Raw genomic sequence first — 246,397 nt, 5'->3', positions numbered from 1 at the left:
GGATACCTGGGAAAAAAATTGCTTTTGAGAGACAGATGTCTTCAGGTACCTGAATGTGAGTAGAAGAATGTGATGACACCCGTACAACGTGTTGTCTCTGAGAAAAATAGATCATCTTACAAGGCTTCATCATGGAACTGTGTGTCCAGAGTAGCCTGTTTGAATAACTCATTGAGATGAGTGGCATTGAGGCAGATGTTATGTGTCAACCACACAGTGTATGCATTAGTTTTTCAAAGTAGGAAAATAAGATCTGGTTGTGCCAAGGCACTAATATTTTATTTTAAAATCCAGTAGAAGGTGATGTCATACCATTTCTTCACTAATCATTAGCTGAGGTGTATGTGAATATTTACAACTCAGAGTTGATTCATGTTTTTCAGTATGTGCATTTGACTTCTGTTCTAACTTCTGTAAATTTAAATATGATCTGTGGTCTTGAAATCAGTTTTCCGGAAACATACTTGGTATTTCAAAGTAGTGGTGAAAGTACCTGTTTGTTGTTAACATGTCAGAGTTTTGAAATTCATGAGCTTTAGAGGCCCCTATTTCATGCAGGAGATCCCTTGCAGTAAATGTTCCTGTCCTGGTCCTCTGTCTCACTGGAGACTCCAGAATTCAGACCTCTCCTCTGTCCTTCACATTTTCTCTGTCTGCTGATGAAAACCACTGAGATTCTATTGAGTCTGAAGAAGATGCAAGACCCAGACCTCTTAATCAACCTCTTTTATCTTTGCCAGTGAATTGAGTGTCTCCTGAGGTAGAGAGTGGAGAAACTAGTACAGAAGTGTTGATGTGGTTGTCTGCCGTCCTTCGCCATGGTAACATCAGAGCCCTGTAGGCATCCAGCTTGATCAAAGAGATTCTGTGGTCATGTTTTTCAGGAGGTGTCATGGGTGAGTCATGCCCAAATGCCACCAGCACAAAGACTGAGACCAAGTTCCCTAGCTGTTCTTGAATTCCAAACCCCATATGAACTACTATAATATGGAGAAGTTTATAACTTGCTTTGGAATTTAAAAAAGTTTTTATTCTGCGAAAAGCAAAAAGGAAATGCTCTTTTTGTAAGGAAGCAGTTTGCTTCATTGATAAGTGAATGGTGTAGGAGATGGTTTTTAAGCCGCCTCCTTTACTTTCCCATAGTAGCAGAAAAGCATCAGATGCCCTTTTACAGTGTGAAATGTGTTGTCGCTTCTGGCCTGACCTAACAGCATTTCTGAGTAGCCAGTTGTAATTCTTGAAAAGCCATTGTTTCAAGTGGTCAAAAAATGGCATTTGCTCTTAATTGGCTTTTAGATATAAATTTTCAGTTGGAGAAGGAAGAGGACTCAACCTTGCAAATGGGGAACAGATTTCTAGTGCTCCATTTCCTTCTTCACATGTTACTTCCCTGTAAAACTGAAGTGATGATTTGATTTATTATAAAGCTTTACTGTCATGAAAATGCAGAAGACTGAGAGAAAACAATCCCTTCCCATGCTCAGAATTGATCTTTGTTGCCTTTCAGTTTGAAGAAAATGTACAGATATGTAGTTTCCTATAGATGTTGCCAGATGAATCTTGCAGTTAAAAATTATGGTGTTGACTAAAACATGCCAGTGTGGTTCTTCTACTCAGCTTGGGTAGAATGTGAGATGTGAGATGGGGTAAGAGTTATTCTATTGTGGAGTCATGTCCTTACCATAAGTGAAAACTGCAGCAAAGGAACACAACTGCGAATGTGACACACAAACTACTTATGAATTTATACTCCTAGTGCTTGGAAAAGATTCTGCTGATGAGTGTGTTTGTCCCACATGTGAATGTTGAGGGTGTGTCTGCAAGGCACCATTCTTCAGCTTTGCATTTAGTCATCTGATGGCCAGCCAGCCGGATTGTGCCAAGGTCTCACAGGAACATGGAGTAGAATTATCACAGAAACACAGAGTAGAATTATCACAGAATCACAGTATGTTTGGGATTGGAAGGGACCTCGAAAGATCATCTAGTCCAATCCCCCTGCTGGAGCAGGAACGCCTAGATGAGGTTACACAGGAAGGCGTCTAGTTGTTGACTCAGTTGTTTCCTGACTGGTCATCCTTCATCTCCAGCAGGGCTGGGGGCAGTGCACTGGCATCGTGACCCAAAAAAGATTTTGGCAGAAGCATTTTGAGAAGTCTATTTGGAGGATGTGGAGGAGATCATGCACACAATATAATACCAAATCATCCAGTATGGTCCAAAGGTCTCTTGTAAATGTGTCAGCACTGAGTCAAAAGAAAATAAATTCTCACTGAGCACTTGTGCATACTTGCTACTAATGATATGGCTTAAAAGGAATGGGGTACAGCACCTCTGTAAGATAAAAGTCCAAGATGAGACTGCACCGTATTCACTGTGATGAGTGCCAGTGTGATTCTGTGTTGGTGGTTGGTGAAGCTTGTCATCCTGGTTAGAAGCAGCTCATATGAAAAGAAAATGCAAAGAAGTATAAAATCAAAATCCACAAAAATAGGTACTTGCAGCCATGGGAGGCTGCTCTCCTGTCTCACTCCTTATGAAGAGTTGGACCTGTGGCCAAGATGTGACAGTCAATGCTGCTTCTAAAAGCAGCATGCCATTGCAAAGGTCCAAAAGGGGGGAAATTGAAGAATGGCCAAGTAGATGAAGCTGTGATTTGTTTTCCTAGAAGACAGACTCCTGAATAAATTCTTCTGTGTAAAGCGTTTCACCACTATTTTGAAGAAAAGATGTTCTCCAGCTTCAGAAATTATCTGTTTTGAGCAAGGTCTCTCCATCATTTCAAAGTGATAATTTTTCTGAAGATTGTTCTGATATGCTCGACATTTGTGGCGTGAACATGAGATTTGTCAACCTCATATTATGAAGCCATCCTAATAGTTCGATTTAGTAGTTGACAGATGAGGCATGTTTGCTTTATTATGGCTTTTGATACTCTCCATCCCTTTGTAATGTTCTTCAAAAGTAAACTAAGAAGACCTCTTAAAGGAGATGGAGGTAAAGCTGCATGCAAAGCAAAATTGGAAAACAATTAGAAGCAGACTTAGAAGCATCCCTAAAAATAAACTAGAGAGCAGGGTCCATGTCCAAACTGAAGCTGATAGAAGAGCTGACCTGAGAAATACAAAAGTCCTTTGTGATTGATTATGGTTATGAAGTTCTGTGCTTCAAATGCATGAAGTACCTGCATTGGGAGGCCAAGTGGGATTGGGGCTGGCCTGGGTTGCTTTTCCTCAGTGCTCCTGCAGAGGATGGGGAATTCCTGAGGAAGAAGTGGCTGTGCAAAACTAGGGAAGGTAATGGACTTTTTGTAGTGCAAATTGGGCACATTCCTGTGATCCTGGGGGCTGCTGTTTCCTGGCAGGTCACTGACCAGGCTTCAGATTTGGATGCTCATGATGAGGTAGAGCCCAGCTGCCTTTGCAATTTCTTATTTTGGAACAATGGAAGCCTTTTGAGTTGCAGATGTGAATCTGCTGTACAATGAGTCACCAACGCCAATAGGAGACATTGGGGATTGAGCCTGGTGGTACCCAGGGAACTGTCATGTTGGCTCTGTCACTGCAATAAAATGACTTAAATTAGTAGCGCGGACTTGTGTGATGGCCCATACGGCATGTACTAGAGAAGGAAAATAGAGCGTACAGCGGCTGGTGCAGTCTAGGAGCCAGCTATCTGGGAGCATGTGGGTTCTGTTGGAACCTTGGCAGAGTGACAGGAATTTGGTGAGATGTTTTATGGCTGTTGCAGTATTTGGGGCTATTAGAGTGTGGCTGCCTCCTCCAGCCTGGTACCCCTCCTGCACAGCTCCTGGAGCCCACCCTGGGGTCTCTGCCCAGGCTGGGCGATGTCGCTGCTGCTTTCCCCTTGGCAGGTTTGGCCAGTGTCCCACACTCAGATACAGAAGACATGGACATGGCTGGTCACAGACACAGCGTTCCCACCTCAGTGGCCAGGGCTTAAAGACCCCCACCCACTCCAGCAGCTGATGCCGAGACCCCACTTGCACCAGTAGCTGGCACAGTTTTCACTCACAATCACACGGGTCCCACCAGTAGCCATCACTTGGTCTTTCCAGCACACATACACATGAGAGAGAGTGCAATTGTGCAGCGATAGTTAATAAAAGATTTAATAAGTTGTAAGAAGACTGAACAGGCAGTGGTGACCAGGTGGTGGGCTCAGCCAGACAAAGCCAGACTGGCCCTGTTTAGTATGCGAATGGCCCCTTTTATAACCTTTTCTGTCTGTCCCTCCCTGCTCCCCTTCCCTTCACCAGCAGGCGCAGTCCCAGCCACTCCCTCCAGCATCCTGGACCCTCTGGGTTGCATCCCTATGCGTTGCAAAGTCCCAGTTTGCCTGTGGGTTCTTGCTAGCCCACTAGTTGCTGTGACTGGCCAGCTTTGCTTTTGGTTATTGTGTTCGTTAATGCTAATTGTTCAGGTTTCAGGGCTCTGCGTGTTTGTCTCCCTCCCTTTCCTCATCCTCCTGACGGATAAAACAAACATTCCCACGCTCCACACATCCTTACCATTTACTGTGACTGACGTGGTTTGTTCTCATCCTCATCTCCCTCATCATGTGTCAGTCAGGTTTGTCTCTCTCTTCTCTCTGTTCTTGTTTGTGGCTCCTTCGACCAGATATGCTCAAAGGAGCAGACACTCTCCCCTCACATTCCCTTGCAATTATGATCAGACATGATTTGTTAGCTGACTGTGTGGCTGAGGAATTAGCTGCACGGTACCCTACCTGGAGGTGATCACTGAGGCAGGGAGATGTGGACATCTGAATTGATGGCAAGCATATGAAGAAGCAGCTTTCTGCCCAGCAGGATGAAATGTTCACTTCAAGAACAGCTTTACAGTGTTGGTGTGTGTCTGACAAGGACTGTGTAAACACCTGTATGACATATAGGGAGGCACAGATGTGGCCAGCGGGTTGGACATGTGTTTGGAGAGGTATTGGCCTGCAGGAAGGAGGCTAATGAGTTGGCTCTCATGTAACAAGACAAAGACCCTTCCTGCAGAGGTGAAAGCTGTGAGGACAGGCTGCAGGATCTCCAGCCAGAGCTGAGGGTGAGCCCATACCGACAGCATTTGTGCGAGGTCTGACAGACTTGGAGCTTTTTCTCTGCCTGTAGGTGTAGTGCACAAAATTTTCTGTATTGGGACTGGGCTCTACTGGCAATTCATATGTGGTTACTGGATCCTGGCTTTTCTAGGTACGTGATGCATGTAAATGAAGCTGTGGCCTGCAGCTTCATGAAGAAGCCAAGAGTGTATGTAATTATCTGCAGCAGGGCCAAACAACACTGTAAGAATTTCTTGATGAGGCAATGCTAGTGGGCAAAAGGATGTGAGGGCCACAGACCAAACAATTCGGCAATGACAAGTCGTTACAAAAGGAGCAAGTGGCAGAAAGTCCATTTTAACCTGACAATGACTAAAGCCTTGACTGGAGCACTCCCTAAAACACAAGCATCCTCCCTGGAGAAAGTACAAAGGGAAGCACATCTCTGGCAGTATTAGATAACAGACATGAAGGAGAGGTTGTGAATGTCTGATGCAGAAAAGCTAGATAAAAACACTATTGTAAATCTGTCACTGTGTAAAACATTGGGATTAAAAAAAAAACCAAACCAGAAATGACCAGTTGTCCACAGTTCTCCAAAGCAGGCTGAGAAGAAATAGTTTCCTTACAGCAGAGATACATGACACCCCATCCCACGCCTCACACTTTCTAACCTGAGAGACACTTAAGCACTCAAATTCCCAGCCTAGGCAGATCATGAATTTTGATAAATAAGAGTTTTTAAAAGCTTGTTAGACATCTCTTGGTGATGACCTGACAACACTTGATCTACCCGCAGTCATGCAACTCCCCAAGCTGATTTCTTGATTCGTCTCAGCTTATTTATTATTCCTGCAATGGTCTATTCATAGAATCAAAGAATCATTTTGGTTGGAAGAGACTCTCAAGATCTTTGAGTCCAGCAATTACCCTAACACTGTCAAGTCCACCTCTAAACTGTGTTCCTAAAAACCTCATCTATGCATCTTTTAAACACCTCCAGGGATGGTGACTCACCCATGTCCCTGGGCAGCCTGTTCCAATGCCTGACAAACCTTTCTGTGAATAGTTTTTTCCTTATTTCCTATCTAAACCTCTCCTGGTACAAGCTGAGGCTGTTTCTTTTTGCCCTATCTCTTGCTTCTTGGGAGAAGAGACCAACACCCTCCATGCTACAACCTCCTTTCGGGTAGTTGTAGAGAGCGAAAGCATCGTTACTAGTTTCTCTAAAAATGAATTTCTAGGAAGTACAACACACTCTGCGATGGTGCCCTGTCCATTATGTTCTAACCAAGATGCCTTGAGATATCCAGACTTACTGTAGACAAGATCCTTGAAAACTGTATCGGTTACTGAGTGAAGATGCTGAAGCTGCCTGCTTTTCCAGCACAGACCTGCACTGGTTTGACAGGATCCTTTCTTTTTCAGCAACAGCTTCCTTAATGAGACAGCACCTCTACATATACAGCTCTTCCTGACCCCATCAGGGCTTGCTTATCATTTAGGATAGAGGCAGTGTGTTGTTCTGAGCTGCCAGAGTTCCCCTGTGCTTTCCTGCAGCTCCAGCCAGAGCCGCACATCTGCAGGGAGCGAATGCCACCACTCTGGCTGAGCCTCGTGTGGTGGGATGAGCAATCTCCTCCACCCCACATGAGCCAAGCTCTCATAGCACTCCAGTGTAGTGGTGTTTCTGTTTTATGGCCAGGAGCGACTTCCTCCTCAGCTCCCGTTCAAAAGCTGTTGGTGGCTGTTTATCAGTGTGATCATTTCCTTTCTCTGGTTTATTATGTGGTTCCACAACCAATTGCACTGGGCCAGTAAGATGGGGATGAGGCACAACAAGCACTGCTAAGCCAGCCCTGCCCTTGAGTCCTTTTTATTGTTCCTCTTTAGCAGCTGCACTACACTGCGAATATCTGGAGGCCTTTCAACTTGATCCCATTTGCAGGCTCAATGTTTGCATCCTAACTGGCTTTTTTGCTGGGATGACCCGGCATGGTCGGGTCAGGGGCCTGGAAGTAACACTACAAGGCTTCTGTTGTCAGATGAAAAGTTCCATGGCCCCATGGCATGGGTAACTAAATGTGTAGACTCATTAAACTAGTTCAAATTTGGTCAAATGATTACAGGTAAACTAGATGTTACTAAGCTCAGTGTAGTGTCAGTTGTTGTCGGTCCTGGAGCCAGCATGAAGGTGACACAAATTTTCTATTGTGGGCCTTGTCCGCTTCAGTGGGAATGCCATCCTGTGGCCAGGAAATTTGTCTTTCTAGTTGTGATGCACAAATCCAGATTGTTTCTTGTGAAAATGACAACTGTTTGGAAAAGCAGTAGTCTACTTAACCGTTTTTGTGCACTGTCAGAAGACCAATATTAGACATTGTATGTATCAGGGGAGGAAAGCCCCTGGGGATAAGAAATGTGTTAGCTATAAACTTCTTCATAAGAACATGCAACTATGACTCCAGGTGACATCAATAGTCTTGGCTCCAGGTGAAATAACTTTTGGCTTCAGTCCCTGGGTTTGACCCGCCCACATGCTGCAGGATGTCAATACCATTTTGATGTTTGCTTCCAAGATGGTCTTGCTTGTGTCCCAGACAGTCTGCAGTGGTGTTAAAATACTCGTGTATAGACATGACCAGGAGGAGAAGCCTGTGGGAGACTTTCAAGCTTCTTCTGTGGTTAAGGCACAGGACCAGAAGTCAGGCGATCAAAGTTCCTGCCCTGTACAGAAAAGCTATTTCAACACATAGGCTGCATTGATAAAAGCGATCTTGTAGGAGCGCTTCATACATTTCTTTGATGGGACCAAGGCTTCGTTCTTGCCAGGTAGTGCACTGCAGAGAATTGGCTCATCCGACCTAGAAAATGATGCCATCCCGAAAAGGGAGCAAGGACAAACAGCACCGATGCTCACCTGTCTGCTAAAATGCACATCGCTGTATCCATGAGAGTAGCCTCAAAGTGGTGAGCACTGAGTGGGAAAAGGAAAGAGAAGACAAAAGGTAACTGTGCTTACTGGTGTCACACCGTGTCACAAGAGCTGGGAAGGATGTGGTCAGCATAGCCACAGCCAAGAAATGCAAGTAAGATTGCCCTTACATGTTTATACACTAATGTTGATCTGGGTATTGCTTTCCAAAGATGTAAAAGCTAGAGAATGTAGAGACGACTAATGGAAAACAGCTAGAGCAAGTATTTCTTTACAGTAGCTGGCCACAAAAATGGCTCACATTCTCAAAGTATGCTTTTGGAATATGCATTTATGCAAGCCTTGGAAGGAGGGACAAAATTCCTAGCTAGAATTTGCTTACAGTCTGTTTAATTTGAAAGACAACTGTACAAGCTGTTTTGTTCTGCTTGGAAGTGGTACAAACTGCCTTGTCCCCTTCTCGTCTCTTACAGAGTGGTGACAGTTGCTGCTAAGGCCTTATGGGAGATGGTAAAACAAGTGCTCTGTGGCACCTCTGGGAAATCCAGGTCACTTTGTAGTCTCAAAACTACTTTGAGGCAGTTGTGTTTGCAGGAATAGTCATTGCCCCCTCTACCCATCAAGAGCCTAGATCCAGCTTTCCTACTTGCTTTTAGGAAAGAGATGGATCACAGCTACTGAGTACTTATTTACTGATGTGACTGGTCTTGGGGTCACTTCATGAGTTTTCAGTAACTCGTCTCTTTCCTGAAGAACACAGCAGCACCTAATAACATCATAACTATGCTGCTGCTGTGTTGGGAGGGGTTGCAAGGTATCTGCTCTGCGTTAAACATCAACTAGTCTGCAAAGCCATGTTAGGGATGAGAGACTGCTCTGAGAAGGGGTTATACTGTAATATAGGGTGGGATTTTTGCCTGACGGAGATCTTCCATCTGGTAAGTTATGAATTGTCATGAAGTGAAATGATGCTTTCCTACCACTGAGATGCACTTGGGGTTGCCAGAGTTGAACAGCCCTCAGAACCCTGTGTGGCAAGATTCACCCTTCAGGGATGAGCACTTGCATGTAACTCAGAAACCTGAGGTCAACAATGGTCCCTGGAGGACGCCCCTGGTGATAGGTGCAGAGTTGGTTTCCTCTTAGTATGGCTTTTGGTCTGATGGAATTACATCAGTAAACAGAGTTTTTACTAAATTGTCATTATAATCCTCCAGTTTTCTCTTACAGGATACTAGACCCTTAAAGACATGAAACACCCACATCACCCATGGCGAGTTAACTCCTGACGAGACCTCACAAAGTCTGTGGCTGGCACAAAAAGGCAATATAACAGATAGAAAAGGAGAAGCCAAAAAAAGCCAGTGGGCATTACTGGGTCTGGACCTTTTAACACCCCTGTTGATGTTAATATGAGACGTCTGTGTCATTCCTGAGGACACAAATGCTTCTTTCCTATGGAGAGTAAAAAGTCAGAAACAAAAACTGCAAAATGAGGTGAAAGAGTGTCTTGTGAAATACACCTCTCCTCTGTTAAAGTGCAGTGTGGAGATGAAGATTTATGGTGAGATGTTCTATAGGTGAGCTTATGGGAGCCGGCTATGTTTTAAAGAGCCTGGAAAGAAAATTATTGGTGAAGAAATTTGGTGAATGCTGAGTGAAACGCTGCAGAAGTGGAGATGTTTCTGCTCAATGAGACTAACATGACAGATTCTGTGAAATGGGGCTGGGACACGTTAGGTAATATATCATTACAGCTTTCTTAGCAGAATCATATATAAAGTATGTATCATTAATTATTATTATGTAATATTATTAATATACTCAAATGTGGACCAAAAATGGGAGAGGACTATGTAACTTTGATGGGAAGAAAAAAACTTGGGAACCACTGTTAAACTTACTGAAAAATCATAAAGTTCCATTCCTTCTTTTATGAAAAATTCAGAAAACTTCCCAGTTTAAGCAAATTAGTTTCCTGCCTGCTAGAGACATATTCTCTGCTCTGCCTCACACACAAAAGTAATGGCCCATAACCCTATTTAGAACTGAGGTTTGCCTCTGCACAGACATGAGTGTAACTATTCTGGATCAACTATTTTTCTTGCTTCGCTCCAGACCAGTGCAGGGTGGACAAGTGGAAATGGGCATATGCGGTGCAGAGGGATTAGAATTTGGATCCACTCAGTATTTTTTTCTCTTCGTAGAGGAGAGATCTGCACAAATAAAGGTTTATCTTTGTAATGGCCTCAGCTGAGTTATGATTAACCCTAAGGATATGGGATGACTTATGAATATGAAGCTCCTTTTGTGCAATGAGTGCTGTCTCATGCTTGTTTTGACGTATGTACTCACGCATAAAGCGGCGTTTGCTCTTGGAATCAAGTCTTCTTATACAGAGAGTCATGTAATGGCCTTAGTAGCCCTTTCTGCATCACCTGGATGCTGTTCTTCTGTCCCTGGACCCCTGAAGGAAGGTGTAGGTGTTCAGCAGCTCCCTGGCCTGTGCCGACTTTAACCTGCCGGATATCTGCTGGGAGCTCAACACTGCACAGAAGAGGCAGTCTAGGAAGTTCCTAGAGTGTATAGAGGACAATTTCCTTCATCAGCTGGTAAATGAGCCTACGAGGGGCAAGACCCCGCTAGACCTACTGTTTACAAACAGAGAAGGGCTGGTGGGACATGTAGTGGTTGGAGGCCGCCTGGGGCATAGCGACCATGAAATAATAGAATTTTCAATACTCAGAGATGCAGGGAGAACCATTAACAAAACCTCTACGCTGGACTTCCGGAGGGCAGACTTTTGCCTATTCAGAAGTCTAGTTCAGAGCATACCCTGGGAAACAATGCTTAAAAACAAGGGGGCCCAGGAGGGTTGGACATGCTTCAAGCAGGAGGTTTTGAGAGCACAGGTACAGGCTGTACCAGTGTGCCAAAAGGCTGGCCGGTGGGGAAGACAACCGGCTTGGCTAAACAGGGAGATTCTGAATGAAATCAGAAATAAAAAGAGACTTTACCGACTGTGGTAAGAAAGGGCTGGCTACTTATGAAGAATTTATGGAAATGGCTAGATCATGCAGGAAAATAAATCAGGGGAACAAAAGCGCAATTTGAAGTTAATTTGGCCAATTCTGTCAGGGATAATAAAAAGTCCTTCTTCAAATATGTTAACAACAAAAGGAGGGGCAAGGAAAACCTCCATTCTCTGTTGGACTTTGAGGGAAATATAGTTAACAAAGATGAGGAGAAAGCTGAGGTACTTAATACCTACTTTGCCTCAGTTTTTACCAGTAAGACAGGTGGCCCTGAGGACAACTCATCTCTGGAGGTGGTTGACAGAGAAAGGAAGCCAAACAGGCCCCTTGTATTCCAGGAGGAAATATTTGGTGATTTACTGAGCCATCTGGATTGTCACAAGTCTATGGGACCAGATGGGATCCATCCTAGGGTGATGAGGGAGCTGGCAGAAGAACTTGCCAAGCCGCTCTCCATCATCTTCCAACAGTCCTGGCTCACTGGGGAGGTCCCATATGATTGGAAATTGGCCAATGTTACCCCAGTCCACAAAAAGGGCTGCAAAGCTGACCCTGGTAACTACAGGCCTGTCAGCCTGACCTCGGTGCCTGGCAGGGTTATGGAGCAGATCATCCTGAATGGAATCACACAGCACCTTCAGGATGGACAAGGGATCAGACCCAGCCAGCATGGGTTTAGGAGGGGCAGGTCCTGTCTGACCAACCTGATCTCCTTTTATGATCAGGTGACTCACCTGGTGGATGAGGGGAAAGCCGTGGATGTGGTCTATCTGGACTTCAGCAAGGTCTTTGACACTGTCTCCCATAATATACTCCTGCAAAAGCTGGTAGCCCGTGGCTTGGACAAGTGCACTCTACACTGGGTTAAGAACTGGCTGGAGGGCCGGGCCCAGAGAGTGCTGGTGAATGAGGCTGCATCCAGCTGGCGGCCAGTCACTAGTGGTGTCCCCAGGGGTCAGTGTTGGGTCCAGTCCTGTTTAACATCTTTACTGACGATTTAGATGAGGGGATTGAGACCGTCATCAGCAAATTTGCTGATGACACCAAGTTGGGAGGGAGTGTCGACCTGCTGGAAGGCAGGAGGGCTCTGCAGAGGGATCTGGATAGACTGGAAAAATGGGCTGATTCCAATGGGATGAAGTTCAATAAGGCCAAGTGCCAGGTGCTGCACTTTGGTCACAACAACCCCCTGCAGCGCTACAGGCTGGGCGCAGAGTGGCTGGAGAGCAGTCAGGCAGAAAGGGACCTGGGGGTACTAATTGACAGGAAGCTCAACATGAGCCATCAGTGTGCCCAGGTGGCCAAGAAGGCCAATGGTATCCTGTCCTGTATCAAAAATAGCGTGGTCAGCAGGACAAGGGAAGTGATCCTTCCCCTGCACTCTGCATTGGTGAGGCCACACCTGGAGTATTGTGTTCAGTTCTGGGCCCCTCAGTTCAGGAAAGACATTGAAGTGCTGGAGCGGGTCCAGGGAAGAGCAACAAGACTGGTGAAGGGACTTGAGCACAAGACCTATGGGGAGAGGCTGAGGGAGCTGGGGTTGTTTAGTCTGGAGAAGAGGAGGCTTAGAGGTGACCTCATCACTCTCTACAACTACCTGAAGGGAAGTTATAGCCAGGTGGGGATTGGTCTCTTCTCCCAGGCAGTCAGCAATAGGACAAGGGGGCATGGGCTTAAACTATGCCAGGGGAAATTTAGGCTGGATATTAGAAAGAAATTATTTACAGAGAGAGTGGTCAGGCATTTGAACGGCCTGCCCAGGAAGGTGGTGGACTCGCCGTCCCTTGAGGTTTTTAAACTCAGATTGGACATGGCACTTAGTGCCATGATCTAGTAAATGGACTAGAGCTGGACCAAGGGTTGGACTCGATGATCTCTGAGGTCTTTTCCAGCCCAGTTGATTCTGTGATTCTGTGATTCTGTGATTTGGCATGTGGCACGGCTGCAATGGCCGGGGGCTGTGGCCAGGAGCGAGAGCCCTGCTGATCAACCAGTGAATGCCACCTTTCAGGGATGGCCCTGAGCTGAAAGGGTAGCTTTGTTATCTGCATCCCTCCCCAAACGCATCCCATGATCTGCTGCGTCGAGCCTTTCACAGCGGATGCCGGCACAGACAGCAGGGCTGGGATGTGCGCCTGTGTCCTTGCTGGCAGGGTGCTGTGAGCAAGGATTGAAAGTTTGTGGGTGCTCTGCCCTTCCATGCAGACCCCCCTGCTGCTGGTGAGGTATGCTCGGTGCTGGGCTGTCCAGTGTGACAAAAACTGTAGCTTGATACGAAACACTCAGAGACCTCCAGTAGTGGAGTCCCTGTAGAATGCGGGGTAGGTTTGTTTAATATCATTGGGGACTGAATGACAGGACCACAGGTACTGTCTTAGCCTCATCCTGAAAGAAAAATATCATGAGGTTGGCTGCTAGAGATGGATTTCCTCTGGTTTTCCTTGCTGGAGCCCTACCTGCAGCAAATGCTTGTTCCCATGTACTCCAGAAAGTGAATCTTTCATTTAAGTTCACTGGTTAACTGAGTTGATTTTCATCAGCGCTGGCATATCAGCACAGGCTTCTTGGCTGGTCTGTTCAAGACGGCAAATCAACATCCAACTATTAACTATAGTGTTCCCATTCAGTAACTGCAGAGGAAGCCAACCAGCAACCAGTTGTCACACTCACTATGGCTGGATGGTTTGCAGATAGACTGGATTTCCCCCCCCTCTCCCATGTCTTTTACCTTTCTGCTTTCCATTCTGAAAAAAAGTTATACTATTTCAGGTTGGTGTTGAGCAAATGGACTTTTCTGTCCCTGTATTTTCACCAGTTCTACTCACTTCCACTTCTCTCACCATCCTTCTCCTCTGCAGGTCTCATCTTTGTTGCAGACAGGCCCTCAGAGGGGTAGGAAACAAGAGGAAGAGCCAAGAGCATAGAAGTAGAAAAATGACAGCTAGAGGAGAAAGGAACAGATGGGGCAGATGAGGAGAGAGCTTGGGCACAACTGGACTGTGAATGCAGCTACAGGGTGGTGAATGTGGCCTTAGGGGAATCAAATCATTCCCAGTTAGAAATACCTCTTGCAAAGGCATCTCCCTCTTCATATCCATTGTGCAGGAGATGTAGACGTCTCCCTCTGGGGAACCCTAAAAGCTTCATCCCTCCTAAAACTAGATGTCTAACATGAAGCTGTCCACATGTGAACTTGCAGAATCGTAAAATCATTTAGGGTAGATGTGCCTATTCTCCCTATTTTGGGATGCGGAGGCTTAATCAACACACTTGATACATTCCAAAGAGTTTTTAATCTCATCCTGAAGCGGACACTTGGCTGTGGTTGGGGTGTCCCTTTCTCACCCTGGTGACTGCATTGACTCTGCCTCTTCATGGACTACAAGTGGGAATTTAGACCTGTGGCTTTTATGTAGACACTTCATGTTTCCCAGCATGAATCCTTTCCTACTACAGGCTAGGATTAGTGGTGCCTGTAGCTTCATTTGAAGCATAGGAGAGCGGTCAGGCTAGACCCCCACCTTTCACACAGCGACGGCAGTGCAGTGGGAGGGGATGAGATGGTGAGTGGAGGAGTCAATCCTTCCATGGGTGGAGGGCACCCCGGCGGTCTTCCCCACTGCCCCACTCCACCCTCAGCCCTCAGGGCTGGGCAGGCTGCGATCTCCTGCCTGGAAAATCCATCAGGAATGCAAAAGCCCCTCTCTGTTGGTCTGAGCTATGTGAGCTTTACACAACAGCCAGCCTGTTTGCAGGCACATTATTTATTCCCCACTGACAAACGAGTCTTTCCTCCACCTCTACAGTGGGGACTTGTTCAGAATACATGGGCTATGTTCTTATTTATTTATTTATCTATTTACTTATTTATCTTAACTCCAAAATAATTTTCTCCATAAAAACCTTTATAGGGACTGTTGAAAACTTTGGTTTTGCTCTGAAAAAAACAGATAATGAATCCAGCACCAAGCCTGGTTTGCTGCCCAGCTCTGGTCAGTTTTAATCCATGGAAACTGAGAAGTTTCAAAACTCAGTATTGGAAAAATGAGCAGTTTGAGTCCAGACCCCAGTTAGCTCCTGTTTCACTGTACAGATTTATGGATGTGAGAACATAAATCAAACTGAGCCACATCATAGCTTTTTCTCTGCAGTGATGTGCAAGATTTCTACATGTGATTTCATAATTTACTAGTATTTTTTGCATATCTTTTTATTCCTATTGTCTTCTGTGAGAACAAGGTATAATGTTCCACATAGCACATCAGCAGCATGCTGAATGCATTATTTTCAGAGATTTGAAGAATATGCTGAGCACCACTTTCTCTAGTGCAATTATATGATGTTACTTTGCTATTTTTTTCTTAGATTTAATGAAAGAATTAGGGAAGCCAAATCATTTGTACTAGCAATATAAGCAAATCCAGTAACATTGCACCCTCAGCTTTCGTGTTTCCTATGCCCAGTGTATTCCTGGAATGAAAAAGAACAGCACAAATGCATAGATGAGTGTGACAAAGACCAAAGCATTTCAAGCACCAATAATCTGCCATTAATTTGGAGTGTTTCTGCCAATTCCATGGTCCACATGTGTGCTGGACTGCGGCTTTCAATGTCCTATTCACTCCTGAGAGCCTGAGCCTCCTCAAGCCTTACAGTATTCATCTGGATCTTCTTAATGACACCTTGCTTTCCAACATTAATTTGTAAGCCTGTCTGCCCCAGCTGTCTACTGGTCATATTCTCCCCTCTGCCTCTTCCTCTCAACCGTCCTTTGATTTTTTTGCTAGGAATAGACTTTTTAAACAGCTGACTGGACTCACTGTATTGATTCAGCCTCTATACTCCAGCTTCTGCATTGATACATGCACGTTTATAACCCATAAAAAGCCATTCCTGCAGTTTGTGTTTCACTGTGCCACAGCTGTGATCAGGACCTGGTTTTCTGGCCCCACAGCTCTGGGAGGTGAGCCCCACCTGCTTTTGTACACTTTTGCTGAAGTTCCTATTGTTCTTCCTTCCTGGATCTAGGAAGACCCCAGATGCGTTTTCCTCCCATTTCTCGTTCTCGCTCAGATATCAGCCCCATTTTCTCAGGACACAATTAAGACTACTGAAGTGCATCTGGTGTCTTCTTCTGAACAATGGAGTCTTTCAGATCTGCTCAGCTGCTGTTTGCACAGCATCTGCAGCTAACCTACTTCTGAAAACCCCTTTCTACCATAAGGTGATCATCTCCTTCCATTTTTGTTTTGTCCTATGCATCCTGAATGTCTTCAGTTCGCCTTTATCTGTTTTCCCTAAGGGTACCTTAACGCCTATTTTTGATGCTGGACAACTTTCTTCTGCCTTCACTACAAGAAAAATATTGATGTGCTGGAGCATGTCCAAAAAAGAGCAACGAAGCTGGTGAGGGGCCTGGAGCACAAGTCTGATGAGGAGCAGTTGAGGGAACTGGGGCTGTTAAGCCTGGAGAAAAGGAGACCTTATTGCTGTCTACAACTACCTGAAAGGATGTTGTAGCATGGAGGGGGTTGGTCTCTTCTCCAAGTAGCAAGATACAGGACAAGAGGAAATGACATCAAGTTGCACCAGGGGAGGTTTCGGTTGGATATTAGGAAAAATTTCTTCACTGAAAGGGTTGTCAGGCATTGGAACAGGCTGCCCAGTGAAGTGGTGGAGTCACCATCCCTGGGTGTCTTTAAAAGATGCATAGATGAGGTTCTTAAGGACATAGTTTAGTGGTGGACTTGATATTGTTAGGTTAACAGGTGGACTTGATGAACAGGCTAGATGTGAGCAAGAAATTTTTTAAAATGGGGGTGGTGAAACACTGTCCCAGGTTTCCCAGAGAGGTGGTAGATGCCCCATCCCTGGAGACATTCCAGGCCAGGCTAGATGGGGCTCTGAGCAACCTGATCTAGTTGAAGATGTCCCTGCTCAGTGCAGGGGGTTGGACTAGATGGCCTTTGAAAATGCCTTCCAATCTGAACTATTCTATGATCTCAAAGGTCTTTTCCAACCAAAATGATTCCATGATTCTATGCTTCTGCAGATTGGTGAGAATGACTTCAGTTAATCTCCTCAGTGCACTCATTTGGGTAGACTTGACTCTTCCAGGCTTTTAATCACCTGGGAGGGAAATGCTGCAGCTCCTACCAACTCAGTGGCCCACACAGCTTCAGAAAGCCTGGAAGAGCACAGTGAGTCCATGGCACCAGCAGGAACTTGTAGTTTCTCAGTGCATGGCGGCCTCCAAATTATCACGCATTTATATGCAGATTTTAGGTTATTTCTATATTTACCAGGAAATACCCTCACTTCTACTGCTAGGTGTCCAACTAAAGATTTAAAGGAAACAGATGCAAAAGGATGACTTTTATTTCCCATTTCACTAGAGTGCATGAAATTGCCTATTTAACGCATAAACTTCACAGGAAGCATTTCTTTCAGCTTGGGATTTCTGCCTGGCCTTCAGCTGTTAGTGTGGCAATCCCAGTGATGTAGCACCGGTTAAATTAGGTCATGAATATTTGATGAACTATTGTGACAAACAGGATAGCCTGCATCCCTTTCATGTGTGCTCTCTTGAAATACTACCATTACTATGCAGATCAGCAATGTCTTACTCTGTCCTTATCCTATTTGGTGTCTTCTGTGCTGTACATCATCTGTATAGAGGGAAATGTAATCTCTGTGCTTTTACAGCATCTCCTGCTTTGGGGTTCTCAGCCATGGCTGAATTCTCCAAGCAAGAGAAACACAAATAGACTACTATAAAGTTGGAGGCAAATAATTTATCTTAGTAAAGGGATTATTTTCTTTCATATCAGAATAATCTTTGAAAGGAGAACTGGATTCACTTGTCTTCATAAAATTGTATGGGAGTGAACATGTATGTTTATACTCTATCTGTAACTTAATATTTTCATGGAAATTATGTTTTCTGTGTCAGTGTTACTTCTGTGCCTAGCAAAATTAAGGAGAAGATTATTCTGTGAGTTATTGAAAAATACCTGAACTACACCGCAGTCATTGCTCCCATCCAGCATGGGTTAATGAGAGGAAAGTCCTGCTTGACCAACTTAATTTCATTCTCTGACAATGTTACCCACCTATTTTACCAAGGGAAGCCTGTTGATGTGATCTTTTTGGATTTCAGTAAAGCCTTTGATATTGTCTCTCACAGTATCCTCCTGGATGAGATGTCCAGTATACAGCTGCATAAACACACAATGCAGGGGGTGAGCAATTGGCTCAAAGGGTTCTAGTAAATGGGGTTATGTGGGGCTGGTGACCAGTCACTAGCGGGCTTCTGGAGGGATCCATCTAAGGGTCAGTGCTCTTCAATGTCTTCATAAATGACTTGGACACAGGACTTGAGGGAATCCTAAGTTCACCAATAACACAAAACTGGGAGGAGATGTTGACACTCTCGAGGCCAGAGGGGCCCTGCAGAGGGATCTGGACAAACTGGAGAACTGGAAAATCACCGATCACATGAAGTTCAACAAGAGCAAGTGCTGGATTTTGCACCTGGGACACGGCAACCCTGGCCATACATACAGACTGGGGATGAGATGCTGGAGAGCAGCTCTGCAGAGTGGGATCTGGGGGTTCTGGTTGAAGGCAAGTTGCACATGAGCCAACAGTGTGCCCTGGCAGCCAAGAGGGCCACCCGTGTCCTGGGTGCATCCAGCACAGCATTGCCAGCCGGGCAGGGAGGTGATTGTCCCGCTCTGCTCTGCGCTGGTGCGGCCTCACCTGGAGCACGGTGTGCAGCTCTGGGCAACACAGGATAAAAAAGATATTAAGTTACTTGACAGTGTCCAGAAGAGGGACATGAAGTTGATGAACTGTTTAGAGGGGAAACCGTATGAGAAGCGGCTAAAGTTACTTGGTTTGTTTGGCCTGGAGAAGGGGAGACTTGGGGAGAGCTCATGGGGTTACAGCTTCCTCACAAGGGGAGGAGGAGGGGCAGGCGCTGAGCTCTTCTCTCTGGTGACCAGTGACAGAACCCAAGGGAATGGCAGGAAGATGTGCCAGGGGAGTTTTAGATTGGACATGAGGAAAAGTTTCTTCCCCCAGAGGGTGGTGGAGCACTGGAACAGGCTCCCCAGGGAGGTGTCATGGCCCCAAGTCTGACAGTGCTCAAGAAGAGACTGGATAACACCCTCAGACACATGGTGTGAACTGTGGGGTTGTCAAATGCAGGAACAGGAGTTGGACTCGGTGATTCTTGTGGGTTCCTTCCAACTCAGGACATTCTATGATTCTATGACTCTAAAAAGGCCCATCTAATGCTGGCAGGTCTCTTGCCACACTAGAGCAGTCAGAGAATAGCTGTCCTGTGATCCTGGGGATAGGTATAAATAGATTTGCATTCTCAAAACATGACCGGGTACTTCTTGAGTTACAGGCGTGTAAATAACTTCCTAGAGCCTAAGGTATTGTCACCTTGGTGTTTGCAGACAATTAGATTAAACTGGAACGTATTTTACAATAAAAGAGAATCCATTATATGTGCTCTACAATCTTAAATAAAACTACAAACTAACATTGAAAAACACACTTTTGGGTGACCAAGTACCTCCAGCAACAGCACAAATGGAACATTTTAATAGAAATTGCATAGTGGTTCACTTTATCACATTTCCTCACCAGACTTGTCTAGTAAGCACTTGTCTCCAGCAGAAAGAGAGAAGAGACAAGCCGTGGATGTACATCCATGATGCACATCAAATTAGAACACTGCAGAATACTATTGATGAACTCATGGATAATCCTGAAGGAGCTGGAAGTGTTCAGCTCTGCCTTGAGTCTTAGGTCAAAAATGGTTACTTGTCTTTCAAGAGCAATTGGTTCTTCAGGAAGGCTCAGCAAGCAGAAACCATCATTACTACTTAATGCAGTTCTTCAAAGCAAAATGTCAATAGCATCATTCTCTTTGTGAAGAATGAATTTTGTATTGTTTTCTTTTGTGATAGTCTGCTTGTAACTGTCATATTAATGCAGCATCCGTTTCTCCAGTTGGCAGTTCACACTCTATAGAGAATGTAGATTATATTATCTTTTATCAGCTGTTTTCTGATACAGGCAAAAAGAGTTTGGCTGTTGTAGTGCTTAATTAACATTGCATTGAGTACTGCAGTGTAATTCGTAAATCTTTGGAATTCCAGTATAAAGAATGAGAATGTTTGTCAGGATAATCTTTTCAGTACTTTCTGATGGCAGAAAAAGAGAATTTACTTTTTCTCCCAGCCTTCATATACGACCAGTTTTCCACAGCAAGAACTGTTAAAGCTGCTCTTGTATAACTTCTGTGGCAGCTTAACAATGGTGCTTTTGCCCTGTTCTTCTCCTGCCTCCTGCCCAAGCTCAGGGCAGCACGTGAAGTGCCTGCTCAGTGAAGCTAAGTGTGGTCTGTATACTCCTTCTCTCTTTGCCACTTGTTACAGCCACCTCGGGCTTGGGAAGAGCTGCATTTGGGCAGAGAGTAACGGATGCTGGGAGTAAGTCGAGTGCTCGTTCCACACTGAAATCACATGATGGCAAATCTGGGAATTCCTGCTTCATTTATGAGTGTGCACAGGATGCAATGTCACTCTCTCCCCATCCAGAGATGCTTACTACAAAGGACTGAGCTGAATTCCACAGCAACAAAGTCTTTTACCCAAATAAACTCTCCATTTGGAAAACACGAGACATCTTGCAGCTTCCTCAGATGAAACATTTCATCTATTTTTAACATCTGTAGACCTTCATTTTTTTTTTTCATTTTAGAGGTTTTTATTTTCAAACAAAAGAACCGCTTCAAGAATTCTTCAGAAAAGCAGGTAAAATGCATTTTTTCTACAATAAATGTTTTCTGGAATAGTTTAATGCAGTTCTGTTATTTTGAGAAGAAGAGTTTTAATATGTGCAATAAAATATTACATATTAAAAGTTATTGAAACTTTGCGATGCAGGGTCTCTGAACAGCATTTATATGTACCTGAGCATTCAGCATTTTAAAACATCAGTGAGCCATGTAAGGTATATGCTATAGTATTCAATAGTTCTTTTACTTACATTTTCTTTTACCTTTACGTTGTGTCAAACATTAACTTTCCCCTGAATATTAAATATATAAAAGACTGAACTTTCCTTAGATTGTAGATTCTTTAGATACTCAAAATTACAGTGATTTTTAATGCATTTTTTTTTGTGCCTCTTATTTATGTGTAAGGGAAATAGTCCAGGCTTACTTTTTGGGCTAGACGGTCTGCAAAACATGAACCTTCATATTTAAAATCTATGTTTAGTTTTGTGTGTTGAGATAACACATTGATGTTGTGGAGTGAATACATGTCTCAAGTGAACTGATTTCATGAATAATGAATGAAGCAGGTATATGCTGCCATTACTTCTCTGAAGCATTGATTTTCATGGATTTTACTCATCTTGGCTGTATTTGTAACAAGCTGTTGTGATTTTTCCAGTCATCTTGCTAGAGTAGTCTGCCAGGCAGAGAACAGTCTGCTGCGATCAATGGGCTGGTCTGTTCTGCACAGCCCTGCATTTGCTGCAGGGGGAAGAGGGTGAAACTATCCCACTTCCCGAGAGCTTGAGATGTTCTAAATTAGCTGTGAATGTTTGGTTTTCAATGAAACTTAAGGCAAGAGGTCAAGGAGACCTGTTACTTCAATGTAGCTGGATTTGCAGGGGGCATGGGGGGGCAATACTCATATATATATTCTTGAGGATAAAATCTATTACTCATTTAAGACAGATGTTGAAGAGCTGCTGCTTTCAAGAGATGTGGTTCAACTGATGTGTAGGATTTTTTTTATTATTATTTCTTACTATAGTAATAGATGGAAAACAGATGCTTATTTGCTGCCTGAACTCGCACCAAAAAAGCTGGTGTTCTCACATGCTGCCATCAGCATTCCTGGCACCTCCATGAGGGCAGCTCCTGAATTGTTGCTGAAAGCTTAGTTTTCAATGTAGACTTTGATCCACTGGTGGGAGGCTAAGCTAGACTTCATCAGTTGTCTGTTGAAGCATCCATGTGCTTTCTTCTGAGTTAAACAGGTCACTCTGAGTTAGTCTTAAACACCACTGGAACAAAGAAGGGAAACCGCAGATGTCAGAATTGCTGACATTTAGAGCTGAACAGATCCTGATGAGTTAATGAGAAGATTTATCTGGGTTATTGGCTTTTCCTACAGCTAAATCTAGGAGGAGAAATGATTCCTCGCCACAAGGCTTTGGGGATGCTGTTTGAGTAGAAACAGGAGAAATAATTAGTCTTGTGGTCATGTGAACCTGATGTCGAGGGACAAAAAGGCAAGAGCAGACTGTTAGTCTATGGGATTTGCATATGATTTTCCCTTCAGAAGGTGTGTTAAATAAAGCTAGAACCTACCAGGAAAACTAAAATATTTAAACTTTTGCCCTCTTTTTCACTGGTAGAGAAAAAAAGTACAAAAAGGGTAAAACGTATCACATAAGAAGAGCCTTGTTAGTCTGAGACAATGCAACAATTATTTCTATAATGCTTCCCAATAACAATAGCTGCAGAAATACTGAGAAAACCCCCACAGTCTGATGATTTTTTTTTTCTTTCTGTGACTGGGTGCTTTTGCCAGATCACATTTTCCCCTGAGGATTAACTTTGAACTGCCAATTAAAAGTTATTGCTAAATCCTGTTACAGCAGAAAGCCTTCAGGTTCTTACTGTTAAGATTTGGCTGTTGTTACTCTCGCAGAATAGATTAAACTGCTGGAGTGTTGGTAAATTACTTTTGCAGACTAGTCACATAGCCAATATATTTTTTAGGGAAGGGTAGCAACTGTATTCAGTTCACGATGTTTCATTCAATTAAAAACAAAGGGAAAAAAAAAATCTGAAATCGAGAAAAGAGCAAATATCACCACATTGTGTTAACAGTGCAATAAATTTTGCCTATCGATACAGTGATAACTCCATTTCTTCTTCAAGAGCTTTACAAAACCCCATCAGCCTGCTCTGCTTAGAAAAGAAAATGGCTGAAATCTGTGTACCAAAGGTTAGGTGACCTTTCCTACAATTTTTAGACAATGGAGCTAGAACACTGCAATAATCCTACTATTTTCTGAAAGGCACACGCTGTGTGTGTCACTGCTCTGAGTGGGAACAAATGGAGCATTATCTCAGAAACCACAGCGTGGTAATGGTTGGCAGATGTTTGCTTTTTTAATGTGGTCACCGTAGGATCATTACCCACTCTAAAACATGTGTGCCCATCCAGGAACAGATAAAACAAGAAAGAGGAATGAACCCACTGATATTTTAATTTGCCTGAGAGAAGAAAGAAAACATTCTGTGTTCATTAGAAGAGCTACGCAGTGCTGCCAAAACCATCCATTCACTCCAAGATGCGTGGAAGACACTGTATTCAGCCATAAAATGACATTTGGGCTTTCATGTTCTTTGCATTTCCACATTTTAGCTCTGATCCTAGACCTGTGATCTTGTTGAAAATATTGAAATTCTTAATCTTTGCAGGAATATAACTGCATCCAGCATTTTCCTGTCAAAAAGAGCAGAAAAAGTCTTTTTAAAGGAAAAATGATAGCCTGGAATGAAAGTTGCATTCCTGTTCAGGAAATGAGTGGATAAACCTGCTTCTTGTAGGGTACAGGATCTTCTTGTTGATTCAGGAAATTTTCTAGCACACATTACCTTGTTTTGAAGCCATCTTCTTGACACCTATGGAGAGACCTAGGCTGGCAGAAATCCTTTTGCAGCATTTAGTAGGTTTAGGTACCATGTCTGTGGTATTTCAGGAACCTATAAAAAAGAATAAAAGAAGTACGGAAGAAAGGACTTTGATAATTGATAGCATCGGGCACAGTGGGGATTTCTGGGGCTCTGGTGCAAAAGGTACCTGATCCAGGGGTTATTGAATTCTCATAAAAGAGACTCACTAGCTATGGGACATGGGACAATGGTATGGAGGCATCTGTCCACAGGTTTTTTTGTCTGCTTGCCATTTTCCAACCTCCCCCTCATGGACAGCAGGTATCCTTATCTTCTTCCATGGTCACATGTCATTTCAGAGGAAGCATCGGCAGACTCAACACTGTAGAGTTCTCATTTGGTGCTCATTGACTTTTACTAGTTTGCATAAACACATGACTTCTTTTACTCTCTTGGGAGGGCTAATTATTGTTGCGTTTATCTGATCTATGAAACTAGCAGCATGCTATGCTTGAGGTCTTCTCTAACCATTTCTCTTCTCTGACACGAACTGCTTGCAGCAGAGAACTTCACCTCTTTCACACGTATCATTACAGTTATTAGTTTAATTTGACATAAAAAATTGATCTGCTACATTTCTGTTTTAGTTACATAAGGCATCTTGGCATGATGAGCCTTATAACTTGTAATTTCAAAATTGACAACAGCATTGATTATTCTTTTTCAATAGATTGGGCTATGATCTCTCTGGTTGCTTCACACAAAGGGACAGCAGGGTATTTTTGTTGGTTGGTTGTTGTGTTGTTTTGTTTGTTTGTTTTGTTGTCGTTGTTTGTTTTTTTTTCCCCCGCTAGCTCCCAGCTATTGAATTCTGCTTAGCCTCAACAAAACTTTCTGCTAATATTGCTGTGGTGTTGCAGCTTGCAGCTCTGCCACAGGAGGTCTGGATTTGGGGAATGAGGTCGTGCCTTATTCAACTACCAGCACAGCTGGGCTGCGGTTCTCAGCAGCCTCACAGAGGTTGCTCACACAGAGTTCTTCTCATCAGCATTAGAGCTGGTGCCGTCAGTGTTCCCTGACTGAAATAATGACCCCTGAGAAATGTTTAGTCATATATCATGGAGAGTGACTTGCTCATGCCAGGGTGCTCTGGGGCTGTCCCAAAGTCAGAGGCTTGCTCTGGTCTCAGGCCTTGCATTGGACTGTGAGGTGTTTTCTATTATTCACGAGGTCGCTTGTTAAAAATCTCATTTTTATTTATCTGTTGTCAGACCGCAAGGAATTGAAGCATACACTTCCTTCCCAGTCCGGCGTCAGAAAGACAATACAGTTACATGACTTCTTTTGGATTTGTGATTAGCATGGATTTATTAATCACTGCACAGGGAAGCGGTTGCCCCAGGGGGCACAAGGCACAGCTGGGGTGTATTTAGGTCTGTGTGAGGAGCAGCAGCAGGGCAAGCACAGCAAAGGGCCTCTTCCAGCTGCATGATGAGGGAGTGGCTTCAATGGGGATGCAGGAAGTTCGCTGGGAGTACGTTTGAAACTAAATCAAAGCAGAAATCTAAGTGTGACACCTGGCGCCATTCCCTATTGCTTGAACAGCCTCAAAGGGTGTTTATGGGTGATTTTCCCTCTGAAAGAGCTTCAGCAGAGTAATGAAATGCAGAATTCTGTAATTTCTTGTCCTAGAATTTCATTTTTTACTGTGTGTTTGTAGGTTTATAAGTTTGTAATTTAATTTTTGAGCAGAACACCTGGATTGGTTAAAATGCTTAATGGAAACTGTATTTAAGTCATAAGTGCTGCAAATATTTAAGTTGTTTTTTTACATGTTCTTGGGAACAGGGCAGTGTTGAAGGTAAAAAATGCCAGAAGATACAAATTGGAGAGATGTTGCAGCTGTTCAGGATCTAGCACTACTACTACTCTTAAACCGCAGCCTCTCCTATGCTCAACATTAATTATAACCTATAGTGATGTGCATAGTTGAGGCAATATCTCTTCATCTCTAGAGACACCATCCAATAATTGCATGACTATGAAGGAGCTATTTCAGTGTTTGCACATCTGTCTCTAGTGAGTGATCTTTGCAAACAGTGCCTGTTAATTTTGGTCATGGTTGCTTTTTGCAAGGAGACAGAATTTCAGTTCCTAGTAGAATTCATGTTATAGAAGCTGCTGCAAATTTCACAATACTGTGGAGATCTCATGATAGATGAATAATTTAGAAAAAAAATTTACATCAAGCTAACCAGAGCTCTTTAGACAGACATATGTGTCATTTATCATCAGTAATGTTGATACCATAAAGCACTTTTGAATATTTGCCATTTGTATTTAGGAATGTATGCAGGAAGATGTCTGGTTATGGGGGCTGTTTAAAGCAAGAACAGTTTCAACCTGTTTAGTAGCTCTGGCAATATGTTTTCTTTTACCTTTTCAAAGACACAATGTACCTTCATAAACACCTATTAATTATCTTCTAATTTCCTGCTTAGGTAATTAGAATTTCTTGTTCTGTCTCATCAGTAGCAGGGAGAATTTTACCTGGCAGTCATGAAGGGCACTGGGCTAATTACAGGGCCTTAAATACAAATATCACTGGAGAAATTGTAAAAAAAAAGCCAAAGTGATCCTAGGGGTAAATGTGAATGAGACAGCTGTGTGCCTTAGAGCTAAAGCTCCTGAAAATCGATGAGGGAGTGAGAGGCAGAGACACTTCAGCAGTGCTTCTGTAGGAAATGAAGCAGCTGGACACACTCACTAATAAGCACAAGGAAACTTACTAGGAGAGCCTTAAATACCCTCAAACATGGCTCAAGCTTCAGACAAGGACCTGACTTTTTCAATGATAAACTCAATCTGGTACAGTCCGTTGAAAGCAAGAGGCCCTTGATTTTTTGTGCTGGCATTTTATATTTGCTTTTATAAATGCTAACACTTTTTTTTTTTTTTTTTTCCCTTCCAAAATTGATGCTTTTGTGCCTGTAAGCCCTTGCTTGGTTTACTTTAAAATTTTATAGCACACCAAATGGGACTCATTTAATTTACAAACTCTTGTTTCACCCTGAAGATACAATTTCCCATTGAAATTATTTTTTGTGGTCCACTGCACTAAGAAGCTCAGAAGCACAGGAGAAGTGCTTGACTATTGTCAGTAGTGGAAAATTATCTTTCATCTGAGCTGGAGATTGGCGAACTTGCTGTCCATGGATGACCCTTCATGCAACAGCTGTAGGGAGGCTCAGGTAGAGCAGGCAGTCGGGGAAGATTAGTGTAGGAAATGGGGTTTTATTCATAAATCCTCACCTCCTCCAACAGTGCATTTTGCATCCAGCTGCTCCTCAGACCGTCTGTGTCTAACCGGGAATTCCCCGTTGCTTTCTGAGGAATTTTACATAATGGTCAGGCCAGTCAGCTGAGATGCAAGCGTCAGCCAAACGCTCTCGCTGCTGTCATGTGCGCTGGAGCCTGACCCTTGCTTGGTACTGTTTGCTACAGGCATCTCCAGCTTGTTTTAAGCACAGATAGAATCATACAATAGTTTGGGATGGGAAGGACCTTCAAAGGTCATCTAGTCCAACCCCCCTGCAACAAACAGGAATATCTTCAACTAGATCAGATTGCTCAAAGCCCTGTCCAGCCTGGCCTGGAATGTCTCCAGGGATGGGGCATCGACCACCTCTCTGGGCAACCTGGGTCAGTGTTTCACCACCCTCACTGTAAAAATATAAGGCTGTTGTCAAAGGGTGTAGGGAGGCAACTAGGAAAGCTAAGGCCTCCTGAGAATGAAACCTGGCGAGAGGGGTCAAGAACAACAGAAAGAGCTTCTTCAAATACATGGCAGATAAAACTAACACCAGAGGCAATGTAGGCCCACTGATGAACGAGGTGGGTGCCCTGGTGACAGAAGATACAGAGAAGGCAGAGTTACTGAATGCCTTCTTTCTCTCTGTCTGCTCTGCCGGAAGCTGTCCTGAGGATCCCTGTACCGCTGAGACCCCAGAGGAAGGCAGGACAATGGAGGAGTTTGCCTCGGGTGATGAGGACTGGGTTAGGGAGCAATTAGGCAATCTGGATATCCACAAATCCATGGGTCCAGATGGGATGCACCCGTGGGTGCTGAAGGAGCTGGCTGAGGTCCTTGCTGGACCACTCTCCATCATCTTTGCCAAGTCTTGGGAGATGGGAGAGGTGCCTGAGGACTGGAGGAAAGCAAATGTCACTCCAGTGTTCAAAAAGGGCAAGAAGGAGGACCCGGGTAACTATAGACCAGTCAGCCTCACCTCCATCCCTGGGAAAGTGATGGAATAACTTATTCTTGGTGCCATCTCAAAGCATATCAAGGATGTGCCAAGGTCATTAGGGGCAGTCAACATGGCTTCACCAAGGGGAAGTCATACTTCACCAACCTCGTCGCCTTTTATGAGGACATAACAAGGTGGATGGATGATAGCAGAGTGCTGGATGTGGTCTACCTTGACTTCAGTAAAGCATTTGACACAGTCTCCCACAGCATCCTTGCAGGTAAACTGAGGAAGTGCGGATTGGATGATCGGGTAGTGAGGTGGACTGCGAACTGGCTGAAGGAAAGAAGCCAGAGAGTCGTGGTCAATGGGGCGGAGTCCAGTTGGAGGCCTGTATCTAGTGGAGTGCCTCAAGGGTCGGTACTGGGGCCAGTACGATTCAATATATTCATCAATGACTTGGATGAGGGAATAGAGTGCACTGTCAGCAAATTTGCTGATGACACCAAGCTGGGAGGAGTGGCTGACACTCCAGAAGGCTGTGCTGCCATCCAGCAAGACCTGGACAGGCTGCAGAGTTGGGCGGGAAAAATTTAATGAGATATAACAAGGACAAGTGTAGAGTCCTGCATCTGGGCAGGAACAACCCCAGGTTCCATTATAAGTTGGGGAATGACCTATTAGAGAGCAGTGTAGGGGAAAAGGACCTGGCGGTCCTCGTGGACAGCAGGATGACCATGAGCCAGCACTGTGCCCTTGTGGCCAGGAAGGCCAATGGCATCCTGGGGTGTATTAGAAGGAGGATGGTTAGTAGGTCAAGAGAGGTTCTCCTCCCCCTCTACTCTGCCCTGGTGAGACCACACCTGGAATATTGTGTCCAGTTCTGGGCCTCTCAGTTCAAGAAGGACAGGGAACTGCTGGAGAGAGTCCAGCACAGAGCCACAAAGATGATGAAGGGAGTGGAGCATTTCCCTTATGAGGAAAGGCTGAGGGAGCTGGGTCTCTTTAGTTTGGAGGAGACTGAGGGGTGATCTTATTAATGTTCATAAATATATAAAGGGTGAGTGCCACGAGGATGGAGCCAGGCTCTTCTCAGTGGCAAACAACGATAGGACAAGGAGTAATGGGATCAAGCTGGAACACAAGAGCTTCCACTTAAATTTGAGAAGAAACTTCTTCTCAGTGAGGGTGACAGAGCACTGGAACAGGCTGCCCAGGGGTGTTGTGGAGTCTCCTACTCTGGAGACATTCAAAACCCGTCTGGACACCTTCCTGTGTAACCTAGGTATTCCTGCTCCAGCAGGGGGATTGGACTAGATGATCTTTTGAGGTCCCTTCCAATCTCTAACATTCTGTGATTCTGTGAAAACCATTACCCCTCCTTCTGCTGCAGCAAGCCCTGCTAAAAAGTCTATCTCCTTTCTCGTAAGCCCCTTTTAACATCCTTGTGGGCAGGCTGGGGCCCAGCCTCTGGTGTAGTTTCAGGTGTTGGCTTGTGAGGATGGGGTGGAGGATAAACTTTTCTGAAGTGCGTTGATGAAAGAAAGACCTAAATTAGTTTTGACACCTCCCCTTACAGATTAATAGGGATATACCCAATTCTACCTATGCCCTTCCAGATAGAGAATTAAGTGTCTGGTCCACAGAAACTTTGACACTTCAAAACATTTACCATTGCTGTTGAGATGAAATAAAGAATCCAGGAATAAGAGGCAGATGAAGACTCCCTTAAGGACAGCCTGGTGGTTGCACTGATGAGCTTGGCCACAGGAGACACAAACTCCACATCTGTGTCTCCCATGGGGCATAACACATGGTCTACTGGGAGTCCACTCCCCTCTCACAATATATTCATGTACTCAGGGAGTGCCTGGCCCAAATACTGGGTTACTTTGGGTACACCAGCTGGTAGCACCCTCATCTATTATCTACCTCACCCAGCTTTGAAGCCAGGCCTCATTTGAGCAGGGACTGGACTAGGCAATCTCTAGAAGTCACTTGCAAGTGGGATTGTTCTTGATTCTGTGTCCTCCTTCACAGTGGAACTTTAGGTGGTTTCAGATCTTCTGGCAAGGAAAGAAGCTTCAAGCTGCATCTTACTCACAGGAAGTGAATGCCCTGACCACAGGCTGCCCAGTCTCCTTTTCTCCGACCCAAGAGATAAACAGGAACTGGTGTAATCAACCAGTTTGTAGAAACTACTGCAGCTCCAACAGCTTGTCCTGGTAGATATGAGCAGCAAAATACCCAAAGTCAGGTCAAATGCTGGGTTGATGGGTCGTTCAGATGCAAAATTTGCTTTAGACCAGAGTTTTTAATACAGCTTCTCTTTATTCCCAATGATCCCTTAGTCTTTTTGATGCTTTAGGGTCCCTCTTTCAGTCTGGATTTAACCAGAATGTCTGCAGTTGTCCAGTAAAAACCTTCTTCTAATAAAATATCATTTGCAATGAAGTGTCATGGGCCAGGAGCTCTTTGCAACATGAATTTTTGAATACTTCACATTTTCATGGGTTCAAAAAGTGGCTGGACCTGTTCATGCTATGGAAGTCCAACAAGTGCCATGGAGAGCAAAGCCACCATCACCTGCTCAGGAGGTGCAATTCCTTGGAGACCGGGGAAGGCAGGACATGGGACTTGGGGTGAGGGAGAGTAGCTCTGAGCTACCCTGGGATGACCCATCTGGAAGCATGGCCTTGGCTGTCGGTGAACAGATTTGCTGAGCTGTGCCTTAACCTTAATCTTGCTGTGTTTCAACATCAGCACTGTGGCTCTTCCTCCACAGATCACATCCTAACATGATCATGTATCTTATTGACAGTCTTACAACCTAATCTACGTGTTTTATGGAATAAATGTCTCTGCAAACACTAACTTCAACTGAAGAAGAGAATGAAAGGAGAGTTTCTTGTGCTATGTTGTATTTACTGTTTTGTTAAGCTGCAAACTTTTCATTGCACATATAAGTTTGGGCAGCAGCTAGCACATCATTCTTGTGCTTGCCTCCGAGCAATTTTCCTAGCTGACTGAAAATGAAAAACAAGAAATGAAAGGAGATTAGAACAAGTAAATGTGAATTTAGAATGAAAACAGCATCTTCTTTGAGAAAGTACATATAATAAGCACACATAATCACTTACAATTAGAACTTTGATTTTCTTTAAGAATTTAATGGCTGTTACTCTGTGTCTGTATCCTTAATGACCCCTGATGGGTTAGCATTTCATAGAGAGGGGCTATTGGGCTGTTAGGAGACACTCCTTCCCTCCCAAACACTGTACAATGCTGGAGCATTTTTCTCCTGAAGAGGGAAGCTGAGTAATTTCAGTGAATAATATGGTCTTTGATATCAATGAATAATCTAACGGCTTTTTTAAAGCACTGTGTAGTAATGAATTTTGTTCTTTTACTTCTTGACGTTTTCTGTGCAGCATCCTTGTTAGCTCCCAAGACCCATTAAGCAGTGAACTTTTTCATACCATCCATGACAATTTTATCTGGATTTACCCTGGTGAAGAGAATGCTTTGCATCAGTCCCTCCTTGGAGGGACTTGTTCAGGATGTTCTTAACAAATGGTTACAGCTATAAGTTTGTAGTTTTTCTCTTTGGGACATGGGTGCTCATTATTTTTGCACACATTTTCATATTCCACCACACTACTTACTAACACAGATGTAGCCACAGTACTTTTGTCTTCTTTTATTACTTTTCAGGATACCAGTCAGGGCAGGATGATACATGAGATATCGTAACATGCTTCTGTTCCTGCCTTCTCTTGGCTTTTTTCCAGCCCAGGACAAATGCTGTGTTTATGTCTTTATTAGGTCAGTTCTCTAATATGTCTCTTTGGCTATGCTGACAGGTGGTTTTGCTTCCCTTTTAAACTGGCTGTGTGTAATGCACTCAAATGCAGTTGATGTTTCAGCTTCTAATAGAAAAGCAAAATCTCTGAAATACTTTCACCAAGCAAACTATGCTTTGCAGAAGCACTGGATGTTTTAGCTAGAGGCCAGAAAATCTCTTTATCAATAATTTAAATGATATCTGGCCATCAAAGAAGTAGAGTAACTTCACATACAATCACACCTAACTTGGTTTGGCGTTGAACTCGATGTATAAGGAGACAATCTGTGCACACTCTGTTTTCTGCTTTCAAGGAATTTTTTAGCAGGTATGTACTAATTTTTGCAGTATGTCACTCAATTACCTCTATTTGGCTGGCATGGGATGTCTTTGTTGTTGTGTACACACACTCTAACACCCATAAGTGCCCAACATATGAAGGTTATAACTTCAGAGTGTATATCTTTATCACAGTATCACAGTGTCACAATATGTTTGGGATTGGAAGGGAACTCAAAAGATCATCTAGTCTAATCCCCCTGCTGGAGCAGGAACGCCTAGGTGAGGTCGCACAGGAACATGTCCAGGAGGGTTTTGAATGTCTCCAGAGAAGGAGACTCCACAACCCCCCTGGGCAGCCTGTTCCAGTGCTCTGGCACCCTCACTGAGAAGAAGTTTTTTCTCAAATTTAAGTGGAACCTCTTGTGTTCCAGCTTGATCCCATTACCCCTTGTCCTATCATTGTTTGCCACAGAGAAGAGCCTGGCTCCATCCTCGTGGCACTCACCCTTTATATACTTATAAACATTAATAAGGTCACCCCTCAGTCTCCTCCAAACTAAAGAGACCCAGCTCCCTCAGCCTTTCCTCATAAAGGAAATGCTCCACTCCCTTAATCATCTTTGTTGCCCTACGCTGGACCCTCTCCAGCAGTTCCCTGTCCTTCTTGAACTGAGAGGCCCAGAACTGGACACAATATTCTAGATGGGGTCTCACCTTGCAGAGTAGAGGGGAAGGAGGACCTCTCTCGATCTACTAACCACCCCCCTTGTAATACACCCCAGGTACCATTGGCCTTCCTGGCCACAAGGGCACAGTGCTGGCTCATGGTCATCCTGTTGTCCACCAGGACCCCCAGGTCCCTTTCCCTTACACTGCTCTCTAATATGGAATTTCCCAACCTATACTGGAACATGGGGTTGTTTATAGAGGCTGCGTGGTCATAATTCCCTGTGAATACCACTTTCTGCTGACATTTTCTGTGCATCAGTTTTCATTACATGACCCTTTTCTTGTCTTGGACATACAGGCTGTTTGAGTTTTAGAACTCAGTGTATGTGGGTAAGTCTCTGTAAGGAAGTCATCCTAGGTGACATATTCAAGGTCCTGATGAAACTCCTGCATGTACTGAAGATTTTATTACTGAGGATGTCAGCAGTGACTCTCTTTTTTCCATTCCCTCTCACTGTTCCTCATAGCATTTTTTTGTGCATCTCTTTCTTATATCTTAGTGTTTATAGCTTAAGTGGGCTTAAGTCTCAAATCTGTCACAACATAACGTGCTTCAGCTTCACTAACTTAAATGCTCCAAATTAAATTATAGTAAACCAGGTCATTTGCATGCATGTAGGAACCACAATGAAGCTAAGTCATTGCAGTCTGGCTGAAACTATGAAGCCACAGACAGCTTCATTTTGATTTCAAAAGTGTAGATTTTTCTGTTTTGCCAGAGATACAAAGAAGGAAATATTTGCCACTGGCTTCAACAGGGGCAAATTTATTCTCATTTCAAGGAAAGGAAGGTTTCAGCTGAAGTATTTTCCTAAAGCAGCTCTGGGATATGAACACCCAAAGAAGTTATTGGAGGAAGAGTTACCGTGTGAGACAGAATGTGTCTGATGTTTTGCAGCAGGTGCCTCTGTGGTTACCCATCTCCAGGTCTGACACAGAGGTCGCGGTGAGGATGGTCAGAGGGGCAGCACTGGGGGCAGAGCCAGCACACTGTGACCACATTCCCAGGTTCGTGGTGATAATGTGCTTGTATGTTCCCATCCACAGACTGTCATCACACAGCTCACGATTTCTGCTTTGCTAGCTTCAGGTGCTAGCTGGTCAGGGGACAGCTACTACCTGCTAGTTGTTGTGATGGACATCATTTTTTGCTCCGACTCTTATGCAAATATTTCTGGATATGCATTTCTTATGGATAACAGCACAGCAAGTCTGACATTGTCCTCTGTAAAATATTTTCCTGTAGCTTCTTTCTCTGATCAGCTGGAAAAAAAAAAAAGGTTTGAGACCTACAAAACCCTCTGACAGCATGAAGCCATTTACCTTGTACAAAATCCCTTGGGCTTAGAGCAGGAAGGAACGGAGCTACTGCTGGACTGGTGGTCCTGACTCTCTCTTTGCCTTATGTGCTTGGTGCAAATGGGAATAAGTGTACTAGGGATACATTTTCAATTTACAACAGAATATTTTACTCTTTGCCTGGCTGATCACAGACAACATTGCTGCTGGTGGACTTGCAATACTGCTGTGGCTTAAGACTGTTTTAATCTCAAATGACAACAAATTTCAAATGTCTGATGAGATGAAGTTTATTGATGCAGTGTTTAGATGCAGGAGATCTGAGACAGAGGTTTTAAAAGGTTTTCTTGGGGCTACCCAAGTTTTTAGCAGCAGTGACCAGAGGTGACATGTTTGGGCAGGTAGGGCTCCAATTTAAGCCCCTGGCCTCGCTTCCTCAGACTACACATGCTGGTTGATGTTCATTTCTCATGCAGGTATCGGTGATGTGAAAAGCGTGATGTGAAGGCTTTTGAGTTTATGATCTCAGTCTCTCTTGGGAGGGCCTGGCAAAGAGAAGGTTTTGGGGGGATCTTAGTGTTGTCTTCAACAGTCAAAGGTGGTTATAGAAGAGATGGATCTGGGCTCTTATCAGAGGTGCATGGTAAAAGGCAAGAGATGACAGACACAAGCTACATTAAGAAAAATTCTACTTGTATGTGAGGAATTTTTTTTCTCAAGCTGAGAGTGGGTTAGCACTGCAACAGGCAGAGTGAGGCTGAGAAATCTCCATCCTGGGAAATATTCAAAACCTGGTTGGACAAGGCCCTGAGGAACCTGGATTTGTTTTGGTATTAGCCTTGGTTTGGGCAGGGTTTGGACTAGAAGACCTCTACAGGTCCTTTCCAATCTGAATTATTGTATGGTGCGTATCACATAATTATGTGAGACAGCAGCCTGCTCTGAGCTTTTTACCCCTATTCTGAGTGTTAAAAGGAAGCAAAGCCACTCAGCGTTCATTTCTTGGGCACTGAGGAGCAGGAGCTCGCCTGGAGAAGCGAGGCTTCTTCCTGGCATTGCAGCTGCCCGAGGCAAGTGACTGTGGGTCCCACTGGCCTCGCTGAGCTCCCCTTGGGAGCAAGGGTCCTGGGTTCTTCCCAAGGAGAAGAAGCTGGGGCTGAGGTATTTCAGGTTTGGAACAAGAGCTGTACTGACGAGAGGAGTCCATAACAAAACCCCCTCTCTGGCATGGCCTGTTGGAAGGCATTTTGGCAGTTTCAGCAGCTGGGGGCTGGGAATGCACCATCACTCATTGTCAGCAACTTCCTTCTCCTCAGGGTGGGTGAGGGATCTGCTCCACTGGGGCTGCAGTCACGAGGAGCAAAGATCTGGAGATGACTCTTTGGCTACAGGGGCTCAAAGATCAGAGCCACTTCTTCTCCTCCCTTGAGGGGTTTGTTTTGAGAGTTTTCTGCTCTTACTACTGGAAAATCCAATTAAAATACAACGTCTGGCTAAACTTGGAATTTTCTTTGCAAAAGCACAACGAGCTCTTTGCATTTTGTATGTCTCTCAGCTAATGAGTTCTCCCCTTTTATATGGAAGCTCTGAAGGCAGATTTTTATCTTCTTTTTTTATTGTTATTAAGAAAGGAAAAAGTCTGAGTACAGAACATCTCAGACATTCTGCCCATGTCAAGGGCTGCCAAAGCATGTGGAGTGTGATTACAGCTTCCTATTTCACTGCTGAAGTGGCTCTATAAATAACAGTGTTCAATGAAAATTGCTGTCAGAAGCATTGCTTTTTAAGCATGAAAATGTACAAAAAAATCTCAGTAACCAGATTCCCACCCCGCCCCCTGCAAGCCTCCTAAAGGTTTTATAGGTCTAAAAGGAACAGATTGCTGTAAGCATTCTTGAAACATCTTTTTCTACTGTGGTAATAATTTCCATTTTACCTGGTTGTTATCAAAGATCTGTAAAGACAAGATCTAAAACATTTCTGTTGATATTGACACTGATTCATTTCCTGAGCTGAAAAATTAAGCCCAAATGATTTTGAGAACACGGACTGAAATGAAGTTTGTACAGCCAGGCTTTCATATCACTTGGGGCTCAATGGGAACCCTTGACTCCAACTCCCATGCTTTTATTGCACATTTGCACATCTCAGCCAGTTTTCCAAGCACTGGACTGAACAGCATGCCTCATCTGAGCAGATATCTCAGTGATAACTCTAGTCGAGAACACACTGCCAGGTTGTGATCCAGGTTGCTGTCCTCGCTGTCCTCAGTAATTTGTTTCAGTAGTTAATCATAAAAAAAAAAAAAAGTCACAAAAATTGTGCTGTGTTTCCTGTGTGAATTTATCTGGCTTCACCTTCCAGCCATCAGTTCATGTCATGCCATGTCCACTCACTTCAAGAGCGTTCTAATACTAGATGTTTTCCCTCTGTGAAGGTGGGCCAGTAACTGAGTCATTGCTCCATTATTTTTCTTTTTTTTTTTGACAAATGGGACAGATCAAATACCTTTGGCCTCTCTTGCAGTAGAGCATTTCTCCAGCCCTTGAATTATTTTCATTATGTTTTTTTTCTGCACTGCCTCTCTTCTTCCAAATTCCTTTCCAAAAGGAATTCCTTTCCTGCACTGTACCCAGCATTTGGTGGGTAACAAATTCTTACATGGAGGGAAAACAACAATCTCCGTTCCTACCCACTATTTGGACTTATATCTTCAAGGATTACATTTTTCCTTTTCACTACATGGTGCAGGAGATTGCAGTCTGTCTTTGCCTGTTTAATGCCAGAACATTTTGCAGGGCCATGGCTCCTTCCTATGCTTCATTTTCTGTAAATAGACTGCATTTCTTGTTCCTAGACCTATTATTTGCATAGATCTATTTGCAGAGATGCTTGTTCTGAATGGACCCAGATGACTGCCTTAACACCAGTTTATAATTATAAAAAATGCAAATGGCAATGTTGTCCATGAAACAAAAGGTATCTCAATAATTCTAGGGCATATAACCTGAAGCTAAAAGTGTCTGTATTTTCAAAGGGAAACTTCTCACAACAGGTCAAGGCAATGCAATACTTGGGCTAAGCAACTGTTACTGTTTTTCCTTACGTTTTGAAAGGGAAAAAGTTATCCATTCTTTTACAAGTGCTTTACATATATTTATCAGTCATTCACAGATTATAGACACCTTTTCTTCTTTCCATGTGAACTGGTTTTGTTTTAGCCACTTATTCTTTGCTCTAGAAATCAACCCAGAGGTCCAGCTTCTTGGCTTTATTGAAACAGAGGAGAAACTAATTATTCTTTTTTTGGTAAACAGATTATTCTGTCTCCACTGACAGACTATTTTAAAGTCCCATATGTCAGAAAAAAGTGTTTAAAATACAGAGTGCAACACATTTCATGAATAATTTGAAAAATCTTGAATGGAATAAATGTAACTCTTTTTGGACTTTTTGCTAAGCTACAACTCTGAGTATCAGAGAGACTCAATTTTCTTTCCAATAACTGATATTTAGCTTTAAAATACAGACTACTTGAATGTCAGGAAAAGTTAATAATTTAGAATTTTTTGTTAGTCTGTTAACTCAGAACTATTTCTGCTGTAACATTTGTGAACTTTGATAAATGAAAAGAAGACTATTTTATTTAACAATTATCCAAAATCTAATGGTTACCTTACATGAAACAAAAGAAACAAATCTCTGCACTTTGATGTGAAGTTCATACACACGTGACTAATACGTTTCCTAAAGTATAATCCATGATTGAAGACTTTGGGATGTGTGAAATTATCTAGGCATTGTCTTTCACTTTCTTATGACTGCTAAGGTGAGATTTCCAAACTGTACTGGGGTAGAGAGAATTTTGTATTTCAGTGAAATATCTGCGAAGTTTAGACTGGTCAAGTTATCTCTTTGAAGATAATAGTTCTTATTCCTACCAACCCCAGCATTCATTTACACTGCTTTGACTGTGAAAAGAGGTTTTAGAGTAAGTGCCAATGTATCTTGCTCTAGCTTTATGGTAGGGAGAAGAGTCATTAGTGTGAGTGTCAGGCCCAGCAGTTCTGTCTCCTTTCCCCTTCTTATTTGTACCTGTGTCCCACAGTGGGAATAGGGTGTCATCTCCAGAACATAAGGATAGGGATCAAGAGCAGAGTGGAGCCAATTGTCACACAACAAGATGATAGTTTCTTCCAGCCTTCTGCTGAGCTCTGAGACCTGCAGATTATATTTTTCAGTGGTTTCACATTCTTCAGTAGGGATTTCTGAAGGGATAGTGTGATGATGGAGGGCTAGAGCTAGAGATGAAACAGACACATCCAAACTTTTTGAAAGCTTGGAGCTGACTGTGCCCATGGGTCTGCCATGGCACAAAGTGAGCACGATGCTCACGCACACTTGGGGCAGCTCTCTCGCAGCTGCCGTGCTGCCCAGCATGACAGCCAAAGTCACCGTGTGAAGTCTTCTCTTTCATCTGAGTTGTTAAAGGATAAAAAACATTGAATGAGAATAAAGAAGGAAAGGGAAACGTGGGTGCACATCTTTCTCCCCCGCTTTGTTTGACCATCATGATGTCGCGTTGCTCTATTGGTCAATGGTGAGTTTTTGATTGTATAAGGCTGTCATGTCACGTTGGACTTAGTGCTTGAGAGCCAAAAATACTCAAGGGGCTGGAGGATCATGTGGTTATTCTTCCAGCCAAGTTTCCCTCAGATCTTTAAGCAGCTGTTTCAGAAATGCATTCTTGCTGCAGACCTTCTGGAGACTTGGAGGGATTCACAGAAAGGCTCGCTAATGACTCTTCTGTGCAGTGAACTTTCTGCCCAGGAAGGCGCTGTCTTCTGCCAGTGCCAATGAACGTAATCATTCATCAGGGACAGTTTAAGACAATTGGAGCAGAGAGGCCATCCTTGCTCCCCCTTTCAGGGAAACATACTCAGGTGTACTCTTAGGCAGAGTCAAAGCATTTTGATGAGCAAAGGCGGTTGCAGTTACTACTATAAAGTGCTTCCTCAAAACCTCAAAATAATTTGCAGCTTTACTGAATGAAACCCACTCGACAAATGTTATTGAGCATAACACACACCTTAGCCCTGAGAAAAGCTTAAACAGACAATAAATGAGGGAGCAGAAATCCTGTCTCTGGTTTCTTTGTGACAGCTGCTAGGCTGTGGCTTCACTCCCTCCTCTTAACTGCTTAAAGCAATCCCCGGTCTCTGGAACATTTATGTTGCTTAATCACTTTGGAGACTTTCTTGCTCTTCCTTTTTATTGTGGTAGGGAAGCTCTGTTTCTGTGCTGTATTTGAAATATCTTCTTCCTGGGGACATCTAAATAAAACTATTCATAATCGCATTCCCACCAACATGAAAAGAGTGCCCGCCATAGCTGCAGGAGAAGGAAACCCTGTGGACTCCAGGGAGCAGTGCAAGAAAGTAGAAATGCATCAGCTGCAGCATTGCTATGCGTAGATCTCCTCTTCTACTGGGGACGGGGACTGGTCTGGTGCCCTTCCCTTCCTGCCTTTCCTCTGCCTGTGTCCATGGCGCCGACTTGCCACCATGGTGGCTGCAGTCTCTCTTATGTGATTTTGACCTTTTGGCCCCGAGGCTGCAAAGTTCAGTGTTCCCCTCAGAGTCATGGATTTGGGCAATTTCTATTTGTAACCAAATCTCTCTCACAAGCTAAGCATTTCAAGCCTGTTTTACATCTTTGAAGGGCTTGGTCCAAAGCCAAGTGAAGTCAGTGGAAGGACTCTGAGTAGCCTTGGTGAATTTTGGATAAAGGCCCGAGGTGAGGCTTACATTCCATACATTTTAGCTTGGATTTGGATTTTCGTATGCTTTAACACTGCAGAAAGCTGCCAGCTTCACAGATCTACATCCCATAGCATGTGCTTTTGGCCTCTTGGTTTTGTAAGCATGCTTTAAAGCCGAGAGAGAAGTTAATGAATTTGTCAGGCCTATAACACAAACCAGTGGCATCGACAGCATGGAAATACCAGGTTTCATTGAAGATGCTGTGTTTCCTTCTAGTGCATGATCATTTCCATCTAAGAAGAATGACTGTACTTAAAAGCAGGCTTATTCGCAATGTGAGGCAGGTAAAAAGTTTTGCACAGCAGTAGGGTGCTAATGGAGTACCCAAATCCAGAAAAGAAAGTTTTAAATATGTCTGGTTTTATTTTCACCCTTGCTCAGTCCGTTTTTAATTCATACCAGAGCAGGTTATTAGAATAGCACTGAAATTTCTAATCCAAACTGAGGCTTATTAGCTCAATCAGGTCTGACCCTGCCCCTGCTAAAATCAAAGCAAAACTTTGACTTTGGTTGTCTGGAAAGTAGAATAAGTTCTAACAATGCCTGAAATCAGTGCAACTATGCCCATTTACAGGCCCACTCTCTGGCTCTTGGAATACTTCGCCGTTTGCCATAGCTGTCTCAGAAGAGTATTATTTTTGCATTCATTGCTCTATAAAACAGGAAATAGTTTTGCCTGTGGTGATGATTAATTTCTGAATGTATCCATGAAACCATTTAGTAGAGGAAGGAAACAGAAACACTTTTAAAAAATAAATAAAAATAATTTTAAAAAAATCAAACAGAAACTCCAACTTTTTTGGGCATGAATATGGAAATGGATCTATACAAAATACTTGACTAGCTCCCTTAATGTCCCCTCTTCAGTTTAATTATCTTGGATGTATTATGGCCAGTGTCAACAAATCAAGTAGTGGTTATTTTTACCTGCAGTGAAGTAAAAACTCCATAGCAGGCTATAAAAAATTTAAAATAATTTCAAAAAGTAAAAGCATGTATAGTATGCTGTTTCACTTGCCAGTTGAAATAATTGCTGCACTGAAGGTGGTTTCTCAAACAAAACTCCAGTCTAATGATACTAGGACAAACAGACCAGCTGAAAGCTGTTAAGTCTATCTCACTGCTACGCTTGGGTTCTGTAGGAAAAAGATCTATTTTATCCTGCTTTGCTCCATGTTTGGAAGAAAGGTGAAACCAGCAATATAATGAACTCTGCTCTTCTGCATCTGTTGGTATTATCTTTTTCCATGGTACAGCTGCCAAGGCGTATAGAGGCTCTAATTCCTCTGTGCAAAGAGACTCCTTATCATCATCTTTCCTATAAAGTAAATTTAGGCTAACAGCGGACAAGAGAAAAGCGGCATGAACACTTATTGCGTATCAGCGTTCTAGCCACTGTGGCAGTTTCAAGCACCTGCAGTTTATCAAGTTAGACATAAGAGTGATTGACATTGTAGGAATAACAATCATCATCTAGGCATGTCATTCAGGTGGCAATAACACATTTTTTCTGTGTTTTGTTTTGGGGGAGTTTGGTGTTCAGCTTGAAAGTGTGTAGAATAATCTGTTCAGAACTTGTAATATTTATTAGTAGGATATGGGCATAAACCAAAACAAGCCCAACCTCTGATATTGGTGTTCCTTTTCAACTTGGCAACCTGATTTTTTTCTTTTTTTTTCCCAAAAACCCTGAAACTAGCCAGGCTTATTTTAATGATTTCAAAATATATTATAAATTAATCAACTCCTTCCTACTGTCTTGCTCATTAATAAAAAAGGAAGAGATAAAGGCCTTTTTAAGCACCAAATAACTGAATAGAGAACTGTTATGTACTTAGCCTGACATGTCTGAAGGGTAAAGAACCTAAACTAAAAATAAAAATACCAGCAATCCGTAATAATCGATAAAAACCCATTGGAAGACATGTAAGATTTCAGAATACTCTTTCCTAACAGCCTTTTCTGCCTGGGTTGCTGTCATCCTGTGCTGCCTTCACTTGCAGAAGCTTGGGAAACCCAAGACTAGTCACAGAGGGTGCAGGTTTGGGCTTTTCTGTCTCTACCTTGAGACCCCAGCAGTTATGCACAGAAGCTCTTCACCATGATCTGAGAGCATGAAATTTCACTGCTGTACCATGACTATGTAATGATGGGTTCTGAAAGTACAATAGAGAAGTACCAAGCTCTCAAAAGTCCTCTAGCAAGGCTATACTGCTGGAGTTTTATTCATCTGTGTGAATGTTTCATGTTCTTGCACAGAGGTGCCATCAAAGGCCTTGGGCATCTCAGCAGGCCATTTAGCTTTCTTGACACATGGCATTTGCTGTTGATCTCATTTTTAAGAGAATGCAGAAACATTATGGCATAAAAAGCAACTGACATAGCTTAAGGAGAGAAGAAAAACCTATCTGTGTTAACACTTTGGTCATGACAGGAAGGAGGCTGTTTTTCCTTTCAAACCTGTTTGGTTTCTCAGCATCTCTTAATCAGAGCAAGCTGCATATGCTGAATGGTCTCCAGCTGTATTTTGCAGTCTCTTTTAGGTTCTCTTTCTTTCCCCCCCAAGTTAAGACCTAAATCCAAAAATGTCTATTTCAAAGTTACACCATTTTCCTTCTGATACAGTCTGATTCTAACACAGCCCCCTGAATCTCTGGGCTTATAAGCTTAGTATTTAGCTACTTAGTACCTAACTGCTTTTATATTCTGTTTTTCTAAGTTGTGGGCCCCATTTTGGTTCCATTGAGGATGGCTCACTGGCCCTGTGCACAGATGGTGCAACTGCCATGCTCGTGTAGCATTGGCTGAGTAAGTTGTTCAGTGGCTTGTTATATTAATCACAGTATCACAGTATGTTTGAGATTGGAAGGGACCTCAAAAGATCATCTAATCCAATCCCCCTGCTGGAGCAGGAATGTCTAGGTGAGGTCGCACAGGAACATGTCCAGGAGGGTTTTGAATGTCTCCAGAGAAGGAGACTCCACAACCCCCCTGGGCAGCCTGTTCCAGTGCTCTGGCACCCTTACTGAGAAGAAGTTTTTTCTCAAATTTAAGTGGAACCTCTTGTGTTCCAGCTTGATCCCATTACCCCTTGTCCTATCATTGTTTGCCATCGACAAGAGCCTGGCTCCATCCTCGTGGCACTCACCCTTTATATATTTATAAACATTAATAAGTTCACCCCTCAGTCTCCTCTTCTCCAAACCAAAGAGACCCAACTCCCTCAGCCTTTCCTCATAAGGGAGGTGCTCCACTCTCTTCATCATCTTTGGTGCCCTGCACTGGACCCTCTCCAGCAGTTCCCTGTCCTTTTGGAACTGAGAGTCCCAGAACTGGACACAATATTCCAGATGTGGTCTCATCAGAGCAGAGTAGAGGGGAAGGAGAACCTCTCTCGATCTACTAACCACCCCCCTTCTAATACACCCCAGGATGCCATTGGCCTTCCTGGCCACAAGGGCACAGTGCTGGCTCACGGTCATCCTGTTGTCCACCAGGACCCCCAGGTCCCTTTCCCCTACACTGCTCTCTAATACGTAATTTTCCAACCTATACTGGAACCTGGGGTTGTTCCTGCCCAGATGCAGGACTCTACACTTTCCCGTGTTAAATTTCATCAGGTTATTCCCCACCCATCTCTCCAGCGTGTCCAGGTCTTGCTGGATGGCAGCACAGCCTGCTGTCGTGTCAGCCACTCCTCCCAGCTTGGTGTCATCAGCAAACTTAATATGGACATTCACTCTCCCATCCCCTTTGCTTGTGCAGCTGGTAAAGCAAGAAACCTGCCTCAGAGTATAGACTGGTTCAGTGATGCAACAGTGTTAAATAAGTCTTCAATTGGCCAAGCCCTGGTGTTGGTCCCAGTAACTGTGCAGCATTATTTGCTGCTACAGGTTTCGTGTTCCTGTTGACTGCAGTCCCGAATGCAAAGCTACTGACATTTGCTGGAATTATCTCACCGAAGCTAAGACGTTTTTGCAGTAGACCTCTCCCTCAGCCCAGGTCCCTTGGTAGTCAGGGGGAAGTGCAGGCACGTCCAGAGCATGGTACATTGACACTGTCTCAGGGGTCCACTGTAACGTGAGCTGGATGGGGGCCTGCCTCTCTCTATGGGCTCTACAGGGACCTAGGACATAAAGGTGGTGGTAGAGGGGTCTAAACTTCGGGTGTATTGCAACTTAATTATCTGTGTCTGCTTAAACGCTTTAAAAGTCTGTCCATTCATGTGAATGGGCTTTGGAGTGACCTCTTTGAAGATGCAATAAGAAAGTAAAAAGAAAATTACTGTTCTATTTGGATTTTTTTTTTTCCTGGTAGCTGGCCTGTTTGATTATCACTGTGCCTCCAAGCTGATAGCTCTTCACTCACATCCTTCTTTCAGCAAAGACTCCTTTTAAAAGGCTCCCCAAACCAACTCTTTGGACTAAACACTGAGCAAGAGTGGGACGTTGGCACACAGACATTCAGGGTCAATGCATTTTCTATAAAAAACCTCTAATTTATGGGGACCTTTTGCATAGGGTAATGCTTTCAGGGGAATTTAATCTCTCAGACAGGATGATCACTTACTGGCCTGGATGATGACAGGAATCTCTTGTCAATGCCATTCTGTGATTTAGTTGAACCAGATGAGACTCCCTAAACTGTGTTTGTTCTGACAAACTGATAAAATACATCTGGCGTGACCACTGTAGCATGTGCGAGATCCATTGCTGTTGATTAAGATACATATAAACCACTTCCTATCGCAAAGGTGCATGAGGAACTGCCCTAGCAGATCAATTCCCTGCATGCAGAAACAGTGTCTGGAGTCCAGCGCAGCGCAATGAAGATGATTAAGGGAGTGGAGCTTCTCTCTTATGAGGAAAGGCTGAGGGAGCTGGCTCTCTTTAGCTTGGAGAAGAGGTGACTGAGGGGTGATCTTATTAATGTTTATAAATATATAAAGGGTGAGTGTCAGGAGGATGGAGCCAGGCTCTTCTCGGTGACAAACAATGGTAAGACAAGGAGTAATGGGTTCAAACTGCAACACAAGAGGTTCCACTTAAATTTGAGAAGAAACTTCTTCTCAGTGAGGGTGACAGAGCACTGGAACAGGCTGTCCAGGGGGGTTGTGGAGTCTCCTTCTCTGGAGACATTCAAAACCCGCCTGGACACGTTCCTGCGTAACCTCATCTAGGTGTTCCTGCTCCAGCAGGGGGATTGGACTATATGGTCTTTTGAGGTCCCGTCCAATCCCTTACATCCTGTGATTCTGTGGCCGATGACATGTTTTATCCATGTACAAGTGGGCGAACCCCGCAGCAGTAGCTGCCTGCGGACACCTGGCAGTGGCCAGGCCCCACTCCCTGCAGCTTATCCGCAAAGCCTGCGTATCCAGCTTTAAAAATGGACTCTCCTATAAGTGGGTTTTTTTTGGTGGTGTTTTTCTCCTGTAAGTAGGGTGTCTTTTTTTTTCCCTGTCGGGGAAAGCCCGTTTCTGAGCGGCGGCCAGGCTGCCAGCAGGGGTCAGCCTGTTCCCGCCTAAGCGCCAGGCTGCGGCCGTTCCCAGGGAATACCCGAGTCTCTCGGCGGCACTGAAACTCTTCTGCCGATGTTTACGGGGACAGGCTGAGAGAGTTGGGGTTGTTCAGCCTGGAGAAGAGAAGGCTCATAGCAAGGGGATAGCTTACAGCAGCCTTCCAGTACCTGAAGAGGACCTACAAGAAAGCTAGAGAGGGAATTTTTACAAGGGCACGTAGTGATAGCACAAGGGGTAATGGCTTTGTTCGGAAAGAAAGTAGATTTAGATTAGGTGTAAGGAAGAAATTCTTCACCATGAGGGTGGTGAGGCTGTCCAGAGAAGCTGTGGATGTCCCATCCCTGGGAGTGTTACAAGGCCAGGCTGGATGAGGCTCTGAGCAACCCGGTTTAGAGGAAGGTGTCCCTGCCTGTGGTGGGGCATGGTGGAAATAGATAATCTTTAATGTCCCTTGCAACACAAACCATTCTATGATTCCTAGGTTTTATGGTTCTATGTTTAGTGTTGCCCGGCAGAACTGCACCAAAAGCATTCTAGGAAAGGCAGAGTCCTGCTGTCACAGCTCTGTGTGCCTGAGAATCATGCATGAAGCCTCTCCTACTGATACAAGTGCTGAGATGTGAACCAGGAAAGACACACTCTTCCTTTGATATTTTGGTGGCAGAATGGTTTTTAAAGGAGTTGCCACATCTGTCAGCACTATTTTATCTCTCTGTTACATCTGCTCTGGCATACTTACTTGTCATACTCACTTCTCAGCTTTTCTTACTCAGTGCAGCCTGATGGTTTTGTGCCTTCTTGGGATACAATCAAACAGCACTTTTTCTTTCTGCAAGGAGGTCCCACCTTGGCTGCTTGCTTTCGCACCTGTGCTGTGATTTGCTGCCTAGAGAGTTGCACTGATGCAACTGTCTGTGGATGTGCACTTCAGAAAGGAAAATAACACAAAGTTTGGATTTATTTTTTAATTTATTTTTTTTGGTCCACTCCCTGCAAGTGTTTTCTCCACAACTTGTATCTTGTGGCCCACAAATGATCTCCACTCTCAAGCTGTTTGAATCACGTCTGTACAATAAGCTTATTCCCCTCATATTCCCCTCTAACACGACCATCCTAATCATGACCAGCTGCTGTCACCAGCCATGCCCAGAGCTTCCCTCACCACTCCCCTGGTGCAGAGCTCCCACGTACTCATTCTGACTCTCCAGCCCGGTTTGCCCATTCCCTTCCCCACCAAGGACTTTCTAGCCCAGCCAGCACCTCACTGCAGAGATGGACCTCCATCCTGCAAGGCCTCCAATCCCACATCTCCCCGGAGCTCTGTGATTGTCTAATGAACTTAAGTCCCCAGGACACAAGGTCATGTCTCCAGGCACAGCAACCTCTCGATTGTAGCAACATCAGCTGAGCGCAGAGGAGACTGTGGACTTCACCGTTTGCAGAGACCATGTTTGGATTCTGAGCACAGCAAGGTTTTTCTTATGTCCTGTTAAGCTTAGAGTCCTCAGGTTAAGCTGTGATGCTGGATCCTCATCAGCCCTGTTGAGCTCTGTGAGCAGCTGGGGAGATAAGCAGCCCAGGCACTAACAAAGTCAAGGTCTTGTGTGTGCACTAGGGCTCCTGCCTCACCACAGCTGTAAGGTCTGAGCAGCAGGGTCCAAGTAGCAGGGTCTGGACAGCAAGATGTCAGAGCTCTTGCCATGCTGGGACATCTGTTAAGAACTGTGCACCAGCACAGGCTGCCTCCCAGCTGCAGGAAGCCACCAAAGGGGCAGCAGAGACCATCTTGCCCCAAAGTTTAGGGGCTTCTGCTGAATTCCTGCAAGGTACTGGAGCCCTTTCTTACTTTCCTTACACATGGGTGCCAATTCCAGATTGACAACATAAAACATGAGGCCATGGTAACTGGGTCCATGCTGCCCCACCTCCAGCAGATCTGGCCATATAGTACAAAGATTAGTAAAGCATATTGTTCTCAGGCAGAAACCCTCCTCTTGACTAAGGGAACGCAGGAACTTGCTGGAAGTTATGAAGTTCTCCAGTTTGTAATTGTGCTATTTTAAGTGCTTTACAACCCGATGAGAGAGGATATAATGTATCTGGGCTTTAATCGTTTGCTTTGTCTGGGAGTCATCACCTGGGAACAAATCTCATGGGAACAATTTGAAGCAATTTCTTCTTGGGCAGGCCAATGCAGACAAAGTAGCTTATAGCCCATCACCCTGCTTCCACCTGCCAAATAGTCCTTCCTGCAGCCCTGGGCCAAGAATTCATGGGGAACATAAGTAAGGAATGTTACTCATATTAGACAGGATTCTCAGGCAGTTTTATTTATCTAGGTGGTGCATAATCATAAAGGTTTATCCACATCTTTCCTCTTGTCACTTATACGTGGGGGGAAAGATGATGCCAAAACATGGAAGAGTCAGTAGTGACAATCTACTGTGCCCTGCAACCCACGCTCTTTTGCCTTCACACTTGGTCATGCATGGGAAGGCTGCTCTGTGCAGCAGCGTTCTGTGCAGTGCAATCCCTAACATGTCCCTATGGGATAATGGGGATCCTGTATGTTTTGTTTTGCTTTTGTTTGTTTGTTTGTTTGTTTGTTTTGGTTGGCTGGTTGTGGAAAATAGCTGCACTGGAACATACTGTGAAATCCTGGATGTAGAAGTGATTTGTTACTCCCTGTATCTCCAAACCACTCTTACCTCCTTCCTACAGCTAGAAGCACTTTCTATTTATAAGAGAAAACATACCAATTAAGAAACACTGAGAATTCTTGCTTGCACATCACAGTATGAGACATTGCAGTACCCTTCCTTCACTCAAAATAAGTAAATATAAACAAGTGGCTTTTAGTGGTAGTGTGGGAGCATGCGTGTGTGTGGTGTTTTGTTTTTAGAGTGCAGCTTTAGGGATAGGTTTTTCAGCTGAGTTTTCATCTGCCAGTCCTGGGAACGGTTCTCCACTGTCCCCAGGATGGCAGAATCAGGGATACGTGTAGCAATGGCCATGCAAGGACAAGCCTGCAATGGGAGAATTTCTGAGATATAGTGCTGAAGCCCTGCTCTGTTTCTCCAGGCTACAGGCTAAGAATAATGACTCTCTTCCCTGCTGCTGAGACCATTTTAAGGTGTCTTTGCCACAGGAGGCCAATATGACATCACCTGCCTGACTTATGGGGCAGCTGTTGGGAAATGTAGATCTGGAGAGAGACGCATATATGAAAAGGTGCCTCGGTGACACATCTGCCTTGGCCTGCTCTGTCAATGAGAGGCTCCTGGCACAGGGACACTTTGAGAGAGGAGTCAGAGAAGGAGACAAGTTTATTTAGTTTCAGGTGCTATAGAGAGACTTCTCAGGCAGGTGAGATTTGCCTTGAAATTTCCTCAGGAGACATGCAGGATCTGGGGGCTGATCATGAGTGTTGCTTCAAGATCCATATTCTCCTTCCCTTGAGCAAAGCAGGTGTGTGGGCACCTCCCCTCAGCAGCGCCGCACCCTCCCTCTTCAGCTGGTAATATTTTAGAATTTGGGTTTCTGCCTGGTGATCGGAAGGTGACAGTGCAGAGGTAATGTTTTTTCCTGTCTTGCTAGGAGACAGGCTTTGATGGACAATAAGATGCTCAAGACAAAAAACATGCTATTTATGAGTGTTACCAGGAGCAGATGTGATATTGTTTAGCCTAATGGCCTCTAAGATCAAATTCTGCTTCATTTTTTTTTATTGCAAAAAGGCAATGCTGTGCTTACCAATACTTAGGAAAATAATGTTTAAAATGACAGTGTGTCATCAGCTACATCATTTGCCTTCAGCATTTTGTTTTGCAAACAAAAAGCAGGCTACACAAAGCCTCTTAAATAAAATCAGTTTGTTGATTTTATTAGCACCTGAAAAGTTGAAGGAATTGAAAAACTTGAAAAAGTTGAAGACTTCTGCATTAGTAATTTAAAAGTGAATGTTCAGCTTCTTGGACCGGGATGAAAGGGATGAAAAGGGATAACAAACTTGGCTTAAATACTGCATTAGCCCTTTTATAGTCAAACTCTGGATGGGTGGTTGCTGTGGCTAAAAATCCCTTCCTGGTGCATGGCTTCGGAGAGATGAACCCCAAAGGAACTTTACTTGGCTAGATTCTCTCCTCAGCTTCACATGATAACATCTCATCTATGTCTCATTGCTGATGGAGGGATTGCAAGGTAAGAAAACGGAAGATGAAATAAAAGTGAAGAAAAGTAACTACATAGAGATGTGATCATTTGAGAATTTCTTGAATGGTAAATGCACTGATGTCTTAGAAGCTTAGATACCATGGTGACAGTTGCCTTAGCAATGTTTTAGCTACGTAGGTAATCACCATCAAACCTGTCTCTTGTGGCAAAATGATGCTATATTATTTTAGTTTTTGCAAAGCTTTTGTGAATGTACAATAATGTGGTTTATGGTTTTGTATCCAGGCATCAGATTTTCTCTCAAGCTTCTTGTCCTTGGTATTCTCTTATTTTTTCACTGATGTTAATTCTGAAAATTGATGTCTTTCATGCTAAAGCTTTATACATATGAGAGCCTGACTAATTTAGTCCTTACTCACCTCAAGATGGGGTGAGACAGGATCAATTTTAGAGGTTGTGTCCAGGTTCTCATCTTTTAAAAACCAGTACAGCCTGAGCTGCTCTAAGTTCATGTTTCCAGAGCCTGAAATAAAAATCTGTGTATTTTCACAGCAGGTGCTCAAACAAAGCAAATTTTATGAAAAGTAGAATTAGTGGGCAGATATCTCAATTATGATTTACAGAGTATCTTAATAAAGCCAGCATGTAAACATATAAGGTGAAATTGAAGACAACAGCAATTATCTTTTCTGTTTGGAATTGGAATTATTTGCTCTTCAGAGTTATCGATTAGGAGGGAAAGCTCAGATCCCATGGTGCAGGAGTGGCAAGCCTGGCTTTCCAGGACTCTCACTCAGGATTTTGTTTTGGATCACCTAAATTCAGTGCCTTCCAGGCTGTGGAGAAGCCCTGGACCAGGTCAGTGACAGTGTGTTTGGTATTACAACAGCCATGCTTGTGCTTCTTACACCACATGATGACAGGGCTTGTCCCTTTAGGAAAATATCTAGGGGAGAGGTATTATCCATTGAAAACTGAGACGTCTTCAGTGTTTCTTGATGTATGCCAGTGATGTTAAAAAAATGAGAGCCCTGTGAAGCTGATAGCTGCCACCTCTCAGTAACTCACCACACTCTTCCTACCTTTCTTTTCCTTTTTCTTCCTTTCAGGAAAACCAAGAGAGAACAAGTAAGGAAAGGCTTATGGATGTTGATGTTCTCCAGGCTGCTAATCATAGAGTCATGGAGCAGCTCAGGTTGGAAGGGACCTTGGAAGACCATCTGGTCCAACTTTTCATAGGAAAGAGAGGCTAGATGGGATTATCTAGCATCCTGTTCGGTCACATCTTGAAAACCTCCAGTGAGAGGAACTGTGCCATGTCCCTGGGGAGGTTGTTCCAGAGAATGATTCTTCTCACTGTAAAAAATGTCTTTCTCATGTTGAGATGAAGCCTTTCCTGTTACAGCTTGTATCCATTGCCCCTTGTCTTCCCTGTGTGGCTCCTTGTGAACAGAGGACCTCTGTCTTCTTTGTAGGCCCCGTTTAAATACTGGGATACTGTGATGAGATCATCCCTGAATGTTCTGTTCTCCACGGAGAAAAGACCTAACTCCTTCAGTCTTTCCTCACAAGGCAGGTTCTCCAGCCCTTTGATCATCTTTGTGGCCCTCCTTTGGACTCTCTCCAGTCTGTCAGTGTCTTTTTTACAATCGTGGGGACCAGGACCAGACATAGAACTCCAGCTACTGTGTAATGAATGGAAGAGTCATGTCAGCCAATCTGCTCATAAGAACAGGTGAAGAAGATTAGGATATGAGAACTAAGGGCATTTGGAATAGAAAGAAAAATAAATGCCGGATTGGAGAAGGAAATGCCACCTAGGAAAATTCTGGTTTAGATTTGGCTAGCAAGCCTGCTTTTGCTTGGAGCCAAGATCTGCATTCATAGTGACTTTTATGTTCAGACTTTTCTTTCATGAGCCTCCATTCCCTTCTAACCTCTAAGGCTGGGAGAGCTGAACACATTGTTAGCTTTTTGTTATTTCTGTTTCTAGTGATTTTTCCTGCTGGGACCAAAGCAGAGCCTGTTTCCTATTACTGTGCTATTTTTGTCCCAAAGCCCTGTAGGTTTACCAGCGTGTCCTGTGTGGAGGTCTCTGCAGGGAAGAACACGTATGTGCTCCAACAAAGCTGCTCTCCCCAACTGTGGGGATGTTAGAGGCCGAAGGGCCCATTTCCTGAGCTCGTGCTGTCCTTTGCAGTGGCTTCAGCACTTTAGTCTGAAATATTCCTGCGATTAGACTCCACAGCATGCGTTTAAGACAGGCTGATCTTTAACTCGGTCTTCCTGTCTGATTTGTGCACTTGGTAGGATTATGAAATGTTTTTTATAACTTTTCACGCTGAATTTTAATGTTGAGAGCATAAAAGCCTTTTGACTGTTATGCACTAAGTTTTATTATAATCACCATTAATAATCATATAATAGAACCTAATTTTCATCAAGGTTTGATTCACATTTTATAAATGCCACTGGCAACTGCTGAAATCGCACGCTGTCTTCATAAAATTTGAATATCTGCTCTGCCTAATGAGGGGCCATCAGCTACGGTGGAGCTTCATGGTGACAGTGGCTTTCTGAAGGAGCCCATGTGGGAGGATAGTGATGGCTTTGATGGGGCTGCTGCCACTGCAGCCACTGGAGAAAAGCTGAGTGAGGGGGTGAAGCAGTGGTGTTAGTTTTGTGCCTTTCACTATGAGAAAGACATCGAGGTGCTGGAGCATGTCCAAAGAAGGGTAGTAAAGCTGGTGAAGGGTCTGGAGCACAAGTCTGATGAGGCGCAGCTGAGGGAACTGGGGCTGTTTAGCCTGGAGAAAACAAGGCTGAGGGGAGACCTTATCACTGTCTACAACTACATGAAAAGGAGGTTATAGTGAGGTGGGTGTTGGTCTCTTTTCCCAAGTAACAAGAGATAGGACAAGAGGGAATGGCCTCAAGTTGGGCCAGGAGAGTTTCAGATTGGATATTAGGAAAAAATTCTTCTCAGAAAGGGTTGTGAAGCATTAGAACAGGCTGCCCAGGGAAGTGGTAGATTCACCATCCCTGGAAGTGTTTCAAAGACATGTAATTGTGGTGCTTAGGGACATGGTTTACTGGTGAACTTGACAGTGCCAGGTTAACAGTTGGACTAGGTGATCTTAAAGGTCTTTTCCAACCAGAATGATTCTATGATTCTATAAGCTGGGAAGGTGTTCTGCACCTTGCTCTTGCATGTCTGATGCAGAGATGATTTTGGCTGATTCTGTGAGACAGGTAGATGCAAGTTCCTGGGAAATTTGTGGAAGGAAAAAATGATAAACATGGAAAAAGTCAAAGATCCACCTTTTTATGTATTTCCTTTTTTTTAGTGGCTAATTTTGAAGTTGCAAAGAGGTTTAAAATGTTGGAATTATCCTGGTGGAAATAAATCAACAAGAAAAATATCCAAAGATGCACAAAAAAAATCTTCTACTTGGCATTTTTAACATGCTTGTACTGAAATAAACATTGAGTCAGTTCAATTCAGTCCTAATATATTTGTTTTCACTTTCTTTAGGAGAACACCCCCCAGGGACAGATGTACTTGGATAGCAGAGATGACATTACAATTTCTAGACAACAAGAGATGGAGCTAGATCAGCCATCTTTACATCAAACCAGTTTATCTGCAACAATGTCAGCCAAACCGATGACCAGAAGTTGCAATGAGCTGCAGCTGTTAAAAGAGTATCATGGCATGGTGACGAGCCTTGGAGAGTCACAGACCTTGTGTGAAAAACCAGCAATAGGGGACGATGGCTGCATTGCTCTGGGGAAGGACTTCACTCCTGTCTCCATGCAGGGAAGGTAAGAATAAGGACAAACAGAATATTTTTTCTCCTAATCCAAATTAAGTTTTATTTCCTTGCAGAGGAGATACATGTGTTCATTAAGCAATTGTTGTTTCTCCCGCATAGAGAACAGGAACCTTAATGGGACATCGGAGCAGCCTAAATTGCCATGGGAGATCATGGATCACTGAATTTCTGAACTAATCTCAGCTTTAATAGCAGCCATGGGCCAGTTTTGTTGTGTTTTCAAGATCAGACACGTAGCTTTTCTTCCTTGGTGTCACAAAACACAGAGATAAAACAGTTTTCATGTCCCACCCCTCACCTCTTTCAGAAAAATGCATTATAAGGCTGTAAACTGAATCACTGTGGCTGAGTGAGAACACTAAAATGGCACTAATAATGCAACTGTGACAGCTGACACACCACATATCAAGTGTGCAAGGAATGTGTGCTCCTTGTGCATCCTCTCCTGCATCAGGAAAGGTACAGGTTTGGGGGTGGTGGTGCGAGTCTTTCCTTTTGCAGCAGATACAACATAAACAATTCTATTTATAAGTGCTCAGGAATATTTTATGTACTCCAGAGTATTGCAGCTGACTTTTTCAGGCTTAACTATTCACACATTCACTATGTTAAGTTCTTTTGGTAACAGGATGGAGCAAACTTTACATGAGCAGCACCGTGTGGAGGGCAGCCAGAGTGAACTGTCAACAGTTCTGGGTAGTTTTGAGAGTTTGTAGAAGTCACTTGACAAAGCCTAAAGTGAGAACAATGCTGTACCTTATGCAAGGTCCCGTGGAGCACAGTCCTTAAAACGCTGCCTTGGGTGAAGTAGAGTGTCAGCACAGTCTCCAGAACCTGATGCTGGTAATTCGTTTCACTGCTGCAAATTAGGAAAAACAGGGTAGATTTCAAAGTAGTTTAATGTTTAAATAAGATTTTTTAAAAACTAATTGAAATTAAATAAACATAAATACACTCTTTATTTAATTATGTAATTAAAGTGGAACAGAAATTTAACACAGATCAGAATCCTGGGTAAGTCTTAGCTGTAGTCAGCTAGGCTTTTCATCCAAAGAACAGAATTTTCTTTGTATTTGCGTCTCTCCTTCCCTGCCTCATTTTCTTATGGTTCTCCACAGCTGTTCATGTCAGGTGGGAGGTGCAGTCCTGGGGGCTCCCCACAGTTCTGAGCATAGTTGTCACATCCCTGCATTGCTGAGCAGGGCTGAGATCTGTCCTGGGCCCCTGCGTATCAGTTAGAAGGAAATCTGCTTTCGCTGGGAGGAAAGGTGGTTTGGGACATTTTGATAAGTTCCCTGATTGTGGCAAGGGGAAGCCAGGCCAGTTGAATGAGATTTGCTGCCCCCCTTACCTGCAGTGTATATGTGCTCACTAAGTCTACAGCAAACAAAGTCCAGGTTTTATGTGCATCTGAAAGTATTTCCATCAGAGTGAGAACTGGAAATCATTATAGCTATGCTTTCCAAATATTAAAAGCATAATCAAATTGAGAGCTTGACCACAAAAGCCATATAAATCCTTTAGAAATGATTTTTTGTGGATTTGAGGATTTGTTGTATTGACTAAGAGTTATACCAATGGAATAAAATCTTGTAAAAGTTTTTCAGTTCAGCATGTGGCAGGGATGAGTTAATGTTGTGCTGTTTTTAAAGAGCACAGTGAGAACAACATATATGTGAGGATGGGAGGAAGGCAGGGGAAGGGAAGGACTGGGTGCATTTGGAGACTAGGTTTTTCTTGGTTTTTCTTTTGTGTATTCACATATATGTCTTACTACAGGTGTATTTACCAGTGCTATTTACTGCCCAGTTAACTATCCTGGTACAGTACAAAAACCACAATTGTTTTCTTATGAGCCAGCTCTTGCCCTTGTGGGTAAAGTTCTTTCTGTTATTTTCCAGTGAATGACTGGAATGTGTATACTGGTGATATGCACCTTGCTGTGAATCTATGAACCACAGTTTGGAAATCATGGTCACAGGTGTCAGAGATGAAAAATACTAAATCATGAGAGAGGCCACCTTCCTGCAAATGTGGGAGGTAGCTCCAGGTCTTTTGATAACACTGTTTTCCTGTTGAATAAAATGTAGTCACTGTGTATGATTTAGGAATAGATGTACAATTAAAAAGCAACCCCCATGCTCCCTTACAGACAAATGGGTATCTAATCTTCGCAATATATTAGGGTTCAGGAAAAGATCTGCTGAAATTTCTCCTTGTTGATCTTTACCTTTCTTGCTCCTCCAATACTGATTTTTTTCGAATGGAGATGAATCTTATCTGGCTCTTCTTAGCATGTTTTTTAGCCAATGTACATTAGATGCAGCTGAAATATTGATGTGGCCTGTGCGATCCCTCTAGTATGAGTAATTACCCTTAAATCATTGGGGCTGCTTGACAGAATGCAGACAAAACCATGGATAAACCTTTGCAGAATCAGGAGTTTTTTGATTAGTTTCATTAGAATGAGAATTAGGTTTTAATGTAAACTGCTCTTTTGCTTCCAGAGAAAACTACTAATGATAAAAAAGAGGAGACTAAATTTTTTTTTTTTTTTTTCTATAAAGAGGTTCACATGTCTGTACCGTTTGTTTTAATGCATCTACTTAACTTAAATTGCTGAATTATCTTTCAGGGACAAGATTCTCCAGTTCTCTAAATTGTTCAAACGTATGCTGAAACAAGACTTTCCAAAGAATCTATTTAACAGAACAAGGGATTTATCTGAGTTGCTAAAATTACCTTTAAGAAACTGTTCCTGTGTTAAATGGGGCCCTTTTCCCAGGGACATAGATGTTCACCCTCTTCTGGACTGAACTTTTCCAATTCACTGCAGCACAATTCTGCAGACAATTTGTGGCTGGTGTGCGTGTCTGACAGGTTGTCTGCCTCTCAAAATGCCTTATCATGGAATAGTTTGGGTGTGAAGGGACCTTCAAAGATCATCCAGTCCAACCCCCTGCACTGAGCAGGGACATCTTCAACTAGATCAGATTGCTCAGAGCCCCGTCCAGCCTGGCCTGGAATGTCTCCAGGGATGGGGCATCTACCACCTCTCTGGGCAGCCTGGGCCAGTGTTTCACCATTCTCAGTGTAAAAAATTTCTTTCTCATGTCTGACCTGAATTTCCCCTCTTTTAGTTTAAAAGCATTGCCCCTTGTCCTATTGTAACAGGTCCTGCTAAAAAGTCTGTCTCCATCTTTCTTGTAGGTCCCTTTTTAGTACTGAATGGCCACAATAAGGTCTCCTCGGATCCTCCTCTTCTCCAGGCTGAACAACCTCGGCTCTCTCAGTCTTTCCTCACGGGAGAGGTGTTCCAGCTCTCTGGTCATTTTTGTGGCCTCCTCTGGACCCTCTCCAACAAGTCTCATTTACTTTGCATGTTGAAGAACAGCCCGTTTTGACTCCAGCTTTTACTGCCTTGCCTTACGCTCCCTGGGCTCTCTGTGAGGAGGTCTGGACCATCCACAGTGGTCATGCCAATGACTATATCTTTCCAGAGCATCCTTCTCCCTGAAATGAACTTGTCATCCTTCTTGCGAGAAACATACTGTCTTCAGTATGTTTCATGCAGGTTTGCCTCTTTGAAGTGGGCTATGAATGATCTCCAGTGACATTCGGTGGGAGTACACCTGGCCTAGGCATGTGTTTACACTGCACTGTGGTGTAATTTGGTCTATTGGAAATGCAAGTTTATAATTGCTGTAACATGGCAGTAAAGTCTGGATTTTGATTTTGCAGTTCTTTCATTCTCCTCAGCCTTTAAACAGTGGATTGATCAGGTTCTTCTTCACTGCAGTTACATGTAGGTGACTTTTGTAGTCAAAACACATTGGTCCAATGCACATTGGAAGATTTTGTGCGGCCCCGTGGCAGCATGAGCAATGCTCTTCAGGTCAGCCCTGACATCTCCAAAAGTGCAGGCTGCCTCCTTCCATCATGTCTCTGCCTATACAGGATGTGGCTACAGAAAAGGCATCTTGGTTGCCTTGATCTCATCATAATCAGTGCTACTTCTGTGGAAAAAGCCTAATGACCTGTACTTATATTATCCAAATCTGAAATCCTCCTTTGTGATCCACAGGAAAGGGGAGAAATAATATGTTTTCAGCTTAGGAGTGAGTGAGGCTCAAAGGCCATCCATAGAAATGAGATGAATAGCAGTTCTTAATCCCATGTAACCAATTACTTTGTGTTGCTATTTAAAACGCTGTTATTGAGCAAAGAAGGGCATTCATTGAAATAGAAAAGTGGTGGAAGATGGTAGAAGAGTGGGGTAATAGAATGACTAGGCCCTGTGGCATTCATTTCTCCTTGCCCTTTTGATCCCTTTCTTTCTTTGATGTAATTGTTGGCTGTGCCTCCTTTAGGTGGTCAGATAATAACATTATCTACTTAGGGAAAAAAAAGGTTGGCAGTTGTGCATTCATTATGTTGTGAACTTTTCATAAGAACTGTGAAAGGAAGGTAGCAAAACTGAGCCCTAGCATTACTCTGCTGAAGTTATATTTAGATGTATTTGGCCCTGGAATTTGCTGGTCATTTAATATGATAGTCCTTGGAAGTACTTCTCTTTCAACTCTATGCCTCATCTGGGATAATGAAAAATAACATCTTTTTTTGAATCTGCTTGAATTTGTGTTTCATCAAGCAAAACTATTTCTCTCAGCATTTTTCCTGTCCCTCAGTTTCACTTACGTAATGCTCACCTATGTAAGAAAAAGTAAAAACAATCAACCAAATCCACCTCTTCCTTTGCCCTGAATCTATGGTCCCAGGGTCAGCAAGGAAATTGGTTTGCAATGAGAAGGTCAGTGAGGTAAAAATGTCTATTGAATTTTAAGTTTGCAGCAATACAACAGAAAGATTGCAATTGTATTTCCTGTTAGTTGAAGAAACTGGGAGAGGATAAGCTATTGTATAGTGAAAAGTCAATGTGAAAGTGAATTTATGTCTTTAGCAGTGAGGGATTACAAATCTCAATTTTGATTTTTAATTATGTTGATGTATTGCTACTTTTAAAGGACATTTATGAGACTTAGAATTAGATGTCAAGAAGTCATGGTTACTGTCTAAATAAGTAAAATTTATGTGACAATTTAAAAGCATCTTCCAACAAGGGAAAAAGACTGAGGAAAAAAACAGCTTAGAAATGTTCAAACCATATTTTTCTGCATTTTCTAAGACTAATTTTGATCTTCGGCTATTAGAATAAAATAGAATGATCTTCTGTTTAATGGTCAAACAAGGAAATTGGTCATTTTCACATCATAATCACATGTTTGCGTAGGAATCATTCTGATTTTTCGTATCAATCAATCAAGAAGAGTCCAGGACAGATAGATGACTTCACAGCAAACTGCCACATTCATCAGTCTTGTGTGGCTTCTGGTGATCTTGCTTGCTGCCTGAATAATGACATTTCTCGCTTTCTTTCAACTTCTTATCTATAGTGAATGTTTCTGAATTTTGATTACCTGTGAGGATCTTTAAGTGCTGTGACACTGTGATGAACAAATAATATTAAAGAAGTTTTAAATTCATGGCCTTGCTAATTGATTTTATTTGGTTAATTTGGTTTTAAACATACACTCTCAAGCTCTTGTTGCTAACATAGGGGCACGTGGCCGCAACACATCTTATCATAAGCAAACTGCGTAGGGGCATGAGTGCTGACACTCTCTTAGCTCAAATTAGAGCTCCCTGCTGTTGTCCCTAATGCATCACAAAATGCCATTCAAAACCTGAAAAACTCAAAACAAGCAATAAGCAGCTCTGGCAAACCTTTAGCTTGAAAAGTAGGAATTATAACAGAAAGACGATGTTATGCACAATAGGCAAATAGATACATTTTTGGAATGTTCTGCTGCTCACTTCTAACTTGCTGTTCCCCATTGCCTAGAAAAATGCATCTTGGCATGGTAAACAAAGGAAGACAGAAATGTGGTTGTATGGCGTAACTTTAGGAGAGTGTTTGGCTACATTCGAGCAGAAGATGTGTATTCACTAAAAGATTGATTTTAACAGTTTTTGCTGTTAATGAAACACGACATAGACCTCATTCATGACAAATTTCCCTGGTTTTGGAGTTATTTAATTTCTCTGTTGCTGTGTATTATTCATCAACTCAGTGTTTATTTCTCATAATTATTCACAATTTCTCAGATTGGTCATGTGCTACAATTTCTGTTCTGTCATCAGCAGACCAAAACCGTAGCACTCCCTAGTAGCTACTCAAATGCTTTTTGATTCTGACCAGACATTTTGGTAAACAAAAATCCACCACTATTAATTTTTGCTTTTAAGTGCTCTGTTGAAAGAATTATGGGGCACTAATTAACTGCTTCCCACTTTTATCACTGTCAGGCTAAAAACTGAACTCAGCACTCAGTGAAAAAGTTGCAGTGTACCAACCTACAAAGATCAATTATTCAATTGAGTCGCTGTGACATTGCACAAAACTGTTGAATTTTGCAAGCAGCTGTTTTCTTCCTAATGGTTAATAATATGGTTATGTGGGGTTCGTCTTCATTAGACCTCTTAGGCCAATTGTGGAAAGATGCCAGTAACATACAAGCTTCAATCCTCTTTGGGGTTGGACAGCTGTTTCCTTGTGTAAACCTCTATTTAAATGGAGGAAGGTTTTTAATGTCGGCAATGATTTTTTTACATTAGAAGGTTGAAGAGTTAAGCCCACTAGACAGCCAGACTTTGAAAATAAATGTGTCACACAGAGGCAGTCACAGTTGAGCAGGAGGGCATGCATGGGGCTTAAAAAACTGACTCGAGGAGTAGCTATCTATGTAAGATGAAGTAAGTATCTCAATGTCCCTCAATGAAGCTTTTTCTTTGAAAAACTGTTCCCTGTGCTTCATTCCTGGCCGATGTGCCTGTGTGCAGGTGGCAGCTCTGACACACTGAATAATTTGTGGGAATCAGAACTTTGCACTAGCAAGTGGTCAAATTATACTAATTAATAAAAATTCAGTTTTGTCCCCAGCTTTTGGCCATGTAGGTGTGCAAAATCTTAATGTGGGCAAGAATAGTTGAGTCTTCACTGACAGTGACTGGGGAGAATTAAAGTAGTGGAAATGCAGAGCCCCAACATGTATCGCTGCATCAGCTGGACATGTGAAGAGACAACCACTGTGGCACTGCTGCTGGGCAATAAACAGCCTGCATGATAAAATTTTCCATGGGCCCAGGCCCTGCGCTTGAAGGACTGAGCAAGGCAAAACCTGAAAATGCAGCCAAAAATAGTTGAGGAATGGAGACATGGAGAGGAAACTGATGTTTGACAGTAAGTTTGGGCTATTCTGCATTAAGACTTGGACCTCTCTGAACCTGAGGGTGGGTTGGGGGCCCATGAACTTTGCAGAACCTAGGAGGAAAAGAGAAGAGAGCCCAGGACAAGGGCAGCTTGGTTTCACAATCCAGTCAAAAAAGAAGCAAAGCTGGTGCAGCTCTCTTACTGTGAATGCCCTGTTTAATTAGTTTACATCCAAGGTAGGAGGTGGATGTACAATTCCCACCCTGATCACATACCTCCTAACTCTTGAGTAAGTGTAGGGGCCATCAGGCTCCAAGGCTCTCTTGTTTTTATTTCTGATAATTCAGTGTATCACTTTTCTGTCTCTAAATAATGAAACATCCATTGAAAGAGGTACTGTGACTTGGGTATTTTATTTTCTAAGTAAATTTCCTGATAATTAGCATGGTTTTGTTTATCTCTTCCTATTGCTCTTCCTTCTATTTTGCTGAAAATGTAAGGGCCTTAAGAAAGGGGAGAGGCAGGGTTTTCAGGATACTGTCTTTCCTAGTAGTAAGGATAGTCAGGTGAGAGATTAGTTAACCCTAAAATGTAAAATATTGCCTCATCCTCTGCTCAGGCTACTGAAGAGGTGCTGCTGAGCATGGACGGGGGAGAGAGGACTCTGAGACACTGGTGGGAGGAGAAGCACCTGGAAGGAGAAACATCAATAAAATGCAGAGACAGTAAGAACAGTAAGAAGGATGAATGGAAACCCTTCCATGTGGCTACAGAGGGATGCTGGGTGAAGCTGAAATACAGCATAAAACACAACGTGAGGCTGGGGTGTAGTGAGCTATGGAGTGAATTGGATAAAAGAAAGTTAATATTGTGGTTTTAAGTCAGACTCTGATACAATCAGTCCTCAGTCAGGATAAAAAATTCCTAGCTCCACCCAAAGCTGCAGTTAACAAAGGAGTGTGAAACTGTCAGTCCCAAACCTGGAAGCAAGGCATAGTTAATGGCTCTCCTTGCTTATGCTTGAATGCCTTGCACTGGTGAGTGCTTACAGCTTGGTCTTCCAAGCAAAAATAAGACTTATTGGCAAGATAAAAACATGGAAGGCCATGATCCCTCCAAAAGTAAAACAATCCCACCCTGCAAGTGGTACATAAAGAAACCTTCCCTTTATTTTTTCATAGTTTACTGCAAGGACCAGATGTTTTAGAGCATGGTTCTGCTTGGTGATAGAGATGTGTTCCAGTCTGCCTGACACTTTAAATGCCTCTTCCATTAGAATTAATTAGCATCAGAGTGCTTTGTCTTCTTGTGTTAGGAGTTCTGGAAATCATCCCTTAGCCACAACAAACATTTCCAGGATAGTGATGGTCATACATTTAAGAACTGAAGTTCATGTTAAATTGAATGTAGTTGATGGAAAAATAGATTAATGCAGATGGAAGAAATTAGCCAGTGAATTAGAAAAAAATAGGGTCACAGTCTGTAGTCTGGCAAATCATATGGCTTTTTTTAAAAACCTGCTATTCATAAGGAGCTCAAGTGATTTTCTCTGAAATACAGCAAAAGCTGATAAATGAGTCACTGAAATGCTACAGACAGTGACCAAGCAAGCAATTCTCTGCTTGATAGGTACTAATGGGACTGCGGGGGCAACCTGTGATAATTGTGCTAATGGACCGGCACAAGTCAGAGACCACGCAGAGCTCTGTCCACAGCAGGTCAGAGCTCAGGCAAGGACAGTGCAGTGAGCTGGAGCCAGGTCTGTCAGAACTGGGTAGGTTCAGAATTAATGCACTTGGGTTTCTTTTTTTTTTCTTTCCTTTTTTTTTTTTCTTTGCACATGTTTTATTTGATTTCTTCTGGATGGGGTAGATAGAAAACAGATTGGCAGTTCGAGCAACTCAGTTTTCAGAAGTGCAGCAGAAGTACTGACTGAGTACTGTCTGTGAATTAGCATCGTTCAGAAGCAGCTGTGAAAGGCTGAAGGTTTTGCTCCCACTTTCTGAAGTACCCCATTTCCCATGTGAGTCAGTAAGGACAGCAGACACAGTCCATCTGGCATTCACTCTCTGGCATCCTTGAGCAGAGTTTTTGTAAGGACTCGCTTGCCTGAAGTGAAGCTCTGGCAATGGTGGAGTATGAAAGTATTTCTCCTGGATGGCTATGCTGGCACTTGCATTGAACTGGTATGTCTGACAGGGCATTGTACTTGCTGTTTGATGAGGAACCGCTATACCATTCAAGAATTTTTTGTAAGAAGTCTAATCCTGGATTAATACAATACTTCCTTGAATAGGGTAGGTAAATATTTCTCTGTGATTTCTCCACCCACTCCTCTGGTTTTATGTAATTTATTTTCTCTGCTGCTTAGGAAATACAGAAATAAAAGCAGCTTCAAATATTCTTTTGTCTCTAATCTTTCTAGGAGCAACTCTACCTCCTCATCCATGTCAATGACACGTGAGCTGCAATCCTCTTTATATTGACAGCTGGTTCATGATGTAAACCTCTTACAGTGAAAAAGCATGAACCTGAATTTAGTGAATCTGTCTGAAAAAAGGACTGGTAAACCCAGAATGGAGGGTAGCAAGGAATGCACTTCTGTTTTCTCTGATGTGTCTTCAATCGTGTAAGCTTAAACAGCAGGGCTATGTCGTAATGGTATATAAATACACAGTTTTGTTGCATCCATTGGGAGCACGTGGCTTCTTTGCCAGGCTGCTCTGTGTGCTGTATGTAGTGACTCCCAGTGCTCTCCAGCACAGGCCAACAAGAGCAAATGCTCTACACAGAAGTGGTGGAATTTGTGAATTTTCAACAATGCTTTTAGCTACTTGGCGTATTGTAGTTTGTGCCCAAAAATAAGCTAAGCCAGAACTGTAATGAATGTTTCAGAGTAAAAATTTTGAACATCAGCATGTGGAAAACTATTATTTTTAACCACGAATAAAATGGCAACATAAACCCATTACGAATCTCTTCATACTTGTATAAGAGTATTGAAGAGGATTACAGGGCCAGAACTATTCCAACTAGCCCGTTTTGACAGAAGACAGGCTACCCTTGGTAGAAAAGAATGATAGATTGTCATAAGGATTTGTATGTATGAGTATCATGCTAATGAAAATTTTGAACCTATAGGTCTGTCAACAAAAGTTGAAAAAGCTCCACTGATGTCATTAGACCTGTCATGCTTTCCTTCAGCAGGAAATCTGATGTTTGTGAGGCAGAACACATAAGAAATCCCCCTCAAAAGCAGTCAATAAATGTTACAATTTATCTGCAATTTAGATTAGAACTGGTCATTTAATTTTCTTGATACATAAATTCAACAAATGTTTTAGGCTCAAGCAGACAGAAAAGAGAATTCTGTCTCTTCATACTTGTAAAACACTGTATGAATTTGAAGAGATTTAGGTCATAAATACACAGCCTTGAGATAATAAAATTAAGTATTGACACCAGCTTCATTATATATAGTGGAATTTATTTACTTGTATGCAGAAGTAATTATCAGGATCCTACCTGTGCTGCATATGTATCTCTTTGGGGATGCGGTCTTTATAGTACCATGGTCTACATTGTGTTTAGCATTCGTTAACAAGACAGTTGCAAGTAGGAGCATAGCTTGTCCTATTGAGGTTACATTGTTTGGTTATTGGCGAAAATAAATTACTGTATAAATTGGAGTAACACTACAAAGCTGGGACTGCAACCATACCTCTTGCAATGAAGAACAAATGTTGATGGAGATCATCTTTCATTTCTAAATCATTGGCCTTTTAAAAATTTAGTATGTCTATATGCTTTTGTCTTAAGTTAAAACCTGTTCTTTTAGCTCTGCCATGTGTCATGATATTTTTTCTCTCCAGCCCACGCATTTTCCTAATGCTTCTGGAGGAGATAATTCCTGTAGCTTTAGTTCTTTCACTGTTCTGATTAACTTTCACGTTGCATAACCTTTAAATAGTACAAATTTTTTTATTCTTTGTGACAATGTGCTGTGAACTTCTGCTACTCCTAGACATTTTGTTGGTTTGTGTTTGTTTTTAAAACATTTCTTTGCAATTATAACCTACTTTAAGAGCCATGACTCAAATGCGATTCCATTATTTGGGCTTTAGAGATGTTATTTTCGTGTAGAGGAGCAAACATTATTCTGTGTTGATTCTTGAGGTGCAGAAGAGCTACCTTATACATTAACTTTTAAGAATAAAGTCTGGTTATGGTCATTTTGGTGGCTCTCCTTTTTTTTTATTTTTTTAAAATTTATTTTTATTTTTTATTTTTATTTTTTTTTAATTTTATTTCTTGTTCTGCCCCCTAGAACATCCCCTTATCTTTTTCCTTTACCTTTCCATATTGTCAGAGTATCCCTCCGTTTTCCTGCATTGCAAAGACATTTTTTAGTGCAGTGGCTGTTTATCTTGGCAACAATTTCTGAAGTTGTTTTATTCAGAAGATATATGCAAGGCTGTGTTTTGTTAGTACTATACTTTTTCCAACTTTCAGGTATCTGAAGTGTGTCTCAGGCTTCTGTTTTTTGGAGGTGCTGTTGATTCAAGAGCAGTAAACTTTTTTGATCTGTTTCAGTTTAAAATCAAATAGCTGCACAACTGCGTGGTCCAACACATAGCAAAGGACAAGCTTTGGGTCATTTTAAATGAAAAGCCTGGTTTTTCATGCTTTTTAAAATGCTAATGTGTTTTGGATTGAAAATTAATAGATTATTCGAACCTATAACTGCCTGAAGAAACAAAACATTTCTAAACTTTCTTCTGTCTTTAACTGTCTAAATTAGCTGTGCTCCACAGCATCGCTGCCAGGGCGGGACCAGTAACAGACGTCCTTCGTCTCACTTCTCCCTCTTTTGGAGACAGTCATATCTATCTTGCTTCTTTAATGGGGTTCATTTGTAAGGACCTGCTGCTTTTTTCATCTGTCTCTGTGTATAGCAGCTTGGAGCCTTCAGCTTTAATGAAGGGAAGAAGACAGAAGAAGACAGAAAGAAGCTGATGACAATGGGCAGCTATGTCAGCATGGGGTTTCTCCTTTGCTGTAGATAATCTCTTGTTGAAGAATTTTTTTTTTTTTAAGTTAGTAATACTGGCACTTTTCCTTTTCTCTTTTCCTTTGGGAGCACAGAATGAGATTTTGTTTATGCAACCTCATGGCTAGATGGCCAGAAATTTTCATGCGTATGCAAAGACTTATTATCCATATGACTACTGAGCAGAATCCTACTGGGTTTTTTTTTGGTGATCAATATCAAGGATTTATTTAGCTTTAGGAAATGTTTTTTTTCTTTTCCCTTTTTTTAAAGAATATTCATAGTAGATATTATGGAATTTCTCATCTAGAGTATGTAATGTCAGGAGCAAGATGGAAGGAAAGCACCTCCGTGAGACTATGGAGTAACTGAAGTGTCACTCTACATAGGGCCAAAGGGAATGCAGAAAGCCTGGCATCTATGTGGCTGGGAGTAAAGTTGTGCATCATTACTACAAAGAAACATGATGGATAGTTAAAATGTGTTGCCAGAACAAAGCCATCTGCCATGTAGGAAAAGGAATTTCCTTCTGAGTCCCAAAGTGTATGATTTTGTTTTTTGACTTCTCCATGCACAAGAATAAGTTCTTACCTGGAGAAGGATTACAGCTTAAATCAGGAGGAAAGGAAGCTGTAATGGCATAATTATTCTGTGTTTTTGTGATCAGTTTCCCCACCTGTGGGGGGAAGCTTGCTGAATATAATTTGCATGCTACTCTGCATGAGAAAAGGAAATTCTCAGTGTTTCTTTGGAATGCATTATTTAAAATTGATGCTGTATTTTTTTTTCTTCCCACCTCCCTTTTAAAATTTTCTTTGAGAATCTCAGTTGAATGTGTTTACGAGCTCAGATCTTGTGATTCAAATTCACCTCCCATTAGCATTGACTCAAAAATCAATGTTTTAAAGCTGCTTGTTAACATAAATTAGATAGCTCCTTCTCTGACATTGTAGCCTTGAGGTACCTGTAGGTATCTGAGACCTTTCAAGGCAGAAGATGTCTGGTAGCAAATCAGAACACAATAGTATAGAATGAGTTTCCTGAGATGTGTAAACTGCATATGTTAACATATTACAGTGATCTTAATGAAGGGCTACTGCAGGAAAGACCACCATCTTTGTGAGATAAAACTGCACTTACTCTTGAATGGTTTCACAGAATATTCTCCAAATATAAGAGCAAATATTGCATTGTTATCAACTATCTTTTTGTTCTGTTCGGTTTCTTTAATTTGATCCTCTGGGATTTTCAGTGCTTTAAAAAAATTCTGTCTCTGATACAGCTTGATGTGGATTTACTCCGTATTGGAACGTACCTGTTTGGAAGTTATGAGGAAATCATGTTTGGAAGGATTTATTCATAGTTCTTTATATTCCTAATGAATTCTGTATAACTTTTTTTTTTTCCCCCTCTGTTGTTGTTTTTTTTTTTTTTTTTTTTCCCCCAGTCTTCTGTACCAAAATGATATATCATTTAAGAGCAAATAAAAAGTACACTGTAATATAGACATTGTGTGTGTGAGGCTTATACATTATTTAGTGAAAAAGACTTTTTGTTAGCTCAAAGTGAATCCTCCAGGTTTCTTATATAGTCAACATGGGAGATGGGGAGGATGAAAATGACTTGAAAAGGTCTCTCCCCTGCCAGTGACTGTAACTATCCTAGACCAGACTTTCAGATGGCAGAGTTATGTGAATAACCTCACCGTCTTACGTTCAGCCAGAAGCCAAAAAGGAAATCTTAGTACCTCCATTATAATTACAATAATTAATAAATTAAATATAACAAAAGGACATCCATTATTGTGAAAAAATCCCATTATTTCATCAACTTAATAGTGTTATTTTGGTATATTATATGTCGCATTACAAATTAATTTTAATCTTAAAATTTTACTGTTGTTTCTTGTCTTTCTGTGCTAAGTGCTACATCTCATGCCCAATATTGAAGATAATTTTGGCATTTTTGCTGAGTCCAGTTCACTGACATCAGGATCTACATAAAAGTCATATAAGTTTTCCTAGTTATATTGCAACACCTTATGGGAACCCAACTGTTTACCAGATATGAGAGTTCTTGAACTCGTCTTGTTTTATTTCATTGTGATCAAAGAACAAAATATAAGCCTCAGCAAGCTCACAATAGTTGGGAGCCATCATGTGTTTTTTTACAACAGAGCTGTATTTGATGACAACTTGAATCAACTTGAATTTTTTAAGCTGTGCACTGGCCTGCTGCTTTCCTTCTCATCCTCTCTTTAACATCTCTCCAGGCACAGAATTCAGGCATATTGTTTCATGTTGTTAATCAGGTTTTTTGTATGTCTGTCTGGATTTTTTTTTTTATTTTTTTTTTATTTATTTTATTTTTTTTTTTTTATTCTAAGGACTGGAAACACTTTGGTTTTAGTCACAGAGTTACTTTTTTTTCTCTAGAAGTTGCAAGTATAAAAAATGTTTTCACCAAATTATTGGAATGAAATATAAGGAAATACAATATTTAAATAAATGTTCAAAAAAGAAGAAAATAGCTTCTTCATGATTTCATCCTTAAACATAGCTTGCTAATTACCCATTTCAATCTCCAAAGCTGTGGTGAGTGAGTGGCATAAGAGCATATTAGAAGACTATGAAGGCCAGAAGCATAATCACATGTGACAGCTTTTCAGTATATTGCTTGCATTAAGGAAAATCAAATCAAAATAATCACATCTCATCATCATGTAGGAAAGTGTTCCCTCATCTGGGAAATGGTCAATGTTCTTTTTTTTAATAATGCTTCCTTTTCTTGTATCATCCTTAAATTTAGCTAGTCTGAGAGTGAATCTTCCTACTTCCACACATATTTCCCCCAAACCTTTGAGACTACAACATTATGTCACTGCAATGTCTGAAGAATGACCTTCTCTAGCGATGGCCACATCATCCAGTTGTTTCTCAGATCTGTCTTTCTGTTTGTGTTTCCACCATCCCTGTGCCCCATATTGCATCTTTAAGAGAGTCTCGTCGATATAAAGTTAAAACATTAAGTTGTCACCACTTGCTTAATTTTTAAGATTCTTAGAATTGCCTCACAGACTACAAAAAAAGTGTGAAACACCCTTTATTTGTCATAAATTCAGTTGGCATCAGAGTTTCTTAAGCTAAAAGCCCATTGTGAATGCCAAGGAGAAACACTGGCATTTAAAAGCCTGGCTTGCAGAATATGCTGAATTATTACAAGTGCAGCCATGCTCGAAGTGTTGCTGATAAATTGCCTCCCTATAGCAGATTCATTTTTCAGTATGCTCTTCAGCATTTGAGAATAACACCTTTTAGCATGTTACCTGTGTAATCCAGGGAAAAACTGGGGTTTTGGAATTTGGACCACTACCACTACTGGCTACTCCTGCTTGTTTCAAATATGCAGCTTACTGGCACTCACCAACAGCTAAACCGTTTTGGCAGCACCTGCTGCTGAGAAAATGTATTTTCTCCTTCAGACTGTCTGCAGTTTTCGTGTGCTCTCTCCTGCAGCTTTCCAATTTTCTTTGCTGAAGCAGAAAATGGAGAGGAGGAAACAGCAGCTATGCTTCCTAATTGTGATTTATCAGGCCCTCAAAGGGTAGTAGGCTTTTTGGGCCCGCTCCATCACTATGGCCCTGCTGGGTGGTCACAAAGCTTTGGGCTGCCTGGGTCCCCATCTTATCCCTGTTTCCTTGCTGGGTGCTGTGGGACGGGCCCTGGCTGGGGAGGGACAGGCCTCGCAGACCCCCAGCCATCCTTTGCTCCTGGCTCGCTCCCGTAGGGCAGCTGGCCCTTGCAGCACCCTGACATGGGAGCAGAAAACATGTAAACAGCTTTGTGCTCTTAGGGAGAGTCAGAGGAGCATCAGGACAGCTTAAGGACTAAGTCTTTTTTTTTTTTTTACCTTCACACACAGCAGTGGGGTCCTAGTGTGTCTAGGTTATTATGCATATCCTGATGTCTTCTTGATAGAGACTTCTCCTGACAGAGGCAGGAAAACACTCTCGAGGAAAAGAAACCGACAAGTCCAGGAAGTATCTGAAAATTTAATTTTTCGTGGATGTATTATGACCCTTAAAAGACTGATTTGTTTTTTAAAAAATAAATACATGAAGGACTCTATTTTCCAAGTTATTTCTGAACCTAAAAATGCCCTATTTCTTAAAATAACACCATTGCACAAGTGAAGGAGGACAGACTGGACGATCACATGCCCTTTCAGGACATGTTCACTCTCCGAACTCAGCAAAAGTGAATGAAGAAGGCATGTTGTGTACGTCCTTCTAAGGAACCATTTGCAACTTGGAAAAGCTCAGAACACATTTCTCTACATCTTTCTTGAGCATGTTCTCTAATTGCCCGGGGTCCTGGCATGGCAGACACCTCTCAATACAGGATCTGCCAGTTGGCTGTGGCTCTTGCAGTGTCCTGCTGTCAGGTTGTGCCAGTGCCATGGTCCCCTGGGGAATTCGTTACAGTCCTGTCTAATAGGAAATTAGGAAAGTCAAACAGAAAATGAGTCTGTATTAAGTAATGCTTTCATTGCTAAATTTTTCTGACATTTTAATGGTGCATGCTTTTAAAGGGTTTAGAGGTTATTTGTTGATTTAGTTGAAGTTACATAAAGCACTCATCAGAAAATGCCTGGAGCCTGTTTAGAGATGTGAGTTCTGGAGTCTTTGATCCTTCCCTTGACTCTTGGTGTATCAGTTGACCATACTTCATTTGTGATGGGTAGTCATAACTGTTCCCCCATGGCGTGCTACCACTGAGGAAAAAACATGACGGCGGGCTGTGTCTCTGTGGGCACACATATCATGATGTTGAAGTATGTATGTATAAAGGTGCTTAGTACAGAGTGAATGTTTAAAAGCTGAATGCTATGATGTTACTCAGCGCAGTTTGTACCACGTAACTGTTGTTCAAAAGTGGACTTTAAAACTGACAAATACCAAATCTGGTATAAGAATGTGTTTCAAGTGCAGTCAAAAACGATATTTATTTATTTATTTTCAAACCTCTGTTTTTCAATTTATTTCTGCATTGTGCTTGTTTACAGTTATGATAAGAGTAATTAGTTTGTTACATACGAATTGTATAAATGTTCTCTCTTCAGGGAAGATGGTGCTTCTGAAATAAGGTTTTAGTCTATGAGAATGTAGAAAAGAGAAATTAAAGTCTTGCAGTTGTTATCAGTTTCCTGCATGATTAATTAGGTCTCATATTCTTACTCAGGCCTTCTTCTCCACTAGGAAAATTGGCTTAATTTTTTATTGTATTTGTTGTAATCTCTTGGCTCAGTAGTATTCCTGGACTTTTGTTTAAGGGGCAACCTTACACTTATAATGGTTTTAGCGATTACACATTCAGGGAAGAATGCTAACTTATTTTTCTTGAAGAGATTCTGCTTTTAATGTTTTATATAGTGAAATTTCCAATAAGTTTTGAACATAACTGTTGATGTCCTTGAACAATACATTTGCTTTCATATTCACCTCTTCTTCAATTCTGACCAAATCCTTTCCATAGAAGTGAGAATTATTGCTTTCTGTTGTCATAGAAATAGCTCTTTTACTGATAGTTGTGTGCACGACTTAGCATATGGCAGATGAAGCATTATATTAGCTCATGTTTAAAATGTATGCTTTTTATTATAGGAAATGAAAACTTAATGCATTTTGTGGCATGATTAATCTTTTCAATATAAGGCTAAATAATATGTTCCAGCCAAACCTAGTGATTATTTTAAGTGTTTGCCAGCTAACTAGGATGAGTATGGTCTTTTTCCTCCCTAGGTTTCTGTAGGACTTTGTTTCTTTTGGTGTCCTCTGCTGTAGTGTATTTGGTGAAAGGCTGCTTACTGCTGAACTGCAGTTCCTACCACAAAGTCTTCCTTTTCCTATTGTTGAAAGTGGCACGTGTAAACACATTAGGAAATGCCGGAAAATGCAGTCAGGAGGCAGGTCTAGTGCTCGATGGCAACAATTGAGTTATCTCTTTGGGCTTCAAACAAAGTCCTCTGAAGACTTTGGAAGGTATCACCTGCAGGTAATGGAAGGTAGCCACCAACTCTGAGTAATGTCTAAGGAGTCATCAGCCCATCAGTGTCTGCTGGGCATGTCCCATATCTCTTCCTTTCTTGTTCTGCTCATCCTGCACCTCTCCACACAGCCAGGAAGGCAGGAGAAGCCTGCTTCTCCTCAAACTGCTCAAAAGAGTGTAGGAGACAGAAGGACATATCTCTGCTGTACAGCTGTAGAGGAGTGCAAATTGACACCAAAAGACTGTGAACCTTGCTCGTGCATGGGAGCAATGGCACAGCAAGACATTGTGGAAACTTCTGCAATAGATGCCCAGGGCTTGCATTTGGACCCTTTTATTTGTGAATGCTGTGGGTGAGATCCTTCTCCAGCTGCTGTCAGGCAGCTGGAGCTTCTTCTATGGACATCTCCATGACATGGCAGAACCTGCTCTATCTTCTGGGGTGTGGACAGCACTCCTACAATGCTGATTTCTCTTCTGGGTTGCTACGGAGACAGTTAGAAATTGTAATTGCTTGAAAGATTAGCAATGGGAAAGTATGACTTTGACTGCAAGTAACCAGTTCAGAAAATACACACTTCTTCAGAACATACCTATACTTCTGCAGGGAGAGCCAAAATCTTCATATATGACTGTCACAGCAGTAGCCAAGTGGTTAAGAACACAATCTTCTGTTCAAAAGATTTTCCAAATTAAAAAAAACAACCAACATGCCCAGCTGTAGCAAACATGGGAATGAAAGTGGCCACAACTGTTATTGTACAGAAGACAGGACATGCTCCTTTTTTTTCCGATGTCAGTTCTACATGGATCTTTCTGTATGAGTGGTGCTTTGTAAATCTTTGAAGAAGTCCCTATCAAACACTTCTTTCCATAGCTTTTGGTTTTAATTTTCTCCCATTGCTTTTGAATGAAAGGGAAATGAGAATGTTAAATTGTTTTGTGAAGATCTATGCATGTACCTACATACAAATGTGTATATATGTAAAGGTAATTATTTAATGTCTCTTCTGATATTTCGTGTATAAAATGCTGATGATTTTTGAGCCTAATAATGAGAAAAGAACACAACTGGTGTCTGATTTATCGGCTCCTCACATAGTGTCAATTCAGACCAATTTTTCTGATCCTGTGAATGGGTCTGTCTACATGGGCTAATGAGCTGACCTGGTGATCAGCTCCTTGGTAATGTTGCTGATTTGCTCAGCTGAGATAGACTGTACTCCATTTTAGCACGTATGTTTAACCAGTTGATTGTGAAGAAACATTCAAACTGTAAACTGATCCTAGGTTTTGAAACGTGTCACACTGATATCTTTCCCTTATTTACACAGTGTCATAATTGCCATCCATTTGCATGGCTGAGGAGCAACAAGAGCGATGCTGAGAAAATTTTTGAGCATTGTAGACTTGCTCCTCTAGTAACAGAGTGTCTTTGGGCCTTCTGATGTTTTGCTTGCAGTTGTTCTCTGTTGTCTTTTGATGAAGAGGATGACCAAATCACACCAAACGTGTCTCTGCAAAAGTATGACAGATACAGAGGGGCTTGCATTAGGTTCTCCATTAAGGGATGAATTTAATTTTTATAATCCATGCTATTTTTTCCTGATGTTTTTTCAACTTTTCTTTCTAGAGCTTTCGGCCTTCAAGATTCTTTTACGCCTTAATTAGCTTTATTGTTTATATTACTCTCATTCTCTAATTAGAGTAATCACATCACGGGGGAGTAGAGGCTCTTCTGCTTTTTCTCTAATTATTTTTGTTTTGTCAAGCCTGGCTGTTTCCTGCTGCTTATCCTTGTCCATGTGTTTTTATTCTCTACAAATGGATGTTGTCATGTACTAAATGTTTTCACTTTATCTGAAAACCTTTTCCATTTTCACTGTATGGACCGTTCTTGGCAATTTGTGAAGCTCTACCATTTGAAAGTGGCACACCCTATACCACCAAGTGTGTGAAAAGAAAGCGAGGGTGATGACTTCAACTCGCCTTCTGGATCCTGTCAGGTTCTGTCATTTAAACCACCTTCCACCAAACCTGTGGTTGCTCTGCACTTCACTGCCCTTTACAGACTGGTCACTCATGGCAGTGGTGAAGACTTACTGAGTTGGGAAAGTGTCAGCAGATGTGTATGCCTATGTAACATAAAGCAGTACTGGTATCAACCTCTAACAATTAGAAGAAAATGGAAGTTCTTTGTAGAAAGTTTTCTGGTTATTAAGCTTGGATTTTGCACATGTCCTATGAGGAAAAAAAAAAAAAAAGTAAGTGTGGAAAGGTTAATGGTGTGTGCATTGTGAATTTAGACCAGAACAGCATGTAGTAGATATTATTTGGAGCCTGTTTTGTGGAACAAGTGGCATCATTTTATTTAAGAGCAGAAACAGCTAATTGGCCTTTGTGCGAGATGAATTTCTGTATATGCAAGTTCAAGGTCCACTGTCAGAATTTTTATTGAAATGGTCACCTTTGGATGCAAACTTTGAATATACTGGGATGCAGGAATTAGCCAGGAGCATATCAGTAGTACTCAGTGAGCACACATTTCAAGTCCTAATAGTGTTTTTGCTATCCTTATGAATTCCATTTTGTAAAAGCTCTGGGCAATCTTTCACATCTGAGGCTATGATAAGATTAGAATAGTACTTGCTTCAAAATACCAGAATTTCTCCACTTAAACTTGTTGTGTGAATGATATTCTCCTTTTTAAAAAAGGAAGCACTTCAGTAGCTTCGAAGTATGCAATCATCACTTCACAGATGAACTGTCAGTGCAAAGTAGCACCTAAATTGTAATCTGTCCAACATTTGACCCGAGGTACCGGATAATTCCGTCTCTCTAATTTATTCATTCTTTTCTGTTGAGACTGCAAATATGGTACTCACAGCAGAGTTTGAGTGAGTGTTGTGGCCACTCAAGGCTGAAATAACCATACCCAGTTGCTCTATATCTGGCTTCTGAATGATAACACTACTAAGCAAGCAAGCTGAAGCATTAACTGGGGGGTTTATATTTACACAGTCTGAGTTCATGCATACCTTTACAAATTGCAAGGAATTCTATTGTCTTCTATTGTGTTATAAAGTTAAATACACAGATTCTTCTTTTGGACTAGCCTTACATTTAGAACATTGAATTGCCAGCCACCTTTGTGTATTTATTTAGTTTTCTATGGTTTTATAATTTCTTTCCCCTCCCAGTCCAGCAATAGCAGAAGATATTTTAGGTTTCCTCTAAGTGTCTCTGGGAGTAATGAGATCTGCATGTTAGTTGTATGTCTGGCAGATTTCTTTGGCACTTTCTGGTGGTGAGTGGTGCAGTTTTGAATGGAATAAATCTAAGCATGTCTGAATAATGGTGGTTTTGATGGGAAATATCTCTGGAAGAGCCAGGTCTTGGGGAGAGCTCTGAAATGGCTCAATTATTTAATCTCTCCCAGTATCTTGCCCCAAAGCTAAACCCCTGTGATTCTGTTTGTCATCAGCTGTTTCTTAAGCTTTTAGATTTATATTTTAGCAAAAAGCTTCTGAACAATGCGAAGCTGCAATATGGCAAGAGGTAGCTTACTCTGTTAATTATCTGCAGCACCAGGACCAAGACTTGACAGAAACAGTATGGAAGAGATTGTGCTGCAAGAATGAAATATTTATACTTCAGAGAAATCTTTCTTCTCTCATAGAAAGGGTCCTAAGGTTTTTGTAGAGATTACTGGATTTCTGGTGATCCATGTCTCAAGTGACATTTACGGGACAGAAGTGATCCTATTATTTTATGTTTTATGAAGTATGTTAATGTGAACTTATATGAATATATGTAATTATTTACCTTAAGAATTTCACCTCACTAATATTACAGTGCAGTTGTTCCACTGTAAATTTAGGTGTCTAAAATATAAGCATGTGTGTGCGAGTTAGGTGTCTATTGTTCCTCTGGCATCCAGAGAGAATTTAATTGATTATTTTTTGATGTTGCTTTTAGGATAAGTTTATCTTATTTTATGCAGTAGAGCCCTCCATGACTGTAAGGAAATAACTACCATGAGCAGTTCAAACTTAATGAACACCTTAATTTAGGTGAACACCATTCTTAAAGGATACTTAACTACTTAGGTAGACTTGTAGCAAAATATGTAGAACTGTAAATATATAGAACTGAAGTGAATCATTGTGCTGCAGATTTACTGTTCTTTTTTTTTTTTCCCTCTCTCCCCTCCAAAGATATCACTTCAATTTTTCGAAATTATTCAGCTCAAGGTCAAAAAACACTGGCTTTACAGAGAAGACACCACTATTGAAGGTTTCCTCAGAGGAAAATGGGTGAGTTACTTTCATTTTACTCTATATTTTTTTTTCGAAGCCCTCTTCTGTTTAATTGTGCACGGTTCTTTTTATATCCTGACATCAAACCTGCTGGGAAATAAAGTGAATGGCAGGGGTTGTGAGCAGAGAATTACTCTGGAAGAGCTTGAGTGGAAAGAAGGGGCTGTAAATGGGGAAGGAAGGGAGTAAAGGTCTGAGGTCAAGGTGATGAGAGAGCCCTAAGGGTAGGCAACTGCAGGCTGTATACAGCAGAGCTATAGGCATGGTCCTTATAGGGGCTTTACACAGCAAATCCTGAAGTGCCTCTGCCTTGTGCCTCAGAAAGCTGGTTCTCCCGGGTGCACCTAAATGTCATGGGGTCTTTGTTTTTGTTCCCCAGTCTACCCGCCCATGTCACCAAGGTGAGCTCAGTCTGTACTGAATGAATCTCTTTCTATGAATTTTTCAGTTAAAATCTATAACAATGAACCTAAAGATATGCAAGGTCTGTTGAATCTACGATCTGTTGAAATAAACCACCGTTTTGTTTAATTGTGTTCACTGAAAATGTGTGACAGGTTGCAGTGCATGGCTCTTCATAATCCAGATTTTACCACAGATGATGATTCATGGGACAACAGCTCTGCAGAGTTTGAGCAAAGGATTCAACTAGGAAGTGAAATGACAAGTTTGTCCAGATCTGCTTCTTCTGAGAAATGTGAAATCTTGGACAACCTTCACATCAAGTTCAATTTATCAAAGATGAGGTCTAAATTCAAACATTTATTTATTTCCTTTTGCATGGTTTTTTTTTTTTTGTTTTGTTTTGTTTAATTTCTACAGTGATTTTTTTTTTTTATTATAGATGTCTAGAAAGTTATTTATTTTCTGCAAATGAATAAAATAACACTCCATATTTAGGCTGCATCTTGCCATCAATAGTTTACAAACCCTGGTGAAATTGATTGTATCCTCTACCTAATGATCAATAACCCCTTGTTCTTACAAACATCAATCATAACACCTATTATAAATTTGTAATTAAATACCTCCTATATAGCTTCTAACATTAATTTGAAACAATTTTTTAAAAGCCACTTGGTTGATTCACCAGATTTATTCTTCAGTGTTTTGTTGCTTTTATGAAATAGTTCAATTAAAATATGTATCTAACACAGTCTTTCTGTAGCTTTTCAAATGCACACAAGGCAAAATCTAACCAAGCATTTTTGTATGTTTAAGAACATTAATGTATTTCACTCTTTACCTCAAAGTAGCCTTTTAGCTCATTTAGGCATAGAGAAAATTGAGTCTGTTCATATATTAAAGGATTTCAACCTGTTAAGAGCTTAAATTCAAATTTTCTCAGGATATTTTTGCCTGGGATTTAACTAGCAAACCCTTTAAACTTTTATACTAATTCTCTCTGCCCCTTCCAGAGTTTCAACACTTTTTTTACTAGTTTGATTTGGCCTCCCCTCTGCAGATTTTCTTGGAGCCCAGCACTTGCATGTCCATGTCTCTGTGTTGATCTGTGGAGTATTTCCAGTGAGATGTCCTTGCATCTTCTCCCAATCTGTGCCTTGCCTTAGCTCATCACTTCACGATTATTTTCCTCCTTTCATTGTGCATTCAGTATTGTGTGGAGTGCCGCTACCCTGCACTGCTGCTGAACAGATGGAGCAGGAGAATTTCAGTGGCTGAAACTAGTGCAACATGAGCAGATGTGAAGAAGTTTGGCAGGCGTCTTTCTTCACACTCACGGTAGCTTACCCTGGAATTTGATGGAACAAAGGCATCGAGCTAGCATGTAGAATCCATTGTTTTCAATACAGAGTAGGATTATAATCTGGGGGGTAGTGCATTTCTCTGGCAGACCTTCCCCTGAAATATTTTCATTGCTATAGTGCAGGCTGTACATTTGGTGCCAGCTTCTTGGCCGCCATAAATCAACGTAACTCCGCTTAGATAATAAATGGAGCTAAACTGCCTAACACCACATGCAGATTGGACTAAAAATCATTTGGTTTAGATCAGGGGATGAAATTCTTCATAGATTTATACTTCATACATTTCCAACTGAAGTCAAATGGGATTGTGCTGGAGGCATGTATCAGTGCGGGATTTGACACAGATATTGTACTTATATTGCTGTGCCAGATTAGTGCTGTAGAAAGAGACAGATTGCAAACCATGGGTGAGTGAGTCAAAGGCTGATCACTTCTCAACTGTAAGCTGTTAAAAGCGCTGCTTCCCTAATACGAAATGCTGTGAAAACAAACAGATGAGAGGGAAAGTGCTTTCTAAATTCTACATTTAATAAAATAACCATTCCCAAAAGCTTTTTTATTGTATTTAACCAGCTTCTTTTGATGAGTTTCTGTTATTTATAGACAAGTGGTTATGAATTTATAAACACTTAATTTATGGGTTTTGACTTCTCTTATGTCTTAAAATCAAGTTATTGATGTTCCTTGTTTCAATAATAATTTGAATTATTATTATTGATTTGGAAGTGCAAACAAAGTATTAAGTGCATTATAACAAAACCAATCTGGACTGGGCTTTAATAATTCATAACATAACAAATTCTCAAAAATACCAAAATAGAACTGTAACATAGAGTTGGAGAGAACAGACAAATAGAAGAGAGGATACGTGACTAAGCTGGCACTAGGTATTATCCATAAATCACACAGTACTAAAAGAAGTTATAAGCTGTGAGGTGCTGATAATGGCTTTTGTTGTCATTCCTCTCTCTACAAGACTTTATTAACCTCTTCTCCTTCTCTGCCTCCTTGTTTTTCATTAGAGCAGGGCTACTTGACATTTCTGGAAGAAGCCACCTAGTTGGCTTCCTCTCTTCCTCTCCCTTCTCTAGAATTTTATGCTGTGCAAACTTTGCATAAAGTTGCTACCACTTGTATTTTATTGGCTATCGTAGCTCCCTTGTATCACTTTGTTTGCGGAAACATATTTTTGTTAGCTGATTTAGCTGCCATTTCCGCCCCTCCCCCCATTTTCCCTCTGCCTGTTTGGAGAATTCTAAAGAAAAGAGATATTTAGAAAACAATGTTTCTAAAAAATGTGTATCCAGTCCCACAAGCTGTTTTCAGTCAGTGAACTTGATTCGGGGACTTATTTCCACTGTGATTATAAATTATTTCTGACTCTTTTCAGACTACTCTGCTTTAATATTTTGGTCTATAGCACCTGTCAATGAAACTATTTATTGCCCTTGTTTTCAACTAGTTATCCTAGTAACTTGAAATGTTTTCCTTCTTGCTCATCATCAGGCTTAAATCAAACCTTACATTTGTCATTCTGTCAGAAAAGCAATGTTTGAATATTTACTTTTGAAAAAAATGGGATAAAAATCAATGCTATCAATTAATGAAAAGTTGTAATAAGAGTAAATCACCAAAAAGAGTTCTGTAAATTAAGACATCTGTGTGATATACTGATGGGCAGCAAAAAAATAATTAGTTAAGAGCTGCCTTTTATGGTAAGATTAAAAAAATGGTAATTTAAAAGTGCTAAATCTTAAAGATTTCTTACTCGAGAGCATGCGTTTTCAACATCTGCATTTTAATTTAGAGTTATTCTAGCTTAAACCACTCAGCAGTAAGCTCTGACACTTCAGAAAGCTTGATGGCATCAAATCTCCAGAACTGGGCATTCCTTCAACGAGTGCAGCTGTGCTATGCAAAATAAATTCTAATTTTGCTAGTTGGTTTATCTAGAGATGCTCAAGACATATAGTTGTTTTAAAGAGACACTGTTAAAAATGAGAGATTCTTAAAGCTTGTTCTTGACTTCAAACTGTGCTCTCCCAATGCCTTTCAGAACGTATATCATAAGTCCAGATTTGAGGAAGTCATTCATGACACGACTCCTCCATGCAACAAGCTTTGCTGTCTGCCACCTCCCTGCCTTGGAAATACTCCTTTGTCTCCCTGGGGGAGACCAGGGAGAGCCAGTGGGGCTCTGGGTCCTTCAGAGGCTGGCAGCAGCAGTTCAGAAGTGGCTCCAGGTCCCAGCACCAGCTCATGCTGCAGCTCGAGGGGTAAAATCTTTCCGTACAGCAGAATTCCCTTATGTTCATTGAGGCTTCCCAAGCCCCTGCTAACCCCGCGTAGTGGTGTCCGTATTCTGATGTAGTATATTATCAACCAGAAGTGCTCACCATGATGCTTCTGAAAAGTCAGAGCTATTAAGAGAACAGAAAAGATTTATTTAAATCTAGACATATAGTAAACAAATGTTTCTCACATTTCAGATGCTGTCTAAAATTCCTGAAAGTTTCAGGCCTTTTAATCTTTGTAGTCATCTGCTCTGTAAGTATTGAATTGTCAACCCAATCTCTCCCTTTCTCCTCCAGTTTCTTAGGATTAGTTCAAAGTGAGGTGTGATATTTGGTCTTAGCTAAAAAAACCATGTCTTAAGGGTGGGGACAAGATGGCAAAAAGTGAAAATAACATGCAGTATACTGAATCAGACCACTGTTTGGTGTACTTGCCATCACAATGGATGACATGGTAGTATAGGCAGTTGAGTTTGAGGCGGCAGCTTAAACTCAAATTTGCATGTCCTTAATGGTTTGCTATTGAATTTAGGATGAGCTTTTACATACTGGCTAACATCTGGGGAATGTTCATAAGAAAAGCTGTGCTGGGGAGGATGCACCAGCAATTGCAGCTCTCCAAGGTGTGAAAGGCAGAAGGCCAAGGGGAAGTGGGCAGCTCCCTACCAGGGCTGCCAGAGACCTGACCTTTTCTACCAAAATCTTCAAAATCTGCAAAATAGTAAGCTGCAAGACTTGAGAAATATTTCACGAAGTTGGAGTTTATCCTGTTAGCTGCTGTGAGGAGCCCTTTTTTGGCAAGCAGAGCTTCTGAATTGGAGATGAAATAGACGACACTGGATTTCCTCAGATGCGGGTGTTGCTTTCCAGATAGATCCTTAAGATTTCAACTTTGTCCTAAGAGATATGTGGCTTTGGCAGTAAGCTTAAGGAAATAATATTACCTGTCCTTGTTATGTATCTCAGGGTTGCTTTTCAGTTGTCGAGGAAACATCCCTGAAAATACTGAGAGGAACCTTACAGTTTAATGTATAGTTTGAATGAGTCTTATTTAAATATTTGAGATAGGTGTAGCAGGTATTTTTCAGTTTGTGATATTAATGCATGTTTTGTTTTTATCCTTGCCCTAGATTTTATTTGGCATTTATCCAGATCAAAGTGTGTCCTGGCAGATGTTGGCTGTATCACCTCTGGAAAGCTTCTGTATCCTTTTATTGAAAAAAAAACCAACCAGAACAGAGCTGATGCTCCATTGATAAACTGTTTGAGTGGGTGGGTGTTTTCTGTCTTATACCATGAGTGGACTGGGCATCCTCAGAGCCTGGGCTGCATGTAGATGCATCCTTTGACGCAAGCCACAGTTGTGCTCCCTGTCCAAGTCATGCTGAATGGTACCTGTCTGCGGCACCTTGTGGCATTTATTCAGTCCTCGTGTTCTATGTCTGCATGAAGCCAAGAATGTGGAAGTGGGTTGCGGACCCAGTGAGATCAAGGCCCAGCAAATAGCTAGGACCATGGCTGTGACGTGCACCTGGCTGCAGCAACTGCACCCCAGGCCAGTTGTATACTGTCTGTAGTGTATAGTAGCGCCATAATGCCCAGTGATCTCCTTCAAAAGCAGGAAACTAGATGATTCGTGAATATGTTTCCAGAACAGCTTAGCACAGCCATATGGCTGTATTTGTGGCTCTGTAGAAATTTTTCAGTGGAGGTGCAGATTACTTCATTAATTTTCCATGCAACATTGTTCAATAGTGAATTTAAGCCCACAGAAAGATCAAGTAACAGGATTCATCACAGGTAAATGCAGATCTGAATGTGAAAATTCTTTGAGGGACAAGAATTCTGTTAGTAAACAAACAAAAAGTTTTGCACATAACTTACATTTCCTGTTTCCACTATATTTCTAGTTTAATCAGTCTGGTCTGTAATTTGCTTGGCTCTTATTTCACTGGTGCTAGAATGTGATTTACCTATAGATATATTTCACAAGCTCCTGGGATGTCTTGCTTTGAAAAGGTGCGGTAGGATTTAATTTTTCAAATGATGATTTTTTTCTGCTTAACTGGGCAGTTTCATGGCTTTAATCAGGGATAGTCCATTTTAAATAGATTTGATTATCAGCATTCTCATTGTTGCCAATAATGACACCATATAACACTACAATTAGTAGGGTAAATGAAGAAGAAAAGTCTAGTGCCTGAGGACCATTTATAATTAAATGTTGAGACTGCTTTTTTGGAGAAAAGCAAGCGAAAATTTAGTAGGACCAGTGACAACTTAAACTGTAAACTCCCATCAGTATTCTGGTCACGTCAGTATTTGTGTCCTTGAACTGTTGTTGAAATCTTCTATATATGTGTGGTGCTGCATAGCATGAGAGCTGTCATGGCCCAGTCTGCCAAATGAGGGTGTACTGACAGGAAGTCTTTGAGTTTAAGTTTTAGTCCACTCTCATAGCATAGGTTGAGGTTTTGCTTTCTTTCCACAGATTTTGGATTGGAATTATAGCTGCTGCACCTTACACATTGACTCTGCAACCAGTTATTCCTTTTGCTTGTTTCAGCGAAGTGCTGGTGGGACTGGGATTTGAGTGCAAATAAGGACAACCTGTTTCCTGTATTTCATATTTTACCTATCATGTCAGGATGCTTTGAGCCAAAAAGCTGTCAGACAGTCAGAATATAGCAGTTCTCTTTCTTACTTGACAAACCTGGAGCTGAAGCTTCTTAGTTTGTGTCATGTGTGTTGGAAACTGAATGTTCTGTCCCTGTGTTCCCATCTGAGGTCACTGAATTAATGAAAAATATGTGAGAGGCAAGCAACCCAACAAAGCCACGATTCATTTTCAAGGTGATGTGCTAATTCAAGCAGAAGGGTCAAGGAGAAATACTGCATTTCTAAAAGAGATTTGGAAAAGGCACAGGCAATTCTGCATGTCATCTCACTGCCAGTCTTCATTTGCACAGAAGTAAGCTCACACAGTTGTCCTCTACTTTGTTACATAGTGAATAAATTATTAATATTTTTGTGTAGTCTTCTTAACCATTGACATGGTAGTGTTGAAGATGTGATTTATGCTGGCTGACAGACTGTGGTATTCCCAGTGGACGTTAGGCTCTACACTCTGAATGTCTACAAGAATGTCCTGGTAGGCTGACAGGTGTGCTGCAGTAGTCCTTGTCACAAAACCCTTAGAGGTTCTTATATGAGACTGCTTTGGGTTGAAAATAAGTCCCTCTGCTCATATAATGCTAAATTATGCAAATGAAAACCTCATCTCTTGCTCATGCCTCAAAAGCTGTTAAGAAGTGTTGAATGGGTATTAAACACTGTATACTTTTTTTTTTTTAAAAATTCCTTGCTCTCATTTCTATTTCTTTCCCAAAATGCTCATGCACATTAATGTTATGAATGTATGCTCATGCATAAAATATGTCTGCATACACTAGAAAAAAATCAAAACAAAGTCTGAAATATTTTAAAAAATCAAGTAGAGTGATCACCTTTGGACTTCATATCCTTCATCATCTTAGTGTCACTTAAGTATTTTTGTTTTTTTCTGTCATGCCCATTAGAACTTAGGATTGCTAGGAGGCAGGACTTTCTGTCTGTCTGTTGGGATAGACCTGCATCTGCTGGCATGAGGGTCACCTGCTTTTCATATGATATCTCGTTAGCACTTTTCATAGAATAATTCTGGTGGGAAGAGACCCTTAAGATCATCAAGTCCAACCATAACCTAACTGAAGCACTAAACCATATCCCTAAGAACCTCATTTGTATGTCTTTTAAACATCTCCAGAGATGTGACTCAACCACTTCCCTGGGCAGACTGTTCCAAGGCCTGACACTCCTTTCGGTGAAGAAATTTTTCCTAATATCCAATCTGAACCTTCCTTGCTGCAAACTGAGGCCATTTCCTCTCTTTCTGTTGCTCGTTACTTGGGAGAAGAGACCAACACCCTCCATGCATCAACCTCCTTTCAGAGAGTTGTATAGAGTGATAAAGTCTCCCCTCAGCCTCCTTTTCTCCAGTCTAAACAGCCCCAGTTCCCTGAGCCACTCCTCGTAAGACTTGTTCTTCAGATCTTTCACTAGCTGTGTTGCCCTCCTCTGAACTCTTTCCAGCACCTCAATGTCTTTCCTGTAGTGACGGGCCCTAAACTGATCACAGGATTCAAGGTAGGGCCTCACCAGCACCAAGTACAGTGGAATGATCACTTACTTAGACCTGCTGGCTACACTATAGTTGATGGAAACCAGGATGCTCTTGGCCTTTTTGGCCATCTGGCCACACTGCTGGCTCATGTTCAGCCAGCTGCCAATCAACACCCCCAGATCCTTTTCCACCAAGCAGCTTTCCAGCCACTCTTCCCTGAGCCTGTAGGGCTGCCTGGAGTTGTGACCCCAGGGCAGGACCCAGCACTTGGCCCTGTTAAACCTCCGTCCCTTAATCCAGATCATTGATAAAGAGATTAAACAGAACTGGCCCCAATACTGAACCTTGGGGAACACCACTTGTGACTGGCCACCAACTGGATTTGGCTCTGTTCACCAAAACTCTCTGGGCCCAGACATCCAGCCACTTCTTTATTCATTGCAGAGCATACCCATCCAGCCCACGAGCTGCCAGCTTCTTCAGGAGAATATTGTGGGAAACAGTGTCAAAGGCTTTACATAATTCTAGGTACACAGCATCCACAGCCTTTCCCTCATCTACTAAGTCTGTCACCTTATCATAAAAGGAGATCGGGTTGGTCAAGCAGGACCAGCCTTTCATAAACCCATGCTGACTGGGCCTGATCAGTTGGTTGTCTTGTATGTGCTGTGTGATGGCACACAGGATGGTCTGTTCCACAACTTTCCCTGACATCGAGGTCAGATTGACAGGCCTGTAATTCCCTGGATCCTCCTTCTGGCCCTTCTTGTAGATGGGCGCCATGTTAGCCAACTTCCAGCCAACTGGGACCTTCCTGGTTAACAAGCACTGCTGATAAATAATTGAAAGTCGCTTGGTGATCACCTCTACCAGCTCCATCAGTACCCTTGGATGGATCCCATCTGGGCCCGTAGACTTGTGTGTGTGATGTAGCAGGTCACTAACCATTTCCCTTTGGATCATTGGGGCTTCATTCTGCTCCCTGTCCCTGTCTTCTGTCTCAGAGGGGCTGTGTACCTGGAGCACAACTGGTCTTACTATTAAAGACTGAGGCAAAGAAAGCATTTAGTACCTCAGCCTTTCTTTCCTCCTCCATCTGTATGTTCCCCCCTGCATCCGGCAAAGGATGAAGATTCTCCTTAGCCCTTCTTTTGTTGCTCATGTATTTATAGAAGCATTTTTGTTCCCTTTTATAGCAGTAGCTAGGCTCACTTTCTCCAAGAATAGAAAGCTCAGTCATTTTCCAATCACTATGTCCAAGGCAATTTCCAACCATCACATTACCCATGAGTCCTTCTCTGTTCACAAACAACAGGTCCAGTAGAGCACCTTCCCCCGTTGGCTCACTGACCAGCTGTGTCAGGAAGTTGTCTTCCACACACTCCAGGAGCCTCCTAGACTGTTTCCTCTCTGCTGTGTTGTATTTCCAGCAGACATCTGGTAGGTTGAAGTCCCACACAAGAACAAAGGCTAGCAATCGTGAGACTTCTCCCAGCTGCCTGCAAAATATTTCATCTGCCTCTTCATCCTGGTTGGGTGGTCTGTAACAGAGTCTCACCAGGATGTCCACCTTGTTGGTCTTCCCCTTGATTCTATGGGGTAAGAACTGAGAAACACTCAACCCTATCATCATCCTCATCAAGCTCAAGACAATCGAAAGAATCCTTAATATACAGGGCTACCCCATCTCCTCTACTTCCTCACCTATCGCTTCTGAAGAATTTATAGCCATCCAATGCAGCACTTCAGTTGTGGGAGTCATCCCACCATGTTTCCATGATGGCAACTAAGTCATAGTTTTTCTGCTTCACAATGGCTTCCAGCTCTTCTCGTTTGTTGCCCATGCTGTGTGCGTTTGTATAGATGCACTTCAGCTGAGCTATGGACGCCACCTATCTTTTTCTAGTGAGAAGCCCTAATTCCTTTGTGGTCATTCTCAGGCATGTCTGCAGTATCTAACACATCTGTAACACCTGTGTGTCTTCTAGTGCATGGGTCTCCATGCCCTACCTCCACTGAGACAGCAGACTGGAGGGCCTTGCTAGCACCCCATCCTTCAAATGCTGGCATGACACCCTTTAGTTTGCCTCTGCTGCACCTGGTTTTCTCCCCTTCCCCTTTCAAATCTAGTTTAAAGCTCTCTCAATGAGTCCTGCTAACCCTTGTTAAAGGATCCTTTTCTCTCCTTGAGACAAGTGCATCCCATTTGTCCCTAGCAGGCCAGATGTCATGTAAACCAACCCATGATCAAAAAACTCCATATTCTGCCAGTGACATCAGTCTTGCAGCCAGCCATGTATTGATCTGCTGGGTCTTTCTGTATCTTTCTTCATCATACCCTCCAACTGTGGGATCAGAGGAGAACACTGCTTGTGCTCCTGATCCCTTAACCAGTCATTTGCCACTTGTACTAGGTCTTGTTTGTTTGTTTCTATAACTTTATCCCTTGCTTGGATTTTGTCTCATAGTTTTTTTTTCCCATTAACTTATTTTTTGTTAGCCCACTTGTATCTCTCTTTGCTTTATCCATCCCCATGGATAGAAACCTGGCAAGTAGCACTGAGGTGTGCTGGCTGCACTTTCTGAAAACAACATCTTGCCTCCTATAAATTAATGGAAGCTTTTTGAGGTGTTTTTTTTTTTTTTTTCCCCCTTACATTTTTGTATATTTATTATTTTTTTTTAGCACTGATTTCTCTATCGGCACCAGATACAAGTTCAGTTTTGCAAAATAGTGGTAATATTCTTCCTTTTTGACAACACTTGGAATTAATTGGCTTATAAATTCTAACAGTCAGCTCTCCAAGACCAGAAAGAAGTAAGTTTGTACTGAAGCCTGGCTAGAGGACCTTTTTCTGCAGGAAGCAAGATTCAGTATCTCTACTGATGTAAATGTGTGAAGCATTTTTAGATCTTTTTATCAAAGGCTGTATGTTAAATGGGAAACATCAATAATTAATAAGATGATGTGCCTTTGGAAAGCAGGTTATAAAAACAGAAGAAAAGATATTGAGTCTGAATAAATTTCAGCTTTTCTTAGTTTAGTTACATGTACCTGTTCTAAGACATGAACATTTTTATGTAACTGGCCATTCAAACCTTCAGGTAACTTTTCCTCATTAACTGATTGAGGAAGAAGTGAATGAGAAATATTCTCGTTCTTCTCCACAACTTACATAGATTTTCAGACTTGAATAATTTGAAATGCTAAATTACTCTGTGTTTGGTCCTTTGTTTCTAATAACTTCTATTCCGATCGAAGCAAAATTTTACATTTGTCTCCAGTAATGGGGAACAGACAGCTGGAGCAGGACTGTGCAGTAACTCTTTAAATTGAACTAGGCTTTATGAAATAAAAAAGTAATGAGGATTCATGGAATCTACTAAGGAATGATGCAATCAAACTCTTCTCTACACTGTCATTTAAAGAAGTGTGTGTCTCCCTGATACAATGCCTTCTTTTCTTTCACCCTACCTGATACAATTACTGCTATTTCTACTCCTCTCAATAGTAGAAGTATTTTCTTTTTATAAGAAAAAGTAAATTTTCATCTAGCTCATTGCTGTGCAATGGGTCTCATACCTACTTGGTTGAGCTGTGAATTTCCATCTTTACTCTGTCAGTGGCAAGTGTTTTGGTAACAATCTTATTTTCTTCCCTTGCAACATCTATACTCCTGCCAGTTCCTGTTATAGCTGAAGGAAAGTTAGATCAGTCTAGGTGAAGCAATTTTGTTTTCCCTTTTCAAACTAACTGTCAGAACTTCCTTCTCTTGGACCTGAAACCTGGTAATCACTGGGGAGTGGATTGTGAATTCTTTCTGAGTCTGGCCAAGGATCTTGCAGTTTTGTAAATACATTTTAAAGCCTTTCAGTCCTGAATCTGATTGTTTTCTCTAAATGTTTTACATCTCCTCAGTAAAATTTTTGGAGCAAGGGCTGACATTTTGCAAGATATGTATTTTTATAGTACCAAGTGTGAGGGGTTCCTTACTTACTTGCTTTTTACATACAAGACACAGTGAAAATACATCATCTCAAGTTGTAGCTGAATGGTTCTCCAGTCAGTCCAAATCAGACAAAACTGGAGATATCAAATTGACCAGTCAGTGACTATGTGCACTGACTCACCTCCCTCCTCAGTATCTCCAAGGGATTTCTTTACATCCAATCCAAGATTAAGATCCTTAATTCAGAAGCATAAGATGCATCTCAATAGCTATTATATGTTGATATTTATATCACAGGCTAGATATCTTGCTTCATTTGGATTCAGTGGAACTATTTAGAACAATTCTACATATGGAAGTTGATGGGGAAGCTCTAGATCGAGCAGACATAAGGTTGGTAAACAGGCTGACCTTATCAAATTCCTTGCTGAAGCCGCATGAATTTGAATGATTGGTGTAATTGTGTTAATCTCGGAGCAAGAAAAGCTCACTAGTAAAACTTGTAATCATGCATGACCATTAGTGACAATGCAAGTCACCTTTCCTGCTCCCTGAACAAAAGGCATGTATAGAAAGACTGTGAGGCCAAGAATATGGTCAGATTTTAGCAGACTTTTCAGCTTCCATGGAGGTCCTAAAAATGTGTTACTTTCCCAGGGAGCATAAATTAACTTAATAAAATATCTTCTCTGACCTCGTTAGTTCTTTTTACCCTTTGAATTTTTAAAAAATTTATAACTCTAACTCTCTGCTGTCAGACACTCCTCCATTTTTCCCTGCAGAACACATTTAAAAATCATTTATATTTGTTGATGTTGTTGGAAATGTTCTAAGCATTTTGGCCTGCAGGCAACGTCCAAGCTTCTAAGTAGATGGATGAAGACCAGGACCACGTGCAGAGGCAGGCAAAGAAACAGAATCTTGAGGCATCATTGAGAAAAGGCTGTAGAAAAAGAGTTTATTAAGGATTCACAAAACTTCTATAACTGATGTAGCACAGAGAGAAAGGATGGATCCAATGTAGATGAAAACTGAACTAGATTGCTGACACTCTAGAAAGGGCAAAAAAGTTATAGAGCATTCTTCAGATGGAGAAACCAATAGGTATAGAAAAGCATGTGGTTCAACTTGGTGTGTTGTGAAGGGATGATATAAAAACAACATCAGAAACTACAAGCAGGGACAGGACATCAAAAGAGAAAATTACCAAGTGATGCAGAAATAACCTCAGTTAAGGACACTATGTAAAAATAAATGCTAAGACCCAGGCAGGTTGACTTCTTTAAAATGGTAGTATCCTAGAGAAACTAGCATGAGTGACCTGGTCATAAATCAGGATAAAATGTATAAGCGCCTTGGAAACTTGGAGGAAAATAATCAATAGATACAGTATTCTGAAGGTACGTTTCATAATAGGGAATACAAGTAGATGTTAAAGCAAGCATAAAGTCAGCCATCTGCATGTAAATATAACAGAAAATCTCCATCAATCATGGCTTTTCAGCTGGTTCTGTACCTACTGAATTAATGGCATGATGGAGGGAAGAGCAGAGACTCTGTAATTAGGGAGTGACTCATCTCAGCTACACCTGAGTTAGTCATCCTGGGCTCTCTTTGTAGGTAACAAAGAGAACTGATGCTTCTCATGAGCAATTCCTCTCATCTTTGTGTGGTGTTCTAAAGTAAAGTAATGGCTTCCATCTTAAGAGCACCCTCTTTTCACTAATTTTAAGAGAGTAACCAACTCAGATGCAGATGTCCGCAGCAGAGAAGACTAAGTTGTGGGGAAGGAATACCAATTTAGATGTTTAGCCACTGCATCCCATTCTACCATGTTGTCCACAGAAACTACTAAAAAGTAAAGTGATATGAGGAGGCTTTTGCACACTCTGCAATACCTTCTAGGAACAACTAGTCAGAAAATACAGATCAGAAAAAAATAGCTCTTGGTTTAGTTTTGACCAACGGACCCGACCTGATGCCATATACAAATACAGACTGCCACTGGGTAATGGCGAACAAACCCAAATTCCTTGACAGGATAATTCACAGCAGTAATATAATTTCAAGAATGAAACTACATAAAATTGAGGCAGCTTAGCTCAAGTGAAATAAAAAAATAACAGCTCTGGCTGTAAATCTGCTCAGGGAGATTTTTTCCTTTAAATGCACACCCTGGAGGCCACATAAAAAAAAAAAAAAAAAAAGTTCAGAAAAGACAGAAAGTCCCAGCATGGATAAGTTGCAAAATAAAAGGGGATATTAGAAGTAAAAAGATAATTTTCCCCAAAGTTAGTCACATCTGAATGATTGAAATATAGAGGAAATCACATTCTGGCAGTTAGAGGGAAATGTGAAACCAAGATAAGGCAGAACAAAAATGTTCTGTGGAGCAGTTTGATTAAAAAAAAAAAGCATTTTGATTCATATAAGCATGGTTGAAGCTTTCTCCTGGCTTATTTTGATTCCCCATTTCATACAGCATGTGATCTGCTGCAGACTAACAATGGAATTATGACAGAGTCTTTTAATATTGTTTGGAGAAAGATAACTCTGATGGGATTTCAGAGCCTCTATGCAGACCAGTAAATAATGTTCAGTTCTGCCTGCAATCAAAGGAGAACCTATTTTGGTAGAGTTCTTTCTGATGGTTTTATAAATTCACAGAAAGGAATGGAAAAACATCTGAAGTATCTTCATCTTTATAGGAAAAGAGGGATGGAACCACTCTTCTTGAAAATAAGGTTTCATTTCCCACCCCTTTAATTTAAAGCATCTTTTATAATAGCTCCTGAATGTGTCATCTAGGTAATTATGGGATTTATTTTAAAAGTATTGCTTAAAAGCAAGATGCCATAATTATATGCACCTGAGGCTTTTTGAGACACAAATTACTGGCTACAGTCCTAATAAAAGGCAGACTGTCCAGAGGTGTCCCAAATCATTGGGTTAATGACTTCAGGTCAGGAGGTCTTTTAGAAGGTATAATTAATGTCTCTAGTTGAAGGTATAGCCATAGTTCCAGCTGAGATTAATATCATGTCTTAATTAGGACACAGAAAAACTGATGGCAAGTCACACTTAAAACCTTCAGAACCAGAATAGGACTGTTGTAATTTGTATTTATGCTTGCTAAAGGCTATGTGTGTAAATTCTCCTGACTTGTTACAGCTGAGATATTTTTCTTTTTAATATCCTTTTCAGTGTGATTCCTTTAAGCAAATAGCTGCTTGGGAGTTTCAGTCTTAATGAATAGCACGTGAATGACATAGGTGGCAATTGCTCAGCCTGCTGTGCTAAGCAGGGTGACATTTATATTGCTCTGCAAAATGTTGGCTGCTCACCTGCTGCTAGATCTGGCTAGGGTCTTTTGTGGGTCATCGTGAGAGACATCTCTCTTCTAGAACCAGTTCTCCTGCTGGGAATGTGGACAGGTGCAACAACTCCCTTAAAGATGAAGGACACCTGCCTACTGTCATAAAGCTTTCCTAATTAGGGACTGGTCTACCATGGGTTGCCTTACTGGGGCTCACTGGGAAGCAGGGTAAAATATCACCCTGAATCCCCTCTAAGTATACTGTTCTCCTATTAAAATCTCTGAGTTCCATGGACAACAAAATGTCTTTCTGGGAAAATCCTTCTGGTAGGTATATATATCTTGTACATTTTCTTGCAAGAGATTCACTCTCTAATATGCTCAGTTAAATGTCAGATGTTAAAGCTGTTAAGACAATCAAACATGTGATGAAGTCATATTATTTCAGCAGAATATATATCTGTAAAATGAAGTTGGTGTGGTGTGGTTTGTTTTTGTTTTTTTGTTTGTTTTTTTTGTTTTTTTTTTTTTTGGTGGTGGTGCCTTAGCTCTCTATCTGGTGTCAGATAGGAGCAAATCAATTACAATACTGCTCTCTTATAGTAATAAATGGACTGTGAAGGGTTTAAGAGCTCAGGCTTTCCCTTTTCCCCAGACCCACAGGGTCTCAACCACAGCAGAAGTAGACAAGACTAAGTTTAAGTAGTCCTACATGTGTTGGGACTAATAGAGCCAAGCTTCCAATGGATTTGTGGATCATGGTTGACTGATTTTTCAATTGTATGAGACTGGGAATGTAGTTTGAGCACACCTTATACTAGATGTCCGAGAAAGAAAGAAAAAATAGAAGAGGGAATTGGAGGAGAAAGAGTCTGTGAGTACTGCAACTGAGTGGAACTTGAGAATATGTCTTTCAGATGTTTGAAAACCTGTGTGTAAAATTTTTACCAAAAAGAAATCATCTGGCCTGAATAGGATGTTGATTCTGGTTTAGTTTTCCCTGTTGCTGGAAATTCCACAGTGTTTTCCCCAGTTTGAATTCTGTGATGTTTAAATTACTGTGCTAAGGATGCAGCCTTTCATCTAGTACAACCCCTTAAAGAACCTTACTTCTCTGTCTATTTCCATATGCTTTTTTTGGAGCTTGGGTACATCTGCAGTTTCAGCTGAAAGTACAAGTGATCTTAAAAGTCACTGGGAAAGGATAGATGTATTTGCTCTGAACCTGTAAATCCTTTTCCTTAGGAAACTCACATGAAACAGTGCTACTTCGTGAGGACATTGATATCTGTTTTGTAATTTTTCGTAGTTTCTTAAGCATTTTAGCTGAAGGATGTGTTTTTCAATATAAGTTGACTAATCTATGTTTTTTTTTTTTTTTTTCTGGAATTTGTACAGCCTATACTAAGTTTTACTGGAAATTTACACCTTAACAACTTTACTAACAGCTGTGAATCTGACTGATGTTCATGATTCTGCTCTGTTGAAGTTAGATATAGGAGGCCCATTTGTAGCAGATGTAGTTAATCAGCAAACAGAGGAATTCATTATAGTACAAGTTGTTCAGACTGAAGATCCTGGATCAAGGAGAAGACGCCAGCAGCAGGTGATGGTCTTTACATTTTCTTTCACTTTTTGAGATGCGTTTTGTCACTTATATTTCTATCATCATTGTGTGGATTAAGTGGTCCTGCTTTTCCCTGCTGTGAAGTGTGTCAAAGTCAGTATTAGAAAACTTTTAGGATAAGAGGGAAGTTACATTTTCTTTTGTCTTTATAAGACTTCCTTTAGCTTCCTATATTAAAGTTTTGTAGTACTTATGCCCCTTGACTGACACTTAGCATGGAAGTTCTTGTGTTTAAAATTGGCAATGTTTCAAAGGTTGCCTTAGAAGGAAGAAACAAGTGTAAAGTGCCTTTTTGCACTCACTGAAATGCATTTTAACTTTTTTTTTTTTTTTTTCAAATTATTTCCTCAAACATATGTCACATTTATTGGCTTTACTTTTCTTAAGGCTTTCTGAATGTTGATGTTGTTTGTGGCAAGTTTCTGCTGCTCTCTCCCAGACAACTCAGTGAAGGAAGATCTTTTACAGCCTGTCATGTATATCACTGAAAAATAAAAATAAGCTTTATCATTTAATAAATTGCATTGACGTACAAACAACTGCCTCTCATTCTGTATACACGACAGGATGGCCTGCTTCTACCCGTGACAGCACAGCTGAACAATGCTGACAGTATTCCTGTTTACATCTTGTCACTGTTTATCCCAAGCTAGTAATATAACCATGATAGCCACTCCCTCACTGCCCATACTCCCAAATAGGGGATAGAATCAAAAGGGAAGGGAGAAACTCATGGACTGAGATAAACACAGTTTAATAAAATAACAATAATACTAATATACCACCACTACTACTGCTATATATAAAATGGAAAACAGAATATAAAGTAAAAGATGCTCAGTGTAATTCTGACTGCACTGAGTGGCCAGTCCCAGGCAGCAGCACCCTGGCCCTGAACAGCTAATCCTGGGGGGAGAGAGAGACAAAAAGGCAGAATGGATCAGAGGCCTCTGCAAAATGGTAGAATGACAAAAAGCCAAGCTAAAAGAAACTCCAAAACAGAACTCAAGCCAAAATGGAGCAGAACAGGAATGGGTTTCCATCTCCCCATAGCCAGAAAATCCAACTCTCCGTAAATATGAAGCCTGATGCCGATGGGATGGAATACTCTTATTGATCAGTCTGGATGTCAGTCAAGCTCTGCCCCGTCTATGCCTCCTTCCTGGCTGCCTCACCCCTGTGGGAAGAGAGCTTAGAAAGGTTTTGTCTCCCAGACAACTACTCAGATAAGAGTAAGCTCTCACATTCTTTTTGTTCCAAACCAAAGACACTGGAGAGTTACTTGAAGAAAAACAGTAACTCTGTCCTAGGGTGTTATCTTCTTCTCAAACTAAATCCAAACAATGACAGTGCTAGCTACAAAGAAGAAAAGTTTCTAACTGCATGGAGAAATTTACCTTGCTTTCAGTCAAACCAGTGCAAGCCAGTTTCACAGTCTACAGCAAAAGATTAATCCCACTACCTCAGCATGGCAAACAGTACCATAATGGCAATTACTCTCTTAAACAACCCAACCCGATGATGAGGAGGCTGCTGGAACCTGTGCTGGTGACAGTGATCCCCAAGGAGCCTTCATGCTGCTGTGGGGTGACCAGGGTACAGCCACCTGCAGCAGCTCACTTCTGCTGCCACACCAGTGGTGGTCCTGACATGACCAAAGGAGTAGGTGAACAAAAGAACCTTCCCTGCCTACATGCTTCTTAGACAATTTGCTGTGTCAGATGTTCCAAGCTTGCTGATTGAGCTGCTTTTTTTCTGCACTTTGTAGCCTACAGGGTCAGGACAGGCTCAAGATTTAGGCTACTATTAACCAAATTTGAAGGTTTTTAAAGTTCATTTTATTTAAAACAGGGAGAATATCTGTATATATATTTAATGAGTGTATTTGGCTAAACTTGCATGAATGTCAGTGTGTAGCAATAGGCGGTTTCAGAAAGTGTTTATTTTCTATAAGTTATTTGTTTCTTTTTACTAGAAGATATGGAAACCGGAATTTTTGTTTGCTGAAATTCTACCATGTCTTCTTCATAATGTCTGGGGGTATAATGTTGGTCCTGGACCTCTAATTGTTTTCATGTTATGTATGTTAGTTTTCTTCCCAGGCAGTCTTTGGGAGTGAACCATGTTGTTGTCTCTGAGCCTAGATGCTCCTTATATTCAATGCAGAAAGTATGATTTGACATCCCTGCTCTGGAGCCCCTCCTGGGGATATCTCTCATTCATTGATTGAGTGAGGGGATGATGATGTGTTTGCTCCAACCTGAGCACCTGTAACATACCTAATCAGGTGTAATATTTTAGGCTGGTATATGTAATGTCCTGTCCACAAAAAAATTCTCCTAAATGTACAGGAGAGAGAACAAAGAAGAATAAATAGATCAGAGACATATCACTTCCACTGACTTTTGTTCATATATTGCCAAATGTGACTCTCTTGCAGGTGGTATACAACTGGTCTCTACCCTTAAGTTCAAGAAGAAATCAGCAAATCATCACATCTAGAACCTTTCAGATACCAAACAGGTCAGCTAAGAGAATGAGATATGAAATAGTAGCTTACGTTGACTTGCCTATGAAGGAACAGATGTTTTAAAAATAATCTATCTCTGCCTGTTTCAGAGGGGCAGGAAAAGATGACTTCTTGTTGCTTTGTAAATGGATTTACAGGGCTGATTTGTACTTGAGTTACTTTCCAAATGATGTTATTTAGAGGGATAGAGTGAAAATGTTGGAAAAGTGTCTTGCAATTGTAAAGATACAACAATAGAAAATTATAATGCATAAATAAAGTTAATGGTAATTCATTCCAGAAATAAGAAAAAATACTCTTTCTTTCACCAGAGGTACCATCTTCATAAACATTCAAGCTTTCCTACAGGAGCCTAGAAGTGTTCCTCTCTCCATGAAACATCAGTACGTTCATGCAAATATAGAGACACAAGTAACAATTGCGTCCATCATCTTAGTAGGTGTCTACGTGCTGATCATACTGGAAGTAAGTCATGCTTAGTGCTTTGATTTTATTTTCCTCCTGCATTGTAAATGGAGCACATGGAAGGGTTTAATTCTGCATTTAATATACTTCTGAAATGTGTATATGAATCCTTGTTGTACTGTCAGTGTTGCTAAGGGCATGAATTAGATATGTGCAAGGAAATTATTCTGAATTGTAACTGATTTTGGTAAGTTACATTAACATTACAGTGATATTGTGTATTTTTCTAGTAGGACCTATTAGTATTTCCATATTTTAACAGGATTATGGTTTGGCTGTGAGAGTGAAAATAAGTCTGGTTTATAAAAGGTGCAGAAAACCTAAGTTAACTGTTTTTAAGATAAGGTAAAAGAGAAAAAGCTTTGGTTGTTACCCTCTCCAAGGCACCTTAAACTATGGATTTAGTGTAGTTTTAAAAGATTAAACTAAGCACGCTTTTAAATGAGTGACATTTAGAAATTCTTTTACTGCATTATTTAAAGAGGCAATGGAGTCTGAATTAACATGAAGAAGTCAAGGGCAAGGGAACTTTAGACATATATTGCAAGTTCATTCTGAAGCCTTGAGGTACCAAACCCAACAAAAATAACTTGCATCATCACTAAGGATGGAAAACATGTCAGCAATAGCATAGGACTGACTTCTTTGAACTGAAAACACTGTCTAATTATAATGAAATACAGAACAGATACAGGGGGGACTTTTTTTTTTTTTTTAAATTTGTGTGAGCATCCACACTGTTAAGTCTACAAGGTGTTCCATAGTAAATATATCTGGCAGGCTAAGTTTTCTTCCACATCTCTTATGTATTTTAAGCTTTTCATTGTGTTACCCCTTGAAACGGTAAGACAGTAGAACAGCTTCTAATCAAACATCAATAATGGGTGTATACAACATGGCAGATGCTTTAGACCTTTAGATGATGTTGTTCAGCAATGGTGATTTATTTATGAAATTAAAACTGCCTCTATGTACTCTATAAATGAGCAAAGAGATATAATATTAAGTGTTGAAGGGGACTGGACTAGCTTTTACTGTAAATATATGTAGGTATGCAGCACAGTGCCAAAAAAACTTAATACTCTAAAATGCAGCTTTTATTTTCAAAAAACCCCAACAATGCAAGCCTTTAGCAATTGCAAAACCATAAAGCTTTTTATCTGTATGTAAAAGGTGGTTTTATGTTTGCATCCTGGGAAGCTTCTTTGGAACAATTCATGTGTCAAATGAAACAGAGGCTCGAAATTGAAAAGCAAACCCAAGGAAAGCATGCATTTCTCTTTCGTTTCTAAGAATAAAGCCATAAACCAAATCATTACCTTACTGTTTCTGTGAAAAGATCAGGGAAAAATTTCAGTTGTCAGAAACATTATTTTTGCAAATTAAAAGGTAGAAATAGATACTTAGAAGTAAAGGTTTTTGAATTATAAAACACAGAAAGTCACCTATTTTATCGTAATGTCAGCTGTTTTCTCCATAACATCTCTAGGAATGACAAATGCTATAAGCAGAGTAATTTTTAAACTATAAATATATAAGCTGGAAATTAAAAATAACTGTCATAAAACCAAAAATTGACTGTTTGGTTCCCTCATGGATGTATTGCAAGAGATGGATGTTAATATTGTTAGAATATGTAATAGTGGCTTACCTTATATTCAGTATTTATAACTTCAGTGCCTGAAGTCTTGCTTTCTCAACACATTGCACTCTATTCCATTAGCCATTTACACTGTTAAAAGAAATCAATTGGTGTTGCTGCAGGAGCGATCTCTCACGGATTTTAATTTTCAGTGTTGCTGCTCCCCATCTTTTATCAGTGTTTATTAGCTTCCTGTACTTTATTCATTGTCATTGGCAATACAGCTTCAACTTCAGACAGTGGGGACACACAAACAAATTTTAGAGCTATGTTTTCACATATTTTCTTATAACAATGAAGAAAGAAGAACCATTTTACCTGCTAAATCTCATAAGAGCCATGTGAAATCTTGTTCTTTCTGCATGGCCTTATTCCCCAGACATGAACTTTAGATCTTCTGCCCACAACCTCCTCAAACCCACTGTTGTTATCTTTTAATCCTTCCTTCCCCTTCTCCCCTTGCCCTTTGCTACCTTAGTCACCAGGGAGTGTGCAGGAGAACAGGCTGCAAGGACTTCTGTCTCCTGCAGATACAGATGATGGAAAAAGCGAATGAAGTAAGAGGTTGCAGCCCGAGAACAAAATGCATTTACTGTAAACTGTCATTGTCACCAATCTTGCACCACTGTAAAGACACAGAGTAAATTCTGCTTTGAGGCAACTGTTTGCCTCTCTGTTGGCATCAAATTTCTAGGAGGCCAACGTATGTCAAGTACCACTCCTTGTCAGTGAAACCTTATTGACTCAGGAAATGGTCCTCTTCAGAAAACACATTATGCTATTGAACATCATTTATTTGGGCTTTTATTTTAAGTGTTGCATTTGAAACTGGTTATGTGTTATGTATTCATAAAATACAAATATGTTTCTGGTTAAAAAAGATGCCTCTTTTTGCTCTTTAATTTCTGATTTATTTTTTATGCTTACCACAAAGAATATTTTCTTATTTAATGATCCTACTCTGTCCCTTGAGTTTTTCATATTTTGCTTTTAACTTCCTTCCAATGGACATCTCTTAGTTACATTTTCTGTTTGAAATCTGTGAGCTTTTTCCGCTCCCCCCGGCCCTGCCCCGCCACGTAATCATCCTTTTCTTCAGTAACTAGACATTAATTATCTTGAAATTGGTTTTTCTTCAAATATTGATCAATTCTCTCTTTACATTTAAGTCTTCTGTTCTCTTCCCTTCTCCCAGAGGAGAAAGGAGAAAAAAATTCTTCTTGTTGTATTTTTTTAATTAATCTATTTTATAGACTTGTTGAAAACAACAAATAATTTTGTGTTGTACTTGGAAGCTTACACTACACAGGAAATTTTAAAAAAAAAGTTTGCTAAAAAAAAAGAAGTATGCCAGGTTTACCTTTGTTGATCTCAGCTCTACTGTCTGACACCTCAGGATTACTGAGGAACACAGGTAAGGTGAGCTATGTTTTCATGTCAAGAGTCCTATGCTGTTGTCGCTGAACTAAATTAGGTCACAATATATTTGGTGATAGGCTCTTTTTGTTTTGATCCTCAAAATGTGTACCCTTTTTTGAATGAAAACTTGAAAAAAATCAAGGAAAAAAAATCTTAGAAATTTAATTTTTACACTTTTCTGCTCCAAACATGTTTGTTCTTTCAGCTAAGAGTGCGTTTTGTCTTTTGCCTTCTTTGATTTCAATTATTTTTCCAGCAAAGCCTTTTTTCTGTGTATATAACTCAAGTGACTATTTACAGCCTGTTCACTCAGATTCAATAATGGCTGTTTCTGGTGATATAGCATGGTTAAGGAAATGCAGTGTAGACAACATCCCATCGTTTCCTCTTTGCAATATCATAAGATATCTTAGATTTCTCTCCTTTTTCCTATATTTATGTATACAAAGAATGGGATAATACACTGGTTACCCAGAAAAGAAATCTATCTGCCTATCTGTATCTTAAAATACCTGTTAGTATTATAAAATTTGATTGGTATTTAGAAAACTTTCTTGAGTTGATAAAGCTCTTATTAGTAATTGTTAACTGCATGTTTGCAGCTATGTTGTAGCTGCATTAATTAGAAATATGTAAGGAGGAATGTTAAACATTTATTATTAAAGGACAAAGCTCATTAATTTGAATGAATTATTGTGTGCACTTGTCCAATATTTTCCTTTAATAATATATTTGTTTTGTGTTACGGCTTAAAATTGAGTGTTAGCTGTTTATGATACTTAAATGAGCCAGCAGAAACAAATGTAAAGGTAGTGCCCTTTTAAAAGCTATTTTATAAAACATTTTATTTAGTTGGGCAGAATAAAATTAATTTTATTAAATAAAAAAAAAGGAAGATATGCCAATAGAACATCAAATGGCAGAAAAGTGACACTAGCAAGTATCAGAAATTCTATGAGAGCTTCAATAGGGTTTTTTTCATAGGATTTATCATTTAGTGTCATATCCTGTCTTGCAGGTAGTACTAAGAAAGAATCTTGCCAGAATCTTTCAAATGGTATTTTAATGGTCTGACATCTTGAGTAACATTTACATGTCTGTATTTCTCCTTAAAACACAAATGCTAGAAAGTGCAAGATCTGGCCTTAAAAACTCTAGGTTCTTACTAGCATGAAGCATGGGCTTATAATCACAGTTTTTATTACTTTAATGGAAATGGAGAGTGGCAGTTTCTCTCCATGTTAATTTTCTGTTATTAACGGGCTTAAATTATGAATAAATATCCCTTAAGCTTAGTTTCTTTAACTCAAAGCAGAGTGACTTTTAATAACATCTAACCAGCAGAAATTAGCTGCAGAGAGCAGAACTTTTATGTGGTTCAATCTGATCATTTTTCTAGCTTTGTGGGCTGGCTGAACCAATGATTCCTCACAGGAAGCATTTTTACAAATGAAATCAGATATTTGTTATTACTGCTGTCTACATTTTCATAGTCCAGTTTTTGCTTATTTCCAGTAATGAGGCTATTTATTTGCATGTGAAAAATGATGCTTCGGAGAGGGACTAGGAAAACAGAAGAAATATTAACTGCTATACAAAACATGATGCTAAGTGATGGCAATAGACTACTCTTAATGGAGAATTTTTATGACGAAGAAAGTCACAGAAAGCAGTGATCAGCTTACTCAGCATGGATTCTTGCTTCCCATCCATTCTCATATTGATCTGTCTTTAAGTACAGACAGAGAAGAATGTGGATTAGAGTGTTCCTACCTCAATATATATACTACTGAAAGATCAGTAGAAAAGGGACAGAAGAAAATCTATAACCTTTATTGGAAAAGAAGGTGTAAAAAAGAAAATTGTAGCTGCTGCTCTACCCAGACTTTTTGGGAAAGAATATATTCCTGCTGATACTATTTCCAGTCGTGCGAGGATGGATGGAAAAATTATGAAGAGGAATTAAAATGCTGTGGTAGAGGTTGGCAGAAAATTAGAGGCAGATTATCAGAACAAATGATCTATCCTCTTTGGTGAAGACTCCGCGACATACCTCACTGGGCAAGAACAAAAGGTTGCCCTCATCTGCTCTCATTTGTCAGGGGGTGCAAAAGAGCCCAGGATTGAGGCAGAGCAGGAAAGTCAGTGTTGCTGGGTGGGCTGGCCACCTTCCGTCAAGGCAAGGATGCTCTCCTGCACACTGAGCCTTCCTTGAGAGACTACTGGTCCTGACCTTGATATTGTCTTGGTTATTTGCAGTGTTTTACAGTGAGGCAGAAATGAAGCCAAGAGAGAGGGCTGGAGAATGAACTTCCCAGCGCAAGGCAGAATTAATGAATGCTGTGACTCTAGGGGTTGCATGGAACATAAATCCAATGTAGTGAAGCCTAAACGACAAAATCCAGTAGAAAAACTTAGCATGAAGAAAAATCTAGCTCCCTCTGGAGCAAGCTAGCTGCATCCTCCCTGGGCAGCATTTGGTTGTGGGTCTGCTTTGGAGCCCCCATAACCCTAAAACACCATTACCATTCAAAAGCGTACTTTTGTTTGTTTCTTTTCCCCTAGCTGAAAATGTGCAATAAAATGGCAGTCTTGTATTTCCCATGAAAAAAGCTTTTAGAACATAAACTGAAGGTTTGCATTGAGAATGGTATCAAGGCACATGGAGCACATGGAGGCAGCAAAGCCTGCTGAGATACGTATTGGAGGACAAGGGGATCAAGATGATCCATTCAGCCTGCCCCCTAGAGTGAAATATTCACCAAATGGTGAATAGAGAGAGAGAGAAAGAGAGAGAGAGAGAGAGAGAGAGAGAGAGAGAAACAGGCTGTGACTGAGCTAGCAATTAAGCACTGCGGACTGAGAAGGCTTACAGTCATTCCCTGCCTTTCTCTGTTTTAGATGGAAGGTGTGATCTCTCTGCATTTTGGCCTCCATGCACTTTCAGAGGTTTAAAATGACTTTAAAGCAGCTGTGCAGGAGCATTACAAGTCGCTTCTTATGAGGAACCGTAGATTAGTACCCCAGGGGTACCAGGATGTGAGTAGAGCAGAGCCACTGCCATCAATGAGGAGGCTCTAACAGGACAGAACCAGCTACAGTCATTTTTACCTGTTGTAACTGCAACAAAGGAAGTATAAAGGAAGCAGAGTGCTGTGAAACAAGGACAGCATAAGTTTAAATTCAAACAAAAATGCAGCATAACAACTAGCAAAATCCTCAGCTGGATCTCAGCTTGATATGTTGTAACAACGGTTTTGTGTTATTAATCCAATATGAATATTGGTTTTACACTGACTATTGCCTGTTTAATTGTTTCATCTGTCTTGGTAGAAGTCTGGCTGTGCTCTGTCTATATATGCTTTAAGGTAAAAGATTTCATTTTGGGTGCTATGGTACTTCTGTAGTATGTAAATTTGCCTTGATAAAGAACTTAATGGGAAAAATCTGCCACTGGAGGGTGCTGGTTGCTATTCTAAGGACTCCATAGGATTGTTTGCTTTAAAAGATGCAGTCACCAATGGTCCACTTTTCACAGAAAGCAATTTTTTGAAATAATGGGAGTCACATTTTCAACACTAAGTGTAAAAACTAATTCCCACATGCCCATTTTCTATTTTCTATTGTTTTTTCAAACCGAATTTTGAGCTGTATTTTGTTCAAGTTATGAAAGACTGTCAAGCACAAATGTGTTGCCCTGTCTTGCATATTCTGTATTTCTCCTTTCTGTTTGAGACAGGCAATAGAACATTAAATTAGCTTAATTGAATGCTGCTGTTCAGCTTCTACCCTGCCTGCGGCAATCAGAGGGGTAGAGAGCAATGAAGTCTTAAAATTTTAACAACGTATTAGAACACACATATACTTCTAACGCACACAATCAGGGACAAGAACCGCTCAGCTTCTTTTGGGGCCTCAAATGCTGTCTTACTTCAGCAAGAGCAAGGGACAAAAAGAATGAAGAAACTTAAGAGAGTGTGAGGAGTAGGGTTGGAGGTGCCATGGCATGATCCAAAGAGGGAGAAAAAAAAACCAACCACAGAACAAAACTGGAGTGAGAAAGAGAAGAGATGTCAGGGAAGAAAGACTCTCAGAGGAACTGCTGGATAGAGCAGAAACCTCCCTGTAAAGGTAACGGCAAGTGCTGCAGTTTGCTGTACTGTCATTCATAGTGCATGGGTGTAATTCTGTATGGTCCTATTTGTCCTATTACCTTAACATTAAAAGAAAGCTGACAAAGATTCACACAGGGAAAGTAAAATAGGTTTGCCCCTCACTTTTGTGATTTGTTACATGTAATTTCTTTACCAGAAATTCACAATCTCACTGGCTTTGAGGATACCAATATAACTAGGGAAACAGAGATGGTGGTATCTTTCTCAGTTTCAGAAAACATTCTGAAACTGAAAATATAATGAGGGTCTTGCAGGCTCCAGAAAAAATGCTTTTAGGACACAAAAATGAGTGTGTGCATTGGGAATGGTGTCAAGACCCATGGAGTGGATGGAGGCAGCAAGGCCTGCTCAGATAGGTAGTGAAGGACTGGATTGAGCTTTGCAAAGGGTTTTATAAAACTGAAAGCTTGTTGCCAGGCCATCCTGTCAATATACAATGCCTTTGGTCATATCAGCCTACAGTAGCACTCTGTTATCAGCAGTATCATCTTCTAGGTAGCAACATTAGTCCTTTACTGGCTCACGACCAGATCTCTCTACTTTAGTCATAGAGCAAATGCTTTTTGTAGCTAAAATATTACAGTAGTGAGATGCCTTGGCACATAAAAACGATCACCATCCTGTCTTTCCACAGGGCTCACCTTTCTTTTAATCTGACCTGACTCAAGGCCCTTATTTACAGAACATCAGCTCTCCCTGTGCCTCTGTCCAATTTCACATCAAGACAAAACCTCCAAATTCATAGCAAAGAAAACCACTCACTTTTAAAATTTGATTCTGAAGGGCTTTTGAACTGTCACATGTTACTGGATATTCCCTTTCTGGTGTTTCCTGGAGGTGTATAAAAATAATTTTCTTACATCAGAGCCATCCCTACAGGTAGAGGCTGGAATGATATGGTTTTGACAGATGACTCGTATTTGTATCAATCTGATAGAAATATTTCCTAGGTATGATGCTATATCTTTTCGTGCTTAGTTCTTATTAACAATATTCTGAGGTTGGAGACTATTTCAAAACCAGATTCAGCTTAGAAGTCAAGCAGTTGTTTCAACCCTCATCATAAGGAAATAAACCCTCTTCTGGATCCTCTGGCCAACATCTGTACAAATGCTTTTTCCCTCCTTCCTTCCTGGCTCTATATTCTTTCTCCAGCTTTGCTTTTTCCCCCCAAGTTTGCAAAGCATTAAAATATGAGGGGTTCAATAGTCTTACTAATCTCATACAGTAAGGATATGTTTATCCATTCATCATTTGAGGGTTACTTTGAGCCAGTTAGTTCAATGTCCCATAACAGCATTTAGCTCATTCAGTTTTCTCTACAAACAATAAGCAGTGATGTCATGGGGGAAGAAAGCTCACCGTGAAAAGTTTGCAAATTGTACAAATTGTTCACTTTTACAGAGCTACAGAGTAACAAAGACCTTTGCAGAATCTAGTATTGACTTATAGCTTTTCTATAGAGGAAAGAGGAATGTATTAATCAGATGTTTTATTCACAGAAAATAATTTTGTCTTCTTAAGACTCTCCCTGCCCTTGCTATGCATTTTTTTTTTACATATACAAAGAACTGATGTTAGCTGATGACACTCAATGTAGTTACTTAATCACAGAATTTCAGGGATATCTTTCTTAGACAAAACTCCCAAGACATCCCTGTCATGTATTTCTTAGCCTATTCAGTCAACATACCATACAGAGAGGTAAAAGTGAACTAACAAAGATGTTAAATTGTGTTGGATGCCATATAGTATTAGAGAATCACAGAATGTTTGGGGTTGGAAGGGACCTCTGGAGATCCTCTAGTCCAACTCACCTGTGCAGATCACACAGGAATGTGTTCAGGCAGGTTTTGAATATCTGCAGAGAAGGAGACTCCACAACCTCTCCGGGCAGCCCATTCCAGTGCTCTGGCACCCTCACAATAAAGAAGTTTCTCCTCATATTCAGATGGAACCTACTGCCTTTCAGTCATCCTCATCCATTGCCCCCATCCTCATTACTTTAAATCATATTCCATTTAAGATAGCCATCTTATGTATTGCCATCTTATGCTTGAAATGTTGCATTAGGAATTGGCAGATTGCTGCCTTCTATGCCTTTCCCTAAAGGCAGAGTTGTTTATACCATTACTTTCTCCATTGACATTGAATCAGAACAAGCAATTTGGCACGCTCTTTGAGTGAAAATGAGTATTATAACAGAATGTCATAGATCGGTGTTTTCCTACCTTGGGGTTGTGTAGATGTTCTTCAGGAGTTACAGGGCTTGCTATACAATCTAATGTTTCTATTTAAAAAACCCAAATCTTTTAGAGTTGAGAATTTGCCTGTAAAAAGAGCGTATTGAATGTATGTTGAATGTTATTTTTACAGAGTTACAGGGATCAGACATTTATTGTGAGATTTATAACAGTGCATGTTAATGTTTCCAGGTCCACAAACCTCTCTAGTCAGTGCTCTTTACTGATCTTGCACATGTATTTCATACATATGGTAGTACTATTATACTGAAGCACTACTGAATTGTTGTAAAAATTGTATAAGCCCTTCCCTTCCCTTCCCTTCCCTTCCCTTCCCTTCCCTTCCCTTCCCTTCCCTTCCCTTCCCTTCCCTTCCCTTCCCTTCCCTTCCCTTCCCTTCCCTTCCCTTCCCTTCCCTTCCCTTCCCTTCCTCCCTTTTCTTTTCAAGCAGGGCATACTTATGTTTAGTGATGCAGTTGTGACATGTTTTGGCTTACAATCGTGAGTCTTATAATAAGATTTTCTAAATATTTAACCTTAGTGTAAAGTCTTAGTTTATGATTCTCATGGCTGCATGTATAGAATACAGATAGATAGTGCCCTAATCTGCAGACAAACATATAAATAGCTGTACTTGCCGTCACTGATTTTTGGGATGTTTGTAGTCACTTTGGGATCCTTCATGCTCATCATCTTTCAGCAGCTGTACCCTATGCACTTGCCTCAAGAGCTGCTTCACTCCATCACTGAATACTGCATCAGTATAAGTCATACTTTCTAAACTATGTCAAACAACTCCCTTTTGCTTCATTAAAATCCCTACCGAATTTACTTGCCACTACTTAACTAAGTAATTCTAAGGCAATTAATTTTTCCATTATCATTCATTTTACACTAGCTGTTGAGGCACAACCCCTGCAAGGGGTTCCCATGTGCTGGGAACAGTGTCCCGCAGCTGAAGCAGCTGCAGAACTGCTTCTGCAGAGCTCCTGCAGGGAGCAAATCAGGGGAAGGAGGGTAAAGCATCAGCTGCCATCACCAGCTGAATGAGGGAGATAAGTTGTTATGCCTTCACTAACTGGTACTGGTTAGGCTGTCTTTACAACATAGGTGAGCATGAAGAATATCAAGTAAATATGTCTGACTCTACTGACCTTCCTTTTAAGCTGCTCTGCTCATCTGTACATGACTATATCCTGTATTTCTAGTCTATTGGGTCATGTTCTCTCCAAATTGTGCAATTTGCCAGAACTAAAGCAAATTTTCATGAATTGAGAATTTGTTGCCAATCGGCTTTGAAGTGGATCTACTGCAAGGCGGAGTTCAAACTACTCCAAGACTTTTTTTGAACCTTGTTTTTTCCTAACATGAGCCCAAATTTTCAATTATGCTTCTTAACAGAGTTAGGAAAAATTACCTAAGTTAGTTTGCTAAATTATGATTTTTTTTTTTTTTCCTGCAAATTTCAGCTTTGATTTCAGTTTCTGGTACCAGTTTCAGACTTTGGCATTAATTTTCCAAACTGTAAGTGGATCATATATGTATAATATAAAAGCCTGAAGTTTCGTCTGTGTCCTGCTAAAAGAGCTGGAATAGTGCAAGGCAATGCAGAGCACCAAAATTTATAAAGTATATGACAGCAAATGATAAGATAATGGCTGTTGAGGGATCTGACTGAGGAACATGTTCCCAGAGGCAGTCAGACTAATACTTTATTATCTTTAGGAAAAAATAACTTTTTGTCTTTGGAAAAAAACCATCTTCCACCGGTGAGGATATCTTCTTTTAACCCAATAAATCCTATTAAAACATAAAAAGGAATATATATGTAAAACATAAAGTCAGAAAAAAACTATCCTGGCACAAATTTTACCCTCTTCTCTCTCTCCCTATTCCCTGAGAATAAAGACTTGAATTAGTAAATTTATAGCGTCCAAGAGGAATGTGGCTGTTGATTTTATAGGGAAGGTCTCAGCTACTCTGGAGGAAGGTGGAATATGAATAAAAGCCATATGTGGATATAGGCTTAGGGATTACTGTCTCCTGTTGAAATGTAGCAGTGCTGCCACTCTATCATATGAAATTTAATTTCTCAGTAAAAGAAGTAGTTAAATGCAACAGGCTTCACTGGATCAAAAATGGATTAGCAATGAATTGGGGCTACATTTGAGGCTTTACATTATAGCCACTGACAGTCATCTTTCAACTGCCATTTATCACTTTTAAAGAAGGACTCGTGGAAATAAAATATTTGTTATGATGTATCATTTATCAAATATCTTCAGAAACACATTTTGGAAATATGCATGCCCTTTATTGCAGCTGGGAAACGTATGGTCTGAAATAGCATAGATATCACCATTCAATTGACTTTAAATAATTTCCTTTTACCTCCTGGAGCCCTGTACAAGATGAAGTGTTTGGAAATTTGGATCACTTTTATGATGCTGCTGTTGTAGTTTACCAAAAGATTTGCTGAACTCTGGACAAATATTCCAAAGCACTCTCAGATAGATAAAGAAATGAAAATCAGGAGAAGGTCTAGCTTGTCTAAATCCAAGTTGCATTATAGCTCTGGAAATTTATATTTTTAATTAATATCAAGCACAAAGACTTGTGGCATAAATTATTTGGGTTGCTTTCATTTCTTACCTTAAAATTAACTCCTTAATTAAGAGTATGGAAGGTAACACACAAAATTGGCATTCAACATGCGTTTATCATACCATGGGCAATCATGAGATAAACTTTTTACAGATAACTATGAAACAAAATTGCTATAGAAGGTTTTTCTAATATTTTCCTTTTGTGATTTGACCCTATAACATGAACCTATGATGTTGCTATCACCAACACCTACGTTATTGATGTTATTTTTGATAACCTCCATTGTTGCAGCTTTGGGTATTTTCAATACTTTTACAAAATCCTGTGAATATCCATTCCCTTTTTTGAAATCCTTTTGGCTTTCAGCCTGGTGATATCCTGTCTCGGTGAGCTCCATGACTGAGTTGTGCATTGTAAAGAGTGAAATCTTGGCTGTGTTGTTTTCAGAGACAGTTTGTATTGAGATAACTCTTCCTTTGTAAAAGGCAAGCACCATCCTTTGTTCTTTAATTAAGTCAGCACTTCCGTACATTCTTCAGAAAAAAATAAATATGATGTTGATGTTGAAAACACCCCTTCCATGAAGAGACTGAAAAGTTTGTAGTTGAGTTGTGGGATGAGGAACTCTAGCATGAAAATGTGTAGCCTAAAAGCTTTGTATCTTCCTTGTCTTTTCTGCCTCTTTTTGTCTCAGTGGCCATTGCTTGTATTTTTTTTTTTTTTTTTTAAGAAACCTTCCAGGGAAATGATGCGAGGAAATTTTATAATAATTACATTTTACATTGAAATGTGAGGATCCAATTGTAAGATGGAAGAAATAGCAAGAAAAAATAAGGTCACTTTGGTATGTGTCTTCGACAACATAAGAAGGACTAGAGAGTGTGGCAGCATGTGAGGACATATTTATGTGCAAGGCTGTTGAGAGATGTGCTGGATGGAAAAAATTTTAGTGATGGTTTTTGTCAAAGGAACGAGTACTGTGTAGTTGAAGAGTGGTCCAGGCAAGAGGTCATTGGTGCTGGGAGATAGATTTTGCAAAAGAGAGATGAAATAGAGAGGAAAATGTAGGTACTGTAATAAGATCCACAAAAGGTATCAACTATTTCAGTGTCTTTGATGAGGACACATTATGCTGAGTCTTGTACATGCGTTCCGCGACTCTTGTTACTGAAGGAACTTTTAGCCAATCATTTCCTTCTGCTTTCATTCCTAGCTTGTAAAATGAAAACTCTACCCAGTCAGGCTGGTGCAGCCAGTCCAAATTTGTGATCTTATAGGTGATTCCTATTTGAAAGAGAAACACATTGTGAATCAGGGTTCTTTCAGCATAATTGCCTTTGCTTACAAGAGAGTGCACAAAGGTATGCACTTTCTCAAGCATGAGAAGGATCAAATAAATACAGATAATTTCTCACTTCATCTTTCAAGATGTCTTTAGATTCAGAAGTCCATCAAATCTCTTGGCTTTCCTGTAGTTAAATATCTGTGTTGATTTATTTCTGAACTCTTTCAGTTCTGTACCTGAGCTTTTATTTATGGATCCACTCTGAGATTCATCCTGAAATGATATTCATCCTCCTTCCAGATTTCAAAAGGGTTTGTGCCAGGTCCATACTATTTTCCAGGAGAATAATAATGGAATTTTACCTAATATAATGCCCTCCAAATACAGGAACTGTGGTTCAAATAGTATGACAGCTTACAACCTGTATCTCTTAATGTCTCCATTTGTAACCTTTTAAAAATGCTTTTACAAATACATTATTTGTTTAGGATTTGCTTAATGTGAAAAGAAAATTAAAGAGTAATCCATTATTTCTTGAATTTCCCCCAATCTCAACTTTTGAATATTTACATGCCTCAGAGTTTACAGAAGTGTGTTTTCTAGGCTTCAGGTTACTGTATAACTTCAACTGATTAGTTTGCTGTAATGAAAAGTTGTACATTTGACAAGTGTTTTATAATAGAGACTTGTACCTGAATAGTCTTTTTTTTTCATTCTTCAGGATATACTTTTGCATATCCTTCTTGAAAAATCACCAGTATGAAGGAACTGACAGATTATTCCATTTGTACAGCATTTTCCCTCATCTTTCTGTAGAAATCGAAGTAATTTTCACCCATAGGTGACAGCAAACTCTTGGAAATAGAAAATGCAGTCAACCCAATGCACGCAATTAAGTATACAATGATGACAGCGAAAGTGCGTGTGTGGTAGTGTACAAAAAATCGAAACCAAATCAAATCACAGAAAACCCATGGTATCTTTCTGAGAACTGCAAAAGAGCTGTCTAACGTGGGTGGTGATTAGGTGAGGAGAAAGCTTCCAGTCTGAGGACAGCTGAGGATTCCCCAGCAGCTTCCCCTTGAATTTATTTTGCCCTGGTAAGAAGCTGTGTCCTTCCCTAACCAACATTTTTCCTTCGTGTCTTTTATTGGAGGGAGCTGTAAGACCTGGTTACTGCACCCCATCATCAGCCACAAGAACTGTTGAATATTATCGGATCTCTCCTGTCTTTGTAGAATCAGAAGGGCCACACATGTATGTTTGTATCAATGCTCTGAAACTGGTAATCAAAGATGAAACCGTGACTTATCACACACATTTCTGTGGGAGCTGGTGGAAGCTGTAATCTGTGCTATGCACTTCATGGGTCATTAGGACATAAAAACCTTGGTCTGATCTCCTGCTTTGTCACTACGAATAGGTTGTACCGCAGTGCATTTTGAAGAAAAACATAGAACAAGACAGATTTTTCTTTTGCCTCCTAAATTAGTTATTTATGTATTTATTTTTCTAGTAAATTGGTAAATTGCTTAGTTGTTTAGCATTACTGTTAAAATTTCATATTTGAGGAAAAAAACCACAGCCAAATCTTTCCTTTTCTCTTGCTTTACAGGCAGGCGATTGGGCCTTTAGATGTTCACATCCTATTGTTTTGTATCAGCAAAATATTTCTTATGAAATTAGCAGTAAACGAAATATTTCTAGACTGCCTTATTTCTTTCTCAGAAATAATTCTCACTTTTGTCTGAATAATATTTAAACACATTAATAGTAAATGCTGTTAATTAGATTCAGTCTTTTTTTAGTGTGATTTTCATTAATCAGATTCTTACTTTAACTGAGTTATTTTACACAATCTGTGATCTTCCAGACATGGTGGATTAAATAACTACAAATAAGCACTTTGAGGAAAAAGCATATTTTCAGGGCATGATTGCTTTTATACTTTCTCCTTGAGAATCTGAATTGCAATTTATTCATTAGATACACAGACATGAACAACTGTCCATCTCCTGTTGCAATTGTTACAGTATTAAATGAATGTGTTGTGGTCAGAGGTTTGGATCCTGTTTTTAGATGCATTGCTTGTATGATAAAGAAACATTAGAGATGGGGGAGAAGCACTGTTCAAGGTGAGGTTAGTCTATACGTAGGTGAAAGTAGCTTTTGAGGAACTGAGGAGACTGTGGCAAAGGTGTCCAGCAGATTCTACCTAATGTACATGGCTTTCTTGAACTCAAAACACTTTGCAGAGAAAACACCAATGTAAAAAAACACTTTATGAAGGAAGAAAACTCTGTGTGTGTAGAGACAGAAAACAGGTGAGCAGGCTTATTGTATGCTTTTCTGACGCAGACCATAAAGTGGACCTGGAAACTCAAAGTCTGGTATGTCTCTGTAGGATTCATTTGCCCAGGGCTGAGCTAGTTGCTTGCAAATTGCTTTGTAGACTTTAGAAAAGAACAAGCACCTATAAAGAATGAGGTGGATCACCTCCTGGGCCCTCATCTTCTTCCCATGGACTGTGAAAGGAAGCTAACAGGACTGGGTGTTTTGATCCTTAAGTTAGGAAAGATTAATTTCTGTCCTTCTTGGGTCACCAACTGGCTGATATGAGAATGTAGTGTCCAAGTCCCACCTCTGCCTTGAGTTCAGAGCTGAGACTCACTAGTAGGGTTTCCCACAGGTATAGCTTTTTAATTTTTTTTTTTTTATTTTTCCCTAATAAGAAATCCTGTAGTGAGTTAGAGTAACCAGTCATTCTCTGGTCAGGTCTTTTTGAAGGGAGGTGGGATGGAATAAGTTTAAAAACAAACCAACCAACCAAATAAAAGAACCAGTTACAGTAATTTTTATCCTTTTTCCTCCTTTTTAATAGTAAGATGTCTGAGGGTGTCTCTGGTCAATTCTTGCCCTTTGTTGCAGATTGTTCACAGGACCCTTGCAGCGATGCTGGGCTCTTTGGCAGCTTTAGCCACCTTAGCTACTGTTGGGGAGGTAAGTTGAGAAACTGTACGGGCTCACTTTGGTTTTGGGTATGATACCATAAATTTCAGTGTTTGCACTGTTGTGTTGGGCACATGACACAGAAGTGTTTCATAAGAGAAAGATGCTAGAGCAGATATTGGGAAGGGGAAGCATCTTGGGGAAAACAAGTCTGCCTAGGCTATAGACAAGAAGAGAAGAAAAAATTCAGTAGATGCTATTTTGTTCTGATTTGCAGGAAGCTGAGTACAACCATTTTCAACTTAATTCAGAGTTACTTTAACGCTGTTATTTTCAGTAATGTTAGGTTACCAAGCAAACCTAAATGGAAATACATTGCCCTATACTATCCTAACTAATTACACCGTCCAATCCTTTTGTTTCCCTCCCCTGCTTACTCTTGGTTGTTATTTAGTGAAACCTCTGATTGATTTACTCAATTTTTCTCATAACTGCTCACCACATCATTTCTATGTTCCCTTAAATTCCCTCCGGTTTGTTCACAGGTTAAGCAGTATGCTTTTCTTCTCTTACCAAAAGGGAAACAGAAGTGTACCATATAATTCAGTTATCTTTTATTTCTGTAGAGCTATGTAAGTAACAACTAGAGAAACCAATAGCCTAATGTAGGCTTTTGATAATGACCTGCTTAGGATGCTGGCTGTACTTTAAATTAGTAACAATCATAACAAAAGTAGTAATAATAATAGTAATAATGGCAATAATAAAGAGTCCTTTTTGTGTACCTTGTAGGAACACATTAATTTCCATCATAGCTTATTTAAATGGTTCTTCAATTAAGCGGAGTTTATATTTCATAGCTAATCACAAATTGGGTGTTTCGTGGCATTTCACTGGTAATTGTATTTTTTGATTGCAGAGGCCAAGTATGGTCAAAGTGGTGGAGTGGATTGATTATGAAACACTGGCATTGCTGTTTGGAATGGTAACTAAAACGTATCTTTTGCTCTAAATGTGCTGAAATAATTACATTCAATATAGAGATGCTTCCCTGTTAATTGTACTTTACTGAGACATAATATGATGAAAATGTGGGCCTTAAGGGATTTATCAAAAAGGAAGATGATCAGACCTCTGAAGGAGCCTTTGGAAAATGTTGATCGTTTCTATTTTTTGTTTGTTTGTAAAATTGTGTTAATAATATAGTAAAAATATCCTTGAAGTCTATAAATTGAGAGACCTGTTTAAGTGCCAAGTATTATCACTCTCATTTATCTTGTTAATTTTGTTTACTCAAAACCTTCCTCATACACACTCTGTTGGAAAAGTGATTTTCTTTCTCTTAGTGCTACTTTTGGAGCCAAAAAAAAAGCAAACCAGAAACGGAGGAGAAATATCTGATTAGATTATAATAATATATTGTTGTAATCACTTTGCCCAGAGCTATTTATGGTACAGCTGTCCAAGTGCTATTAAGCTCTAACACAAAATATACAATATAAGAGACAAAACTACACTTAGTTGCCATTCTGAGCTTTTCTTATTTCCTGACACTGCTCCCTGCTCAATCCCTTCCCCACAAAAAAAAAAGAAAGCCAAAAAAAACCTGTTGAGAACAAAGGACAGGAAACCTCTCAGAAGTGTGGGAAAGTGCAAGTAATTATTGTAACTGCTGTCTTCTGCATTCTGTAGAGCATTACTGCAGAAAACAAGCACACTTATTGGCTTTTCTTGATTAATGACATAAGGGAAATACATTGAGTACTTAATGTATGATATGCACTTAGTCACTACAGATAAAATTCAACCAGACTAGCATAACATTTGTAGAATGTTTATGTTGAGGACTAAATTTCACCATATAATGCATTAACAAGAGATATTTGGCAGCTATAATTGATATCCTAATAGGAAGGTGATCGGATTCTCAGGACTTTGTCAGTGTCATGGTTTAACCTGAACTAGCAATATAACCAGGATAGCTGTTCGCTCACTCCCCACCCCCAACTCCCAAATAAGGGAGACAATCAAAAGAGAAAGGAGAAACTTGTGGATTGAGATAAACACAGTTTAATAAAATAAAAAAATAACACTGATACACTACTACTAATCTATGTATAAAGGAAAATAAAATATAAAATAAAAGATAGTCAATGCAATTCCTCATGAACTCCATCCACACCTAGCAGCCAGTTCCAGGCAGCAGCACCCTGGTCCTGAACAGTCGATCCTGGAGAGAGAAAAGAGGCAAAGGCAGAAAGGCCCAGAGGCCTCTGCAAAATGGCAGAAATGGCAAAAGGCTGAACAGGTCTTCATACCTGTCCAGAGAGGGCTAGCCGGAAGATCCTGACTCTTCTTAGATATGAAGCATGATGTTAATGGGATGTAATATTCTTACTGATCAGTCTGCATGTCAGTCAAAGTCTTCCCCATCCATGCCCCTCTTCCTGGCTGCCTCACACCTGTGGGCAGAGCTCAGAGGCTCTTAGACCAGTATTTAAAAAATTAACTATGTCACTGTGTGTTATCTTCTTGTTCTCAAACTAAATCCAGACAATGACCATACTAGCTATGGAAAAGGAAGGTTTCTAAGTTTTTAACTCATTTTCAGTCAAACCAGCACAGTCAGTTTAGAAGGACTTTTGCCAGGGTCACAAACTACATCGCTCTGTTTTTATGTAATAATTCAGTTGCAAGGTATTTTTTTCTTCATCTTTTGGTAGATGATTTTGGTGGCTATATTTTCAGAGACTGGATTCTTTGACTACTGTGCAGTAAAGGTAGGTTTTTTTTGTGGTACTCTTCACTGTTACTGTATTAATCAAGTTAGTATTTGATCAGATCTGTTACACCAAGCACTTTCTTTGAAGAACCTTTCTTAGGGCAGTGTGTACATATCATATTAGAAAGGCGAGTTGTCAACTTGTAATTTTGAGAAGTCTCTTAGGGATGAAAGGAATTCTTTAAGGCAATACTTTTTCTACAGGAGAAAGGCAAAGGCCCCAGCAGGGTACATAAATACATGGACAATATAAAGCTGAGTTATTTCACTGAATTCCCCAGGACTGCAGTTCCTCTATAACTGAAATCCGTATTTATGCCTGACGGTGGAAGAGAGGAAGTATGGAAATGATCATTAGCTTTACAATTACACATGCTAAATGGCCACAGAACTTTGCACAGTGGCAAAACCAAAGATTACATGAAAAGGGTAATTCTGATGGATTGGTTGCAAAGCATTAGCTATGATGAGAGATTGCTTCACCTGCTGTGAAGCTTAATATTTTTAAAAAGGGTAGACAGAAAGAAAACAGAAGTGACAAGGAAGACTGCTTTGAGCACAGAACCCCTGAAAAAAACACAAGTGGACACAACCCCTGTCTGCATAGATGCCCAGACTGTGCAGCCGCCTCCGTGCTGCTCTGAGGATGGGGAAGGTGTCCCAGCATGTGGAGGGGGTGGGAAGTCTGAAGTGCCTCAGCCCACCCGGGGACAGGCAGAAGGTGGGTGCTCAGCCTTGCTCCTGCCACAGACCCTCTTCATGCCTGGTGATGGAACACATTGTCTCTTCAGACTTGTTTCTTCCTCTGCATGATATAAATATTTGCCTTCTTTCACAAAGTATTTCCTCGCTAAATTAATTAGTGTTGGAGAGGGTGCTGTTGGAGATGCATGAAGTAGTAAATACTCTGAGATCACTCTTGCCTCATGTTTGATGAAGTTGTTTTATCTATCATGTTTTGAAATTAAGATAGAGTGATTATTCTCTTAATTTTGTTCCTATTTGTTTGATTTTATTAGGCTTATCGATTCTCCAGAGGCAGGGTGTGGGCCATGATTACACTTTTGTGCCTCATTGCTGCAATTCTTTCTGCATTTCTGGACAATGTTACCACTATGCTGCTCTTTACTCCAGTAACCATAAGGTACTTTATTGTTATGGGTTTGGATTTGGTGTTTTATGGCCAGCAATTAGTAGTAGACATGTGTGCAAAGTGTTTGTTTGGAGTTCTTTTGATGGAAATCAAAATGGAAATCAAAACTTCAAATACTTTTATTGTAGCAGAGTAAAGAACAAACATTTTCAAAGGGATGCTTTGCCTTTTCCCTTTTATGTTAATAGTGAGCACATATCTGAAGCCTGTTGTACTGCCTTGGCAGCTAACTGTTCTGGTTTGTCTGCAAGTCTGAACTGCAATAGCATATTGCACCAAATGATTTTTGTTTTCCTGTAAGCAGAGAGAAATTTTTAATTAAAGCTGTGTTGTCCCTTACTGGCTAATGTAGACATACAATTTTAGATAGTAATTTATGTTTTAGTGAAGTTGTTATCCCTTCTAATACTAGTGACAAATAAATTAAAAAACTCCCCAGATTTCAACTAAAAGCTTTGTTTTGGAATATGAGAATCTGATGGTGATCGTGACATTGATATAGACACTGGTTAATTCCACAATTTGAGATTAGATATTTGGAAGTTTTAATAGAGAACAGTGAAGTTAATTACTTCATATATCTGTAAATTAATAACACATGATTTGCAACTACATTTAATCAATGTGTGATAATAAATTACTGTTTAAACTAAATTTAACCTGTGTCTGGCCAGGAAAATCTGGTTAATCCAGTTCAGTTTCTGAAAAACCTGGTTTGTTTTTAAAACAATCCTGAGCGATGTAATATTTGCAGTCATCATCACATTAAAGCACACAAAATTCTGTTAAGATATGCTTCCTCTTTAAAATGTAGTGTAAAGCAGTAAAAACCAATTTTGCAAGTGGAATTTATTCTAGATTGGGAAACAGCCGATGAATGAAAGCTCCATTTGTCTTCTGTCAGATTATATTTTAAAGAGATCACTTTGCCTGACTCCAATCAATAATTTCACTTCTAGCAATAAAAATCACTGGAACTCTTAAGCACCAACTTTTCTTTAGCTATGTTGTAGAATATTTTGAATTAACTATAACTTGGAATAGATTGAAATCCAGACATCAGTGCATCATGAACAGTTCACAGGCAGAGCATTTACTCGATTTGCAAAGAATCATACAACAATCCAGGTTGGAAAGCACCTTGAAAGATCATCTGGTCCAACATTTCATGGGAAAGGCAGCCTGGATGAGATCACGTAGCACACTGTTCAGTTGCATCTTGTAAACCTCCAGTGATGGAGAGGTGGTTCCAGTGACTGTTTTCACAATAATTTCTTTTTGTTTGTTTTTCTGATGTTGAGGTAAAATCTCTCCCAGTACAACTTGTACTCATGCCCCTTGTCTTTTCCATGTGACTCCTGGTGAAGGGACAGTCTCTGTCTTTGTAGCCACCCTTTAAGTAATGGAGTTTTATACTAAATGTATACTAAGTACTTTAGTTTTATACTAATGAATTGCACTGAAGAAGAGGGAATTCAGTATGCAGGAAACAACATTTGTATTTGTATTTGAATCAATATCAAAGCTAAAATAAAAAATTATCTTGCTTAGTAAAACTAAATAATTGCCTGTTTCTAAAAGCTTCATACTAGGGGTCATTTTTTGTTTTTATCTTACTGACATTGTCTTCAGCCCTTGTCTACAGCTTCAGTAGGTTGTGCTGTGCTGTCATTGCCATGGAGATAAAGCTTGCAGAAAATCCTACTGACTCTATGAACATAAGGATTTATATTTCTGTTAACAAGACATAAAACATGATCCTTATTTCACTCTGTTGTAAGCTAATAAAAACACCCAAAAACATAACTACTCCCTTTTAGCTATAGTGTATTTTCAAGTTACTTTTTACTGGGAACTGGAAAAGGCTAATGGTTGTTCATGTGGGAAATTGTGTAACTAGGATAAGTAAACTGAGGAAGTTTGATCCTACCGTATATAATAGCTAACACATTCTGATGGTTTTATACTTTGGGCTTGGCCTTTTTTGGCATATATTCTTTCTTCAGGCTATCAAAAAGAAAGAATCACTAAGGAAAAGTTAAATATAAACTAAGGTTATATTTTGAAACATTCAGAAATCAAGGAGGTAAAATTACAAGTATGATTTTGGTCTTGTACCACAATTGGTACAATTGGGCCAGCACTACAAGAAAGTACTCTTCAACAGCATAATTTTATACTGTTGGGTAAATAGCGTATTTTTGCACACTTATTTTGTTCTGGAGTTTTTACATGTTGATCTCTGTGTCACCTTACAGTGTTTTTTTGAGATTTAAATTGACACTCTTGGTGACAGCGTAAGTCTATCAAGTTGAGCTTCTATGCAATACACTCTTTCCTCTTTGAAATATAGGTTTTAATAATACACACTTAGACTGAACAGTAAAGCTTAGCTCTTCATACAGGGAAACATATGACAGCACTACAGTGAAAGCAGCCCTAAGAAAGGATTCTTGTTGCCCACTCTTCTTCCCACCCTATATTAGGTAGAGAGGACAATAATGTAAATGTGGATTCCATCCTGACACACCAGAGCAACATTTTGATAAGCCATGAACAGAAAAGGAGTCGTTCCTTATTCCTAAGTCCTTAGGTGTGACCTTAACTTTCAGCCCTTAATACCATGGCCCAAGTTTAAAGTCAAATGTTTCCTTCAGAAATTAGTGGATTGTGCAGATCTGTGAGTAAATGTAATTTGTGCTAGTTAAAGTAGTCTGTGTGAATCTTACTGTGTGTAAGTGGGCTCTGAGTTGAAATGGATCATGAGGATACTGAGTCAATCCCAGAATTTGCCAGAGTACTTAAGATGGTTCTTATTAAAGAAGAATTTTACTTATTAAAAAAGCATCTTACTAAAGAAGGATTAAATATTTTTTAATTGCTAAAATATTTTGAGATTTTTTAAAATAATGAAGAATATGTATTTTCTACTCTTTTTGCATTACAAATAGAAATACTTGTGATCGAGCTTTTAGAGAAGAGGAAAAATAGCAACAGAATAAGCTGGGTGAACTTAGGCTGAAAGCTGAGGTCTCTAACAGATCATTCATGGCTTATAGGTTGCCTGTGCAATTCTCTACCACTGCTTCCCTCATGAAAGTTAACTGATGGTGAAGTGCAGAGCCTGCAGCCGCCCAGCATAGTTTTCCATAGGTCAGTGTAAGCTGGGGACTGTGGTTTAAAAGTTGTATGATGCCAAAAATTTGAAAATATATTTTCTGTGTAGTTGATTACTTTTAATTAAATACTTTTTTGAATGCATAATTTTTGTTACCATTAATTATTGCATTATAAATGTAAAAAACATTTTTTTCATTTATATTGCTATAATTAATGTAGCACATATAATTTAGCACAATTAAATTTTAACAATATACACACACAAATATGAATGTTTAAAATCCTGTAATTTTTCAGTGGAATGACTATTTTTAAGATTTAAAGTAATCTAGTCATAGAATAAGAGGTTATTTTCATTTTCTTTATGCCGCAGGCTCTGCGAAGTTCTTAATCTTGATCCTAGGCATGTCCTGATTGCAGAAGTAATCTTCACAAATATTGGGGGGGCTGCCACAGCTGTTGGGGATCCTCCAAACGTGATTATTGTTTCAAAGGAGGAGCTGAGAAAGAAGGTATGTATTGCAAGCTGTTCAGCTACTAAATCTAAGTATACATGTTGACTTACGCAGTGTTGAACCTTCTCCTCCTCTAAACAGCCGTATATACAGAAAACAATCCACTTCTTCTGCTATGCTATTCCTTTCTTAGTAGGATGACCAGACAGAATGGAGTGATGTTTTGGGGAGAAAATTACGATGAAGAATAGACATTTTGATATGGGCTGAGAATACCAGATTTCCCTTTGTATTTTTTTTGGTGTGGGAGGTGGGTTTATTTGTCAATGGAAGAGGGAAGAAGGAAGCCAAACAATGGAGGGCAACAACTTAGGGAAAAAAGGAAATATGAAAATGAAGATAAAAATCCGAGATTTTTTTTTTTTTGGCTTTTTTTTTTTTTTCTTTCAGAATAGGCTTTCTCTCAAAAGTTAAATATATTGAGACAAGTTGGTTCTTTTTCAGAAATTTCAAACCAGAAATAGTTGTCCATACACAAACCCCACAACATGAGGGTCTGTGTTGCCCCATAGACCCATGTCACACAAATCTCCACTGCAGGCAGAGACTTTGTCCTTCAGCTGCAGCCCAAGGGGGTGTAGGGCTAAGAGGAGAGCAGGTCTCCTCCCGTGAAGCACAGACCACAGCTGCCTCCCACCTCCTGCCAACACTGTGGTGTCCCCAGGCTGCAGTGACAGATTTTAACTTCCAGCACTTGGCTCTCCTATTTATAGATAAAATCATGTCATTTTGCTGGGTGACTGGTGCCAAAGGGAAGGGGAGGCTATGGTGGCTGGTGCTGGGTAGGACTGGAGGACCCCTGCCAACAGAACCATCCTGGTTCCACCATCTCCTCCCACCCATGTGGCCCTCTCTGCCCCGTGGAGGGCAGAGCCACTTCCGGCAGGTGTTCATGTTTGCAGCCTTCAGCCTCTGCATGGAGTTGGTTGTGTGAGTTTTCCGTGCTTCTAGCTGTCCCTGCCACCCTTGGTGCAGGAAGACATCAAGTCCTGCTTCTGCCTCTGGCACTGTGCTCCCCGCTGTTGTCATCACTTAAAAGAATGAATCCTGTCTGCAATTGCTGACCTAAAGATATGTAAATCCTTTCAGTTTTAGGTCAGTCTGCTCATATAACAAAGATAAGAGTGACTTGCAAAACCCCTAATCATGAACTACAGACACTACTGACCTTGCAGCTTTAGACATTTTGAAGCCTGCACAATTAGTTGAGTCTTGCTTTAAGACATATCTCAAGACTGTTGGATAAAGTGTCCTTTAGCTGAATGTTGCTCATTATATGCTAAAACGATTATGTAATGCAATATACAAATGTGTAACCAATTGGCTCTTTAGGATTTGACTGTAGTGATGGAATTTTGTATATAATTAATGACTTGACTTTTCTTGCTGGCATGCTGGCTTTATTCCAGCATCCACACTTGCACAACCCTGTAATAAAACAGTATCTCGTCTCTGTGTGCTAAATTTTGTATGCCCACTGGGTAAAGAACCCTGTTTTTGGGACAACACTGGTATCCCTTGGTGTGTCACCCATCTCTGGAGTGCTGTGGGCACCAGGGAGCAGTCTGCTTGGGATGGAGGGGGCAGCCTCTCCTGGGCCCGGGCACCTCTGCTCTCCTGCCCCTGCACCAGCACCACCACCAAGCATCAAGATAGGAAGGGCAGTAATGTAACAGGCAAGTCTTGTCAGGACACCAGACATGTGTTTTCCATTTTGTCCAGTTGTCGTAAACCCCCAAAATAAATAAATTTAAAATAATTCAATGTAGTGTATGGGCTAGTGTGAAAATACCTGCACAAGTGTGGTTAGAGACTAGTAGTATAAGATTCTAGTTTTTATTTGGAGTCAATTATGTTTCTATTTCTTTGCCAAAAAAGAATGCCTTCTAATTAACTGAATACACTCAAATTAATGAAGGACTTTCCAGGTTGGAAAATGTTTTTGAAAGGTCATAGTATTTAATAAATTGAATGTTTACCTTCAAAATATTTGAAACGTGCTGTAATTAGTTTTGAGACTCTGTAAAATTCCTGATTGAGGATTTGATAGCTAAATTTTACAGTTTTAAATATGAAATCTGTGCAACTATTTAAACCATATTTTCTAAAGGAGAATAATTATCACCTGCCATGCAGGTCATTTTCCTAAATTCTCAGAAACTCACAGTCTCTGTAGAACCTTTAGAAGTGGCTATAAACATGGGAAGCAATTAAGCAATCACATTGAAGGGAAACAATTTTACATTTGTCTTGAATGAGATATTGATAATTTTAGGAGGACTCAGATTTATTATATAAATATCCTAGCAAATGTGACATTATAGTGAATTCTGTGTTTGAAACAAGCAGAAAAACTTTCCAGATGTTTTCACTCCTGATTGTTTTCAGATCTCTGTTGCACCACAGAAATGAGGATGTAAGAAAATATATCAGATTCAACACAGGACCATGGAGCTTCTACTTCTTTCTTATATTCTCAAATGTTATACCTCTGTATATAAATAAAAGAGGGTCAAAGGCCTATCCTTGGCTCTGAGACTGAATGACATGGCCTGGCTTAGGTCCTCACTGCTTAGGGCTCACCCCCTCTAAAGGAAATTTTCCTGGGAGACCACTGACGGGAGTAACTGGATAAAGCCAAGACTGAGGACGGGACCATCTGACCTCTTACACTCTGTGCTGTTTAACTCATAGCATGATTCCTAATTTTGTCTGTCTGCTCCAGGAGTAGAAGAAACATAGACACTCTTGTCTTGTTTCTGAAACTTCATCTAGTAAATGCTGACATGAGGAAGTGTTTTATGATCAACCCTAAATCTGCCTCTAAAACTCACGGCATCTCTGCTATGATTGTATCTAGAAAAAGTTATTATTTTTCTTAAGTGTTTAAGCAGTAAAAGTGAAGTAAAAGGGGAACCAGCACTTAATGCAGTATTTTTAATAGTATCTGTTACGATGCTTTCTTACAGAAAATACCTGGGTTTTGCCTCTTTTTAGCATTATGGTAATGTTTTTCCCATTCTGCAGAATTTTTATCCTTGATATGGTCATTGAAATTCCTCTTTTCATCCCCTTGCACTTCCTTTTCAGTGTTATTTTTGCATAGTAAATACAGAAGTACTTGGACAACTGCCCCTGTAGGAGGCTGAATAGCGTATGGCACTATGTGGGTGATTGGTTTTTCTATTAGGTGTGATCAAGAGGAGAATTTTACCAATCTTCCCAAAGTTTTACTATTGTGCATCAACCTCTAAAAACAGCCTAGTAAGATATTATGGAAGTTTACGCTTTCTTAAGAAACCTTGGTTTTTAAATCAACACGAAATGAAGTACAGCCTTGTTACTTTGGGTGTTGTTATTGGGTTATAGTGTTGGAAATGCTTTAATCTTTGTTTACTGTAGTGCTGGAGAGATTTTTCTCCCTAGCTTCTGGGGAAAACTCATGTCATATTAAGAATATTTTATTCAAGTATGCTTGAATAAATAAGATTTTTTGTTACAGTTTACTCATTAAAATGTAGGGATAAGTCTGATTATTTGTTGTGAGATACAAATGGATGCCAAAAGGATTTTTTCTTTGTAGGAATGGTTAATTTATAATACTGACATATTCCCTACCATCATGCCTGGAACCAGTGGAACATTTGCATAATAGGAGAGGAAAATTTGTTGTATTCTTGCTTGTTCTTGGACTTGGAAGAAGTTTCACAAAATAGTATTTATGTTGTGATTTTAGGGAAGGAAAATAAGAGTTTTCATTAAGAACAAATGAAAACTCATTCAGTGAATACAAAACTTTTAAAATTTTTTTACTACCTTCAGAGTACAGGCCATTGTTAGCAAAATTATATTTTCATGGTGAAGAGATATGTGCTTCAAACTTTGAGAACGCAATTTTTATAAGCATGATTGGGTGTGAACATATTCAAAATGGGTCGTTGTTTTCCGAAATTTTGAATATTAAGTCCACTATATTTGGGAATCTCACAGGTATCTACAGTCATGGCTTTGAAATCAGAAGTTGCCTGTGCTCTAAGCTTAGGCTGTGATTACAAGTTCTTTAGGGAATGGATGTTGAATAGGTCTCCAGAGCAAAACAATGGTGTAAACATAGCGTGCAAGAGTGTACTGAGCTTTAATCTGCCTAAAAGAGGAAATGAGAAGAGCAAAGGGAGTTTTAGCATGTGCTAGCCACTGGATTATTTACTGTGTTTGTTAGCATGTCATAAAGGTTGTACTGTTAATCTGATGTTTGCTGAGAGTCTTAGGGTTTCACCATCCACTTATTTCTGCCATTTAAAAGGAATTCCTTGGAAAATGGGTAGCCATCAGGTTCTGCTCTTCTGCCTTTCAGAGACTTCCAGCCTTCATGCTGAAATTTAACATGATGTGATATTTAGTTGATTATGTTTCATGAAAAATTGTGGTACCAAAAATTTATGAATGGAGGTAGACAATTCTGAAAAATGGAAGAGAGAAAATCCTGTGTATATATCTAGAAAGGTATTTCAAGCACGGGAAGGATTGAAATGGATTGGATTGAAATGAAATGGATTCCCATAGTTTACTAGGCTATTTTTGTTGAATTTGCTGGATACAAGCTTGTAGAAACTTTTAATCAATTTGTAGAACTCCTACCTTTTCTGTCAATATTTCATTGATTCCTTTTCTGAAGAAAAATTTAAATCCTAGGTAAGGAATATGAAATAAAATTTATGGGTTTATGGCTAATTTCATATTTTTTCCCAACTCTGCATGAAGTAATCATTAAAGAATATATTGCAAGACAAAAAAGGATGTTTGCCGGTGTCTCAGATAAGTATTATCTTCATGTAACTGTGTTAAACCTTCAGTGATTTCTGGCTCAGCAACCTCATGAGCAATCACTGCTGAGACAATGTAGATCTCAGTCACTCAGCTAGAAGGCATGTTTAAACCAGTGTAGAAATAATATATTAGTCTTGCTCTTTCTCATTTTATTAGTTTTAAAATACTAAGTAAAGGGCATTTTGGCTAGAAGGACAGTGTTTTCTGCTCCCTGAACTGCTGCATCCAGCTATAATTTTTGGTTTCTCTTTGCTCTAAAATGTCAGATTTCTTCTGGAAAGGTCTGAATTACTAGAAGTTAATTTCACACCTCCAAAAGCAAAAACAAATTAACAATCAGGATGATAGAAACTTAGTATTTTAGGGAAACATCATGATACTTGCTCCTAATACGACATTAATATGTTAGACTTTGCATTTAAATGTATAAACCAGGGAAAGATGCCCACTCTGTTTCAGCTCTGAATTGGTAGGCAGTAGAACCTTTAGGCTGTTTTCTTGCTAAAACAAAATCTTTAGATTTTCTGTTGACTGGGGAGCAGAAGAAATATAACACAATCAGCATAGCCTCAAGTAAGGGACATTTGAAGCATGCATTGTATTTATCTGATGAATCGAAATCTCCTGGAAGAAAAGTATTTCTTGCCTATTGTGCATGTCAATTCTATTTCAGTCTATTGTGCAGGAAAAAGAAAATCTTTATGAAAATGACATTTTGTTGTATGCATCAGGCATGTGGAGCACTTTAATGTGTTTTTACAATGCTGAATGCTGGCCCCAGCAGTGCAGAGAACTCAGGAGGTACAAAATGTGTTATCCACAGCCACAAAGTGTACGTATGTAGGCTCTATGGAGATGTTCCATGCCCTTTCAAGGGTGAGGGAAAGGGACCAGGAACAAGTGATGAAGTAACTGTATCACCATCTTGCTATCTTCTGCTGCATCATAGAATCATAAAACAGTTTGGTAGGAGGGGACTTTCGAAGGCCGCCTAGTCCAACACCCCTGCACTGAGCAGGGACATCTTCAACTAGATCAGGTTGCTCAGACCCCTGTACAGCCTGGCCTGGATCTGGATCTTCCACCTCTCTGGGCAACCTGGGACAGTGTTTCACCACCCTCATTGCAAAAAACATCTTTCCTCATGTCTAGCATTATTTATATCTGTGTTACAAAGTAAGCTTTTTAGTCTCTTGAAGTTCTTCAGAAGCTGTCAGTTCACTATGAGCTACTTGACAATGTCTGGTGTGAAATTTGCCTTTTCCTTCCCTGAAAGTATATTTTGTGTGATGCAGAGAGGCTGGCACTAAGCAACCAGCCTAAACCATCAGGGTGGGCAGTGAACTGTTTTTCACCTGAGCCCTTCTGATACCAGCCATAAAAAGGAGTGTAGTTAATAGTCCTCAGCCTCCTCATCATGACAGGGTACAAGTTGTCCAAGGCTAGTGATGGTCAGGATTCGTTTTCACTCACAGTCTCTTGTGAAGGAAATGGGAAAGAAAGCCAAGAGTGAGGGATGAGAATTGAACCCAGCCTTGCACTGTGACAGACAATACTGTCATGCAAGCTCTTACCTGAAATAGGCATTCTCCCTGTTAGAAAACGATTTGTTTCGACTGAATTGGAAAGCTGTTCTGCAGTTGCAGCAGAGCAACATATTTTCCTTTCCCCTAGGGATCTCAGAGTTAAGGAAGATCAATAGGGTGATATTAAAGAAGTTTTGCAAAATCCTGAATCTCAGCCCAACTACTCTTTGAAAAGTTTGGGTGAGCTCCTGCATAGGATACCAAAATATCTAGTAAACAATCTTTTTCTCTTGTACTGATGTCTCCAAATCACTTCTAAGGCTCATCTATGTTAGCTTAGCTCTTACGTCATGAAGCTGTGTTAAATCTGATTTTTTTTTTTAAAGAGCATTGTGATGTCCATCTTATTTAAATTCCTTTCAACTATCAGTCAAACCTGAGACCTCCTTCTTAACCACAGCATTTCAGTTTGCCTTCTAGGTTGATGTGATTTTTGTTGTCATAGAGAAATTAGTTTTGTGAGTTTCAGGCAGCACATTTCTCGTGCTTTATTTTTTATTCAAGAATCTTCTGCATTGTGATATTTCAGTAAGAAAGAACAATTGCTTTGCTCTAGAAATGGTGTGATATTCAAATGGTAGAAGCAAGTGACTTTGTAAATCTTTGTGCTTGTTTGCAATAATATACTTAAATTCAATCCCATTAACACAGGATGGAGACATCACACATTTAAATTTGAGAGTTTCCAAGGATTCTTTGAGTTCCTATTTCTTGCCTTTTTTTCTTTTTTTTTTTTTTTTTTTTTTTTTTTTTTTTTTAGATTTTATTTCCTACATTAGCAATTAGCTTTATACTTGAGTATCTCTGCAGAGAATTTCTGCTGGTATACTCTGCCTGGTAGCTGGCATCCTTCTTTATGACATGGGCACATTGCTGCCAGCGTAAGAAAAGCAAAAGTAATTTTCCTGATTCTGGTAATTCTAGGTTGAGTATATTCTGATGACCTCTAATTACTTTATTTCTCCTCAACTAGCTGTTTCCCGATCGTTTTGTTTTTCAGAAGATAAAATGTTTTCCAGTCAGATTTAGACATTGTTATTATGCTGGTGTAACTTCAATGTTTTTGCAGCTTAATTCCTTTCAGCTTTCTATCTCTCCTCAGGTCATTTTAGAGACTATACAAAATGAAATACTTATTTTGCATACTTCCTGAGCTCTTTAATGGCACATTGTCAATACCTGAGCATTTTCCAAATCAAGGCCAGTTCACCTTGTTTTTAAGGATTATGATTTTTCTGGCTGAAATTTTCTGATTTCTTTTCTTTTTTTTTTTTTTTTTTGGCTGCAATCTTAGAGGCAATTCATATAGAAATGCATTTAAAATGGGCTGCAATTAAGGAAATATACATAGGGATATGTAATTTATATACTTTGGGGGCAGGTCTTAAAAACATTGAGCCTCGCAAAATTTCAATATTATATATATATTTTTTAATTGTTATTTGTAACTTTCCTGGAGTTGTGAATATTGATTTCATCATTCATAGAAATGTCTCCTGTAGCTCTGAATCTCTCACTTGATACCCAGAGGCCAACCTTTCTGAGCATTTATAAAAATTGACTTGTAAAGTCTTTCTTGTAGAAATGTCAGACATTTCACTGGCTGACCTGTTATGTAGGCAAACTGAATGATGGTATATTATTGTCCTTTGTGGTATCACGTTTTTCTGTCCACTTCTTAAAATAATCTTATTCCAATTCCTGAAGAGTCTTCTTTCTACTTTCATGAAAGAAATGGCAGTAGCCGGGTTATAATGAAAGGTCAGTGAATGAACAGGTATAGAATTTCACCTTTTAGTGGCCAGAGAGTAGAAGAGGTAAGGAATCTACCATTAAATAGCAGTTAAGGGTGGTATCTTTAGCTCATGAAGCTGAAATATGTATTTTTAATAGAACCAAATTCTATTCCTAGGTCTGTATATTTATATTTGAGATTTAACTGTCTGCAAACTATGGATCTTTTGCAAGAGTATCTTTGTCTGGGTACAAAAGTTCTTTATGACTTTAATCAGTTTCTTGTGTTGTGTGTTATTTTTGTGCCCTGTGGTGCAATGGAGAAACTTTTCCTTTTTTGAACCAGGGACATTTTGGACGGGGCATTTCCGAATAAAGTCTTTCAGTAGGAGGCAATATAGCTTTCTAAAATTTTTCTTAGCATTACAGAAAGTTCGTAGGTAGCACAAAGGTATTAGGTAAAAGGCAAGTCACTGTAATCCTTGTAGAGACATAGAGGTGTGTCACAGGGAGAGCCCATGACTTTCTAGAGTTTCTGGGAAATCTGTGGATGCTCTGAAAATTCAGTTTGGACAACCTGAGGTATCCAGGGCTTGAACCAATGTTTCTTCCAAATGTGAGAGGGCTGCTCTGCTGGGTTCACCAGTTCATACAGCCTCTGCTCTGTGAATATAAGACAGTTCCTTGCTACCAGAGTCGCTGGATGTGATTGGCCTTGGAGCATCATTGACAACTTGTGTTTGGAAAGGCAAGTCATGACTATTTCAGAAAATCCCAGCCCAAAGGATAACTGGGATCCACTACAGTGTGCGTAATATGGAATCACAGAATAATTCTGTTGAAAGGGGCCCTGGAGTCCAACGTCCTATTCAAAGCACAGCTAACTTCAAAGTTTTAGGGCGGATTGTCCCTATTCATTCTCATTGCTTAAAACAGTAGCTTTTTAATATATCCTGCCTAATCTTTTTGAGAACACGTTCATTAAAGTTTTTCATTCTGCAAAATGTAAATAAATGTGTCCATTTATTAAGGAGGCAGAAAAATAAATAGACTATTGACATATCATATTTTTATTGTAGAAGAATATTTGTGAATTTAGATGAAATTTTCATTCAGATAGAATTGTCATCAAAATCCATGTTGTTATCAGTTTAAAACAAAAACTGGTCATTAAAAATTAACTATTTATGTGGCTCAGTGTAATTTTAAATGAATTTACAGCGATTCAAGTGATGAAAGTTAATGATTCGGTTTGGTTTTTATTTTTCTATCTGTGTCAGAAACACTAGATGTATTTCAGAATAACTCATGATCCTATTTTTTAGTTCTCTGAATTAAATTGTGATGTGGCTTGTCTCCTAGAAATAGATGAAATACAGCATAAACTATATTTGGAATTTACTTTATTGGTTTATATTTATTATTAGTTGCTTAAATACATATAGTTGAATACTTTTCCCTGTAGGTAATATGAGAAAATAACTGATTTTTAATTTAGATTTTCATTTTTATTTCTAGGGATTGGATTTCGCAGCCTTCACAGCACATATGTTTGTTGGTATCTGCCTTGTTGTTCTGGTCTCCTTTCCTTTTCTCAGACTTCTTTACTGGAACAAAAAACTTTACAATAAGGAACCAAGTGAAATTGTTGGTAAGTGTGAGCATGAAAACATTTTTATTATCACTACATTGAATATGTGCTAAATAGAAACTGAATAGTGCCTACTTCAATATTGTCCTCAAATGGAAGTGCCCACCCTCCTTTCAGTCTCTGAATTTTATATATAGAGAGATATATATATATATATATATATATATTTATTTATTTATTTATTTACTTATTTTTAAATAAGAATTTAGCTTTTATTTCTAGTAGTGATATTTTCTGACTTTTAGAAATGGATGTTTTTTTCTGGTGCTAAGGTTGAGGTGTTGATGTGAATTATTAAATATCTTTCAAAATTTATAGGGATATTTTGCATCATTTATAGCCATAGGCTAGAATACCAGGGTGTTCTGCATCACAACAGATAACATTTACTCAACATATTGAGTTCACAATCTAGCCTTAGAAATATACCAAGTTTCCCTTCTGACAGGCATAGTACACCGATACTTTCCCTCACTGCTGGCTTTCTTCCCCTGTATCTTTTCAGCAATCTTTTCCAGGTCTGTGGTCGCTGAAGAATATTTCATCAAGAGTAGAAGAACTTTCCAAGTTCTTTCCAGCTTGTCTCTGTGGCTCTTCCAAACCTGTATTTCTACAGTGCATAATTTCTAGTCAACTGGCAGCCTCTGGAGAGCCTTGAGAGACTAAATGTTATACTTTGTACCACAGATATAAACAATGTTAGACATGAGGAAGAAGTGTTTTACAATGAGAGTGGTAAAACATTGGCCCAGGTTGCCCAGAGATGTGGTAGATGCTCCATCCATGGAGACATTCCAGGCCAGGCTGGACGCGGCTCTGAGCAACCTGATCTAGTTGAAGATCACAGAATCACAGAATGTTAGGGATTGGAAGGGACCTCAAAAGATCATCTAGTCCAATCCCCCTGCTGGAGCAGGAACACCTAGATGAGGTCGCACAGGAAGGTGTCCAGGTGGGCGTTGAATGTCTCCAGAGAAGGAGACTCCACAACCCCCCTGGGCAGCCTGTTCCAGTGTTCTGCTACCCTCACTGAGAAGTTTCTTCTCAAATTTAAGTGGAACTTCTTGTGTTCCAGTTTGTACTCATTAACCCTTGTCTTACCATTGTTTGTCACCAAGAAGACCCTGGCTCCATCCTCCTGACACTCACCCTTTATATATTTGTAAACATTAATGAAGTCACCACTCAGCCTCCTCTTCTCCAAGCTAAAGAGACCCAGCTCCCTCAGCCTTTCCTCATAAGGGAGATGCTCCACTCCCTTCATCATCTTTTTGTCCTAGGCTGGACTCTCTCCAGCAGTTCCCTGTCCTTCTTGAACTGAGGGGCCCAGAACTGGACACAATATTCCAGGTGTGGTCTCACCAGGGCAGAGTAGAGGGGAAGGAGAAGCTCTCTCGACCTACTACCTACCTTCCTTCTAATACACCCCAGGATGCCATTTGCCTTCCTGGCCACAAGGGCACAGTGCTGGCTCATGGTCATCCTGTTGTCCACCAGGACCCCCAGGTCCCTTTCCCCTACACTGCTCTCTGACAGGTCATTCCCAAACTTATACTGGAACCTGGGGTTGTTCCTGGCAGATGCAAGACTCTACACTTGCCCTTGTTATATTTCATTAATGTTTTCCCTGCCCAACTCTGCAGCCTGTCCAGGTCTCACTGGATGGCAGCACAGCCTTCTGGCGTGTCAGCCACTCCTCCCAGTTTGGTGTCATCGGCAAACTTGCTGCCAGTGCACTCTATTCCCTCATCTAAGTAGTTGATGAATATATTGAATAGTACTGGCCCCCATACTGACCCCTTAGGCACTCCACTAGATACAGGCCTCCAAATAGACTCTGCCCCATTGACCATGACTCTCTGGCTTCTTTCCTTCAGCCAGTTCCCAGTCCACCTCACTGCCCGATCATCCAGACCACACTTCCTCAGTTTAGTGGCAAGGATGCTGTGGGAGACTGTGTCAAATGCTATACTGAAGTCAAGGTAGACCACATCCACCACTCTGCCATCACCTATCCACTTCATTATGTCTTCATAAAAGGCTATGAGGTTGGTCAAGCGTGACTTCCCCTTGGTGCAGCCATGTTGATTGCCCCTAATGACCCTCTTATCCTTGATACACCTTGAGATGGCACCAGGATAAGTTGTTCCATCACTTTCCCAAGGATGGAGGTAACTGCTCATTGCAGGGGTGTTGGACTGGATGACCTTTGAAGATCTCTTCCAATGCAAACCATTCTGTGGTTCTGTATCAAAATGCTAAATATAGAGCAAGTTCCTGCCTGTTCTACACAGGGCTGAAAAGGAGAATCCTTTGTGGAAGAGATTATCTTTTTGTTGGGGAGGAAGCGAACCCTTGAAACCTCCCAGATAAAAACCTTTGTAATTAAGCATCCTTATAAAAATGATTACTTTCCTTGTTACCTGGAAGTATATTATTAAATCTTTGGTACTCAGCACGTTTCTGTAACTTCCTAACTTTCTCATTTAAAAAGAATTAATTTGCTTTTCTTCATTTCTTATTTTCCAATAAAAGTCACAGATTCATGGACAGTTTCATGAATAACTAGAGTTATTAGATACTTTAATTTTCTTTAAAAGTGCCAGCTTGCAAGGTGTCTTGAGATAAGAAATATCCAAACAGTCCAATTTATTCTGCCAACTGTGAGTAATTTTGATTCTGACATAATAGCAGTATTTTGAGAATATACATTTTAGAAAATAAAATTATTATTATTGTCTTTAATCTATAATTTTTTGAATTGTATGTTTTTGATTTTTAAGAAATCAAGTATGCATAACATTTTTTTAAATTAGTTTGAACAGTACTGGCATAGTATTTTTGCAAGTGAAACATTGCACACTTATAAGGGGCTGGCACATTTCCCTCAATTTATCTCTTGGTAATCTTTGTTACTTGCAGCCTAGTATGTTCAGACACAGCAGTCTCCCAATCAGTATACCATGTGTTCTTTCTCATAATCAGCTGCTCCTCCATTGCTGTGAAGGTAATCAGTAGCTGTTCAATTATAGCAAATGTTAAAGCACTAGTCTTTCTCTTGAAATTTTCTGTTAAAGGGGAACAGAAAATGACCGACACAGTTCCATTAGGAGGTAGCTGTCATGGTTTGGATTTGCCGAATGTGCTCCAAGGTCCTTTCAGGTGTCCTTCCATTTGAGGTTGCCATGAATTTGCGATAACATTGAATGGTTTGTTTGAAGCAGCTGTTTTAATCAACTAAATACCAGCCTTCCCTCAGCCTGTCTTCAATTAGCAATTAAACAAGATATGTGATACTTAATTGGTATATTATTCTACCCATATATTTTTTTCACTGTATGCCATGTGCTTTAAGCTTTTTTCTATTGCTTTGGACTGCACAGATTGTTGAGAATGGATAAGCACTAATTTTAAGAACAGGCAATGCTGTTATTCTGATAATACTTTGGTAGATTAATTTCAGTTCTGTGTGTTGCCAATGTCTTTAAACACTCAGCTTTTTAGATGGGGCTCCAGCACCTGTACAACAGAAAAAATGCATGTTCATTCCCCAGAAGCTACTGTCCACCTGCAGTAGCTTGAAGCAGGGCATATTACAGAAGAAAAAGGAATGTGAAGAACTCAGACATGAGAGAGAAAATCAATTTCTTTTTAAGAATGAAAGGGTACTTTGAAGACTTTTTTTGAGTGCCACTTTCAGCTGATAAGCTTGCACCTTGTCCTGTGTGATGTAGAAAAAGATGCTAGGATTAGGGCAGTAAGTTGAGAAGGTTTACAAGGTATAGGTACCGTTTCCCAAAAGACTATGTAAGAGAGAAAAAATAATATATAAGTAGAAGAGGAATTAAAATTGGTGATCTCTTTCTTCCCCCTAGAATATTTTCTTTCCTGAAACCAAAGTTTTTTACCTCTCTTAAGGGTTAGCAATACATTGCTTAGTCCCTGGGTAGCATGACAATACACTGTTATGTCTCAGCTGTGGAGATGTGGATAGACTTCAGTGTTTGATAAAGTCACTGTCCCCAGGTCAGTGCACCCATGTGGTCCAGTGACAAGTAGTGTTACTGCAGCTTTTGCCAAAGAGGAAGGGCTTTCTCTTAGCATTACAACTAGTTTGGCACCAGCTCCCCATTTCTCCTGTGTTGCTTGCTCTGGTTTCTGATTGTTTCACTGGCTGAATGAGAAACCCACTATTGAAGTGGTGATGCCAGGAAAGAGGGAGCATGTTATTCCCTCTGGTGTGGCTCACTGTCTGCAGTAGCTGGGAAAATACTGCTACAGTTAGTAGGATAGCCAGTATGTAAAGCATACAACAGAAGGAATTTTCTAATTAATCATAGTCATGTAAAGTGTTAATGTGTGAAAAAGACAGTGCTCTTTCCCACGACGTGAAATGTGGTAACCAGATGAGTGAGCAAATCTGTTTCTTCCTTCCATGTGGAGTTTTACAGCTGCTTCTCCAAGAGAAGAAATTGGGGAGAAGGAGGAAAAAAGATCTACAAAACTGGCAGTGAAAAGGTAGAATGCCTAGGAAAGGAAAGAAGCGGGGGAGCTTGTCCGGCATGTGCAATTGTCAGGACTGTGTGGCTGCAGACCCAAGAAGTCCAGGCATTGTTCCTGGACTTGGCTAAGTTCTGCTCACATGGGGCCTCGTTTTGCATGAAAATGTCCAAAGCATGACACAGATAAGGTGAAGGTCAAGAGAGAAAATAATGTAAAACTGAAAAAACTCATGTAATGTCCTGTGAGTTTTCCCCTCTGTGTCCCATAGTGTCTGCTATAGTACTTTGTGCTGCGCGAGACTGACCAAGCGTAGGTATCACCAACTGTAATTGTAACTGAACACAAGGTATAGCTCAGTGCTGCCACTATTTTGCCTATGTGAAGCCCCTTGCCTGTCATAGCTCTGAGATGCCTGCCTGAGGGAATGCTCCCCAGGGCAGCTGGCCATGGCTAAGGGGGTAACAGCTTTGTTCTTTTCTCAGGTCATGGGGTGCCTGGGTGGCCTCCGCATCCTCTAACAGTGGTGCATGCCCTCACATTATGCCCTGGAGTGTGACGTAAAACCTTTTGATTTAATGCTGAAGAAGAACTATTCTCATGACTTGCAAGCCAACCCCTATGCCGCTTGAAACTGAATTGAAAAAAGTCCACATAAAATAATACTAATGTCCAAGGCCACAAGGACAAGACAGGAGCACAGAGGGGACCCAGGGTAAGGAGTTACGTAGCATCAGTACAGCTATGTGCACTGCTCAGGGTCAGGGAACAGTTCTTAGCCCTATTGTAACTACTAACATATTTGTAACCATAGGAACCATTTCTTGCTAGAATCAGTGAGGTTCAAGTACCTAGCTGGATTGAGTACATTGAAAGGTCTCAGTCCTGAGGTACATCTGTACCTGTGTAGGTAATTCACTAGCTGCTAGTAAAACAATCTTGGTATTTTAGTTTAACTGTTGAAAGTAGTGGGCAAATTGGTTCATGTGAGAAAACCAGCAGGCAGATTATGCATAGAATAATGATCAAAGAAAGGGATAGTTCAAGATATTTTCAGGCATTCAACTCCAAGCTCTATCTGGTTGACAGTTTTGCAATATGCATTGCTGTCCTCACCCAAGATGCTAAATTCCTGGGAACATATGGGAAGCATTTTTGTATCGTGAAAAACAATGTGGAACAGGAAAGCTTTTTTCCTTTTCCCCCCTTTTCATTAACAATGAATAGTTAACATTTTAACTCTACTGTTGTAGATGACAGCACACAAAAACATGCAAGTTTCTTACAAATTATCTTGGGATCTAAGATCCTAACTGTACATACTGTGTTTTTTACTTTAAGGGAGTGGAAGACTTTCAGTCTCAAAGGAGCAAGGTAGTCATGCGGTTCTTGCAAACTTTGTGTATACTCCTTTTTGGATAATATATCAGGATCTATGAGGGTCATGGTTTTATGCTTGAAAATGTAAGGAAAAAAAATATTTTATTATTTGCAGCTTCAATAGACTCATAGAATAGTTTGGGTAGGAAGGGACCTTCGAAGGTCATCTAGTCCAACCCCCTGCAATGAGCAGGGACGTCTTCAACTCGATAGGGTTGCTCAGAGCCCCGTCCAGCCTGGCCTGGAATGTCTCCAGGGATGGGGCATCTACCGCCTCTCTGGGAAACCTGGGCCAGTGTTTCACCACCCTCAGTGTAAAACATTTCTTCCTCATGTTTGGCTGAGTCTCCCCTCTTTTAGTTTAAAATCATTACGCCTTGTCCTGCCATAACATGCCCTTCTAAAAAGTCTGTTCCCATCTTTCTTATAGGCCCCTTTTAAGTACCAAAAGGCTGCAATAAGATCTCCCTGGAGCCCCAACTCTCTCAGACTGTCCTCACAGGAGAGGTTTTCCAGTCCTCTGGTCATCTTGGTGGCCCTCCTCTGGACCTTCTCCAACAAGAGAGGGTCTTCTAATAGGTCTTATAATGATCAGGGATGAAAATAAGTGCAGTTATTTACTTTACTTTCAAACATTTTAGATCATTTATGTTTCAAATCCTGTATATGTACTTTGTACTGCTTTAGAGTTGATGGAGTATTCTCCTTGGAAAGAGGAAAATGTTGATCTGTCTTCTCGATGAAAATAGTATACTGACATTGCAAAATAAGGAAATATGATAGTCTCATTTGTTTAGTTCATTGATAATATAGCCATCAGAAGGCAACTGTAATATTACTTTACCTGTCTTATGCAGAAAGGAAGTAAAATATAGTGGCATTTTGAATCAATAGAGGAGCACTTCTTATTTTTATTATATACATTTTTCACAGAAGGAAATCAGTATAGAAAAATCACTGATGGGAGGTTCAAACTTAGGAGGTGGTACCTCCTGTTTCTTTTGCAGTACTTGGCCCGCAGGATTTTTGTGTGCATACCACAGCTGTGGGATGATTATACAGATATACACTGGTCTTATAATTAACAGTGTTTTGGTGAAACTATGACAGCATTTTTCACTTTACTTGAATGGCTCTGAAGCTCACGAGATCTTCCTGATATACAGAGCTTAGGAGAACAATTTAGGTTAATTTAACACCTGCTCAGTATCTGTTTGCTGCAGAGCACTTTCACTGTGATGATGTTTCAAATAAATGTGTAACCTTGACAGATTTTTAGATTATTCCTGCCATTTTTATTTATCAAAAGGAGCTGAAGGTATTAGTCACCATTTTTACATTTAAACCGGTTGCTAAAAGATATGGTGAGTCTGAAGTGTGCTTCATTATTTTGCCCTTCATTTTGCCCTATTAAATACACTAGATGAGGCATTATCTTTTGGATTATGGGAGTTGTTGTCTTCAGGCTGTATCTTTTAATGATTCTTTTCATTAATAGGACTTTGGGAATAACATGTTTAAGTGGTTTATTTTATTTTATTTTATTTTATTTTATTTTATTTTATTTTATTTTATTTTATTTTTTACTTCCCTTCTTTTTTGCTGGTATTGAAAGAACCTCAGAATTAGTTATGCCTGGTGCAAAATGTTTTATGATTAGAAAGCATCTATTCACTTTTGAGCAGAGGATAATGAATTTAACATACTTTATTTTTGGTTGTGGGACTTGTACTTTAGTGCAAAACACGGACTAAATTATTTGGTTTTCATAGGTAAATCTGGTGGTTTGAGTTAAAACTTTTTGACAGTGAGTTAACTGGAATTATTTTTCTAGCTTTCAAACCTGCTGAAAATTTTTTGAAACAAACTACACTGGAATGTTAGGTAAATGAATGCTCAAAGTACTTGGCTCTACTTCTCATGACCCTGTGCCATTCTCAGTGTAACAGAAGAGAGTATTGTGATCACATTAGGCAAGTGTTAATTAGCACATGTGAAACCTAAATATACTCAGATTTCCGCTTTTAAAAGATAGGGAACTGCAGTAGAGGAAACTAAGGGGCAAAACCACAAGGACTGAATTAACTCTATGGCTCAAAGTCTGACTTACCCAGGGATGAGGACAGAACCCGTGTCACGTGAGAGAGATCCCTTCCCTTGTTCAGGGACAAACGAGCTGAAGAGTTATATATGTCTTTAATCAACCATCCTGAAATGTTTTGAGAGATCTAACCCTCTTTAATAACTGCAGATTACTCCATCTGAGTGTTATGAGACCACTGTAGAGGTATTAAATTGACTATTCTCTTATTAAATACAAGGGGTAGGCTTGTAGTGGTGTAGGTTCTTTCAGTAGCTAAAATTACAGGGGGAAACCCTAAGCACAGCGAGGAAAAATTCCAGTTACATTTTGAAGGAGAAGGATACTTGCTGTTTTGCAGCTTTCTGAACAGCCTGACTCCTGGGGCTGCTGCAGCCTGACCCAGCTTGCCCAGAAGGAGACTCCTGGGAGGTGACTTGGGTGCGTGGTACCATCTGAGCTTTGCAGTTTTCTGCCTGGGCTTCAGCTGCTTTGCTGCAGGGATGAGAATGTTCTGTAAATCCTGTGCCATGGATGCAAGCCCATGCTGGGCATCTGAACTGGGATTAGGGGACCAAATGGGGCCCCAGCTGTCAGACTGAGTTGGAAAGCTTGTATAAATGCTCCATAATGCTCCATATTGCTTTCTGCAGCATTGTGCAGATTTCTTGCATTCCTTGGCAAGGGTTTAGTTGGATATGGCAACGTGTGTTTTATTGCACATTTGAAGGCTCTGCATCCTTTATGCCTCTGCTTACCTTTATCCATGATTGATAAACTAGATTACTCAAAAAAATAAAGACAAGGACATTTCAGGCATTTTTTTTTCTTCTTTAATTAGAGACATATGCTTGTCTCCTAGGAGAGAGGCGTAAGTTGTTCAGCTGGAACATGACTTGAAGTGAATTCTTTCTACACTTGGGTTTCACCTTTCTGACTTAGTTTCTGTGCTTTTTAAATGGAGATGAGACTTACTGTCTAATAATGCTTAGAAGATTAATTATATATCAGGGATTTTAAAAATTACTAAAGGTTATAGATATTATTATTACTAGATTAAGCTATAATTCATGGTACTTAATTTGCTTTTCAGTTAACATTTAAACAGAAGTATTCTTGCTCTAAGAAGTTAGCTAAGAAAAATAATTGCTTTGCTTAAAAAAAGTTAAGCTACAATAGCATGTGGAGAGAGAAAAAAAATGTATTCAGGGGAACATGCTTTGCATGTTGTTAGTCCCAGCCCAGGAGTGCAAATTCATGTTGCTTGCAGAAAAGTAGTTAAAGCATTTGGTACAATTGCAAGTTAAGAATTGCCATTTTATGATAATTCTTATCTCATCAAGGTTGGTCATGCTCTTCTGAGTATCTTCAATTAACAAGACTGTCCTCTTCAAATTATTAAGCTGTGAATTAATTATAGTCAGTTTTTGAGGATGTCTCCTTTGTTATTGGCAGTCAGGTGGATGGAAATGTGTGATTAAATGAAAAATCAGTCTGACTATTAATTATCAGACTGCAGGAAGAATATGAAACTTCATGTTTAAATGAAACTTCATGTTTTCTAAAATGTCACATCTCAGGTCAGTAGCTGAAAATCCATCAAATTCACTGCGTCTGGGACATTTTATCTGTGGTCTCCATGGTAAAATATGACAATGACAAAACCAGAACAAATTAGCAGCATAGAGTTTACATATTTGTTGATTATTTATGTGATCCTAGAATTAAGCCTTTTTTTTTTATTATTTTCTTGTTGGAAAAGAAAAGAGGAAAAATTGTATGAAATAAAAATGTTAGGTATATTGACATGCTGCCTTGTGGGCTTCATGAGCAGTACCATGTTCACGAAGATTTTAATATCATAATGGTCTGAATTCCCCAAGTGAGGTGCAGTTCTCCTGTCTTCTTTTAGTCCATATCACTGCACACTAAACTTTGCCTTGCTTATAACACTTTAACTACTGTTCTTACAGTTGCAGTTAAATGTTAATTTACCTGCTTTAATGATAGACTGCCATGAAAGACACATGCCACACACACATACCATTTCAATTATTAGCAACAGACCTAGCTATGATAAGGTAAATTGGTTAGTATGCTGATCCACCAATGAAGCTACCTCTGTGAAAAACCTGCAGACTGGGTTTTTTTGGACAGGCAAGTGGAGTGACTTTGCCCTGGTACAGCATGACTATTAGATCCCCTTTGAGGAGGGGACAGGAACTTATGGGCATGGGAAAACGGGGTATGAGACCTGCCCATTCAGGGGCAGTCAAATGCTGTGTTTATGCTGCCTTAGCCATAGTCTCAAAGTGATTGTAAGACCTTGAAGTTGCATTAAGCCCTTGTCCATGATGTGTAACATAGCATGTCATAAAATATTAGATGTTCCCAAACTCTAGGGTTTGCAGACCTGAAATGGGAGGAATATATAAAGGCCAAAGGTTTTTGGCCAGGTTCAGTGTTCTCAATGACCTCAAGGGTCCTGCATTATATTTCCTTCAAAGCAAAAACTATTGCTAATGCACACACATCACCTGACACCATAATAGGCTATTACAATAAGAGTATGCACGAAAGAGAAAGAGGAGAAACATTCTGTGGGATGACCTAGAAAACCTCGTCACAAATTGCTACTGCATTGACTGTTCTGATTTTCAAAGGACATTTTGCTCTGAAGTAAATTCCACAGAAAGTGGGATGGTCACATTCTTGCGATTTTTAAAAAACTAAGGACTAAACAATCAAGCATACACTTGTTGTACATAAAGACAAGATCAAAACCATGTGAAAAAAAGTGTATATTTTAAAAAATAGACTAGAAAGCATCAGGCTGACCTTACTGAACCCAGAGATTAGCCCCATGGCACTTCAGTTATGAAACAGGAATTTTCAATGAAATTTATACTGCTATCTGCTCTGTGGGTTTATTTGTGGCACAGACACAGTGACAGTAGCTGCCTCTTTCTGAAGGAGAGAAGATAAAGATTCTTTGTGTACAAATACCTGCTGGGGATCTGCATCTTGGTTAGATGATGAGAGATTCAACTTTCCTCCATCAGCAAGACCGTTGGTGAAGTTTCACTTGGAAATGAGGACATGAAATGCTATGACAGGATGAACAGACATGATCAGGAAAGGTGTTGCAGCAAAGACAAGCTGTTGAAAAGCAGGATGTTGAGCTGGATAATCATTCTTCATGAGCGTTTGCCAGAGAAAAAGACAAAGAAACACTCTTTCTCTTAGGCTGATGATGACAGACAGTTTCAAAGTCCAATTGACCTGAAAATTGTATGAGGAAACAATACAGAAAGAACTATTCACCTACTGAGGTGATTCACCCACTTCACCTGCTTATATTAAATACAAAAGTTTCTATCTTTTTCAGGCTAAAGCAGCATGTAGGATCACAAAAATATTTCTTTCATCCCTAAAAGCTCGGGAAACTTAAAAAAAAAAAAAAAAGTCACCTGGGAAATTGCACAAGAGAGTGTGCAAGAAAGCCATGTTCCAACCTTTCTCCATCTACTCTTGCTCATCTATATGGGAATGAACAACTTCCTAGATCACAATTTCAGACCATTTTCAAGGTAGATGCCATGATGTGGAAGCTGCCAATTGAAATAGCTGGTTTCTTCATTGAGCAGAAACTGTGGAGCTGAAGTAGACCCCAAACATGGTCACTAATTTCTTTTAGAAATTGCTAATTACATTGCTTACAAATTCAGAGACTTAAAGTTTAATCTCACCATTTTATTAAATAAAAAAAAAGCCACAACTTCTGTGGTCTAAAATAAGGTGGTTTTGCACAGCTCCCATCCACTCTAATCCTCAAAAAGAGTTTTTTTGTTTTATTTTGGTTTGATGTGGTTTGTTTTTTCCCCCTATAGTGAAGATCAGAAGATCAGCTGCGGCCTAAAGCTCTGGCATTTTCTTGTTCTGGAAAAAAATGGAAATATCACTGCTGATACTGTTGTGTTTGTCATGAATGATGAAAAAATAAATGATGGCCAGGACAGGGTCTCGACACAAAGTTACATGGATCGTTTGATAAGCAGGACCTATCTATGTTTTACTGTAATTTACTTACAGATTATGCTCCTGGCAAGAATCACCAAATATATTGCATAGAAAAGGGGTAGATTCTGCACCTCTTTGATATCTGTGGTTCAGGTATGAATCCCTTCTTGGAGGAAAAGCTTTAGCCACGCTCTAGTTGTTTAATAACCTGGGATAGTCACTGGGCTTTATATAGTGTGAATTTGAATTTCTGGTCTTGCACTGTAAAGCTCAGGCAAAGATTACCATTTTGATGGATGTATGCTCATCTATGATCATGAACCATACAAACCATGAGTCAATTGCTGTTCAGATCCCTTTTTTGTGTCAATTATGCAGGCTCTGGACATGCTTACTTTTGTTTCTAAATATCTGAGTTTCTGTAAAGTCTAATTCCCTCTTACGGTCAGTTTTTACTTATCTTTATAAATACCTGGTCACAAAGGAAGTGGGGGAACTAAACACATTTAGTACTCTTTTTGATAGTAGATACCACAAACCAGTAAGGATTTGCAGGTGCAAGTGTCTGCCTACATCAAACTATGTTTCAATACATCTTATGTTATTTTTTTTTAAACAAATAATGTTTTTAGTTTGTATGCATGGTGCAAAGACTTCCACATCCATTTCTTGGGACAAGAACAATTCACTCATTGAACCAATTAAGATATAAAGCCATGAATTCCTGATGCATTGTCTTCAATGACATGTAATTTGAGTGGAACAGAAATGAAGGGTTAGGAAACACCCTGTTGCTTCATCAGGAAGCATTTGGGCAGACAGTTTATGAATGAATATTCTTTTATTTCTTTAATGATTTCTTGGAAGATCCAAAGGTTTGGTTTTTTTTTTTTTTTGGCATACCCAGTCTAAGATCTTTTCTGAATAGGAATACATGCTTTTCAGTCATTCTCCAAGGCCTTGAAAATACTGGCAAGAAAAAAATCAAAACATGCTGAAAATCCTGCCAAGATTTTGGAGGCTTATTTCAGGTGTTAATTAGCCTGTCTGAAGTTACACAGGATCAGATATAATCCAGGTCTGCACACAGGTGATGGTAGCTGTATTTATAGGTATTTTCAGTGCCTAAGAATTAAATCCTCTTAGAAAACATTTAAAATGCTATTAAACAATATTCCATGAGACAGTGCTAAATTTTAGTTCTGTCTTACGCTGATAAAATTGCTTGTATGAACATAGAGTGAATAGAATCATGTCCATTCTGAATACAGTGAAGGAGCATCTGCTGTAATTCCTAACTACAAAGTGGTTAGTATCTTGTTAGCAGTATAACCATGTGTATTGACAGTTTATTTTCTGATGCAAAATGAATGTGATATAGTTTTAGCACTAAAGCTTGTGGAAGGCATTTGCAGGTGTTTAAAGACAGTGCTTCTTTTTCTTTGTAAAAGGACTTTGAGATTAATTTATTTAAAATTTTGAAACATTTCTGTATATTTTCCATTCCCTTGAGCTCTGCAAAATGAATGGTAAGAGGAACTTCCTACTTGGAAAATCGTTAGGAAACCATTCATATAATTTAAATAGCTTTGAGCCCAGAGCGCATTACACATATTTTGTGCATCTCTGGTTTCATATGAATCACACCTGCTTTAAGATAAGCGATTTTTCTTCTTTTTAGAGCTGAAACATGAGATCTATGTTTGGAGACTGACTGCACAGCGCATTAACCCGGCCAGCAGAGAGGAAACTGCTGTGAAATGCCTCTTGATGCAGAAGGTGCTGACTCTGGAGACACTCCTGAGGAAGAAGCTGAGGACATTTCACAGGTGAGCAAGGACCAGCATATCCCACCTCCTCTGCTCTGACCCTCGGCGGGGACAAGCCCCAGGCACAGGCAGGGAGCTCTTCCTCATCTCGGCCTACAGCCAGGGATGATGGTGTGGCTTTGTTAACATCAGGGCTAATATTTTGGTTTGGTCAATGGGCTGAGGACTTAACTCCAGTAACTTTAGGCAGAGCTAAAAGTGAAGGCATTCAGGGATCTTCTCTGGAATGATACTGGTATTTTTAGCTGTCTCTTGATCAGAGGCATGTTGGGGCAGACGTGAAGACTCATCCTCAGCCTCAGTTAAACACAAAGTGTTTTAGGATGACACCGATGTGTAAGGTCTGGAAAATGCATGTCAATGTGTCCCATATCTTAAGGCCTAGAAATTTAAGGTAGTTTTTGATTTAAAAAGATCATAAATACATCAGTAGAAAAATTTAGATTTTTCCTTGTAATAGTGACTTCAGCATAGTAAAATACTATTTTTTTAACTGAAAAATTTAAGTGTTCTTCAATGAACTGTTGAGTTTGAAAAATATATCACCAGTGAATTGCTGAATTTTTAAGTAAATTCATAATCAAATCTTCGATGTGAACGTGACTGTGGACATAATTAACTGTTCATGTACAGAAAAGGAAAAGTTTTTATAAATGGGACTGACAATAATGCTAACCTTATTTTGTTTATGTTCTGGCAAAAACAACTGTTGCGCTATAGAATTTGATGACTGAGAATAGCAGTGATAAATACTTTGAAAGTGACTGACTAAAATGAAACTGAAATAATTAATTTTTATTAATAAACATGTTAAATAGGCAGCATGGACAAGGACATGTAAAGATATGATTTCTTAACCTCTTCTAGTAATGAGATGGTTTTTGTTTATAAAATTTTTGCTGATATTATGCACTTTGAATGGAATGACTGTATTATTACTTGAAGACAAAAAAGGCTATTAAAATCACCTCTTTTTAAAAGAGATCATGGCAGATTATTAGACTTCATGACACTCTAAAGAAGATACTTCTGAAGTAGAAATAAAAATTGCATATTTAATCTTGAAAATCGGGATTCCTCCAGCACGGTACATTTACAGCAATGTAAAAATTCATTAGTGTTAACAACAGCACTCCTGAACTGCAAACCCCAAGGCTTTTTGCTGGAGAGCTGGTTATGCTGATAACACAACAAAGTTATTTGGATCTTAAAAACTTCATTATAAAATGCAAATGTAAAATATATGTGTTCTGACTTGTTGATATTAGCACATGACCCTCGCTTTATTGCCACAGGGCATACATTCACTTCTGAAACTGCCAAGGGAACTACATATTGCATATAGCCAGATCCTATGCTGGGGTCCATACTCTGGAGGCCAGCTCTTTCCAAGCCTGTTGCATTCTTCATGAATTGAAGGGTTTGTGAATTACTGGAGAGTGCTATAGAAGTGAACTCTAGTGTGAAGTCCCATGAAAATGTTGCTGTTGCCTCTAAGAAGGCCATGACTCCTTTATGGTAATAGTTGCTCCATATGGGGGAAAGGGCGATCTATTTGTGATGAGAGGGATTTATTCCAATGGTCTTGGCAGAGCTTTAATTTCACTCTGGAAAAAAGCAGGTGTCATTTTCTTTCAGGCAAATTTCACAAGAAGATAGAAACTGGGAAACAAATATTCAGGAACTCCAGAAAAAAGTAAGTAGATAGATGACAGTTTTTGTCACTATCTGTGTGAGCAGGCCTGTGCCTTTATACAGAGAGAGTGCTTTGAATCTAATGTAAATTTAATAACTTTCATGATAGCAGAAAAGCTAACAGGCAGGCTGGTGATCTTCTTTGTGGGATGAGGTTACTGAACTGCATTGTGAGTTTTTGTTAGGTTTTATACTTTTGTTCCTTAGAAAAATGCAATTTAATTGATCAATACATTATACAGCAGTGTTTTCTTAAATTTTTAATCCATGGCCAGAAAGACTCAGAAGTTGTCAATAGGTTGTTTATAGCCACGATGCATGATGGTAGAGTACACTCCTGCTGATGTATTGAATACCAAGTCTGATTTACTGCACTGTCTATGACATGCCTGCTTTATTATTCAAGTAGAGATAAACCCTGTGGATAAATCCTGTTCTCTTTGCTGTGCACACTTTAACACCGCCTATAGTCTTTCTGCTGAAGCTGGCTCTGATAAGATGTAAACTCTCCAGTGGGATTAAGTACACCTAAATTTAATTGTCTAAATGTCACATCCTTTTCACCTCACTGGCATCACTAATGAATTCAGACCTGTGTTTGGGAGCTCAAGTCCTTGACTGGGACACCACTGTCCTACGTGTCACACCAGAAGAGAACAAAACCAACAGGATTTCTCATTAGAGTTTCACCTTTTTCAAGGCACTGCATAAAAGAAAACTTTTTTAAAGAACAGAGACTTACTTGTACTTTAGGAGAGCTTTAAACTATGTGAAATGAGACAGGAACTCAGGCTGGGAGAAGGTGGTTCCCTGGGTTGGTGGCAAAAGTGAGATCAGAGCAGAAAAGCAGAGTCATGATGGAGGGTGAGGAGCTTGGCATGCAGATGGAGGAGCTGGGCACGGGGGTGCAGAAGCTGCACAAGGATGATGGGCTTGGCAGGCTCATGAGAGTTGTACTGGAGGCATGAAAGATCTGAACTCTGGGCTAGGCCATAGGTTTTCAAGGCATATGTGCAATAAAGGCTGATTTTGTCCAGGGTCATGAAAACACAGAGTACCCTCTGTAGTAGAAGTTGCATTTCAACCCTACTTCTATTGAAGTTGTGATGGCGGTAGCTGAGCACAGCTGAATCTATTCAGCAGGTGCTAGCTACTTGTATCTCAGATCATATTGGGCCACATATTCCTTTTTTTCTAGGTATGCCTGAAATGTTTCAATTTAAATATTTCTGTCTTTTATGCTGAAGAGGAATATGCAATATAGGAACAGAAGTTTGCACTTCACCCATGCATTGTGAGCTCTATGCATAATAGTTAGCTCCTTCGGTAATACAGCTATTAATTTTTTTTTTTTTTCTTCTTGTCTACAGCACAGAATAACAGACAAAATTCTTCTCATCAAATGCCTGGCTGTGCTGGGATGTGTTATTCTTATGTTTTTTCTCAACTCATTTGTTCCAGGCATCTACCTAGATCTTGGTAAGTTTTACAGATTTGTTCTAAGTAAAAAAAACATTATTTTTTCTGAGCCTGGATCTTTTCAGAAAGCCCTTTCTCATATGTGTCTGGCCTTGCAATCTCACCAGGTTAATCAGAAGATCAGTTTCTCAGAACGGGTTTTCAAAATGCAGTCATGTCCCAGTCACCCCAGGAGGAATAACAGAGTGCTCATGACTTAATTTTCCCGACTTCCTAATACTAACAAGCTTGCTAAACATTATAGAATGAGTAAATTTGACTTTGGCATCGTTGCACTGTAGATTTGAGTGAATGACTAAGATGGATTAGGGAGATCAGAAAATAATCACTCCATGGAAGAACAAAAAGGTAGTCTGCCATTACTTCTTAACTACAGGTAACTCTTTGTATAACTTCCTGTCTCTATTACTTTATCTCCAGAATACAGTATTTCCCAAAATAAAATCAGGAAGACACTTTTATATGTGTGAAATGAAAGTAGCTGTATGCATACTTTCTACATATATACCTATACATGCAGGTTTTTGTATAGATAGCTGTATATCTGTATGAGGACAGGCTCTGCATATCTTAAAACCAGAACCAAATTAAAGCTCGTATTTAACTGAAGGAAAGTCATAAAACATACCTGTCCATTGCCATACAAAAAGTTAAAAATATTTTTTTGGCTGCTGAGCATTTGAAAATTATGGGATTTCAGATTTATGTTTTTTTCATGCAATCTTAATTCCCCCACTGTGTACATCCATCCCAGTGGTTGAAATATGTAACAGTCTTGAAGAGAAGTAACTCATAATCGATAAAATATTGATTGCATCATCATTTACATAGCTATTACATTGAAATCCATCTTTGTTGTGCATAATATAGAGTTAGTTATAGCTGTACAATGGCAATCAAGTTGTGAACAAGACCTTTTATGTCTGCTGCTGACACTTCTGGTGTATTGACTGGCTTAGAAAGGTACTGGTAGCAGGAGGCTATTCTCTCTGCTGAGACCTAGAGAAACACCAAGGGTTGCATATTGTTGGCACCAGTGGGAGGATATAGGGTACTGTGTCTGGAACAATGTGTTTTCATAGGCACAGTTTTGTTGCTAAATGCGTTTGTTCCAGGGACTGATCCCCAGCCCCCAGGCCTTAGAGCTGCCTGATGGCTTGTGTCTGCCCTGCTCAGACCTTGTCGCTTCAGAGCATGCTGGCCGTATCTCCACAGCACAGCAACTGGCCACGTGTTTCCTCTTTACATTGTATGCATGGCTTAATTAACTTTTAATTTCACAGTGAGGGCAGTGTTGTAGCCTAGAAGAGCTGTGTTTTAAGATAATGATGCTGAGGGCATATGTTGCATTATCTGGTACATGTGGTGGAGTTTGAGTGCACAAAGCCACCTGGGATAATGTTGGAGTAACTGTACAGAACAGAGACCCAAACCTGATTTGGACTCATCCATGTTGTTGTTTGGGTGTGATCCCTGAAATTGTCTCCAAAACTACACCTTAGTTTATTTTTATCTCAAATGAAATAAGCTGGGTCGATGCAAAAGAGCCTGGGAGCAAAGCAACACTTACAAAGCCTCTGGGGAACCAGGACCTTGCTGTGGGCTTAGGCTAAGTATCCATTTAACAGTATTGATACACCCAGCAAGACCTTGTTGGCATGGAGTGGAAGTCTCGGTGCCCTGGAGATGTATGAGGTTAGGAAAGGGGACATGACAACCAGGCTTGCTTTGGTGTTTTAGCCAGTACCACAGCTGCTGTGATAGCTTGCCTGTGTATTTTCCATGGAAAAGGGAGATTTCTGCCAATAAAGGCATTTAGACGAGGTTCTTAGGGACATGGTTTACTGTTACTAAAGTGTAGGAAGATGCAGAAGTTGATGACGCTTGAAGGCATTTGAAGTCATGGTGGCTAAGAACATAAGGAAGTCATTCACATTGGCAATTTAAGAAATCAATTTTCACCCTTACTTTTCTGTCTCAGATAGGTAGGCACTGAACCATGTAGGATTCCTTGAATTAAACCCAACATCTATAATTGTTTTTGAAAAGCCACGGGGAGTCAGTAAAGACCACATAGTACTGGTTACATATGTTACATACCTCTGTCCCTGGGAAAGTAATGGAACAGCTTCTCCTTGGTGCCATCTCAAGGCATATCAAGGATAAGAGGGTTATTAGGGGCAGTCAGCATGCTTTTACCAAGGGTAAGTCATGCTTGACCAACCTCATAGCCTTTTATGAGAATGTAACGAGATGGATGGATGATGGCAGAGCTGTGGATGTGGTCTACCTTGACTTCAGTAAAGCCTTTGACACAGTCTCCCACAGCATCCTCACAGCTAAGCTGAGGAGGTGTGGTCTAGACAATAGAGTAGTGAGGTGGGTTGCAAACTGGCTTAAGGAGAGAAGCCAGCGAGTGGTAGTCAATGGTGCAGAGTCTAGTTGGAGGTCAGTATCTAGTGGAGTGCCTCAGGGGTCATTACTGGGGCTAGTATTATTCAATATATTCATTAACGATTTAGATGAGGGAATAGAGTGTACTATCAGCAGGTTTGCTGATGACACTAAGCTAGGAGGAGTGGCTGACACGTCAGAAGGCTGTGCTGCCATCCAGCGAGACCTGGACAGGCTGGAGAGTTGGAAGGGGAATAACCTGATGAAATTTAACAAGGGAAAGTGTAGAGTCCTGCATCTGGGCAGGAACAACCCCAGGTTCCAGTATAGGTTGGGAAATTACATATTAGAGAGCAGTGTAGGGGAAAGGGACCTGGGGGTCCTGGTGGACAACAAGATGACTGTGAGCCAGCTCTGTGCCCTTGTGGCCAGGAAGGCCAATGGCATCCTGGGGTGTATTACAAGGGGGGTGGTTAGTAGATCGAGAGAGGTCCTCCTTCCCCTCTACTCTGCCCTGGTGAGACCACACCTGAAATATTGTGTCCAGTTCTGGGCCCCTCAGTTCAAGAAGGACAGGGAACTGCTGGAGAGGGTCCAGCGTAGGGCAACAAAGATGATGAAGGGAGTGGAGCACCTCCCTTATGAGGAAAGGCTGAGGGAGCTGGGTCTCTTTAGTTTGGAGAAGAGGAGACTGAGGGGTGACCTTATTAATGTTTATAAATATATAAAGGGTGAGTGCCACGAGGATGGAGCCAGGCTCTTGTCGATGGCAAACAATGATAGGACAAGGGGTAATGGGATCAAGCTGGAACACAAGAGGTTCCACTTAAATTTGAAAAGAAACTTCTTCTCAGTGAGGGTGCCAGAGCACTGGAACAGGCTGCCCAGGGGGGTTGTAGAGTCTCCTTCTCTGGAGACATCCAAAACCAGCCTGGACATGTTCCTGTGCGACCTCATCTAGGTGTTCCTGCTCCAGCAGGGGGATTGGACTAGGTGATCTTCTGAGGTCCCTTCCAATCCCAAACATACTGTGATACTGTGATATTGTGTTCCTGGTAAGATATTTTCAAAACTACAAAGTAGTTGAAGTCAATACTAGAAGAAACTTAATGACTGATGATTGTTTATTGTCCTACTTTATATCAATAAAATAAATGAAAAAAAAATGGCATGGTTGGAAGTGCAGTCTTCTATTATTCACAAACTGGTCTTCAACTGCAACCTTGAAAGTAAATAGGGGATGCAAATGTTTTGTATAATTTCACCCTGTTCCATATTCAAGGCAAACCTGCCAGATTGATGAATAAATGTTATTAAAGCATATCTGTAATTTCTGTTAACAATTAATGTAACCAGTGGACTTATACCAAGATCTCATTAGTACCTCCTGAATTCCACTATCTTGATGATAGTTGTCACTTATTTATCATTACTGAAGTAGTGCCACTGTGAGTCTCTATGGACTTAAGTTCTCTAGTGCATAGAAATGAATTTGCTAAAATACAGTACATCTTGTACTCTGATGGTTTGGGTAAATTTGTTCAATATGTTTTTCTCATAAAAATGAAAGTAGATTATAGTTCAGTGTTTAATTTTGTACCAGAATAATGTTTTATATAGAAGCTGAAGTGTTAGAAATCTAATAACTTTTAATTGCATTTGGTAGAGTGAATTAGAAAGATTATTGAATTCTTTATCAGTCCCCAGCCTTGATACAATTTTTCCATTATGAACTTGGAATCATTAATATAATTTGAGGGAACTGACATTTTAATTTAAATAATAAAATTTGCATACTTAGCTGCATTTTAAAATGCAGAACACTTTCCTATTCATTTTTTTTTGTATCTGTTCATCAATTTATTTAGTCTAATCTTATGGAGTATCGATGGTAACGGAAGTTTAGTAGTCAGACTTTAAATAATAGATATGGAAAACTTTAAACTTCTACAGTACATTCTGCCCCATGGGATTTTGCTTTATTGATAAAGCATGATGAAGCATCTGAGAAAAGATGACAAAAGATGAAAGTAAAGCCCCTTTGAGGATTGTTCCTGACTCCTATTTTGTCTTTAACTTCTGGGGAGTCATGGCTAGAGCTGGGAACTGTAATGAGATTCCACAAAAGTAACAAAGGGTTTTTCGAGTGAAATAAGCAAGATTTTGTTGAAATATCAACTAGATATTATTTTTAATAGAGTATGCTCTAAGTGACCGGCTCAGAAAGAATAGACAAAATCAATTTATGTCCTACTTCCTTCTGCTTCTGTGGGGCAGGTCCTTCCTCTTTGGTTTGGTTTCAGCCAGTTCAGTGAGTTACTGAGCTGCTGTGAACTCTGTGCAGTTCCTTCCAGTATCCATGCAGAGGGACCCATCACCTCTGTGGCCTTGCTTTTGTCTGTCCCTCTCAGTGGCCTCTGCCTGCAATGCAGACACCTTGCTCCTTGCAGACCTCCTCGCACTTGCTCTCTTCCACCTCTGGACATCTCTTTCCCAGGGCCAGGCTCTGTATTTTCTGAGGTAGGGGAAAGTCCTCTGCTCCTTTTAGAGGGTTGCCACAGACTCTCCTCCTTCCATCTTCAAGAAACAAGGTGCAAACCCAAGAGCAAACAACAGAGATATTGCTGGTTTCAGAGCAGAGATACTCTCTTTACATTGGCTGCAGACTGCTGGAAGCTGGAAAGTTATGCTAGTAGAATTACAATTGTATGCTTGCCCTATTTGTATATTCATTCGCGCACCATTGCCACTACTGCCCTTGTTGGACACAGGGCCCATGCCTAGGTGAATCTTTAGTATTACCATATATGTCTGTTCTTATCTTCCTTTGATGAATTAGTTATTTGTGAAAGGGAGAGATTTTTGGATTCGCTGAATTCTTCCATAAATTAGGACTGCTATTTGCTCCAGCCCCAGCAGAATACTGGGAGTTTCAAATCATAAACCTTGAGTGAGCTATTTTGGGTTGTTTTTTTTTTTTTTTCTTCTGCAGAATAGTTAAGTCCTCACACTATTACCTGATTCCATTCTGGTTGTTTTGGTGCTTCAATGTCTATGGTGCTTCAGACATGAGCTAATCATCTCCAACGGCCCTTAAAATAATTTATGGAGGACGTCTATAATCAGTAAGAGGTGATCAACACCCATGATTCATCTGACCTACTTTAAAGGTCAAATGAATGAAATGATTCACCTTATCCTATGTCACTTCACTCTTGATATGCCAGGAGACATCTTCTCAAGCTATACAAAATTTTGGTTTTAGACGATTAATAAGAAAAAACATGATTTGCTAATTAGTTATATGTTGATGATATTAACTAAAGCAAAAAGCCAAGCTTATGAACTTTTAAAAAAGTTAGAGTTTTATTGTTTTAACTAACTAACATGATCACTATCACCTTTCTGGGCATTAAGACAAGTTCTGTATAAATCACCACTCTACATCACTTCTGTGAAGCAAACATCCTAGGTTATCTTGTTTGATGACACCTCATTTACATAGTTAAATCGATCTTCTCTTGGAAAACTCTCTCTTCTATATTCACTACAGTTTAACTTCTGACTGCAGTCTTGGTCTGCAGATTTTGCTGCAGATACTTTTGAGGATCTGAAACTCTCTTTTTGCAATTTATCTTAACCATTTGTATCTGGTATCATTGAAACATTTTAAAACTGTGACTGAAATAGTGGAAAAGTAGGGACATAATTGTTTTAACTTTTAATTTGAACTGACTTCTGTTTGTTTGGTAGACCATGATGTGCAGGACTCTTTTTTATCTTATTGTTGGTGAATTAAAGGAGAAAAGTTTTCAGTTGCTGTAGATACAAAAGGCTCCTGTTTTAGAGTCACTCCTTTGTACACCAGGTGTCACATTTTCTGACTAATTTCCATAATTTACTGAAAAAATGTTGAAATTCACCAGATAAATTAAATAATTGGAAAGGGCTCCAGCAGAAGAACAAAGAACCCAAATTACCTGTACAGAGAATTTTATGCAAATTATAGCAAAAATTTTGTCTTTAACCTGCAGAGAAGTGTGATACCTCAAATTCAGGAGACTGGACTGGATCTGAAGTTTCTCCCTCTTGATTTTGTTGCTGCATTTGTTGAAGTGGATGTGCATGATTTTCAACTTACACTGTAATTTACCTAGGTGAACCAATAATTGTAATAGAGTTGGGACTGAATAACACTTGTCTAGTAGCTTGCTTAGTGATTAAGAAAGGGCTGCACTGCCCTGGAGAGCTTCACAAACATTTAAATTTGCTTTTGAATCACAGAATGTCAGAAGTTCCATGTGGTTCCTTACTTGGCTTAGAAACACTGTAGCTAGTCCTCTACTACTGCAGCCTGCTAAGATTTTAACAACTAACTTACCAACTTTCTTTTCTGCAGTGTTTTCCACAACGAGTTCACTGCAGCAGTGATCATTCCTTGCAACTTTGAGACTGATCCACAGGATCACAGATTAACAGGGTAGTTGGGGTTGGAAGGGACCTCTGGAGATCCTCTAGTCCAACCCACCTGCTAAAGCAGGTTCACCAGAGCAGATTGCACAGGAATGTGTCAGGCGGGTTATGAATGTCTCCAGAGAAGGAGACTCCACAACATCTCTGGGCAGCCTGTTCCAGTGCTCTGGCATCCTCAAAGTAAAGAAGTTTCTCCTCATGATTAGAGGGAACCTCCTGTGTTTCAATCTGTGTCAAAGCCTGCATGGGAGACAGCAGTTCTGTAACCAATGATGGAAACCTTAAACTTAGAGATCTCTGGCTAAATTATTTAATGCAATAAGCTAAAAAAGAACTAATATTGCTCCAGTGAAATAAATGTAGTCTGTGTGGGTTTGTTCTGAATGTGCAGCCTAGGAAGCTGACTAAGAAGAACTCTAATAAGCTTTTTCCCCGGCTTTCATCTGGGCCCTGGGATAGAGTGTGTATGTGCATTTTAACTTGTGCTAATAAGTTTCTTTAGAATAGTGAAAATATTTTTAAGCTTTAACCACTCCCCCACAGCTCGGTGAGAAAGATCCTGCCTGACAGTGTGCAGCAGAACTTAGGACCAAAAGATCTATAAATGGTCATGGAGAAGGAGCACAGGGCTGAGAAAGGTGTGGACGGACTCCATTAGTCTGAAAGGGGTGTTAAAGTCAAAGTATCCATAAGGTTCTTCTTTTGACACTTTAAATTGTTATTCTTGAACTTTTTTGCCATCTGCTATCAGTGATAAATAGACTAAACTATGTTAAACTTACTATCCTGTATAGTGGTGGAGTTGTATAAATCTGACACTGTTTACAAGCAATAAAATAATATGTGCAGAAATAAACAAACTTGGCTCTCAAAATGTAAGTCTTTGTAGTCAGAGAGGGAGGAAAAGACAAATTGTTCGTATTTTGGAAATGTTTAGGTTCAGGTGAATTTGTGCAATAGTTAAAAAGTAACGTTCATTTTAGTCAATGTCACTGAGGAGTTATTTTATAAAACGTTTAAAAAAACAGGTCAGCTTATTAAGCTGGTGTATAATAGTTCAGTGCTTAGGAGAAAAAAGAAATCCTGGTGAGACAGTCAGCTATTGAACTGTAAAAACTGGTGAATGACAGAGATTTAAGGAAGCATGGGCTTAATGTCAAAAGCCCCGCAATTAAATTTAGCACATCTTATATTTCACATCTTATATAACTGCCATCAGTGTAAAAAGTGCACATTTGCTCTTTAATTTGACACTGAATCTAACATTTATCTCCAGATTATCTAGGGTCTATGATACAAATCAGTTTTAGCTGAGGAAAGCTTGTAGGTATTGACTGCTCAAATGATACTGAATTACCACCTTCTTCTTTTTTCTTTTTCTTTTTTTTTTTTTTGTTGTTTCTTGTGCTTTTTGTTACCCATAAAAATGGGTTTTGACCATCTTCTAAGTTTTGCTTCATCATCCATAACTAACTACTTTGGAGTTGCTGATAAACCTGAGGCCTTTGGTATCAACCTATGCATCCCTTTTTAGCTGCAAGTACTCATCCTACGCACTCTTATCTGTGCAAACTTCTTTATTCTCTTACTGTTTTCCATTAACACTCCACCTACACAAAGCTGTGACACTGTTTTCTGTGACTAAAGTGCTTGCTTTAGCTCCTGGCCTGATAATGGTAAGCAGATCAGCAAATTGTAGCATCTGACAAGGGTGTCCAGCCTAATGTAATAAAATATAATAAGGTTAGAGCCATAATTTAGGCTCTCCTCTTTGAAAGTCCTCAACCCTTTCTGGAGACCCTTCCAGGTCCTTGCAGTTGTGCTTGCAGTGGCTAATCTGCTGCCCCTTTACCCAGGTGGAATCAGCAACAACTGTCAGTGGAGTTTGACACATTTGTCCTTATTTATTACTCTTTGCCTCCCTGCTCTTGCTTCATTCACTTACTATTTTATCTGTTCTGGCATGCAGTGGTGTTGGTTTAAGTTGTCTAGCACTTTTACCTTGAGGTCAAGAAGAGCACTGCGTGTGGCTGACCTGCTGGCCACTGAGTATGTGCCATGGAAATTTGGCTGCACTACGAAGATATAAACTGTTGTTTTAAAATTAGAATGGATATAACTGTATTTAAGACACTTAGTACATCTTTGATTCATAGTTATGTTGAAAAAATTCCTGGTACAGCGTATGTGAAAATGATTTAAAAATAAATTTGATAATTATTTTGTAATAATGAGAATGTTGGAAGGGAACAAGAACCAGTAACAATTGTATCTGCTAGTGCATTTTTTGCACTTTATTTCTTACTTCTAGATAAGCTGACCTTTCCTCTTTCTTGATGTTTGCATCTTCTGAAATTATTTTTGGTTCACAAGAGTTAATGAAGCCATGGCAATGAAGCATGTTGTTTTGCAGTGACCTTTACTGGGATAACTCTAAGTTTTTTAGACTTAAGGATTGATGCAATGTACATAGCTTTATATCTGTCAACACATCTTCCCTGTAGTTAGAGTACCTAGCTATAGCAATATCTAACCAGTGTTTCTCTCTCACATTGTTCTATTGTGAATGCCATCCTATCTCATCTATGAAATCGTGTTTGCAGAATTAACACAGCTTGGTGTTGACATAGCAATACAAAGGTGAATGTGATTTCCGCATTCTGACCTCACGGTATTAGAGCTGTGCCACAAAGTCCAGCCCATCCTTTCCTAAAGCACATGTGCTGATCTGTGATTACAGAGTAGATATTCCTCTGCCTCCTTGTTTTATGCTACACTTCTGGTTTTTAACTTCCCAATTACCTTCAGTCACTATAGTCTTCTGTTTCTTTTGCCTTACATGGGTTTATGGTTTCCACCAACTTTTTCATGTTCTTTCAATCCTCCTATGTTGTATCAAGAATTTCCTGTTGTGGTGCAAGCTGTCCTGGAGTGTCACCATCACTGTTCTGCCCCCAGGAAGTAGCCTTAAACGGTGGTGCTACAAATAGCACAGAACAAATTATTTTTTTGAAACTAAACCTATGAAAATAGACTGCTCAAAGACCAGCAAGTTGCTTTGTAAGAGGGCAGCTTTATAAAAAATCAGTGTTAAAGCTAAAGCAGTGTTTATCAATTGACAGCAAGTACTACTTATAAATATTTAGCATGATTTCAGAATGTATATTTTCAGGCATGCCTGATAAAATAAAACAAAAAAATACAGAAACTGAAATAGAAGACATTTTCATCCACATTCAGAACTACTGATAAAGTGCATTCCACGAGTAGAGCAAGCACTATTGGAAATATGTCTTTTTCACCCAAATTTTTCTATATACATATATAAGTATACAGTTCAGTGTATGCTTTACATAACATTGCAACTACACCATAGAGTATGAAGGACTGGCATAGATCCTTAGGCTAAATTTTGGGGATGTGTGGAGTTATCAGACTTCTGATTAAGCTGTTTGAACACAGTGATGGATTTTACTTCCTCGTATGTTCAATAACATGTTGTGTGAACAATTATTCAAAGGTAAGGGCCAAACATGTTTTAGCTGGTAAGCTTGTTATAGACATTGTGGACTAGAAGTGTTTCTACAGTTCACAAAAACAGAATTGTTAAGATCACAGAAAAAGAATATTATATTTTACTCAGTGACAGATGTCTAAAAAATCAGTGTGTCCATCCCATTGTTAGCAGACAGGAGTATTATATTTCAATCTGGCAGGTGGTGGTCTAGTTGATTTTTAGAAAACTCACTTCTCAACCGCTCTAAATGTGTGATCCTGAATACTGTGTAGCCTGAACCTCCCTCACTGCTATTAGATCTCTTCACTCTCTCTTGTCCCACCCACTACTGCTGCCTGAGCAGGTTACTCTCTGCCCTCTGGAGCTATCTGGTACTAACCCAAAGACTTGCCAGGACCCATTTAATCTGCTTATCTTTGAGCTAAGTATCCTGGATTCTTATTTTTTTTTCCTCAAAACTCAACTTTGCAGACTGTTGATTGTACTTGCTACTCTGCATTGTGTTTCCTAATGAGTATGCATCTTTCTTAAAGTATATCTTCTCAGGGTTTACTGGGGATGAAGAGAGCAGAGCTTGCTTCACGGGATTTGCCATTTATCGTCCTTATTCTGTATTTCAGTGGGCCACTAGATTTAGTTGTGATCCACTGTATTTCTTGAGTATTTTCTGCAGGACTGTTAGGCACCTAGTTGCTTCCCATCTTGGATTTGTGCAATGTTAACTCTTCTTGCCCAAATGCAGTACCCTGCACCTGTCTCTCTTGCATAATGTTTTGACTATCAAGCACTGACATGGTGAATATTATCCTGGCTTTGGTGTTCAGTGCGAGTATCTCAAGTGTCGTTTCAGTTTCCACAAAAGTGAATTTACAGTGTGTTTTCAGTATTCATAATGACATAATTTGAAATTCTGTGCACATAAGTCAACATACAGTGTCTACTGTTGACATTGTTAGGAGGAAGCTTATTATGATTTTTAGCTGGTAGTAGGTCAGACAAAATTACATTTACTAAGGAATATAAATTTTTCGTATTGAGCATTTGAAAGGTCTGCAGATTTTACAGTAGTTTTTTCTTTCACTTCTTTCTCTTTCACCTCCCTTCCTCCCACATGTTCTAGAGTTATGTTTGACTCTATCAGATTGTTTTCTATTTTCAAGTTCTGCTTGATTATTTCAAAATAAGTTTGGTTTTTTATTATTATTTTTTTTTCAGTAGAATTGCAATTGTGTTCTCATCATGAGCCATTTATTGTTCCAAAGGCAGTTTTCCGTACGGGGTAAACTGTAGGAGAAAAGCAAAGCACTCAAGCTATTTCTGCTGTACATTTTTTTCTGATGCCAGGCAGAAGACATGGGAATCTTTTGTGTGAAGAATGCATTATGAATTTGCAAGATGCATTTGATAATAAAATTTCCTTTTATTTTTCCTAAAATAAATAGAAACCATCACTATCTTCAACAGGTACCATATAAGTGCAGAAATGGAATTTAGATTCAGTTTCTCTCCGTGTTATATTTCCAGAACATCAATTGTTGTGAAACAGAGGCAGTAAAAGGCAGTAAAGGAAGTGGTCTGTGGAACTAGAAATGGGCTTTGCTTTCACTACAGTAATGAGAAGTTATTTTTTGAAATTATTTCTATTTCTCTTCCTCCTGGCTATCTTTTGTGGCCCAGTAAGCTAGAAAATAAATGGAGAAGCCAGTCTCTAATGTATCCTTGTACTTTCAATTCTACAAAAAGGAAGGAATAGCTTCAAATCGAATCCAGGGCAAAAGCAAAGCTCCCCAAATATACACAACCCTGATATAATATGTTCATTTTCATGAACGTACTTAGGAAGGCCTTGGAAAAGCCTTAGAAATGCTGCCCACTTGAAAAGGCAGGCGGCCCTGAGTTCCTTAACTTTGTGGTTAACTTTGGCAAGTAGTTCAGCAGAGAGCTGTCAGTCAAGCAGTTATGGCAGAGATTAACTGCTGTGGCCTTCAGGCTTCAGAAGAAAACTTCACTCTCATTCAGCTGCAGGCAGCTTGAGGTGAAACTGTGCTACTACAAGGCACCGTGAATGGAGATGTTGCATAAAATGCCCCAAATTCCTTGAGATACTTCCTCGCTCTCCTCTTGAATCCCTCTCAGAGAAGGGTAGCTGCATCTCCGCATTGCAGGCGTAGCAAGGAAAGCCGATATACGCTGAACAGACTGTGTGTGTAGACTGAGATAAGCTCTGCGCAGCCAAAACTGGCAGCTGATGTGTTTGAACCGTGCTTGCTAGAGCGCTGCAGGGGGACATGTCCCTTGCCTGTCCATATTCTCAGGGAACAATATTGCAGGGCAGGGCACTGTTCTCTCATGCAGAGCCATGTACATGGAGCTAACAAGTGCTAATAACACTCATGGTGCAAGAAAATGCCTGGCTCTATCCACCGTTTGTGCCGTTCAATTATGTTTCATCAGCTTTAGCTAATAATTGTTATCTCTGTATAGCATGTTCAAGGTGATTTGTTTTTGTTGGAGGTGGGCGGTAGAAATAATGGCAAGATATTACGCAGATTGTTCCAGAACGATTGAGAAAATTGCTGTTCTTTAATTCTTCACTTTGTTGTACTTGCATATAAAGTGTATGTAACAAAATGTAGTGTTGTCAGTCACATTTGTAAAAAATAGCAGTAAAATTCTGCTCCTAAGTTCCTAATATGTACATATCTTCTTCTCCTGGCAGTATTGCTCTCATAGGAATTGCTATCATCTTTGTTTATTTAAGGTAGAGCTGAACCCACTGTTCTTTGCTGGAATTCAGAGAACAGCCAAGACTTGACAGTCACAAGAAAATTAGCCAGTGCATTTCCTAGGGGTAGACATGAACTGACAGTTCTCTTCTCCCTTTTGCAACTTTGGAAGCTCCTGGAGTAGTCCTGTTCCTAGGGTTTGTAACTGTTTTAGCCAAATCTGATTTGACTTTGGCATGAATGAGATTATCAAGAATCTTCAGAACATTTTCCTCGAAGATCCTCTGTATGACATTTACCATTTGAACATTCAAGCTACACACATATCCAGAGACTGGTGTGCAAAAAAACTGCGTAGATTTTCAGCTTATTCCAGAATACAGGATTCATCCTAAGCAGTAAGGAATATTATAACTCTTCATTCAGTCCTGGAATCTCTTTCCAATGAGTGGTAAAAATGCCATTCTTCACAGGAAAATTTGGCAGCTCTTTGGAGAGAAGCAAAGCGGTGGTACCTGAAGCTACAAAAGTGGCTGAGGGATATGTTTGGGAACAGAGGAGGGCAGCTGCTCTAGCCCCTTGCAAAATTTGGAAAGCTGAGGTGGTTGTGATCCAGCACTTCTTTCATTTTCCAAAAGATGAGCCTTTGTGAAGAGAAACTCCATAACAGTACAAAGGGCATGCATGTTTTACCCCAGGGCACCACACCCGGCTTTCCTCATACAGTCAAACTGAACCTTTTCTAGCACTTGGCATCTCTCTCCCTGCTTCAGTGACACGGGGTGGATTTCATCCTGCCTGTGACACGTTTCGTACCCCCTGTGGCAAAGAATAGCCAAAGGAGAGTTTGATTTCAGAGCCTGGCTTCCCTGAAAGGAAGGGAGAGCAGCTTTACCTCCCTGCTCGACTTTAGGAAGGGATTTGTGAGAGAGACCAGATACTCCCACCCTGCTGTCTTCTGTGGTTGTTTTTGCTCTTCTCCTCGCTTGCAGTATGATGCTCATGCATGAGCTATCTTTAACCACATGCTTGGATTAGATCACTGTGACCAAAGCAGGGAACAGACTTGCTCAGCTTGCAACATGTCAGCATTTCTGTCTTTGGAGGTGAACAGAGCTGGATGTGAGACATGTTTTTTTGGATCCAGTGAGGCACTCGAATCAGTTTATACTCAAAATCTGTATTGGGAGCAATGTAGGAACTGAAGCTCAAAAATCTGAAATACAAAATTCCTTCAGTTTTCAGCTCGCTGCTTAACTTTGGCTAAGTTTCCACCTATATAGTGGTATTTCTGCTAAAAAACCATATCCTTGTCCTTCATACCTGTTTCCTTACAAGGATTTCCCAGCATCTCACTGTAGATTAGGTTTGGACCACGCTAAAGAAAAAAATCCTGTGAGGGCCACTTTACAAGGAACAGGCAAGACCAGTGCAATCAGTTGTGTCAAAGCTTTTCAAGAAGAAGGATCATGGGGAGAGGGCTGGTGAAGGGAGAAGCTATTCATACTAATGGAAAACATGGTTTCAGCTAAGCAAAGGAGACAGAAGTCAGGTTAGGGGCATCAAGATCAGAACTGAACTGAGAAGAAGATGGCACTCGGAGATGCTTGAGAGGAAAGAAATAGATCATTGACTGAAGAGTTGGTGTCACTGAGGGCTGTTTGTTTTTTGGAGCCAAACAATGCAAGAAGTGTGATATCACTGCTGCTCAAACACTGCAGAAGAAAATAAAACCATCTCAATGCATGAATGCTGGAGCTGTGTCAAGGTAGCTGGTTTAGCTCTCCTTACCAAGCAAGTGAGCCGGAGTAACTCCTGAGCTGCTGGTTTTGGTGTTTGGGCAGGTCTGGTTGCCTGCACTGAATTGCAATACTTTCAGCAGATGTTGCTTACTGATCATAGTTCACCTGAAATTCTCATTTAAAGAGTGCAGTATGACACTGAAAGCCCCTAAAATGTACTTGGGAGAGCAAGATGCATGCTTTGATTAGGTAAAGCTTATGTGACACTGTATAGGATTTTTCAGAGAAAATAGTTAATGTTTACAGCTTCATGAACAGTGAGAACCTTTGTTGTCTTTATTTATCTTATATTTAAACAGGATTTAAAAGGAATATAGCTTAATTTTAAACTTGGATGGTTTTGGATCACTTTCTTCTTTTACCTTTATGGAAAAACACTATGCATAAACTGTATGTTGAATGGCCTAAAATTACACAAATCAGTCTTCTGTCTTATATTCTTACAACTATGGTTGTTGAAGGCTTTTGTAGATGGCTCGCTTAATTCATCTATCTACTTTTTAGCAGAGGCCTATTCTACCTAACTCACATTTGGTATTTGATTATAAGTTTGTGACTTAAAGTTGTTTGCCAGTAGAGATTGTTATTCTTCCTCACTTTTTCTGCAGTTCTGTGAATCTATCGCCTGCTGACTGAATGTATAAAATAGGATGAGATGTATGAAATAACCACAACAAAGGGAGAAATAACTTGAAGATGTGGAAGGCTTTATTTCCATGAATTAAAGAAAACCTAAAAGCCTGTGTCAGTTTTTTATATGTAAAAAAAAATTGTCTGCTATTAAGGGAAAAAATAGAGAAGAAAGGCAGAAAGGGGAGGATCATTCTGAGGAAAAAGCCACCCCAAATCCTTTTTTTTCATGTCTGAAATGCCATCATTTCGTTTAAGATAAAAGTGCCAGAGGAATTAAACAGCTCGAGAAAGCATTTAAACTGTGCAGAGAGAAAGTGAGTCTTTCTTGGATGGAAGATTTGCTGATTACATTCTCTGGCTGATTGTGCATTTGGTTTGCATTTTCTTTCAATCAGTTACCTAAATATGTCCCTTAAAACACTTCAGGATGTATAGAGGGATCCTGTCTGAAGAGAGCCTGTTTTGCTATTCAAAGTCAATCCCTCTTCTATTTTAAAGAGATTTTCCTTTCCTCTGTTTATCTGTTCATGCATGTAGCCAGTAAGTCTTCAGGCAGGGCTGCAACCAGACTTTTGGGGGCTGCAGAATCGCTCAGTCGGCCTCCTAAACACCTAAAGGTTTCTCTGTCATTCAAACACAGTGATTATTTGGGGGTAACCCAAATATGCCTTATTTACCTTCCCCCCCGCCTTTCTAATTGATTTTAATTTGCAAACAGAGACCATTCATCCTGGGGTATCTGTGAACTTTCCCTGTTACAACAACAGAGCAAAAGTGTGGCAAGAATCTTTGAAAAACATGATGCTGTAGCTTTTATGTTGATAGTATATAACAAGTCTGTGAAGTACTATAAAGTGTTTTTCTCTCTTTTTCTCATGTAGGCTGGATTGCCATGTTGGGAGCCATTTGGCTGCTAGTGCTAGCAGACATCCATGATTTTGAGATGATATTGAACAGAGTTGAGTGGGCAACCCTCCTTTTCTTTGCAGCATTGTTTGTTCTCATGGAGGTAAGATTCTGTGATTTCTGAAGCCTGAAGATTTACAACTGACATAAAATGTGAATTATATTCCTGGGCAGATGCCTCCTGCAGATTCAGTCCCAGTGGAATATTGAAGATTGAGTGTAGTTGTAGTAGTACAGAGAGAAATTGCAGAGCGGTGGAAGATGGCTGGACCTCTTTGAGATTTAATTTTTCACTGTAGGCTTGGTCTCTCTCTTTCTGCTTCATTTGCTGAATATATCCGACACAATCATTTCCCATAAGTGGAATTTTAGTTTCTAGTTTTGTCAGCGGTCTTTGTGTGCAGATAGTTTATAAGTATTTATGTCTTTGCTTTGCAATTACTTAGATAAGTCATAGAAAAAATAGAAGAATAGGAATAAACCAAAGTTGAAAAATGCTCCTAATGCTGTCTGCTACATGCTGGCTACCAAATGGCCTAAGAGATTTCATGGGAATATGCTGTGAAAGGATAATATAACTGAATTTCAGTTTGCAATTGTAATTTTAAAAGATATTCAGTACTTGGAATGCCTGGATATCTTGCTGTGTAGTTTCTTTTCATTTGTTTGCTTGCCTATCAGAAACTGTCCATTCATGTTTGTATCCTGTTTTATTTACTGTTTGAGACCTTTGTATAGCCTGAGAGGATTTATTTTTACCCCAAATACTTGGATAATTCTTTGTATGAATACCCACATTTAGTCGTCAATCAGGCTTCTGTGCATTCCATAAGATGCTTCATGTTTTTCAGTTGTTCTTTATTGGGTTTAAGTGATGTAATTATGTTGTAGAAACATTACTGATGAAACTCAAGTGGCCACTTGCACTGCCATGGCTAGTGAATTGTCTGAGTGAGCAGCCTGGGCAAAGCCTGTATAACAAACTTGCTTGCACAGCCTCCTTCCCTCACCCTCATCCCCAGTTATTGCAAAGAGCCCAAGAATTTGTAAATTGGGATCTATTATAGGAAAACAATGAAAACCACCAACAATAAAAACATCAGCAGTAAAAGGGACGAAATTTGAACCAAGTACAAATACTGAATAATTCAACCAACTCTAATTAATGCCAAAGCGGAAGTCAAAATCTAGTAACCTCTGAGAATATGAATAGAAACTCTGATTATCATTAGGAAGCTTGTTTGAGAGCTAGTAGTTCTAAAATTCATCAGGAAATGTTGCTTTATTGTACACCCATTAGTACAGACAATTTTTAGTTCTCTGTGCTATCATGCTCTATATATCCTTGCATTTTCTAGCTCTCATAGAGAATCCGTATTGAAACCATGTTTCTTTTGTCTGCTACTGCTGTAACAGTTTATTAGTTGCATTCCCTGATGTATTTATTGGTTTAGCTTAGATTGAAGAGTTTTGATTTGGGTGCTGTGTGGCTGCACAATAAGATATTAAAACACATAGGAATTTATTTGTCATTTACTGCCAGACTTCAAATATGACTGTTGTAATTCACCAAACTTCGTTTTTATGGTTTCTCAGGTCACCAGTGAATAGTTTGGAATAACAGCAGTTTAAGGTCATGAAAGAAACTTGTACACATAATCAAGAAAAAGTGAGAGACACTAAATTTTCCCCATAAATGAATGAGAAAAATGTTTTAAGTATCATTGCTGCTAATTTTGGTCTGAATTTATTACCCTTTGGATTAGGAGGATATGAAAGTCCTTACCAAGGCATTTTTCTTTCCTTTAAGTTAACAATGTCAAGAAGAACCAAGCCAAAACAAAGATATGCATTGAAGAATAAGAAATCTTTCCATGAACTAAGGCACTCAGCAGTTGTCAGCTCATATTCTTCATCCTTGGTGATCCTTTGTCTTGGATGGTTGTCAGTATGAAGCTATTACTGCTATAAATGTTCCCTTTCCTATTCCAAGGCGCATTTAAAAGCCTATTGTAGGACTTAGGCTGCAAGTCATTTTAGAAAATTTGAATTAAGTTCCAGAGCCACTGGGACTACAATATCCAGACCGATATTGGAGGTTCTGCCTTTGGGTGCTCATTGGTCTGGGAGATCTTTTGCAATGAAAAAGTCAGAAATTCTTGTTTTCTGTTGTGTCCTTCATGTAATTCATCTTTACAACTGTCTTTTAGTCCTTGTTGACAACTGGCTGTTACAGGCTATAAAATCTTTCTCCTTCTGTCTCTTTGTGATATAGGTTCCTGTGCCTCTCAGGGATACAGCATAGAGTATTTTTGTTCAATTTTATTGTCAAAATTGGCATTTTACCTTAATCCTTTCAGGCAGGGTGTATTTACAACAGTCATCATGACATGCTGTCCATATGAGGATTTCATGCTAACTTCTGTGCATAATTTAAACTTTGATCTAAAATGGTACTTTATTTTTTCTGCAGTAAAACTCTATTTCGAGCTGTCAGACAGGAGCTAGTATGCTTGAAGACATCAGTTAATGCAGTAATACTTATTCCTCTTAGAAGTACGGGAAGATGCAGGAGGCCCTGTGTGTGGTTTACACGCAGTGGAGGCCAGTGCCAGGATGCTAACTGGGGACTTTCTGTCTGGGTGCTTGGAAGCAATCGGTCTGGATGTTGTAGAGACACCCTGAAGTTGGTTACATGATTAGTTCTGTCATCATCTCTAACATGATGGGCAGCCTGACCGTCTTGCAGCAGCCACATGCGTGCCCTTCACTCCCTTCCTTCTTTCCTGAATATCTCTTTTGTGGTACCGTGTCTGCATTCCAGAATAAATTTCAAGTGTTGCTGGAAAGTAATATATTGTGTTAATGGATAATTAAGTAATAAGGCAGCACTGTTAATTGAATGTGACTCTGAGTCCTGGTTGCTGACAGCTATGTGCTAAAAAGTTTATTTCAAAGTGTCAACACAAAGCAATTGCAGAAAAAAATTGCAGTTCATTAAAAATACTGACTTCACATAGATTTTAGAAGTCCCTGTAATAAGCTTTGAGTTGGTAAAGCAAGGTATATAGCTTAGAATGAAACCAGTAATTTAAAACTACCAACAAGAATTCATTTCTTAGAAAAGTTTCTCCTGCGAAGTTTAAGTAATGAAAAAAAAAAATATATATTTTTTATATATATATATATATATATATATAAGAGGGGTGTTTGTGTATCTAAAAGCCTTATCACTTGTTTTCTGCATGTTGTGTTTTTAAATGTAGATCTACCTTTTCTTGTGCAACGCATTGTTTAAAGGAAATATAATTTCTGGGCCAAATTTAACGTGTGGTGATACCCAAACCACTAGTGTTCAGCTGTTGCCTGAATGAGCTGCAGGTACAGGAACTGTCGGTCTGAATGGCAGCCCCTTAATCGCTCTGACATTATCGTGTATTATACCACGCCACTCAGAGCCTATTAGGATCTTTGTTCATCTCTGTCATGGAATTTGACAGTGTGTGAGTTGAATGATTTTTTTTTCACTACTGTCTCTGAAGGGCTCTGTCTGATGGCCAGCTGTGGGTGTTACATGGAGCTGTGTCATGTGAATATTGACTTCTGTGGCTCCATGTGGGAATGGACTCAGTAAGCGAGACATCGCAGCTGGCTGATTCTTTGTCATGGCAGAAGAAAAATGAAAGAAAGCCAACCAGCTTGGTTCAGGCTGAACCAAAAATGATGTGATTTCTTCCTCTGAGAAACTGAGAAGTGACAAAATGGATATACCCCATTCAACCTGGAAATAGTACATCATTCTGGACTGTTACAAGAAAAGAATATAAAATCGAAGTGAAATAAAGGGTAGATCTCATGAGTTAAAATTCCTCTTTTACCTTGTAGTTTGATGGAATAGATCATTCTCCCAGGGTGTGAGTTCTCGGTTTATATTCTCCTCTCCACCCAAGGAGAGATAAGAGCCACCATCTCTAGGCTGGAACCTTGGTATGTCTTTTCATGCGTGGTAGTAACCATGGTTGTACGGGATGCTGTCTGGGCACCCTGTACAAATGTGAATGAGTCTCACAGGGAGGACAGAGCGCTCTGGTCCAGGCTGTCCCCTGGCCCAAAGCTTACAGGGCTCACCTTGGTTTGGGTGCCTGACATGGGGATCAGAGACCTGATTTTCCTGCCTTTCAGGTGCTGCTGTTTCTGTGCCAATTTCCATTCACCCAAGATCTCTGGCCTAGTTTACAGATGGATTGATGGGTTTGTGTGTGGTGTTTTTTGGTCGTGGTGGTGGTTTTTTTGTTTGTTTGTTTGTTTTGTTGTTTTATTGTTTTTTGATGGAACTGAGGAAGCTGTTTAACAGAAAAATATGTTTTGCTTTCTCTTTTCTTCATCTGGGACTGAGCAGAGTCAGATTTCATCTGACCTTTTAAACACATGATTTACTTCTATCTATATTGTGGTTTTGGGGAAGCTGGTTTAAATCAGTTGTGTTCAGGTATTCAGGAAAACCTGCATCCACTAAAGGGCATAATTAAATTTCAGCCACTCTCTGGCGCCTTTGCCCCACACTCTTAAGCAATCCCACCAGTTGTTCCAGTACAACTGACCCACTTCTGCAAATTTAGCTACAAATTTCTGTTGTGTCTTTTATTTCCACCAATTGCAAAGCTGCTATAGAAGCTACCTGCAATGAATATCAATGAATTGTGAATGGGAAGGAATTGTTGTATTCTCTTACATCCACTGAAAAAAAGAAGCTGCAGTAGATGCTTCACTAGTTGATAACAATGTATTTTATTTTTTTTTTTTAGGCTTTGGCTAATCTGCACTTAATAGACTACATAGGAGAGCAGACAGCTTTGTTAATAAAGGTTTGTTTAAAACATTTACAGTTTTTTAAGACATAGGGAAAATAGTTTTGCTCCAATAGAATAATGCATAATACTTTCCTTTTGAATTTAATGTTAATGATTGCATTCCTGCATCAGCAGTATCAAGAAAGCATGTTATACTTTGGCATGGGTGATATTTAATATTTAATATCTGTCCACAGCCAGAATCAACATAGCTACAAATGCAAAAGGGAAAACTTTTCTGTAGTCTAAAAAAACCCTAAAATATAAAGAGTAAAAGGGGAAAATTTAGAGCTGCACAGTTTATTTCTTGTGTGAAATGCAAGTAGGAGTATTAGAAATGTGCAAGTATGAATATTAGAAATAATAGCATTTGTATTTATATTTGTTCAAATTTTCTTAGCAAAAGAACAATAATTGTATCACTAAATGTCGGGCTGTTTTCATTAAAATGCTTTTCCTATCTCGGAGCCTGAAGGAGTAATAAATGTTGATAAATTAAAACTGTGCCGAACATGCCATTATGCCATGGAGGGGACAGAGCAACACCGGTCTCATCAACGTTGTAATTTGATCTCTCTCAATTCCAGGGGGTTCCTGAGGACCAGCGCTTGGCGGTGGCCATCATTTTAGTGCTCTGGGTGTCCGCTTTGGCCTCCTCCGTGATCGACAACATCCCCTTCACAGCTACAATGGTACGTGGGTTCTGCACAGACCTTGCACATCCTCCTCCTGGTGCTGGCGAGGGAGCTGAGCTTGCTGACAATTTGGGTTTTTCTTCACCTCTTCTGTGTTGTCATTTACTTGATCCCCCAAGACTGAATATTATTACAAGCTTATTTGTACCGTTTAGACATCTAGTTGGACATTGCTGCCAGCAGCTACAGTTAGCTGTGGAACTAGAGGAGCAGTTTTAACTGTGGTTTTGCACTTTCCCTCTTATATCCACATCCGTGCTGACAAGTAAAATTGTCTTTTTGATGGAAACTGTCGCTATCCATCCACTGCTATCAATATATTTTCCCTCTATGTACTGTGTAGGTATGTTAATGCTTTTTTAACACCTGAACCTTTTATTGCTACCTTGCTTAGGTAATTAGTTTAAAAACTAGCAAATAAGGTTAAGCATAACAAATGCTTCTTAGTAGCTGAGTTTTAATAACAGAGAAGTATCAAATTATAACAAATTAGGGCATGATCAGATAGGTTTATTCAATCAAGTTCTCTGTTTAAAGTGCAATAATCTCTTCATTATCCTGTAGGAATAATTCATTGTTATAGCTTGTTTTTAGCTAAATATGATTTTTTCTGCCATTGTTATTGGGTGGTCATGTCCACCCTTAACCTACATCAAGGTTTAAGACACTTCTTGTTGGGCACATGACAGGTTGGACAGATTTGCAACTGTACTATAAGGATATGTTAATATGGTATTTTGGTTTGATTAGTGTGGTGTTTCCTGTGGAATTATATTGATTTAACAACAACAGACGGCAAGCAATGAGCATGAAAGGAAAGATTGGTTCAGGATGAGTCACCTTCCAGCAAACACTTCAGGACTACTAAGCAAAAATGTAGAAATCTTAGCTTAGAAGGTTTTGCCTCATATCCAGCCAGTCTATGAAAAACTGGTTTGAACCAATACAAAAAAAGAACCTGCATGCATATTAACCAGGAGGTCTTTTACAGGTTTTGAGAAGAGCTCTCTTTTAAAGGAGTATGTTTTGGGGAATGGGACTAAAATAAAGGAATTTTTTTTGGGTGCCTGAAGACCACTTTTGTGTCCTTGCTGGAGGGAAATACAGGTAGACAGGAAAAGATCCTTGCTAACATACTAGACATTTAAAATGTATATTTTTTCATTCTATTCTGAGGTGAACCTAAGAGATTGTTACTTCTTTTTAAAAATTTTATAGCTTGCAGATTCTTACATTAATTGTATGTCAAAAGTGGAAGCTGTAGATGAATATTTTAAAAAGGTAATTGGGATATGAATATATGTGAGCTAGCATTACAAATAATTCTGGGAAACAAACTATTTTATGAATTGAAGTAAAGAAAACATATAAGGAAAATGCTTTCCTAGTAGAATATCTAAGCATTTTCAAAAATTGCTAAGTATCTACATACATAAATTATGATCCTTGCTTACCCGAAAACATAATTGCAACACATTATCTGCAGTCTTAAGAACAAAACCTAAATATTTTCAGTTATTTTAAGATGGAAATGTTTTGGGGTTCAAAATATTCATGTGTTTAAACATTTTGAACACAGTGATGCTTTTCAGCAGCCTTCAGCAGCAGCATTGTGAAGAACTCTCCCTTACTAAAAAATTCTGAAATTACAATAATTAGATTAGTTTAGTATTTGAAGCATCTTACCCTGAAAATACCTTTTCAGTGCAACATTGTAATTCATCAAATTCTTCTTTGCTCTAGACAAAGATAAGTCTGGTATAACCTCACCATCAAAAATGTCAGTACCATACGGAATTCACATACAAAGGTTGATAAAGTGAAATCTCTGCAAAGAGCTCAGAACATAGCAAGTATCTTATGCTGCAGAGGATGCTGCAGAAAGATAATTGCATACAAGAAACAGTGGAATGTGTTTCTAGGGACACTTAGCTCATCATAGGTTGATTGCTTTTATTGTTTCTGTCTTGGTGAAATTCTGTTTGTGTTAAACTAAAAGCATTGGAACCGCACAAAGACAAAACAGTCTTCAGAATATCTTCCAGCTGCTTGTTTCACATAATTTGTCCTGAATGCAAAGATCATGAACTGCCCCAAAACGAGAAGAGGAGATTGAAACTTGCTTGATGAACTGTAATTCCCAGACTTTTCCCTTCTCTTTAAGCATTGGAGAGTAAAGATCCAGCTTCCCAATTAAACATATATTTATATGAGTGCTTATTGCACTTCATTGCATAAACATGCCTAGCAACCATGATAGGAAAACCAATCATTTTTAGCCAATATGTAAAAAATGTACTGTGGCAAAATATTTTGAGTTTGAGATATACTTTATGACAAACTCCATGAACTCTGACTGTGTGCAAAAGACTATCTTGCCAGCAGGAGACTTAATATATATAGATATATCTGGGATTTGCAAAAAACACCCACAAAATATTCTGTGTATATACAATTAATAAACCAGCAGCTTAGTTATTAAGTCTCACACATTTTAATTCTTGAATGGCAAGGGTTTTTTTCATGTTGAATATCGATCCTTCTTGGAAGAATAAATGTAGTGAATCATGCAGTGATGCTCAGCCATTCTATTAGTGCTCTCATAGTTTCCCTCCTTTTCCAACAAGCTAAACTCACAATGTCATTCCTCGACAGGCAGACTTATTAATTTTTAACGCCTGCACTTTCCTAATATTGTCATTTAAATAGGCATGGATTTCTGCCCTTAGAATGTTAGGTGACATGATTTTATTACCAGTATGCTATTTAGTTTAATTGACATGTTTTATCACCTGCATATGCTGGAGCCATCTGTTTATATTTTTCTTTTATTACCAGAACCAAAAATACAGCCATAGTAAACCCCCATTTTAGCTGATTTTAAATACTAGTTCCTCAGTATAGTGTGACAAACATTTTCCATGAACCACCTGGCTGGCAAGGTGACTTAGTCTTTCACAGATCTTTGTTAGAAACTGGAAAAATTTTGGCTCAATATTTATTGCCTCTAAAACTATCAAAGGCTTTTCATTTGCAATACTGAATATTCTGTATGTATCTTATATTCTTAGTGACAGTTTTATTTTTAGGTCTTCCTTATTACCTGCCCTACGAGAGTTTTTTATGTCGTACATTTAAATGCTTGACAAAAATGTGACTGGGCCATAGCTGTCTGCAAAGACAGGCCAGTCATCAATAATTTGGGAAGCTACAAATAAGCTTTTTTCTATTAATGCATATTCTCTGCAGTTTTCACAGAAGACATCTTTACCACATGCAGTTCTTAGCAAAGAGTGTGCTGTTAAATCCCCTGGTGTTGAGCAGCCATGAATCCCTAAAATAAAGACATGAATTGCTGTTTCATTCTCATTTTGCACAAATAGACAAAATGGGTGCTATGAGCTGATGCCTTCTACTGTGTTGCACAGGTATTGGATGAACTTGTCTAAGTTACTCTTCTTGCACAATGGAGATACGCGATTACTTGTACAAGTGTTATCTTTGGGAAGCAGAAATAGCTGAGAGGGCTTCACTCTGCTGTTTTTTATGAGTTTCCTGACATCCCAGGAGGAGATGCTCACTGACAGAGAAGGACTAATGCATCTCCTCATTGTTCTCCTCTCCATATGTCCAGGGTCCAGCTGGTAGAGCTAAATAGTATTTTCTATTTGTATTTCAGAAAGTCTTCATAGGTCCAAAACTTCATTTCCTTGACTGGTGGAATGCCATGCTCATGAGAAACTTTTGTTTTAAATAGGTGAATAGGATAAAGGTCTTGATTCAACTGGTTCTTTGGTAGTTTTGAGTCTTGGAAAAGAGGATGTGACAGCAAGGTGTGAAAATGTCAACTCTTTGGTTATGGTTTTACTTACAAAGGATGCAGTCTATGTATCAAAGAAAATGTGAAAGCAAAATATTCAAGGCTCTTCATTCCACTTTTGTACAAAGAAAACTTGAAGCAACAATGTTTGGGAAGTGTCAAGTAGACCTCTGTCAAGTAGACAACAGAACGGAGATGTGCAAACATCACCATCAGTCTTTTTAAAAAAAAAGGACTGCATACCTCAATATAAATGTAAGGATTGTTATGAGAAAACTAATAATATTTAATGAAATTTAGCTTAGTAGTAATTGGTGTATATAATTCTTGTCTAGTTTTAGTTATTTAAAGTAAAAGGTGACCTTTCTTTCTTTTTGAGTGTTTCATCTGGCTTACATTTTCAGGATATTGTTGTAGACAGCTGAGAGGGAGAAGAAGAAATACACTGTCCTGCAGAATTGTATTTTTTGAGTCTGAATTAGTTTCTACTATCATTAATTGTTGATAGATGAGGTTTTCTCAGGAAGGTGGATGATTTATAACAGTAATACAATCCCATTCAATTTTTAAATGCTTGGAATATTGATTCAAGATTAAAAACAGTGTGAAAGATGAAAATATATACCTTTCTGGGTTTATTCTTTTTATATTTGTAACATATCTTATGTGCTTTCACAGTTTATGGTATAAACAAACATTTTCTTCACAAGGTTTGATTTCAATTAGAGTAGTTATGTAAACAAATGTGCCAACATCTGTAGATGCTAGAATAGTTCTTTATGCATGGGCTTACATCCTATATATATATATATATATATATATGTATGTATATATGTAATACACATAACACCCTAAATAGACTCAAGTTTAAAGGCTATTTCCTTTCTGTATCAAGTCTTTGAGGACACTCTCTTTTTTCCATTTACAATCATTATTTCTTACAATTGCATTTTTCTGTTTTAATACTGAGAGACAGAGAGTCTTATGACGAGTATGATTCTGTGTAAGGAGGATTTGGCTTTGCTCTGTTAAGCTACGTTACTCATTTTATCTAAATCCTGTCAATCAAACAGCAATGTGGAGTAGTTCAGTATCAAACTTTCCAACAAAACCAGTTTTCTAGAAACTAATCCAACAGAGATTTATCCTGGTAAGATTTTTGAAATAAAGAGTATAAGGAATCAAAGATATTCTCCTGATAAAACATTATTTTTTTCCTGCTAATATTGATAACGATGCCGTTTACATAATCTGAAGAGGGGATAATTAAGGAAACAAGAGGATTCATGAGCTTTAATGTGTGGGTTTTTATTTGTTTTGTTTTGTTTTTCTCTTTTTCTCTCTGTTAAGGGACAGCAGTTCTTACAACCATGAAAAAATCTGCATCCCAATAAATTAAATCAATATGGCAGGATTTTTGTACAATAAGTTTCACAGCCAACTATAGCAGAGTTGGCAAAGTATCCTAGCTTGGAGTGCTTCTGATGCTATTGTAATGCTTACGACTTGAATCAGAAAGAGTTGTGGAACTTACGAGGACAGGCTGAGAGAGTTGGAATTGTTCAGCCGGGAGAAGAGAAGGCTTTGGTGACACCTTACTGCGGTCTTTCAGTACTTAAAAAGAGGCCTACAAGAAAGATGGGGACAGACCTTTTAGCAGTACCTGCTAAAATAGGACAAAGGACAATGGTTTAAACTAAAAGAAGGGAAATTCAGGCAAGACATGAGGAAGAAATTTTTTACAATGAGGGTGGTGAAACACTGGCCCAGGTTTCCCAAAGAGATGGTAGATGCCCCATCCCTGCAGACGTTCCAGGCCAGGCTGGACGGGGCTCTGAGCAACCTGATCTAGTTGAAGATGTCCCTGCTCATTGCAGGCGGCTGGACTAGATGAGCTTTGAAGGTCCTTTATAGCTGAAACTATTCTATGATTCTATAACCAACTCAGTTTTTCAAAAACATTGAAAACTACAGTGAAAAGTTTCCTTCTAACCTTTTTATATTTTGCATTTCTCTCTTTAGTTTTTTAGTACTCAGGTTAACTATAACAGTAGATGAAACTGAGGTTTGGGATATTGGTAGAGCAAAAATGTTACCTAACACATAATTGCATAAACAAATGTGAAAATGTTAAAGGTGAGTTTTGGGAAAACAGAAAGCAGGTTCCTTTGTAACTGAGCCTGTGCGTACTCCTTATCTATTTAAAATGTAAATGGTCAAGCAAGGAGAAATGTCCACTGGCTTTAAGTGCTTTGCATCTTACTGGTGATTATGCTTCTTAATTCTTCAATTTTTTTGGAGCAGGGCAGTTCTTGGGATGGAAATTAGAACAATCTCTTTGCATTAAGTCTAGTTTTAGACCAAAATAATTAGATGCCAGTGACTTTTGGAGACACCATGCCATACAGTTGTCACACAGGATAATCCATAATGTTTGCCAAAAAAAAAGTGTACATTATGGATCAAATAAATATTTCTCTCTGAAAAACTAGAAATGTAACTGAATGTTTTGCACTGATCTTTCATCCCTGTATTCAAAACTGAAGCTTATGGTGAAGCATTCCTTGTTAGAAATACCTTTTATTTACAAAGGTTATTTTCATGCTAAATCTAACTTCAAGCATGTGTCAGAAGTCTGTAGGACTTCTGTTCCCTTTACGCTTATAACTGAAATTCTTTGGTAGACATGAATTCCTTTAAGTATGCGAATATTCAATTTAAGTGTACAGAAACATGTATTGATAAGACAAGTTTCAATGTTTGTCCTCTGCCCGAAAAGTCAACATTCATGGAAGCAGAGCTTCCTGATCTAGCCCTACTACCTGTTAATGTGCTTTGGAGTAGGACATCACTAGCGATAATTTTAACACAGATGATTAATTATTACAAAGTAATTTCAAAAGAATTCACAGTATTTCTAAAAACAATGTTACGTCAAGGACAGAACAATGAAACCAATGCAGTTAAGTGCATATTTGGGCTCCTAAAATACTTTGCTGGATTTAAAAAAATTAAGAAATGAATATATAAGTGCATTACACCATTGCACCTTCTCTTGATATGTTGCAATGTATCTTTGTGTTTAAAAGAAGACACAGTGAGTTGAAACCTTTGTGCAGCGACTTTCTTCTAGGCAGTTTCTGTGGCTTCAATGAATAGATTTACATGACATGGACAGCTCCTGATGCTGAGCTCATTTATTAAAAAGAGAAGCAAATATTCTGATGGGAGTATTATGCATATAGGACTGCAAATACCTAGCAGAGTATTACCTCATGGACTTTCTGCCTGGGATCTCTGTTTTGCTTCCCTCTTCTCCTGTCCTTCACAGCACTGTAATTAGGGAGGGTGTTTCTGGAGGGTTGTAGAAGCTCTGCTTTCTGCATGGTTCTCACCTGTGGGGTGTGAAAATGGCATTACTTGCTCTGCACTTGGGAGCTGGCTGGCACTGGCTTTAGAACTGACCTCAACAGCAAGAAAATAGGATTAAAATTTTAATCTCCTCTGCCTAACTACGTTCTCTGTACTGTGCAGAGCATGCACATGGAGTTGCCTAATTTAAAAAGCTTTTGCTAGTCCGCACAGTTCATGATTGTGTCCTGCAACAATTGAGTTACTGTAGTGCAATAGGATACTTGCAAATAAATCTGGGGAACTAAATAATTGGTTTGGGTTCTCTGATCAAAATTATATAGCAGGAAAAGGTGGTTTATTTAGGTTGAGCAAGACAGTTTATCCTGTGATTTCAGTATTTGTGTTTGAATTTTGTTTTATGTTAAAATATGACATAGTTTTGCAATAAATACAACTGCAGTTTGAATTGCATATCATGTTCTGGCAGCGATGGTTTGAGAGAAGAAAAGTTTGTGAGAGAAATTAAACCTTTCATGACTTTCATGGAAAAAAGACAGATAAGCAAGTTTGCTGATGACACCAAGCTGGGAGGAGTGGCTGACACACCAGAAGGCTGTGCTGCCATCCAACAAGACCTGGACAGGCTGCAGAGTTGGGTGGGGAAAAATGTAATGAAATATAAGAAAAGCAAGTGTAGAGTCTTGCATCTGGGCAGGAACAACCCCAGGTACCGCTATAAGTTGGGGAATGACCTGTTGGAGAGCAGTGTAGGGAAAAGGGACCTGGGGGTCCTGGTGGACAGCAGGATGACCGTGAGCCATAATTGTGCCCTTGTGGCCAGGAAGGCCAATGGCATCCTGGGGTGTATTAGAAGGGGGTTGGTTAGTAGGTCGAGAGACATTCTTCTCCTCCTCTACTCTGCCCTGGTGAGACCACACCTGAAATATTGTGTCCAGTTCTGGGCCCCTCAGTTCAAAGAGGACAAAAGAGTCCAGCACAGAGCCACAAAGATGATGAAGGGAGTGGAGCATCTCCCTTATGAGGAAAGGCTGAGGGAGCTGGGTCTCTTTAGCTTGGAGAAGAGGAGACTGAAGGGTGACCTCATTCATGTTTATAAATATGTAAACAGTGAGTGTCACAAGGATGGAGCCAGGCTCTTCTCAGCAACAACCAATGATAGGACAAGGGGCAATGCTACAAACTGTAACACAGGAGGTTCCACTTAATTATGAGAAGAAACATCTTCACAGTAAAGGTATCAGAACACTGGAACAGGCTGCCCAGGGGGGTTGTGGAGTCTTTTTCTCTGGAGACATTCAAAACCCGCCTGAACACATTCTTGTGTAGCCTCCTCTAGGTGTTCCTGCTCCAGCAGGGGGATTGGACTAGATGATCTTTTGAGGTCCCTTCCAATCCCTAACATTCTGTGATTCTAATATGTTTGGCATGCTGAACCTTCTTCAGGCCTTGAAACAGTCATTTTTGGGCAATTCAATAATAATAATTTCAATATTAACTCATGCAGATTAATCAATTAACAGAATTTAAGAGGGATGATTAACACCACTGACAGGAGGGATTAGAAAAGGGTTGTAATTCTTCATAAAGCCTACATATTGCACCATACCAAAAGAAAACACACAGTCAGTAGAGGTGAGTGTCAGTCAGAGAAAACATTTTTCAGGAAACAGCTATTTCATCTCTGAAATCATACCCCTTGAGGTGGACCTGTGAAATACATTCAAATGACAAACTGAAGGATTAAAAGTCTTTTGTTCACTCTATTCACCACTGAAAATCCTAGATTCTGAAAAAGCATTAATTTTAAGGCATATCACAGTTATTTCAACAAATCCTTTCCTGCTTGATCCCTTGCTGTTCCATGTTTGCTTATTCTTTCTGTCTCCCTTTTGTCCCATAAACTTCTGTACACATTAAAAACAGGTTAATAACATTATCACCTCTCTCCTTGCTAATGACTTTCTCTCTACAGGTACTGATTGCACCTTTCTTTCAAACCAAGTGGTTACACAATTCAGTTGAACACAAACCAGTTTTTCCCAACTAAGGTGAAAGTTGTTTAGATTTGAAGGGTGTTACTGACTAAGATCTGGTGCTACTAGAAAACCTGCCTGGTCTATTTTTGGGCTCTATACCAATTGCCTAATGAAGTCTATTATGTCTCCCTACAAGCCTCATTTGACATTTCAGGGGGTTTATTTTATTTTATTTTATTTGCTAAAATGATTAAATGAAACTCATAAAACTTGCAAACGTTTCCCAGTGAGCTAAATCTATGTTCTCTGGTAAACAGAAAGTAAAATAGCTCAGCACTGCTTATGAATTCAGAAGCCTGCCACATTGTTCTTCCTCAGTTTTTCCCTATCAGATCAGACACTTTCATTATAACTAGCCTTCCGGATTTTTTTAGTTATTGACACATGGTCTACAGGCATCTTGATGATGAAGGTCTGAGCATCTCTGCCAGCTGCGTCCAGCAGGAAGAGGAGATATAGCTCTGTCCCTTAGGTTTCAAGAAATGGAGGGGGAATTTATTTGTAGTCACTTGCAGATCCCTGTTGAACCAGAAGGATCTAATGAGAGGCACTTATAACCTAACAAGATTCTCAGTTTTGTTAGCAGTACCTGTGTCAGGCTTGGCATAACATTGCAGGTATCTTCTCTGTGGCTTGTGGTACTAGCACAGTGAGGAAAAATGAGCAGAGATTGAGAATATGATGCAAAGATACTAAGTAGAAAAAAAAAAGACAGAGAAAAAAACCCGCAAACACCCACAAGTTATTCTTTGGACTTACTGGTGGTTTAATTTGTTTACTTGAATGAATTTTATTTATGTTTTTGCTGATGGTTGGATGTCTCCTGACTATCTCTTCTTAAACCACAGATTCCTGTGCTTCTCAACCTGAGTAAAGATCCTGACGTTAACTTGCCTATGAAACCATTAATCTTCTCATTGGCCATGGGTGCATGCCTTGGAGGTAAGAGTTTATCTGAGAAAGCTGACAAAAGGTAATAGCTATGCAATTATAACATGTATAAACTGGCACAATAGGTTCAATGTTTTTATTATGCAAAAGCATAGGAAGGGCCTGATTCAGCCTCTTTTGACTTCAAAGGACTTCCGAATAAGGATCCAAGCCACTGCCTGCTGCTACAATAGGATTTTTGCAGTCAGTGTTTGAAGGCTGCATCTGCATAAAGTATAGACACACAAAGCAGCAGTCCAGATGGTGCTTATAGGACTCTGATCTTTTGTGAGAGAAAATATAAAGATATATTTAGCTTTCAGAACAGGGACCCATCATTGCTTTTTGAAGAAATGCAGAAAATGCATAATAATTGAGATCTGAAGGTTTGATCCAAAGTCTGCTGAAGTCACTGGGAGGCTTTCTGTCTGATTCACAGAAATCATTTGAGTATCCATTTGCTCACCTGTTTAGCATCCCTTACTCTAAGGAAAGTCTTTTTGAAGCCTTTGGGAAATTTACCTCTGATAATGAAAGCTAATAACCATTCTCCTAGTACCTATCTTGGTGTTAACTGAGGTTTCTTGCATTGTCAGTGCATTAGCAAAGAACAAGCAGGTGGTTTCATTACTTTTTTTTTTTAACTGAAAAGGTACCATGTATATATTGTAGGCCCAGGTTTTCTCCCCTATTTGTTATAACAATAACAGAGAATAGTAACTCATTATCTTTTGAATTGAAGTTTAAACTTGATTATTTTTTTTTACATTTTGCAAGTGGTTTATGAAGGCGTTGCAACTTTTCCAAACAGTAAGTGCACTAAGTGTAATTAAAATGTGTAAGTTTTTAATGAGAAAAAAAATTTTTTTTTTTATTTTATTTTTTTTTTTTTTATGACTGAGAAGTTTAATGCTAATTGCATTGTATTGGGCTGTGGCTGGATCCCTAAATATTTAGGCAGTCAGGTTAAATAAAGTTAAAATGGACAAAACAGTATTCTGCAATGAGTCCATACCTTCTCCCCCTCTATGCCCCTCCACATAGTTTCCTTGACTTTACAGAGATTAAACCTAAAACTAGTTTTGCCTGTAATAGAAGTTCATTTATTTAGCTAACTGATTGCTAGTGCCAGTGACCTTAATACCTAACAAAGATCATAATGATGTAATTTAGAGACCGAATTTTAAGAGCATGCTGCAAAGGCAGGACAATTTATATCAAACAACAGTTGTTCATTGGAGGAATATCTTTTTGTACTCATAATTACTCATCATTATATTGTGGCTTTGATCTGTTCCTCTTCAAAACCGGTGTTTTGAATAATCAGAATATTTTTATATAGATGTTTGCCATAAAAACAATCTTTCTTCACAATTTGCTAATCACCGAACATATTCTGATTTCATTAAACCTTCCGATGAACAAAACAACAAAAAAGACAACAACAACAACAAAAGCTCATAAGGAATATAAAGTTGGTGAGTTTATGCTTACATATTCTGAGTGGGAGGTATTTCACCAGCCTTGGAGCCTTTACAAATCTCAGCCAATTTTCCTAAAGTACCAGTTATAATCTTAACCCAAATTATTTTAATTTGATTTGTTGAAGGAATTCTGGGATTTTAACTGTGACTTCTGTGTGTATGCACTATGAGACAAAAGTAAAAATATAAATAGTACCATGGGAATTATTTTAATTAAAGGCACTAAAGATCCATAGGAAGTGCCCAGGTATTCAGATAGGCTCCATACAAATATTTGGATAAAAAGTTGGAAGTTTATCATTTTTAGCAAAAGCTTAAACTTTCCAGATTGTGCTCTATTACAATAAAGCTGAGCACACACTGAGTTATACTGGCAAAGGTCTCATAAGAACGTTGGCCTGAAAACTAATATGCTTCTGACTTTCCCATGTCAAAACTAAAAGCTAAAGGACAGCACCTTGTTTTTAAGGAAACAAAAGCATAGAAAAGCTTTTACTTTGAAGGGTTTTATAGCCCCCAAATATGGGGGAAAAGGGATTTTTTTTTTTTTTAAAGGAAGTATTGATGACCTTTAAAAATTATTTCCAAAAGAAAAGTGTTATCAGCACTGAAGTAGTGTGAAAGAATCCTCAAGGTAGGCTAATCCCACTGTGGAAGGGGTAGATGACAATTATATCATTACTGCCTGCTGCTTAAGGCAAAAGGTTGGACCTTATCACTGCTTATGCAACCAAAGACATTTTGCAGAAGAGTCTGAAAAAAATAACACATTATAACTACAAATTTCAGGGTTAGTTGTTTACTAAATAACGTGGAGCTTCAATTCTTGTCATTTGGTAGCATTTCTGGAGTTCAGAGTAAACACTGATGTATGCTTATGTGTCCATGAAGAGAGCGTCACCATTTATGCATCTTGGAAAATGCCATGAAACTTTTTGTCCTGAAAATTCTCCAGTGGATGCAATTACTTTTTTCTGTTGTCACAGAGTGCACAGGTAGCCATGGGTTTGGAAGATGATAAGTAATTTTCCTTCACTGCTTTAGCTGTTTTCCTGGAAATGAAAGAGGGCATGATCAGTCTCAATCAAGATGAAGAGACCTTTGCCAGTGTAACTGCCACATTGCTGTCATCTTCAGCAGTGTCTCCCAAAAAAGAGCGCTGCTGCTATCAAATTTCTGTCTTTCATGGAATTGGGCTCAGACATAAGGTGTAAACGAATACTGTGTAGAAGCTCTTTGCTCTGTAAAATGTGTCTCTGAAAGTGAGAAAGGATGAAAAATTCTGTCTCTTAGTCAAGGAAGCTGAGAACAGTCAGTGGTGGCCACGAGCAATTCCTGACTAGATGATCACAATTTGGAAATCTTTGGGTCTTCCTTTGAGTTTGCCAGTTCTATTCTGGCAGAAGTTTTCTTGCTCAGGTCTGGTCAATCTTACACAGTTAAGAAATAAATGTGATTGATAGTTTTTTTTCAGGGGATCTGGTTCTGGAAACTCAGGTTTATATCTGTCCCACCTATCTTTAAGAACTTAAATTGAGTGGTAAGTTAGGAGTCTGGCTGCTCCAGGCTTTCTGGTGATGGGTAGACCAGCATGTCCAGGAGATAGATGTTTTTTCATCCACTGAAAATTCCAGATGGTCTGTGCAGAGAACATCAGAGTGCCTCACATACAGAACTTCAGTAGCTGTGAGGAATGCCCAAAACCAGGTCAAACTAATTTGGACTTCTGAATGGTGAATGACCCAATTAGTTCATGCCTGTCTGGGAATTAATGATCAGGTTAAGTACTAACTGGCAAAATCATATTTCTCATCATTTTTTTTATGTACTATCTGCCAGGATTTCAATTATGTTTTGGCCATGAAGGGAAGGAAAACAGGAAGTTTAAAATAAACTAAAGGAAGTTAACAAGGAATTCACTTGTTTTCTGTGGTGAATCTGTGATGAATCTGCATCTGTATTTCTTTTGTGGGTGAGGATATTGAATAAAGCTTTATTTGTTAAGGCTTCCTATTCTAGTACATGACAAAATTATGGCACCTCTTGAAACTGAGTTGTATATAGATCTTCCAAAAGCATCTAGGGAATGCTACCCTAAAATTTTGGAGGATAAATGAAGATTGCTAGCTTCAGTAATTTCAGAGCAAGAGGAGATGTAGTTGCATGGCTTCTATTGGCTCATAAGTTTTAAAATAACAGGAAATAAAGATGCAACTCAATTTGAGTAAGTACACAGCCAGAAATCCATCTGTTAAGACCGTTCAATTGTGTAGAAGCAAATTTTTCACTGAGATGGAGAGGCTATAGCTAAGATATTATTTGAAGGGTCTTTTTACATCTGACATTTAAAGAGTTGGCATTTATTTATCTTTTTATCTCTCTTTTTTTTTTTTCATGATTTATAGAAAGTATGTTTTGGAAAAGAAAAAAAAAAGGAGCTTGAGCTAAAAAATGACTGAGCTCGTATTTGAAAGTCCTTACCTTTTGAGTTCTCAGTTGCTATTGTAGAAAAGTGCAGTTAGTATCTCTGCTGCAGTGACTATTACTAAAGTCCAAAGGGGATATTTTTGCAGTGTATAGTTTTTCACTATTTTTCTTCTCTGTGTATTTTCCTGGAGGATGACACCAGAAAGTCATAATTGTCACACTCTTGAAGAAAGAAGCAATCTCTACGTTGCATACAGCTGTGTCGTTTTGGCCACACAATCTCAGTTGTAGGCTCTGCTTCACGAAAGCAAGTAGAAGGAGGGGACGGCTGGCTCTTTTCTTCTAACCTTACAGGGTCAAAATCCAGGTGTGAACAAAATCCATTATCCACAGGACACTGTGCTAATTACAGATATTAAAGGAGTGCAACCCGCAGTGTAGCTAAACAGTTGGATTCCTCTCAGTGGTCCAGCACTATAGCTATTCTGTCTCTTGGCACCCCTCCTTCAGTCCCCCATGCACACGGGGTCTTGCACATTGGAGTATCACTGATTTATTATTCCTGCTGATCCTGCTCAATAAAATCCTAAACTAGTTCTAAAGCTCCAGACACAGTTAAGGTATAAACCTAGAAATATAATTTATATTCCTAAACCAACCCTCCTTCTTTGCAATATGAGGGAAAAGTGGTAGCCTTCAATAAAACATAAAATGTATTAAAATACAAAATACTATGAAAAAAGCACAACTGTACATCCTTCAAAGTTCTTTTACAGTTACAATAGATCAAATTTGTATAACAATTTTCAATTTGAAAGATTCAAAAAGTATATTAACAACTGAATGTATGGAGTAAAAATATAGCACTTATTAAAGAGGACCACTATTCAGATTTGGTTTTGAACTTAATTGTTGCATACAATATGTAATTGAATCTATAGGAAGAAGTTTTAGTGAAGAGAATGTCTTTACGTGAGCTTGAATTTAAGCAGGTCACTGATATTGAAAGTTCCTATTGTTTCTGAAGGCCATTGTAGTCTTTCAGTGATGAGAAATCCTGGGACTCAGTTTTATGTCTTGTCAGCTAGATAGCCCTAATTTAGATAAATATTTTATCTCTGGATAAACAACTCATAATCCAAATCAAAGGGTGGTATTTTGGGCAATGGGATTGACTTGACATCTTTTGAAAGAAAAGGATGTTGCTGCTCCTGACTTTGAACAGTAGGCAAAACAAACAAAGAAATTTAGGAAATGTGTCTCATTTTTTTTCTAAAGAACTCAGTGCAGTCTTTAGCAGTGCCTTTATATTGTACAGATCGAGATGCAAAATAAAGCAGGTATTTTGTGTGTCTTACACTAAATATCTGATTTACATTTTTAATATAGTTTGCATTGTGTCTATGATGTTTGCAACAATGGAATAAGTAACACAGACTTAAATAGTGATTGCTATCCATCCATTCAATGGCAGTTCTAGTTGCTTGTTCTTAATGAAGAACTCATTCAGGTGTTAAATGAAAATTTTGGGGCTTTGTTTTAGCATGAAGAACAACATCGTCAGATATAAGCACAAGGAATCTTTTCTCTCTATTGATATTTGAGTACCAAAACTGTCCTCTTGCAGTTTTCTGAAACAGCCAGCATGTGTAACATTTTATAAAAATCCACCTGCTGTTTTCCTTAGCTCTTTCACAACATTCAAACTCTGGGCTATATTCATACTTTTTCAGCATGAAGTCCTTGAAGCCCAGCAGTTCTGTAAAATGCTTGGTGTAAGAGCCAGCCTCATTACCAGAGCCCTCGCAGCTAAAGTAGATTCTCTAATCTTTAAGACTACCAAAGATAATCCTCTGTGGCATGGAGGATATACAGAGGAAAGTTGTGAATGTGGGATGTAAAAACAGCTAAAACTGAGTGTGTACCATTGATAGATGTACCTTTGTCTGTGTTCAGGCAATATCAGAGGCTTGTTTGCCCTTAAGACACCGAGTTAATATGGAAAAAAACCCCAAACGTATTGAAGCTTGTCAATTTTTATGAGCAAGGACATTTTTCTAAGCCTGGAAAGAGCTACCTTGGCAGACATGCATATATAGATGTATGTATGTTATTAAGGATGAAATATGAAGTATATGGGGTAAAGGATGCTGTTTCACCTATACTGATGAGGATTTATTGTTTCAATGATAAATCTTAGATTTTAAAATGGAAAGGAAGAGAGCTTTCTGTAATATGTAGAATTCTGTTCTATTCTATATTGATTTAGAAAAATAATTTAAACCAAATATCAAAATCATTTGTTTATAACTCTTGCGTTACTCATGAATTTGAAATGCTTGTATCAATGGTTTTCAATCTGTGTTAAATAATTGCATGCTATGAAGTTCTGCAAATTAGAGATAGGATAATGATCAGAGATGACATCAAAGACTCCTACAAAGCATATGTGCAGTTTTGTTTAATTATATTTACTTGCTTTGTGCATTTGTCTATCATAAATTACAGAAGGTTCTTTCCAGAAGCCTTGGCCACTTCTATTTTCAGAATAATATAGAACATTCAAACTCATTACGTTGTATTGGTGAGTTGCTGCAATACAGGAATACAGACTCTGCATAGTTGTCAGAGGAAGAGGTATATTCTGTTAGAAGGTAGCACTCAGACTATCAGACGGAACAAGACAGTGAAGCTATAGTAAGCTTCAAAATGCTTAAGTGCAGAAGATAGTAACGGACTATCTACTTTCCTTCCTCTGTAGACACTTTCCAGACAATATCCCCTTTTCTGTATCTTGAGTGGTGCAGCAGAGAAGAGAAAAAAATCTCAGCCTGCAATATCCATATTGATTTATATTGATGAATTAGAAGCTCTGTATGTTGCTAAAGAAAGTTATAATCATGCCCTAAATATATTATCTATAAATATTAATAAATAGCACAGTTGTGGTTAGCATACTTAAACCAAAAATAGACACTAGCAGGAGTTGTTAAACTGTGTAAACAAGGCACCTGAACCATAGTAAAACATAACAGGTAGGCTCCAATCAAAAGTCAATTTGATTTAAGTCAGAATCTAAAATTGAAGCAGCTTGAAATTCTAAAATATCTTAATGGAGGGACATATCTATATATATATATTTAATTAACATCATCTTGTTCTGCTCAGCTTCAAAGTAAGTTATGATAAAGATAAATAATGTACTTTTATGCCAGCTGTCTATACTATTTTGCAATATTTGATCCCTAATACTGCCATGTGTGGAGAAGCTGTGAAACTGAGCTGGCACAGTTTTAGCCACTGAATCTAAAATCAGAAATAAAAAAATGTGCAAACTGGGGCTTGTGTGCAGCATTAAAGGCTTTAAATGGAACCTACTTGAATATATGTTTAGGCCATGAGGGAATGGCATGTCAGAGTACAGTGCTTACACTCTCCCTTGTTATACCCGTTTATTTTACCCTTGTACCGCGCAAGTTGCCTTTGAGGAGAGAGGTGACTTTAGTTATTCTCCTCAGATTTTGTCTCTTACAGATGTCTGGATTTGAAAGAAGCTTATGGATTTTTTTTATGTCATTAAAGCAGCAAGTACAAGAAGTTCAGCAGCCTGCCTTATTTATTTCACACTTCTGGTAGAAAAGTGACAAATTTAAATTTCACCTTTTCGTCTTATAGCAAAAGAAAGTGATGAGCACTGAATAGTGCAATACTTACAGTAACTGTCTTACTGGTGGTGTAGTAGTGGTAATAAAAATGGTGAAGTTCACCTGATTAGAAGTGTTGGACTGAATACTGTTTGATGAATTTTTTTATAAGTTAATTCAGAACTTTGATTCGCATTTTTTTTCTTTTTCCAATAAACTTTGTATGTACGCATTTGTGCAGAAAATTCCCATTAAAAAAAAAAAAGAAGTTGATTTTGTATGCAATCTATAACATATAACAATGCTGAATGAGTTAATGCATACCTTCTTCCCCTTGCTGCCTATGACTTGTGGTTCCTTGTTATTTTAGGAACTGTTAATAGTTTAATTGACCTTGATTCTGTAGCTCTTTATGGACTACAAAGTTTGATTATCCAGGGCTTGTTAATTTTTACACATAAAAATAATTAGAAGATATTCAAGACTTGTAGACATTTAACAGATGAGTATAAATGGCTTTGTTTAATGAGGAAAATCTGAATTAGTTTTGTGTGAAACAGAAAATTTCTGAAAACTATGAAGGCTGTCTCCTGTAATGCTAACCAAAACCGTCCCTGTCCATTGTTCACTTCTGTAACCAAATGTTACATTTGCTCAGTTGGTGCTTTAAATAGAGAAATGGAATATGCTATGGAAAGAAGCTGCACGCATCAGTCTACCTTTATTTAATGATGTAAAGCATGTGGGAGACTGCACAGTTTTCTTTTGAAAATGAACAGAAAGGAAGGAAGGAGCCGTCTTCCTTCAGTAAGTTTTGCTTTGACACTGTAATGGGACGGTTTGATTACAGCAACAAAGCAGGGCTGAGGATTCTCACCCTATGGCTCCAGAGCAAACTCCTGGTTTCAGAGTGAGAACCCTTGCCTGGGACAAAGCACTGCAAATATCTGTGCCTATGTAAATCTGGTCCTTGCACAGATGTTTGTCCACAGCCAAGGAAAAGCTGTTTTCATGGCTTCTGTTGACATGGAAACAGGGTAGTCTTTTTGCATCTGCATTAGATAGCCAGAGATACAGGGAAGAGAAGACTCAGAAGGTCTCTCAGTTAAGCACAGGTGTAGCATTATCCACTGTCAGACCACATGGAAGAGAAGTGGTCTGAAATGCTCACAACAAAGCAACACTTTTCTGTAGACAATCCACTTTTAAGCTTGCTTCCTGTTGCACAAGGTACTATCACCTTTATGTTTGAGAAAGTTACTGTTTATGAAGGCTGCTCATGCTAGAACAAATAGCTTTATTAGTGATAATCCTTTCTCTTTGATTTCTCAGTGCTTTGAGTAGTAAACACTAATCCTACCAGGCACTTTGAGGTGATTCTCTAGGCAAACAAACTAGTGCAGCAAACCCAAGGGTTGGGCTTGCTTTTGAGCAAGCAAAATTGGGCAATACTAAAGAGAATCCCGAGAACTAACAGTATTTAGATATGATAGATGTGCTGCTGACAAGTAAAAATCAAGAACTGAAAATTAGGCTTAAAGTGAGAGGAAATGCTATGATTGCTATGGTTCTACCCCAATTTCCCAGCTGCTGCCTTTAGTAAGCTTAATGAGTTCTCCCAGAATTGATTTTCAGAACATTTCACAGTATAGTCACCTGAGCAAACTCTGTTTACTGAGGGAGAGACTGTCTGAGCCCAAGGGAGGTGCATTACCTGTGGTGTGTGGTTTCTGGGTTCGAACTTGGCAGCCTCTGAAGGAGCGATGTAGCAGAGGGTGATAACTGAAAACAGGTTTGAGAAGAAGTAGCTGCAAATTGAAGCAGAAGGCTGGAAGAGTCAGGGCTGGTAGACACGGCAGTTATCAGACCAGACTTACCAAACCTTGTCAACATCTTCCTGCTTGTACCTCTAAGACAGCTGAGGATGCAAAGGCATGGTTTAATGTGTGGGTTTTGAGCCTTTCTTGATAGATTTATACTTAACAAAGACTGTTGACTAGTTCCTTATATGTGCAGTTGATTTCACATTCCCTAAATATATTCAAAGAAGTTTGCCTTGAGAAATATCAGAAAGATATTTTTATGTCACCTTTCTGGACAGAAACAGTAGAAGACCTTCTGCTGAACTTCTGCAATGATTGTTCAAAGCTAGGGCAGGTCCATGGAAAAATGGGTATGATACGTGAGAATTCCTCCATCATTTTCTTCTCTGTAGCCTTATCAGCACCAGCTCTTTAGGTGGCATGTCTGTATATTTCTATGATCACACTTCAAATTAAGATTTTTTTTTTCTTTAAGAAAAAAATCTTTCTTGATTTCATGTTTATGAGTTATTACTATTGACAAGAATGCATGTAGTCTACCAAGAACAAAAGACAGAATAGATACGTAGGATAAAATGTATGGCTTACCTCAAACATATCACATAATATTGATATTAGAAATAAAATATTTAATTCATTGTAATGAATCCAGTTGTTTTAATAACCACCTGACTTGTGATATAGGATGAGTTTCAGTAGGAGTCGTCAAAAAAAGTTTCAATACGAGTAATCAAAGCAGATTGGTTATTACAACATAGTTCTTTGATATAGTTCGCCCATGTATTACAACATTTTGAACACACAAACAAGGTATGCTTTTTAAGCTCTATTATTCTTAATATTGAAGATGATGTAAAAATGAAGTCAAGACCAGGTGAAGCTCTAGAAAATGCTTATCATTCGTTTGCATCAATTGGATTTGATTTAAGGTGTGTGGGTTTCTGTGTACGCTAACCTGTGATTCAGAGGTCACAATGTTGCTGCTTCACTCCTGAGTTAAATGTCTGCCATGTAGACAGATGTTCCTGGGAGCAGAAACAAAAGTTTGCCTCTGCTGTTAATTTCCATGTAGTTCTTTGAAGTCCGCTGAGCCAATAACTCATTAAACTGCACACATGCTCTGAACAAATGAAAAAGAAATGCTGCTCCTTTCAGATAACATTTAAGGTGACAATTTCTCCTCAAGTAAAATCTACTTGGGGAAATCAATTCACTGCTGAAGCAGAAACTCTTTCTGCAATACTTCATTTTGTGAAGGCATTACTATAGCCTGTGTACAGTATAGAGCATATGCTGTTTGGAGATCTCGACTGTATCTAGTTACAGCCATGAGACAGGTGCAGATTCAGTCCTGTTTCTTTAATTTGAAGCCAGAGTTATATTCGTTGTCTACAGTAATATTATTCTGATGGTGATATTTGATTGTGCTACATGTAGAGCAGAAACCTCTTATGAAATGTTTGGAGGCTGTAGACTACTGATTACTTTTGGAATTGAAAATTCCTTAAGTGTTCCTGCCTGACTTCTGTAATAACATCAGCTATGCTCATTTATTCTGTTTTTACATTAAGCCACATACTTTTTGTCTTGGCTTCTACCTGCCAGAGCCTACCAGGAACGATGATGTTCCAAGTTCAATTTAATATCTTTAGACATGCAGGGAGTGAGGAGACATGCTTTTCTCATCTCACATTGTCTGCAAGATATCAGCTTCTTTTTCATTCCATAGCGGGAACAGCTTAAGAGCTGTTTGAGGCTGCTGATGAGAAAACAAAACTACTCTCCAACTCTTAATAGGTGGTGTTCAGGCCACTCACCTGAGTCAACAGATATCCATGTTCAGATCTCAACTCCAGGATGAAAATCTCTGTTTGCTGCCTACTTTTTGTCAATAATAACTGTCCATCCTGGAGTAAATAAAAATCAAGCTTTCTCTTTGGACTCAATTTTGAAAAATATTTGGTCACATAAGGGCTTTTTCTTGGAAAGCTCTGGCTTTCGTTAAATCAAGTTTAAAAGAAATACGACGCCTGAACATGTTTTTGAGTGTTAGTTGTTTCTATAAGTTGTCACTCTTTCCCAGTTTGAATTCAAAGCTATACCAATGTCAGTGGATAGTGAGATACAGGTTTTTGACTGGTCAGTCTGACAGCTCACTGGCACTGGTACGGCTTTAAAAATATTTTCAATCAAGCTCTTTCTCCTACTATTTTTCTTACTGGAAGAGGAAGATTTTTTTCCTCCAATATTCCTTCCACATCACATCTTATCTCTCATTTTTCCTTACTTCTGAACTCTATCACTTAATTTTATTTGACTTTGTGTTCTATTATTTTTAAAGATTATTTTTAGAAGTTTAGTCTTTTTGTATGCACTTTCAGGTGCAGAAGGCCATATGGGTGCCATGTGTGAATACTTAGGGGAATAATCCTACCTTTATTCTAACCTATTATTTGGTAAACTGATCTCTGGCTGACCTCAAACATTTACTAAGTAAAAAAAAAAAGGAGTATTAATTGTCTTCTGAACTGTTTCTCTCAAAGTCAGACCAGAAGAATATCCACTGAGCAGTAATGTTTAACAGGGACACAATGAGAAGGGTAAGTATGTGACAATGGGAGCCAAGGAAGGCTTGTGCTTACGATAAAGGCTTGTCAATATCATGGTATATGACAAAAGAGATGATTTGCCATAGTATATACAAAAAAAAAATTCTCTTAGATTGTTACTGCTTTTGTCCAAAATTTAAGTTAAGGAATAGAATGTAGGAGTCACTGTCACTTCTGAGTCGTGCCTTAGATCAGAAACATTTGCTGAAGACATCTGCTTTATGGAAGCCAGGTATACAGCATTTCAGTCCGAGGCATTACTCACGGGAAAGCTATAGAAAACAGGTTGGTCTTTTTGAGCTCTGAACACCTGACTTCTCTGCCAGATTGTTAAAAGTTTAGAGAAAACACAGGTATCAATTTGTTACTGGAAAAGGCTAAGGAGCAAAGAGAAGCATGTAGTTCTTTCAAAAGTATAGATGCACACTTTAAACACAACAGGTTATTTTTCTTTGTTGTCCCCCTCTCTTAAGGGGACCTGTATAATATAATTTGGTGAAGTTCAGTGAATGCAGTTATACTCTTTTATGTAATAAAGAACCATTGGAGTTTAGTAAGAAATCTTTGTATCTGTGGTGATCCCTTTGCCTTACCAGAGAGATGTGAAACAGATCAATTCCCCTCCATTGTGCCACTCCTTGTGTTTTAAATTTCTGCTAAAAAAAAAAAAAAAAAAAAAAGTCTTAGCAATTAGTTACCCTCTCTATAAAAAGGTCACTAGTTTCTCAGTGTTAGGTTTGTGTAAGGAAAAAAAGCATCAGTTTTTCTTAGCATTCTCAAACTATTTCATCCTTTGTTTTCAGATGGTGATGTTGCCACCCTTGTGTCTGTAAAACCAAAAACCAACAAGTTTGTGTTGAATGCAAGTCTCTGGTGTCATTTTGACAACTGCTAGATTGGTGTTAAATTCCTTCCTTATTTTTCTGCCTTACGTAGAATCAGAGAATGATACCAGGCTTATATTTCAAAGCGTGAAGTTTTTATAGAATGTGGCGACATGGTCTGTATGTTTTCAAGCCTATGCAAGAGAAATGGATTTTTCTTTTCTAACTAATACATCTTGGGAATTTAGTGCAGAATAAACAGAGGATGGGTGACAAACAGAGCACAACTGTAAACTGATATTTATTTTCTCAACTGCAGGTAATGGAACATTGATTGGAGCATCTGCGAACGTTGTTTGTGCAGGAATTGCTGAACAACATGGGTATGGCTTCTCTTTCATGGAGTTTTTCAGGTACAATTTTAAGCTTCTTGCCTTAAATCTGACACTTTTATTTCTCTGGGCATAGGCAAACAATGGATCCTGCAAGTAGAAAATCGTGTGAAAGGGTCTATAAAATAGACCTGTGTTCCCAAATTTTTTTTTTGGCAACTGAAATGTTGGTGGAGGGCAGATCACTTTATTTTTGCATTCTGTGGATAGAATGCATAAAGGTGGTGGAAGACAGTGGAAACCCAGGAGAAAGAAAGCCTCAGAAATTCCTGCTTTATCACCCTCAAACTTATCTTCAGCTCTGTAGAGATAGTAAATTGTTGCTTTATTGTTAAATACAGTTTAAACATATATTCTCATCTGCATATTTTCATGAATATTCCATCTAAGTGGGATGTCCCAGTTTAGGTTACTCCATGATCCCATGAGTAAAATTATTTATCTAAAAGCAATTATTTATTTTGACCAACTGTTTAGCAGTTGTGAGTGAAAGTGCAATGAGCAGCTAGAAATAGCTCAAGTTGTTATTTAATTATTGTTTAATAAATAATTAATCATTGTTGTTTGATAACTGAAGTTCCTCTGCAGATCATTCTTCAGCAGAAATTTAAATGACAAGGTGTACTTAATGTACGTAATGCATACAACAGTTTAATATTTTTCCAAACACCTTCAGTTTTTGAGACTGTGGTTGAAAAATGTGAAGGGAAACAGGTGAATAGTAGGCTAGACATGAAGTTAAAGTATAGTTGATTTAACAAAAACATAATTCCTTTTTATTTTTCTGCATATTTAGGGAAGAGGATGCTGTCAAATTCAAACCAATATTTTGTAATTTCTCAGTTTTCCTTTGTATTGTTTACTTCAAAGCCTTCAAACCTGCATAACTGATAAGCTTAAACATACAGGGATGTCTAGGCCAGAGCCAATTATAATGTTAAAAAAAAAGATAGTCTGAACCGTTCTTGCTAAAATTATTGCTATGAGCATGTCCTGCTCACAACACAGTATATTTCATCACCCATAGTTTTCTGATGATATGTTTTAGAAAGGCAGAATGCCTACCAAATCAAAATCTTGGTTGTCAGGACCTTTGAGATTTGAGACTGAACTACAGTTTTACACAATATACAATGATAACTAACAGACCTCTTGGACGTCAAACCCTTGTACAAAACAATAGTAATACAACAATAATGGGCTTGTGGATTCTTCTGTTCATGTTTTGCAAGGGTTCATCTTGTAATTTCAGGATTTAACTTGTATTTAGCATTAACAGTGTCTTCTGTGTAGGTTTTGTAATGAAATGTTCTCAAAGCTTTCATGACACTGACTGAGTATCTAAGCAGAAAAAAAGACGTAAAGCTTGACCAGCCTCTTTAGCAGCATTCACTGGAATGTATTCTTTGGGAACACTAAAGAAAATATGCAGATTGTTCTGAAATCATCTTCTATGTTTATGCTTTCAGTAGAAATGATTACTGGGGAAGACTGTAGCCATTGTGAGCAAAGATGTGACAACTGAATCCAGAGTGATGACAGGAAGATAGCAATGGATATTAATTATCAGAAAGAATGTAAAAGCCAACTTTTATTGGCTTCTTCTCAATTGCCAAGCAGGCAGATCATAAACTCCTTTGTAATTTGTCTTAGAAAATGATTAGTTTCACTTGAATGTGCCCCAATTCAGTATTTTCTGAGGCATTAAGAAGTGTTATATGCATCCCTTGAGGATTTGGATCTTGTTTGCTTTTATTTATGAAGGTTGTCTTAAAGCAAGAAGTGATTTTTCTACCTTCCTTCCTCTTTGCCCAAGATCACTCGTTAGGTTTCACATTCCTATTCAGGGTCCCCTGCAGTGCTTCTACAATTACAGACACAGATTGGTACTTTCTCATTCTGCAAACCCCTGTGAGTTACCAGGGAAAAAAATCATGGCTACCATGTCTGGGGAGATGATGGCCCTCTACTGCCTGACTTTTGAAAAGGTGTCTTCAGTGCAACATGGGCTGCTGGTTGAGGAGATACCAGGCCTCAGCCATACATGCCCAGCTGTGAGTGTGCTGGCCAGTGTCACTGAGTATCTTACCCAGAATGCGTTCAGGTCTTGTTCCTTTTGCCCACATTACCTGTCAACACATATAGAAACCAGTTCTGTCTGAACAGTCCTCACAAGGGGAAGGGCAAGATTGCCTATGAGAAAAGGTCCCTCTGTTGCTTATGAATTCAACTTGCTGTTTCTGGCCCTTGTGAGCTGGTCTTGATGCTTCATTATGTTCCTCCAAAATGAAAAGAATCCCATGTCCCTTAGAATATAAAAATACTCTAAGAAACTTTATCACTATGGAAGTATTTTTACCTTTGAATCTGTAATACGTGGTGGTAGGGCAACAAAAGGGAGTTTCTACTGGTGTATCAGCAGCAAAAGGAAGATTATGGGACATGTGTGCCTGTCACTGAAGGGGGAAATGACCTGCTGACAAGGGACATGGAGAAGGTAGAGGTTCTCAGCACTGTGGTTTGCAACACAAAATCCAGCTGGAGGCCAGGCAGTAGTGGTGTTCCCCAAGGTGCTTGTGATCCCCAGTGGTACCTTCCAAGCTCAGCCATTCTGGGATCTAGCTTTTAACCAGCCCAAGAAATCTGAAGGCAAACAATGAAGAACTGCCACTGTGTGATTCATTTGGACTACCACAAATTCAAAGGAGAAGAAGCAATGTTAACACAAAAATAAAATTGAAAGTCCTAGGAAGATTAAGCTCAGATGTATCAATTTGGTTAAAGATGCTCTTGCATTTTTGGAGTCAGTCCAACCAAATTACACTCCTTTTCCACCATGAAAACTTCATCATCAAACTGTATTTATGTGTTTTAATCTTTCCTTCTGAAAAAATCTTATATGTACACTAATTTTTCATTATTTTTCTAATAATGCAGAAGGCAGAGCTGAATACAATATTCCAGGCACAGCCCTCTTACTTTTTTCCCATTTTACAAATATAAGATTAAATGCAAAATACTGAGCTATTTGCATTTTCACTGTTAATCTAGGCCATTTCAAATTACTGTTTAATTTGTGATTCACTGTTAAATCCAAGTCTCTTTCAGCTTTCATGTTACTTAGCTGAGTGTGAGTGTATCTGTTCTCTCCAACAAGTTCTTATACATTGCCTGCATTGTGTTTCTAATTAACAAATCATCAATGGACAGAGAAAAAATTGAATTGGTGTACTATGTGATCTAGTAAGTGAATTAGAGGATGAACACAAAGAAAAATATTTAAGTGATAAAAACTGAAATAATTGTGAGTCAGTGGGTTTTGGAAAAGGAGATAGAGAGCAGTGGCATATTTGCTGTACATGGCCAAGGGTAAACATCAGAGCAAACAAATGAGCATTAGGACTCTGGAGAAAAGAGCAGATTTCTTTTTAGTCTTGACCATTTAGGAGTCAATAATATGTATTAATATGTGTTAATGTGTTAATAATACAAAGGTAATTGCTCAGGGACAGCATATATGAATAAGCAGAAGGCAGGGAAAGATAATATATGAAAGATAATATAATTTTTAGTCTACTTATGAGAGAAATATTAAATCATAAATAAGAGCTTAACATAAAGGAAATTCTCAAATGTAGGACAGTACTATTTCTCTTGGTGAATGGTCAGATAAAAACAGTATAGTCTTGTTGCCTGAATGATTTCCAGAGGTTAACATAGTGATTTCATCTCAATTATGACTGTAGAATAATCAAGGGAGCTTTATTTTTCCTGAGAAAAAAGATAAGAGAAATAGCACTGCAGATATCTCTTCTAATCTAGATGCTTCGTTTCATGTTAGTTTTTAAATTTTTACTAATTTATCTCTGAGTTTATTTGTTCCAGTATAGCATTCCACTAGGTCGATCCACCCTATGAAATATGAAAATGGCTCACAGAAATCTTTTTGTTACCAATGAAAAATTTGTTTCCAGTTTCAGAGCATAAGAAGTTTTCATTGCTGTAGGGGCTTGAATTATTTCTTTCCACTTGCTAATAAATTTTCCAGCTTGATTTTTATTTTCTCTTTAAGAGAGGCATTTATAACCTTATAAAGATAGATAGTATTTCAAACATAAAATAAGTCATGTTCCTTCATCCTATTGTAATTCAATGCCAATCACCCCTATGTGTCTGTGATGCATGGTGTGATAAAAAAAAAGAATCACAGATAAATGTTGAACCTATTTGACACAAAAAGAAAGTGAGTATTATGGGAAATATAGTCTAATTTTATTTCAAGCAAATTTTGGCTGACTGTGAATATATCATGGTGCAGGATATATAGGTAAGAGAAGAATGGGTTGGATAACTCTATGTAATGGGATAAGAATATGAGATTATTTGATACATGAGGAAATCAGTCTGCCCAAAAGAACAGGATATGAGCCTAAGGACCTAATTTAAATTACAGTGGTAATGTCAGCTGGGCACGATCCTGAAAGTATTGTGCATACTTTCAGGTTTTCCATTTTTATGTCATTACTCTCCCTTTATATGCCATCTGAAGAGCTGAATAAATATTCTGTCTTCTCAGTGAGTAACAATAATTTGGAAGTGTCAAAAAGTATTGGTTTCTGATAATAGCTTAGGAAAGAATTTATTTTCATCATGGGATTTGTCTTGAGAGATAGTCACAGCAAAAATATTTACAGTAGAATAACCCATTTATGCCTGCTTGAGAGCACTAATCCATAAAGACTGTGAAACAGTGCTTCCTGTGAGAACTGTCATTCATGTATGTGGGAGGACAAATGTGATGTTCTTTGCTGCCCACTGTGTATCCTATTCACACAACTTATTGAAAATAACTGTTTTTTCAAAAAACATTGGGCTCTGTGAAGCCATATAAATGTCTCTCCTTAATTATGTGTTAGACTACTGTAGTCCTGCTCATTCCTGCTAATTCAGTGTCATTTTCCTCTATTTCTTGCTATTAACACTGCTCTGCCAAACATCGTTGCTGTTTTAAGGCTAATTCTGATCAGAAGAAAACCACCCTGCTGTTTTGGGTGTGAATTTTGGTGATGGAGACTTCAGCTGAGGAATGTGACATCCAAACACCGGAATACAATTCTCCTGTAGGCTTTCAGATCAACTATGCTTCTCCAGAAGACAGAGTTTTGGAATGTTCAAATTATCTAATGAAGACTCAGTGAACTGCAGAGTAAAGGTTTAATGATTGTGATAGCTCAATCTCATTTCCCACTACTCTCATGATCAGTAAGGAGCAGTAATTGGTCATGGGTGAGATGTTGATTTTTGACATGATAACAGATTTCTTCTGTTCAAATAAGTGCAAATGCAGAACTTGAGCAAAGACCGCTCAACAAACATGTACTAATTTACCATTCCAATTTAAGCAAGTTTTAAATTTTCACAACTTTTGCTTCATAGAATTTCTAACTTTAAAAATGTGGATCTTTTAGGTTTACTACATCAGCTTGTTTTCATCTTTATCTTCTTTTCTTTACATGAGTAAGGAAAATATTAGATCTTTTTTAATAGCTCATTTTTATCACACTTTTCAAACCCAGTTACATATGAAAATCTCTATTATCAGACCTAGGGAACTGAGTTGAATGAATGTAATTTAGATTTTAACATCCTATTCACTATTATGCTAGGAAGGGGAAAGCTATAGAAAAACTTAATATTTAACTGATCAATCAACAAAATAGGAAGGTAGCTCAGCATGCATTAATCTTTCAATATTAGATTCTAGGCTGGCTTTGTTAAAAAAGAATTTTAGTTTTCTTTCATCTATCCAAGAACAATCATTGCAAGATTTTAAATTGTCAGTGTTGATCTAACAACTGCTCTCAAACAAGCAAATGCTACATTGACATCAGTGGCAGTTGAATAAAGTGAATGCTGCTTATTTTAACTAGTTGCATAGCTTGTGTGAAACCCCATGAAAGTAAGTATTGCTGCAGTAGTGTGGTACAAAACATTTAAAGAACCATTATAGTGCTATGGATGGTTTTTTTGAAAGATTTTGTTTAAGGTCAAGAAATACTGTAAGTTCAAATTGAAATGAATGTGTTTTTTAGCTCATTTATTTTAAGGAAAAAGGGAGAAATAGCATTTTTATCCTTTAAATGTGAGAATATTTCCTTTACCAACTTGGAATAGGATTTGTCTGTATCATGTGAAGTTTTCCATGGAGTTTAACATGCTCCTATCTCTTATAATTAGTGCCAAAATATTTGTATTTTTTTCCTTGTGGACAGAAAAGTATTACTTTTTTTTCTTCTCTTTTTGCCATGAAATCTTTTGGATTAGCAAATTAATTTCCAGTAAAGGTAGATGGGGTTTAAACAGTTATCATTTTACTCAGCTTAAAATAATGTGATTCAGATATTAATTTTTTTAAAAAAATTGTTTTGTCTTTTAAAAGACAAAAATGAAATTTTTGAAATGAAATGAAATCTGTGTGTTTCTTCTTCTAAATATTTGAAAAAGAACATTTAAAATGCAATTGCAATGATCTAGTATTTCACTGGGCTTCATAGGAAGCACTGATCCTCCAGACACACATGCATCGCTTCAATATTATGAGGTAAGCTCACGGGAGTAGTACCTAATCATAACATCATAGAAAAATTCAGGCTGGAAGAGAGCTTAGGTCTCTCGTTCAACCTTGGGCTCAAAGCAGGGTCAGTTATGGGCTACATAGAAACAACACAGCCTTTTGGGACAACCTGCTCCACTGTCTGGCTGTCTCCAGGGGGAAAATGTTTCTCCTCCTTTGTTTAAACTTGTGCTGTTTTTCTCTTGCTTTCCTGCCATGTGCTGCATTGAGGAACATGGGCCCAGTCACCCCTCTTAGGTGCCAGGGGCACTCTTAGTGCCCCTGTAGTTGTCTCTTCTCTAGGCTGACTCAGCCCAGCTCTCAGCCACTCCTCATGGGGCAAATGCTCCAAACCCCACTGCCTTGGGGACTCCCTATCAACTTTGTCCAGTTTGTCCATGTCTTTCATGTGTTGGAGGACCAAAAACTGAATGTGGTATTTAGATATAGTTTGACGAGTGCTATGCAGAAGGGAACAATCCCTTTCATAGATCTAAGGCCCATTCCACTCTTCATACAGCCAAAGGAGGCTGTTGGCTGCCTTTGCTGATGGGGTTCCTGCAGGCTTATGTGCAGATCACTGCTCTTATGGCCTTTCTTGCAGAGCTGCTCTCAGGACACTCTGTCTCCAGATGGTAATGTTTCAGGAGCCTTTTTGTCCCCCTGGATAGGGAATGACATTTGTCCTTGTTGAATTTTATAGTTCAATAATTCTTTATAAGTCTTCCCATTCCTCCAGTTTGTCCAAGTCCCGCAGGATGGTGGCACTACCTTCTACCATTTCAACCAATGTAAGACTACAATCCAGTATTTCCAGCGAAACTTTGCACAGCTGTTGTGATATGCAATGATATCCAGTATTAGTATTCATATTGGTGCCAATATAAGAAAGAAACTCTTTGTAAATATCTGTTTGAGTTGAAATGGAAATTTTGATTCAGCCTTACATGTAAGTAGAAAAGTTTGATCTATTTGATGTTCTGTGTTGATCTTATTTAAATTATTTGAATAATTGAAAAAAAAAGACCACAGAAAAACCAAAAACAATCTAAAAATGTTCAAAGTAGTTTTCAAGCTACAGAACTGACAACAAAATAGCCTTTATCCAATTAATTATTGGTTTCCTGGTTTCAGCTGGGATGGAGTTAATTTTCTTCATAGTAGCTGGTATAGCACTGTGTTTTGGATTTATTATCAGAACAACATTGATAACTCTGATGTTTTGGTTGTTGCCAAGTGAGGTGCAGGTGCACAGGAAGCTGGGATTGGGCACAGCCAGGACAGCTGACCCCATGTGGCCAAAGGGGATATTCCATACCGTATGATGTCATGCTTAGCATATAGAGCAGAGGAGGAAGAAAAAAGGACTTGTTTGGGGTGATGGCATTTGTCTTCCCAAGTAACCTTTACCCATGCTGGAGCTCAGCTTTCCTGAAGATGGCTGAACACCTGCCTGCCCATGGGAAGTGGTGAATGAATCCCTTGTTTTGCTTTGCTTGCAAGCATGGGTTTTGCTTTGCTCATTAAACTGTCTTTATCTCAGCCCATGAGTTTTCTATCTTTTGCCCTTCCAACTCTCTCCCTCATCGCACCAGGGGTGTGGACGGGAGGGAGTTAGCAAGTGTCTGGGTGGTGCTTAGTTTCCAGCTGGAATTAAACCATGGCTTCATTAAGTGACATTTTCAAGCAAGGAAACAAGTAATAGTAAAATGTGATATATGCAACACATTTATTTAGCTTATGATATGAATTAACAAAAATGTACAATGTTCAGTTTGTATGATACTTGTTCAAAACATAATTAATTGAAGAATTTATCATAAAATTCTTAGTTTCAAGACTTTCACACTGAGAGTTCGAAGAATGATTTAAAAGCAATTATGAATTGTATACTCAATGCATATATGTATACATTAAGTACATGAAGAATCTAATTAAACTTTTATTGGCATAAATTTTGAGTGGGGATCAGCAGTGGCCAAGGATGAATGCTAGCACCCCAAGTGGGTAGAATTGTTGTAACCTCATATCATGAAGATACGTGACTGTGGAATGACTATCAGATACATAAATTCATCTTTTAGAGAAAAAAAGTAAAGCAAACTGAATAATAAAAACAAACCATATCAAGATAAGAGCCAGATCAACTGTTTTCATGCTCCAAAATGTTCTTGTTTTAAATTCTGAAGTGTTGCAGTCCATTTATGAGGTCTGATTATAATCTCCTAGGACTTCAGAATATCTGACATTACATATCACTAAAGTAATAAAGGAAAGTAAATACTCACAATAAAATAGAGCATAGAGAGAAAGACTGGTTTTGATCACACTAAAACCAGCTGGGAATTTAGTTTTTATTATTAGCTGAAATGCAGGTTACTGATCCTGGTTTATTCTGAAAAAACATAATAGTTGCATTCAGTAAGGATGGAAGAATTAGGTTTGCTACTAGAGAATTTGTGATCACATTAGTGCTTCTACTAGGTGTGCAGATTATAGGAGTGATCATGTTTATAGAGTATTCTGCTAGAAATGGCATGCAATGGATGCCATAAGTCACAAACAGTACAAAGTAATTTAACATTTAAAAAACAATCAATGAACAATATGAAGAGTAGTAAATGTAATATATCTCTATATTTTTGTAAGATTGACTATAACACATACTTGGTCATCTTTTTTAAATACAGGCTACCAACTGAATCAATACCTAATAACTTCCCAACGGCACTTGGAATTAAAGTAATTTTAACAGTAATATCTTCTAGATATTTTTGGCAATGTCAGAAAATTGTTACCCTGTTGGATTTGTACAGCTCTATTCTATGCAAACTATTTCATGCAAAGACTTTTGAAAAGATAGTGAATTGTGTCCCCCTTCATGGAAGAAAAGACATAAAATTCCCCCTCCAGTGCATCTGCACTAGTTATGTCATCAGGCTGATACAACCTCTTGAGATAGGAGTCATCTTTCAATAATTATGTTCATCTATAGAATTCTACAGTGTTAATCTACATTAAAACATGCCTAAGTACACCTGGAAAGAACTACATTCTAAGCTTTGTATTTAAAATACATGGAATGGATTTTTCTCTGTGCACATATTTGCAGCTATATTGAGCATAGAGGTTGCCTGTCACCTGTACACAGGTAAAATCTTGCAAGATGAACCCCTTTCTTGTCTATTCCAATCGTCATTTTCATGTTCAGTAGAGATGGCAAATAGAAGCTAGAGAACAGGGAGAGAAATGTGATATTCAAGAAACTGAGAGCTATGCTGATGCATTCTGGAAACATAAAACAGCTTTCAGGCAGTCCAGCATAAAAATGCTAGTGATTTTTCCCTAGAGTGGAAAAGGCTAGGACATAACAGCAATGCCTTTTTGCTTCTTGTAACACATATTTTACTGAAGTATTTTGAATAAATGATCACACATTTTAAATAAAATAACAATATATTCGTCTGCTTAGCTAACATCTGGCTGGCATCACCAACTTTTAAGCGTATATAGGCTTTCTTTAACTTTCACCACAGTTAATAACTACTTTTTTCTCCACTACTCTGTGATACTCCTGTTACCAGAACTCATCACCAGGATCTGTGCAAAGAGAAAAAGATGTATTCCTGTCATGAACTTTGGTTTGGGACTTCTTATAGAAAACAGAAGTGTTAAATTGGGTTCAACAAAAACTTCATACTTGTCTGATTCATATTTTGAGATGATAGGGCAGCTGTATAACTAGAAAAAGGAACAAAATTGTCATTTTTTGAATTCTGGAGAAAAATGTGAGAGTACTTGAAGTGACTTAATGTTGCATGGTGCAGATGTGTAGTAACATGGTCCTTCATGCTCGGCTCCTTGTCCCGAAGTCTTCCAATTTGAGAAATGTATCAAAATGTGCTGCATTTCTAATTTAACATTCCTTTTTATGTCTCCTCCCTATACACACTGGGGGGATGGGGGATGGGAGGTAAGGAGGGGAGTAGCAGAAGAGGTGAAGATAGAGAAGGAAGAATGAGAGAGGTCATTGTGCATCCAGGTCCCGTTTCAGGTTGGAGCTGGCACATGGCTAGAGCACAGCTCATTTGGAGACTCATTTGCTCACGTTCTAGAGCAAGGCTTCTTGTACTGCTATTAACACCTAGCTTCATAATCTTCACCTGTATGTTTCTTCTCTACTGACATTGTGTTGAACTGTTACATTTAATGAGTTTTGACATATGGATGAATGTTGAAGCACACAGGCCAAAGCAGATGTGCATCAGGATAGGATGGTTCCTGTAGCTAACCCACAGTTAGCTCACTCTACGTATCGTAGTTGAATTTTAACTTATACATGAGAAATCACACTTATTGTCTTTTTTTTTTTTTTTTTTTTCCTAGAGAAGTCCTGAATAAAAAATGATCTCTTGAAAAAATGGAGATTCAAACAATATCTGTGAAGAAGTTCATTCTTGCCTTGGCTTAACATTGGCGAAAGATTTAAAATCTTGTCTTTCTTTAGGTGCTAGTTTAATGCTGCTTTCTCCATAGCTGACATTTGCATGTGACAAGGTTGTGTAAGTTTTCTGAATTAATTCCACTTTCAAGTTACAGAGCTATCATAGTTGTTGCATAACTGAATATTGCAGTAAGAAATATATTATTTATTTATAGACTTTTTTTTTTGTTTAAACTACTCAAGTATTTTTGTATTTATTTTTCTAATAATCTGTAAAGGAAGCTGAAGAGAAAAAAAAGTCTACGTTTAGGTGAGTGAGATAGATAGGTTTGGGGAAGTGTTTGGTGAAACTTTTACACCATACTTTTCTTTTTTTAAAACGAAGAGAAACATATTTTAATGAAAAGATTCTTGAATTATCTCCAAAGCCCAGGCTTTTAGTAGCAGATTATGATTTCTGCTGAAAAGTGGATTTGAAAATCAGAATGTCTGCTCCAAAGAATATTGTAGTGCTTCTTCAGTGTCTCTTTACATATTAGTCATGTAAAAACTGAAAAAAATAATTACTAGAAAATTCTGCAGGGAACAATTTTTCACTGGTAGGTGATGGCGTTTAAATAAAAGCTCTTTGCTGACATGTCTGGCCATGAAGATTCATATTTTACCACGACTAATATGGCCTGAAATCAGCTGAGAATATTCACCTTTCTAGCAAGCTTTTAAAAGGCAAGTAAATTACCTCATTTTTCATTTCACAGAGTCTGATTTCCACCAGATTCTCTAAAACTAGTTTGAGTGGTACTGTGTCTGAATGTATAGAATTTCATGGTTCATTATAAGATATAATTAAAATAGGTGTATCCAGTTTTAGGGGCATCTGGAGTGAAAATAGGAAGGCCCTTTATTTGATTAAACTTCTAAAGCATCAAGGCAGGAGTTATTTTGGAGCCTTCCTGCTTTTGCATTGAGGTAAATATGCTTTTGCTAAATGCTAAAAGGCATAAAATGAAGGTCATATGTACCATTATACTGTTAGGCTTGTTGTGATTGTGATTTAAAAATTAAAAAACACCCTGGATCCTATTAATTCAGAGAGATTTTCTGTAGTTAAAAAAGGTCAGTGCATTATTTTCCTAGATAGTTCATCAATGTCAGTAGTGCTAATGAGAATATGGGCCATGTGTCAAGAGTTAGTGCATCCATATCTCTGCTAGTGTTGTGGTCTAGCATTCGTGTTTCATTGCAGCTTAAATGAAAGGTTTGGTAGTGCCTTACAAGCCATGAGTAGATCCATTCAAAAAAAGAAAGGAGAGAGTGTCTACAGCCTTTTTAGAGCCATTCCACTCACTGATGGTCATGCCCACCTCGTATTGTCAGCTTTGTTAACTAAGTTTAGAAGAATATATTTGCTGCTTTCCTCAACCATATCTTGGAGCTAACTATTGGGCTGGATTTCTTCTTGCTGACATTTCAGTGCATGCGGCGTATGGAAAAGGAAAGGATCTACTTTTGACAGATGTGTTGCCCAATTGAACTGTGTGCTGTGTGGTGGTAAAAGAGCTGTATCTTATGCAAGGGGACAAAATGTGATAATGCAAAATCTTAGTTGATGTGGTTTAGAAAATATTTATAAAAATGAGATGTTTGCCACAAGTGTGGGAAGCCTTTGGTGTATTTTAAACTACAGTGGTAAAATATGATAAGAAATGGAACAGAAACCTTAAAAAAAAGAGCAAGTCCATGCTGTTATAAGTATAGTTTTCTGAAATGTGCAGGTTACTTCTGAAATCACATCAGCTATGGTGCCCCCTCACTGTCTCCCTGTGACCATTGGGGTTCAAATAGTCCAGTCTGACTTTGTTTTTCGCTGTAAACTCCTCTCTTTAGGCAGCAGATAATCTTGTTATTCCCTTCATTAGAGTACAAGCTTTTTCTCTTCCATGGTATTTGTTATTCTAGGAGTTATCCACCTCCTGTGCCCGATCCAACAGTAAATAAGTGCTTCAATGAGGTACAAACCCCTTTCCTATCCCTCTGACTTTTTGGGAGGGAATCCATCTTTTTGAGTCCTTATAGTCGATATGGTACGCTAAAACACCTGTTCATGGACAACTAAACAATTTGCCTGCTTGTGGTTCGTTAGTTATTCTTGAGTGACACCTGGCCCGGAAGTAGTTAATCATGCTGAGGTTAGCTTTGGGGTTGGCATGGCTGAACCCGAGGTGCTCTCTCATGCAAAGCGTAGGAGATCTGTGCTTCCCGTCATTCAGGTTATCAGGTCAGATCCTGCCTTTGGGCAGCTGTATGTTGTGGCCATTCAGGCCCGTGTAAATAGCCCACCCATAAAGAAGAAAAATGAGTTAATTTTAATCCTGTAAAATATTTCAAGTTCTTAGTGTATAGACTTGTGTATGGAACAGGACTTGCTGGAAGCTTTCTTGCCATTTTACATCAGTGTCACAGCTGTGTGCATTTTGTGACTTTCATGTTTAAGTTTTTTTTCATTTCTTTTCCTATTTCTTTGTCAGAAAGACAGTGGCTACTGCATATGCTTCTTTGATCTTACAATTTTCATTTTATTCTTGCAACGTGTCTTCTAGGGAGGTTCTAAATTGTTGCCTTTTGCCTAAATTCTTGTGTTTTGAAAAAATTCAGAAGCTGTACTGAAACACTGTTAGTTGGTTTGTTAAATAACTGAGAACATTTTCCTTACCCAGGTGCTGGCCAGACTATTTGAAAAAATGAATTTGACTGATGCTCAGATGCTGCCCCCACTATTCATGGGAACCTTGTTCATTGATTCGTTTCATTGTGACTGAGACTTTGTGTGCCTTGAAGGGGATTCATTTTGAAATAGGCGGAGTTACATTTTTACTTCACCCAGTGTAACGAGGAGCTTTTTGAGTCTGAAAAGTGTGCTTTTCTTAGCAAGAGCAGGAGGTCTGTATGTGGTGATAGTGATAAACAAAATGTTAAAAGAAAGAAGGTGAGCAGTATAGCTATGAATAATCAAACCAGGGAGAGTGAACACAAACTTGAGGCCATTCAAAAACAGCAAAAGCCAAAACTCAGGATTTTTTTTAATAAAAAAAATCTGTTGTGTTTCTTGAATATAACATATCAATGAAGGGTGTTAATACTGAATGCTATTTGCGGTGACTGGGAGAACAGCCCAACACAAGTTTATGTCTTATGGAGTCCTCTGCTTTTACTGCTTCAGGGAAAAATTGTAATCGATGGTCTCATTTAAATTCACAAGACTTTGAATTGTTGTTGATAGTGATATTTCCATGCACTATTTCCACTGACTATTGCAACCAGTATGTGGTCATTAGTATATTAATATAATACTTTCTAATTTGCTATAATATAGTATTTTCTATATTATACAGTTAAATAAACTCTGTGAGTCTAAGGGCATCTTAGATTACATCTCATTTTTAGGTTTATCACTGTATGGATTATTTTGCCTAGTGGCTAATATGATGAGAAACATGGCTATATTCCTGTATAATACACAGTCTGCCACATTTTATCACTTAATTTTAATTGCTTTTATCTGTCACAGACAAGGGAGCCAAGTAGGGTCTTTGGGATCTCTGGCCTTTAATTTTAAAGTTAAAGCCTCCCACATACAAATTGCACCTGTTTGACAAGAAAGATTTTCTTTTGAAGATTTTCTAGGAAGATCTTTTTGACAGATTGTGTAAGTCTTCATATTGCTCTAATAACTCCTTTTTAATGGGAGAACTTTTACTGATGTCAAACTCAAAAAAGTTCGGTGACAGACTGTGTCTTAGTTTAGAGGTTAAAAATATTCGACACTTTATGCAGAGAGTAAACTGCCATAAAAAATATTAATTTCTATGACTATTCAGATAGGAAGAGAGAGAATAAAATTCAAAATGAGTGGTCAGCTTTTCTATAAGTTTTGAGACAGTGAATACGACTATTAATAAATGCAATAAACAAGCATTACTGAAATAATTAAGAAAAGCATGATAAGCCAGCGCTGCTTGTAACTACTGTTGCAGATGGAGTAGAATTACAGGTTTGGGAATGTTTAAATTTTCTTCTTATGTAGAAATTTCAAAAATACTTTTCAGAAAAGCAGCTGATTTCTGGACTATTGTAAAATAGAAAAATGATTAAAATTCTTTCCTAATGCAGATGACTGCTAAAAAAATCCACCATTTGCTAAAACACATTGCTGTCTCATGTACAACATGGTTTTCTGACATTAAGAACGTCTGGATGGAGAAGCTACAGAGGGAGGCGGAAGGGGTTCCTGGGCCATCAGTGGGTCGGGAGCTCCGGGGAGGCTGCTCAGGGACAATGTGGTGGCTGATGCCCTCATGGCTGTGACAGCTTTGCAGTGTAATTGGAAATCTGATGGTTTACCAACATGAGCAGTGTCTGCTGGCTGTTCTGTCTTGTGCATATTGAGTAGTAAGACACAAGACAAAAAATGGCATACCTAATCTCACCCAAACTCATGAGTATGAGTGTGAGTATGAGTTCAAAAAGTTTAGCCTGGATAGTGACTTTTTTGGGTTACCATTTGGGTGAACCTTCACCTCAGAGAACTTGTAGTTTTTCTCTAGGGTTGTGTAACTCCAGAATTTTCCTTATAAAGAAGACAACTGTTAGGATACTTGACTTGAAATGTGACTCATTGCACCTGAGTTAATCCATTTCATTCAACCTATTCATCTATATTTCATCTGCAATGAGTGGAGAGGAAAAAGGAACACTTGTCCTGACATCTTAAAGGGATATCCTGAAATCGGAAGAATTACCTTCTAGAAGTCTCTTTCTTTCAGCTGACTAAAAATAACGCTATACTGTTGTGTCTTAAAGCTAAATAATGCAAATTGTACCCTATGTAAAGCATCTATGAGTTATTTTTTAGCAGCTCTTAGATAAAGTCTGCAGTATAGCACATATACAAAAGAAATAACAATGCATGACATTACTTTTACTACTTTCAAATTCATGAGAGCTAAAGGGTAAAACAATTAATTTATCTTGACAATTTTTAGTGGAATTATTGCATGAATGTGTGTATGTCAATGAAAGGCATAGTAACTGAGAGCAATTCTACAGTAATATAGTGCATTTAATTAAAAGTTAGTATTTTAAATTTTAATTAACACTTCAATTGAAAAATACGTAGATCAAACCCACATTGATTTTGAAATAATTTAGACTTCAAACCATTCTAAATGCAATCTTCAAATATTATTGACCAATGTTGGGACAAAAAAAGTTATTTTTATTCCAGAAAAGTGTGGAACCAAAAAGTGAATTAATACACAATTTTAATACAATTGTCATTCTGGCTAATCTTTGCGTAATGAAAGTATCATGATTTTCAATACAATAATTTACCTGAAGATAGGATTCAGCTTCAATTAAAATTCACGTCAATGAAACATTTTTTTCCATGGCTTTTGCATAGAAATCGTGGAATGATTCCTTCAGTAACACTTTAGCTTTGCGGTCTCCTCAAATAGCCTCCTAAAATGCTCCACAAGAACAAGGAAATTGTTAGTCAATAGAGAATAGTTTCCTTCTGTATTATTGTTGCAGTGGCTAGTGCTGGCTCTTAATAAAGTCAGTCTTGAATTTGGAAGTTAGCATGCATAATTTATGATGTTTGCCTCTTCAGCCAATTTTGTTTTTTAAAAATTTATTTAAAATTTGCTTCAGCTGGGAAGGCTTCCACGTACCTGTGTCCATAAAGTATGTTTTGCTATCTAGGTGTTCTGCTATTTTGGGTTACAAAAATGATAATCTGAAATGAAAACATCTGTTCTGGCAGTAACCTCTGTTTACTTGACCGACTTTGAAGGAGAATGTATCCTCAGAGACAATATATCAATATTGTTTTATTATTTCTATTTGGCATCTCATTACTTAAAACATTTTATCTAATTAAAAGTAAGGTCTGTTGGACATATTTATAGTTCATTAGCTAGAAATAAAACAGGGCTATTTTGCTAGCAAGTAATTAATACATATTTTAAAAATATTTTTATTAGTATGGATCAGGATTTATCTCAGAAAATATTTATTTTTATTTTCTTTGAACATTTGATGCAGGAGGTATAATGCCTAGGTGGTTGAGATTGGAATTATCTTTCCATTTAACAGCTGATTTTTCTAACTGTGCTAGCATACACATACTTGCTTGAATTGGCCTAGGACCTGCAACTTTATATGAAGATACAACTAATTTAGTAGGCCAGGGAAAATTTACCAGAAAATCTTTGCTCTTCATGCAGCTCAAATGCCACACATGTATAACACAGAAGAACGGGAAGTATGTAGTTCACAGTAAACACAAGAAAACTCCTGATATATAGAGTTATAAAATGAATACATCCTGCCTTTAAAAGGAGCCCAAATATCCAAGTTTAAAAGGGTTAAAAGAGTTGTTTACTACTCTAGGGGTGAATGATGAATGGGCTTGCTTTGCACGTAAGTCTTAGATAATAACGGAGGCGCTTGGATACGGTGACAGCGGGAGAAAATACACTTGTCTGGCTTATCTTTTAATTTCACTGCCACAAAAGCTGGCTTTTTACAAGAGATAGCCTGTGCTTTATGCAGCTTTATGCAAAGTCATAGTGGAAAGCAGGCATGATTTAACTACAGAAAAATAAGGAAAGCTGAAATAAATACTTCCAAGTTTTACTTTGTCAGTCTATTTAAACAATTTCTTTTTAAAAAAATCTTTCTCCTCAGAAGTGTTTTGGCTATCTCTAAAAAGTTCCTTATTTTACCAAATACAGAGCAAGGTGAGACAGACACCTCTGCAGTTTCCATTTGCTGTATTGTCTTGGTCCCCACCGACTGCAGTGAGAACTTAGCTACCTCCCATGTAGATGTCTTTATAGCAGACACCTGGGTTCAGGTGACTGAATCTGGAGCTGAATCCCACAGTCCAGGTCATGTCAGGTGACTTCAGTGTAATGCAGATGTTCATGCCTTTGGTCAGCTGTAGCAGTGTCATCACAATTCCATGGTTAGTGAAGTGAAATGCATTGAGCTCCATGATGCTGGGACTAGACTGCTGCTGTCGGCTCTGCTTGCAGATGTAATGCTAGCTCAGCTCTGTCCACACTATCCACCGTGTGCTATGATCTTTAATGTAACTGTGGTGAAGTATACCCCAAGAAAACTTTCTCGCTGTAAAAAAAATTCATACTTTTAATGGCAGCCTTGGCAGAATGTGGAAAACTGGAAAGCCATTGTTTTCTTGCCAAAGGAATGATTTGATTGATTTTAGATTAGAGCATGTGCATCAACTAGTGTATATCCAGGGGTGAGCACCCTTAAGCCAAAGAATGGATAACTGAAACTGGAAGCATGTCCACAGACCGCAAGCACCTTCACAAACAATGGAACAAATCCTTAGACTGACAGGATACCTATTTTGTTGTTGTTGTTGTTTTGTTTTGTTTTGTTTTGGGGGATGGTGGTGTTTCGGGTTTTATTGCATGTTTCATTTTGTTTGTTTGTTTGTTTTCAGGACACCTCTATGATTCTATGGCTGAGTTAAATATTTTAAGGTGACAGCTGTTATCACTGTTCCACAAGCCTCAGGCTTTGAGTGTGCTGGTGAATGACAGGGAGTAGGGGCCATGAGCTGGGATGGCTGAAGCACAGAGGAACACGTGCTCGGGATGAGGGAGCTCTGTTTTGTTCATTGTGCTGAGGTTCATGTCACACGCTATTGCTTTTAACTTTGTTTCTGAGACAGATGGAAATATCAGAAGTTGAACCTGGTTTTGTTTTGTTGTTGTTATTGCCAAGGCTGATCCTGTCTCATTTTTTAAAATAAAAGAGTGAGGACTGTGATTGCACATTGTGTGACATTGGTGGTCTAATATCTCAGTTGAAGTTAAGGGGCATTCTTCGGTGTGTTTGAGGAAGGGCAGAACTGGGCCAGACTATGCTTCTTTTATATACTTATCTGTGGCTCATACCTCTTTAAGGGTTAGGCATTTCTGGAACAAATATGAGTCCTGATGATAGTGTTGAAAAAGAAAATATATTTTCCTTGCAATTTAATGGTATTTCCAGAATCTCTTGTACATTTGTTTTATCTCTTCCTGTGAAAGGGCACTTTTTTCCCTTAGTGCAAACATTTAGACTGTGTGCTGTCACTATAGGCATTGTTGGATTATATACAGAGTTTATGAGATGGTTCAGTAATGTGGGGTAAGCTGGGAGGTGATATAAGAAATCTAATGCAAGATATTGTCTTCTGTCAGATGGAGCTGTACATGGCGGATAGGTGATTACAGGGCTGCTTATAAAACAGCAAATGGCTCTTGGGCCATTTGTCTAGCTTTGGGACCAAAATGACTGGTTAATCTAGCAGTATCTGAGTCTGTTAGTTGCTGATACCACCTTTTTTTTTCTTTCAGTGCTTGTTTAATTTAAATGTAATTCACAGAAACACACATTATCAAATAAGATGCACATATATAAATTCATGTAACAGAAGTTAACTTCCCCAGACTGTAGGAGTTATCTGTCAGCTCCTAAGGCTAGCATAATGTGTGGTAGCTAAATTGCTCTTGATCGTCAGGATTGTGAACTGAAACAGTCTAGGCAAAATATTTCAGTATTGCAGAATATTTTGTCGTTCTTTTGATGTCAGCTCAGTTTGCGGAGAGCACTGTGTTTCTTCTTGTAAATCCTTTTGGCTTCATTTAGAAACATACTGTGATTCTGATTTATGCTGTGCTAGTACAAGGTGGGGTTGCTGTGGGGTTACTGTGTAGGCAGTTTCATGAGGATTGCATTCATGTACATGTTCTTAACCCAGAGCTGCTGACTCCACGTGGGTTTGTTGTGCTGATTAGAGCAGCTGTTGTTACCACAGAGCCCAGTACTTGCCAAGGCCAAGCACAGTAAAAAGGGGAGGAGTTGTAAAATGGCTGATCAAAAACATGGTACCTGTCCAGCCAATTTGGATTACATAATCTGAGTATAGGCTTGTTCAACAGTAATGAATACAAAAAGTAGGGTGCATCTCACCTAATTAGGGTACTAAAGTGAGGTGTTTAACCTGCCCTGTACCTCCTGTGTGGTCAATATAAACAGAAGACTCATGGATGTCATACTGTATCGGCATGTAATTTAGCTTGGCCCTAAAATATCAGTAACTGCAGTAAATTGGAAGGTTGGAGCAGAAAACACATCTCCTTAGAATTAGTAATTTATTTAGCACAGTTATATAGTAAATAACAATATGCTACAAATGATTATGGAGTTGTGGTAGCAAAACTTTGTAAAAGTTAAACAGAAGAGCAGGGCTCTTTACCAAAGGTGAGGAAGGCTAACTTGCTAATACTTGCTAACACACAAGTATTGGTATTGATCAGATGTGTGGGATCCCCTTCTGGAGCTTGCTCTTTCTTCTCTTCATTTGCTGTCATTTGTATTCGAGCTTTTATAATTTCTTCTTACCTCCTTTGCATTTTAAACATACATATGGTGTTTTACATACACTAGTTACATCTTCTTTGTTCTCTTTATTATGCCCTAAAACCAGTTCTGCCTATCCCTGAGGGTGGCTTCTCTACAACCATGAGTAATTGACCTTTTGTGATTTGTGTTTATACTTGAAGGACCTCCCTTGTCATCCTGTGCTTGTACTCTTGGGAGGCGTTGTTTTGGGGTCATAATAAAGACAAGATTTGAAGAAAAAAGTAAATTCTTTTCAAATTTACTAAGTATAACTGGAAAAAATGTGCAAGATACATAGAAATCACAATGGTCATGTAAGCCCATAAGAGCCAATCTCTTTCTGATAACTGCAGTCCAGTTCAGAGTGCCTCAGTTTTGGACACCCCATGTTGGGTGATGTAAGTTCAACTGAGAGAGAAACACAAAGAAATGTAATACTGAGACTGCATTGAAGACAGCTTTGTACTGGCAGTTGTGCCAAGGCAAAATGTAATGGAGGAATACTGACAAGGTGACTTTACAGACAATTGTGGGGGATCCCTGCCAGTGCTGGGAAGCATTATGGGAGTGAGGTACTAACATGAAATATGACAAATGGTGATGAGGACTGACACCAGGATGCAGCTGGAAACACTGCACTGTGAATAAGCAGAGAATTAATGAAGTGGCTTGGTTTAACCCAGCTGGCAACTAGGCACCAACCAGACACTCGCTCACTCCTCCTAGTGACATGGGGGAGAGAATTGGAAGGGTAAAAGTGAGAAAACTCATAGGTTGAGATAAAGACAGTTTAATAGGTAAAGCAAAAGCTGTGCATGCAAGCAAAGCAAAACATGGCATTCAGTTGCCACTTCCCATGAGCGGGTAGGTGTTCAGCCATTTCCAGGAAAGGCAAGCTCCATCACATTTAATGGTTACTTGGGTCACTCTTAACATCCTCCTTTCCTTCTTACAGTTTTATATACTGAACATGATGTCATATTGTGTGGAATATGCCTTTGGTCAGTTGGGGTCAGCTGTCCCAGCTGTGTGCCCTCCCAACTTTTTGTGCATCCCCAGTCTCCTTGCTGGTGGGTTGGTGTGAAGAGCAGAAAGGTCTTGACTCTCTGTAAGCCCTGCTCAGTAACTACCAAAACATTCATTTATTATCAACACTGTTTCCAGCACAAATCCAAAACATAGGCCCATACTACTATACTAGCTACTATGAAGAAAATTAACTGTATCCCAGCCAAAACCAGCACACCTTGCAATCTGTGAAAGTTAGCAAAGCTTCTGCTTTCTTTAAAAAAGAACTAGTGGAGGGATGCAAAGAGAGTCTTGCAATGATTGAACTGTTGGAACTAGAGAATAATCCTTGATATTTCTTGAGGTGAAAGAAAGGGACATTGAGAAACTGAAGTGAGAGAGCTCTAGGTTAGCATTTTAGTTATGTGAATAGGTAGGAAAGAACTGTTATAGAGTGCTAATCTGCAAGAGTTTTAGATGTAGGTTGAATGTAGAGCTCTTAACAGAGATGTAGACCCAAGCTGACTAAAAGGATGTGTGAGGATAAGGAGTACAATTATAGTGCTATGAAAAAAGGAAATAAATTGAAAGATTTGCAGGGGGAGGGAAATGAGAACTGTGCAGGCTGGCATGGAGAGTAAACTGATATCCAGACATCAGTAAAGACCTGGCAGAGGAGAGCACAGAACTGTGATTTGAAGAGAGTGAGGTTAGCTTAATCGGAGGGAAGGAGATCAGTGAATTGTCAGCACAGGGAACATTGCTGGCTTGAATGTAGCCTGTTGTGAAATTACCTAGAGATGGGAAGCAGAGGAAGAGAGAGAAGAGGGTAAAGCACAGAATCTTGAAAGCAAGGGGATGCAGTGACACACATACAAAGTGAGATCAGAGGAGAGCTGGAAGATGAGGCAGCCTCCAAAGTCAAGAATAGTATAGGTGGCCATGTCAAAGCCAGTGACTCAGCTAGGAGGACAAGGAAGAAATATTGCTTCTAGTTTCACTGAAGAGGTCTGTGGAGTGGACTTTAGTTAGAGTGATTTTGTTGGTAATAAACTGAAATGCTCTGGTATTATAAAGTATTTTTAATGTTCCTGTCACTGACTTAAATAAAAAAAAAAAAAAAGAATAGGTTTAGGGCCAAGTTCTGGCCTGAAATGAAATCTGCATTTGACTGTAGTAATTTACATTACAGCTTAGTCAAGGAAAATCCTGTTTTCAAATACTTATGTATACACTAACTCAGGGGAGAGCTACATGACCTGCAGGGCTTTTTGTCTTACGGGGTAAACTGATTTCCTTTCCCTGAAATAAACACATGTGCATACATACCAAGGAAAAGAAGTTTTCTGACTGGTACACTGACACCCAAAAAGCTATTGGTTAAATCTATAATCACTTCATATGTTTACATAGACTTTGATGTTCTGTCATTGTACTAGTCAGACTGCAGAATAAGTATCTTCTCACTTAAATGGTTGCTAAGATTATCCCATGTTTTGAACATTGCACAGAAAATCTACTGACTATATTCTTCTGACACAAAGTATATGCAGTCGGTGTATATTCTGAAGTGTGAGCAATTAGTATGTCAATGCAGAGAAGAATTTGAAATACTAAATATGTGCTAAAGCTTATAATTAAATAGATTACTTCAGTGACACTTGTGCAAGTTGTTTATTTCCATTGTAACTACCAGGGCACAGTATATTTCATCCAAACTAATGATGTAGTTGCATTTAGAAAAAACCCTCAAGCATATTTTTCATGTTTAATAATTTCAACCAAGATACACAAGCAGTCCACTTGTTCATTGTATTTTAGCATATATTATTCTTCATAGGAAGAATAATTTGACTTTTCAGTTATGAGGTACACTGCTGGAATATTAATTTTTTGCTTTGTGAGATTTCTGAACAGTATTCAGAATCTAACTATTCAGAAAACAGACTGCATTCAGAAGTATTATCACTGACCAATAATGACAAATTATTCCCTACTTCAGCAATAATTTCATGTTCAGTAGGTATACATCTGAGTAGTAAACTGATTAAAATGCTCCTTTTATTTGAACTTTTTAAGACATCATTTATTACATCATACAGCTGTTTTAAAATATTTTGCTTAATGGAATTTCACTTTTCTATTTCTTACTAAAGTCTAAAATATATGCTGTGGGAGTCTCAACAGCAGCACACTAGTTAAGATTGCCTTGAAATATGCAATTGGACTGTGATGATTTTTATTTTATAAGTTAACCGAATTTTTATTTAGTTTTTTATTTAACTAAATAAATAAATAGTTTTTTTATTTAATTTAGTAATTCCTTAGGGATTACATGAAATTTCATATAAATATGTATGCTAATTCATACTGACTTATAACTTCACATTTCTTTCTCTTTCTTGTTACCTTCCCATGCCTATAAGCATTCTAACAGTAAGTTGGAGACTAGAACCGTATAATGTAAGCACATGCAAAGCTAGATCCCTTTCTCTAATAATTCTGGAGTTATATCATGGTAAGCCTTTGGCACATCTCAGGATCAATTAGGTGCTTCTAACAAGTATGTTTCAGGAAAAAAAGAATGCTTTTGAAAAGCTTTTTGTTCCCCTCATTCCATCAAAGCCCAACTTTCAATCTGGTTTCCTGTGCAAACATACTGCTGTGAATGTGTCTCTGTTTCCCACCTAATAACTTCTGAATGTGCTTAGCAACTTCAGACACTTCTGACGGGGGAAAGGATGGTGGCAAAAGGAGGCTTGATTTCTCAAATATAATTAAAATCCCTGAATTTTCATCAAAGTCAGTGGCTGGGAAGAGAAAAAGAAACCCTATTAGTATTCCCAGTGAGGGAAAGTGCAGTCTGAGCCCACACTTCTTTACACACTGAAAAAAAATTCATGAAGGTGAATGTCATTGTAAGTTATGGAAGAAAGCTTCAGCTAGAGCTTTCTACTCAGAGAGCAAGTCAGTCAAACTTAAGACACAAATTGGTAGGAAATAAAGCTTCATTATTTTCCAGTGCTCACAGAGCTGCTTGTCAGTAAAGGAAAGTTTCATCTCACCTCACTTTTCCATTCTGCAGTGTTGATATCTTTATTTCCATGCCCTGCTCTCATTGTAGTCAATAGAGATAAGTAAGTTTTAGAAAGTGATTAATTTCATCCTAATACAAAAAATAAAGGTAAAACAAATTCTATCTTAGAAAGGCCAGTAGCTCAGATGTAAACCTGTACAGGTTTGTCATACAACATAGAGTCTTTTCTCACGTATACATGAATTACCTTAGTAAGGATAGTCGTGATGAAGCATACAGGAAAGGGTGTGGAGTTTCTATTAGAGAGGGCATCAAAAGGCAAACCAAAAATAATTGGGGAATGGCAGGCAGCAAAGCACTAGTGCCACTCGGCTTTAGGAAGATGCAGGGAAGAATGATTAATGTTTTTATTCCACCTGGGAGAAGATATAAAATTAATGTACAGCTGTTTGTATGAGTAAGTTGTATTTGAATTCTCACCTAGGTAATGTCATATGTGCTGACATAAACAGTTTTTGTTATCAAAAAAATTCTTAGTTTTTGCAGTTTCTTACAGTTATTACATCACATGCCAAGTTTCCAGCTAATTACGACATCCTCAATTTGATTAGACAGTCACTATAGCTGCTGAAAAAGAGTTTTACTGAAAGATTATTGAAATTAGAATGTGATTTTCTAATTAAAAAGGGAACCTTAAAAAAACAATTTGTAGGAGATCCAAACACAGAGTTAACTTAAATGGCAGGAAGAGACATGAAGTCTGGAAAACTAAGAGAATGCTGTAAGGATGAAGCTTACATACATTTGCTGTATGAACCCTGACTAATAAGCCTCCGAAGAGAGTATATTAATTCTCCTCATCTTGAGCTTGCTTGATGTCATGCTTCATGTTTGCTTGCCAAAGCATCATATGGACATTTGTTATTACATCAGAATCATAGTTTTAGATGACATTTCATTTTCTCAAATTATTTGATATTTTTAATAGAGCTAGCAAGGTGATTTGCCCTCTGTTACTAAGTAATGTCTTCCAACATGGTCAGAAGAAAGGAGGATTTGTGTTTATGTTATTTTCATTATAATGCATTTGAAAATAGAACTGCTCAAACGAAGTAGTGCTCTTAATGGAAAAGTAAATAGCTTTTTATTTTTTTTTGGTGCAAATTAAATGATATTTCTCACACAGAAGATGTGGTAGTATTTATTATATCCTTTGCTTTTTTATTGCTTGAACTTAGCAGTGATTTCTAATAGCTTTTAAAAATTATTATCAACCTGATTATATTTATACATTACAATTAATGCAATATTGCATTAATTTAAACAGAACTAATAAACCACTTGAAAACAACTTCCTGGTAAACACTTGCACTTTTTCAGCTTCAGTGAGGTTTACTTAACTAGAGATAGTCTGAAGTTTTAAACAGGTATGTAGCAGTTCATTAGGCTAAAATGGTAATGGTTATGTAACGTCTTTACTTTTAAACTGATAGTGAATAAGAGAGACTAAGAGCTGCTTTTTTGGTTCTTAATTTTTTTTTTTTTTTTTTTTTTTTTTTACTATTTGCTGATAATGACAGCTGAATGAAAACTGTTTGAGGCTCAAAACCAAGTGACATCCATGCACTTAGTTTTCCTAGTGCTATGCAAATTATCTAAAGAATACATTTTCTAAAGGCAAAGGGAAAAAAAACCCCTTAAATTATTCCAAACAGTCAAGAAATATTCATATTCCGTCTCTAGCACTGTGAGGATATTAATCGCAAGCTTTTGCTCAAGACTTTTTTTCATAATGTTACAACTGAAATGAATCTCTGTGCCTTCTAAGACAGGAAATTCAAAAGTCTGTTGACCTTAGCTGAAAAGGACAAATTTGGAGAAATAAACTAAAATGGAAAATGTCTTACACATATCTGAAACAATGATCCTGATATTTTGGAAAGATAATAATGTGATTCTGTGGTGGGACTTAGGGATGGTTCAGAATCACTCAATGACACTTAAACCAACCGCTTGATTGTCCAAGCTGTTCAAAAGGAAGTGAAAAAACTAAAACAGTAAAGGAGTTGCGTGTAGCATTACTGTAAATGGTTAGTCTAGACCATCTGGTTTCCTGCATAACTCACTCGCTGAGGAACTTCCTTGACACTCCTGCGCCATGTCCTGAGCTAAGTGTAGGTCCATGAAACAATGCCCAGGGACATGGGTGCACACTTGCATTGTTGGCAGCAACCCAGCTCTTCCACTGCAGAGATGGAGATACAAGTAGGAAGGCAGAAGTTAGAGAATCAACTAGTTTAGTTTTCACCCACTTGTTGAAAGTATGAAGATAATAAAATGTCTTTAGATTTTTTTTAAAGGTCTAATAATTTCTGTCATTCTGTAATCCTTAATCCTGATGAAAGCCTGAGTAACACTCATGATAGTGTGGGTTAGAAGTGTGGGTTAGATGACAACACTGGGACTAATGCAGTCTTTCTCAAAGAAACTTCTGCAAATTTAGTGCATTTTTAGGAGCTGAGAACTGGAGTTTCTCAAGCTCTGACCTCTCTTCTTGAAGCACCTTGAGGGTTATCTGCCATCTATAACAATTAGACAGTGAACTCCAATAGGTGCTTCTGATTGACTTGCAACACCTGTGAACTGGTCAAGCAGCTACACCATGTTAAAACATACTGCTAGTGATATTTATGTGTGTCCCTATACTATGCTTTTTCTATCTTGTCCATCTGTTAGGTCTCCTCTTTTCATCATCTAAGAAAAGTTGATATATCTGAAGGAATATGTTTGTCTAATATTTATTTGCCTAATGTTTTGTATGTGGGAGCTTTAATGTGAGTTGATGCACTTAGAATAAAATTCAGTTGATTTAACTTTAATTTTCTAGTGCACTTAAAATAAGACTTGTGATTAATAAAATCTTTCCTCATAGTGAATGCATTAGAGCTCAGATCTGGGGCTTTTCTGAGGTAGGAAGACCTGTAGACTGCAATGCACCATAGTGGCAGGGGGGGCTTGGGAGGTTCCAGCTGCCCACTTCTTTGCCTTTGGGTGGCATCTCATGATGGGCTGGAAAGAAGCTTCCAAGTGCACCCTGCTGGAATGAAAATCTCCACTCTCTGTCCTTGTCTTAGCCTGGGTGGCCTGAAGCACAGAGCTATTGGTGGAAACTGGCCTTACAAAATCAGTAACCCTTTATCAGAAGGTGTCTGATGAGTTCATAATGAAAAATAATCATTAATGCACAGGAAACATTCTTCCACTTTTTAATTCAAAATGCAATTACATTGCTTCTTTGTCCTGGTAAACTACGGTACATGAGTTTTCTATTATCACATGACACATGAATAGGAGTCTCAAAGTGGTGAGAAAGAGAAGAATGGGATGGAACATTATTTCTTATGTAAATCTGTTTATTTAGTAAAGTCTAGGGCTTCTAAAATAGTTGACAGTGCTCTGCTGTAATTATTAAAGAATTCACTGATTAATCTCTAACGTAAAATATCTTCTTCTTAAAAAAAAAAAAATAAAAAATGCTTTAATCAAATTAAACATATAGGGGAAGGGGTTGGGGCGGGGAAAGGAAATTAAACAAGCAAACCAAAAAATGAAACACCAAAACAAAACCAAACACAACCCCTAAAAAAAGTGCCCTGAGATGCCATTTGTGGGGGTTGGGATTAAGGAAATTAATGGAAATAACATTCAGGCAACTTCCATTCCTGAATCTTCACTGAGAAAAAGCAAGATAATATAGAGTCAGTAAGGGTAATTTAATTTGAAACATTTTGCAACTGAAAGAAATCACAGTTAATTTCTGCCCTATCCATTATCTTTGGTTTCTTTAGACTACGTAGAAAAATAATGTAGGCTAATATTTTTTTTTGTAGATACATTTCATTTCAAAAATATTATTTTGAGACATTTCTACAACAGAGAGGTTTTAGCTATAAAAAGATATCTAAACAAAAATGTGGATAAGTCTCAGATTTGTTTTTGTAAAACAAAATGCCTATAATCATAAAAAGTCAGTTCACAGTATGTTAAATGTTTCATAAAATACAGAAACACTAACTGTAAACATTGCAAAACCTGTTTCAGCAGTCCCAATACACTCATTTTTTCACAATAAGTCTCACTAGTTTTGTATAGATCTATCTCATTAGTAGAATATGGGTATCAGAACCATTCAAACAATTCAAGAGAACAATTCACTACCAGGAATACTGAAGTTTCTACTCACAACCAGTACATGAGGCTCTTGAAGTCTTGTCAGAGAAGAAATACTTCAGTGATTTTCTCTTCTAGCCATCCGTGATAATTTTAATCTTAAACTCAGATTCAGAACTACACCTCATTACACAGATGTGTAGGGAGAGGAATAAGTATGGCTTTCCCAAGGAGTGGAATCAATTTAATCTGTGTACATTTCCTAGACTTTAGGAAAGTGTGAAGGTTCCACAAAAAAAACAGAAACAAGAAATCAGGCCAAAACTTGTTTTAGGGTCTGCCTGGGGGAGGTAGAGAGCAAATACATTGCTAATATATGAGAATAGATCCAAAGGTGAGACGGAGTTGTGATAAACTGAAAAAATTGCTAGCAGATCATTTTGAATTTTTATGCCACACTTTATCATGGCATATCCTACTTCTTTAGTAGGACAGAAAGGAAAGTAGTCTGTCTATATGTGTTCCCATAACAATAAAGGGAAAATCTACTCTGCCTCTAGGACTTTCATATTAAAGCACCAGGTAACAGATTGTTAAGGAATATTTGGGGACTCAAATAGTCTTGGCAAAAAAAAAAAAAAAAAAAAAAAAAAAGTCATTAATGGACCAGAAACTCATGTGAATTGAAGTTATTGAAACTAAGTCTACTGGTAGAATTTTTTTTGGTGTGCAAATTTAAGTTTGCAGAATTTATCTCATCTCTGGTAACTGTAATGGTAAACAATTTGCTGCACATTGGCAGTAACAACAAACACCATGTTTGTAGTGCTTTGGTCTCTTTGGAGCACAAATGTTATAAACAAAATCAAGTATGTCACATTGCAGCATGAAGAAAAGCCATCTGACTAAAACAAAGCTAAATTTCAGTCTGTGACATATTCCTTTTTGCCAACATAGAGTATATAAGGTCACTACTTTTCAAAGAGTCACAACAATGCTCCCTGGCAAAGAATGGAGTTATTGCTTTGGTGATAAAGTCCTATAGTTTTGGCAACTCATTTTGGAGCTTTAACATTATATAGTGTATGTTTCTTGGGAGTATCTGCTAATGGAAAAGAGAGACAATATACTCTTTTCAATGGGCTATAGAGATTGAATTACTGAGAAAATTAGGTATTAAAGCAATTTATGATTAAAGAGCTATGTAGACTTTAGCAGTACCAAAACTTAGGGGAAATGGCTTAAATACAAAGCTGTCTTGAAGGACCTTTTTATCTCTAAAGAGACCATATGCATGATAGAAAATATAATGACTAAAGCATTAATACCACACAGTTCTAGTTTTACTCTGCTATATGTTTCTTCTGTTTTCCATAGAGGCTTAGAAAAACAAACAAATAAAATCCCACAAAACAACAACAACAAAACCAACCAAACAAGGCAAACCAGAAGTGAATAAAATATTTATTATCTTTGAAAGGAAATTCTGAAAAACAAAGTGGAAAGGTGTTTCCAAATTATGGCAGTCCATCCAGTTAGCAGACTGCAGTTTGGAAAGCAACTAATGTAACCTAAGATATTTTCTGTAAGTAGTTAATAATTTTAGAGATTTAGCAACACTCAAACTGAATTGCTGTAATTGTATTTTAAAGCTGTAATGATACAGAAGGTCTGAATGCAAGAGGTCCCCATGGTAACGAGGACTGACAGTCTAATCTAGACTTTGCAAAGGCTCCTTTCTCTAAAGTTTGAGTTTGTTTAGCCCCTCTGGAAGCTGGAATGTTGTACCCACATGTACAAGATTGCTTCCTCCTAGGTGCTGAGGAAAGATCATCCCACTTCAAGCATAAGTGTGAAAAAATTATCTCTCATCCATAGACTAGTTTGTGACTGTTGGTTTCAGCTGAGTAAATTGGGTGCATTAGGTTGTCACGGCCACCTTGTACCAACTCTCTTGTTATACAGGTTATACCGGTTATACACATCTTAGGAAAAGGAAAGTCTTGAGAGCAAGCTCAGTTGGCCATCCTCAATGCAAGAACTTCCTCTGCGCTCTGTTTTCCTGGCTTTCACCTTGCTTGAAGGCTGGTGCAAACCTTCCTGGGGAAAGGATGTGCCCATCATGTTCAAATATGGTTGGTTCACTCTCCATATTGGTAGTCAGGTAGAAATGGATGCTGTCTTGAGGCAATCTTGTGAGCTGCTTTGGGTAATTGTATCATTTATGTCAAGAGTAATCAAATTTTTGCTTTAAACTGCAGCTAATCTGTTGAAGACCGTGACAAGTGTTTCACATCATAGGGCAAATAGATGGAGAAAAGACCAAACTTCTATGAGTGAAGCAAAGACAGCTACACAGGGGAATCATACTGTCTTATCATAATATTGGCTTTCCTGCCTTTGGAGATCTTCCAAAAGAGACTACAGATGAGATATGGGGTGTTTGCTTGGTTTGTTTGTTTGACTCCTGATCCAGCAAAACACTTAAATGTGTTTTCTGTGTTAGAGTGGAATTATTCTGATGCTTAAATAAGTGATTTAAGTTTAAGATATTTTTCAGGCCATTGGCTTGTGCATGTCTCTCAATAGCAACAACCCACCAAAGCCTGATCTATAGACTGAGGTAATCTGGATTTGAGTGAGCTATATAAATTTAGTAAAATGCATCTTAACATGTGCAAAGGTTTCAATCTAGTTTCCTTTACACCCTGTCACACCAATGAACTTGACTTAAATAATTCTCTTTCTCATTTAAATGTGGGCCATTTATGTTGGTCATGGGGCCCTTAAGGCCAAACGTAGAAAGCTACTATTTTTCCCTCCCTTGTCACCTAGATACAAGCTTCTGAACAGCTTGCCAAATTATTAATACAGACTTATTCATTTAAAGGGATATTAGCATCACAACAATCGTAGAAAAATAACTTCCACAAATATATCAGTCTTATGTTGCTCCTTCCCAGTAAAATGTCACTGTTAGTTCTGTCTCTCTTTTCAGTTTTGTTTCTGTACTTGAGCTTCTGTTCTTCCCTGGCTATCTACAGGATTTCAACATTTCCTATTAGAGTTGTATGCTTACTTTTAAGTGAAAGATCAGATGCTACTGTCATCTAATAACTAGTGTCTTGATGATTTTTAAATAATCAGAGTATTTTTTTGCTAGAATTGATGTGTATTCAATTTCTTTTTTCTTTTTTTGTGGTGTTTCATCCAGGTTGCTAGCTTACCATATATGTATAGGTTTAGATAGTTATCAAAGTCACTTGTTCTGACAGTTCTGTATTTCAGCTCAGACAGAAACCTAGTCATTTGAATCTTTCCAGGTGGAGCTGACAGACTAGCTGTCCTCTTACAATGAAAGGCTGAAATTTTGGAAGACCAAGGAAAGGCCTGTTGCTTGTTCCACATGTAAAAGTGTTAAGGTTACAGGAAAACACCTTTAGGAAGATATTCTAGATTGTGGAAGGCAAAACCTAATACCTTTACTTTTTCTCACTCATGATCTGATTTTACCTATCTCAGGCTTACTCCTGGTAGTGACTGTACAGGAAATCTTGGCATACACTCAAAATAGATAGAATATAAGGAGAAATTATTATAATTTTAGCAATCAGAAGAAAATAGGATTATAGGTTTTGTTCTGTTCTGTGGTTTAAATGACACAGTAACTCCTGTGTATGGAAACTAGTAGGTAACCACACTGTAATTTTTGTGTAGTTCCAGACTATATGAAATCCACAGCAATTTAATGTTGTATTAATGCTCACTTGCAGTTTTAGCCACCTGTTTTCTGAGCTACAACAGGTGTCATGGGCATGTGATAAACATTTTTAATCGGTTTTCTTAAATTTCTTAGTAAAGTGCATACTTCCCTTTCAGATAAACTGGATCAGTATGTCAAAGAATTGGAATGATAGAAAAGTTGACACAATCAAAATAACAGGAGATTCATAAAGTAATCTGCATTGAAAGAAAGGGAGAGAAGAAATAGGATGGCAGGAAGGTGACCCCAGGTATAATAACAACAGAGAAACTGACCAAGAGGAAAATTCCTAGTGGTTTTGAGAGTAAGGCAGACAACAAATTTAAAATATTTCCTTAAAGGCAGGGAATTAATCAATAGACCTTTTTGTTTGTTTGTTTCCAAGGAATTCTGAGGTGTTTGTTTTGTTTTTTTTTTCTGTTTGTGTTTGTTTGTTTGTTTGTGATGAAAAAGTCAAAATAAACTTTTGAGAAAAATCTCTCCATAGGAGAATTTGATGGCAAATAATCACAAAGAAAATGAGTTATATAAGAATGTTAGTACAAATAATTTATAGATTGTTTTGGATAAATCTGGAAAAACATGGAGAACTTCACAAAATACAATATTCAGAAGCAAGTGTTGCATTTATAAAGGTAATTTTCTCCCCTCTCCTTTTTCCCCAAAAAAGGATTTCACTTTGCTATGTAATCCTAGCTGAGTTACAGAAAAAGAACTTGCTCACAGAGCATCTCCAAGGATGGAGACTCCACAATCTCCCCTGTGCCAATTCTCAGTCAACATCACAATAAAAAAGCATTTCCTGATATTCAGAAGGAACCTTCTGTGTTTCAGTTTGGTCCCTTTGCTTCTGGTCCTGTCACTAAAAAGGTCCTGCCTCTGTCTTCTATACAGCCCCCCTTCAGGCATTTATACACATTGGTAAGTTCCTCCTGAGCCTTTCGCAGGCTGAACAGTCCCAACTCTCTCAACCTTTCCTCATAGGAGAGATACTACATTCCCTTCATCACCTTTGTGGCCCTTTTTTGGACTCCCTCCACTATGTTCATGTTTCTCTTGTACTGGGGAGGCCAACACTGGAGCCAGCACTCCTGGTTTGGCCTCATCAGTGCTGAGTAAAGGGTAAGGATCACCTCTCTCAACCTGCTGGCAATACTTTACCTAATGCAATCCAAGACACCATTCACCTTTGTTGCTGCAAGAACACATATGTGGGCCACGTTCAGCTTGGTGTCCATTGGGACCCCCAGGGCCTTCTCTGCAAAGATAAGGTTATACCTTCTACCTTCTACCAATATGAAGCACTAAATGCAAAATTTTAAGTCTGACGAAAAGTCAATAAGTTGAGTTTAAATTGTACATTAAATTGCAAATACAAATGACAGTAGAAGTTAGCTTTAACTCTTTTTTTAACTCTTACTCCCGACAACCACCAGGCTTCTTTCACCATCAGTGGTTTGGTCTTGGGAGATTTCTGCTGTTACTTTTCCACTGAGGAACCACTGAAGGTTCACTATTTCCTTGGAGGCATGGTTCTTCCACAGATCTGCTTGAGGATGCCCTGACTGTGTAAGTTATGGGCTGTCAAGGAAAGGCAGTATCTGTAGGAGTGTTTTTTTTTGAATGAGAATGTTTCATATGTCATGTCCCAAATCAGGCAGAACAGGGAACTGGACCTGGGTCTTGTGCATCCCAGGTCTTGCTGGCTCTTGAAGCATCACAAAATAGACCTGCAAGGTACTGTAGGAAATCAGTTTATCCAGGAAAACACAATTTACACTACAAAGGCTTTGTTATACTTGTTTAGCAAATAATATTGAATGAATTTATAACCTAAGAAAACTGTAGTATTCACATCCGTAGATACTCGTTAGAAATGGGATTTATTCCCAGAAGAATCATGCATCAGTTTCCTTTTCTTCTAAGCAAATACAGGGCCATAAATCTTACAGAGAGGCAGGATCAGAAATAACTAGGTCATTACCACTGAAAAGCTTTGCTTTCCTTTCTGGTTTTGTGCCCATGTTTGACTTCTAATATATACTTCACACTTACCTTCACAGTTTCATCTTGTTCATTTCAAATTCTCATTTTAATTTGTCAAGAACATGCTGAATTCTGTTCTCCGTGGAGTCTGGCATCTCTCCTGTGCTGGGGTGATTTGCAAGGTTTTCACTACTGGATTGCTGAAGTTATTAATAAGTAAAATTTTGTCCAAGACAAATCCCTGGGGCTCTCACTTGAAATGCTCTCATTATCTTTCACTGAACTAACATCTGGTTGTTGTGTATATTTAAGCTGAGAGATTTCATTTAGATTGCAGCTTTATGTATAAGCTTCTAGTACAAAGAGGAGGAGGGAAGAGTAGGATGAATGCCAGATCCTGTCATCCATCCTTTCCTTGCGTCTGATGCCATTTCTCTGCCGCAGTGAAAACTCCCTGAGCTGGCTCTGGAGAGTTGGGATGAACTTTTTGTACTGTGTAGTAGGTATGTAACTCCCTGTCTGCTGAGGAGAGGGAAGAAAAGGCTGCCCTGTGCAGGACCCATCTGCCTTGTTCCCTTAGTTTGTGCATAAAATTGTCATGTCAGATGCTGTTACAAGATCATGTAAAAATATATTTTAATGCCAAAGATGCTAATGAGTGTTTTTTATGAATCTGAAGTTTTAACTCAAGAAACTTTTCTGTGACTTCTAAACTCTGCTGAGTCTTTTTCCTGGGCAAGAGCAACAGAATGACATGGTGCTTTTTAATTCCAGGGAATATACGGAAAATGGGAGTTGCTGAAAGTAATTTTTGCATTATTTAAAATGCATTCTTAGTATAACTAAAGAAAACACATGTACTTAAGCATTATGTTGTATGTGGCCTGGGCTGTATCACAGCTGTATCTTCCTTTGGGGGAGAGCAATGGGTAGTGTAGTAACATAATAGGGCATTGAATCAACTCAAGTAATTGATTAACTCTACGGTAACTAATACTTACTGACTGAGCTTTATCTCTCCTCTCTCTGGTACACAAATTGCACATTGAATTTGATCCAATTACATTAGTGCTCAGGCCAGCGAGCCTGAAATTCAGACCTCAAGATGAGGGGTAATTGTCCATGCAATGAGAGCAATGGTGTCACAGTTGTGCCCAATACAAGCACCCACACTAAGTGAAATGAGGTTCCTCCCTGGACTTGCTGTATCCAGCTCCCGCTGCACATTGGACTGGCACAGTGATAGTGGAGGTATGATCAAAATTCCTGCATCTTTATATGTGGCCCTGCATAATTCAGCCATTTTCTTGCAGGGACCTTCTACGAGCTGGAGCTAGCTTTTCTGTTCCCTCTCCAGTGGTCAAGTAGTCTTTGAATCTCTTTGGATCCTTCCCTCCCCTTGCCAGTCTTTACAAAGGCATTATATTGCCATTCACTGCTGAGCTGCCATGTGTTCTTCAGGGAGATGATTTGTTAGGTTGCATCAGTACAGATGAAGACCTGTTCTGTCCCCACTCCTCTCAGTACCAGCTCATTGTTTGCTGTGAGGGCAATAAAATTCTGTTTTCTGTCAAACTACAGCCAGTTTTCTTATGAGAGTTGCAGCCATCTCTGGTTCACCCGCCTGTCATGTGGATACTGCTGCAGGGATCATTAATGAGATGAGATTTTTTAGCCATGCTATTTTATTTCTACAGCCACTGCTGGTTTTGCTTTTTTGTCCTATGTGGACACTTTTATCTTAGTGAAATTAGGAGAGATCAGAGATCAGATTTGCTGAGAGAAGGAAGGAAAGGGTCTGAGAAGCAGTTGGCTAGCCATCAAATTTATTAAATAATTTTATTACTAAAATAATTCCAAGAGATGTTCTTTTACAATATTATCAGCATGTTCATAGTTTAGTGACTGAATAATCAAAGAATCCTTTAGGTTGAAAAAGATCATGATTTAGCTCTTTCAGGTACTGAGTCATTCAAAAACAAGGATCTGACCCATCAGTCTGGAAAAGAAATAACACTTACCTGCAGTATATTTGTGCATATTCATATGAACCGAAAAATAAATCTTCCAAATGCATTTCAGACTTTTCAGGAAATATTTGAAATCTATGACAATCTTATGGCCCTTTCTGACAATTTTTCATACCTTTCAACACTTGCATTTGTCCAGCCCTTCCGTCTCTCCTCCCTTTCTCTTTTCTCAATTCCAAACACCAACCTAACACAAATTCCTTTGAAAAATAAAATAACTATACTAATGCCTGTTACCACAACAACAGAAGAGACCAGCGCACCAGGTTCTAACTCCCAGAGAGATGGAAGACAACTCCTCTGGAGCTAAGCATAGGAACTGTCCTGCTGGGGTACATCTTGCAGACAATATTTGGTCGTGGACACAGGGACACACCATCTTCTTCAGGGGGATGTCAAGGAGATAGAAATGAGATGATCTGTCAGCCTTGACAGTCCTGCTCTTTGCACATTTCCAGCCTTGCAAAGGTTTTCTTTCGTTTGTGGATTGCCTCTTTCTACCGGTATGTGGGACAGGCTCACATTGGTAATGGGTCAAGAGAGGCCATGAAGCAGGCATTATAGACAAGTTTGTTCTTCACTAAATAATTTCAACATACTTTTCAGAGTGTTTAGGTTTTATATGTTTCCTAATTATCCTGCAAACTTTATAGGTCAGGGCTTATTATTTTGTGTTTGCAGTGACCCTTGTTCCTGGTAAAATTCCCTTGTCAGCAACTTGAACAAATGGCTGTTAAAGGTGAAAGCACCTCTAATCTACTGGTCTCGTCTATGCCTTCTTCAGTCAGCTTTTCAGTAAAACAGCAATGAAAGAAACATGATGTATGAGGATCTCAAGCTTTAGAGTAATGTTGCAGCTGCAGGTATAAAGAACAGATTGCATTGAGCCATCAAGAAGTTTTTCATTTCATACAACTGGTTTCATATCTCAAGAAAGTGAAGGCCAGACTTACATGTCCCAAGAGGTCCCTTCTAGCTGTAACTTCCTAAAGAAAGGAGCTATTAATCCACCCTAGCTCAGAAGGTGTTATCCTCCTGTCACCTACTAAATGGGCACCTCTTCCTTCGTGCTCTGATCAGCAGTGGCAGAAGGGAAGAGGCTCAAGGAACCTTCCTGAGGGCTCCTAACAAGCAAGACAAAAAGGCACAACTAATATGCCCACATGTAATAAACAGGTCTTACTTCAAGGAAGAGAATAAATGAAGTTCTGTACTCCAGAGAACATTTGCATGCTTTAATGAGGTTTGTGGAAACTCCTGGCTAAACTTGACAAAAGCAAGTATGAAAGGAGGGTCATTTGTAGCATGATCATTTCTCATCTCAGTTCTCCCTGTGATTTTAGTAACATAAAACAAAGGAGTGTGATCACAGCAGTTGTACACAGTCCCTTAGTATCATACAATAATGCTTTTAAGTTTCAGAAAACTCCCTTCTTCTCACACATATGCAAGACCTACAAATCTAGCAGAGTAAGACTTGGCCAACTTCACAGCATCCTTTCCAGTTGTCTGTCTTTGCTGCCTGTGTTTGTCAGTCTAAGGAAAGCTATAAAATCTGGATGTTATCTGAAAAGCTTAATCTGTGGTGAAAGGCAAACAACTGTTTTGACAGAACAGCAAAGTTTGAGCACTTTTACAGCTGTCTGTGGTTTATTTCCAACAGTCCATTAATATTCAAGTCTGTTAAACCTGGTGAGAGGTGCAGACAAGGAACACCAGGTGTAAATCACTACAGATTTTCAGGGAAACAATTTATTGAGTTTCAGCCTTAGATTAAGTTACAAGTGCCATACAAGGGTTACACACCTAATATGAAGTTATACATGCTGGATGATATATTCTAATGCTGTGTAATTTGTAAGAATTGTTATTTTACCTGTATAATTGCATATTGTCTATGGGGAAACACAAAAAAACCCAACAAGACATGACAGATGCTGAGAGTAAACTGGAAGAGGTGCCCTGCAGCCAATGAAATTGTGCTAATTCTGACCACTTATCTCTTAAATAGGCTGGAAGTAGAAATGTGAGCTTGAATATTAGACTCCTAGGCATTGTCATACTCTCAGTACATCCATGTTTTTGGCACAGCTATAATCATGTTTGAGGCTTGGATTGTGTAGCATAACTTAAATTTCCTTTTCATAGGTTGCTTGGAGAACAAAGTATTGTATCTTTATTGATATTTCCTTTATTTTATTGTTGTTTCAGGTTAGGTTTCCCCATGATGATTGTCTCCTGTACCATCGGGATGTGCTATCTTCTTGTTGCTCATGTCGTAGTTGGTTGGAACTCATAGTAATTTATACTTTCAAGACTCAAAGAAGCTTTCTCTTTCATTTAGTTTATATATCAGAACACTAAGAACACATATAACAGGAACAAAATGTCTAAAGCCCCAACATGTGGTATCAATCAAAATGATTGTCAGCATCAGCATCAGGTTTGGTCATTCTTAACATTCTGTCTTGTGAACAATTTGCAAAACTAGAATATCAAAATTAAGAGAATCCATATATTTAATTATGAATACAACTATTGTGCAGATGAAAAGGCACCATCAGAAGGGAATATGTTGTGCCTGAAAGTTTGTGTTGACACAATTTGAGTATAGTCAGAAATGAAAAACTCATTCACCATAGCAGAGGTTCAGTAATTTCTTTTTTAGGGCTTCATTTGTCTTTGTCAATGTATTTAGCTATTTGTATTAAAGTAACTAATATTCAAGCTGTAATAATAGACAGTTAAGCAGAAAGTCTGTACACTATGAAGGATGTATCATTATATACATTTAAAAATAAATACATCTCCTGAAAATGTGTTTTGGAAAGAGTTATTATTTTGAAACTGGGATTGCATTCTATGGAGGCTTTGTTTTTTTGTCTTAAGGCTCCTAATCAGCATTAAACTGCCTTTTTTCTTAGAATATACTAATGCCTCTCTTTTTAGCAAAGTATGGACATAAAATGTGATAAAGCACTGGACATCTTCCATTTAATTATTAATTCACTTCTGTGATGAAGTACTCTAGATCTTTTAATAGGTTAATACACTATATGGAAGAATGAGATCATACCTTGGCTTTGATTTCCTCCTCTCTGATAATAATGTGTTGAACCACATATGTTGTTTTGTATAATTGACTGCCAGAATAGGTCAAACTTCTCATGGGTCTATTTTATCCTGAGTCAGAGAAATTGCCAATCTGGTGAGAGCAACCCAAGTGAATGAGGCTGAATTACAGGGAGCCAGTAGAGATGATCAAATGTGGCTTTTACTTGTGCTTAGTCCTCAAGATAACCTCGTGAGAAAGAGGCAGTATCTCTACCAGAGAGGGTGTCTTAATCACAGATCTCATTTTACTCATATGCAGGTTTTATCTCTCACATAAATTTTTGTTTGTTTGGGATTTTTGTTTGTTTTTTTTTAATTCTGAAATATGATGTTAAAAGGCTAATGGAAATGAGGCACAGCACCCATGCAAAGCAAGGCTGGATCCCACCCCCTCCTGGTAGATTCAGTGGTAGCAGAGGAAGCACGTGGAGCAGGCGGTGAAGAGCTCTCACCATTGCAAAAAAAACTCCCACCAAGACTTCCAGCCCCACCCATGCTTGGACCCCCTGGATGGGTGAAGTCTCCTGTGACAGGGCTGAGTTTTGCAGCACTGTTGAGAAACCTTGAGCTGTTCTAACAGTGACCTGCTGCAGATCACAAGATCCTCTGCCAAGAACCAGCATAACTTCCACTTACTTTTATATAATATTAAAAAAACCCCATTCCCCCTCGCCCCCTCCACCACCAAACCAAACCCCTGCAACAAGTCTGAATTAAAACACAAAACAAATGGGTAAGCCTGAAAGATACTCCTTCAGACAATTTATCTGAAATTGAATTTGGCCTGTCTCACTCTCATTGTCGAGACTTTTCATTTGTAAGAGCAGTTCACTCTGTAATAAATGGAATTCTGCTTCAATTAAAGAAACATTTATGCTAATCAGCTTAGCATTGATCCCTGGTTAAAAATATTCACAAAGTATTCTATAGCCCTCAGCATTTTTCACATTGGAGCAATCTTGGTACAGTCACTGGTTGTGCAAGAGCGGTTGCATTAAGCCCTGGAGAATGCAAAATCAGGTTTCTGATAAAACACATTTGTTTTTATCTGTTTTGAGTGGATTGGGGTTTTTTTTTGTTTTTTTTTTCGCTCAAACAATTAAAGGTTTTATTTTCTCTTCTATTCCATTAAAACACCATTGCCTTGTAGGAGTATAAAAATAAGACAATATAACAGCATAACTTACTCATTATTTTTTATTGTTCCTTTAAAGGAGTAGAAAACCTAAAGAAAACCTGATCCTCCTGCAAATCCTAAGCAAACTCATGCTAACAATATGATCACATTAGCTGACATGAAAATGCATGTCTGCATTTACAGTTTGCTGGAAGGAGGAAGATAGAATTGCAGCAATTCATTTCCACTCACTCATCTTGGCAAATGCTCTGGAGCACTGTGGTGTGAGAGAGATCTCTCTGGCTTCAGAAACGATACATCAGTGTGGCTCAAATGAGATTTTCTTCCCCTTATGTTACTTGTCCTGTCAAAAGAAGGCAAGTAGTGCACAGGGAGTACAAAATCATGTTGATCACACTTTTAGGCAACCAAACTTAAGGCTAAATTCATTCTGCTTCTATAAATTTTTTACAAGATACTATTTTCCTGAGGATTTCCTTCAAATAAACTGGCTTTCCTTCTTTAAACAACTATATTGCTTCATTGTAAGAAGATAAAGTTGTTTGTTTGCACAGGTCTCTATGTGAGTGTAATCTAATGTTCAATAACCAGCAAAATAACAGTGATAAACATGTTTTCCTGGCCTCTTGCTGTTGTTTCTCACATTAGCAGACAATCTGCTAAAATGAAAATTACCCAGGTACTTCAGATCATTTCAAGGTAATGAAGTATATTTTTCATTGGCTTCCATTATAGTTATCACCCTAATCTGCACATCAGAAAGGCACAAGTTACAGTGACAAAACTAGTGTGTGCAATCTCATAAAAATTAGAGTGAATTTGAAGAGTGGGTGGAATTTACTTTTGCAGTGAAATTCTCTCTAAAAGGCTGAACAAAATATTAGTTTAGTAATAAATTATGTAAAACTGTATCACCTTTATATACTCATGGCTGATCTCAGAGGATGGGATTTTCATTTTTCATTGACATCGCCTTAGCCTATTGGGTGACATTCGTTTTAAGCCATGGAGTAAATATAAATATATGACTACTCTGAGATTCATTTACCCTTTCTAAATAGTGTAAAATGTAGTCAGACAACAATATATGAATTACGGCACTGCAGTAATGGATGGAGAAGCCATCTCCAGCAGATTAGCAGGACAATTACTGAAAGCAAGGAAAGAAACAAGAACATACTAGAACTTCACCAATTACTGCACTATCTAGCCAAGAACAGCAGTGAGAGTGGCCTAGGGTCATCCCAGCCCAGCATCTCTCTCTGACAATGGAACACAGTAGGTGTCTCTGAAGAACATAAGAGTAAACATAAAATAATGTTTTCCCACAATATTATCCCAACTTTGAGAGATTTCTGTGACTCAGACACTTCTTGAATGAGGGATGGCATCTTTGTATTGCATTGCACCCGATGGGTTTTCCTTCCACAAACTTAGCCAGCTCCTTGCTGAATCTGTGTAAATTTAACATCTGTCACAGGGAGTTTCACAGATAAACTATACACTATGGGAAAAATATTCCAGCTGTTTGTTTTGTACTTGCCCTTTGCTAATTTAATTTCTATGACACCTCTCTCCCAAGACCTTTCCTAAATCCTTTGATTGGGAAGGGATAATGTATAACCATCCTTTTTCAAAATCATTATTATATAGACCTAATTCCAGTCTGGAGATCACAGCCTATTTGCTCATTTGTTATATGGTAATTCTCTCATATCTTTGCTCATTCCTTTTTTCACTTACTGAAGTTTCACTATAGCCTTTTTGAGTTGCAAGGATGAGAGGTATAAACATTAACCAAGACACAAAGGCACAGTGGGTTTACACGGCAACCTGCTGATTTCTTCTGCTTTTCCATTTTATTCCTGATAATTGTAAAGATATAATTCTCAGACTGTTATTGACAAATAGAATGAGAAATGTGTTTTTATATAAGAACATCTTCTAATAACAAAATACATTTCCTGAGTGATTGCTATTAACTTGCATTGTTTATTATGTAAAATTAAATATATTTTTGCTCCTCTGTCTAAATTACTTCACTCCTGTCCACAATGAATGTCACAGGCTAATTTTTCCTAATAACTTGCTCTTGTATGGGTTTTCTGTAATTCTTTACTATTAACTGTTGTCTCTGCTACTCTGAATAACCCAATGAATTTCACATTTAACCTTTTACTTCAAAATCTAGACCACTTGAAAATATGTTGACCATTGCAGAGCTAGCCTAACACCCTAGGGCTTAATGGAAGGGCCATACCCCTTATCCTGTGGTAGTTTAATTTCTTTAAGAGCTGTTGGACTGAACATATTTACTCTCTATCTTTACTGCAGACAAATCAAAATGAGTTAAAAGCTGGAAATGTTTTCCTGTACTGCACAGTGAGCTTTGTGAACACCTTGCTAGGAGATATTACTGAGGTATAATTGAAAAAACATTTCTCATTTCTGTAAGAATATTCAAATTATACTGAAGGATTCAGAAACATCCAACTGTCTTGAAAAAGATATAGTGATTTATTCTTCAGGCAGTAAGCCAACTTCAGTTCATATCTATAGAAGGAAACTTGCTTAACTGAATGGATTGTTCCATAGCTACTCATAAAAGTTTATTTTAGACTATACTAAAGCTTCTTGTACCATGCTTTCATTAACATCAAATCTAGTTCTAGAAAGTCATTCTGGTTTTCTTAAAAAAGATCAAAATAAAGTGTATTGTTTCCAAGAAACCACATTTTAAAGGTACAGTTAGAAATGAAAATTGACCACCTAGAAAGAGGAAGGTCTCACCTAAGAATTCAAATGTTATTTGCAAAGTATTTGCAAAAACTCTTTTCAGACATCTTGTCCTGCAGACTTCCTTCAGTGACTCAGAATGATTTTATATTTAATGTATGGGAATAGATTCAGAAAGAAAAGTCTTCTGTTTCTTTCTGTGTTGCTAATTTCTGTGTAACCTTTTACAGTAAATGGATTTATTTGTTTCCTGATTTTACCCAGCTTTCTGAAGTGCTTTAAAAAGGGTAGATTTGGGCTTTGTAAAGAAATAAATACCATTGATCAAATAGCAGGGAATTAGAGTTAGATGCAAACACTATTTATTTTTTTAAAGATACTAACAAAAAATGTGGAAACATCATCATAACAGCTATCAGATGGTTACTTCTTACTTTAACCGCCATTAAAGAATTCATAGGTTCCAAATGGCAGAAAATCAGTGACATCTGAAATAGACAGAAAATAAATATTCTAAGCATGGGCCTCTGTTTTTGTTGTAATGCAAAGCTAAGAAAATTATTTGGAACCAAGCCAGAAAACATAATGAAATATCTGAAGCATTAAATTAATATTTCTGAAGTGAATTTACAACAGGAAATTCTAGCAATTCACAATAAGTGCTAACCACCTCAGATGAAGTCAGCATATGAAAATCTGAGTGATTTATTAAGGACAACTGATAATCAACAAGTGCTGGAGATTTATTGAGAGAAGGATTAAAATTTTCCTCTGTAGATATTCTACAGGGAGAGAATGAGAGAAGAAACCTTTTCTCACACATTTTTTATTAGGGATAATATTATGGGATTAGCAATATCCAATGCCACTCAAAATAATAAGCAAAAGCATTTTTGTACTGTTTAATGTTGATCACATGCTGTTTCTTCTTTTTTTTCAGGTTACTGTTGCAACTTTGAGAGGCAGCAGTGATTTATTAGCAGCAGTTTCAATTAGTGCTTTGCCTAATGAATCAGTAATGGAAAGAAAATCCCCTCAAGATGTAGCCGTGGCCATCATTACTGTTATCCTGGCTGGAGCAAAAGAGCTGCTGCTATTTTTAAGAAAATCAACAGACATTGTTTTGTTCATGATGTATGGGCTGCCCTAACTGTACAAGATAATAGGCAGAAGGGAGCTGCAGTGTGCTATAAACAAGAGGCACAATCAGTGGGGAGTTATAGATTTTTCTTTTTTCTTGCTTCTTCCCTTGTCTCTCCCTTCCCTCTTGAATTTATTGTCCAGCAGATATTTTCCCTTTATAGACATCTGCTATTTTGAACTTTACTCCTTGGTCATTTGCATTCTGTTCCTCCAGTCCACTAGTTGACCAACAAATCCCTAACTTCTTTATTTTGTCTCCAGCTCCTTTCTCCAGATGGCCTGTGCTTACTTACCCTTAATAAATTTTAATGGGGGGGGGGGGGGGGCACGCAGGGAAACCTCTTAACAAGCAGTGTTAAGGACAATGGGGAAAAGTGTTATTTTTTTCCTAAATATCCCAATGTCAGTGATATGCATAGTTACCAGTGAAGTCTCCATTTTCGTCTTCATCCTTCTATTTAATATATTCACCTATTACACTTTCCAATCCATAACCTCTCATGGGCATTTCATATAACGGTAATGAAAAAAGTTACAGACACTGATTTGAAGTAAAAAATCATGGGAAGTCTGACATTACTGAGGCTCATGAACTTAGATTGTAAACGTAAGATTCTCCTTAAATTGACTCAGAAGTGCTAATACTTCAGGATGTTTTGTTTCTTCTTGTTTTTTCTGCATTCACTTTTGAGCTCAGATGGCTACAGTGAATTCATTTATTAAGCTCCCAGAATTCCTGAGAAAAGGAATCCTGTGAAGTATTATTTATTTTTTTTTTTTTAGGTTTATAAATTATGAGTAACTAACTTGGTAGATGGAAATATTTAATTTTGATCCAGATTTTTAGTGGTGATTAAAGCTGTGGATCATGTAATCTCTTTCATACATTATCTGTCTTAAAGGTATGCACATTTCCACAGGCAAAGATCAGTCCATGATCTCAGGAAACACATGACTGAATATTCATTTTTAAGAGATGGTTGGAAAAAACATTTTGGGCATAATGTGAACATATATTCTGACCTCCGAGCAAAGTGTTCTCTTGTAGATCCACCAGCTCTGGGCCCAAGCAGTGTTACTTGACTGGCCAAAATATATATGAAGAAGATATTTTTCTGTCCCGACTGTGTGAAAATGGGAAGAAGTATTAATGTGAGACTGAAGAAGAATATGAATAACATGCTGAGGTTTTGTACCATGTCATCTGAAGTCAGTGAAGAGTCCAAATGTAATTTGCTTGAGCTCAAAGACCTCTGTTCAACTAATACACAGGACATAAGGCATGCACATGTAAAACATGCATGATGAGTGCCAGGAAAATCTTGACAAGATATATTCCAGGTAATAAATATTTTCATTAGAAGCAGTTTTCAGCGCTGCCAGTAAAGAAGGCCACTTGACAGTTCTAGTTATTTCTCAAGAACAAGATTAAGGGAAGATAAATATTAAACGCTTTATCACACAATCCTTTCAGTTGAAGAGCTTTAGTGCTCTCATGTTTTTCAGAAGCAGATTTCAGGGTTTGTAATTTGTCAGAGAATGAGGTACTGTCATAGACATTGTTCTAGGTGTCTTATAAGGAAAGTCCTCCAAGCTGACCTTGTCATAAGCCTTTGAAAAATCTTACCTGTTGCTTAGGCTGGCAGTTAAAACCCCTAAGACGGAATCTGCAGTGCATATACTGCATCTGGACACCACTGGAGGCTGAGCAAGGCTTTCAACTGAGAATTTACTACCTGATTTTCTTGACATACTGGTTAGTCACGGTTGCAAATTGTGAACTCCAAGTTAGCAAACAGCTCTTTTTTTTCTTAAACTTTCTTTGTCTCACTTCATCTATCCTGCTGAAGGGTTCTTGTGCAAATAAGTTGAATAAGGTTTGTGAAGCTCCATGAGGATGTCTGTGAGAAAATCTGCAATTCTGATGTGAGGAAAAAGCTTGAACAACTTTCAATGAATAATGTGTGGCTACATCATGAATTGATGTAAAGCAACGTGCCAAACAGTTACTCATAGCAGTTGTCGACTAAGGAGGGTTTCATTTTTTAATGAAAAAATTACGTAATCATGGAAGTGAAAACTTTCTGATAAAGCAGATGAATAAAGAAGCTGCCTTTAACTAGAATGTAAAACTTTTAGTTTGGTATTTCTTGATTCTGCGGTCTTTTCAAATTCTTTCTTTTTCCTGTGTGCAATAAAATACTCACTGTAATCTTATTTCCACTGTCAGACTGGAAAAATAAATTAGTTGTCAAATGTTCAGGTTTTCTTCAATGCAGGTTAGATTTGGAAATTTGTTTCAAAATAAGGACTCAAAATTAATATAAATATTCTACAGTACCAACAAAAACTGGATTTTTTTTGTCAATTACTGTAGATAGTTTTAGATAACAACAAAATGCAGAGAATATATGTTATATATTCTGAATATAAACAGGCAGGAGATAGTTAAGTATTTAAATTTGTAAATATTTATATTTTGGATTTAGCATTTGATACAAATGGATTTTAAATTTTACTGTAAGTTTCCTTTAACAATATTAAATTTTACATTATTGTTATATGGTCCATATTAGACATGATTTTTTTTTTTTTACCTATGTAAAAGATTTATCAAACTTGGCATTTCTCACTGGAACAAATTTAAGAATCACCACATCAATGCATTTTTCTTTTCTTGAGATTGATAACAGATTCAACATGGATTCTTGTTTCATAGACAAACATTAAAAGAGTTTGCAAGGCAAGCACTTGGGAGCTGGAGAACACTGAAATAAAAGTTATACACCCAAGCTTTGGTTTGTTCCTTTGTGTTTTACAGTTAAAATAGGGCCCTATGCACCCCCTGTTTTGATATATGACTGCATTTATTCTCTTTGTGTAGTGTTGCCTGCAGCAGTCCTCACTGGATTTCAAATGTATGGTTTATGTTTTCTGTTATAATGATTAATAAAGATACCAGTTTAAAAGAAAAAAATCTCTAGGAAGATTCTTGTGAAGCTGCTTCTCCCAGTCTGATATATTAACTAGATGTTCTTCAGAAAAACTCCTTAATTTAGGAAAACATTTATATTTATAAAATATTTAAGTGTGGGGTTTTTTTAAGGCATCTCTGCTCTTCTTGAATGGTGAAACACTTATGTAACTGCTTTCCTGAAGTGTGTCTTAGACCGAATATTTAAGATTATTTATTTTGACTCTCAGCACTTGGAGGAAGAGAGTGAGTTTGTCCCTGAAAATGTGCTGACACATAGAAATGTGTACCTAATTACCCTATTTGCACACGCAAATCTGAATTTGGAGGGTTACAAGATAATGTGTACCTAAAGTACAAGCATTTAATAAAATAAATGTATCTATCTGTCCTGGGAAATGGGAAGAACCGCCATACCAGTTGGTAGAGAAGCCTTCATAAAATCTTCAGAAATCCATGAGACTAGAGGCAGCGAGAACTGTGTGTAAGCAAAGTTTCAGTGTGTCTGAGAAAGTATGACTTCTCCAAAAAAAAGTGCAGCTAGGGATAACAGCTTGTCTGAAGCAGACAGTATTCTTATTATGTTAATAGTTTTTGTGCTAAAACAAAATCTGCATTAAACTCCTGGATTTTGTAAACAGGCTGTCAACAACACTTTTTATGTATTCACTTTATGTTTTGGCTTATTATTCTTAGTAGAACTGGTGCCAACTTGCATTACATTTGATTGTGGAATGATAAACACACCCCAGTGATAGAATATAAAGGGGTTCATGCAGTATTCTCCTCTATAATGCTAAGCAAAGTAGTTTGCATACCATAAATACACATTTAGCTCTTCAATGTGCTTAAAAGGAAAATGTCTTATAATCGCAGGATGTAGTCAGCAGTGCAGACACTGTGTTTCATTACAATTCAGAGGATGATGGAGGAAAAGGATGGAAAGAGATTCGATGCAGCAAATGAGAAATGTGTGCTCAGTTTCCTATCTCCATGCCATTTAACAGGGCAGTTGAGTCAGACCTGCTCTCTTTTCGGCATTTCTAGCTGGTGCCTAGCAGCTGGTTGTGAGATTTTCACTTCTGTTGGCTTTATCATCATTATATTGGGAGATGAATTAATCAGAGCTGCTTCAAACAGCACAGCAGTGACATTTGCTTTGGTAACTGAAGAATGACAAAGCTCAAGGGAGGCAATGAAAGGGAGAGAGGATTTCTCCAGCCCAGCTCATGAGCCAAAATAACCCTTCGGGATGGAGCCATTACTCTGACATGAGGCATATTTGTGCCTGCATTTTGGTGGGTTTTGTGGCTCCCCATCACAGGTGATCTGATTTAGGACTCTGCAACAGATTCTCCCAGGCTGCAATGAAGCAAGGAGGAGGATTTTGCCACTGGTGTGGTGCTCAGGAACCAGTTCTGACTGGTAGCATGAAGACAACTCCCCCCACCAAACTGTCCTGAAGGTCATAGATCCCAGTGACTCCTGACAGCAGCTTCATTTCACACTGAGTTTTTCTGTTTTGCTGAAACTTTATAGTCGTTGCCTCCAATGATGGTTCTTAATGTCTGCTCAGGACAGCCAAGGGGACCACTGAAGGACCAAAAGCAAAAGGCAGCATACACAAAAAAAGCTCACAGGAGAAGACAGATGCAAGAAAAGCACCAATAAGGTCCTGGCTGCATGAGCCTCTGCTTCCTAGTAAGAAAATATTTGAATTGTTTAGTCTGCTGGAAGGACCTGTTTGTTGCAGAGGTTGTGGAGGCTGGAATGAGGCTTCATGGCCGTAAGCAGCTGCCAGTGATTGTGTCTCTTAAGGCAATTTCTCTCATGCACAACTGATATGGAAGGTAAAGAATAACTGAGCCATGATCAAAAAACCTGCAGGGTACACTAGCAGTTACAGTTGTTTATGTATGTCAGTGCAAGTACTGCTAGGTGGGTCTTAATATTGATTTTGTGCAGGAGTAAATGGTTGTGCAAAGGAGGAGCCGATGAATTCCCTTGTCACCCATAAAACCTTATGCAGGATTCGATCTCTTTCTTGTACATGCATCTAGTGTTTGGATAGTGTAAATGGCAAACAAAACCTAGGAACTGTGGAGGAACAAGAGATTCCTGTGGTACAAGGATGGCTGATAGCTTATTCCTATCTCAAATCTGGAAATAAGTCTAGTAAGTATAATACACACAAGTGACAATGAGTTGGGTAAATAGTTTTAAGGCAGTACTTTAGCATGGACAGAGCTTAGTGCACCCTCTGTTTAGGAGGTGTTTTGGTCCCTGTTAAGTCCAATCCTAACTCTTCTGACCAAACTATAGCTTTTTTTAATCAAAATAACTTTATGTTCTGACCTTTTAAATCTAGTTCAGCTAAGTACCTGAAGCCTTGAAGTGGTCCTGTTGGAAATGCTCATTTTCTCCCCATGTAGTAAGAGCTTTTTCACCTCTCCTGTTCATTTCCAAGGAGAAGGAACCTTTCCAAGTCTTCCAGCGGAATAAATGATCTTATCCTGAAAGTTAATAGCTTTGAAATATTGTAAATTTGTGCTAGTGTTAAATGAAATTGTAATTAGAAACCAAAGCTACCAAATGGAATTGAAATTTAGTTTATTTTCTGGAAACCTCATCTGGACCTCATCTGATGAGATGCAAGCCAATATACTAACATAAAGTGACTGCACAGACATCTATAGGCATCTCACAAGAGAAGTCAGAGAAAATCTGATACATAAGGCCTGCTGAGAGGTTACCTTTGTCACACTTAATGGTAACACCTTTGTGACTCAAAGTGTAGAAAGATCAGCCTGTATTTACTGCCCAGAGAAACCTGGCTGGCAAATCTATTGTGCCTGTATTATAAAGCACCCATCTTTTCGAGAGAAAGAGAATGAGACATAACCCTCCCTCTATCTGTATCACTGAGACAATGACTGATGGAAGCACAAATCTGTTTCTCCAGAAGTAGCTTTTCTCTAATAATTATCAGCTTACATGTTACTGTGTTAACATACACTTAGCTCTGTTGTTAATGAGTTTAACTCCACTGATTATGCCTCATTATGGAAATTTCTGTAATGTAGGAATGTGTCTGGCTCTGCTGGACAGGGTTTATGCATACATAATGCAGTGAAGTGGAGCCCTATCGCCTTTAAGACTGACCTACCCAGGATCTTGCTCCACATCCCTGCATCAAGACAGGCCTCTGTGGTGATGCACCTGCTCGCACTAGAATTAAAATGGATGCTCTGTATTCACTCGGAGTGAAAAAGAACACAATAATCACAACAGCTCTAACTCTGCTTTGTGCTGCTTTATTAAATGTGATAAATTGATATAAAAATCCCTTTTAGACGTGAATACACAGTAAAAGAAAACCAATTAATTAGAACTCGGATTAACTGAGCATCAGTGTTTAGTGTGGAAGTGGTCCCTGCTGCTACAGAGAAAGCCGTGGCCCTCAAGAGACTGTGACTGAAGGACACCAGACTGAGTCACTTAAGTGGTCATGCTGTCATTAGACATTACTGAAGGTTGCTTTTGCATACTGATAGTAGAGACCCTGGTCTTTATCATGTGAATCTTTATTATCCCCTATTTAAGAAAGCAAGCCAGCTGCAAAAATGTAAATGGTAGATAGGGATGAGCATAGCAGTAACTGCTGTTCAACTGTGCATGAATTATTTGCCTTATTAGATCTACCAAGAAGCCTTTGGTGTCCAGTCACTAGTTCAGTCTGCTGAAATCCACAGTGCCTCAAATGCAGCGTAATTGCTCTGAAACTCAAGAGAAAAGAGGATTAGTCTGTACAACAGTCTTGTTGGTGTGATTTATAACTGCATTTGAAAATGTGATTGAAATACATAAATGTAGGATTACCTCTGCAGAGTCCAGTATTGACTGCAGTGGATCCCAGCACGGTGTATGGGTGGGTAATCCTGCCATCTGCCTTTGGCCTGGAGTTTAACTGCAGAGAAGAGGACTAAAGTTGAAAGCCCAAATCTTTTAATCTTTACAAAGAACCTCAACAGTGTGCGTGAGGGGCAAATGCAATCGCCTTAGTTGATAAGAATATTCTCTGCAAAGCAAATGTACCAGAAAGTGTGCAGTCTAAGTCTGTGCCTGAACTATCTTGGCATGAGAAGAAACCATGCAAGGTTTGGAAACCTTCATTTGAAAACAGAATTTATTGTTTGACTGCAGAAGTGAAACTCAAAAGGCACCATTAAAACACTGCCCTGTTGTTACTGCTGAGTAGAATGTGCAATTCTTTATCTCTTTTTTCCAACCTGACTGTTGCTTTGCCTTTGCTGCTATTAGCTGCGTGCCCTGCAGATTTTTGCAGATTTTCCATTTCATTTACTAGTATGCTCTGTTGATAAGAACATGCTTCTGAGTCTATGCTCAGGAGGTTTTACTGGTGTAACTACATAGCATGATTAAAGCAATACGACTTTTGTGTCCTTATTCCTTCCCTGAGGCTGTTTTGCCTCGAATACATGATCATTCATTCTCATTAGAATTCTCCTACTTTTCTCTTTTTTTCTTTTCTTTTTTTTTTTTTTTAATATTTTCCCTTGTAAGATATGCACATCTATGTTTTGTGATGAATACATTTCCCATTTCTGCCTTCCATTTTTTCTCTTATGTCCTAGACCTGTACTTTTGCCTAACTTCATCTACCTCCTTGAGATTCTTTTTCCGTCACTTCACTTCTCTCTCTCCAGTCTCTTTCTAGACAATCCTCTTATTGTCTGTAAAAGTGGATTTCTCACATTTTCATATGACTGTCACCTTCCTCAGAGAGGCTTAAAAAGCAGTCTATTTGTTGCAGGACATATATGCTGTAAACAACACATGCAGCAGTAGCCTATAAGCTGGAAATTAAAAAAAATAAGAAAGCTTCTGTGTTTCGAAATAGTACAAACTCAAATAAGTGCCAGCAAATGAAACAGTAGTCTCAGCAGAGATCTGTGGTGTCCATAAATTATAAATGCACTAATGACGATATAATTAATAATAGCTTGCTTTGAACCTAAATATAAGTGCTCTAAAACAGTGTGATCCATAACAGTATATAAGTATTTTGTGACAATGTGATGGCAAGACATGATGTTCAAGCATTTTACAAAGGTGTGTGAGCAATTTGGTCACTGAATGGACAAAGACTTGTGTAGTTACAGACAGGAGACAAATTTTAAGCAAAATAGCAGTAGCAAGACATTCCCATCACAGTGATCTAATGAACTGTATATAGATGCATATTTAGTTTCAGTGCAATGTAGCTTGTTGTGGGTGGATCTAAATGGTTTCCATGCCTCAAAGCTGAGACCAAAACAAGCACCATGGAGGTACAGTGTTGAAGTTGCACTGGCCCTGTCAGCTGAGAAGTCTGAGACTTGATCTCCCTTGGCAGAGCTGCTGGCCTCAGCGATATGAGATATATCTCATATGAGATATATGACCTCAAGCATCTTCTTGCTCTTCTAATCTTGACTCTTCTGAGAAGACAGATGCCTTCAGCAACATCACATACACAGAGAAGAAAATATTAATTGTTTGCCTTTCCTGCCTGTGAGGTCTCGGCAAGGAAGAAGATATTTTTTTCTGCTCGATTTGCTGTGACTCCTGAATTTCACGTGAATGGATACTAAAGGCCCTGGCCCCCAGCTCCATAAGTATCTCCTTTCTGTAAATGCTGACATGAGCAATTTTGATTGTAGCAACAAATCCACAAGTTTATTATTTTTGACATCCAGCTGATCATGTGGCTTATAATCTTTCCAGTACATAAATGGAAAATGTTTAGAGGAGACAGGGAAGAAGTGGTCCCTGGGGATGTCAGCAGCTTTGACAGGTGGTGTTCACTGCTCTTGGTCTGTGGTTTGGACCCCATGAGAGGCAGCCTGGGAGCAAGGTGGGGATGAGCCCCCTGATGTCCAAGAGGCTCATCAGAAATGACCAGCTGTGATCTGCTTGAGAATTCAGGGGTTAGGCAAAAAGGCTTCATCTCAGGTGGAGGAGTAGGAAGGAAGGAAGGAGAGGGAAGAAAAAAGATGAGTGTGGGAATTTGTCCTGAGTGACCAGCATGTCTGAGAAGAAGGGGCAGGATGTTTCTTCAGTCTGCCAGTGCAGGATGAACAAAGGTAAGAAAGGTTGAGCCCTGTTAGGTGTAGGTTAACAACAGTCCCGAAGGCTTGTGCAGCAGCGAGGGTATGTAAGCCAGCAAATATAAGGATATGAAGCACAGATAACCTCACTTTGATGGTTTTTGCATTCCCTTTGGAAACATCTATGTGAAGCACTTGACGTCAGAGTATAAACCTTTTAAAAGGTTCCACTAATTCAGCCCAAAGAGGCATTCATGGATTCACAGTACTAAATTGAAAGTGTAGGGTGTGTTTC

At 39.1% G+C, this 246,397-nt stretch overlaps 1 protein-coding gene across 1 annotated transcript; it reads left to right on the top strand.

The window, feature by feature from the left end:
- Positions 1-53,240: 53,240 nt before the first annotated feature.
- On the top strand, positions 53,241-231,186 carry OCA2 (OCA2 melanosomal transmembrane protein; the record flags this gene model as incomplete). The annotated part of the gene is made up of 23 exons (XM_080345885.1): positions 53,241-53,509; positions 76,105-76,203; positions 76,764-76,952; positions 80,465-80,522; positions 81,400-81,472; positions 93,146-93,303; positions 95,765-95,847; positions 96,166-96,319; positions 112,619-112,690; positions 113,559-113,624; positions 115,363-115,419; positions 116,441-116,565; positions 120,068-120,206; positions 129,875-130,007; positions 143,669-143,816; positions 145,455-145,512; positions 146,882-146,990; positions 163,417-163,544; positions 168,247-168,306; positions 168,879-168,983; positions 179,066-179,159; positions 192,278-192,371; positions 231,099-231,186. 23 exons carry the CDS (start codon positions 53,241-53,243, stop codon positions 231,184-231,186), a joined length of 2,559 nt encoding a protein of 852 aa, XP_080202011.1.
- Between the last annotated feature and the right edge of the window lie 15,211 nt (positions 231,187-246,397).

This window comes from Nesoenas mayeri (assembly GCF_963082525.1).
Source record: "Nesoenas mayeri genome assembly, chromosome: 1".
In the NCBI taxonomy this organism is placed as follows: Eukaryota; Metazoa; Chordata; class Aves; order Columbiformes; family Columbidae; genus Nesoenas; species Nesoenas mayeri.
This window is presented reverse-complemented; position numbering and strand designations above follow the sequence as displayed.